At 36.6% G+C, this 288358-nt stretch overlaps 3 protein-coding genes and 1 pseudogene across 7 annotated transcripts in view; 1 reads left to right on the top strand and 3 right to left on the bottom strand.

The window, feature by feature from the left end:
• Window positions 1-1475, bottom strand: part of GLRX2 (glutaredoxin 2) — a 7165-nt gene extending 5690 nt beyond the window's left edge. The window contains exon 1 of one of the 2 annotated variants that reach the window (XM_027613682.1): window positions 1338-1475. Coding sequence is in view for 1 of the 2 variants with exons in the window: in XM_027613681.1 (XP_027469482.1) it covers window positions 963-1063 (101 nt within the window). In the remaining variant the exon portion in view is untranslated. Of the gene's footprint in view, window positions 1-962; window positions 1175-1337 lie in introns of those variants that run through there. The other variant, XM_027613681.1, reaches the window with a different exon arrangement.
• A 474-nt stretch (window positions 1476-1949) lies between these two features.
• Window positions 1950-2751, bottom strand: LOC113933508 (annotated as a pseudogene).
• A 17998-nt stretch (window positions 2752-20749) lies between these two features.
• On the top strand, window positions 20750-137625 carry CDC73 (cell division cycle 73). Of its 2 annotated transcripts, XM_027609993.2 has the most exons (17): window positions 20752-21109; window positions 23522-23627; window positions 26415-26484; window positions 31062-31124; window positions 31208-31260; window positions 34575-34663; window positions 43468-43684; window positions 46331-46429; window positions 49110-49188; window positions 51094-51158; window positions 98911-98968; window positions 105971-106006; window positions 106445-106532; window positions 117104-117265; window positions 120529-120629; window positions 126197-126338; window positions 127267-137625. In XM_027609993.2, exons 1-17 carry the CDS (start codon window positions 20979-20981, stop codon window positions 127301-127303), a joined length of 1596 nt encoding a protein of 531 aa, XP_027465794.1. In that variant the 5' UTR covers window positions 20752-20978; the 3' UTR covers window positions 127304-137625. The 2 variants fall into 2 exon arrangements, with proteins under 2 accessions (XP_027465795.1, XP_027465794.1); XM_027609994.2 differs by lacking the exon at window positions 126197-126338 and having other exon boundaries at window positions 20750-21109.
• B3GALT2 (beta-1,3-galactosyltransferase 2) lies at window positions 76165-84861 on the bottom strand. Of its 3 annotated transcripts, none has more exons than XM_027609997.2 (3): window positions 84223-84829; window positions 80172-80311; window positions 76165-79769 (listed from the first exon to the last, which is right to left on the bottom strand). In XM_027609997.2, the coding sequence occupies exon 3, from the start codon at window positions 79640-79642 to the stop codon at window positions 78374-78376; it is 1269 nt and encodes a 422-aa protein (XP_027465798.1). In that variant the 5' UTR covers window positions 79643-79769; window positions 80172-80311; window positions 84223-84829; the 3' UTR covers window positions 76165-78373. The 3 variants fall into 3 exon arrangements, with proteins under 3 accessions (XP_027465798.1, XP_027465796.1, XP_027465797.1); XM_027609995.2 differs by having other exon boundaries at window positions 80172-80342; window positions 84223-84827; XM_027609996.1 differs by lacking the exon at window positions 80172-80311 and having other exon boundaries at window positions 84223-84861.
• Window positions 137626-288358: the final 150733 nt, after the last annotated feature.

Below are 288358 nucleotides of genomic sequence, written 5' to 3' on the forward strand. Positions count from 1 at the left end.
CACCTCAACACTGATGTACCCATTAGCCATGCGAGATTTATGGAGCGCCTCCTATATACTAAGTAGGCGAAATGCTCAATGCCCCAGGGATACACATCATTGGAAAAACACGTCAGGGGCTCAAGGACCTGTCAGTCAAATAGGTAACACCACGTGGTCAGCACCTTCCTGAGTGGATCACCAGATTAGAATAGAAAGATAATTAGCAGTTCCTACAGTCTGGCAGTACTGATCAGAGTTACCAAACCACGTAGGAAGGAAGAGACTCCCAGACAGAGCGATGGATGCACAGTGGCAGGCACAGACATTCGAACTGGCAGAGAACCACCATGGAGCACAGGCTCGGGCCCGAGGGCGGCACAGCATCAGCCCAGGCAGTGGGTCCTCCACCGCAGGCCTGGTACTGGAAGCGGGGAAGCACAGGGAAAGCAATCCTCGGTCTCGCCAGAGGTGACATCTACCAGGGTAAGTCACAGTCCCCATCCTCAAAGACTGGGCCATTTAGTAGGAAGCGTCCCCTTCACTTCCTGCGGTAGGGTTGCCAGGTTTAGAAAATAAAAATGCAGAACGCTCGATTACATTAGAACTTCACATAAAAAGGGAGTAACTGTTTAGTCTAAGTATAATCCGTGCAATATCTGAGATACACTAAGACTGAAAATTAATCGCTGTTTATCTGAAATCCCAACTTATTAGGTGGGGCGGGGGGGGGGAAGGGTCCAAGCCCCCCAATACCACGACTCGCATATTTTCGACGTAAGAGTCACAGGATCCGTAAGAAGGCACGACCGCTTAAGGCATCATTCACCCGCCCCCACCCTTCGTGAGCTCCCGCCGCCCTCCGAGGGCCCACCCGGCGCCGGGGAAAGAAGCGCCCGCGCCCACCGCTCCATCCAGACCCCTGCGAGGCTCCGCGCCACACCAACCCCCACCCCCCGTGTCCTGCCCGCCGCACCCCGTACCCAGAGGCCGCAGCTCCTGCTGCCCCGCCGAGCCGGCCCGCCGGACTGCTCCCGCTCCGAACCAGCCTTGTCCCCAGCAGCGCCGCGCGACGCCAAGACATGATCCGAGCGCCGGGGTGGCGGCGAGCGGAGAGGGCGGCAACCGCGGCCCGAGAGAGCCCGCCTCCGCCGGCTGGCCGGGCCTCCGCACGCCCGGCCCCTGGCCGACCCGGCCCGCCTCTCCCCGCCCCGCCGGGCTGCCCGAGCGCCGCCGGTCTCCTCGGCGCGGCCGCCTGAGTCCTCCCAACCGGGCGCCCGGCGGTCCCAGGGCGGAGTCGGGGGGAGTGCGGCACGCGTGTGGTTAAGCTGCGGTCCAGGCCGAAGCCGACGCCTCACCTGCTGGCTTCGAGGGCTCGACCCAGCCCTGCACCTGTTTCTTTAGGGATTAGGGACGCTCATAAAGGCCCACAGACCCGCGGAAACAGCGCGTGGGGACTGTGGCCGACATTCTGGCGAAACGGAGAAGAAAAAATGTCCGAAAGAAAGACTCGAAATGCTTGGGATGTTTACATGAGGATGGTAGCGTCATCACAACTTCCGGTCAGACAGGTGTTTCTGTCGGTGAAGTAAGAGCCTAACTATGTCATCTTAAAATTAGGCTGCTGATCCAGAACCCATATAAATCGTGGGACTATTAGATTTTACATCCAGAATTAAAAGAAAAAAGTAATCCAACGTAAAACATTCATTCCAAGGAAAACAAAATTTGTGTTTATAAATAAAAATGAAATTAGAAAATAAAACTTGAACTAGCCCAAAGGGTTTTTGCCATGGCTGTGGAAATAGCTGAGTGCTAAGGACAACATTGTGCCACTCGTGGTAATGCTAGCCCTTTGTGCGTTACTATTTGAGGGGGGTAGATCTTTATTTACTGAGGACATTGAAATCTATTTGTTAAGGGCAAAGGGCAAATATAGTATTTTTAAGATTCTAAACAATTATTAGAACAATCCAGACCTTTTTCTTTTTACATTTTACTGTCTTTAAGCACATAAAACTGTACTATTTAATATATTTCTCCATGAACTGTTTGTGAAATTCAGATCGCAGCGTATCATTTACAAATCTTTTGTCTTTCTTCTGATCATCTACACCTTTTGCACAGTTCTTGAAAACAACATCATCATCCCACCTTCTTTTAACTTTAAAGTTGGCCTGAGGCTGGGATGGGCCAGTGAGATTAAGGAGAGGGTTTCCACTCAAAATGTTTTCCATACGTATTCTTTCTTCTTCAGCTTTCTGTTCTTGTTCCTTCCTGGCCTGCTCTTCAGCTTTTTTAATTTTTTCTAGTTCTGCAAGAAGAGCTGCAGTATCATCATCATCACTCTCCTCTTCAAAATCTTCATCTTCATCTTCATCTGTTAGAGGATCATCTGCATCAAGGTTGGCAGCAGGAATCTGGTCTAACCAAGGCTTCTTTGACACTGACGAGGAGGTTGTATGTTCTCGTGTTGGACGATCTCTATTTTTTTCTCTTGCAGCAGCTCACTCTCTCTCTTCCAGCTCTCTCCTGAGGTTGCGAACCTCTTCAGGGGCATCCTGAGTAGTTTGTCTATATTTTATCTTTGTATGAGAAGGTAGGTCTCTACTTGAATACTGCTTTGAGAGTTGGCTCAAATCACCTTCTCCTTTTCCTCTCCCACCTCTCGCAGGTTCAAAAGTTGGCCTAGCTGCTGTTGTCATCTTTTATGCTCCCAGAAACCTCTGCCAATCCAGACCTTTTTTGATCCTTCATATTCAACTAGCTAAGTTTAAGATTCGTGTTACCAAATTACAAAATTAGAATGTCTGTTTCTGACGGGTTTTTTTTCCTATTTTCAAGTGAGTTGTTTCATTACTTCATAAAAGGATGAAAGTTAGTTGCAAAAACAAATACCCTAAAAGGTGTGAAGTCATTCTTCATAAATTCAAAATTAACTTTAAAATTTAAGAGATGTTTTCTGTAGTGTTGTGGAGTTTTGTTTTGTTTTGAATCAAAGATAGCTATTTAGGAAATTTACTGTTATTTTTGTTTTGAAATAAAATTTTACCTTACTGTGGTAAAGTTTTACAAAATAAAGGCCATTATGAAGTGAAACAATCATGTCACAATTTAATTTTCATATAGTACAGGCCTATGTTAAGCACAGAATTCACTGGACAGATTTTTTAAAAGGGATCCCCAAAGAAAGTACTTCAAACAAAAGTGTTATGTCTGAATTAAGCATAATATAGTCATAACCTTCAATTTCTTTGGGCTTCATTGGGTAGCTACAGAAGTGCTGATTCTTGGTCATGATTGTGATGTCTATAATAGTACATTAACAAGTATGCCTGCTGGATGTTCACTTAAGTGTATGGTGTGAACATAATGGGGGGGTGGCCAGTACAGGTACATCAAGAATAAATGATTAAATACAGACTTATGAGTTCTATACTTTTTTTTTCATGATTGAACATGATATCAATTAAAAGAATTGACATATCTTGGGGCGCCTGGTTGGCTCAGCCGGTTGGGCGTCTGCCCTCTGCTGGATCATGGTCCCAGGGTCCTGGGATTGAGCCCTGCATCAGACTCTCTGCTCAGAGGGGAGAGTGCTTCACCCTCTCCCTCTGCCTGCTGATCCCCCTGCTTGTGCTCTCTGTCAAATAAAAGCATAACATCCTTTAAAAAAAAATGACATATCTTTAGATATTCTTTCAACTTGTTTTTTTATTGCTTAAATTGTCAAGTAAAGCTCATACTTTTTTTTTTTTTTTTTAACCTCAAAACAGGTTTATCCCCTGCCTGGTGTTGAAAGCTACTGTTAAAAAACAAAATCCAGCTGAGTAAATTTGAAGCTCTAACTGGCTTTATTCAATGATTCATAAATTGGGCAGCATCTCATCTAGCAAATAGCAAGGAGCTCTACGATGTTGTACAAAATGGAAGGCTTTAAAAGGCAGAGGAGGTGGGACAAGGACATCATAAACAAATGAAAGGATTATTTCAGGCAATGTCACCTATCTTTCAGGAAGAAAGAGGTCTATCAAGCAGATTACCTCACTACTTCTCACCAGGAAATTCCCAACTAACCTATTAACATTATATCCCTGGGAAAGGCTGAAACTGCAATTAGGTTAGGTATTAAGTCTCAGTTTGGTGACGGGCTTAGCACAAGTGACTCCATTTTGGACCTGTTGTGTTTTTGTTTGTTTTTTTTTAACACTGCTAAGGTCAGTAAATTATGAAATCTTCTACTTGAAATGGCCCTTAGGGGAGGTCCTCCATACTGGGTCCAACCTGTGGACCTTAGCCACATGGGAACCTTCATAAATTCTCCCTCAAAGAAACTTTTCTAAAAAGAGCATGATTCTGAACCCTCAAGGGTTAGCTATTGTATCCTAAGACTGCTGTAACAAATTACCACAGATTTGAAAGAACAGAAATTTATTTTCTCACAGTTCTGGAAACTAGAAATCCAAAATCTGGCAGGGCCGTGTTCCTTCTAGAGGCTACTATAAAGGAGAACTCGTTTTCTTCTTCTTCCGCCTTCTGGTGGCTTCAGGTGATCCTTGGCTTCTTTGACTTGTGGCCACACCACTTCACTCTCTGTCCATATCTTCCCATTGCCTTCTCCTCTGTCTCTGATGATGAGATTTAGTCCACACCTGGATAATCCAGGAGGCTCTTATCTCAAGGTCCTTCACTAAATTGTATCTGCAAAGAGTCAGTTTTCCAAATAAGGTAACATTCACAAGTTCCAGGGATTTGACCTGTATATTTTGGGGGAAGGACCATTTTTTTAGCCTATCACAATGACAGTATTTAGCCTGGAGAAAGCCTGATGTTTCATTAAAGTCTTGGGTATGTTAAAAATTCTGTGAATGTTGTGTTATATTCATTTCCTGTTTTTGTTTTACTGTATTACTTCATTCATCCTTTACAATGTCAGTCACTGGTCACAGGATACAGACAAGGTCCCTGCTTATAAGAGATAAAACTTTTATCTTTTATCCAATTTTTTGAACAAGGTATAAAATTCATGGTTCATAAAAATGTGTCATATTTTTACTTTGGCATCACTGTTAAATAGTCCCATCTGAAAAGGTAAAAACAAATTTATGTGTGCCCATGCATTCTTTTAGACTAAACAATGTCTCTCCTTTATGTCTATTTCCCAAATATACTTCAGCTATAATTAAAATCACATTAGTTTAAAACCATTACTGTAGGGCACCTGGGTGGCTCAGTCAGTTGGGCATCTGACTCTTGGTTTCTGTTCAGGTCATGATCTCATGGGTTGTGGTATCCAGCCCTGCGTTGGGCTCCAACGCTCAGTGGGGAGTCTGCCCCTCCCCTCCTCTAAAATAAATAAATCTTTAAAAAATAATTACTGCAATTTATTATAAGCCTTTTATCATTATAGAGTTTCTCATTTTACAAGTACAAAAGTACAAAAATTACAACATGTTATGATTTCACAAGAAGGCTTAAGAAGGACCGTTTGCTTTTGCAAACAACAACCAATTTTCCAATGCTGTCATATCAACTGGGTGTTCTACAGTTCAATTCCGTTCTAACACAGACAACCTGGAGTTAGTACAGACCCCACAGGTTAAGGGCTCAGTCCTACAAGATTGCCTCTACTTTGACACCCGCCACAAATGGGGTGTCCAGACTACATGCACTTCTGCCTGGCCAACTACAATTTGGGGTGTTATCATGACCTACCCTCAGGTTCAATAATTTGCTAGATAAACTAATTAAACTTGGGAAAATACTATACTTAACAATTACAGCTTTATTATGAAGGCTACAACTCAGGAACAGGCAAATGGAAGAGATGCATAGGGCAAGGTTAGACAAGGTTAGGTGCAGAACTTCCATACTCTCTTCATGTACACCATCCAGCTGGCAAATCAATCTTGTTACCAACTCGGAAGCTCCCCCCAAACCTTGTTATTCAGGAGTTTTTATCAAAGTGTCATTGTTAGGCATGATTGATTAAATCATTTGCCCTTGGTGCTTGAACTCAATCACCAGGGCCTTCCCCTCCCCTAAGGAGTGAAAGATAGGGGATGGGGGGAGAACTGAAAGTTCCTTAAGCATAGTCAGCCCCTCTCTTGAAACTAAGGGACATCAAGAATCACTTCATTACCATAAACACAGGTACAGGGGAAAGAGACTTGCTATGAATAACAACACTCTTGAATCCCTAAGGAAATACCAAAGGTTTTAGGAGCCAGGGACCAAAAAAACCAAGTATGGTGGTGCCTGGCTAGCTCAGATCGTGCGTGGAGCGTGCAGCTCTTGAACTGGGGGTTGTGAGTTCAAGCTCCACAATGGGTGTAGAGATTACTTAAAATTAAATCTTAAAAAAAAAAAAAACCTTAAAAATTAAAAAAATTAAAAACCCAAATATGTATTTTTTATTAAACCACAAGGACCTATCTGGTCTTTTTATAGAAACGAAGGGATAAAAGCAGTAGCAAATGGAGGTGTCTGATGTTATTTGAAATTCTTATACTCAGAAGGCAAGAATTCAAGAATTAAAGGAATAAAAAATACCTTTGTTGGGTAGAATATCTGCCAAAATAGTAAGAATGGAAAGGATTATTTAAGGATTTATTCAGAATTTTTAAGTGTCAAGTTGAAATATATGTAAATGCTCCAAGCCCAGGGGAAGGAAAACAAGATGGTGTTACATACCTATATTAGAAGAATTGGGAGCAGTTTATTCCTGGAGTAAGTATGTCCTGGATGTATTCATGAAGGAAATGAAAGCCATACCGTAGACTAGGAGAACTTCTGTTTAAAAATGTGGTAAGTTTATCACCTGAATTTACTGAAGAATTAGCATCCAGTATGTTCTAATGAAAATATTTATCTGGAAAGCTTTTTATTTTTTGCCAAGCATATTTCCTTCCTTCTACAACATTCCTATATCCATAAAATGTGTGTTCTTAAGTCTTTGGGCCAATAGACTTGGAATAATAAGACCAGCAAATATATTTTCTTTTGAAGTGTGAGCAAATTACTTGTTTAAAGATCTCAGGTCTGTAAGGTCTGTAAGCCTTGCGCTAGACAAATTTATGACTAACTCAGAGTGCCATCTGGTGTTGAACAAATAGCATTTTGTGATAGATGTTTCCTAACCTTTGCATCCTGAAATATTCTTTTCGATCTCTGTGGAGAGGTTAATGTTGTTTTGCCCAGTCTTATTTTCTTTTTGTCAAAGGGAGGTTAAACTTGTATTTTTATTCTTACTTTTCTTATAAATCGAAAGGGAGAGAATGAGTGGGGGAACTATGTTTTCAACTTTACTGGTGAATTTAATCATATTTGAGACTAAAAATTTACCTAATAGTATAGAGAGTTTTAACTATTGATGCAGATGAATAAAAGATGTGTCTTGCAAAATTTAATAGAGACACATAGCGAGTAGGTAAATTCAAGTTCATAATACAGTAACATTATTTCATTCAAACTAAAGACAGAAATTTCAGTGGTGTTTCAAAAAAAAAAAAAGCTATAGTGTTTAGTTGTGTCCCACCGAATCTCTCTTTATACTATAATGATTGATACAAAAGTGTGAGAGACCAATGCAATAGGAGTGCATCTAATCAAATTCCCTTAAACCTAATCTAATTCCTCTTTAATCTTAGAGGACTTCCCTGATCAACTTATCTAAAATAATGCTTTTACTCTGCTTAATTTTCTTCTGAGACATTTATCACCAACTGACTTTGTACATAGGTATATATGTATTTATTGTCTCCTTCGCTGTGCAAATGAAAGCACCAAAGGGCAGAAAATTTGTTTTGTTTAATGCTAAATTTACTTAAGAAACTATAGTTTTGGAGGCTCCTGGCTGGCTCAGTCTGAAAAGCATGAAACTCTTGATCTCAGGGTCATTAGTTTGAGCCCCATAATGGGTATAGAGATTACTAAAAAAAATTTTTAAAAAACTGTAGAATTTTCACTATAGTTGCAGAAATAAACAAAAATTTGTACATTTTAAAATTTGTACAATTTAAAATTTAAAATAGCAAAATTAATAAATGCCACAAAATACAGCATAAATAAATTTACATCGGAAATGTAATAACTTTGGTTAGAACAGTAGGCTGATAATTCTCAGAGAAAAAAATTATGATGATCTTATTACTCATACTGAATTAGCTAATTTAAAATTTAATGGTCTACAATATAATATGGGAGAAAAGAGGGCAATCATTTAGGAAGACATCTAATCAAACTCCTTTCGATCTATTCTAGCTCTTTTTTTTTAATATAATGAAGCAGCTTATCAGAGAGGTCTTCTCTGATAATATTATATGAAATAGCTAAGACATTCTGCACTCCCTATAGCTCTTACTGCTTTATTTTTCTTCAGAGCATTTATCATCTCTTGACATATCTGTTTGTGTTTATTATCTGTATTCCCTCAAAGAAGGTAAGCTCCATGAAGGCAGGGGCCTCAACTATTTGGATCACACCAGATTCCCACGTTTTAGAACTGGATCTAGCATGCTGTAGATATTCAATAAATAAATGATAAATGCATGAATTATTTTGTTATATTTGAGTACAGAATATAATATTTTAATTTACCAGTCCTTAAAACAAATTCATAGCAGTCTTCTGAAAAATAATATAATTTTATTATTATAATAGTTCATATGGTATAATTATCTCATTATAATTAATCTAATATTTCTACTCTGTTTCTAATTTACAAGTCATAGAAAAGAAAGTATTTGACTCTAGCATTTCAGAAAAGATAATCCTTTTATCATTTGCTCCTCCAAACTAGATCCTCTAGCAATTCCTATTTCAGAATGTGCAAAGTGTTTTAGAGCCATTAGTAGTTGTCTGATCTCCTTTTAAATTGCAAAAAATAATGTTAAGAACACACAGTTTCAATATATATACATATCAAATTATTGTATTGTACAACTTAAAACGAATACAATATTATATGTCAATTATATCTCAAATACACGTACACACATAGCTTATTACTCTTCATCATTCTTATCATTTAGAATTGGAATAAAAATGTGATGTTTTAGAAAGAGATTATGATTTTGTTATGAACCTGAAGTTATCTATACTGAAGTGGAAAGATGTTAAGCATATGTGAGATGGGCTCCAGAAGTAAGCAACTGCGTAATTCTCAAACTAAAAATCTGCTATTATGAATAAAACTTCAAGATACAAATTCTTTAGTGATAATAGCAAAAAAATTTCAGTGTGATGTTTTCCTTTCTTTCTATAATTCTCGTCATCATGTATATCTTATGTCTTTGTGCTTATCTGCCTTGATATAAAGTAAATTAATTTTAGTATAGGCTCTTTATGTATTTCATTGCATTTCCTATGTTTCCCCAAATCATTTTTTTTTTGTTTTCCCAAATAATCTAATTTTTAAAAAGTAACCCAGGGGTGCCTGGCTGGCTCAGTCAGAAGAACATGGGACTCTTAATCTTGGGGTCATGAGTTTGCGTCCACATTGGGTGTAGAGATTACTAAAAAATAAACTTTAAATGTAACCCCAAAAATAGAATAAAATGAAAATAGTATTTTTTAGAAAGGATACAATTATAACTGAAAAACAGTCCATACTCAGAAAATAATTTCCCACTATAAAAACAAATGAAGACTATCCAAATGAGAACAAACAGAGGATATTTATTAACAGTTCGCTATAGTAAGGGAGTCAGCACTTAGCACTTTGGCAGAAACTGAAAGGCAGACATGGGAGTGGGAAAGTTTTGTCATTAAAAAAGAAAAAGAGACTTCAGGTGTGCTCTGATTGGAGTTGTTGCCACGGGGAAGCTGGAGGCAGGCTAAATGGAGGCAGGACATCTCATAAAATGGGACTGGGGAGCATATCTGGCTTTCTCTGGTTAATCCTAAGGCACAAGTGGGGGCAAAAACTGGGAAGCTGGCAGTCATTAACCAAGTCCTGATTTTTTGGCTGTTTGCTGCAGAGTTGTAGTTTGGCTCCCTGGATTTGGTGCCGCCGAGGTTGTGAGTCAGAGTTCTATTGTCATATATAGCCCGGTCATTGTCCTTTTGTATATTCAGTCTCTCATCACTAAATGATGGGAGTTAAACTCTTGTTCGTGCACTCAATACATTTTATGTGCCCATCATATGCCAGGCACTGCAATGAATAATATAAATACTAGAGGGCAACTGAGATTGAATTTGAGGATTAGGGAAGGCATACCAGAAGGTAAACCTTCTAACTCAAGGTTTCAACAAGAGTAAGAATTAGCTAGACAAGCGGGCGTTGGGAGGGAGATGGGGAGGAAGGGGACGGGGAAGAGCGCTCTAGCCAGTGGAGAAGAAGACAAAAGATATTACATGCTTCCTTTTAAAATACTTTAATATAATCAGATTTGGAATTTAGCCATGTTCTTTCTTGTAATGTGCTGGTGAAAAAAAACAAGCATGAGTAGTTTGTCTGTTTCTGTATTTCAAACTCTGCATTGAAAGAGCAATCAAACCAACAAATCCAGTTTTGTCATGTGCCTTACTTTTTCCCCCTCCTTTCTTTTCTTTGGCAAAGACTTTGGCAAAGTTTTGATTGACTTAGGCTTTGCTGCTTCTTCCTGTTGGAAATCCAATACTTCATTCTTTTTAAAAAATTCATTCTTGTGTTGCACCAGTAACCGACCAGATAGAGATGAGACCATCATCTTCCCTCACCCTCACTTCCAACAGATCTCTGATATTTCTTGGAGCATCCTGAAACAATTATCAATAGAGGTACAATTTGTGTGAGGAGACACATATTGTGTGCATTTTCATAGCTCAACTCAGTTCTGGAAAAAAATTGTGATGGTTAATTTTATGGGTCAACTTGGGCTAGGGCATGAGATGCCCAGATATTTGCTCAAAAATTATTCTGGGTGTTTCTGTGAGGGTATTTCTGGATGAGAACAACATATATATTGGTAGACTGAGTAAAGCACATTGCCCTCCATAACGTGGGTGGGCCTTGTCCAATCATTTGAAGGCCTGAATAGAGTAAAAGACTGGCTGACCCCCAAACTGAGAGAATTATCCTACCTGATGGCTTTCTTACTGGAACACTGGATCTTCCTGAACGACAGCATTTGAGCTGGGATATCAGCAGTATACATTTTGGACTTGTCAGCCTCCATAATCCCATGAGCTGATTCCTTATAAGAAAACATAAACATATTCTGTTTCTCTGGAGAACCCTAATACAATATCCAACTGTTTTATCAAAGATAAGAACATTGTTCAACTCTTTATTAGCTGTTTGTTCAAAATTACTTATGTCTTTATGGTTTCCCAAAAACAAAAGTTCAAATTCAATGAGCCTCGAATTCCTTTTCTCTATAAAGTTCCTGAACATTGCCAATCACTAATTATAGAAATCAATGAATCAAATCAGAATCCATTCTACAGGGAACTTTTACAGTGCTCAGTCCTTTCATTTTAAATTTTTTTTTAAATCTTTTTTTTTAAAGATTTTATTTATTTACTTGACAGAGACAGAGATAGCGAGAGCAGGAACACAAGCAGGGGGAGTGGGAGAGGGAGAAGCAGGCTTCCCGCGGAGCAGGGAGCCCGATGTGGGACTCGATCCCAGGACCCTGAGACCATGACCTGAGCTGAAGGCAGACGCCCAACGACTGAGCCACCCAGGCGCCCTCATTTTAAATTTTTTGAAAGATGTATTTATTTTAAAGAGAGAGGGAGCATGAGTGGGAGGGGCAGAAGGAATCTGAAGTAGACACCACGCTGAGCAAAGAGCCCAACGCAGGGCTCGATCCCACGATCCTGAGATCTTGAGATCTTGACCTAAGCCAAAGGCAAGGGTCAGACGCTTAACCAATTGAGCCACTCAGGCACCTCAGCCACTTCATTTCATTTTTTTTAAGATTTTATTTATTTATTTGAGAGAGAGGGAATGAGAGATAGACAGCACGAGAGGGAAGAGGGTCAGAGGGAGAAGCAGACTCTCTGCTGAGCAGGGAGCCCGATGTGGGACTTGATCCCGGGACTCCAGGATCATGACCTGAGCTGAAGGCAGTTGCTTAACCAATGAGCCACCCAGGCACCCTCAGCCATTTCGTTTTAAAAGATGAGAACAGTGTGGCATAGAGAAGTTGTCTGACCTACTAAAGATCACACACTATTTGGAGGCGGAAAGCAGATTAAAACATTCATGTTCTAATTTCAAAGATTTTATTTATTTTATTTATTTGACAGAGAGAGACAGAGAGAGAGGAAACACAAGGAGGGGGAGTGGGAGAGGAGAAACAGGCTTCACTCAACCGACTGAGCCACCCAGGCACCCCATAAAGCGTGTATCTAGTAGGGCATCTGAGATGGGCAGTGCGGACAATAGTGGTGAGAGAAGTCAGTACAGCCCTTTACGTATTCACAAAGAGAAAGGCTCTTTTTTTTTCTTATGATCATTAATTTATTTATTTGAGAGAGAGAGGACACACAAGCACGGGGGAGGAGCAGAAGGAGAGGGAGAGGGAGAAGCAGGCTCCCCGCTGAGCAGAGGGAGCCCGATGCAGGGCTCGATCCCAGGACCCCGGGATCATGACCTCAGCCGAAGGCAGCCGCTTAACCGACTGAGCCACCCAGGCGCCCCGAGAAAAACTGCCCTTGATATCCAAGATCTAGATTGGCACCAACAGCTGGGCTGATATGTTCTTCTATCAAATATAGTTTGACAGACCATCAACATCAAATGCATGACTGCAATGAATTAAGACAAAACAAGACCACTCAGTACTCATGTTTGAACACATATGCCAAATGATCACTATGAGTCCTTTGCCAGTTACAGCTTGAACTTCACTTTGTTTCTCCCACTTGCTGGGTAAGACAAACTACAGACTTGCTGGCCAAATCTGGGCCTTGGCCGTTCTCATACAGACTTTCAGCTAAGAATGGTTTTAATGTTCTTAAAAGTTGTTTTTTGTTTTTGTTTTTGTTTTTTTAAAGGAAAACAAAAAAGAATATGTGAGAGAGACCATATGTAGCCTGCAGAGCCTAAAATATTTTCCATCTGGCCATTTACAGAAAAAGTTTGTCAATCTCTATCCTAGAGAAAATCAGGATACCCAATGATAAAATTACCTTTGCTTTCTGATAGGATCCAATACAAAGCAAAGCTCCACATCCTTGAATGCTCCCCAAAATTACCTAATATGAACCCAAAATCCTATAATAAGTTCTATTTAACAACCTGTTACAGAGATACTGCACAGATACCAATAATGTATGGTCTTTAAGTCCAACTTTGTTTTTTGTTTTTGTTTTTTAAGATTGTATTTATTTATTTGACAGAGAGAGACACAGCGAGAGAGGGAACACAAGCACGGGGAGTGGGAGAGGGAGAAGCAGGTCTCCTACTGAGCAGGGAGCCCGATGCGGGGCTCGATTCCAGGACCCTGGGATCATGACCTGAGCTGAAGGCAGACACTTAACGACTGAGCCATCCAGGTCCAACTTTGTTTGACTAATAAATGTGTCAAGAACAATAGTCAGCAAACCCAGAGTCAGCCAAATCCCATATAACACCTGGTTTTGTACGACGGTAAGAATATTTTTTTTTATAAATTAAAGGGTTGTTTCAAAACAAACAAATGAAGAAAAATATGTGACAGAGACCACATGTGGCCCACAGACCCTAAGGTATTTACTGTTCAGTCCTTTACAGAAAAATTTGCCCAGTCTTGGTCAAGAACTGTGAAGAGTCATATTCTATTGTACTGGCAAACTGACAAGTTAATTTGGAACAGTTTCGTGGATGATGACAAAATTATATATGAAATTTCTCGATCAGAGATGAAAGGTTTATTACTGAAAGCAGTAGCCAGAGTATCAGCATATTTGCTTTGGTTTCCTGAGCCTCAATTCCCAAAGGGAGATGTAGAAGGCCAGATGATACCAGCATCTTCAATGGGTGGCTTTACAGGAGAAGAACCCAGGGCTGAGGGTCAAGCTCTTTGTGAGCAAGCAGCAAACTTGATAGGATGATGCAATTAAACCAGTTCTCTTCACCTGGGGACTGAGCAGTGGTCATGTTGCAGTTACCTTGACATATTTAGTTGCCTATAGGACTTTCTACAGCAACTGTTCGGGATCAAGAGATGGATAGATAAACCTTATAGTCTGACATCCCTAGTAAAAACATTCAGGGATGCTCAGGACCCCACACTGTGCTCCTGGTGGTCTCTGTTTGAAGGTCATGATGGAAGTGAAGTTTCCACCAAGATTCAGGGTAAACCTTCACTGCCGCAGACTGGCAGCCTTGCCTCTCTAGTTTGGACATCTGAAATCTCTTGTGTCTCCTTCTGGTGAAGGCCCTCATGCCTGGAGTGGGTGGGTAAATTTATGCTTAACTGAGCTCTGATATTTTATTGAAGTCCTTCACATTGGGTTTTCTTTTCTTTTCGTTTCATTTTGTTTCTTTCCTTAGGAATAGTCTCCTGGGATCTTTCTGTTATTTGACAGATTGGTATTGTTCCTTAGTGAAACTGTTCTTGCTAGCCTTGTAACATTTTCTCCTGTGGTCTGTCTGCTTGTCTAGTTGTTTATTAGCAGACAAGTCTATAGAAAGAGGACAGGCAAAGATCTGTCTATCCTCCAGCTGGCCCCAGGGTCAGAGAAGCTCAGGTCTTTAAATCAGCTTTACCTTGAGTCTCCATTTTTAAAAATTATATAAAGACTTCTTCATTAGTCTTGTCTTTGTACCCCTGCTTTGTGTAATTTCATCTGCTTAGAAGCAGGAGGTTTGTCCAACCTGAATTTGGTGACAGCCTTTGGCCAACTTCCAGAGATAGGAGGTAGCAGAAGTATCATCTTTAGGGAACACTGCAGTTATAGGGTCTCCTCAATTGAAAATTGCCGCCCTCATGCCAAAACATTGCTTCCTTAATGTTTTCACACTGCAACATTAACTCGTATGCTTTTCTCTCTAACTTGCACAATTGTACCAGAAACATTTGGAATTATACTAGGCACTTTAGCTACATTTGACAAGAACAAGATTGTTCATTTAGGAGGTGCTTTGGAACAGAAAAAGGAAGAAACCCTGATGAGGAAATTGTCTTACGTGTGTACAAAAAAAAAAAAAAAGGAACTTTTTTACTGAAGGTAGAAAACACCCCCTCCTTCATATCCACACTTTGAAGATTAATAAAGGCTGGCTTTTTAAATTGTATGGCTAAATAAAATTGTCAAGGGCCCAAGTTATTCTTTAAATTAACTATAATAAAACTCGTGTGTGTGTGTGTACATGTTAAATGGTATTTCTATATAAATTCTCTCTTGCATAGAAAATATAAATTAGCCTTTTACAGTGGTAACTCCATATTTGTCTGAAGCTGGCTCCTTAACATTTTGTTCTGTTTTTCTCTCTCGGAAAATGTAAAGATTAACTGATGGATCAAACAAACAAAAACATTTAGTTTTAATGTGCTCATTCTAGAAATATCTAGTCCAGATAAAGGAAAAATCTAAAAGAAAAAGCAGTTGTCAAATTCTTACTGCTTGTTTTGTGAACCCTGAAAAGCATATTTACTGAATAATCCTTGTTACATAGTTACAAGACAAAATGACAAAGCTTTAGTTAGTTCCAAAATAAAGGAAGAGCTTTTGATATGATTCAGTTTTTATATTTTAATTTACTGTATAAAAATTATGCCAACACAGTATTTTGTTTGTACAGGACTAGGGTTAAATTTTTTATGATTTAAACTTTCTAAATTTCCTATGTTGGTTTTATAAGTTAAATAAATTATCATTGTTTTTATAACATGACTAAAATTACTTATATGTATGTGTTGTACATATATGTGAATATATAAAATATATGAAAATATAAATATATATAAAATGTATATTAACTAAATGAAATGATAACATATCTTTTCAAGGATTAAATTTCATGAATAATTTTTTTAAATATTTTATTTACTTATTTGAGAGAGAGAATGAGATAGAGAGAGAGAGCATGAGAGGGGGGAGGGTCTGAGGGAGAAGCCGACTCCCCGCCGAGCAGGAAGCCCGATGTGGGACTTGATCCCGGGACTCCAGGATCATGACCTGAGCCGAAGGCAGTCGCTTAACCAACTGAGCCACCCAGGTGCCCAAATTTCATGAAATTTTTATAATACTACAAATAATAAGGATTTAATATGTTAGCTAAAATTGTAAATTCCAGATCCTTAAATAATTTTAAGACTTTATTTTTTTAAAGATTTTATTTATTTGTCAGGGAGAGAGAGAGTGAGCCCAAGCAGGGAAAGCTGCAGGCAGAGGGAGAAGCAGGCTCCCCACCGAGCAGGGAGCCCGATGCAGGGCTCCATCCCAGGACCCTGGGACCGTGACCTGAGTGGAAGGCAGATGCTTAACTGACTGAGCCACCCAGGCATCCCTAATTTTAAGACTTTAGACAAATGGTTAACTAACTAATCTTTTGATGCCTGGGTGGCTCAGTCGGTTAAGCTGCCAACCTTGATTTTGGCTCAGGTCATGATCTCAGGGTCCTGGTATGGAGCCCCACATTGGGTTCCCTACTCAGCAGGGAGTCTACTTCAGGATTCTCTCTCCCTCTGTCCCTGCCCCCGCTTGCTCACACTCCCCCACCCCCCCACACTCTCTCTCTCAAATAAATCTTTTAAAAGGGGAGGTATTACTGCTTATCAAGATGTTAATTTAAAAAATTTTATTGTTATGTTAATCACCATACATTACATCATTAGTTTTTGATGGAGTGTTCCATGATTCATTGTTTGTGCATAACACCCAGTGTTCCATGCAGAACGTGCCCTCTTTAATACCCATCACCAGGCTAACCCATCCTCCCACCCCCCCCTCCCCTCTAGAACCCTCAGTTTGTTTTTCAGAGTCCATCGTCTCTCATGGTTCGTCTCCCCCCACAAAGACGTTAAATTTAATATGATGTATACATCTTCAAGGCCTCTTGAGGTCTGAACTTCATAACCTTCACAGCACCACTTCTGCCACAATCTATTGGTCAGACATCCTGGGGGAGAAGAGGTTCTGCTGGAACAAGCTATTGCAGGTGCAAGTGAAAGTTTTGAAGATGTAGGCCACTCCTCTGATGCCAGAGAAATGCTAAAGCAGTACTATATTGGTGGTGTGCATCCGAATGACCTTAAACCTGAAGGTAATAGCAGGGACCCTTCCAAAGATGCCACATGCAAATGTTGCTGGTCACACCGGATTTTGCCCATCATAGGCACTATTGTCTTAGATTTCCTGTATTGTTACTACACGTCAGAAAGCAAACCCTCCTGAGATTGTGTGGAGTCAGAAAGCATATCCACTGGGGGCACCTGGGTGGCTCAGTTGTTAAGCGTCTGCCTTCGGCTCAGGTCATGATCCCAGGGTCCTGGGATCGAGCCCCTCATCGGGCTCCTTGCTCGGCGGGAAGCCTGCTTCTCCCTCACCCACTCTGCCTGCTTGTGTTCCCTCTCTCATTGTCTCCATCAAATAAATAAATAAAATCTTAAAAAAAAATTATTTAGAAAGCATATCCACTGGAAGTACGAGCTAGAGGCTTGTTTGGAGGCCTCACGAGGCCCTCTTCTTGAATCCTGCCAGGTGTGTGCTTTCCCCCTTGGAGCCCAGATGGTTGGCCAGACATCCACCCCAGAACTGGGGCCAGTGTCCTTCATCTCCTAGAGCCTTACTCCCAAAGCACCTGCTCATTGTTCTGTGTCCCTGCCAGTGCCCATCTCTCTGCTGGCTTCCACTGGCCAAACTTTGTTTTATAATTACAATCCATATGTCCTAGTGACCATCGTCCTTTGGGGAAAATGTCTGCTTTCCGATACTTAGAATGCACATTAGACTTTCTTAACAGGGCAACACACTCTGGTTTTGAAACTTTTCTTTTTCCATTTTTCTTTGAGATAAATATATATATTTAAATAAATAAACACATACATATACACATGTATACTATAAATATTAATATACATATTTTAAGGCTATTGTTAAAAACTTCAAATATCAGTGCACCTTGGTGGCTCTGTTGGTTAAGTGTCCGACTCTTGATTTCAGCTCAGGTCATGATCTCAGGGCTGTGGGATCAAGCCTCACCCACATCAGGCTCTGTCCCTCTTCCTCTGCTCCTCCCCTCGCTGGCTCTCTTCCTCTCTCTCTCTCAAATGAATAAATGAAATATTTTTAAAAACTTCAAATGTGTTAATTATTTCTATATATATTCATTTGTGCCTAAATACACACATATATCAAGGTATATTTAGGAATCTTATATTGACAATAGTTATGCAAATAATGTACAAAAAGAGTAAAGTTAGAATATGGGTGTTTTTTTTCTGTAAGAAGATTCAGTTATTCTGTGCCCAAATTAGTAGATGTTCCCTTTGTCACCAAAGTATTTGTTAATTCTTAGTGCTTTATCACATATTCTTAAACAGTTTTGAAGAGGTTCCTCTTTACTTTTGAAAAAATTCAGCCTGCTTCTCCTTCTCCCTCTGTCCCTCCTCCCCACTTGTGCTCTTTCTCTCTCAAATAAATAAAATCTTAAAAAAGAATAAAAAGATGTACCACTTTCTCCTGATTGCTAGACATTTATTCTATAGGAGAATTCAAACTGAGACTTGTTAGGAATTCTTTGGAAGCTGGTGACTGGAGAAGTGGACAGCTTTCACCCAAGACAAAGAAACAAGACTAGTTTTCCAATTTTTTTCTGGTTAATTGTCTACGTTCAGCTTTAGGACTAATCTTGCCTTTCATTGTATTTTGGAATGAACATCACTGAACTAATACTAGTAGTATTTGCATGGGATTTAAACAAAAAAAAATGCTCTACACATTTCTTTAACTGTTATAAGCAACAAATTACTAATGTCATATCTCATTACATTGAGTTTAAAAATCACTACCCTCAAACTCACAATTTATCCTAAAAGAGACTGTCTGGTCATTGCTATAGACTGAATGTTTGTGGTCACTCCCTTTTTCCTTCCACCATGTGAGTATACAATGTGAAGACTGAGGTCTATGAACCAGAAAGCAGCCTCTCACCAGACAATGACTCTGCTGGCATCCTGACCTTGGATTTCCTAGCCTCTAGAACTATGAGAAAGAAATCTCTGTTATTCATAAGCCCCTCCAGTCTACGGCATTCTCTTATAGCGGCCTGAATGGACTAAGTCATTGTTTGTGTATGAAATAAAATTAAGTATCATTTGAGGGAACTACTGTTGATTCTCCTAATCTACTCATCACATCTTGAGTTTGTTGAACTCATCTATCCATTTATTAATTTAACATTTTCTAGGAGCCAATAATGTGCCAAATCACGTGCTAGACACTAGGATATGATGACACAGGTCTATTGCCCTTCAGTTTTGCAGGAAGAGGCAGGCAAGTAAATAACGGCTGTCAAGTAATAGTGGGTGCTCTGATACAAGTATGATTAGAGAGTGTGGGAGATTAGAGAGTAGTAAGTTCTTTGTAGTATGTTTTTGCAGTGAGATCCAGGAAAATACCACAGGGATGGGTGCATTTGCACAACAGACAAAATTTCTCAAATTAATTTGCAAAATGGCCATAGTTAGAATAGGAAGCGAATCACACACTTTTATATCCCTCTGTATTGCACATGATAAAAATGGATCCCTTTTGAAGCAGGTCAAGGTATTTGGTTATATCAATACAGAAGTTGCCTTCCCACTCCCTCCTTTCTGCTACAGTACAAGGAATAAAAAAATTATGGGCCCCACGGGGTGATTGTTTTAAGGTATGCAGGCCACAGTATATTGTATTTATATCATTGTTTCCAGCATGGCAAGGACACCCTTTAGCCTTCTGAGTGTCAATATAGAATCAAGTAATCCTAAAGTGTTCTAATCCTGACAGTTTGGTTTGTGTTTTCTAACTTTTTCATTAGCATCTTTGAACAGGGCCATTTAAACGTACCTCTTTGGGGCTGGCAGGGAGAAGTGGCCAGGATGGAAAAAGTCATCCTCTAAGGAATTGAAGTGGAAGATCCAACATTTACGATATTTTGATGATTTGCTAGATGCTTTCTTTCATCTTATTCTCATACTAACTCCTTTTCTCCAGTAACCAATTAATGCCTTGAGAAGGTATGTATCGTAGCCAAGGTCAAACAACAGCTAACAAATATAGGTATCCGGGATTGATCTCCTCCGGGCTAGGTCATTACCACTATGTGAATACACTAAAAACAAAACAAAACAAAACACCCCCAAACTAATCCACCCCCAAACTAATCCGCCCCCAAACCGCACCCTTCTAAACGGTTTTAATAAGATCACTAAGACTGAGAGGCCATTTAATGGGTCCCATTTAGTTGGTAAGGTAATCCGAGTGTTTTGCAAATCTGCCAAACTCAGCTCCTTCCAAAGGAACGAGCCGAAAGCCTTTGTCCGCAAAGCGGGTCGGCGATCACTCGGTGCGTGCTCAAGGGACGCAAGCAAGCCGCTTCCTTGCAGGTGCGCGCGCACCTGTCGCTAGCCGCGTGCGCGCTGCGAGGGAGGGAGGTACGTGTCCGTACGCGTGCGCCAGGCAATATTCCCCGTACGTGCGCCGTACGTGGGCGCGGTGTCCCGGCGCTCGGAGTTTCGGGCCGACAGTCGGCCCAGTGCCGAGCGGAAGTCTGGGAGGGGCGTGTTCCTGGGCGGTCGCGGCTCCCCCTGGTGGTGGCCGTGCAGCGCTGGAGGCGCGCAGTCAGGCGTTCTCCGCGGGCAGCCGGCGGCGGGGCCTTGCCTTCTAGCGCGGGGTCCTCGGCGGCCTGGGTGTCTACTGCCCCAGCTGCTGTCGTAGGCGAGGACGGCTGCTAGTGCGGCTGCTGTTGGTTCGCGGCGGCGGCGGCGGCGGAGGAGGAGGAGGAAGAGGGCGAGGCGACAGGGGAAGAAGGAGGCAGGCGCGGCGGCGGCGGCTTCGCCCGGGGCGGGCGGCGGCGGCGGCGAGGGGGGGGGAAGATGGCGGACGTGCTCAGCGTCCTGCGACAGTACAACATCCAGAAGAAGGAGATCGTGGTGAAGGGAGACGAAGTGATCTTCGGCGAGTTCTCCTGGCCCAAGAATGTGAAGACCAACTATGTAGTTTGGGGGTAAGTCCGGCATGGCTGTGGCCTGGGGATGGCCGGGCAGAGTTGGGCGCCCCCAGGCGACCTCTTTCCTAACCCCTCCCCCCGATTCCCTTTGGGGATGGAGAAAAAAAAAAAACGGGTCTCTGGGTAAAAGTTTTCCTCTAGAAAAGAAGTTACACTTTTAGGTGAGGAGGGAATAGGAGGTGCGTCCGGAGTGGTCCATTTTCCTTAAGTCTTTTGGGACGCCAAAGGGAAAGGTACCAAGGGAGTTTCTGGACTTTTCTAGTTCATTTTTGCCGGTCTGTGTCGAGTGTTAGTGTGTGTAGGTGCAGAAGAGGGCACACCGTCCGGTCCTGGAGACGTCTTTTTGTGTTCTTCAGTTTTTTCTTTCGCTTCGAGGCTACCATGTGTTCACTATCCCTGCTGCCCCTTGCAGCCCCTGGTCTGTTTCTTTTCCTTTCGTAATTCCCTCAAGAAGAGAGAAGGGAACCGACTCTGAAGTTAGAACGGGAAAAAGATTTGGTCACTTTGGAAGAGTCCTCAAAACCCGTGTTAGAGGGGAAGGCATCCTCAGGGAGAAAGTTACTGGTGAAATGGGGTGAGCTCTGCAGATCTAAGTAAGATACTGATGGTGGTGGGTGATTTTAGGAAATGTGTTTTAAAGAGGAATGTTTTGGAACGTTGATCTATGCGGGGTTTTCTGAATTGAAGTCATTAAGGAAAATATCTAGAAATAGGTCCTGTAATCGTTTGGGGCCTTTTTAGTGATGTTTCTGTCATTGGTATTTCATTTGGATAATTAGAACTTTGGGCCAGAACTTCCATACTCATTTTGCTTGATTGAGTGGGAGCACCAGGCTTTATGATGGAAAGCTAGGGAAAATTTAGTTTGTTGGTTTCTAGTTTTTTGGCCTTGAGGGCTTATGATTTGATTAGCTTTATGAAATGTTGATGCAGTGACATCATTCTGAGTTTCCTGCATTTTGTTCTTTCACCCAAAAGAATTTGCACAGACACAATTGTATTTGATTGGAATTTTAACTGATTTGTTTTTTTCTTTAAAAAATGGTTAAAGAGTAGTCACAGTGTAGGGTGGTTCAGTCTGAGAAAGAGAAAAATTTCTTAGCATCTTGGTTCCTGACTCAAAGGAGGTTAACTTAATCAGAGTAGATGAGATAAAACAGATTGCTTGGTAAGAATTGCATTCTGACCCTTAAGAGAGTTATCACTTCTAGCTTGGGGTATTAGAAAAGGTTTCATAGAAGTGTGTTTGGGATGTAGATGTGCTACAAATTTTTCTTGAACAACTGAGTAAGCTTTAAAGAATGGGTGAAGAACTTGAGGGTGACATGATGGTTTAGGTCTTAAAGGACATGCTTAAGGGCATGAGAGCTGGAAGGGAAATGTTTTGATAGTTCAGTGAAGCTGGTAGTGAAAAGGGACTGCTTAGGATCGACTTCAACTTTAACAACAGTGAATTACACTAATAAATACATTTTCATTTCATTTATTCATCTCTCTGCATGTGTACATATGTCCAGCTTCGTAACTGTAAACAATAGTTATCCTTATTGCCTGCTGTACGTTGTGTTACTTTTTTTATATCGTTTAAAAAATCTGGTTACCTGTATATCCCATTTCATAGTACAAAAATTGGTAGTGATATATGATTTGAAATATGTCAATTTAGAGGAAAAGTGGAAATGCAGGCTAGAGAAATGTAGGTTGGGGCTGATTACTTTGGGTTGTATTCAGATGAATTTAATACATTGACATTTTTAGGTGAGGATAATGTAGTAGGAAGGGTGAGATTGGACACTAATATTGTTGAGCAAATAGTATTACGTGCTTTCATTAAAGAGCCTGCACCTCTAAACTGCATTGTTTTATCACAGGTAGAATTCAGTATGGTTTTACATCATTGGTTTAATTTGAGGGATGTCATAAGAATTATACCTCTGAAATTCATTGTTGTGTTTACTGTAAGAATGTTGTTAAGGATGGTGTTTAGCAGTATCTTACTTAGGAGACATAGGATAAATTTCTTCTAAGTTTAGCACTGGCAGTAGTTGTGCTTCTCCTAGTCAGTTTGTTTTCTCTTGTGGATCCTCTCCAATCTGTAAATGATTAGATTTCTCTCTCTATTGACAAAGACCAGAACCAAATTTGGGCCAAATTCTAAAAAATGGAGAGGTGTACCTTAGAGGATGAATATGGTATGCCTTCCTTCTTGCTTTTTGTCATTGTCTACCTTTGTGTTCTGTTGCTTTAATGACAGTTCCACTTACTAAATTTCATACTTCATGGGTATTTTTGTTAGTCATGTTAAATCCATTGTTGGGTAGCAAAGTAAGTATAGATAAATTCATACATATAATTAAGTCCAAGGAGTTGAATTAAAATTGAATAAAAATCTTGTCTTAATTATTTCAGGACTGGAAAAGAAGGCCAACCCAGAGAATACTACACATTGGATTCTATCTTGTTTCTACTTAATAATGTACACCTTTCTCATCCTGTTTATGTCCGACGGGCAGCTGTAAGTACAATTCATTTTAAAACTTTTTTGATTTTTTTTTTTTTTTTGGATGGTAGGTATCATTTTGTCATTGTGCACTGAAATAAAGTTCTCAGACACCAGTCTTCTGCAAGGGAGAACAGCCCTGCAGGGCCGCTCAGATTGGTGTCTGAGAAGTTTATTTCAGCACGTTTGGCGATCAAAGAGGGACCTCTTCAGGACTCAGTAGAGTCCCCGTCCACAGTGCGGACAACATCATTTGGCATGGATCACTTCCCTCATGGGTTTCAAATCAAGAGTAAAAGGTTTGTCAGTATGAAGGTCTACTGGAGGGTCAAAATTAGATCACTGTGATTTAATGATTTAATGCAGATTTTTAAATCTATGACTTTCAGGTAAAACATGGGCACTGTTTACAAGAACAGAAGTTTTGAAGGCATTTGTAGGAAAGTTTTAAGAAATTCATAAGCCTGTGGAAGGACCCTGATATTCAGAACTCTAGTTTAATCTCAAGACTTTTTGGGGGGCATCAAAAAGAATCAAGATTAACAGACAACTTTAAAAAAATTAAACTTTTAAATACTACAGTAAACATTTTTAATACTTTATTGACAAACTCATTTGTTTTCAGTTTTGCCTGCCTTCAGCATGTCAGTATTTGAACACTGCACTTCTGAATATGAAATAAATATTCAACATCTAATCCATATAGAAGAAGTAATATATAAGGTGAAACTACTTGGGATTTGAGAAATAGTGGGATAAAAATAATGGTGTTTCTATAAACTTATGTTACCTCATCTTAAATCTTTAAAAACTTTTTTAGAGTTAGGCAGGGGTGCCTGGGTGCCTCAGTTGGTTAAGCGACTCCCTTTGGCTCAGGTTGTGATCCTAGAGTCCTGCATCGGGCTCCCTGCTCAGCAGGGAGTCTGCTTCTCCCTCTGACCCTCCCCCCTCTCATGCTCTCTCTCTATCTCATTCTCTCTCAAATAAATAAATAAAAACTTTAAAAAAAATAATAAAAACTGAGTTAGGCAGTAATTAGAATCTTTTGTTGGCTACATCATTCATTTTGTGGTAATAAAGATGATCCATCTACTTGGTTTAGATTTAGAAATTATATTATTGGGAAATGGTGGTAGCATGTAACTGATGGCTGTAATAGTTACCTTTCTTCACGTAAGATTTAAATCTTTTGTTTTTCTTAAATACTTCACAGATTGAAAGGGCAGAATTCTATAATTCTAGGGTTCTACAAATTTTGTTTTTTCCTCTTTTGTGTTATTTGCTCTTTCTTGTGAGCAGACCATTTCTGAAATACTTTTTCTTGAGCTATAGCTACTATTTTAGTGAGTTGACTTGTATCTTTCTCAGTTGGCTGTATTATGTCCATAATACATTAGTAACCAAATGATGAAGAGTGTTATCAGACTTAGAAGTAGTAATTTAAAGAAAATTAACTTGGGCGCCTGGGTGGCTCCGTCGTTAAGCATCTGCCTTCGGCTCAGGTCATGATCCTGGGGTCCTGGGATCTAGCACCACATCGGGCTTCCTGCTCAGCAGGAAGCCTGCTTCTCCCTCTCTCACTCCCCCTGCTTGTGTTACCTTTCTCGCTGTGTCTGTCTCTGTCAAAAAAACAAAAACAAAACTTAAAAAAATTAAAAAAAAAAAGAAAATTAAAATCTTTTAACTATTTATGATATACTCCATGTAGACTAGCTTTTAAAAACAAGCGCACAAAAACCTGTAGGGTCTTAAATGTTTATATTCCCAGCAGAAATTAAAATTTAGCCTGCCCTTTAAAAAAAAGTTAATTTTAAGTGATTAAGTATAGTTTATTTCTATCATCAAGGACCGTGTGCAGAATGGTGCAGTAGTCAGTATAAGATAATTAGCCAAAGGATTCTTGTTACTTCATTTTTGCTTATGTAAAGTGACAAAGGGATTTTAATTTATAATCTTGCAGCCACCAGTCATTCGTGTACTCAGTTGTTGTTGATATTATAAAAATGATAGGAAAATTGTGGTAATTACAGGATTCATTGAATTCATGGCCCGAAGATGACTTGGTGACTAAAGTATACAGTTTTGTTTTGCATACCTCTTTACAAACTGCTAATGTAGGAGATTAAAGGAAAATATCCATTTTACCAAAATAGATGCACTATCCAGGTTTAATTTTTTAATCTTTTCCCCTTCCTTACAGATTTTGTATACACTCAGGGGTAAGAAACAAATGTGTAATGTGAAAAGTAAACAACCGCCATTAATGGTTTCCTATATAATCTCCTAAGTTTTTTCCCATGCTTAAATAACACATACCTATTGTTAATTATGAAAACTTAGGTAGTTAGTGTATTTTGGAGTTCAAGTAGAATATTTTGAGGAAGTCTGTTTTGTGTTTGAGGCCAAAAGGCACTTGGGAATGTATAAAATGAGCAGGCAATAGGACTAAAAAGATAATTGCCTAAAGCATGCGAAGTGTCATGAGTAAAATAAAATACTTAAGGGAAGCCAAGGGAACAAAAAAGATTGGAATTGATATTTTGAAGAGGGATGGGTCATTGTTTCATTTCTAATGGTTATTTTTTTTATATATACTTGAATTTCAAGAATGAATTATTAAAGTTAATATTCTTAAATTTTTTCAAGACTTTTATTGGTTTTTTTAGCCTAGTTCCGGAAAGATAAGATCCTAAGTAAATGTTACTGAGATACGTTGGAATGAAATTCATACATTACATAATGTTTGTCTTTATTATGTTTCTTATAATTGTTTTGATAACTAATTTAAAATTTTGACTTCAGACTGAAAATATTCCTGTGGTTAGAAGACCTGACCGAAAAGATCTACTTGGATATCTCAATGGTGAAGCATGTGAGTAATTTTTAACTTGCTCTCACTCTTAAATAGCCATTGTTTCTTTCCTTCCCCTGTGAAATGAGAAGCAATGGAAAGAGAATTTGTATTTTCACTAAAAAATTAACGTACCAGCAACATATGTGTGCATATACTGTCCATTCTTTTCTGTTATGGTGAATGCAGTATTTTCGCTCCTAAGGCCAGTCACCACTTCTCTGTCTATAGATTCCATTTCCTTTCACACTCTGAAAGACTTTGCCTTTGTGAATTGTTGCTTCCCTTTTACATCATCATCATCTTTCTTCTTTTCTCTGCATTCCCTTTAAAATGCATACTGTAAGATCTCTCATTTAAAAACAGGTTTTTGACCCCACATTCCTAATATCTACTGTCAAATTTGTCTTCTCCTTTTTATTGCAAAATTCTTTGTTAACAGTTGTATGATATCACTGCCTACTTCTTGAATCCCCCACTCTAATCTGACTTTCCTACTCACCATCTCACTAAAATTACTGTTGTAAGGTCAACATTGACTTAGGGGTTATCAATTCCAACTAAAGGAATTGATATATAATCAACACTGTTGATTACTCCCTTTTGGAAAGCCTTTCTTCACTTGGCATCTAGGGCACCACACTTGATTCTCTTTCTATTCATTGTCCATCTCTCATTTTATTTTGCTTACTTATCTTCAGCACTGACCTATTCCTAAGCTCAAGTTGTAAATCCACTGTCCACCTCTTTCCTTGGATATATAATAGGTATGTGAAATTCAACATATCTGAAATAGAATGCTGATTCCCTCCTTCTCTTCACCCCTTAAACAAAACTAAAATAACAGGTCTGGTCTCCCAGTATTTCCATCACAGTAAATGCTTTCCCCTTCACGGAGTTGTTAAGGCCAAAAACCCTGGAAAAAATCTTTGATTACTTTGATCAATTTCATGAACAAGTCCTTTTCTTTAACTTTAAAAGTATAACAGTTTCTTAACCATTCCACTCCCACCCTGTTCCATTCTTCCCCTTTAGACTTGCATAGCTTTCTTAAGGTTCCCACTCTATAATATCTCTTATAGTCTTTGCTTACCCATTAGAGTGACCTGTTTTTGAAAACGCATATAAACTTGATTGTGTCACTTACCTGCTCAAGCCCATCCTGTGGCTTCCTGTCATACTTAGAATAAAGCCCACACTCCTTATCCTATCCTGACCTACGTGATCTTGCTTCTGCCTAAATCTCTGTGGCCTCATCTTCTTGCAGCCTTCCTTTGCTCGCAACAGTCCAGTCTTGTTGGTTCTTTTAATAAACTATCCTAACTTTTCAAGCCTTTGTACTTGCTGTTTTCTCTATGTTCAGTTCTGTTTCTCTACATTGTCACATGTCTTTTTTCTTACCACCTCATTCACATCTGTGCTTAAATCTTCTGTCAGAAAAAACTTACCATTCTAAAATACAGGATAGCAGTGTTTTCCCACATACGCCCATCTATGTATAGCATCTTCCTGATTTATTTTTCATCAAATCCCTTACATTGAGTTGAAATTACATATTTGTTTACTTATATATTGTCTGCCCCACTAGAGGATAAACTGTAAGAGGGCAGACAGTTGTTAAATACCCAGCATTTTAGAACAGTGGTAAATAGTGGGTGCTTACCTGTATAAGTGAGTAATCATTAACTTGCTGTCTTAAAAGAATATGAATATAAAGAGGTATAATAAATTGATCTATAATGTAAATTGATGAGTATGAATAAATGGATATAATCTTAGAATAATATGAATAAATCAGTATAAGACTGATTGGTCCTAACCTTCCTTGGGGGAGTTTACTACCTTTAAGTCATTAATAGCTGTCTCATCACATATTGTGCTCCACGGCTTTAACAGTAAGATTGATTTGCACAGAGTCTCTTGCGTAATGGAAAGACCATCATCAAGAGTCTTGTCTTTCTGTACTGTCCTCACTGAACATTCAGCGAGCTCTTATGAGTATTCTTTTTTTTTATTTATTTATTTGAGAGAGAGAAAGCGGGCGCCTGTGCACGAGTGGTAGGGAGGGGCAGAGGGAAAGGGAAAGAGAATCTCAAGCAGACTCCTCCCTGATTGCCTAGCCCAAAGTGGGACTCCATCTCACGACCCTGCGATCATGACCTGAGCTGAAATTAAGATTCGGACGATCAACCGACTGAGCCACCCAGGCGCCCCTTGAATGGTTATTCTTAAAGGCATTGTACTCAGTGCTATACAAAATGCAAAATTCGTGTCCTGAACATGCTTACCATCTTGAAAGATAGACTGATAAAATAAGGGTTAAAATCCGGGCAGAGGATTGAGGCGGGATTCTAATTCTGCTGTGAGGAGGATGGAGTTGAGGAGGATAGGCAAAGGCTTTTTTTTTTTTTTAAACCATATGGTGCACTTGTTAGATTTTTTTTGCTTCAGAAGATCTGGTATAGAGTCTAGGATTCTCTTTTTTTTAAAAAGTGTCTCAGGTAAGCTTGATAAATAGGCTGGTTAGTGGGGGAGAGTACTTTAGGGCAAATAAATGGTTTTTCTCTTCAGAATCCAGAAAAAAGTTCCCCTTTACTCATCCATGTCATTATCTGTAGTTTCTATAGGACAAAAAAATTTAGTCATCAAGTATATGACTTGATTTTGTATATGACCAATTTTATTTTATTTTTTTAAAGATTTATTTTTATTTTTATTTATTTGACTGAGAGAGCCAGAGAGCACAAGTGGGGGGAGATGGGATGGCAGAGGAAGAAGGAGAAGCAGGCTCCCTGCAGGGAGCCTGATGTGGGGCTCTATCCCAGGACTCTGGGATCATGACCCAAGTTGAAGGCAGACGCTTAACCGACTGAGCCACCCAGGCGCCCCTCCTTTGCTATTTTTAAAACAAATTGTTGAATTAATGGTTTAATGAACAAGTTGAGGAAATCTTAAGACATTCCGTGTTCTTAGACAAGAAGACATAACAGCCTAAAGATGTCAGTTCATAACATAGATTATATATTTAACATAATCCCAATAAAAATCTCTACAGTTTTTCTTGAGGGAAGGGTGGAATAGACATGATGATTCCAAAATCCATTTGGTAAAAGTAAGTGTCATAAAAGTTTGGAGAAGAGCAATGAGAAAATACTATTCTAGAGTTCAGAACTTATTATAAAGCCCTAGTAATTTAAAAAATGTGAATAAACTGATAGAACAGTTTTTTATCTGTTAAATATTAAATTATGTGAATTTGACACAACTAAAAAGATAGGTCAAATCAGTGGGGGAAAGATAGGATTATTCAAGTAATAGGTTGGTAAAAATTAAAAAGTTCTGTATTATTAAAAAAAAGACCTGACAAGTTGGGAAAAAATACTTCAACTCATCACAGTGAAAGGATCAGTCTTACTGATAATATGAAGTGGTCCTAGAAATACATGCATAAAAGACCAACAACCCAATAGATTTTAGTCATAAAATTCAAAGAAAAGGTGATGAAATCATACGAAAAATGTTTATTTCACTCAGAATTATAAATTGAAACTGTACAGAGATAGCATTTTTTTTTTTTACCTCATTGACAAAAATTTATCAGTTTAATAATACACTTTTGAGTCTCTGAGGAAACCGATACCCTAATATATTTTTAGTTGTAGTGTCAATTGATACAACTCCCGCTAAAGACATTTGGCAGTATCTATTATTACAAAATCAACCCAGAAATCCTACATCTGGGACTTTATTCTAGAGGTATATTTGAAAATGAATGAACAATGTGTCATTGTTTGTAGTGGCAAAAACCTGTTAGAATTGAACTGCCCGTGGATAGATAGGGAACTAGTTAAATAAATTGCAGTTAACCCATACATTAAATACTTTGTAGATTTAAAAAGAAAGTTAAAGAATGCTCCACATACTGATATGTTGGAGCTCTAGTGTTAGGTCAAAAAAGAAAGGTTCAGGACAGTGTGTATAGTATGCTACCTTTTTTGTTAAAAAAGGGGAAAAATAAAAGCATAACTTTGTATTTCTTGTAACTACAGAAAGAAACTAGAAAGATACATGAGACTGTCAAATAGTTATGTAGGGTGGTGAGAACCAGGTGGATGGGGACTGGTACATCCTTTTGTTAGTTTCATTATTTTGAACCATTCAAAAATTAAATGATTTAATTTAAAACATATTTTTTACCAACTGTGAATAACTAAAAATTGCATTTTTTAAGGTGAATGCTAACTTAAAGCCTTTTCCTTTATACATATCTTTATGTATTTATGTTCAGATACATTTTATGTGCATGTGTGGTAATTAACATCAGAGTATATGTTCTTTGAAGTGACCAGTTGATTTCAGTCAGATTCTCAAAATAATTTGTAAGCTAAATTATTAAAGATATTTGTCCTTTTACAGACTTTTAAATACAGATTAATCTTCTATAATGTTTTTATAAAACTGCTTTAAAACTTTTTTTCCTGGGGAAATCACTGTATATAAAGTAAGAAATAACAAATATTGAGCATTTCACTTGTAATAATGTCAAGTGTGTGTGTTCAAATATTGGTCTTCTCACGTAAATCTTTTTAACCCTTCAGCAACATCAGCAAGCATAGACAGAAGTGCCCCTCTAGAAATAGGTCTTCAGCGATCTACCCAAGGTACATTTTGTCACATATTTATATTGAACTTTCAAAAACTTACTCCAGAACTATGTACTTACTTACTTTTCTTTTCTTAAAAGTGAAACGAGCTGCAGATGAAGTTTTAGCAGAAGCAAAGAAACCACGCATTGAGGTAATGGGACTTTATTTTAAATGTGAATTGTAGTATTACAAAATTGGGTTTGTATATGAATAAGAATTCTTTTTCATAGTTGTCCTAGGAGGTTTTTTCTGGAAAAATTGTTGTAGTATAATGAATGTTTGATTAATAGTAGCTTGAGCTATAGTTTGAGATCTCTTACATAAGCTGTGTGTTGGACAAATCACTTTCTTTTCTTTTATATCCTTATTAATGAAAGTGTTGGGCTAGGTCAGGAGTTGGAAAACTTCTTCTGTAAGTGATCATATAGTAAATATTTTAGGCTTTTTGGGCCGTTTAGTGTCTGTCCAACTATTCCACCCTGCTGTTACAGTGCGGAAGCAGGAAGAGGCAATACATAAGTAAAACTGACAAGGCTGTAGTCCAATAAAATTTTATAACACAGATGGTGAGCCTGCCCTTCAGTTGTAGTTTGCCTACCCCTGGAATAAGATGGTGTGAGAATTTGCTTCACTCTTAAGAACTGTGAACATGAAGTGCTTATTACAGTTATTTCTTAAAATACTGGTGTATATTAGGGGATACCTGGATGGCTCAGTCAGTTGGAACATCCTCCTCTTGGTTTCAACTCAGGTCATGATCTCAGGGTCGTGCACTCAGCTGGAGTCTGCTTGCGATTTTCTCCCTCTGCTCCTCCCCCTCCTTGCATGTGCCCTTCTTTCTAAAATAAATCCTTAAAAAAATACTGGTGTATTAGGTTGCATGTTTTTTGTAGTGTTTTATAGCCAGCAAATGGAATACTAATATTGGTAAATAAGGATAGTTCACATGAAATAGAAGCTGTATAAGAAATGCAGTTACCTTTAGAAAGAAAAATCGTTCAACAGCTAGAGTACTGCATAAGAAAGTTAGGCCTTAGAAATTAGCTATTTATTCAAAATTTTTAACAAGCCCCAGATCAATTACATATAAAGACAGTGGAAGATTATGTACTATAGGTACAACTTAACATCTAAGAAATGACTGAACTGGTCCATGTATCAATTAATAATATAGAAATAACACTTGTAGTCATCACTAATGTTAGTGTTACTGGAAACCATAAATCTTTTCCTTTCACACTTGTATAAAAATCAAATAGTTGTACCTTTTGCGTGCTACAGAAACAGCAAAGCATATGTAGTTAAGGTTAAATGGTAGATGTTAAAGGGACAGGGTATCGGTAAGTATGTTCTATATAACCATTGACAGAATTTGATGCTAAAACAGTACAATTTTATTTTAATTAATTATAAAACAATTTTAATTAAGCATACTCTGAGACATGGACTTGATGTTTTTTAGTTAATGATCATAATGATAATTACCTCATTGTTTCTCCTCTGTTCTGGGTTACTTTTGTATACTTTATGTATATTAACTCATGTAATCCTCAACCACAACCCCCTGAAGTTGGCGGTACTCTGCATGTCATGGATGAGCAAACAAACCCCTCAGAGAGAGTAAGTTACTTGTTGATGTTCACAGAACCAGGATTGGAACCCAGACTATCTGGCTTCTAGCCATTCTACTGTATATACTGACTACAAATTTTGTAGCAGTAAAACGGAAGTTTTCACCAGCTCTATCTGTATGAAAGAAGGTTGTGACCCAATGTGAACAAAATGAGTGAATTTATTTATTTATTTATTTATTTATTTATTTATTTTATTTATTTGAGAGAGAGAATGAGGTAGAGAGAGAGCATGAGAGGGGAAAGGGTCAGAGGGAGAAGCAGACTTCCTGCTGAGCAGGGAGCCCGATGTGGGACTCGATCCTGGGACTCCAGGATCATGACCTGAGCTGAAGGCAGTCGCTTAACCAACTGAGCCACCCAGGCGCCCCAATGAGTGAATTTAGACACACTACTTATTTGGAAAAATCTGAATTTACAGTTTGATGATTTGAAATAAATCAAACATGACAAAAATGCTAATTTGCTAGGATACCATTAACTTGAAACATCAGCAAGAAATATAAAATGCTTTGCAGAGTATTTATAGAGTTAAAATGCTTTACATAAACAGCTATGTTACATAAACAGTTTTCAGTTCAGTGTATATATATTGGGAACCTGCAAGGCACTGTGCTAGGAGAGAAACCTTGAGGGCAGAGATTCTGATCTAATCTGATTAAAATCTAGGCTGCAGTTGTCTTTAAAATCAGTAGTTTCCTAAGGAACTTGAGTAATTTGTGTTATACCTTCATTACAAATGGCTAAAATTTAATGCAGTTTGCTTCAATACTATCTTTGCCTTCATGTCAGCAAAATGTTTTTTTAAATGATAGGTTAAAATGTTTTTTTAAATGATAGGTTAAGCACGCCTGGGTGGCTCAGTTGGTTAAACCACTGCCTTCAGCTCAGGTCATGATCCCAGGGTCCTGGGATCGAGCCCCACATCGGGCTCCCTGCTCATGCAGGAAGCCTGCGTCTCCCTCTGCCTGCCGCTCCCCCTGCTTGTGCTCTCTCCCTCTCTCTCTCGCTCTCTCTCTCTCTGTCAAATAAATAAATAAAATCTTTGAAAAAAAATAAATAAATGATAGGTTAATATTAGAGCATGAATTGGATGGAGCACATTGAATATACTGCTTTTTATACAATATCATATTTTGTTAGCCATAGACACTAACCCTGTTCCTTAGTTTTCTCATTTGTTGAATGTGGGCATTGAACTAGATCAAGTTTTGTTTTTAACCAAACACTTTTCAGACTGAATTTTATTTGAAATTCTAACGTGCGGGTTAGAGAAAAGCTGAACTACCAGGGTTGAACTCAGAACAGTGGCCCATGAGGCACTTTGTAGGAAATGCCTAATGTTCTAAGGAACATGCTTTGAAAACATTCAAGTTTCACTTCTGGTCATCAGAAATCCTGATGGATTCAGGACCTGGGGCAACAGGTGCAAAAAACTATCTCCAAAATGAAATTTTTGACTGTGGTGAAGGCTTTTCATAAAATTTAGTGATAAATTTTCCTGAAGAGAAGGAATTTATTAGTGGTATAATAACTGTATGAATAAAAATAGATATGATACATTATGGGAAGAACGTTTAATCATAGAAAAAAGTTGCCGAAGTTCTTTGGTAAGCTTTTAATCAGTTCTACTCTTATGTGATCCAACATGTATTTATTATTGTTGTCTTTGTGTAACTAGAAGTAATCTTAAAATCAAGCTGACTTAAGGCCAGCAATGCTTGGCATGTTATAGGCAGGAACTTACGTAAGGAAAAGTTACATGTTTTTTTTGTTGTTGCTCTACAAGTTAAATAAAAATGTGCAATATTCACTAACCAGTGATTATTTTCAGGATGAAGAGTGTGTGCGCCTTGATAAAGAGAGATTGGCTGCTCGTTTGGAGGGTCACAAAGAAGGGATTGTACAGACTGAACAGATTAGGTAAGATTTTCTTTAGTAGAAAGTGTTAATTGTATATGGAAAAGGAGATATTAATATGTTACCTACATTTACCTTTATCTCTTGAATTTATTATGTGCTTCTGTGCCCTAAGTTCAAAAGAAGATGTGTGGGCATGTTTTATGGTAGGGGAGATTGAAAGTTAATTATGCTTTCCGGAAAGCCTTCTTGGTTCTATTACCAAATTGATCTTCCCTTTTTTAAAATTACTCCATAACCAAGCCACTCATTTATTTTGTGATCTCTTGTTGATTTATAGCAGAGGTCAGCAAACTTTTTTTGTGTAGTGACACATAATTAAATACTTTCAGCTTTGAAGGTCACATGGGGTTTTTTTTCGTAACTAATGCTTGTGGTAGGGAAAGCAGTCTATGATTGCTTCATTCATAAAAGAATTGGCATGGCTGGATTTGGCTTGTAATATTTTGTTGATCTCTGATTTTTACTATAATTGGAATCACTTCATAATTTTTCCTTGGCACAATATAATGCTTTGGAAGTTCTATCCAAACTTAAAAATTCAATGCCTATTTTTAAAAGCTTTATTCAGGATGACTGACATAACAATAAGCTGCACATATTTAAGTTGATAAGCTTTCACATATGTATACATCTGTGAAACCGTCATCATCATCACGATAATGAATATAATATCACCCCCATAAATTTCTTGTGTACCTTTATGATTCCACACTTCTACCTATCCCCACATCCTTCCCTCTCTAGGCAACCAATTATCTGCTGTTACTATAAATTAGCTTTTTCTAGAGTTAAGTATAAATGGAATTATTTGATACATACTTTTTTGGGGGGGGTCTGACCTCTTTTACTTAGCATAATTATTTTGAGATTCATCCATATTGTTGGATGTATCAGTAGTTCATTCTTTTTTTATTGCTGAGTAGGTTCATTCTGTTCCATTGTACGGACGTAACACAATTTGTTTTCCTAGGCAACTGTTTATCGACGTTACACTTGTTGCTGTTTTTTGGCTATTGCAGCTAAAGCTGTGGTCATTTGTGTACAAGTTTTTTATGGACATATGTTTTCATTCCCACTGAGTAAATACCTAGGAGAGGAGTGATTTAATTGTGTACTGTTATAGATCTACAGTTTGAAGAAATCATCAAACTGTTTACAGTGATTGTATCATTTCACATTTCTACCATCAATATATGAGTCCTAGGTTCTTCACAGGCCTTGCCAACACTTACTGTGATCAGGCTTTTCAATTTTAGCCATGCTAAAAGGTAGAAGATGGTTTATCTTGCACTTACCACATGATTAATGATATTATGAGCATCTTTTTGTGTCCTTATTTGCTATCTTATATCATGTTTGGTGAAGTGTGTTCAGATTTTTGTCCATTTTTTCTTATTGGATTGTTTTCTTATTACTGAGTTTTGAAAGTTTGTTGTATGTCCTGGATAGAAGTCCTTTTCAGACGTAGGCTTTGCAGATATTTCTTCCAGTCTGTGACTTGCCTTTATGTTCTCCTAACTACCTTTTGAAGAGCAGTTTAATTTTTATGACATCTCACTTGTCAACCTGTTCTGTGAATTGTTTTGGTGTTATATCTAAGAAATCTTTGCCTGAGCAAAGCCAACAAAGATTGTCTCATATTCTTTTGTAGAAATTTTTTAGTTTTAGGTTTTACATCTCAGTCTGTGATCTGGTTTCAGTTAATTTTTTGTGTGTGGGTCATACAGCATGGATCAAAATTCATTTTTTTTTTTATGATCTAGATATTGAAGTTCAGTTTTGTGCATGTGGGTAACCCAGTTATTTAGCACTATTGGTTTTCAATGAATTTTCTTTGCGCTTGTATAAAAAATCAGTTGTTCATGTGTAGGTCTGTTTTTGGACCCATTCTGTGCTGTTGATCTATTGGTCTCTTTGCTTGTACCAAACTGTTTTAATGACTATAAGTTTTGAAATCAGATAGTGTTAGCTTTCCAACTTTGTTCTTCTGTTTCAAGAGTGTTTTTGCTGTTTTAGGTTCTTTGCATTTTCATATGAGTTTTGGAATTAACATGTCATTTCCTACAAAAAAAGCTTACTGGGATTTTGATTGGGATTGCATTGAATCTGTAGACCAGTTTGGGGAGAATTGACATCTTAAAAATATTGAGTCTTCTGACTTATGAACAAGATGTATTTATTTCCCTTTCTATAACTGGAAAGATATTTAGAGCTTCTGTAATTTAACATTTCTTAATTTTCAGTATATAGGCCTTATACATCTTTTTGTCATATTTCATACTTTTCGGTCCTATTATAAGTGATATTTTAAAAAATATTTCAATTTTTGACTTATTGCTAGTATAGAGATACAGTTGATTTTTGGGTATGGATCTTGTATCCTGCAATGAAGTTAAACGCACTGATAAGTTCTTGTAATTTTTTTTGTAGCTATCATTAGCTTTTCACATAGATAATTATGTTGTTGACACATAAAATATATCTTTTCTTCCCCCCCCCCCCTTTTTTCTTTCTAAACTGGATACCTTTTATTTCTTGCCTTACTGCACTGGCTAGACTTACTGATCCTCACTAATTCAGTGTTGAAGCAGTGAGATTAGACATTCTTGTTTTGTTCCTCATCTTAGGGGAAGCACTCTTTCACCATTAAGCATGTTAGCTTAGATTTTTTTGTTAGATACCCTTCAACAGGTTGAGGAAATACCTTTTGTTTGCTGAGAGTTTATCAGAAAGGAATGTTGGCTATTGTCACATGTTTTTTTCTGATTCTACTGAAATCATACAGTTTTTCATTAATATGGGGAACTAAATTAATTTTTTGATGTTTGCACTTCATGGATAAATTCTGCTTCATTATTTTATTATCTTGCTATGCATAACAAATTAATCTGAACGTATTGGCTTAAACTACATATATTTATTTTCTCATGGTTTCTGTGGGTCAGGAGTCTTGGGGTGATTTAGGTAGCTTCTCTGCTTTAGGGCCTCTCACAGTGTTGCAGTTAAGCTGTTGACCGGGACTGTGTTCTCATGTTTAGGCTTGATAGGAGAAGGATCTGCTTCTAGAGCTCACTCATGTGGTTGCTGGCAGAATTTAGTTCCTGACAGGTTGTTAGACTAATACTTCAGTTCCTCAGGTTTTATCTAGAGGACTCTTGGTTCTTTGGTTCTTGGTTCTTAGAATATTTCACAGTATTACAGCTTGCTTCATTAGAGTGAGCAAGCAAGAGTGCAAGAGAGCTGTCAAGCAAGATAGAGGTTATTTTTTTTATAGCCAAGTCTTCAGAGTGACACCCTGCCCTGTCACTTGTACAGCATTCTATTTGTTAGAAACAAGGTTCAGCCTCTACCCCTACAGGAAGTGGATTACACATGGGTGTGAATGCCGAGAGGTGGATATTGTTTTAATGGCTGCCTACCACAATCATGATGTATTATTCTTTTTATTTATTAAATTAGATTTTTAAAAATTTATATAGAATTTTGTACCAATGTTTTTGAGGTCTGTAGTTTGCTTATAACGTCTTTGTCTTGTTTCCTATCAAGATAATTCTGGTCTCAGAATGAGTTGGAAAGTATTTCCTTTTCTTCAATTTTCTGGAAAAGTTTGTGTTAGAATTGGTATTTCCTCCTGCATTTGGGAAAATCTATTGATGAAGCCGTCTGTACTATAGTTTTATTTATTTTCATATATTTCAGGTAAAGTTTTCAACTGCATATTCAGCTTGTTTAGTAGTTAATAGGTCTATTCTGGTTCTCTCTTCTTTGAGTGTTTCTTTGAAAGAATTTGTCCATTTCATCTGCATTGTCAAATTTATTTGCGTAATGTTCATAATGTTCTTTTAAGTTGTCTAGAATCTGTAGCAATGTCCCCTCTTTCATTTTTTGATATTAGCAATTGGTGTTTTCTGTTAGTTTCCTTATTGCCTGGCCAAAATTGACCAATTTTATTGATCTTCTCAAAGAACCAGATTGGGATTTTCCTCTTTAGTTTTGTTTTTTTTTTCTTCTTTATTGATTCTTCAATTTCTGCTCTCATCTTTATGATTTACTTCTGCTTACTCTGGATTTAATATGCTGTATTTTTTTATGGTTTCTTAGAGGGAAATCAATAACCTCAGCTTCCACTCTAAGTACTGCTTTAATGGCATCTCATATTGGTATGTTGTGTTTTCATTTTCATTCAGTTCAAAATTACTGTCTTAACTTCCCTTTTGACTTCTTTTACTCATGGATTGTTTGCAAGGGAGTTATTTAGTTTCCAAATACTTGGGATTTTCTGGAGATCTTTGTTATTGATTTCCAATCTATTCCAAAGTGTGGTTATATTTTATATGATTTTGAATCCTTTGATAAGTATTAAAACTCAGTTTTTGGCCCCAAATAAGGTCTGTTCTATAGGCACTTGAATTTGTATTCTGCTGTTATTTTGGAGTGTCTTACTATGGTCAGTATGGTTGATAGTGTCAGTAGAGTCTTCTATATCCTCACTTGTTTTTTGTGTTGTATTATTAATTATTGAGATGGAATTATTGAAATCTCTGGCTGTGGATTTGTCTGATTTTCTTTGCATTTCTATCAGATTTTGTTCTCTGTCTACTTTGAAGGCCTGTTATTAGGTGTAAATGTTTAGGGTTGTCTTGATGAATGAATCTTTTTATCATTATGGGGTGACCTTTATCTCTGGCAATATTCCTTATTAAAAAAATTTACTTTTTCTCATATTCACCTAGACACTCCTCCAGCTTTCTTTTGGCTTATATTAGCATAGTGTATCTTTTTACATTTTACTTTTTAAGAAACATTATGGTAAAAAACACATAACATAAAATTTATCATTGTAATATTTTAAAGTGTGTAGTTCATTGTCCTAAGCACTTTCATATTGTGCAGCCATGTCCAAAACTCTTTTCATCTGAAAACTGGAATCCTTTTACTTTTAACTTACATGTCTTTATAGTTTAAGTACTTTTCTTGTGTGTGTAGATCTTTTATACTTAATGTGATTATTGATATGGTTAGTTTTAGTCCATTTTGCTTATTTTTTATTTCTCTTTGTCCTGTTTTGGGACTTCTTATTTGGAATAAACGAATATTGGTTGTAATTCTCTTTTTTCTTACTGTTGTTGGCTTATTACTTATAAGTGTTTTGTTATTAGTGTTTGATTTAGGGCTTTTACTATGCATGGTTTATAGCATCACAGTCTCCCTGCAAGTGTTATATTCACTACTTCATGTATTGTATGGGAACCTTAAAATGGTATGCTTATGCATGTGTTGTAAGCATCAGTATGCATTGTTCTTTTTTAAAGTGTTACCTTTTAAAGAGCTTTAAATAATAAGAAAAACTCATGTATTTACAGATACCCATTTCCATTGTTCATTTCTTTGTTCAGATCTATTTACCAATTTTTTTCGTTCTTCCTGAAAGATTTCTTTTAACGTTTCTTCATTTCTTTTTGAGCAGACCTGCTGGTGATTAATTCTTTCAACTTTTGTATTGCTGAAAAGCCTTTATTTTGCTTTTTTTTTTTTAAGGAATTTTTACTGGATTCCTTTTTTTTTAGATTTTATTTATTTGAGAGAAAGAGAGAGGAAGCAAGCACGATCAGGGGAAAGGGCAGAGAGAGCAGGAAGAAGGGCAGAGAGAGCTGGAGAAGCAGAGTCCCTGCTGAGCAAGGAGCACAACTCAGGGCTCAATCCCAGGACCTTGTGTTCATGTTTTGAGCTGAAGGCAGATGCTTAACCAACTGAGCCACCCAGGTGCCTTTTAAGTTACATCCTTTTAAGTACAGGTCTTCCTTGACTTAAGATGAATTACATCCTGATAAACCCATCCTAAGTTGAAAATATTATAAGCCGAAAATGCATTTAATATACCAAACATCATAACTTAGCTTAGGCTACTTTAAATATGCTTAGAACACTTTCATTAGCCTACAGTTGGGCTAACACAAAGCCTATTTTATAGTAAAGTGTTGAATAGCTCATGTAATTTATTGAATGCTTTACTGAAAGTGTAAAATAGAATGGTTGTATGAGTACAGAATGATTTTAAATGTATCAATTATTTATCCTGGTGATTGCATGGGTGACTGAAAGCTGTGGCTTTCTTCCACTGCCTGGCATCATGAGGGAGCATCGTACCACATACCACTAACCTGAGAAAAGATCATAGTTTGAAGTATGGTTTTTACGGAATGCATATCACTTTCATACCATTGTAAAGTTGAAAAATTGTAAGTCAAACCATTGTTAAGTCAGGACCATCTGTACTTTAAATGTTACACCACTGCCTTCTTGATTGCATTGTTGCTGATGAGAAGTCTGCTGTCATCCTTTATTTTCTTAAATTTTTAAATTTTTTAATGAAATGTGTCCTTTTTTTCCCCTCTGGGTACTTTAAAAGTTTTCTCTATTACAGGTTTTGAGCTGTTTAATTATCACATAACTTGGCCTTTTTTTCATGGTTCTTGTGCTTGAGGTCCATTGAGCTTTTGGAGGGAATTTTTGTGTTCATAATTTTTATTGAATTTAGAAAATTTTTGGCCTTGTTTCTTAAAATATTTGGGTTCTTTTTTTTCTATTCACTTGATAGTTTCTATAGTTGTGTCATTCACTAATCTTTTCTTCCATAATTATAGTTGTGATGTATTTGTAGTCTCCAACATTATATTTTTTTTTTATCTCTGCAAGTTGGTTAAATATATAGTCCATGTCTCATTTAATTTGTTGAATATATAGAATAGAGTTATAAAAATACTTACTTTAATGTCTTTGCTAATCCTGCATCTGTGTCAATTTATAATTGGTTTTGATTTAGATTTCTCCTCATCCTGGCTTGTATTTTCCTGCTTCTTTACATGCCTTGTGATCTTTGGATACTAGACATTTTGCATTTTACCATATTGAGTGCTAGGTATTTTTGTATTTTTCTAAATTTTCTTTTGGGATATAGTTAAATCACTTGGAAACAGTTTGTTCCTTTTATGTCTTGATTTAAGATTTGTTATTTGGGCAGTGTTCAGTTAGGATAATTATTCCCCACCATTGCCTACACAAAACCATTCTGAATACTCTACCTAATGCCCAATGGATGTGAGGTTTTCAGTTTGGCTGGTGGGAACAGGAACTGTTCTTCACCCTCTGTGTGCTCTGGGTATTATCTCCTCTAATTGTGTTGGATGATTTCTATACCTGACTTTTGTTTTCTCATAGTCCTGGGCTAATCAGTATTCTCCTGGAATACTTGATGGGCATCTTCATTGCAGCTCTTTCTTCTCAGGTACTTAGGCCTATGAATTCCAGCCACCTTGGTTTTGCTGGACTCTAGCACCATTTCTCAAATCAGGTAATCCACTCAGTTTTGCCTGGATTTCCTCCCTATGCCATTTTGAAAACTTACAACGTGGTCTCAAACTGCAGCATTCATAGGGCTTTCTATCTGGTTTTCATTTGTCAGAGATCATTGTCTCTCATTGCTTGATACCTGGTATTTAGTAAGCTACTGTTCTATGTATTTTCACTGGTTGTTTGGAAGCAGGAGGGATAATCCAGTCCTTGCTACTTCATTTTAGCTGGAAGTAAAACTCCAATGATTGAAAGTCCAATTCACATTTGATTATGATTTAGAAAAGTATTTGAGTCTGATTTAAGTTATGCTGGTTTGCTTTAGATCTTAAGGAAAAATTGCACAGCATTATATAAAATGAATCGAATACTAGATGCATACTGAGCATCTGCTATAAAGTATCTTCATACCTTATATAAATAAACTAGTATACTATATAATACTACCATATTTAAACCTGCAGGAATTCCTGTCCTTTTTCCAGATGTTGTTTAAACGTATTTCAAGATTGTCACCTTGTGATTAGAGTAATAATTTTGTCAACTGTTAAGGTACCCAAACCCTTTTAATTTTTTTTTTGAAATATTTTGTTTATTTTTTAGAGAGAGCATGAGCAGGGAGAGAGGGAGAGGGAAAAGCAGACTCCCTGCTGAGCAGGGAGCCAGAAAAGTGGGGCTCAATTCCAGGACCATGACCTGAACCAAAGGCGCCCCTACCCAAACCCTTTTTAACTCTTTCTCATTTTGTGAAAAACGACACTAAACTTTGTGTTAAGTCTTTTTTTTATAGTTCTCAAAGTATAGCTCCTGTTTGCTATTTTGCCTGTTACTTGAAAATCAGGTAAAGAAAAGAAAAAACTGAAAAATATGGTTTAATCTTTCAGATAGTAAAAGGGATATATGTTGATATGGCATATAAAAGCCTTCGTCACCTATAAAATGGGTATGTTATATACATTATGAAGGTTTGAAACCTTGAAATAAATTTCAAGGAAAAGCTAAGCTTTGAATTCTTTACAGAATGAATTTTTCACACACAACCCCCCCCCCCCGGTGGGGTGTGTTTTTGTGTGTTTGTATGTACAATTTGTGTGGCTAGAGAGGCATTGGCAAATAAAAGTCTGAGAAAATGTTAAAGAAAGCAGCTATATTAATGGGTTCTTCCTTTCGCGGGGTTGGGGGCGGAGATAAACACAAGTGCAGGGATTTTTGTTGCATTGACCCTTCCAAGAAGTTACTGATTTGCTCATAGAGTAATAATGCTACATGGACTCTTGATCTTACATGATTATTAAATACCAAGTATGTAAGTTTTAGATAAGAAGAAAATCTTAATTATTGCCACTTTTAAGGTTATTTTTTTTTACCAAAACCTATAAATGTAACAAAATATATTTATGATGTGCTCAAGAGATCTTTGCAATGAAAATTTAAAAAAAGGAAATTGCTTTCAGGTCTTTGTCTGAAGCTATGTCAGTGGAAAAAATTGCTGCAATCAAAGCCAAAATTATGGCTAAGAAAAGATCTACTATCAAGACTGACTTAGATGATGACATAACTGCCCTCAAACAGAGAAGTTTTGTGGATGCTGAGGTAGATGTGACACGAGATATTGTCAGCAGAGAGAGAGTGTGGAGGACACGAACAACTATCTTACAGAGCACAGGAAAGGTAAAGTATTTCACTCATTCATTATAGTGAGTATGTGTATCTAATCTGTGATTGGTTATAGAATTGGCTAAAATTTGCTATTAGGATCAATTTTCAAGTTTTATCTCTGAAAGATCAGTAATAATGTAGATGTCTAAGTGGCCGTATTTACCGTTTAGTGGTTGGTCACCGAAGAAGCTGATGTAAATGTCTGAATCACAGTGCAAGCCCCTTGATTTGCACCTCATTTGTAAATCCAGCGAATAGCCCAGTTTTCTTGTTGATCAGATTTTTTGCTTTAACTTAATGAGGAGGGGATGGTGATGGCTAGCTGTGTGGTCATTAATATCGTTATTAATTTTTTTCCCCACAAAGTAGACACTTAAGAAAATCAGCATTCATTTGTGTATTTTATACATTATATCCTGTTGTGTGGATGTAGCAGTATTTATTCTTTGTTAATGGTGTTAGGTGGTTTATTTGTTTTTGTAGCTATAGGATTGTGGAATTTTTTTCTCTCCCTTCTCCTCATTTCCTCCCTTTCTGTCTCCTTCTCTCTCTATTCACAATTACAAGTAATGCATTAAAAAACATCATCGTACATGTACTTTTGTGCATTTATGTGTATACAACAAAAATATAATTCCTAGAAGCAAATTTCTGGTTAAAGGAGTTGTGTACTTTAAATTTTGAAAGATAAAAATTTGAAAGATAGTGGATGTTTAAGTATCTTAATGCATCTCCAAAAAGATTGCTTTGGTTCTGTTTCATTTATATATTTTCATCTGTCTTTCCCTCACCTCCCAATTTTCTCTTAAGTGTTAATTCTCCACTGATGTGCAGTTGTTAATATGTTATGGTAAGAGAGTGTGTAGAAGAATGTGAGGTTACCAATGAAAGTGAACTTTAACTTTGGTCAAGGCAGACTGGTTTTATTTGCAGATTCTGGATTCTGGTCTTAAATTTATTGTGCCATATTAGTAGGAATCGGGTTACTTGAAAAGAGTACATGAAGGAAAGAATTTTCATCCTTTTGTACTTTGTCATATTTTACAAAGTACTTGAGGACAAGAATAGGAATCATTCCCCAGAGCTTAGAATTATAGAGAAATCTGAGAATATAAATAAACTTCAGTTTCTGTATTTACAGTGATCTGTTGATACTCATTTTCACTGCATAATATGGCTGATAGTTGAATATTGCAACTGCTAATGTTCTACCAATGTTCATTATGATAGCCAAAAAATTTGAAATATATTTCAAATTATATTATATTATAATTTGATAATTATATTATAATATTAATTATATAGCACATATAAAAGATACGTGCTATGCTCCATCTTACTTTTGGACCAAACATTAAATTTTCAAAAAACTGAGATGAACAGTTTTTTTTGAGCTCTAGGTGGCAGGGTTTTACCATTATTTCAAAACTTAGTGCTTTCATTTAAGTTAGTGTTGTTGCCATCACAGGGTAATTTAAGAAATAAATTACAGTTTAAGAATTGTTTGGTAGCTAGGTTTACTTCTGTGATCATTAACATTTTTAAAAAAGCAGAAACAACTGTTTTGAGTGATAGTTTTTCTGTATATGGTTTTCATTTTCTGAACACTAAATAAAAAACCTTTTAGGTACTCAGTTCTAATAGAACCTATGATTTTAGATAGATCTTCATTATTACCAGGGATTAGGGCCTTCTTACCTTCTAAATTTCTAGAATAAAAGGTTCATGAGAAAAATAAGTATGTTTCTTTACAGTTATATTATTATTGCAGGCAACCCACATAAAGCAACCTGATTTTATAATGCCATTAAGGATATACTTTTAAACTTAAATAAGTTGTTCCTTGTTGAAAAGTTGATTAAAAGAGATCATTAAAAGGAAGATAATAATCACCTTTAATTCTTCCACACAAAAATCGCTGATAACATGGATTCTTCTAGATTTAGTGTCTCTTGCTCTATATTATTTTTAAAGTATGAAATTTTATTTTCATATATTTTCAGTGATTTTCATAGTAGGATTAAGACTTTGTTTGCATTTGTTACTGTGTTGACTTTTGTACTGCTGTGCAGAAGCAGTGGTTTGTTAACTCCTGGCATCTTGGCATGAATCAAGTTTTTAAAAATACTTCCCAATTTAAAAATCTTTTAAAAGTGTACAGTAACTCCTAACAAACAGTATTTTAAAATTTTCCACATCTCATATAAATTACAGCAATCTGAGATTAGCACTGGAGTTTATTATATATATATATAATATATATGTATATATGTGTGTTATATATATTATACTTAGAAGTATAGTAATTGATTTCTTTAAGAATGGGGAAGCCTCTTGTGACAACAAATCTCATTTTTATTCAGTAACTTGTTTCCTAGCTACATATTTGAATAGATGCAGAATATGAATATATTTATAGCCAATTAAACAGTTTAAGTAAAATAAAAATAAATGAATAACAGTATGTTTATAATAATTTGGTTTGGGGATCAATTTTTAGTACTTCGATTTTTTGTGTGTGTATAGTAAAGAACACCTCAGTGATGTAGTAGGGAAGAACTAATAGGAAAAAAACAGTCTGAAATTGTTTATTAAACAAACTTACTGCCTTGAATACTTAATTTTAAGTGGGCTAATTAAGATCCATTTATATTTTAGAATTTTTCCAAAAATATTTTTGCAATTCTTCAGTCTGTAAAAGCTAGAGAAGAAGGGCGTGCACCTGAACAGCGACCAGCCCCAAATGCAGCACCTGTGGTAAGAATGTGTTACTGCTTATATATTAATTTTAATGAAAATGACTCTTTTCAGTATTGTAATTTTGAAAACATCTCATCTTAAAGTTTTTAAATCAGTAGCTTTCAAACTTTTTGCTGCTTCAGTATTCTTGAAATATGTGAAAATCTTCCCCACCGTTAACACTTACACGGTGAGATCTCACCTCACACAAGTTAGACTGGCTGTTATCAAAAAGACAGGAAGTAAGTGTTTTCAAAGATGTGGAGCAAAAGGAACCCTTGTGCACTCTTGATGGGAATGTAAATTGGTGTAGCCACTAGGGAAAACATCATGGAAGTTCCTCAAAAAAATTAAAAAATAGAACTGCTGTATGAACCAGCAATTCTACTTCTGGGTATTTATTTGAAGAAGATGAAAACACTAACTTGAAAAGATATATGCATCTTCATGTTCATTACAGCATTATTTACAATAGCCACGATATGGAAACAAGTGTCCCATTGATGGATGAACAGATAAAGAAATTGTGTTATATACACACAATTGAATATTATTCAGCCATAAAATATAATGTAATTTTGACTTTTTGACTACACGGATGGACCTTGAGGGCATTATGCTAAGTGAGATAAGTTAGAGAAAGACAAATACCTGCGATCTCTCTTATATATGGACTCTAAAAACAAAACAAGCTTTATACAGAGATATAGACAGATATAGATACGGTAGTTGCTAGAGGTGGAGGGTGGGTGAGGAGTGTGAGAAACAGGTAAAGGGGATCAAAAAATAAACCAACAACAACAGTAACAATTTAAAAAACCCCAAGCAACCAAAACAGAAAAATAAAGTTACTTAAGCAATAATTCTTAGAGACACACTTGGGTTAGAATCTGAAAGGGGTAAATTAGGAAAAGCCCTCTGAGAAGTTGTGTAAAGTAAGTAACAGACCTATTCATTGTTGCTTGGGAGAATCCTTACCATTGTTAGAGATAAAAATCCCTATTACAGTCTGTTTTGGGGCTTTTTCTGAAGTCATTGGTATCTGTGACTTCCTGGTGGATATGTTGTGTTTCTCCTGATCCCAGATCATTTGGTTCTTTCATGGTACCTTAGTTTTAGCCATTTGGAGAGTTGACTGCCTCACTCATTGAGTTGCCATTTAGGACCCCTCCAAAGTAAATTTCATGTATGGCATATAGCCTATATTTAAATTTAAACTCAAACATGTCCTCCAGTTATGTTGAAAATCCTTCCAGCTAGTTTCATATAAATCAACAAAGGAAATAAATGTAGGTAAAATTGTTTTTATGTTATATAGGGTTTTTTTAAAGTATATTAAAATTTGAAAGTGCACCAACACAGTCTTTGCAAGATCTAGTAGTTTTGCTTGTTCATAAAATCATTGGTATTTAATTCTTAAGAGGTAGTAGACTTTTATTGGTATTTAGGTTAATACTTTGAGTTGACTTTCCAGCAAATACTTAAGTGCCTACTCTTGTCAGGCAGTGTGCTGACAAAAATACAAGAGATACCTGCCCTCTTTGAGCTTAAAGTCTAGTAGGACATAGAGATGAGTAAAAAAAAGTAGTGAGACAAATGTTGTGATGGTAAAACACAGGGTGCTTATAATTATGAATTGATTGAATTGAATAGCAATTGGTAGGAAACATGTCAGATCTTAAAACATTTAAACCATTATCCTTGTGATTGAGTTTTTCCTGTATTTCTGTAATCCTTAAGATACATAAAAATCTTATTTTTGGCCTTTAGCTATAGTGTATACCTATTGAGTGTCTTAAATTAACTATCTTTCTATCTTTTGTCTGGATTAAGATGTAGGGTAGCATCCTGTTGTAACAAAATGTAGAGTACTTTAGTTTTTCTGAATACCATGAATTTCCCAAGCAGTTTTGGGAATGTTCTTTAAATATGCTTTTTTAGATTATTATAGACTGAATTTTACTTTTTTAAGAATTTTTTTAAGATTTTATTTATTTGACAGAGAGAGCACAAGCCAGGGGGGAGTGGGAGAGGGAGAATCAGGGAGCCCAACGTGGGGCTCGATCCCAGGACCCTGGGATCATGATCTGAGCCGAAGGCAGATGCTTAACCAACTGAGCCACCCAGGCGCCCCAAACTGAATTTTAGATAAAGTATTTGTGAATGAAGTTTACAACATTAGATAGACAGCTTATTCTAAGTGTCTTAACAAGTAACACCTTTATTAGCTTCTTGTGCATTTATAATGGGTTTATTTCATAGTTGTCATCTAAGTATTAATAACAATTTGGAGAATAATTCTGTTAAATGCTCTAAAATGTCAGTTCAGTAAGCTTTAAATTAAGGTTTTTTGTTAAAAACAATTCATAATTGGCAGGTTTATTATTTCGTGAAGAAATTTAAGTACCTAAAATGAAGTTATTAAGCACACCTATTTTATTTCTCCAGTTTGTAAGAGTTTTGCATTTTGCCTTGATACAAGTTTATTTGGAGTCCTTTGCCTTGTCCCTGATAGCAATGGTAATTTTCTACCAGTAAACAATATCTTGAAAATAAGCATCACATGACTCCCCACTTTTGTCTTATTGGCTATTGTAAGAAAAAAAGTTTAGAAAATAATACACTTACTGTGATTTTTATTCTGAGTTTTAGGTAACAATTTAAAATGTTAATATGTAACTCATTTATTTTTCTGCAGGATCCCACATTGCGTACCAAACAGCCTATCCCAGCTGCCTACAACAGATATGACCAGGAAAGATTCAAAGGAAAAGAAGGCAAGTTACTTAATTTTTATATTCCCCTTGCTGTGGTGGTGCTGAATGTGAGATGTGTGTGATGTTTATGAGCAGGTGTTGGCAAACATCTGCAGGCCAAGTCTGGCCCAACACATGTTATAAATAAACTTTTGCTAGAACACAGTGGCATTCATTTATGTATTATCTGTGGTTCCTTGGTGCTGTGACAGTAGTGTTGAGTTGTGACAGAGATTGTGTGGCCTGCAGAGCCTTAAAATACTATCTGGTCTTTTCCAAAATAAATTTGCCAAGCCCTGGGGCTCCTGGGTGGCTCAGTCAGTTAAGTGTCTGACTCTTGATTTCAGCTCAGGGCATGATCGTGAGATTGAGCCCCGCGTTGGGCTCTGCAATGGGTGTGGACCCTGCTTGGGATTCTGTCTCTCCCCCTCCCCTCTCATCCCCCAATGATGGGTTGCACTCTCTTTCTCTCTCAAAAAAAAAAAAAAAAAAAATAAAATAAAATTGCCAACCCCTGGTTAACGGCATGGATTCTGGATCCAGATTTCCTGTATCACAGTTACTTTTTGCGTGAATTTTGATAAATTAACTGCATTCTGTTTTAATTTCCTCTTGTGTTTCATTGCAATACTAATTATAGTAGTAGTATCTATTTTTAGTTTCATTGTGGGGATGAAACTAGTTAATAATGTGTCTAGAATAGTGACTGGAATATAATAAGCTATCTATAAGTATTTCCTGTTATTAATATTCTGCTTCTCAAAAGTTCAGACTGGAGAGTTTCTATATCAAATCATGTTTCTGAAATTATAAAGGTATACATTGAGAACTTGGGAAGCATAGATTTTAGTAACTCCGTGAGGGCTTATTTGGGGGTAGCTTACATGGTATACTGGCTAATGCAGTAGTGAACCATTTCCATGTTACTGTGGTGGTTAGTGAAGTGCACTAATGTCATTGTAATTTCTCTTGGAATCTTCATTTATCTTGATTTGTGGAAAAAGATGAGGCAGAAGCACTTGAAAGTTTAACTTTTATGATTTTTTTTTTCTGCATAATCTGAAATCTCCACTTCAGTTTAATTAAAAGATATATTGTTTCTGTATAGTGAATTTTGTGTGCTGACTTCATATACTGGTTAAAGGCATGTACTGTGAATACATGCTGTAGAAATACAGTGCTTCATTCTTTTATTCATTGCAGTGTTTTTCTTGTGGAATGAATTATGTAAGGTAGGGTTTGGCAGATTACAGCTCACGGACCAAATCCGATCCTCTGTGGGCCAAATCAGGCCATGCCCATTTGTTTATATATTTCGTTTATCTTGCTTTTTCACTGTACCTGCAGAATGAGTAGTTGTGATAGAGACATATAGCTTGCAATGTGTAAAATATTTAATGTATTTGTATTAATGTAATATGCCTTTACAGAAAGGCGTATTGAGACTCTGTCCTGGAACCTTTATCACTATAGCCTTGCTTTTCTACAAATTATGTAACATATGCCTATGATTGTAATTTTGAAACACAACTTTTTATAATTTAAAGCCTTCTCATGATAACTGGAAGCTTTTCGTGCTAATGTAATTGAGTATTAGAAGTAAATAATTTGGAGGTTATAAAGTATTTTATTCAATCTAATTTTTGATATTCCCAAAATATCAAAACTTTTGAACACAATTGTAGAAATTAGTCTTAAGCAACTTCTATAAAAAGGTCTCTCTGGCATGTATTGAATGTATTTTTGGGACTAGTATCCCTTTTAAAGTTTTTATTTTCATAGGTATGTAATTTAATTCTCTATGTATAGTACATTTGCTGCTTTGTTATACTATTAACTGCCAGATTATAACACAGATTATTACTTTAGGTTTGTTATTGATCATGAAATACATAAAATCTAATAGCAAACCCCCTTTCTTTATAGAAACGGAAGGCTTCAAAATCGACACTATGGGCACCTACCATGGTATGACGCTGAAATCTGTAACGGTAAGTCACTTTGGCTGCAGAGGTTCTTTTGTTCCAGGCATTTAATGTGTGTAGCAGATGTTGAAGAAAATCTTTGTTCTCCATTATTTTCTATTTCAAACGTTTATCTTTAATGACTAATTGTGCCGATAGATCTGTACATTGATTTATTTGATTTGTGGATATCCTTTTTTTGGTTTAACTGAGTTGAGTGTTTAAATAAGAGCTGTTTTGATTAACTTGCAAGTAGGATGGATGCTACCTGGTTAGAGTATAATGCCAGTGAGAGTTACAAGGTCCAATTTGGGAGAATTATTTTCCATACTATCTTATGTTCTTTAAAATGTAATGCCTTATGCTCTTTAAAAAAAACAGATTGTAATGGTTGATGTAATATTTACAAAGTGCATACTTGCCAGAACCAAGTACTTGGATGTCCACAGTTATAAGCATTTGGCTCACTTTTGGCAGACTTTCTTTCATATAAATTTCTGGATGTTCTAATTAGGCCATATTTAACACTTAATTTTTATTTAGTCAGTGATAGGACTTGGTAATGTAGAGCAGGAATTCTGTTAACCTTATTTTGAGTATATTACAGATTATTATTGTACTTTAAAATACTATGTGTCTGTATTAGAGTACCTATATATTTTAAAGCTAATACCAAACTTACTTTGTCTTTGTTTATGAATCATCAGATCTTTGAGGACTCAATATGACATGGAATCATCATATATATTTGCTGTGATTTTTCAGAATTAAGATATATCTTGTCATGCTTTTCCAGAGCAGATAGCAAATAAATGTGGAGAATCTGATACTAAAAGTTGACCTTTTTTTTTTCCTCGACTTCAAATTGGAATTGAGTATTAGATATTTTGCTAATACACTTGTTTTTAAGTTGTCATCAGATTTGTTTTTGTATGATTGAAATTGTATATGAGCTCATTAATTCATTTAACAAGTGCTTATTGAGCACTTGTGTCAGACCCTGTTCTAGTTGCTGGGACTCTAGCTATAAATAAGATAGACAAGGCTTCTGTGGAGAGAGTCATCAGAGAGGCCTCTCAGCAGATGACTATTGAGCACAGACCTTACAGAAAAGCATTCTATGGAAGACATTCAAGGGTCAAGATTGAGGCCCAGTAGAGTAATAGTGTGAAGGCCGGTATCCACAGCGTAGTGAATGAGGGGAAGGTGGTAAAAGATTAGATAACGCTCATCTTATGAGATCTTCCTAGTTCTTCCTGACTTCCAAATGTAGCTAATGACTGTAGGATTAAATTTTTAAAAGATTCATTTATTGACATTTTCTTGGGAATAGAACTTGCCCACTGGCCATTCCCTAAGTGAATTATCATGGAACTATAGTTGTTATCCTTAGGTAACCATCAGAGGGAGTTTTTTGTGGTTGTGGTTATTGTTTTAACTTTTGTCTCATCTGAAATGCCATGAAATTGGTTTCATTACTGAGCTTCTGTGCAAATAGTAAAATTAGTGATAGTTTTTATAGTGATGCTTTTTACGGAACAGTTTTTTTAAAATCCAAGGACGGCTTCTTAATTAAACAGAGTGATAGGACTCTGATTCCTCATTAGACTTTGCTTCTAAATATACTTACAAGAGAGACAAATTTAAACAAATTTATGGTGTATGTTTTTACAGAAATAATCACATAAAGACATTGTGTGGGAATGCTCAAATTGTTGGTACTTTCTATATTTTAATACCCCGTTTGAATCTCTGTACTGTTTGTGACCTGATTCGTTTTAGCAGTTGTTAGAGAATACATGCAGAGGTTTGAACTTGAAAGCTTTGAAGTTGCTCTGATAATTGTTTTTTTTACTTGAATCTCAAGCTTATGCTTCCAGTGTAATGTTTTTTCCTTGTCTCTTTTCTTTTGGAAGAGCTTGTGAGTTTCACCAACTTTGTCTTATTCACCAGTGAAGATTTCTCTTGTGATATCCACCCAGACACACAAAAGCAGTTAAATGAATGTTAAAAGCTTTGTTGCCCAGATGTGACTTCCTTTCTAGTTTACATATGAGCTCATTTTAGGTGCCACTGTTTTTCAGGGTTTTGACATGTTTAGTTGATCTACATAGTTACTAAAATTAGTACCAATCTGTATTAGGATTGGTCTATATATCTTTTAAGTTCAAGACACCGGAGTCTTAGTCTTATAAACAGGACTCTGGTTAGATATAAGATTAAGTTAATCAAGTTGTGCAGATGGCTAGAAAATTTTTATGTAATTGATTTTTTGTCTCCATTTTTTAGAGAGAAAGGAGTATGTGTTTTGACAGTATTTCATAAGATTCTTAAGTTATTGGAATTTATAAAAAAAGCTCTGGTAGGGTATTAGGTAATATTTGTTTATGAAGATAATTTATAGAAATTTAGTATATGAATAGAATCCCGGGTGTCTTTAAAGTTACGAGTTTGTATTGTTAAGTCTGGTTACCTTTTGACTTAGGCCAAGAAATACAATGGCATAAGACATGGATGTTGGAGTTGCTAAAGGGCTTTTCCGAGTTGATAGACTTTCCCCAAAATGTGTTAGTTGGGTTGTATAATGTTTAAGAAACACTAGATTAAACAGATTTTGTGGTATAGGAATTTCATCATTTTTAATATATGAATATCTAAATTGGAAGACAAGAGTATGCGCTTTTTCCCAGGCTTGTTTGCCCCTTTTCTCCCTCCTTTTGAGAACACTGGAAAGAACTAGAATTGTGTAGAATTAGTTTAAGTGAAACTGTCTTAGTAGTTATGGGTTGAGACTAGAAACCGTTTAGGGAACACCAGAATGTATTTGCATGGATCCCTTTTGTGAAAGGAGCCATCTTAGACGAATAAAGTGCCACTTGACAGTGCTTTTCATTATATAGAAAAGAAGAGGAGATGATGAAGACTTTTCTTTGTTGGCAAAGAGCTTACCTGTGGTTCCACTGGAGAAGGAATAAAAAGATAGATCACAGTTCACTCTTGTTATTTGTGAGGATTTGATAATTGAATTGAGAACTACTTCATTTTAGCCTCCCGATCTAGCTTATTAATGTTCAGGTAGGAAGGTCACATATCACATAATCTAGCCCCTGTTTATTCTTTTCTTAGTTCTTACTGAATATCATTGACTCTCAGTTACCTTGCTGTCTTCATTTTTGAGGAAATATTTTACACTCTGAAATTGTGCAGATCAAAAGCTTTCCTTTAAGACTGTTCTTTGAGTTGACTCCAACAGAATTGTAGTTTTTAATAATAAGCCTTTTTTTGGGGAGCCATTTTCCTAACAGTAAGTACAGTTGGATGGATATTCAGTATCTACATTAGAGGTGTAATCACTGTCAACTTTCACTGTTTAGTAAAATCCAGAATCTCAGTCTATTTATATAAAGTTATATTCTTTTTTTTTTTTAAAAGAAACTGTACTTGTTTTTTCTAAAGATTTTATTTATTTGAGAGAGAGAGAGAATGAGAGATAGAGAGCATGAGAGGGAAGAGGGTCAGAGGGAGAAGCAGACTCCCTGCCGAGCAGGGAGCCTGATGCGGGACTCAATCCTGGGACTCCAGGATCATGGACCTGAGCCGAAAGCAGTCGCTTAACCAACTGAGCCACCCAGGCGCCCCCTATATAAAGTTATATTCTTAAGCAGGAACACATTTATTAGTAACTTTCCAGCTCCTCTGTTTTATAAAGTTTCCTTCATTCTCATTTGGTTGTTAATTAACTTGTTCATCTTTGCTTGGGGTGTTATGGGAGTGCTCTAGTAGCAATAATGCTCTAGAATTGTGTCTAGAATCTAAGTTAGCAGAAGAGACAGTTGATTAAGACTTTAGTAATAAACACTCTCCTTTCCTTTTCCTTCAGCACATATTTTTGAGTGCTTATTGTAATGGTTATTGTGTAGATTTTAAGGGTGCCTATGGGAAATTTTCTTCCCTTCCCAGAGTTAGATGCAGCCTGTCTGTTTATAAATGCTAGTGCACTGACATCATATGCCTCTCTTAGCATACTTCTGGGATCATTCATTGTGCCCATCTAAATGTGGTCCCAAATGTTTTATTAAGCATCCACTGTCATTTAAATTTTATTTTATGCACTAAGATTTAAAAATAAAAGTATGTCACAAAAACAATCTGGAATTTCAGCTTCTTTTGAAAAGCTATCTGGCATGACTGGGTACTAGGTCTATAGTCTAGTAAGAGTCACACTGATCCAAACAATGACTGCCTTTAGATGGGATGTTTTCTGTAGGTTGCCCATAGGCCTCACTGCTCTGTTGTCCTTGATCTATTTATTTATTCACTTATTTATACAGTTGACCTTTAAACAACACTGAGGTTAGGGGTACTGACACCCCCTATACCCTGCAGGCAGTTGAAAATCTGCATATAACTTTTGACTTGCCCAAACTTAACTACTAATAGCCTACTCTTGACTGGAAGCCTTGCAGATAACATACAGTCTATTAACACATATTTTGTATGTTAGATGTATTATAATAATAAAGTAAGCTAGAGAAAAGAAAACGTTTAGAAATAAAAGAAATACATTTTTGATACTGTACTATAAAAAAAAATCCACATATAAGTGCATTTTGCAGTTCAAACCCATGTTGTTCAAGGGTCAATGGTACTACCTTCTTAGACCCTACTGGCCTTTCAGTTTGAAGTTCTTGATCTAAAGGCAGTGTTATATTGTTAAAGAGAAGGTAATCGGTTGAAAGCACTACGTATTTAAGGGTTCGAAGTCAGTTCTGGCTTTGAATCCCAACTCTTCCACTCATTATGCCACTAATGAAGGTGAGATTATTTAACCTTTCATTGAGTGGTCTTGTTTTTATTTTGTAATAAAGATAATAGAACATATCATAGTCTTGTTGAGGACTAAAAGACTATATAAAATGCTTAGCACAGGGAAGACTCAACAAATAAATGATGGTTACTTTTATTATGAATTTATAATTTTATATATAATCTTACTTTGACTTAGGCGTAAATGTAGGCAACTATAGCTTCACAGATACATTTAATACTACGTGTTTAATGATGCCATGTTCATTCAAAGTTATGAAGACCAGTTTATTTAAATGTTAAGAAAACTCTTTTCCTCTTTAGTAATTGGGATATTTTTACTGTGGCTGTGTATGTTTATCTTAGTGTTCTTTATCCCGTGAGAGAAAATTGCTGCAAAGAAGTTATCATGTGGTGGGTAATAACTTAGCTAGGTTAGGCTTTTCTACCTACCTGTTGAGACTCATATATAAAAAGAAATGAGGGATACCTGGCTGCTCAGTTGGTGGAGCTTGTGACTCTTGATCTTAGGGTCATGAGTTCAAGCTCCATATTTTTGGCGTAGATCTTACTTAAAATTGAAAAAAAAAAAGAAATTTATTTAGATTTAAATTATTTAATTTGATCAGAAAAGGTGTATAGGGGGATGGATGAAATGGGTGGTGGGGATTAAGAGGTACAAACTCAGTTATAAAATAAGTAAGTCACATGGGATGAAAAGTGCAGCATAGGAATATATTTGGTATTGTAATACACTTACCATGGTGAGCATTTCATAATATATATAATTATTGAATCACTATTTTTTATATTGAAACTATGTGAACTATACTTCCAATAAAAATTTAAAAAAATTAAAGAGCATAATTATTGGGATTTTAATATGTGGTCATAATTATAAATAAGAATATTACTTTTATAATTCATAATTGCATTCTATATTTACATTAGTATATTATTCTGCTTGAATATTATATTGCACTTGAAAGAATTTTCAAAACTTGTAGGCTATCTTGATATTTCAGGGAACAGTGTGATACTGTCCTCTGTGAGCCTAAGCAGTATAAAGGTGTACCCCCTAACAAAACAAAATATTATTTGGTTTCTGTCAGTAACTTGTTCTATGTCTTAAGCTTTTGAAACTTAATTTTATATGTTTACTACCTGTTACATGAAGTAATACTTATGTATTAACATATTATACTTTGTACAGTTTATTTCTAATATTTGCATTTTTATAGACTTTTCTAAGAGTTCATCACTTAGACAATATTTTTTTCTCTGTACTCAAAACACCTCTCATATCCTTTTTATAGTAGTTTTGCCCTTGTGATTTTTCCAGCTTTTTTTCTTTTTTTAAACGTGCTCATTATAGATCTGGACTATGTCCATATACAGGGAAGATAAGGTACAAGAGAGAACTTTCTGTTTTGATTTTTTGGCCTGTTTGTTGCAACAGATTAGGCATCAGTTTTGTCATCTGATGGTACTATAATAACTTCTCTGGCATTTGTTTTGAGGTTTACATGTGTATAGGCATACCTTGTTTACATTTTTCTCTTCAGTGCTGTTCGCTTATAGCATTGAATTAATTATAGTTATTGAGGAGTATTTTTATATTAAACATAGGTAACATTTGTAAACTTTGAAAATACCCTCCTTTCCTTTTTTAAGTTAGGTAGTATTTAGACTGAACACTTATTTAGATGGGTGTGTATTAATCTCCTTACACTGATACTCCTTGTGGTGAGAGATATTAAAATCTAATTTTACCTTAGTATTTTGTCAACATAACATTTGATGGTAATCTAATTCAAGAAAAATGAATTATAAAAACTTTAATAGGTGTCAGGAAATTTTAATGTATATAAAGTACATTCTTATAATACTGCTTTTTTGTTTCTTTTAGTTTATGTATTTTATTGAGCTTTATTGAAAATCCATTGCACAGTTAATGGTACTTTTGGTGTAAGCCCATTAATTTAGCTTTGCATTTCTTTAAAGAGTAATTATTGGTTTATCCAAAGTGTCTTAGAGATATTAGTAATACCTGTAAGATATCTTTAAAATTAATCTACTCATGACCATGTAGTTAATATAGTCACAGAAGTTCTGAGACTTATTTTTGAAAGAAACAAAGTTAATGTTAGCACATATGTCAGAAATAGTCTAGAAACTGTTGTGTAATTTTTAATAACAATGTTAATGTCACCTTTTTTTTCAGTGCTTTAATATTGATCAGTGTAAGAACAGGAGAAAATAGAAACCAGTTTGGAAATATAATATTTTGTTAACAGCATGATAAAAATTTATACTATAAAATTTCATTTTGATTATATAAAATCCTTTAATTGTAATTCCATGTGTCATTATAAATACCTATAGTTATTTATGACCCAGATGTGCGCAAAAGCAAACTTTTTAAAAAAATCTCTCTTGGGCCTACTACATACAGCATTTTATTCCAGTTTCTATATATCTTCATCAGTACAACTTCAATCTATTGAACATACTTCATCACTTTTAAATTCTAACTCCTTCTCAAGTATATTTTTAGACTAACTACCATTGTTGTTTAATACAGGCATGACTGAATTTTATATATTATGTATTTCTCTTCATTATTTTGAGGCAAAAAGGTTAATATTTAATATTTCCTTTAATTTCATGACAAATGATTTGAATCAGTTTGTTCATATGAAAAAACCTAGTATATTTAATAACATTCTGTTATTGGATGTTTAGGTAATTCCTTGATAGGTACTTTTCTATTGGTTGTTGTTTGCAGAGTTTTAGTTTGCTTTATCATTTCTAGGTCTTCATAAATTGATTTAAATCTTTAATGAATTTCAATCTTTTATATAAATCCTACATTCAGATTTTATTTTCTTTATTGTCTTAATTATATTTGTCTTAATATTCATTGCATTTCTAGTTAGTTCATCCCCTTCCCTTCCCTTTCCCCAACCCTGCCAAATCTCGTTTGATCTTTAATTCTAAGTTTTGGTTTCTTTTCCAGGTCTTTTTCTTGATGGATGTTTCTTTTAGTGTTGTTCTTCTTGTCTTTCCTGCTTCTCATGTTCCTCTGTGAGTGACTGTTCCCACGTTCATTTTAAGTATCTGTTTTTAAACTCTTTATTTACTTCTGGTCTGGACAAATCTTAGTATTTAGAAACTAAGTTCTTATTTGAAATTTCAGAGTGGTGCTTTGCTGTGAATAAGTTGAAGACATTCATTTGAAATGCTAAGGAATTAAAGCTTTTTTAAGATTTTTATTTTTGACTTCATTGGAGATAAAAGGCATACCATAGAACTCAGGTAACTGTCTCACTATTGAAGTTGTCATATTTTATGTTGTCATTAAAGAGCATTTGTTCTTTGCATTTGGATTTTTGCAGTAATATATAAGATCAAAGTTATTTTGAAATCAAGTCAATTTAATATTTTACAAAATTTTAAGTCAGAAATAACTGATTTAGTATCATCATCTACAAACAGTGAATTCTGGACACTATCCATCTAATGATTTACCATCCTAAATTTGATAGATGCTTCAGTCTTTTGGTCATTTCTGTCTTACACATGCATTGCTATAAATATTCTGGAATTGAATTCCTCATATATTTTAATGTATCAAATTTGAGAACTAAAATTAAGCAGTTCTTTGACCTTTCAGAAGAATTTGAATTTCTGTTACATAGAAGGCTTTTAGTTTTCTTTATTAAAAAAAACAAAAATTCAGCTTCTGCTATGATTAAAATGTAATTTTATCTTAAAAGGTTATATGGAATATTTCATTGTCCTTAGGAATTGTTGAGTTTTAACCTAGAACTACATCATAATAACCAGCCATTCTGATAGTAAATTTGTGGGTACATCATAATTCATCAAGAACTTTGGTATATATTGTCACATTTTTTCCCCTACAAAAGTTACTTTAACAGGAAAAATAAACATTAAAAGCTTAATTATTTAAATAAATTTATATTGGTAACATTTTTTGCTTATCTTGACTAAATGTAATAGATATAATTGATCTAATATCTTCCAATAAATTGGTAGATACCAAGTTTTGGGAGACCCATAGTACACATTTGATTTATTTCTAAACATTCAGAGTCATTATTAGTATTTTTGAAAAGTTTGTATAATATATTTTTTAAAGCTTTATAAACATCAGCATGTTGATGCAACATGCCTCATTATGGAATACTGGTGGAATTACCTTTATATTTTATATTGGAACCCTTTTGTGGATTACTGAAGACCAGGCTATGGTCATATAATCAGGTTCTAATTACGTTAAGAATTTTCGCCAACAACTTTGTTATGTCACAGATCAAAGTGTAAATAACTGCTGCTGATGAACAGCGACACAGAAGGTTATAGACCCTGGGGAAGATTTAGTTGCATGTATCCCAGGTTGCCTACTAAGGTGGCATTTCCTTATTAATTTGCTATGGCCCAGAGAAAGGCTGAAAAACTGGGTAATAATACCACAGTAATAATACCATGAGAGATTTGTTACTCAAGCTTATGAGAGTAGCATTTGAAATGCTAAATGGTGATTTATTAATTTATACTGAGGAATATAATTGCCAAGAATCCTGAATAGTCAACTTCTATATCTAGCATATATGTGTTTGAAGCTCATGGGAGATCATGGTATAAAGATAAGTTTGCACAGTGACATTAAATTATATCCTTCAAACGCTTAATGGTATTAAAGTAAGACTGCTTGATATTTGCATCTCTTCAATAAAGACAGACCTATTTGCAAGGTCAGGGAACTTTTCTTCTTGGTCACTGCTTAGAGGGGCTTTGTCATCTGCCATTGTGACTTCTTACTGGTGTGTCTGACTAATTCCAAGTGAATATGATGTATTTCTTTAGAAAGATTACTGATTCAAGTTTAAGACTTGAATATCTCATTCTCTTCCATTTGGTTTATTAAAAAGTATTGATTAGGGACTAGGTCTTTTGAATTTAAAATTGATGATATAGATATCCAAAGGTTCTGATTTGTCACTAGAGAGAGTAGGCAATGGTAGATGGCCTGGCTAGAAGTCTAGCTGTAGATCTAGGATTAATCCTATTCAGTTTTGTTGATTTGGAAGGGGACACAAAGAGCAAGAATTTCCTACAGGATTCTGAAAATCACTTATTTCTATCTTCCACTTATTCTCAGATTGATAAATTAATGAGGTTACTTAAATCTCACTCTACTGATTAATTCAGTAATTTTAGTGCTACAAAGCATTACAATTTAAGTGTTTTCTTGGCATTGTATAAAAGTGTTTAAGATTTAGAATGCAGTCAGAATGAGTAGAAAAACAAATATAAAGTACAAATGGAGAAGTACTAATAAGAGTACTGTTGTAGAAGACTATAAATAGATACATGATCATGCTGTCTTGGGATAAATCTTTTATTACCCATCTTAATGCTTCTTTGGCATATTTATTTGAAAGATGTGCATATATACATAATGTAGTGCTAAGTACTAAGGATTTTTTAAATAAGGATAACTGATCCTATAGAAAATTGTCCTGATTTTAGTTCATGATTACCTTAGTTGGTTATACTTCTTATATAAAATTCAGTTAGACAAATTACCAGAACTATTTTCAGTAATAGGAGAAAGAAGGTATTTTTCTCTTTCACACATAAATGAGTACCCCCCCATGTAATCAGCCCCCTCATAAATGCATAAATAATTCTGATAAAAATGTGCTTGAAGTATTCATTGGTACGTTTAAACTTAAATATGCTAACATTTGTATTTGGTCTGTAATGAAAAACTATTTTTATTTAAGCTTTTATTTCTTTATGCTGTATTGAGTTTTGGTGCTTGCCTATAAAAAATAAGTTCTATTTTACTCCAGTAGGAGTTTAACATACAAGCTCTGTTTTGCTTTGTAATTTTAGGTTGAATTCATTGAACAATTATCAAGTCTGTAGGGAAAGCTAATTTCCAAAACCACTCACTGTTTGTTATGTAAGCTGAATTCTTAGAAACTTCATTGTGAAATTGTTTTTAACGAGTGTAGAGAAATGTAGAGTTGGATATAACAAAAGTAATTAATGTAAAGGAATTTGTATGGTTTAAGAGTGTTTCATTATTGCCTTACATTTTCTAGTTTGTAACGATTTAAAAGGCTTAAATGTAATAATTAAAATTGAGGGTTGGCAGACATTTTCTATAAAGGGCCAGATAGTATATATTTTAAACTTGTAGGCTAATAGGCAAAATCAGAGATGTTAGGTAGGTGCTTACATAACAGGAGATAAATAAAATCTCCACAAATTTTCAATGGCAAATATTATAATAAATGAGTAAAATTTTATGTAATACTGATCTGCTAATGAGAAGAATGGAATTTATTTTGGTGGCAGGATAACATTTTATGATTCACAGTTAGTGTTCTCTATCACCAAAATTGATTGTAAATGTTCTGTAAATCTGTGAGGCTGGTCTGTAATGAAATTTTATGTATTTCGTCTCTGAAAATGAGCGCTTTCACGCTGGTGAGTGCTTATATCAGTACATGAGCATGTGATATTAACAGCTTATTTGTCACTTGGAAGGTTTTTCTAGAATTTTGTTAGATTATTTTCTTTATATTTGCCTTTTTAGCATGTCATTACATTTCAGATTTATTATTATCAGTTGAAGGTTAGGTGGAAGTTCCAAACTTGCAGTTAAAATTCAAATGTTGCTGTATGGACAAATATGGGACACAAAGTGCTGTCTTTTGCATTCATTTAACCAATATTTATTGTGTGCCTGCCATATGCTGGGTATAGGTTGTGGGGATGCAGTGCAGTGATAAATAGGGGAGGGACAAACAAACAAAATACCAGTGATAAGTGCTTTTTAGAAAATTAAAATAGGATGAAATGATAAAACTGCATTCTTGCTATGTGCCAGTGAGCAGTGCTAATTCATGAGAGGTCTCTGTCTCAAGTACATAACTGCTGTGGTACAAAGGCAGTCATAGTATATAATGAGTGAGTGTGGTTACATTCCAATAACTGTAAAAATTCTTTTATGGATACTGAAATTTGAATTTCGTGATTTTTACATGTCAAGAAATAGTATTATCATTTTGATTTTCTTTTTTCTCCATCTTAAAAATGTAAAAAACAGTTATGGCCTATGAGACATACAAAAATAGGCAAGGGTCTGGATTTGGTCCACTATCCTATAGGTTGTTAACTTTAGGCTTAATTTTTTTTTCTTTTGCTTATAACAACTAATTTATTGTCTCAGCTCTGGAGGCCAGAAATCTCTAATCAAGGTGTCAGCAGGGCCATGCTCCCTTGGAACCCTTTGAGGGAATCCTTCCTTGCCTTACGTTAAATTTTTATGAACTCATTGTAGAAGGTAATAATAATTTTTTATACTGAATCAAGCAGTCAGTACTTGAGTTGAATTTTATGGCCTGAGGAATTGATATTTAAATGAATTTTAGGAAGTATGCTATTTAAACACATAAATCTTGTGTAGTCATGAAGTAAGAACACAACTTTTTTTTGCATAATGGCTATTATTTCTATGTCTTAGGATATTCAAGAACATTAAATGAAAATTGTTAATGATGGACTTGGATTTTAGACTAACAGCAATGAGATACTTGAAAGATAAATTTCCTAGTACTGAAGAAATTAAAATTTTATCAAGTCTGTTATAATAAGGAATTTTTTATTGCTTAAAGCCAAATAAAATGGAGTTTTGGTATTTTTTTTAAAAGAAAACTCTCATAATAAAAGAATGTATCAAGTTTTGTTAACACATTCTCCTGGTGTGTGAGAATGTGATATTTGGGGAACAAAGTTATAAAGCTTTTTGCTCTGTCAGCCAGACGAGAAAACACTTCTGCAGAAACAGAGGAGCAGTTGATGAGTCTGTTGAGGAGTGAGAGCAGGACAGAGTAAATGGCATGGATAAGAAGAGAGGATTAAAGCCCACCTTCCTGCAGATTGCAGATCCTCCTTAGTGTTCCTACCTTAAATATGCTAAGCTGAAGATATGTATATAGCCTGTTCCAATTACAAAAATGGAAAGGGTTCCTTTTCAGTTAGTTATTATTTGGGAATAATCCTGGGAACCATCTTGTATAGTCCAGGTGCCTAACTACAGCATTCCCCTGCCCCGTCCAGATTTGTTGCTTTGTAGCAGACAGGAGGATTCCAGTGACCTGGCCTTGTGGCGTTTGTTGGTGAGGAAGCACAGATGCCCTGGCTCTCCTCGTCCTTCTCCTGCCCTGTTCTTTCAGACGCCAGCTTCTCCTCAGTGTGAAGCCTAAATGTCGTCAGTACTTGTTAGCTTAAGACTGTAACTTATTATTTTTCTTAAACCATCACTATTTCTAATGCTAAGATGTGCTAGTTTGATCAAAGACGAATTTTGTAGGCCCAGGCAGCTGATAATAATGGCAAATTGTTTTTTTCTTCTTTGAAATGAGCGCTTAGACAAAGGAGTGCATACTCATAAGATATGAATAGTGCCAAAGCTGTTTTTAATAATGCTGCTGTCTTCCCTGAACACTGTGGGGGAAAATCCTAGTTAACTCACACCTTCATCAAGTCAGATGACCTAGGTAGTCTAAGATATCATCAGACTGAAGAAAAGGGCATCTTTCTTTACTTGTTCTTCAAACGGCAGTGCTTCTTTGTAAATTTTTTTTCCCTTTTGGGTACTTCTTTTTGCAAAGCAATCAATGGATCCCCTCCCCCCTTAATTGTGAAAAATTACAAACATAAATATAATTAGAGAATATAGCACATATTTTTTCTATCTGCCCATCACACAGATTTCTGTAATTATTTTTAAACCACTCTTCATCTGTTCCACATCTCCCTTTTTTCCTGAAGTATTGTAAAGCAAAACACAGACACTATTCCTGCATACTTTGCACTTCTAAAAAATACTAAATTCTTTTTACTTAGCCACAGAGGCATTATTGCATATCGCCAAAGAAAATAATTTATTCTCTTACGTATTTCATTTTCCATTTTCTTTGGTTTTTTTGAAAAATGTTTTTTGTAGTTCATTCATTGGAAATAGGGCCCAAACAAGCACCAAAAGTTGCATGTAGTTGTTAGGAATAGTGTTTTTTTTTTTCTGTACATTAGAGGTTATAGTCTTTCTTTTTGTGCCATGGACCCATTTAGTGGACTAGTGAATCCTATGAGCCTATATTGAGTCCTCTCTCTGAATAATATATATTTTTTTAAGATTTTATTTATTTGAGACAGGGTGAGCGGGGGGAAGAGCAGAGGGAGAGGAACAAGCAGACTTCACACTGAGCACGGGGCCCAACATGGGGCTCGATCTCACGACCCTGAGATCATGACCTGAGCCGAAATCCGAGTCAGAAGCTTAACCAAGTGAGCCACCCAGGCGCCCCTGAATAATATTTTAATGCATAAAATAAAATACATAAGATAAAGAAGACCGATTGTATTGAAAGAAAATTATCAAGAGACTTTAAAAATACAAATTTATGACATGGTAATTTGTGCTTCTTTACTAATGCATTATATAACAAGATCTAGTGACAAATCTAATAAATGCCAGAATTTTAAAGTGCGATGAGCGTACACAGTATTTCAAGATTTCTTTAACAGTTGTAATGTGATATCAAAACACTTGATTTCTGGGGTGCCTGGGTGGCTCAGTCGTTAAGCGTCTGCCTTCAGCTCAGGTCATGATCCCACGGTCCTGGGATCGAGCCCCGCATCGGGCTCCTTGCTCGGCGGGAAGCCTGCTTCTCCCTCTCCCATTCCCCCTGCTTGTGTTCCCTCTCTCACTGTCTGTCTCTGTCAAATAAATGAAATCTTTACAAACAAAATAAAACACCCAATTTCTTTTGGAGACAAAGTCATGCCAGTGTTAATAGTACTGTGGTTTAAGGAAATGTTAATTTCTATTAGAGGTTGGTGAAAATAAAATTGTAATTTTATTTTTTCCCCATCCAGATTAAGGATCCACAACCCCCTGCTCTATAGTAAAGGTTTTAAGAAAGGTCCTGACTGCAGTTCTGTTTTACTGTTTCTTTTCTGTTTTTCTGCAAACTTGTCAAATTTTTCTCAACCTCCTGGCCTTTTTCTTTGCAGTTTTGTTTGTCTTGATCATTCTTCCTCTTGCTCTCAATAAGACTGGTGCCTCATAATTCAGTTCCACTTCACAGTCCTTTCATATATTTCTTGATGGCCCTTTACTGGGTCTTCCTTGGTCAATCAGGATCTCATACAGTGTTTTTTCTCTCTATAAACATGGCATCATTATCTCCTCAGTGCCCAGGCCAGGATTTTAGGCATCATCCTTGCCACCTATTTCCCTTTCCCTCACCTCCAATATCTAGGCATCATGAGGGCCTGTTAAATTACTTCCTAACATCTCTGGAATTCTTTATCTCCATATCACTACCATACTCTGCTACAAATTATTTTTATATCTTCCTAGGATTGTGCAGTAGTCTCATAATTGTTCTCCTGTCACTCATACATCTCTTCAGTATGTTCTTCACGTTGTAGCCAGTGTGCTTCAAAAACAGTTAAGATAGAGGCTGTTAGACATGACCTAGCCTCAGCTTTTTTTTTTTTTTTTCCCCAAATACTGCTGTATTTTCAATGGTTTTCTTTTACTCTTGGGATGAAAAACCATAATTCTTAATATGTGCTGTAAGTCTTCATGTGGTTTTACCTGCCCCCCCCACCCCCACTCCTCCTTTTTTTTAACCTTTCTAGCATCAGCTGTTAATAATCTTTCTCTTTTTGTCTTTGTTTTTTCCATTCTTAGGGCCGTTGTACCTGTTCCTTCTTCCTTGAATTGTTCCCTCTTTGCCTGATTAACATCTAGTATCTCTTAGATGTTAGCTTTAACATTGCCTCACAGAAGGCTCTCTGACCCTAGGCAACACAGATTAGGTCAGATCCCCTGTTACATACTTGTGAAGCATTGTGTATTTTTCCTGAATGACAGATATCACAGTTGTCTTTTCATTTTTATGAAGATTTGATAAATGGATTTTTTTTTTTTTTGGTCAAAGGAGTATTATCTCAACAACTTAATGATTTTTGTCCATCATTTTATCTACAGCCTATGATTCAATACCTAGGCTATCAAGTAAGTGAACAGACTTACAGATGTTTCTTCAACTCTGAAGAGGACTGGGCTCGAGAATTTTATTAGCCTAATGTTCAAGTTCTAGAATTTAAAACATGGTCAAACTGGTCTGTTTGGGAAATCATGCCCAGCAATTTCATTTGTATTGAATTTATTATTGAGAAAAGTTAAACCTCACTTCTTGATCTTCTTAGGCATCATAATCCCTGGTTAGAAATGCACTGATATGCAGTCCTTTGAAATATGTGGCTTTTGGTAAACTTGATCATCAGCACTTTCACCATTGCTTCTCTGTTTATGATTAAGTTTTTTTATATGATTAAGTTTTAATAGGCAGTTTGTAAATCCATTTCTGTATAGTCCAAAATGATTGAGAGGGATTTAAAGTTTGTATAACTGTTTATAGTTATTTCTAGGATACTCATACTTTCTTTTTGTATCGATTTGTATTGAAATCAGTGAATGAGTCTTACCACTGTAGAGAAAAATTGATTTGGATACCTTAAAAAGGTTTCCTTTCAAGTAAAATAAAAATGCTGTAAGCCAAAAAGGTGAGTTTGTTTTACTGAGTCAGATTTCAACTCACTGTTTCTAGTCTAGGATTTGTTGTTGTTGTTTATTGCCTTTAAAATTAATCTTGAGGAAGAAAGAGGTAATTTGTAGAATAAAATAGAAGGCAAAAATGGGATCAGAAGATTGGGCAGAGAGATGATTAGCAAGGAAGAGACCCATTTATGGATCTTATAGCTGCCCAAAATTTTAGGGATTTTGGTCTTTATCCTAAGAACACTGGGAATCCTTTGAAGCACTGGAATGATGTGAATAGCTTTTTGTTTTGAAGGTACCATTCTGGCTGTAGAATGGGAAACAGACTGCATGAATATGAGGAAGCCAGTTGTGAAGTATTGCAGGGTCAAGTGAGAGATACTCATTTGAACTACTAGAGGAGTAAGATGAAGAAAAGTGGATGGATTCCATTAGGAATCCAGGTTTTGGGGATAGATAGGTAATGGTGATAACAAGAGAAGGAAGTGGCAAGGGTGACTCTTGGTATTCTCATGTGGTCACTGGGGATAGACATTAACTGAGATAAGAAATGATGAAAAGATACTAAATTTAGAGATGAGAGAAGATAACTTCAGTTTAAACATACTGTTAAATGTAGGTGTACTTATAGACACTCAGATCATGTAAATAGTTTAAATTTGGGATTATTGCTTATGAAGTTTGATTTAAAAATTCGTTTTATTTTTGTAAAAATTATATTAATTTTACCCAGCTGTTTTCTTTCTTCAGGGTAGAGGAATCATTTATTTTCTTCTCTCAAATAAACCTACCAGGAAGAATGTTGTAGCCGTTTTTTGTTTGTTTTTTGTTTTTGTTTGTTTTTTACCTTGTCAGGAGACGGATTTTTGATAAAGGAATACAACTTTATTTATTTTTTTTATTTTTTTAAAGATTTTATTTATTTGAGAGAGAGAATGAGATAGAGCATGAGAGGGGGAGGATCAGAGGGAGAAGCAGACTCCCCGCTGAGCAGGGAGCCCGATGCGGGACTTGATCCCGGGACTCCAGGATCATGACCTGAGCCGAAGGCAGTCGCTTAACCAACTGAGCCACCCAGGCGCCCAAGGAATACAACTTTAAATAGCAAATGTGAAATGGTATAGTTCTGTCCTCCCTGTTCATTTAGTTTCTAAGGTCAGACAACGTTTTACAGTGTATCAGGTACAGGCAGTCAGTTTTTGTGGTTACTTTCCAGACGTGTTGGCTCTCCTTCAGGATGGTATGACTTTAGGAAACCAAGTCCCAAACCCTGTTTCCCTGACCTCTCCTCAGTAATAAGGTATTTATAGCAACATAGTCTCAGTTGTATTTTTTAAAGATTTATTTATTTTAGAAAGGGGCAGAGGGGCAGAAGGAGAGGAAGAGAATTCTCAAGCAGACTCCCTGCTCAGAGCAGAGCCTGATGCAGGGCTCAATCCCAGGACCCTGAGATCATGACCTGAACTGAAATCAAGAGTCGGACGCTTAACTGAGCCCCCCATGCGCCCCTCAGCTCGCTTTCTTTAACAGAGAAGTTGTTCTTGTATGCCTTTGCATTCCTGACTTGTTCAGGTGGCAGAACACAAAGAGGGCATGGTCTTGCAGAGGAGCATTATGGAATCATCGTAGGAGCTAAGAACAATTTTATTACTTCAGAATTTGCTGGTGGTAGGGTTTCTGTCAGGATTCTTTGGTTACATGCAAAAATTGAGTCTGGGCGCCTGGGTGGCTCAGTTGGTTGAGCAGCTGCCTTTGGCTCAGGTCATGATCCTGGAGTCCCGGGATCAAGTCCCACATCCGGCTCCCTGCTCAGCGGGGAGTCTGCTTCTCCCTCTGACTCTCCCCCCTCTCATGCTCACTCGCTCTCTCTCAAATAAATAAATAAAATCTTTAAAAAAAAATTGAGTCTAATTGTAGCAAAGAAAAAAAGTTTTGGAAAATTATGGGCAAGCTCATAAAATCAGAGAACCAAGTGGTAGAAGAAATAGGAACCATAGCAGCTCTGGGGATCTGGATAACAAGAATTAATGGATAATTTCTTCAGGGTACTGAAGTTTAAGTGAGTTAGCTACAATCATTTTGTCTGGGTGCATGCCTCAGTGTGTGTGTATGTTTGTTTCCCTCAGGATTCAAATTACTAGAAGAGAGGGTCTTTGATATCTTAGCTTGACCAGTGCAAGGCAGGCTACCTTGACTGAAAGTCTTCCTAGAACTTTCTGAATTGAAGGTGGAAGGTTTCCATAGGAAATCTGCCATTACTGGGAATTTTCTAGAAATTTTTAAAGATCATGATTCTTTTTTTAGGCATATACCATCTTCACTGGGTGGAACTCAAGTTTTCTATAGGAGTAGAGTTTAAGAATAACTATACACAGTAGTAACTCAAATCTGATATTCTCAGTTATAACGTTTTATTTAATGCTTAATAAGCAGTTCCTCTTTAGTCTATGCTCTGTGCTTTTACATCCATCCTAAGCCAGAACTTTTGTAAGCTTGGTACTACTAAAGATGGTTCTCTATTTTCCCCTTGTTGAGACATAATGGTTATCCAGATCTGAGTCTGTTGTTTTTTTCTTTTCTAATGCTCAGAGTTCCCCATAATTCTCTCACTCATTCTCTTCCCACCTCCCCGTACCAAATGTACGTATGTGTATGTGTGTGTGTCTGTGTGGAAAAACCAACCTGTATTCATTATTTGCTTTTACCCTTTTTATGGTGATATCCTTGAGAATAATCTTTGTTCTTTTTCAATAAGTTTGCTTTTCCACACCTATTCTAGTGAAGATGTGTATAAACACAGGTTTATATGGATAATCAGTAGAAAGAATTTTCTTAAACAGTTCAGTTCATAGCATTTCCTAATCATATTAGCATAATTTCTTGTTTGCTTTATCTGATATTTCAGTGAAAATTTCAGAGTAACAATACTAATATTACTGTTTACTGTAAAGTAGTTGGATGCAATTATTTTTTCCTTAGACTCTATCCCACTAGGGGTATATAGTCCCAATATGTTGTAGTGTACCTTGGTTTATTTAACCAGGCCCATATGGATTGACATTTAGGTGGTTTTCTGTCCTCTGCTATTACAAATCATGCCTCAATGATTAGTTTTATGCTTGCTTCACCTCATATTGTTATCACTGTGTTTTGGGAAGAGATTCCTAGACGTAGAATTGGTAAGTAAAGGGGAAATGCTTCTGTACTTTTGCAGGATGTTAACCAAATTCTCCCCCATTAGGAGTTGTACCATTTACTAGTTTCCACTAGTATGTGTGAATGTGCCTATTGCCCTACAGGTCTATCAAAAGAAATAATGTCAGGCTTAACTTTTTGTTAATTTGATAGGTGAGTAATGGTTTCTTAGTGGTTTTTGTATGCATTCCCAATAATATGATGATGATTAAAGGTCATATTTCTTTCTCTGTAAATAATATTTTCCACCATTTTTCTGTCAGAATGTTGGTCCTTTCCGCCTCCTTTTTCGATCTCTGTATCTTTTCAATATATTGAGGATATTAAACTTTTATAGGTTGCAACTATCTTTTCTCAGATTGTCCTTTGTCTTCTGATTTTGTTGATGTTTTTATTGCCATGCAAGAATTTCTTTCAAAGTCTTTTGTAATCACATTTATAAATCTCTTACTGCTTCTGGGTTTTGTCATATTTAGGAAAGTTAACTCTTCTCCCAAATTATAAAGGAATTCACTTTTTCCCCCCTATAGAACTGGTTTGTTTCATTATTTATGTTTAGATCTTTGATCTGGTTGGAAATTATTCTAACATATGGTTGAAGAACAGATCTGATTCTTTTTTCTTAAAACTGTCCAAGTACCCAAACACCATTTATTAAAGTTAGACCGTATCTTATCAGGTTATCATCATAGTGTCTGTACCCAGCAGAGTGTAGGCTCCCAAAAAATGTTTGAATAATTGCAAGAAGTACTCAGAGATCTTCTAGTCAGTCATTTTATTAAAAATTTGATTATCATCTATACTTCTAAAAAGTTTCTTAAAAATGTTTAAAATTTATTAGAGTAACTTCAGTGAACATGTGCTAATAGTGCAAGATATAGTACAAACTTTGATATGCTCATTAGCTTGTTAATGACTATTTTTCATTAATTTTAAACCTGGAAAGATTAAAAAGTACAGAAAAATAGGAAGAAGAAAATACCCATTTTTCCATTTTCCAGAAATCACATTTTTTAACATTTATTTTCTGGGGTTTTTTGGGGGGGTGGGGAAGATGTGTATTGTGGAATATGAACCATACTACTTTTTTTTTTAGGATTTTATTTATTTGACAGAGAGATAGAAAGCAGGGGGGAGCGGGAGGCAGAGGGAGAAGCAGGCTCCCCACAGAACAGGACTCGATCCCAGCACCCTGGGATCATGACATGAGCCGAAGGCAGACACTCAACTGACTAAGCCACCCAGGTGCCCCATACTACACTGTTTTGTTTTGTTCTGTTTTTTGCTTAATAAAGTATATGAGTGTTTTTCTATTAGTCTTTGAATTCAAGTTTTGAATGACTAATATTCATTATATAACTACCACAGTTTGTTTAATAGTTGTTTTGGAAATTTAAAGTTTTTTTCCATGATGGATTATGGCCTTATGATAGATTTTTGATTGTGGACTAATGGCTCAAAAGGTCTTGGGTTTTTTGTTTTTTTGGTTTTTGGGAGTTTCTTTTTTTTGGTTAAAAAATTTTAAGTTGCTTTTCAGAAAGTCTGTACCAATTTACACTGCCTCTGGTGGGGGACTTTCTCATTTTCATTACCTGCATAGACTATTACTTTAAAAAATATCTATCTTCCAGTTTAATAAAGATGGGACCTAGTTTCTAAGTGTGTTTATATGACTACTGGTGAGGCTGAATATGTTTTACTTAATGGATGATTTCTTTGTGGCTTATGGTCAGAAATCTTTTGGAATATTGGTATTTTCTTGTAAGAGTTCTTTATATATCAAAACTATTTTCTTCTAAGAGTTCTTTTTATATCAGGACTCTTGTACTACTGTCACTTACTGTAAATATTTTCTCAGTTTATAATAAATTTGCCTTTTGTCTTTTAATTTTGTTTATGGCAAAAGCTAATTTTATGTAGAGGCTAGTATTGTTTATCTTTTTCTGCCTTGATGTCTTTCTCTCTGCAATTGAGTTCCTTTTTATTCTTTGATCAAAAAAAATTGTCCCTATAGTCCCTCATTAAAATGCTTAACAATATCTGGCATGTGGTAGGTTTGATAAGTATTAGTACAGTATATATTGTACTTACTTTGCTCCACCTGGAATTTATTTTTTGTAATAGTATAGGACTTGACTTGAATCTTAAGTGTTAAATCCTACCCATCAATCAACCAGATTCTCTATTTAATAATGGGGGAGTATTAAATTCTAATATGCTCATGATGTCAGGTTAGTATAAATGTTAGGATCTCTTTCAGGATCTAATTTTTTTTCTTGATTTAACTACCTAATTATTATGCCAATATAAACCAAAATCATTGTTGCTTTATAGTAAATTCTTTATGATCTACCTACGGATATCTTTTTTTCATATTAACTTTATAAACATATGATCTCCATCCACACACACTAAAAACTTTAAAAAATATTCATTAAGATTTGATTAGGCTTATACTGACCCTGTATATACCCTAATATACCATTTTTTCCCCTCGAATATTTAGAAAATGTAGGTGAAGAAAACATGTTAATTGGGGAAGAATGGCCATTTTTAAAAGTAGGTATTCTTGTTAACTAAAAAAAATGGTCTGTTCTGACATTTTCAGAATTTTTATATCTCAGTAAAAGCTTAGCTTTCTCCATAGAATTCCTTAATTGTGATCATTCCTTATTTTTAAATTGTTGCCTTTGTGAATTAATTTTTTACCATTTGTATTGTATAGTGGCTTATGTATTATATATATTACATGTATTATATATATTATATGTGTATTATGTGTAAAACTCTTGGATTACTATTTTAGTCTTGTTTTTGATTATCTGCATTCCTTTTATTCTTTGAGTTGATCTGTTCAGTAAACTTATGTATTTTTCTATTTTCTGTAGTTATATTTCAGTTTAAGAATCATTGAGGTAGTTCCCAATGGAAAAAAAACAAAATTGGCCCTGTTTTCAAATGAACTTTGTCATGGAATCTTTTCATATAAAACATGAAAGTGCAGTTGTATTAAAGTGAGGGCAGGACTTTAGAACACTGCTCTCCTGGTTTTACTAATTATTACTGAGATACCTGAGGAAATTAGTTTGAAAACTATTGGTAAACCATAAAACAATGTCTAGTTATGGGTTCATTGAACATTTTTATTTCTGTTCTTAATTTTGTCTGATAAGTAGATTTTGGCTATGGCTTATAGTAATTTCTTCTAGTTTTAATTTTCTGATAGTATTTATTTTTTAACTCATAAGTAGAAACAGTTTTATTAAATTCCTTTAAATAAATTTATTGTGTTTATAATGTGTTTTCATTAACTTGCTTCAAACCTTCGGTATGTTAGAAAATTCTCATTGCCATCAGAATCTCATGTTAATTCTGTTATCTATATCCTAATATGTGTTTTTAATAGCATTTTAGTTATGCCAAACACCCTTAATTAGTTTTATTCTGTGGTATAAATTTGTATTTTAAACATTTATTTAAAAACTCATAAAAGCATGAATTCAGTATTTTGTATATAATGTTAGTTTTCTGTTTAGTATTTTTTTATGATGCTCTTGACCTGTTTTTTTCAGTTTTTAGGATATTGATGAAAGTGAGATATTCACATTTAGAATCTGTAGGATTCAGTTGGAAGTTGAAATAATTAAGATTAATAAACAGAGGCAATTACTTTAGCTCCAGTTGTTCTTTAGCTCAGACATTTGCTCTGGTAAAGGGAGAGAAAACAGTTCCTATAGATACAGAAGTGTTTTTCTTCCTCTTCTGATATATTGTATCTTGGAAGTAGTAAGATTTATAGTTATATCATGCTTAGAGGAGGGTGTGTTTGTGTGTGTCCATGAAGTGCAGGACAGGTTTCTTCCTAAAACTCAAAATGTCACTTTTTAGTATTTGTGTGCATTACCTGTCTTCTGAGAGTAATGTTTGAGTGATAAAGTGATATTCTGTGAGGTATATTAGAAATGTGTGCATAGTAGCAATATTCTTTCGTCTTAAACCTATGCTAATTTAATAGTGAAATTTTGTAGTTGAGCAGTAAACAATGGAAAAACAAACCCAAAATCTAAAATCAGCTAGGATTTTACTGACTCATCCCAGAACAGTAGGTGACTAACCAGTAGAGTGAGTAAATAGTGTTACTTTTGTTTGTTAGAAATGATCCAGTTGTGCTTCAGATAGCCACCTTTTTTTAAATTTCTAACTGCAACATGCCTATTGTTTACAGATGTATCTCAGTGCCCAAAGAAGCAAGAGATAAGCAGTAATGCTTAGAGTTTTCTAAGGTTTTGCTCACCAGATATAAACAATTTAAACGGAGAAGAAAAATAACAGAGGGATCAGATTTCCTCTCTTTTCCCTTCTCTTTATCTGCACCTAACATCAGGTGCCCCTCCAGTGTTAGAAAATGGTTATGAAGCCTTCCTTGGCAAAAGATGAAGAATAATCAGAGAATAGTAGAATAGAGGACAGGCCATTTTCACTTAAGTCTTTAGACCTTACAGCAGGTGTCATATGTGAAATATATAGCAGAATAACATAGTGGTTGAGAACATGGTCTTAAAGATGGAACTCTTTTCCATCTGCTTTTTTACTAGCTGTGTGATCTTAGCTATTTAACTTCTTGCATGAGTCTTCCTTTCCCATCTCTTAGTGTTATTTGTAAGGATTCTATGAGATCATGTATGTAAAGTGTTTAGTACCAGGCATATAGTGTATGCTCTATCAGTAAATAGTTCCTGCTGCCCTTGTTGCTAGTGTTTTTATAGGGGTTTTGGTTAATAGATGTCAGTAAGATTCCAGTTGAGATTATATGATTCTGCTCTATACTAAGAGGTGAGAAATTTAAATTATTTGCTTGAGTTAGAATTTCATCACCTATAATCTTGATCAAAACAAACTAGTGTAACTATTGAAAGTTTTGGTATTTTTATCCCTTAAAATATTTATTAACACTTTGAGCATAAAGATTATAGTTGTTGTTCCTGAATTTTTTTCTTTGACCAAATGCAGTGCAAATATAATTTAAAATTGTATTTCATGTGTAATAAAAAAAATCATATAGTACTGGGCATGAATAAGGCACAGTTAATACTTGGTTAGATGTTGAGATATCATAATATAAAAATTCATATTTTCTGAAGAATTAATCTTGCATACTGAGAGTGGAGGGACAAAAATAATTAATAAAACATTTATTTTAGGGCACCTGGGTGGCTCAGTAGTTAAGCGTCTGCCTTCAGCTCAGGTCATGATCCCAGGGTCCTGGGATCGAGCCCCGCATTGGGCTCCCTGCTCCTCGGGAAGCCTGCTTCTCCCTCCCCCACTCCCCCTGCTTATGTTCCCTCTCTCGCTGTGTCTTTGTCAAATAAATAAATGAAATCTTTAAAAAAATTTATTTTAAAATAAATTTTCAGCAGTAGTAGGAAACTATTTGGTCCAGTGTTCTTTGAGAATGCAGTGTTATCAGCTTACTATCAGTTCTTACAGTATTCTCAGGGATATTGAAATGATTTGAAATTGATGTCTGAGCTGGGAGAAACTTAGTTATCTGTTAAGAATTCTGTTTTCCGTAAGTCTGCTTTTTAAACTTGAATTTTTCCAGAAGGAAAATACTATCTTTTAAAGATCCTACATTGTAATCATAATTTAGGCAAATAGTGCTTGGGTTATGTTTCTGGGTGCATACCTGTACGTGCATACATATATACACATATACCCCCTCTCCTTTTTTTCTAATTTCTTAAGTATAAATGAATTACTCTACATTGAGGGAAGAATTACTTTTGTCTCTCATCAACTTTATCTAATTTGGTATTATCCTCTTATGTGTGACTTTTATTTAATAACTTTGGCATTTAGTAATTTTAGTCTTTTTATAATCATAGAGAATAAATTAAGTGAAAAATGAACTTAACCAAGAGCTGGGGGTGTTAATATAGCTTGGCTTTCAAAATTACTCTATGTATTCTAGAATACTTAGATTACTAAACTGAAAATGGGAGATAAATTCAGTAAAAATAGAATTCATCATACTAAATAATAAGTACTTAAATAGTTTCTGTGATTCTGAACTTTAACAATTATAAGAATTCTGTTTCAGTACAGTTTCTCTTCAGAATAGAATCAAGGTTAAAAATGGTTGTCATAAAAAAAATGGTTGTCATTAGAATTAGGATAAGTAATATCTTCATTAGATTAAGTTTTACATACTTTTATGAAATAAAAACACTTAGCAGGTTACTATTTCTTGATTTTAAAATTTGTAATGGAGCCAAACAAAATTCCTGTGAAAATATTTGTACTCTAACATTCAGTAAAGATTTTCTTGTTTACCTTTTTTTTATTAAAAACTTGGTAAAAGTGCATTGTATACATTGTCATCCTAGAATCAAGTGTTCATCAAACATTTATAACTTTCCCCCATCCCTCCCAAAAATGGTTTGAAATTGGTGACACAGAATAGTTGTCATCTACCAAATTAAAAACTGCAGGTTTGTAAACTTGGCACTCTGAGAAAGAAATAGGTGCCATAAAATGATTAAGTATTGGCATGTGTACACCTGCTGTCAGGAAATAAACTTCCCATATGTTGCAGTTTGGCAGACATGCATCTTAAAAATGTATTGAATGAAACTGCTGCTGCACTCTTTATCCTGTATCTTTTTTCAACAGTACATTTCTCTTTTTGCCTGTAATTACTTTTGCTTCCGTTAGAGGAACGTGATATATTTTTACAGATACCCTTGAAGTTAAGTGGTAGTACTCCTTAAGAGTGCAGTAACTGATCTAGTAACTCATTGAAATACTAGCTTGGCCCTTAACACCAACGAGGAAACAAACTATTTTGAAACATTTACTTTTTTTTCTTATAAAAACTTGAGCCTGAGACACATTAATTTTTCACATTTTATCACATCATGTCAGAAAATAATTTCCCCCGATATATGTACTAATATAAGAAAATGAATATCCCAGTTGTTTTTAAAAGGTAAATACTTAGGTGAGAATTGCATTGATGAAACAGCTGAACTTTATAAATGTGTTTATGGACTAATTCAACTAAATCTTATTGCATGGAATATAGTTTCAGAACCCTAGAATAGTCAGGTCAGAAAATTTGTCCTTTGTACAGAGTTTCCTTAAGATTGATAGTAATGTTTTATTTACATTTAATTATATGTTAAAATGAAAAACGGATTCTAAAATGAAGGCTCTTTTGACTGTCTCCATTTCTTAAAGTTTATGTGGAAAATATATGCAAGTACATCTTATTGGCCCCTAACATAAGCCTTGAACCATTGATGTATGCATGCTTGTTATTGCATGTTAATACACAGAATCCCCTTATACAGTTTTTTTTTTTAATAGATTCTTTTGGGATACCTTTTTGTTATATAATGTTGTATTTTTAATTACCTTCAGAAATTAAAAAAATAATTTTTGAATTCCTTTATGTGATGAGTTTTAACTAAAACTTGTCCTATGGATGTAATCAGTTTTAACTATACATGCTTTTAGCAATATTTTACAGATTGCACATTTGAAAAAGAAATTGTCTGCTCTAGTGTAATTTACGGTGGCGATACCTGCCTGCCTTTTCTTTTGCTGCGTTGGCACAAGCATTGTGCTTATTTTGTTGTAAATGGTTCCAGTATTTTATCAGTTCACTAGGCTGGAACTGATGAGAGGTAATTAGGTGGCTGTATTTACAGCTCGAGTAAGAAACTCGCCAGTGATTGAACACAAACTCATTGGGAGGGGGCACAGGATCAATTCTCAACTTGGCAAGACAGATCCCTACATATACATCTTCTAAGTGCAAACGACGGATACTTAAAGAAACTTTAAATATCTTCTCTGCCAGATCTCCAGAAAAAACATAACCAGTCCCAGAACAAAAGACAGGGTAGCGTTCACTTGGGTAGAGGTCTGGTGGCATGTACCACTTGCTATCTTTGTTCCGATTGGGTGCATATCCTCTCATTAGGTAACCAGTAAAATAGTTATGTCTGGGAGGCAGGTCTGGCTTCAGTAACTTATGTATTAAGTATTCAGTGTTGACAAACATGTCACTGTCAGTTTTCATAACATATGGAATATGTGGACAGTATGTTGCAACCCAGTTCATGCCCATAAGTGTTTTAATTGTCAAATTGTAGTATGTATCTAAATATTCCTGTTGAATTATATCATGATATTGTCTGCTTTCTTCCAGTATTGCACGTTGAAGGTAACCATTTAACTTAATATTTACGCCCAACAAAAAAATTCGTGTGATTTGGATACCAGGTGCTAGACTTTCATTGCCCCATGTTTGCCGGATAGCTCTTCTAGCTTCTACTTGTCCAGGTTCTGCAGCTATTAGCAGTATTAAAAAAGGGCTTTTCTCCTGGCATTTTTCAGGTTCATTGATAATATATCTGAAATGGTAAGAATTTGGATGTCCGATACCTTTTTCATTGTAAATACTTCCATTGGCACTAAGTGTATTCTCCAGCCCTGTAACTCCTTGTGGCGACAGGTCTGTGTTATTGGAGTTAGTTGCTGTTTGAGGCCTCAGCGTTTGAGGGACTGTTTCTTTCCAAATGTTCCGGAGAGAGCTGTGGTTTGTCTCACTTTTTGTGGAACGAAATCCTCGGAAAGTATATGTCACAGGGTTTTCTTTAAATCCAGCTCTGCCTGGCAGCCAGTCATGATGATTGAAAAATAAAAACATAGCAAACAGAAACACTAGAGAAAGTACACCAATAAGATGGGTACGGAACAGAGACCTCTTGGCATTCCAGCTCATCTTTGCAAAGCAGCAGTGTCTTCTCCTCCACTGAAGCATGTTGTAAATATCCAGTAACGGGATACGAAATACTACTGATGGCTGAAAATGTTTCCTTCTCCCAAATCAGTACTATTCTTTGGTAATCATTTTTTATATCAGCCACGTTGTCTCCCATGCAGTCATTCTATAAAGATGAAACATAAAAATTTATAAAATGCTAAATATTTACAGAACGCCTGAAAAGAGACTTTGGATGTTAGTAATATTAAGGCAAAGAGGAATTTTTTAAGTTGTGAAAATATGATAACCGAGGAATGAGTTTATAATTTGTTTACCTTTGGTAACATAACATCACTGAAAACAGGATGAGCACTTCAAAGAGAGAAGTGATGGATTAATTTTTCTTCCACATTTCATTGTCTAGGTAGTTCTGGTCATTTGTACTTTTGACATGAGTTAAAGATTTAAAAGCTGTATGCATGTATAGAAGAGAAGAATGTTACTAGATTCCTGAGAGAGGCCATGTAAGAAGGCCTGAGAGCAGATGGAAAATTTATTGGCATTAATTAAAATTGATTTGACATACCATTGGTGTTATGGTGCACAGTCAGCGGCCTTTTTTGTAAAATAGTCATGTATCAGTTGTGGGACAGACGGTGCAAGGTTGATTATGGCAGAGTTCTGTTAGTCACAGTACACTGCTTGGCATGTTTCCATTGGCCCCTACTGTGTTGAGAAAGTCAATGAGAAGATGCACCTGTCAAAATTAATTTTCAGGGTCCAGTAACTTCAGTACAGGATTTTAAGACAGTAATAAAAGACAAACATTTTCAAATACTCTTTCTGATATTAACCTTCCACTTCAAAGATGAGGTATTCAGGAGATCATTGTCCTTACTTAGACTTAAGATTGATTTTTAAAATATTAGCAGTTATCTTTAATTGTCTTTGGCCTTGGCAGAACACTTATCACATATCTCATTTGAGTCTCCGTGTTAGAATTAAACAAAGAACTACTTTGAACAGTCCTTTCAGATTCCTTACAAAATATAGGCACTAGGTACTTTCATATCCAGCTGTTTAAAATTTTAAATTTTACAAAATGCATTTTAAAAGATTCTTGAATTTTGCTGTGTTCTACATTTGTGTGCAGAAAATTTGTTACATTTTTAGGACTTCTAGTAGCATGATACTTAAAACCCTAGATTTTTAAAAAGATTATGAGATGTCAGTATGGGAGGTTTATCATGCTACATATTAAAAACTGGTGGTGTTATCTTTGAACAAGACTTTTCAGTACATAGCACAAATTTGTTCATGTTTTTCACTTCTTTGTTTTTCTGGATCAAGATGTGAGGGTAGAGGTGGGTAAAAGGAGCTGTAATTTGATTTCTATTTAAAGAGAAGAAACTTGAGAAGGGGACTGATAACTAATTTTAATTTTTTCAATTTTTTAATGAAAATTATTTCTTATGCAAAAGAAAACTAGTCAATTAAATTTAATGTAGTAGCGTTTATTTAAAATTCTGTGCATATATATTTTGTGTGGCCTGTGATATTAAGAGATTCATACTTAATACCAAATTTGCTTAGCCTTGACATGAAACTTAATTATCTTGGGGAAATGGTATTTACATGGAAGTTCTCATATAATTGAATAATTACAGGAAAATTCACATATATAGTATGAAGTACTTTGAAAATATTGATTGAAAGGGTTAGACATATATGAATGAAAGTACTATTCTAGCAGCAGCCACTAGGAGGAGCAAGTAGGTGGGAATTTGAACAAATTTCCAAAGTATAATAGTAAAGGCGCCAGCTTTTGATAGTTTCTACTATCTGACATTATGTAGTACTTTTAGAAGTTATTCTCAAATGTAAAATATTGTTCAATCATTGTGTGAGATACAAACAGTGATTTTTTTTTAAGTTTGGGGTTTTAAAAACAGAACCTAGTTTGCTATTTATTAGAGTTTATTTACATAATCTTTAATTTCACATTTCTATAATAAAGACCAAGGCTGTTCACTGTACCCGCAAAACAGTTCTGCTGTGAACTAAACTGAAAATAAGTTGAGAGTTCTGATTTAGAAACTCAGCTTTTTTTTCCTTCCTGTATTTGTAAATAGTTGGCCATTCTGTTTAGACCAGGAAACTCTTTCTAAGCTTTTATTTTCACATGAAATATTTGATAAATAGTAACGATTCTTCCACGCCATAAAGAAGCCAGTAGATATAAGGGTTATATGTATAAATTTAAAAGAAACAAAAGTTGCTTTTTAAATTTATTTGGTAATGTATTTTAAACATTCTAAGACAAAGTTAAATATGTCACCTTTTTGTTGATATATGCTTGGTATCTGGTTGAAGTCCCATCATTTATGTCTTTTAAAAGTGTAAATTTGATGGTTTAAGAAACACTAAATATAAGATCAGATTTTTGAATAAACAACTGAAGAAATGAATGAAGGTAAATATCATAGTAATGTGATATTTTATGAAAGCAGTATACCTGAAATGATATCTCTAAAGTATTTCCATGTTAGAGAAAACAGCATATTATTATGTGTTGTAATCTAGCATAAATACATAGTTTATGGTCCTATATGATTTTGTAGCACTAGGTGATGGAGATGCATCTTAATTTAAATTCATGACATTTGTATGTTTGTAAATATTAAACTTCCCAGGCTTTAAATTCATATATACTCAGTTGGTAATCTCCCATTGTTAAATGAAGTGCATGTGTCTAGCTTTAAACATTTCTTTATTAGAAGTTTCTCAGGTATTCATCATAATTTTTCTGTTAAAAAGAAAGTAAAATTAAAGTAACTGTTCTTCCTTTTATTAAATGTTAAAATTATTCTCCAGTTACTGCCTGTTGTGTTTTAATTCTTAAAAAGTGGGAACATGACAAGAAAGTTAAAATATTGTGGCAATCTAAATAATTTTGCACTTCTACATTTTCAGCTTAGAAATACGTTTGATTTAGCTCTTAGGGTTTTTTTGTGATAATATTTTCAAGTTACTAATGTGTATTTACATCTTATGAATTGAAGTTCATGGAGAGATTGTTAACTGTGAAATGTTCAGTTACTTCTCATGTACTCGATACTCGTTCTCTCTCTCACACACACAGTTTTTATCATTTGGCTTTTAAAAGTGTTGGTATCTTTAGTGTGTCGAACAATCCTAGATTTTGCTGGTGCTTGAATAAAAAAAATTCTGTGCTTTTGAGATATGTAGCTTATAAAAATGCTTAATTGGTGCTGTTAACACTGAGAGAAGAGAATCTAAGAGAGACCTGAGATTTTTCACAACTATATTTTTTTATTTAATACCATCTGATTTCATTCTATAGTGGAACAAAAATTCATGGTATTGGCAGTGAGAGTTGATGTTGAGATGTGATGATAATAGGGCCTGATAAACTTGTTTAAAATTTTAATTTTAGAATGGAATGCTTACATGTGCCTTTAAAATGTTTGCCTTTTGTGATTATTAAATAATAGGTTATTGAGTTGTGTTGTGAGATTGAGCCAATATCAGGATCTGTGGATAGAACTGTAAAAAATTTTTGAATTTGAGTTCCTGAGCCATGAGTTGCTGTTCTGTGATTGTTGTTTAAATAGTTTATTAGATTTATTTCTACCCCAGGCACACACATACCATGATGGTAGTTTGTTAGTACATATTAATATAGCCTAGAAGCGCAGTAGCTACATTTATATTTAATTTTTTTTCCTTGTATTGCAGTTCATGAATATTTTTTATATTAGATTATTTTCATCCTCTGTTTTGAGTTTCACTTTAAAAATTATCACCAAGAACAGTCTTGTATTTGATTATTTGGAATCTGTCAGTTGCTTAAAATGAAAGCTCACTTTTTCAAGTGGGGGAATTTTTAGCAGCTATTGATATTTCTTTGTTTAAAGTTGTATTCATGGACACTGTAATAACATGCGAATCTACTGTGGTGGTGTGCTGTTCATAAAACTCACACCACCTTATGTGATCCTATGCAAATGCTTTCCTTTTAGTATTCTTACAGCTCTATAATATTTGTTGATACTGTCTTATTTTGTTTTTGTTATCTTTATTTGGGGAGATGGATCTTGGAGGGAAGATTTTGTTAGTAAATGCTGTTATATATTATTTGTTTTAAAAGGATGAAAAAAGCTCTTAATATTAAGACCGTCTTTGATACTATTTAATATAATTTCACTGCATTGTCTCTTTTGATAGCCGCTTTTAAGAGATCACTTTAATTTACTAGATAAGAATTCATTTTGACCTAATTTGATAGAGGCTTGCTGTGTTTTCTTTAGAGGGCTACAGTTTTTTTCTTTTTAAGTTTAATTTCTCAGAGAATCCTTTAAGCACATCTTGTTATTATTTGCCTTTTCTCTCTTTTATACATCCATAATCCATAATTACTTCAAGCTACATATTTACCTGAATAAAGCAAAGACAGCTTTAACAATGACAGATTTTAAAATCATATATCTAGAAACCCTTTCATAGTTTCAAGGACGGTGAACTGGATGAACTTGTTTATCAGATATTAGTGCCTCAGGGGCTATGAAAAGGTAACAGACATTTAAATGAATATTACACACAAGATATCGACATACCTTCCTTGGTCAGGCCATTTATGTGGAGAGGATTATGCCCACTGAAAATACTTTTGGCACGCCATCACTTCAGCAAAAAAGATGCTATCGAACATGCGCACATCCCCCAATAGTCTGCCTCCTGCGATTGCTTTTCACAGTATCCAAAGTGTCCATCTGTCTGCTTGTCTTCGAGTTACCCTTCTTGTTCATATGGGTCCTAGTCGTCTGAGATTTTTCCTTTCTTTCATTTTCTTTCTCGTTCTTTAAACAAAAGAGCTGCAGTTGTCCGCTCTATCGGAGCACTGTTGACTCTTGCCGACAGTTGATGCATTGAAGCTTTTTACATCTGCTGTTTTCCTGGCCGGACAATGCAGTGCTGTATTCTCTTCTCAGTATCCATATTTCTAGTAATAACACTGAGCTGCGATGTAAAGCAGCCAGAGCTAGAATGTAGTGCTTCGATTGTATTGGAATAGAATAGGATTTAACTCTCTTTTGCTGTTGCCTGGCAGCTGCAGGAAGGATTTTGAGCAGTTTTACTGGGGTTTTAGTCTATAATATGAAATCCACGGTTCCTCAGCTGCTGCACAGGCAGGCAGCAGTTTAAATGTGGGCTTGACAGATGCTCTCTCTGACAGAGCAGAATTTAACGTCACTGCTTGGCTGAATCCCACGTGATTGTTTGCATTCATTTTGACTAAAAACCTAAGGTAGGGTGAAGCTTAGAGATTTTGCTTCTGTGTGATAAATTATATATATTCAGTGTAAGTGTAGTGATGAGTGCATAATATGAAAATGGGATGATTATGAAATGGTTATAATTTTATTTTTTCCTTATTTTCTTTATTTTTTCTTTATTTTTTTTACTTTATGCTTAAGCACAGGCTTTCTAAATGTTTCAGTGTTAGATGTTGGCTTTCATGTTTCTTACATGATTTTATGGGACCTAGGCAATAAGCTTTTATATGTAACTTGGTGCAATTTAACCCTTTCAGTACACTCCTTCCTTTGAGGTTTATTTTCTCAAATTGCTCCAATTTTACTAGTATCTAGATAAGACTCAGTCCATTTATTTTTTTATCTATAACTTAAATACCCCCACCCCCAATTTTCTGGAGTTTGTAAATGAGCTGGAGCGGATTACTTAATGACACCTGATGGGGTACAGCCCACTTCTTTTTTGCTCTTAATGTGGTTTCTAATGTTCTTGAAGGCAGCAAAACTTTATTTTTAATCACCTTTTAATGTCAGCATTTATTTTTTATTTTTCCTTTTCTTTAAAATTAACATGTATGTTAGAATGTCCTAATATTTCAGGGTTGTTTCCTAACTTGCCTCCAAGCACATTTTTCAATAAGCACTAGATACTCTGAAATATTTCTTTGTATGGTTAGTCTCCTGGGCACCTTACTTTTTTTCTGCAGAATACTGGGGCATTGCCTTTTTTTTTTTTTTCCTCCCCCTTAATAGCCTGAATTATCAGTTTTTCCTGTGAGAGTTCAGGGACATTAACTCCTAAAAATTTATCATTTTAGAACTTAAGCTATGAATTTGCAGTCATATATATGCTTTATCCCACCTGTCTTCCCTAATTAAATCTGTTACTTAAAATACAGGGTTACATTTTCTCTAATACTTTAAATTTTTTTGTCCTCATGTTTTTTAGTGTAGCTGATAAAATACTTTTTGTACTTGGAGGAATCCTGTTGATTTTTTTTTTTTTTTAAGGAGTTTATGTGACTTTCCCAGAAATGTTAGAAGGAATATTAAGAGTTTTATAAATGGGAAACCCAAGGTCTAGAGCTTTGGCTTTCCTAGTTAAGTGTGAAGGAGAAAAATGAAAGCCAGTTTTTATTTAGTCTCTATGTCTACTCATACTTCATGCTCATTGCTTTTTTTTTATATTAAAGGTAGGTAGCAGAGTAATGCTAAAGTGCTTGCATAAAATAATATATTTTACAAAAGTAGAGGTGGATTTTAGGAGATCAGTTTTAATCAGTAATTCCTTACATAGGATTTGATTATGCAGCCAGCAACAGTGACTGTTATTTGCCCAAAATCAGATTGCATGCTAAGCCTACCTAAGCTGTAGTTAAATGACTTTTTTCTCTCATAATAATAGTCTTATTAATCATACTACCCATTTCAAAGATGAGGAACCAGTGCTTAGAGTTGTAAATAATTATCCCAGATATCAGCTAACTGGTGATAAGAGAAGCTGGCTAGAAACTAAAGCAAGATTATCTTAAGTCTTTATGCTCTGTTCTTTTTTTTTTTAAAGATTTTTAATTTATTTATTTAACAGAGAGAGAGAGCACAAGTAGGCAGAGCGGCAAACAGAGGGAGAGGGAGAAGCAGGCTCTCCACCGAGCAGGGAGCCCGATGCGGGGGCTTGATCCCAGGATGCTGGGATCATGACGTGAGCCGAAGGCAGCCGCTTAACTGACTGAGCCACCCAGGCGCCCCTTTATGCTCTGTTCTTAACCATTATACTAGGTAACACTGCTGAAGAAATTGTGGAAATTTTTTTTTTTTTTAAGATTTCATTTATTTGACAGGGAGCAAGAGAGGGAACACAAGTAGGGGGAGTGGGAGAGGGAGAAGCAGGCTTCCCGCTGAGCATGGAGCCTGATGTGGGGCTCAATCCAAGGACCTTGAGATCATGACCTGAGCCAAAGGCAGCCGCTTAACCAACTGAGCCACTCAGGCACCGCAGTGGGAATTCTTTTATAGGACTGGCACAGCATACCTAGAAATAATTCATAGAATTATAAATGGATGTTTATATTTTCACTTTATTCACTTGTCAAACACATACTGATCAACTACCGTGTGCAAGTATTTGTAGGTATGCACAGTTTATTAAATGTTAGGGGGACAGAGATGGTTTAGACACCTTCCCTACCCCTTTCTCTAGGAAGGATGAAACTTTTTGTTTTGCTAGTTCCTTTGATTTGACTCTTTTGGTGTCTCACTGGATTTATTATAGATCTTGATTAAGAGAGCTCCGTCAGATAAACTGCTGGCTAATGGTTTCCCCAGTATTGGTTTGAGCCCCTGAATTCCCAGTGGACTGTTGTCTCAGCTATGCTTGCTAGGGGATAAGGGTTAATACAACAAAAGAGACTCCTAGAAACTGATAAAAAGGTGCCTGTCTACTTAATCAGAATTTAAACTTTTAGGTACATGTGCCATTGGTTTCTTAAATTTAAATTAAACTGGCTAAGAACTTTACATGAAGTACAGAAAAACAGAGCAGACACCAGATTAAAGTTCCTTTAGTGACTTTTTCTCACAACCTGCATGTTTCCAGCCAAGAGAAACTGTAAAAATCTTATGACAGGCAAGCTTATAGAAGTTCTTCCTTTAGTCTAGTTTCTTTTAACATCTGAATTCTATGGTTAAACTTTCTGAGTAAATGTGACAGATTTCTTTGTCAGACTGAGGAAACTGGCAGCTATTTTGTTAAGTTTTATAGTTAGAAATGTCTTGTAATTTTTACTTGTATAGGTCTGCTTTTTAATCTTATAACACATCTCTGATGGGAAAAATAGGCTATTACTCTGTATTTTGGCCAGAACTGTCCAGGTTGGTTTTAGGATTTTCCTGGGCATGTGTGCAATAGCCCTCAGGGAGGCAGAATTTAAAGACAGGTTTTGAATAGCCACCTAATTCTTAGTTTCTATCGAGTACAGAAGTAATTATTACTTTATTCATTTGGCTAGTAGTTTCTGAGTCATTATAACATGATGAATCAGGTTTAGATTTGCTCACTAATAATAAAGATAAGTTATTTCATGGAGTTTACTACCTATATAAATTCAACTAAATGTCCTTGGTAAAAAGAATGAGGGAGAAAAGGGTGTAGGAGATAACACTTCAACCGTGGCAGGCGATTCACTGAGAATGAGCAAATATCCTTGAATAATTTGAGAAGGGGAGACATGAATCTGGTTTTCTCTACATTGGTCTTCATTCCTGTTGGTGCTTTAGTATGAGTAATTGGCCCCTAAATGCAAGCCATTTTTATTTCAGCCAGTGCTCACCTAAAGAACTAGTTATTTTTTCCAGTGCTGGAGAAAAATCTTAATGATTTGAATCAGGTGTCATTTCCACCATAGTACTCTGAAAAATGCCATTTGACATAGTTATTTAGAGACCAGCTTTAGTTTTAATTGACATCAGTCAACAGTTTTGCATAATGTTTGCTTAGAGTTTATATCTTTTGACTTAAAATCAGATGAAATCTTTTTCAATATATAAATATATGGACAAATAGCACATTTTTGGGTCTTTAAAATTAGTAAGTTTTCTTTTTTTGAAGAAAAATTACTGTGTGTTCATTAAGAGTTTACAGTTTTCCTTTGAAATCAGTAGATGATTTATGAACCAGTTTTACCTTTCCTTGAATTTACAAAGCAGGAATTAGCCTGATTTCAAATTAGCAATCTCGGAATGACCACAAGTGTCAGTGTTTGCCTGCCTTATTTTTCTTCAGTTTTCACCATCTTATGCAGCAGATACTCACACTGTTTTAAGAATTTCTTTTGACATGAAAGCGGAGCTAAATTTAAGTGCCTCTTTCAGAACTAATTTTCAACACCCTTACCAGTTTTAATTCATACAAACTCTTAATGATCCTAAGGGAAAATATAAGCATTAAAATCAGCAGTAGTTTGTATTATGCTTGTATGTTCTTCAGTTTCTTAGGATTGTAGCTGTTTCAGTATAGCATAAATCAACTAGACTCTTTCATTTGTTATTTGTCACACAGGGGTACTCTTGTTGAGAGCTTTGGTTCTCTGTGGGGGAAATGTTATTTTCTAGGAGGTGTTCTAGAAGTTTATGAGGGTATTTTTTGTTGACAAAATAACTGAAGGGCATCTAGTGAGTGAGGCCAGGGAAGGAGGTCTATAGTGGGTGGGGCAATTTTAAATGAACCTAATTAGAATACAAAGTATATTTTGTAAAGTTTTAACATGCACTGAATTTTCCTAGGTATATAACCACAGTGTATATTGAAGAAGATTGTACTCAACTTTGTTCTGAACTTGGCCAGTAGTTCGCCATTTTGAAAAATCCTATTGCCTGTGGCAGTCATGATTGTAGTAGTTGGCTTAGCCAGTAGAGAGTATACCAGTCTGTGGACATTTGTAATTGTTACATTCACTGTGATTTTATGAATAGGTACTAGCTTTCAATTACTTCATTATGTCTTCTGGTGTAATCATTTCTGAGGGTAATATTGAAATACTTGTGTTTATCATAGATTTCTTTTAAAATTTCATTCTTGTATTTGTTAGGATATTGATTTCCATTAAAAAAATTACATACATAGGTTGCTTATCTTACCTGTGCATTTCATTTCAGATTGTTAAAAAGGGTCAATGTAAAATATTTCTTACACAGAAGACATACTGAGTTTGATAAGGGTGTGAAGCCCACTAGGTCAGTATCTTTGAATAAGTTCTCAGGCACCTTACTCTGTACTCAACACATTGATAGTATTTAAAAATTTAAACACTGTTAATTCATTACAAAGTATAACAAAACAATTTATAAATTCAGGTAGATGTAATGTGTTGAAACTTAAAACTCTGCTAAAACTTCACAAAGAAGCATTCTCACATATAAATTATTAGTATCAGAAAATGCTTTTTATTTAATAGCTTTAGTAGATAAGGAGAGAAAGGAAAAAGTTGGAAGTAACTAAATAGAATGTTTTCCCCAAAGGGCTTTTTTGAGAAGAGCTGGGAGCATAAATATACTTGATTCTAAATTCATAGGCACTCTCTTTAGAATGATTATTTATGATCTGATTGGAAATAGGAACTTAAGTATAAAGAAACTTTGCAAAGCAGAAAAGAGGCAGGCAAAGGTTATAGGATTAGGAATGGGTAATGTTTGACTCTAGGGTTTGATTTTCTTCCCCTTCCCCAACTTCTTAGAGGATGTCTAAGGGATTCACTTATATTCAACAAATACATTGAACATTTTTTTATATGCAAGCTACAGAGGGATATGAGCTTTGTCATTAGGTTCCTTTTATTCAAGAAATTGGTAGATAGGATACATAGATCATTATATAGATAACAAAATAACTGGAAGAAAATGTTATATACTTATTTTTTTTTCCCTTCAATTTCAGATTGTTTTCTGTAATTCATTAGGGTGTCACTCAGTTTCACTCTTTGATACTTTTGTCTTCCCAATTGTAGTTGGTTTGCATTACATTTTAATCTTAATTTTTGTGCTTTTCAAGTATTTTTATTCCTTTTAAATAAATAACACGATGTCTCGGGGATAGCACAATTGTTGAGTTTTAGTGAACAAAAATTTTAAAAATGAAAATTTTTATATTTTTGTTGTACTCTCCATTTTCTTTTATCATTTCCCCAATTACTTACTAACATACTGAGTTTCTTTTCTATATCCTTGTAGTTGAATTTGAGTTTTTTCTATATTTCCTTTAACTTGTCACAGATTCTATATTTATTAATATTTATAATGTTCCAGAATATTTCATTTGACTCTGTGTTTGTTGGGGGTAAGGGGGTCAAATAGTTAAATATATACAGGTCTGTGTTTATTTTAGCTTCCTCAATTTATTGAATTATATTAAATGGTAAAACATTGAATGTTTTCTTTTAAAGCGTACAATATTGTTATTTTCCTTTCTGCCTCTATTGCCAGTACCTATAATTGTGTGATTCTTAAAACAATCAAATTTAGCTAATTCCAAACATGTATGCTTTGATAGAGGGAGATGGATGGGAGAATATTATATTTTTATTCAGTGAAACAGAAGAAGAGCAAATTTATATGGGTATACCATCAGAAGAAACCATACTGAATTATGTCCTTAAACTTAGTTAATTGGACATTTGAGGTTGTACTGCAATGGCATTGTTCTTAGTGACAAGGTATTATTTACATTATAATAATGGACTTTTAGGGCAGAATTAGACCTTTCTAATCATCTAAAAATCTAGTTGTCTCATTTTGGAGGCAAGATAATCAACACCCTGAGAGGTTGTGATTTTTCTCAGAGCTCCACTCTTTAATATGTCCTAGCCAAAGCTAGAACCTGGGGTTCAAGACTGCTAAATCAAGTTTTTTTGCACTGATTTACACTGCCTCTGGATACATCAGTGTTTTTGTTTTTAGTCCATGGACCCATAAAGTACACAAATGATCCCTTACCCCTGGCCCTCTGTAACTATAAAAAAATCCTGCCAGATTTAAATGAGAAAGATTGTGCTTTTATTAAACCTCAGTGACACATACAAGAGAATTGCTCATTTGTGCCAGAAAGGTATGTGGGCATTATAGACTTTGGTATTAAAGGAGATCAATTTCTATGGTTTGGTTTGTTTCTAATGCAGTTTTATAATTAAATGTTTCATCTACATTTATGTGGATGTAATCTTTTAATCTGTAGATAAATAAAAAAGAATTTTGATATTTTCCCATTATGCATGAATACCCCTTTAAAGATTTTGTATTGTCTCACTCTCTTTTCCTCTCTTTTGATCCAAATTTTACTTGCTGTATTTGTCTTAGTTTGGATTCTCCAGAGAAACAACCCATAGGATGGATGGATGGACGGACGGATGGATGGATGGATGGATGGATGGGTGGGTAAGGAGGAATTGGCACATGTGATTATGGAAACTGAAAAGTCCCAAGATTTGCAGTCAACAAGCTGGAGACCCAGGAGAGTTGATGGTACAGCTCAAGTCTAAGGAGGGCTCCAAAGGCAAGAGAATATTGATGTCCCAACTTGACAACAACCAGGCAGGAGTGAATTCTTTTTTACTCTGCCTTTTTTTGTTCTGTTCATTTCTTCAGTGGATTCAATGAGGCCCACCCACATTGGGGAGGGCAGTCTTGGCTTTACTCAGTCTGTTGATTCAAATGTTAATCTTACCCAGAAACTTTCTCACAGACACATCCAGAATGATGTTTTAACCAAATTATCTGGGTACTCCATTGCCCAGTTAACACATAAAATTAACCTTCATAGTTAGCTTCTGAAAGCATTCTAGAGAATGATAAATGGAACACTGGTATTAGATTTTTAATCAGTGAATATCTTCTAATGCTATTCATGAGCACTTGTGTTCAGTATTGTCTGTGACTGTAAAGAAAATCAATATTTATTCCCAGGTCAAAGTTTTAATTCTATGAGTGGATTTGGGTAGGAATAGATTTTTGTTTTATCTTTATTGAGATTAAAATATTTACTTTAGTCTCTGCTCCTTTGATTTCAAGTAACAGAAACTTGCTCAGGTCAGCATAAGGAAGGAAAGGAAATACATTATAATGCTGTAGGAATATTCTGCAGAACCCAGGACTGAGAAATATAAATTGGCCTTTAAAAGAACACAGTGAGACATTGGAAAACTGTCAGGAATCAAGGAAGCTTTTCTGTTTCTGTCTGGTGCCATATGATTACTTGTCACTTTTTCTGCATCTCTACACTAGCTCTCTGGTCCTTTGTACACCTAGTCCTCCTTAAAGCCAGCCTGCTACAGGTAACTGTGGCTCGCATTGCTGGGTGTATCTCTCAATATGGATTTCAGAACTCCAAAGGAGAGAAGATATGATTGGGTCAGCTTGTTCATGAGTTTATCCCTTGTGGGTATAGTCCAACTCTGAAAAGGGGAAATAGGGTATTCTCTGAGTAGACATCCCTTGAAAAGCCTGCCATCATTTGTAATTAGACTGTGTTTATTCTTTTAAGCATATTTTGTGCTTTTTAAAAAAGGTTTTTTATTGTTTATATATGATTTACCGTTTTAAGTGTATTATATCCATAATGTTGTGCAGCCATCACCACTCTGTATCTCCAGAAATTTTTCATCATTCCAAACTTAAACTCTGTACACATTAAACAGTTTCCTGTTGCCCTCTCCCCAGCCCCTGGCAACCACTATTCTACTTTCTATTTCTATGTCTTTGACTCTTCCAGGTACTTCATAGAAGTACAGTCATACAGCATTTGTCTTTTTGTGTCTAGCCTACCTCATTTAGCGTAATGTTTTCAAGATTCATCCATGTTATAGCACAATTCAGAATTTCTTTTTTTTAAGGCTGAGTGATACTCCATTGTATGTATAAACTGTAATTTATGTATCCATTTGTTTGTCAGTGGACATTTAGGTTGTTTTCACCTTTTGGCTATTGTGAATAATGCTATTCACATCAGCATACAAATACCCGGTCGAGTCCCTGCTTTCAATTCTTTTGGTTATATACCAAGAGTTGGAATGGCTGGATCATAATGGTAATTCTATGTTTAATTTTTTGAGGTATCACCATACTGTTTTCCATAGCAGCTACACATTTTACATTCCCATCAGCCATGCACAAAGATTCTGATTTCTCCACATCCCTGTCAATACTTGTTAATTTCTGTTTTTTGTGTGTTTGATTAATAGCTGTCCTAATGGGTATGAAGTGGTATCTCATTGTGGTTTCGATTTACATTTCCTGAATGATTAGTGATGTTTCAGCATATTTTCATGTGCTTATGGACCATCTGGAGAATGGTCAGTTTCTCTGGTGAAATGTCTATTTTTTTACCCATTTTTGAATTGGGTGGTTTTTTGATTTTGAGTTGAAGGAGTTATTTTTTTTTCAAGATTATTTATTTATTTGAGAGAGAGCCGTGTGTGCATGCCATGTGCATGAGCAGGGGGAGGGGCAGAAAGAGGGACAAGCAAAATCAGCATTAAGTGTGGAGTCCGTCGTGGGGCTCGATGTCACGAGCGGGAGATCATGATCTGAGCTGAAACCAAGAGTTGGACACTTAACCACCCAGGTGCCTTTTTTTGTGTTCTCCCCTCGCCTAATTGCCCTGGCTGGAATTTCAGATGCTGTGTTGAATCAAAGTAGTGGAAGTGGACATACTGTTCCTGATCTTACGAGGTTTCCGTCTTTCTCCATTGAATATGTTAGCTGTTGTGGTTTTTTTATATTTAGTTTTTATTATGTTGAAAAAGTTTCCTTTCATTCCTAGTTTGTTAAGGTGTGTGTGATGTTTTTTTTTCTCTTTAAATTTTTATTGTTATGTTAATCACCATACATTACATCATTAGTTTGTGATGTAGTGTTCCATGATTCATTGTTTGTGCATAACACCCAGTGCTCCACGCAGAATGTGCCCTCTTTAATACCCATCGCCAGGCTAACCCATCCCCCCACCCCCCTCCCCTCCAGAACCCTCAGTTTGTTTTTCAGAGTCCATAGTCTCTCATGGTTCATCTCCGCCTCCGATTTACCCCCCTTCATTCTTCCCCTCCTGCTATCTTTTTTTTTTTTCTTAACATATATTGCATTATTTGTTTCAGAGGTACAGATCTGTGATTCAACAGTGCTGTGAATTGTGATGTTGTTTTTAAATCATGAAAGGATGTTAAATTGTCAGATCCTTTTTCTGTATCAGTCGAAATGATCATGTATTTTCCCTTCATTCTGTTAATGTGATTTCTATTGATTTTCGTATATTGAACCATCATTGCATTCCAGGAATAAATGCCACTTGGTCATGGTGTATAATCTTTTTAGTATGCTGCTGAACTTGGTTTGCTCGTTCTTTTCTTATAGAGGATGTTTCTTTATGGAAAGAAGTTGGTTTAATAATTACTAGTTTCTCTTTATTTTGGGCACTAAGCTGAACATGCACATTACAAATAACTAAAAACACATATGTAACTATAATTTTTAAACTTTCATTCACTGATCCTCCATTAAATTACAAAACATGATGAAGGCAGGGACCACCTTGCTCTTGTTTATACTGATGCATTCCCAGTTTCTTATTTGGCTTTCAGTGCTTTGATGAATGTGTATAGAATGAATAAATTAATGTTGTTTAAGTCTCTCAATAATTCTTTATGATATTTTTACCATTTTTATTTAACAGATTAAAACACTTTAACAGTGGTGAATCAGTAATGTTAAGCAAATGGATTTTTGTTTTAATTAGTTAATGTAAATTTTTTAAGGACCTTCCATACATCAGGCACCATGTAACAGGCATTGGAGACATAATAGTCCCTGACCTGTTAGCTTACAGTCTGGTTGAGAGAAGCAGACAAGTAAATAGAGAATTCTATAGCAAATTGAGGGATTTGATAGAGGTATTAAATCTATATATTCTATAGATACACTATAGTATATTTTAGGAATGTGTTAGCTATTTTCTGTGTTGGCAGACATTGTATGCATATGCCTCTGGGTTATGGCAAATGTAAAAAAATAAATTGTGCTTATAATTTGTGTTTTACTCTTGAAATCTTTTATGTTTTCAGTCTCATTGTCATTTGTCTACAGAGTTGCAGTTTTCTTTTTCTATATAGTTTTTCCAAAATACTTTTTTTTTTTTTAAAGAGTCAATGTACTTAAAATTCAGATGCTTTTTTAAAAAAGCATCCTGGTATTTGGGAATTCTAAATATCAAATCCACGTTTCATGGAAGTGTGTTAGTGTAGAAAGGTAGAAGCATGTAAGGGTTCAATTAGTATTTCATTTTTAAAACGTTACTTTTGCTGTCATAAATACAGTAGTTAAAAAGTAGATTATAAACTTACAGAATCTGCATATATATTCTGTATGTTTTCTTCATTTAGAATTTGCAGTATTTTATGAAGTTTCATATAAAAAGCATTTTTCCAAATTAAGTAAATATAATCTTTTTCATACTGACACTTGTTACAAATATTTTTTCTCATGATATTATATATCATGGTACTGTTTCCTGCTTGTTTAAAGCAGAAGTACCAATATTGTCTCTCCTGGTACCAGGAGATTTTTAGGTTTTCTCATTTGCTAAAATAAGGCAAGTAAGGATTATAAACAGTATAGTTTGTTTTGCCTTGTTATGTTTTACAAAAATGATTCTATCACTTCTACCGTTCTTATCAGTTATTTCTTTTCTAGAATGCCTCAGGTCTCGGTGGAAATTGTAATTGTTCTGACTTTTCAAGAGAAAGCAAGTTTTCCTCTCCAGTTAGCACAACTTGTCAACTCTTTTAGTTGACTTTTATTTTTTTTTTGCTGATACTTTATTTTCCTAGATGGGTATTATATTTTTCCCCCAATCCATGTATCTTTAAAAATGTGGAACTGTCAGTCTCTTCCCCATATTACTGCCAAATTCTTATTCCTTTTTCTTTGCATATGTCAGATACACCATTTTGTAGCCTTTGAAAAACTTCACCTCTGTTTTTTCATCTTTAAGGAGTGGTGGGGTTGGATTATATAGTTTCTGAGGTTCTTTATGCAAGGACTTCTATAATTTTATTTCAAAATCGTACAGATTGGAGTGGAATGAACTTTCAGCTCTTTGTGTTGGCTAGGGAGTCCTAAAAGGGCTACAAACTGACATGATTAGTAAAGATCTTCCCAGTTTTCTTTCAAGGAGTCCACAGTCTCCAATTTAATAGCTGTATAGGTTGTGTGTGTGTGTGTGTGTGTGTGTGTGTGAGAGAGAGAGAGACAGAGAGACAGAGAGACAGAGATTGAGAGTGTGTGAATCCGTGCTTGCATTTACACTTATTTGTGTTTGTTTAGTAACTACAGAATTAAGCAAAGTTATACTGCAGTAACTTTGGCAACTAAAAATTTTTAGTCCATCTGAGAAGACAAAGTTAGACCTCTTCCAGTTGCAACTAACAGTAACTCTGCTCAACTAATGGAGTTAAAAATGTGTGTGGGAGTGCATAGAGTCCTGCGATAAGGGATTTTAAAGGTTCGTATAATCAAGAAGAAGTGGGGGGAGAATAGGCCTTGCAGGCTATTATATCTAGGTAGGTGTTAAAAGGGATGTTATATTTACCTCTTTTTTGTGCATACTAGTGTCATTCTGTCCTTCTGCAGATTGGGCTTTACCTATGAGTCAAGGGATATATGATCATCTGTAATTATTGGTTTAACCACCTTGCAGCCTTGTAGCTAGAGTTGTAACTTGCTGGTTCCAGTTAGTAAAACATACAGGGGAGAACTCTTGATTGACCTAGCCTAAGACATAGGCCTCCCACTGACCAAGGGCTAAGGCTTATTCCGAAAAAGGGATAATTTCGAGTAGGAGGTCATCAGGCAATGATAGCTTACTTTGTAAACAGAAGACACCTATTTTTTGGTATTTAAAGAGGTCCCAGTTTTGAGTTTACTCAAAAGTAGATAAAAACCCTCAAGGGTTATGATTTCTAATGGAAAAGACTTTTTTTCATATTACTTCTGTGTGCTTGTACCTTTTGCTGACCCATGTTATAAGAGCCGTAGTCTCGTCATATAGTATAGGTATATTTTAGTAGTCAGCTGAATCAGTTTTGGTTCTGATAGTTCTCAATATGCACATAGTGCTGTTCCTGTGATTTTGAACTTCGTCTACTCTTTTTAAAAGAAGGGGGCTTTGATTTGGATCCAGCTAACCTTATAGTCAAATGTAGACAGATATCTGCATGTGTGTGTGCTCCTTGTTCTTCTTCCTGTCTCATTTATTTTTTCTGTTTCTGTGTGTACTTAAGTCATATTCCATGAGTCAGTGTTTACATATAAGGATTTCTAGGTAATATGGGTAATGTTTATTTTCTTTTTGTGTTTATTATATAATATCTAGTTGATTCCTTTTTATGCAGGAACATGGGATGGAAAGCTAAAATGTCTTTAATTGATTTAGTTATTTATTAAAAAAAAAAAAAACTGTGGTATAGCCTACCATTCCAAATTACTTTACTCTGCAGAATCTCAAGTTTTGAAGAGAACGTAATATGGTTAAAATTAACATTATTTAACAGTATTTCTTTAGAAATGTTTCTGTGATTCTAATACTGATTTTTATTATTATGGATTTATGTAACTTCCCTGGTAGTTATCAAATTTCATTCAATTGAGTACAACTAGAGTATTATCACCATGAATTACTAGTTGTTTTGAAATTTACATTTGTAGCTTTTTTTTCATTTGTAGCTTTCTATTAAGTGTGAATATGACTGAAACTGGTACACTAAAGACAGCTTTTTGAGTATCTTAAGCATTTCAGAGGCATCTACTCCTGAATGTATAATTGATATATATTTCAATACTTAGCATATTTTCTTCTGTATATTACATGCTTAGTAATCAGTTGAAATTGTTAATTTAGTTAAAATTTTCAACCACTCTTAAATGTAACAAATCTCTTCTTTTTAAATGTGATTATTTCTCTGAATATTTTAAAGAGATTTAATTTGAAATGTTTGTGGAATTTTTTAATGCACTCCAAAGTAACATCATTTACATCTTTCTAATGTGAGATTATGTATCATTTATTCATTTTGTGACTGTTTAATAGAAAAAAGATTGACTTGATTTTAAAATGGGTAATAACATTTAAGCAAATATTAAAATTGTCAACAATTAAGCAAATCATTAAATATTTTAAAAATGTTACATGCTTACAATAACTACTGTATGGTAACAGTTTAAATTTATTTTTTACTAAATATTCCTATTATTACCTCATGACCAATAGCATAAAAAATAAGGGAGGTGTTTTTGTTTTGTGTGTGTGTGTTTAATGCTTAGGATTATAGCATGTTCAGTGGAGGGACTGATTGAGAAACAAGGAGATACAGAATTTCTTTGCAGTAATTAAATGGAAGTGTTTATTGTGTAAAGGAATTCTAACATCATGTGTCAATTTTTATTCTTTTAAAGGAAGGTGCATCGGCCCGTAAGACTCAGGCTCCTGCAGCACAGCCAGTACCAAGACCAGGTAAAATACAAAACTTTGGGGGTTTTTTGTTGTTTTTTTAATGGTCACAATGAAATTTTTTTTGATATGTACAGTGCTTTGAAGGAATTGAAATTTTACTTTAAAGTACTTACAAAGTAATATAGGAACATTTACTTGAACAAATAGGTAGAGTTGAAGAATTAAAGAAAATTTTTTAGAAAATATTTTTAAGATCTTAGAAAAATGTTTTAAAAAGCTATGTATATGTACACATCCCCTCACCAATTCTTGTTCGAGAGTACATATGGATGAGATTTTTCCTCCCCTGTTGGAAGCACAGCACCATAATTTTAATAGATTATTCAGCAGCTTTGATGCTTAGAATTTCAGATGTGTTTGTTCTTGAGCATATAAGATTCTGTAATCAGTTTTGTAAAATATGTGGTAAGCATAGGCATTATTGAAGTTATTTTGAAATATTTTTCTTCCCTCTTTCTAGTTCCTAAAAAGGTTGATCTTTATAAATGCATGTAGATACCAACCATATATTCATTTTAGGTGTTTTGGGTTTGATTTTGGTGTTTTTACATTTAGTATAATTATAGTGTTAGGCTATACCATGTGTCTTTTTTACCTCATCAGTGGTATTGAATATGGCTATGAAGAAAATGAAAAGGATTGGAAAGGCACAGGCAAGAATTTAATTGGGTGATCATCCTCTTAAATTTGGCAGTATCAATAGTGTAGATTTGGATGTGTTTTTATTCATAGTATGTTTACAAGCTAACTCTAAAATTATGTAAATTATACATACTAAATATTTCTGGAAGCACTTTAGAAATATGATATTAAGAACATATGTGGCTTATATTGGAATGATTTTATATTGGAATGTGTCCTGGATCCATACATCTGGATTTTGACATGACTAGTATTTTCTTTTCTTTTTTTTTCTTTTCTTCCCTTCCCTTCCCTTCTCTTTTCCTTCCCTTTTCCTTCCCTTCCCTTCCCTTTTCCTTCCCTTTTCCTTCCCTTCCCTTCCCTTCCCTTTTCCTTTTCCTTTTCCCTTTCCTTTCCTTTCCTTCTCCTTTCCTTTCTCCTTTCCTTTTTCCTTTCCTCTCCTCTCCTCTCCTCTCCTCTCCCTGCTCCCCTCCTCCCTCCCCCTCCCCTCTCCTCAGTGGATCTGTGTGGAATCTTTATCATTCCTGTTTTTGAGGATGAGTGGAGAAGAGAAGTGCTTCATTGGCCATGTGTTAAATTTGGAGCACATTGGATAAATTTATTTCAGATAGGACTGTGGGACTGTTTTTTAAGTAGAGAGGACCTTACCAAAAGCCATTGTAAGAGTATAAGGAAGAACAATTAAATTGAATAAATATTAGTTGAATGCCTTCCATGTATGTACAAGGTGCCAGAAACTAGGAAAAGCTAAAAAGGAATTCTTTTCAGGAAGGAAGAAAAAATGAAGGCAATAGGAGTTGCCAGACTCAGTTGGACCCAAGAAATACAACCTGTGAAATAGAGGGATATTGTAGAGGCAGCTGAATGATTGATACAGAATTGTTTTTCTTTGGAAGGGAGGGATGGGAGGCAGTAGCTGGTCAGTCTAAAGAGGATCACATTAGAAATTCAGAAATGGTGTAAAAGGGGAGAAATCACCACCGGAGGTTTCTAAACCCACTCTTGTCATTTCATGTTTTCTCAAAATCATTTGTCAGACAAGGAAAGTGTAGGGGGAGGCACTAAGATCTAAATAAACCAGGTTGTTCAAATGTACCATGTGATAAAATGAAGTTAAGGGAGCTGGATTCTACCAGCCAGTTTTGTGACCTTGGGGAAGATCATATGTAAACTAAGGAGCTCTGTGTCTTTTCAACTCTTGATATTCTATTATTCTTTTTCAGTTGTTCTATCAAGGTGCACTGGCAATTAAACTGATTGAAATTAATGTGAATTAATATCTCAGAACAAATATTCTGATGCCCATCCATGTGAGATCCCCTCTTCCTTTTCCACAAGTTTTTAGCACTCATTTATGAATAAAAACTGATTTGAGTGGATATTAAGCAGTTTGTCATCTTTGTCCTGATTAGTGAATTTTTCTTTTGCTGTAGAAATGTTTATTGTATTTGCTTATGGGATGCTGCCCAATTTCAAAGAGATTGTGTAATATATGACATGTTCACTTAATGTTATCTTTTCAAAATTGAAAAATACATGAATGCTCAAACCTATCTGGGCAGTGTAATATGTTATAGATGAGAGATTATGCATTTATAACTTATTTGTAGGTAGAGTCCAAATGAGGGACTGAACCACCATTTTGTTTACCTCTTCATTGGGGCAACTCAAATATAGAGTTCCATTATTGATTAATTTTTCCTTTTTATTATTCTTTCACCACATGTTTATCTAGCACTAATTGTGTCAGGCAAGTCCCTGGGTAAATTTGATATTTGAAAGTATCTACAGTTATTCCCAACTTCTAAACATTTATTTAGAGAATGTAACTAACAAAAAGCACATGTTTTTCAGTGGATTAGGAAGGATAAGCCTTTGATAAGCCATAGTCCTGTACCTTACTGTCATTTTCTTTCTAGATTAAATCTCTTTCACGTATCCCAGCTTCCTCTTTCTCATGCATATGCAGTGCATACTTCTCCAACTTTAATTTTTTACTTTTATTTCATAGATTGCCTGAAATGGGTAGGTGGACTACAGCTCTAGGTTTTCTGCTTTACATATAAGATTGAGAGAATTAGCCCCTTGTATATTTCATTTATTTATTATTTATTTATTTAATTTTTAAAATATTTTCTTTGAGAGGGAATGAGAGAGAGATCAGGAGCCAGGGTGGTAGGGAAGGGGGAGAAGCAGACTCCCTGCTGAGCAGGGAGCCTCATGCAGGACTTGATCCCAGGACCCTGAGATCATGACTAAGTCGAAGGTGGACGCTTAACCGGCTGAGCCACCCAGATGCCCCACCCTTTGTATATTTTAAAAAGATTGTGCTGTCGCCTTTTCTCAGGAGCTACAAAGATCTCATTCCCGTTGTGAAGCTGCCACACCCCAGCAGCCTTGCGGTCAGGGCCCCACATGTGAGGTGTGTCTGGAGGGGCAGCCCTCCGTGCCTTACTGGCTCCCAGCAGGCAGAGACCGCTCCTGCCCACGCACCTGTGCACTCCTGGGTCGGGGGTGGGGGGGCATGCACTCAGAGTCCACTCTGGTAGACCGTGGTGTGCTCTGGTAAGCTGAGTGTCTGCTGGTCCCTTCAGACAGCCTGGGTGGACTGCGGTCCCTGCTGACGCCATGGGAAGAACAGCATTTGGTGATTTTTCTTCAGGGTTAGAATCACGGATGGGGTGTGGTGAGAAAGCAGGATGCAAGTGTAGTAACTGATTTACCTTTTCCTAAAAATGGATAATGGGAAATTTGTCAATAAAGCATTCCTTTGGGGAAGAACCCCCCCCCCCCAAAAAAAGATTGTGCTGGTTCTCGTATCTCATTCCATAGTTTTACATCTGTGCACTGATGATTTTCAAATTTGTACCTCCAAATCAGACATCTCTTCTTATCTCTGGTATCTTATATAAACTGCCTGTTTAACATTTGGATATGCCATAGGCATCTTAAAACTGATGTAAAACCTTTGTTCCCTGATGTTTTATCCCAGGTGTCTTCTTCATGAATAAATGGCACCTCTGTTTCTTGAGCAAAAAAGTTCAGGAGTTATTCTTCATTATTCACTTTTCACATATGCTTATTGCTCTCATCTAATAGGTCAGTGACTTCTGTCAAATTTACCTTTTCTGTGTTTCAAATTTGTCTTTTTATCTCTACTACCACAACTTAAGTCTAAACCATTATTTCTCTAGACCAGTGCTTCTTGAAGTGTTAGTCCATGACCTATTTCTAGCTTCCAACAAGATACATATAGAAATTGAGAATACAATACTGTCACAACATCCAAGTGCATGATTATTTTCTAGTAATTCATTGTTACTGCATTTTATTCACTTGACCTTGGATTGGAAATTTAAAATAGTAAAAAAGAAACCTCCTATCTTTACACCTAATTTGAGTAACACCACCGTGGACTATTGTTAACAGTCCTAACTGAGCTTTCTGCTTTCATGCTTGTCCCCTTTTGATTCCTTATCTAAATCTGTATTGTTTTTCCTTTACAGAAGATGTGACATGAAAATCAAATTATGTCACTTTCTGGCTTAAAAGTTACAGGGTTTTCCAGTGGCACTTAAATGCAAACCTAACGTTGCCTAGAAAGCCTTACATGAGTTGGTTCTTGAATATATTTTTAACCTCATTTCCTGCCACTCTTTCTTTTGTCCCTGTAGTCTGTACATTTGCAATTCCTTAATCACAGCAGTTTCTTTTTGTCTTTGGCATTTGCTCACATTCCTACTTCTAACCTGGGCTATTCCTCCACTTACTCCTTGCAAATTGGCTCCTTTTCATCCTTGAAATCTCAGCTTAAATGCCACTTTCTTTGAGAGGCTTTCTCTAAGCATTCTATCCAAAGGACACTTTTCCGTCAGTGTACACACCTTTTGTTCCTTAATATTACATGTTCAAATTTGTTTATATGTGTTTGTATGCTTGCTTATTTATGGTCTGACTCCCCTACTTTACTGAAGGGTTTTGAGGGCAGGGACTATTTCTGTTTTATTTGTAATAATAAGAGGGGCTTCTGCATAAGGCTCTGAATATTTAAGTGAAGACTGTAATTATATTAGAAATCAAACATAGCAATCAATAATAATTATTATCAGCTTGGTAAATTTTCAGTCATGGAATTTGCTGAAGGTAGTGGTAGCGTTAGTGTTCCTAGAAGTAGTAGCATTTAGGATCACCTAGAGCCGCAGGGTTCGCTGAATATTAAATATGGGCCAAGACCTGATTAAGGACTTATTCAGCATTGTTGTTTTTAAGATTCTCATAACAGTTTCAAGATGTAGAAACTATTATTACTGTTTTATAGCTGAGGACAACTGAGACTGAATGGTCTATCAATTCAATTTGCCAGGGTAATTTGCCTAGGAAGTGGCAAAATGGAGATAGGAATTGAGATCATCTGAGTACAGATTCTTGCTCTTAATCATTTGCCCTATGGACTGGTGTCACTCTGCCCTCCTCTCCCCTCCCTCACTGAATGAAGCTTAGTGTAGTGCGCATCTCATCGCGTCTGTACCTTGGGCCTTACTTAACCAGGGAACCTATTTATATTCTTTTGTAGTTAGTTTTTATTAAGTCTCTAAATTTTAATATGTGTGCTTTTATATTTTGTCTTTTTCTTACATGGGGTCTTCTCACCCTTGAATTTAGTGAATCTTTTCCTAAATTCCTGAGTCCACTGTGGGCTGCTCTCACCAAACCAGTGGTGTTTCAGGCAAAGATTTCTTTTTTGTTGTTCCCCTTACTTATTTTCTTAGCAAGTCCTGTCTCATGTTTATCCAAATCTATCCATCCTGCCATTACTTTATCCCTCCAACAAATACCAAATACTTACTGAGAATGTATTATATTCCAAATGATGCTATCTAGCTCATCAGGTGTTTCCATGAGTCCTATTTCTAAAAATGATTTAAGAAAGCTTTAGTGTTTTTTCCCTTAGCAAGAAGAGAGAGATGAAAACACTATAATAAATATGTATGTGTGTGCACTTGTATTTATATATATTTTTCTCTGCCTTGTGACTGGAAAAATCGTACTGCTGGACTCCATAAAATTTTATCACAATAGGTAGCTATACAAAGGAGTACAAAGTATTAAGTTAAAATGTAGCATTTTACTGCTTTAAAAAAGAACACGTTCCAAAAATGAATATATCCTTTTAAAAATGGTAATCTTTTTTTTTAACAGCTGATGTTGAGTTAGAATTTTAAATCTCCTAGAATTTTTATTTTTGTGATTTAAGAAAATGGAAATTTTAATACAGTACATGACACATAGAAAGCAGTCAATAAATATTGTACATGTAAATTCTGAAAATTGTACAGTATTTTTAAATTCTAAAATTTATTAATCTTGAACCAGGCTGGTGTTGCTGTTATTTTGCCAGCAAATATTTCTGTGCATTATAAAGTCTATTATATAGACAAATAACGAAAAGATGAGTATTTGTGTTTTTATAACATACATTCACAATTTTTTTAATTAAAATTCAATTAGCCAACATATAGTACATCATTAGTTTCAGATGTAAAGTTCAGTAATTCATCAGTTACATATAACAGCCAGCGTTCATCACATCACTTGCCCTCAATGCCCATCACCCAGTTACCCCATCCCTCCACCCACCTCCCCTACATTCTCAATTACTAATAATATGGGCAACTGGGGGCACCTGGGTGGCTTAGTCAGTTGAGGGTTGGACTCTCAGCACTGACTCTGCTTCAGATTCTTTCTCCCTCTGCCTCCTGCTCTCGCTGTCTCCCTCCCTCCTCTCTCAAATAAATAAATAAAATCTTAAAAAAAATAATATGGACAATTCAAAATAATACAGACCTTCACATGACTCATTGCCTATAATGTTGTCTTCTAATGAACAAAGATCACATGAAAAGAGAGAAAAATGGTAAGAAATATTTTAGGTCTTAGTTCCCAATAATGCCTTTCTTTTCCCTCCCAAATAGTTAAGCACATTTCCTCCTTCCAGCCTTTCCCCCCAGTGTTATATGTTTTTGCATTTACAACATTGGCTGTCAGTTAATTAAGAAACTATTTGCTTCTTTTGCTAGACTTTAGTATCCATTAATGTAGATACTCAAGAGTCTAGCCGTGTAGTTATATCCGCTTTGTTACAATAGATTGTTGAATAATGATAAGGCATTTTAGTGTTTTTGTGAAACAGAGAAATAAATTGTTTGAGAAGATTGATATCATTTGAGAAGATTGCAGTATATTTTAAAATTTTTTAACTAGTCATATGTAATTTAAATTTTTAGGCCTTGCTTTGTAAATTTGAAAATAAGAATGTGATTTTGTAACACTCAGTTTTTTTTTTCCCCCCTCTCTTAACAGTTTCTCAAGCAAGACCTCCCCCAAATCAGAAGAAAGGTGAGGTTGTACATATGATTTTAAACTTATTTTAAAAAGTAAAAGTAGGGGCACCTGGCTGGCTCAGTCGGAAGAGCATGTGACTCTTGATCTCAGCATCATGAATTCGAGCCCCAGATTGGGTGTAGAGATTACTTAAATAAAGATAAAACTTAAAAAAAAAATTTTAAAATAAAAAGTAAACGTGAATAAGCCAGATTAAAAAACAAAGGCTAATATCATGCTTATGCAGTTATATCACATGTTTGTGCATGGTATCCATTCTGATTAATCAGTAATCAGGTCATACTGATTACTAAATATTTTGAATATCACTGTTGACTTAAAATATTTCTTTAGCTCAAGGGAGTTAGGATTACAAATTTATCAATTGCAAAAGTAACTATATTTCTTGATAATAATAACATATTTGCTACCTTTATAATTTTGTCTTTACAGGCTCTCGAACACCCATTATCATAATTCCTGCAGCTACCACCTCTTTAATAACCATGCTTAATGCAAAGGACCTTCTGCAGGACCTGAAGTAAGTAATTTGTTAAACTCTTGTTTTCACTGGATATGGCGATATCTTTGAGAATTAGTAGTTAAGAATTTGGTATTCCTTATTTGGAGAAAACACTTTCAGTTTCTGTGCTGTAGGCTTTATAGATAGTCTGAAGTATAATTTTCAAAGCAAAATACAGAGTACTTGAACTATGTAGGGGTTTAAGGTGCTGATCCCCAGCACAATCAAAAATTTACATACAGCTTTTGACTCCTGCAGAAAGGTAACTCCTAATAGCCTAATGTTGATGGATGCCTTACTGATAATATGTTACATATAACATAACAGTCAATTAACACATATTTTGTATCTCTTATGTATTGTATACTGTTCTGTACAATAAAGTAAGCTAGAGAAAAAAATGTTAAAAAAAATCACAAGGAAGAGAAAATACACTTACATTATTGTATTTTTATAAAGAGATTTTATTTATTTGAGAGAGTGAGCGAGCATGAGCCAGGTGGGGGTGAGGGCAGAGAGAGAAGGAGAAGCAGACCCCCTGCTGATCAGGGAGCCTGATTCGGGGCTCAATCCCAGGACCCTGGGATCATGACCTGAGCTGAAGGCATATGCTAACCGACTGAGCCAACAGGCACCCGAGTACTGTGTTGCATTTATTAGAAAAAAAACAAAACCAAACCAAAAATCCATGTATAAGTGGACTCATGCAGTTTAAACCAGTGTTGTTCAGGGGTCTGCTGTATATTCTTTTCTCTTTGGATTCTTTAGGGAAAATTACAGAAATTTTTGGCAAAAGTTCTAATGAAAAGGATACTACTGTGTTTATTTTTAATATGAGTTGTTTTGTTTTGACTTTTTCATGAAGAGTTTGAGGGAAGTTCTAAAACAAATTCCAGTTCTCTCCCTCTCCCCTTCTCCAAGTTCTAATTGAGGAATGGGAAAAGTGATACGAACTTCTGTATATATTATTTACCGTGGGTGTAGGGGGTGGTGGAGGTTGGGAATATAGTTTTTTAACCTAGACGTTAGTAAAATTTAGTTGAAGTTAAAATGAAACCTTTATCCTGTGTTAAAATTTCCAGATACTTAGCTTCCAGAAAACTTTTTTTATTGAGGTATAATTGACATAACATTATTATTAGTTCCAGGTGTACAGTGTAAGGATTTCATATTTGTATATATTGCAGAATGATCACCACAGAAGTCCAGTTAACATCCATCACCATACATAGTTGGAAAATTTTTTTCTTGTGATGACAGCTTTAAAAATCCATTCTCCTAACTACTTTCAAATATGCAATGCAGTATTATTAACAGTAGCCAATGTGTTGTACTTTACATCCCTATGACGTATTTATTTGATAACTAGAAATGTGTACCATTTTCATTTGTAACTGGAATTTTGTACCTGAAATTTTTAGTCTTTCTCTTCCTTTCTCATTTTCTGTTTAAAATGAATATAGTCACGGTTACACTCAAATTGTTCTAATAAACACACATCATGATGTGTACAAAATTAATCTCTCCCCTACCTAGCCAGCTTCAGACTTAAAATTTAAGCATTTTCCAGAAGTATTTATGTTAGTTAATATGAGTAGGTGTGCCACTTTTAGAGATCATGATTACTTTTTAAATCTTCATACTTCTTATATTGGTTGTCATTTACAGAAGAAAAATAGCAATGTTAAAATTGTTTTAAATAATTTCAGTGATACATTAGTAAGGCTCAAAATGAGCCATGGTCAAGTGATTTTCAGAATGATGTCAAGTTTATGAACATTATTACTAGCATGGCAAATAATAAGTGGTTTTCCTAGTGATTTCTGGATGTCTATTTTGCTCATGACAGAAGGATATCTACCATGCTTTCCTCTCATTTTAAATTTCATATGCCAGATTGTCATGATTTATTTCTGCTATTGGTGGTGTTGTTTGCATCTGTGAATTCTGGGTGGACCTTGTTCTAAGTCATTACGCTTTTATGTAGTATACATTAACTTAAATTAACTGTCTTCTTTCATTAAAAATTGAAAAGTGTGTGTGTGGACATGGCGCTGTGTGCATGTATGTCTGCACGGGGGGTGGTGGTGCATGTGTTTTCAGCCTCCTTGCTCAGGTAGGCTATGCTTGTCTCCTCTTTAACAAGTTCCTTTTCTCTTTGCCTGTGTAGTACTAGACTTAATAAAATACAATAATTTTATTTTTTTTTAAGATTTTATTTATTTGTCAGAGAGAGAGGGGAGCACAAGGGAGCACAAGCAGGGGGAGCGGCAGGCAGAGGGAGAAGCAGGCTCCCCAATGAGCAGGGAGCGTGATTAGGGGCTCGATCCCACGACCCTTGGATCTTGATGTGAGCCGAAGGCGGACGCTTAACCAACTGAGCCACCCAGGCATCCCAAAATACGATCATTTTAATAAAATATTTTCAAGGGGAAAATTTGTTTTCCCTTTCCCACATACAGGCCCATGAGTTAAGACAAGAGAATAATTTCTAAAATTATACTGCAGAATTCACATAGTTTAGTAAAATGCTATTTTGAAGAAACAGTGGTCACCCTATCCTGTAGTTTTCTCAATTAATTTTTTTCAGTCATGCTGATTATTAAAATGGGTGAATTGTTTACAGACTCACTTAAACACTGCTGGATATTTAGCATTTTAAAGGTAGTTTATTCTGCTTTTCATCAGATAGGTGAAAGAAAATGGAAGAACCCAACATATATACTACATAATGTTTTAGAGGATAAGAGTGGTGTTGTGGTCATTAGTTGGAGAGAAGGGGCTTACAGGTATTCTGTTATAACCTTTTCCTAGTATTTGGTACTCTGTTATGGTACTTCTTATTGAATAGGGGTTGTCAAATTGTCCAGTTACTTTATGTAATTAGTGATTAAATCTTGGCATTTGTTATGGATTTGGACTTTTGCTCCCTAAGCTTTAATTATTTGAAGAAATTCTGGGTTGAAGACTATCCCTTACTTACAGAATGATTTTATAAATTTGCTTTTGTTGGATGCTACAGGGATATGACAAGTCTAAAGTTGATTTTTATTTTTATTTTTCATTATTATTTTTAAAGATTTTACTTATTTATTTGAGAGAGAGAGAGCATGAGGGGGGGTGAGAGGAGAGGCAGAGGGAAGGGCAAAGTAGACTCCCCATCGAGCAGGGATGCCAGAGCACAGGGCTGGATCCCAGGATCCCCAGGATCATGACCTGAGCTGAAGGCAGATACTTAACCAACTGAACCACCCAAGCACCCCTTAAAGTTGATTTTTATGTTAAATTCTCAATTCAAGGATTTCTGGTCCACCAGCATAGCATAAATTCAAATTCAGAACAGACCAGAGTGACATTGGGGTAGGCCCTTGGTTGATAAATTATCCATGACTCCTTTTCCTCCCCTGCTCTAGAGCCAGATCAAGGTGGATACACTTCCTTAGAACTTTATTGGAATCCCCCCCCCCCCAGTTCATCCTTTTGTTGATTATCTCTTGTAAGGTTCCAGTTCTAGTTTCTTTGTGTCCTTCCTTTGTGTGGGTGGTAAAAACGAAGTCTCAAGAGCGTGTTCCTCTCTTCCTTTTTCATCCACTGAAGCACCAGTGATTTCTGGCCCATGACTGTTTTCTTTCCAGCTCAGCTGTACATTTCAGATGTTTGTTATATTTTATCTGACATTTCTTGGAAGGGTTTTTATAATTACTGGAACTGGAATTTTATAAGGTGTATTTAATCTGTCTATACTGAGTTTATTCATTCAACACTATAGAGCAAAAACTAAAAATCAAAGTGCTATGTGTAGATAAATATACTGCAAGCTCAATCTTCTTGGAGCTCATATGATTGTGTTAGGAGTCATTTGTTGCAACTGATGAGAAATAAAATATGTTGCAGCATTTAGTATAAAACCCAATTTCAATGCCTTATTATTGAGAGTATAGTGAAAAGTATAATTTTCTTTGACACTAACAAACAAATCACATCTTGAAGATAAGTTCAAAATCAAATTAAACCTCAGCAATAATATATCAGCCATTAAAAACTTCACCTAGCTCCTCTCACAAATAATGTGGTGTTAGTGAGAACGTACATAACTGTAGTGATGGGTTTTTTTAATAATCTAAGGAAATACTTGAAATTTATTATTTTCTAGATTTTTCAGACCTAAAAAGGATTGTCAGAATACATTCTTACCCTCAATGAAAATGGCAAGAGATAAAAAGACTACTCTGGTTGTTAGTTGCAGAGCAGAAACTATAACCAGGTCTCCCAAAGACCAGCTTAGTTATTTTAACCTTTGATAATGGAGATTCTTTTTTTTTTTTTTTTAAAGATTTTACTTATTTATTTGACAGAGAGAGACACAGTGAGAGAGGGAACACAAGCAGGAGGAGTGGATGGAGATTCTTAACAAACATTCAGATTAAGAAATTGGGCTTTAGGGGCGCCTGGTGGCTTATTCAGTTAAGTGCCTGACTCTTGATTTTGGCTCAGGTTGTAAGATGGAGCCTGGCATCGGGCTCTGTGCTTGGTGGAGTCCGCTTGAGGACCCACCTCACCTCACATGCATGCTTGCACTCTCTCTGTCTCTCCCTTTCTCTAAAATAAATAAATTTTACAAAAAGAAATTGGGTTTTATTCTGGAACAAAATACTCTTCAGCAATATTCAGGGCCTTATATTCACTGTTAATTACAATAACAATATTTTGTAATTTGGTTTGACATTGAAAATTCTTGTTAAATATTTTTAGTGGTAACTAGGAAAATATTTTCAGTCAGTAACATAGTAAGTATCCAAAAAAAGAATGTGAATGCTCTGCCTTCTTTCTCAGTAAATAACAATGACAATTCTTGAAGAAAGAGAACAAAAGCAACCTGACCTCCAAAAAAGAAAATCCTACTGCTTCTACAATAACTTATGACTAATTAAAAATGAGATACAAAATAAGTTATAAAACTTGCTGATTTCAGTTTTTACCAAATGCAGAATTGAAGTACCTTATGACTTAAATAGCTTTATTAAAAAAATCTATGTAATGTGGCACAAATATATCTATAGAGTATTTTTCTTTAGTACTTTTGAATGAAATTTTCACTGAGCTTTTTTCCATTACCAGTTGGGAAAGAAGGGCTTCTTATGTTTTATATTTCATTAGGCTTTTATCGTTTAGTGTTCTTACAGTGTTATGAATTACTCAAGTAATTCCTCAAGTCATCTACAATTGAGTGAATAAGAAATACAATGATTTTGGCCCTCCTTGAAATTTGATAATGTAACTGAAACTGTGTCAGACCCATGCAAAAAAATGGATTTCATTAACTGCTTTAAAAATTTTGTTAGGTTTTGTTTGAGCATTCACGTGTCTGCTTTCCAACTTCTAATGAGTATACAAGAATAGTTTTTTCATTGTTTATATTCTCTGAAGTATATGCATCTATATTTTTGTTTTTGTTTTGTGATGGCTTCTGTGTTTTACAGTCTGGCACCCAGTTGGAATTCACAGTTCCAACTAAATTGTGAATTCGTTAGAGAAAAGGGCTTATTACTTTATTGTTATTTGTACCTCCATTGTTGAAAACAGTGTTTGCCCAGTAGTGGATATTAAATAAATGTCTAGGAAACAGAAAAGGAGGGAGGAACACATTGATAATTTGGAGAATGGCAGACTTATGTCCTTGGAATTCAAATTTTGGTTTTTGCCTGTGTTTGTGCAAGCTGTGTGTATTTATGCCTAATTTCATTTAGTGTATTTATGCCTAATTTCAAATTCCTTCTTTGATATATGATAGTTGTATCTGTATCTGGGATTTGATTTTAGTTCCTGTGAAGTGTCATTATAGTTGGTATTGCATTTTTTGCACTAACTGTATTTGGATCAGGTGTTTAAAGCCCTTTGTAGTTCTTTGATTTTTATGATTTGTAAATTTGGTATTTCCAACTCTAACAATTTTTAGTAATTGACAGGTATTTCTATTTTTTATAAATATACCTTAATGGTTACAGAAAATTCACAGTAAGTTTTTGGAATGTTAAACAAATTCTGCCTTTAGTTTTTCATTCTCCAGAACCTTTATGGTGCTCATCTGAATATATTACAAATCTAAATCTTAAATATTATTTATAATGGAAGATAGTAAACAATGCAAAAAAATCACAAAGTAAATTTTAGTGTTTTTCTCCTTAAGCTCACAACAGAGAAACCAAATAATTAAATAGACCACATTCTTAGGATAGACTGAGCCTAATTTAAGTATAAAACACTCCCTTCATTGTTTAACACCTCATTGCAACTGACATCTCCCCTACAGTGTGAGTCAGCTGGAGGCTTCGCTATGTAATTAATGCATAATTGAAACCACCTCCACACAATTATAGTACTGGCTGTACCCCATAGCTCATTTGGCATAGATTTTATTTGGTTTCATGTAAAATTAAGGATTTTTCAATTTTTCAGCCCTTCAATAAAAAATGAAACAGAACAAAACCTACCATAACCTTTAACATCCCTAAATAACAAAATCAAGGTTATATTATGAAAGTATTAATAAGTACATTTTACATATAATTATAAATGTTATCTTGAGAGAAGTTTTAGTAGGAGTATAAGTTTATTTAAATAAAATGATTGGATGGCACTCATGATTCTGGCCATAATGATAGAGGACAGAGTTCCAGAAGAGAGATTGCATGTAGAGAGTGCTTCAAATATATCTAGAGGGTTCCCCTCACATTTAGTCAAATACTATTGAGCACATTCATGTGAGAAAACTACCTGAGGCCTGGGGAAGAAGCAGGCTGAACAATTACTGGAGTTTACTCTGGACCATGAATAGTTTGTTCCCAACAGCCACAGGTAGTGCAAAAGGATTCAACCACTTTGGAAAACAAATACAGTTTCTTTTTTCTTTTTTTTTTTCCTCGTTACTTTTAAGATACTATTGCACTACATTCTAGCTTCCTGTGTTGGTTCATAGGTCACCCGTTAGTGTGATAATCAGTCCTATGAAGGAAATCTGCTTTACCTGGTTATTTTATTTTATTTTATTTTTTAAAGATTTTATTTATTTGAGAGAGAGAGAATGAGAGATAGAGCACATGAGAGGGGAGAAGGTCAGAGGGAGACGCAGACTCCCTGCTGAGCAGGGAGCCCGATATGGGACTCGATCCCGGGACTCCAGGATCATGACCTGAGCCGAAGGCAGTCGCTTAACCAACTGAGCCCCCCAGGCAGACCATTTTAAATTTGTTTCTGTTCAACCTAGATGTAGATTTCTTATATATCCCACTTTAAGATTCATTAGAATTAAGTGTATGGATTTGTGTTTTTTGTCAATTCTGAGTCCTGGCCCTTTACCTGTGTATCTCCCCGCCCCTTTTCTCTTCTCTTTCTGGGACTTTTTCAATTTTAGTGGTTCGCTGTTTGGTCTTTTTAAAGTATTTTTTTCTCCTGTCCATATTTGCAATCTTGTTTTATAAGCTTTGATCTTTGATGATTGCATTATTAGAAGTCCTTAGTTACCTTTTTCTTTTGACAGTTGTTTCTTTCATGATGGCTCTCATTTCCTTGTGTGTTTAGTTTATCTAGTACATTTAATGCTTTTCATTGTCTTCATTTACTGTTCATTTTCCTTGGAATTTAAAATGAAGGTGGAGGGGAGGAGTAATCCAGAAAAGGTTTACATTTGTGTTTGCTAAGTACCTGGGAGCATTGCCAATATTACATCACTTTAAATTAAATTCTCAGTTTGAGGTTTTTAAACACGCAGACATTGTTGCTTTTTCTTTTCTATACTTTTCAAATTCCAACGTCAGGAAAACTATATTTTTAACCTGGGAAGTATTCATAAACTTGCTCTGTTTTTAAAATAACGTAAAGTCTGTAATTTATTTAGCTATATCATTTATTTGGATTTTATTCTTTGACAATACTAATAAAATTATTTCAGTAGAACTGTACTTGTTTAAATAGTAATGACTTTGGTCATATCATCACCCACACTCCTTTACTCATGGAATGTAGAGTGGAATAAATAATTGCAAATATTGGATAAGTGAGTGGACATCATAATATTTCTCCAAATCACATATATTCATCCATCACATCAGTTGTGCAATTCTGGTTATATTTGTTAGAACATCTTTAGTTGTAAATGATAAATACCAACTCAAAGTAATTTATCAAAAAATACTTTATTGACTCAACGTGACTGAACAGTCCTGGCTTCTGACAGCTAGACTTAGTGCTAAAATGATATAATCAGGAGTTCGTCTCTCCATCTCTCAGGTTCTCACTTTTCAGGTCCAAGAGGATTATCAAAAACTCCAGGTTACTGATCACAGTAGAAAGATAGTTCCTGTTTCCCAATAATTCCAGCAAAAAATCCAGGTTTAAGTCTCATTGGCCTGGCTTGGATAATGTGTTTATTGTTGCGGTCAGGGTGCTTAATTCTTGCCTCAAATTCAAGTGAGGGCCAATTTACAATTCTGAGATTTGATTTTCCTTGCGATTGCCAGGGTGTTAATAAGGGCTAGGCATGGGGTACAGGAAAAAGAGTGGGCAGTGGGTTTATTTCTAGCTTACCATTATATTGAATTTAATCCCTGAGAGTCCAACCTTTGTGAAAGAAGAAATTTATGTTAGATTCCCTCCCTTGAGCAGAATTTAGGCTTTATTTCTTACTCCAGGATCCCAGGGAAATATAGTAAAAAAAAAAAAAAAAAAAAAAGCTTAAGTTTAATTAGTTTGCTAGTGCCTTCCATGGATAGAGAAATTTACATTGTTATTCTAACTTTAGGAGAGTAGGATAGAAGATGGATCCTTACATTATTACCACAGGAGATCAAGGCTGAAAAACATTTTGAAAAACAGCTTCAGTGAAGCTACTATTCTAAAGACCTAGATATATTCAGAAATTAAAATAGTAGAGCATGTAAAAATTACAGGATGATAGTTAAAGAACCGTGTTAATGACTCTGAACTTAGTAAAACATCAACAAATATGTGAACATGCAAATGCTATGTAACTCATTTCTTAATGCATTAGAAGTGAATTAGGTGTTTAATAGACTAAGAAGTTGGGTATTATAGATCACTCATTTGTATGTATATAATAATTCATTAAAGATTGTAAGTAATTTTGCATAAGTAATTTTATACTTTTACAACATTTAAAATTTCAAAAGCTAGAAAAGAGTGAGATGCAGTATTATATTTAAGAATGTAAACATTTTAATCCTATCTAGATATAGACTGAGATAAAGCATCTTTTCTCTTGGCAGTGAGACCACTTTGTATCTGGAATGTAAGCTTCAAGGGGGCAGTGACTTTTTTTTTTTTTACAACGATGTATATTGTATAACTTAGTACAGTGTATCACTATTGACTTGATACATTTTTGTTGTTTTATATGAAAACTGTTTCCAACAATGCATGTCTGTTAATTTTAAAGTGTTTAATTATTCAGTGTTAGTATTACATTTGGCATTTTCTCAGTGGGTTTGATTAATAAATAACCAAAATCAATAGGTAGTAAAATGATTATCTGGAGGAGGTTTTTAAATGATATGGAAATCTTAACTTTTCCATCAGATTTGACATGGATATGAAAACAGCTCAGCAATGAAGTACCGTTTATCACAATCACCGTCTACTAAAAACTTTCATGAGTACAAGACTAGTATTACTAATGATGAATTCAGCATGTGATATTGAAATTTTTCGAAGGACTCTACCAAGTGCAAGCTGTCATGTATCCCCTCCACTCCATTTATCTATCTTAACCTTTAGAAGTGGAATGAGTCTCAATGTAATGACTGCGTTGCCCCCATTTAATTGGTGGTGCCAGACCATAGCTAATAAAATATGCTAATAGAGTGTGTATTAGGAGTATGCATATTTTTAAAAGAAGACTGTTTTGAAATGCTTTGTGAATACCAACAATCTAGAGCTGGCAACAGCTCTGCAGATTGCTGAATTATTTTTGAGAATATCTGTTGTTAGTACAGTGGAGAATTCAATCCCATGGTAGAGTTGGTAATTTACTAAATAACTAGCAGTATTTATACTAAGACAGTTGGCATATACTAATTTAATTCCTCCTTTAAAATTTGCAAAGCAACCCTGAAATTGGATAGCATTCTTCTAATTTTGCTAAGTCATAATCCATGAAAAGGGGTGTTTTGTGATGCTCTTAGGCTAAGTCACCTATTTGGGGAAAAGCCACATCATCCTCATGTCAAGTGACCTTTTGATTTATAATAAAATTTCCTTCTACTAGCATTTGAAAAATCAAGGATTAGTATGGTCTTTTATGTAACTTTGGAAAATGTTAAGTGCTAGATGGATTAATAAAAATTGTGTGTGTGTGAGAGAGACACAGACACAGACATACACACCAACTTATGGCCTATGTGAGCTGAGTGCTGTCATGGAAAGGAAAGGTTATACTCCACACGTTGTGATCTGTACATGCAGAGCAGGTTCATTAAAAAAAAAAAAAGTTTGGTTTAAAACTTTCAATGTAATTTATTTTCCCATTTGTATCACATTGAAACATTTGACCTTTTCTCATCTCTATTTTTTCAAAGATTTGTCCCATCAGATGAAAAGAAGAAACAAGGCTGCCAACGAGAAAATGAAACTTTAATACAGAGAAGAAAAGATCAGATGCAACCAGGAGGCACTGCAATTAGTGTCACAGTTCCTTATAGAGTAGTAGACCAGCCCCTCAAACTTATGCCTCAAGACTGGTAAGATGATCTATACTTTTATGTAGTCATTAAATTTTTTTTTATAATTAAAAACTATCATATTTTGTCATGAGTTCTAAATAGAAACTATGCCTGAAAACCATGTTAATGTCTAAGTTGGTCATTAATAATGTTCACATTTTAGTAATACCCAAATAAATTTATATTTTGGCTAGCTAAACTTTATTTTACTTGTAAGAAACACTAACTTCAGGGGCGCCTGGGTGGCTCACTTGGTTAAGCATCTGACTTCGGCTTAGGTTATGATCTCAGGGTCCTGGGTTTGGGTCGTTGTCAGGCTCCCCATTCAGTGAGGAGTCTGCTTGCCCCTTTGCCTCTCCCCCGCCGCTTGTGTGCGCTCACTGTCTCTCAAATTAAATCTTTAAAAAAAAAAAAAAAAAAAGAAACACTTCTGGAAAACTTAGTAAAAACTCTTTCCACTATTTATTTGTTCTGGATCAGCCTTTAGAGCAAAATTTCCAAATAGACTGTTTTGAGAGCTATAGTTTTAGATTTTTGATTTGGAGAATTCACATTTTTGGGTAAGAAATGATAAAGAATTGTTACTTTTATTGTAGGGAATAATTTAATAAAAAGAATAACATGGGGCACCTGGGTGGCTCAGTTGGTCAAGCAACTGCCTTCGGCTCGGGTCATGATCCTGGAGTCCCGGGATCAAGTCCCACATCGGGCTCCCTGCTCGGCAGGAAGTCTGCTTCTCCCTCTGACCCTCCCCCCTCTCACATGTTCTCTCTCTCTCTCTCTCATTCTCGTTCTCTCAAATAAATAAATGAATAAAATCTTAAAAAAAAAAGAATAACATTACTCCTTTGGTTTAACTCTCTAATTACATTAAAGTGTCCTTTAATAAAATATTAAACTATTTATAACAAAGTGCCTATAAACTCAGATTCATGAATTATCTTAAATTATTTTATTAATCTAAACTGGAATAAAAATACAGAGTCTGAGAGTGCATCTCTGTCACATAGAGAATACAACACATTGATGAATTACCTGGTTTACCTTTGAAGTACTCATTCGTCTTCCCACATTAGGAAGTCAGGGCATTGAGAATACAAGTATGTTAAAAATTTATTATATGAAGTAAGATGAGAATTTCAGATACCAAGTTTAAAAATTGTAGGAAGAAGGAAAATTACACCATTTGTTTTATATGTTTGTAGTTAGTTGCAGAAAAAAGACAGTATATACAGGTGCTGTCACCGTGCTACAAAACGTTGCTTGTATATATTAGCTAGGTCCCTAGTCATTGATGTCATAACCTAGGAATAATATTTTCCTTACCTTTTTTTCTTTCTTTCTCTGTTAATTGTCCTTTTAAGAATTCACAGAGAGTAGTATTTATATTATCCTGCTTACCTCTTAACCCTGTGAAACCCAGTAGGATCTAGGTGATGTCTCTCCAGATTTCCTTTAGTTTGGCAGGTACCTTGGGCTTTCAGCTATTGTATGGCACAAGCTATGTCATCAAATGAAGAGACCATTTAATAGTGTGCTCCGTTACCAAACATAGTTTTGGCACTATGGGACATATATCCTATGCAAGGAGGAAATTTTTTATTTAAGATTTAATGTTAGCCTTAGAGATTTTTTAGTAGATTAAGCATTTTAAGCTGTGGTTTTTCACAGTAACTTGAATTGTTGCTGTAGGTCTTTTACTTGAATAGAAGGTAACCCTGGTTTAATGCTCTGTTGGCTATATAGTCTTCATCTAATGCAGTGGTTATCAGAGTATGATCTGCGAACCTCGGGGCATTCCTAAGACCATTTCAGGGAATTGCAAGGTTAAAACTATTTCCATTATAGTACTGAGATGGCTGTTCTCAGGATTTATCAGTCCTCCCATAGGAACAGTAGCGTAACCAGTGCACAGGAGTAATCATTGCCTCCCTTTCTCCTTCTCACTCCTCTTCTTCCCTCCATTTCTGTTCTGACTAATGGACTAACCATACACTTCTATTTCCTCATCTGTAAAATGAGGGTAATAATAGTACTCACCTCGTTGAATTGTTTGAAAGATTCAGTGTGTTAACATATGTACAGTGTAAGGTGCTTAGAACAGCACTGGCACAGAGTGAATGCTCATAGTACATCTTAATTAATGTTAACTATTATTGTTTATATTATGGTTTTGTTCCCACTTTAGTTCTAGACTTAAACTGTTTATGGCCTTTGTACTTATAATTTCTCAATTTAATTAAATACTTTGTGAACTAATGAAAAATATGAGGGCGTAGAGAAAGATTTGTTCTTTTTAGGAAAACAAAGTTGAATGGTTGGAAAGACAAGTTGCTTTATTTTTTATTTTATTTTTTTTAAGATTTTATTTATTTATTTGGCAGAGAGAGACACAGAGAGAGAGGGAACACAGCAGGGGGAGTGGGAGAGGGAGAGGCAGGCCTCCCGCCAAGCAGGGAGCCCAATGTGGGGCTCAATTCCAGGACCCTAGGACCATGACCCGAGCTGAAGGCAGATGCTCAATGACTGAGCCACACAGGTGCCCTGACAAGTTGCTTTAAAAAACACTAATGGGGTGCCTGGGTGGCTCAGTCAGTTAAGTGTCTGACTCTTTATCTCGGCTTGGGTCTTGATCTCAGAGTTGTGAGTTCAAATCCCAGGTTGGGCTCCATGTTGGGCATGGGGCCTACTTAGAAAAGAAAAGAAAATGCTAATAGAATTTAGGGTGAGTGAAATGTAAACAGTTGGAAAAATTAAAGTTTGATGGTTTTTCTACTCAAGATTACTTCCCAAATAATCAGAACTCAAAAATAAGGCCTTGGGGCTTTATAAAATGATTGGTGAGTTACTATAATTTATAATGTTTTTAATAAGAGTAAAGCATTTAAGATGTATTTGAATTTTAGATGATTTTCTTTTAAAACCAACTTTTTCAATTAATAGATCAAGTCTTGTTTCCTATCGCATTGGAAAAGTGGACCCTTATTCTAGGAGAAGGGCAGATTAAAGGTTAAAAAGATTGCGTATAAGGATTGTGTGTGTAATTATGTTTAAAAGGCTTAGGTGCAAAAACAGATGCATGGGAAGTGTAGCAATCATTAGTATGCTCTAATGATAACATTATAACAGAGTTATGTAATTTGCCTCACAGATTTGTTGACAGTAGATTATATCACATGAGCAATTGAGTCCTTTCCTTAAGGATTTATAGTAATCAAAGTTCATATTTAAAGTATTTTCTCAACCCTGGAGCTCTAACCCTGCCCCTTTTCTATTTATAGGGATCGGGTTGTAGCAGTTTTTGTGCAAGGTCCTGCATGGCAGTTCAAAGGTTGGCCATGGCTTTTGCCTGATGGATCACCAGTTGACATATTTGCTAAAAGTAAGATTCTCTTTATTTTTTACTGCTTATCCAATATAGAAATGGTCTTGCTTTATTTAAGAGAAAGCCATCTATGGCTCTTCATATATGATGTGTATATCAAAGGATTCCATTAACATATGCTAATTTTTAAGCACCTGTGAAATATTTTTAAAGTCTTTTTTTGAACATTAATATTTTTTGTGTACTTATATCTAAAAGTGAATTATCTCCCATTCCCTACATTAGGTCACTTAAGAAGCATTAATATTATTGCACATCCACAGATTTTTATTAAAATTGATGGCCAGTTTTTAAATGGGTTGACTTCCGCTGAACAGTAATGTGCAGTTAGGACTTAAAGTACCATGTGACTTTTACCAGCTATTTCCATTGTCTAGAATGATTGTAGCATGTTTGGCTTTTTCTTTTCATTCAAGTCTAAGTTCAAGTATTCTCTTCTTCAGAGAATCCTTCTCTGGCCAGCCTGGAAATAGCCATTACTTCCTTCCAGTTACTCTTTAAGCTCTTTTATGTTCATGATAGTACTTACTGTTGTTTGATATTCTCTTATTTACACCTTTACTGTAAGTCTTCCCTGGCTATAAGGCCAAGTTCCTTGGTGGAAGGAGCCTTTTCTGCCTTGTTCACCCTTGAATTGTCATCACAGAAGAGTGCCTGGCATAGGGGAAGCATTCAGTAGATATCTGTTAAATGAACATTTCATGTGGCTTAGATCTTTTGGTATATTGATACAGTTAGATACACTAAACGTAGATTAATTTACTGTGGTTTTTGCAGTAGAGATATTCCAATTATTATTTAATTCGAGTACCCAATTAAGTTAGTAACCGTAGTAAAATTGTTTTTTAAAAAACATTCTTATGAAACAAGTATGTTTATTAGAAATGACAACTTCAGTTATTATGAATGTAGATTGTGCTACTGTAAAATCCAGCCTCTTTTTTTTTTTTTTTTTTTTAAAGCAACCTCAGCTTTGTTAGTGGTTTACCACCATTCTTCCAAGATGGAAACTGCCCAAGCTTGGAAGTTTCAATCCTTTATTCTCTACTTTCATTCATTTTAGACAATGATTCTAATATTACTAATATTGTGATAGATTTTTATGTTATTTCTGAAACTTGAATAATGCACAGGGTTGATAACTAGAAAGTTAAAGATACAGAGAGTGGGAATTTTAATGAAAGTAAAATGTCCGTGAACATGAATGTTTTACCTACTTGCTTGCCTTTTTGAATAGTGTTGCAAAAAAAAAAATTATTATAATGTCTTCAAGATGTAAATGCTGCCTAAATTTCATTCAGAATGTAATGATGTTGTAATTTTTTTGTTCAGATTGTTAGTCTTCTGAAATTTAGATAAGAAGGACTTTTTTATACAGTTACCAGTTATGATTTTCTTCCATAAATTATTTCTTTTCAGTCTTCCTTCTTTAAGCTCTTGCTTCTATCAGCATTTAAAATGAAAGTACTCTTCTTGCTGCTTCCATCTTAAAACTCTTTCTCTTGACCTCAACTCTAGCTCCTCTTTTGAATTGTCTCTACTAACTCATTTTCTATTCAGTTCTCAATTCGCTGTTTGGCTCTCTTGCTCTTCACTAAACTATTCTCACCAAACTTACCAGTGACTCAAATATTAGATACTTTTGACCTCCTTATCAAAATTTGATTCTCTTCATTCATTTCTTCCTTTTTAAAATGTTCTTTTCCAAGGGCTTGTTACTCTTTCCCAGATTCTCTAGCTACTTTTTGTCTGGCTTTCAGCTACCTGTTTATGTCTAGTTTCTCTTCTCCTTTATTATAGATAACTCTCTCAAAGAGATCTGGTAGCTTTCAATTACCATCTATAACCCTCCCCTTTTTCTGTTAAATCTCTAGCTTTATATTCTGGGTCTATATATCTCACTAATTACGAGAGAACTCCTCTGAGAGTCCTGTTGGTACATCAGACTCAACCTGTTCCAAATGGAATTGTCTTGTACTCTCCCTCATTCTCAGACTGTTTCTTTTTCTCAGTTTCTTTTGTAATTTTCCTAAGCCAGAAATTTAGGAATATATTGCCTTTTAGCTCTTAGTATATCTCCTTGCTTTTTACTCTGCCTTTTCTAGGTTTTCACCCATTCCCCCATAACACACATAGAAAATAGTAACATCTATAAAGCATGGGAGAAAACTGAGCATCTGTATGGGCCCTGGTAAAAACTTACATTTTCTTCATATTGCATAGTAGAACACAGAATTTTAGAGAAGATATTAAGTATTGATTTGTATAAAAATGTTAGTTACCAATGAGAAAATTTTTTCATGAGTATCTATATTATGTTGCCCCTTTGTCATCTGACATGCCATCATTGTACCTACTAAATATTATTCAAGAGCGTTGTCTTTTTTTTTTTTTACTTCTTTGTTCCTGTAAAATATGTCGACGAGATTCATGCAGTTTGCAAAAAATGAACAGTTCTGAATCGTGTGAAGTATTTTCCTTTAGTATTCATTGTGCTACCAGATAGATGACTGGCTTTCTTATAAAAGAAGTTCGTTTGTTCTATTTTTTGCTAAGGATTAAAAACTAAAAGTCTTTTTTTGAATAAGAAAGATGTTTTATAGTAATGTCTTGGTGTAAGTTTGCTTGCCACCATTCCTTCATGCTAATAAAATACCTTGTATGATTAGAGAAACCTTATGCTTTCTCATTTGTGATTTAAACTTTTTGGACTCTCACGTCTTACCTTTTTTTTTTTTTAAGATTTTTTATTTTTTATTAGAGAGTACAAGCAGGGGGAGCGGCAGATAGAGGTTGAGGGAGAAGCAGGCTCCCCGCTCAACAGGGAGCCCGACGTGGGGCTCAATCCCAGGATCCTGGAATCATGACCTGGACCGAAGGCAGCCGCTTAACTGAGCCACCTAGGTGCCCCTCATGTTTCACCTTAAATTTTAAAAGTTGTCTATTCTGGTGGAAAAATAAGTACTATATAAACTAAATTGAAATTAAGGAGTTGGGGACTGTAGGCTTTTATAGCTTTAGATAAATCATTTTTTAAAAATATAACTAATATATTTTTCAGAATGAGGGGTACCTGGGTGGTTCAGTCGGTTAAGGGTCTGTGTTTGGCTCAGGTCATTTTCCCAGAGTCCCAAGATTGAGCCCTGCATTGAGCTCCTTGGTCAGCGGGGAGTCTACTTGTCCCTGTCCCTCTGCCTTCTCCCCAGCTTGTGCACTCGTGCTCTCTCTCTCAAATAAATAAAATCTTCAAAAAAAGAATGATTTAGGGGCACATGGGTGGCTCAGTCTGTTCATTGAGCATCTGACTCTGGATTTCGGCTCAGGTCATGATCTCAGAGTCAATGAGGTTGAGCTCTGCATCGGGCTCATCACTCAGCAGGGAGTCTGCTTGAGATTCTCTCTCTCCCTCTGCCCTTCCACCCTTTCTCTAAATAGATAGTTAGATAAATAGATACATATTTTTTAAAAGAATGATTTAAAGCACATCACATTGAGAAAATTAGAAAAGTGAAACGTAGTAAGGAAAATAGGAAGTACTGAAATGTTGACTTCAATTTAAAAATTTTTAAAAATTAAAATTTTTTATACAGATAAATATTTTGAAAATGGGTTTTCTGAAGCTATAATATATAGCCCTTCTAATGATTCAGTTTAAATTTATTAAATTGAATTAAATTCAAAATGAATAATGTGGCTGATGAGAGGACCTTTAATTATATAAAAGCATAATAATTCTGAAGTAATGTTTATATGTTTCTTTTTGTGGGCACAAATGATTCATTTTGGATTTCCATCAAGAATTATACTTTGGGGGTGCCTGGGTGGCTCAGTCAGTTAAGCGTCTGCCTTTAGCTCAGGTCGTGATCCTGGGTTCCTGGGATTGAGCCCTGCATTGACCTCTCTGCTCAGAGGGGAGTCTGCTTCTTCCTCTCCCTCTACCTGCCACTCTGCCTACTTGTGATCTCTCTTACTCTCTCTGTCAAATAAATAAATAAACTCTTAAAAAAAAAAAGAATTACACTTCGTTCGATTCAGTCTTAACATTGAAAGCCAGTAGGCCAGCCAGCAGTATGGAACAAGCAGTCCATAAAGTAGTTATCAAAAAAATTAACAAAGTTATTAATTTTTCTCTTTAGAGACCTCTAATACTAGATGATAATGATAGTAACAATTATATGTTAGAAAAAAAGTAAATTGAAAGAAAAGCTAAACATCTTACATGTGTACATGTGAGAACAGAAACTTCACAGATGGTAAATTGATTGCAAAATAAACTAGCCAGGTTGATTCAACTGGGTTATCAGGGAGAGAGAAAATTTGAAAGTAATACTTTATGGTCCATTTGTTAACCTTTTGCAATATACTGTACTTAGGATATTTTGCCCTAGAGTCTTTTATTTGCCCAACACCCAGAATTAACTGTTAAAAATGAAAACCGGATAATTTCACCTTCTTACTCTAAACTTTCTAGTCGCTTACTATCATATGGGAATAAATTGATATTTTTTACCATAGCCAAATTCTACTTATAGGACATTGCCTACAAAAGAAGTTATACTTGTTTATAGAATGTGCCAAGCTTGCTTTCATTTCAGAACCTTTTTACCAGCTGTTCCGTCTGGCTGAAATCCTCTTATGGATCTTTGCTAGACTCACTTTTTATATCATTTAATTATCTACTTCTAGGTAACCTTCTCATGAGGCTTTCCAAATTTTTCTTTTTCCCTTTTCATCATTTCTTACCAAGTTCCATTAGTTCTTACTCCCTAATTATTTCTTGAATCTTTTTCTTGCCAGGCATATATCTTCTCCCAAGTTGAGCAAATCTCTTCTCTAGATTACTAAATTGTATCAGTAGTCACTGCTAAACATTTTGCAGTGATTCTCCCTATCTCTTAGATAAAAGTCCAAACCCCTTAATATGGCCTGCATGTCCAACATTGTTCTGAATCTGTGGTCTTAACCTTTTACCCATTTTTTACATTACTTTGTATGATGCAGTTCCACTAAAGTTCTTTAGTTCCTAGATGCAACTGTTTTCTCTTTGAGCATGTTCTTGGCTAATTGGATCACTTTTGTTCTGTGTTTGCCTAATTCTTACTCAAGCTTTAGATCTTAGATTAGAGGTCATTACCTATGTAAGCCTTTTCTGAATTCCTTGGTCTGGGTGAGGTAGTACTCTTATGTTTCTGTGATGTACTACACCTTTATCATACTGTATTTGAACAGGTGTTTCTTCTTCTTATCCTTCACCCAGAACATACGCGTTTTATCTTACCTTATTCTTCATTTCAGTTCCAGTGGCTGCCATGTATAAACCCTCAGTAGGTATTTGTTGAGTTGAATGTTTTTGAGGATACCACGGTGCTTATTAGCATCTATTTCAAAGATCACTTTGGTTATAATGTAGCTTCATTTGTTGAAGAAAGTTTGATTTTTTTAAAGTTTTTTGTTTGGTTTAGTTTTTTGGTTAATGTCTATATTGGATATTTTTATTCTTTTGTAAAATATTTTTATAATTTTGATTGCAGTTTGAATAAAAAATATTATTTCCCCCCATATAGTTAAAGCCTTCCATCTCAAATATGATGAAGTTCGTCTAGATCCAAACGTTCAGAAATGGGATGTAACAGTATTAGAACTCAGCTATCACAAACGTCATTTGGATAGACCAGTTTTCTTACGGTTCTGGGAAACATTGGATAGGTAATTCTGATCCTAAAATGCACTTACTTCTGCTTTATTGTAGTAATTTTCCTTTCTCCTCAGTTAGATTTTAAGTTCATTAAAGTTGTGAACATATCCCCCAATTCCCCTTTTCGAACATTGTCTGATTTGATGATCCAGTAGATAATTAACAAATGTCTTTGTTACATTGATCTTAGAAACAGATGGAGAAAGACTGTATACCTGGATAGAAAGAACAGTAAACTCTGGGTCGGAAGACCTAGGCCTAGATTTTAATTCTGATTTTGTGATCTGGCTCTAATGAACTGTGACCTTTCTGAACCTTGTTTTTTGTCTGTCCAGGGGGCTTGGATTAAGTGATCCCTATAGTTTTTTGTTTTGTTTTGTTTTGTTTGCATCAAAAGGTCACTGACTGGATTTGTTATGGGTAACTTGTGAAAGGAATTCAGTTTTTGAATTTATTTTAATTACTTTTGTAAATAGGATTCTTAAAGCCTTTTTACAGTAACATCAGTTTTATAATTGGAAAATTTAAGAACAGCATATGATCATAATACCACTAAATTTATTCTCATTGAGGTGCTCTTTAAAATCTGTCACTTTCTTGGTGTAAGTCTCTTGCTGAATATTAAGGGTTTTCCAAAGTCAGAGGTGACTGAGGTAACCCAGTGATTATAACTGATAATATATTAAAGAGAAACATTTATTATTCTAGCCAGAAGCTCTGAGATTAAAGAATTTAATAAGAGGAATGTTTTTTCTGGCTTCAGAAGTTCTTATTCTGTATTTCCAAAGTACAGTATCAGGTTTCCAGTTTTTTAGAAAACAAAACACCCTGTACATTTTTGAATTTTAAGTTAAAATGTTAATTTATTTTTACATGTAATACTCTAAAAATCCTACAATTCCTGTAATCATTATAACCTATTATAATATTATTTTTCAGGTACATGGTAAAGCATAAATCCCACTTGAGATTCTGAATTTTACTTGGTTTCCCTTTTTTCTGGAGATCTGGATTAAGAAGCATGGATATACCTTGACCTAAAGACTGAGACTCAAGCTTTATGAATTTATCAAGAACTTACAAATGAAGAAGGTCACAGATCGATCTTTTATAAGACCTTATTTGATGCTTTATGCTTCAAAGGGATGATGCTTGTCATCCATATAAGCAAACTTTTTGGCTTACAACTATTTTTTTAATATTAGCCTTCTAGTCTGTAATGGAAATTGTATATTTTGATAGAAGTTTTTTCTCCATTGGTTAAATTAGCATTACTTAAAATTTGTTTCTTTAGAAAATAAATACAGGTTATAAATGTGTGTATATTTAGAGGTTAAAAGCCTCTCTAGGCCATCTTCTGATTTTTCAGTGCTCTATAATTCCTTTTATTGAAAATACTATGTTATGAATGATATTAAATTTTAGTCTCTGGAACTTCCAAAACTAGCAAAGGGATGTGACTATTTTGAATGAATCAGAATGTCAACTGTATGTATACTGTACCTATTCTTTATTTAAAAAAGAAAAATGAAAAATCAACAATTCTTCAGCTTTGGTTGAACTGTTCAGCCTTTTCAAGACTTCTTTACTTAAAATGAATGAATACATTTAATGAATGTACATTCTTCTCACTGACTTTGGTGATTTTAAAACTTAGAATGATATTTCTATCTGTGCTATCTTTCCACTTGAAAAATCTCAAAACACAGATTAAAAACCTGTTAGGCTATAGTACTTTTTATTTTGGGAGCCAGAGTATGTTTGGGGGAAGGAAATATATTAGTCCTACTGCAATGTAACTTTAACTTTCTTATTTTTTCTCATAAGTTCACCTTTGATTCTTACTTTATATGTATGGCGTAGGATTTTGAGACTTCTATTTCTAGGCATGTTGATCTTGGAGTTCTTATCTTCCATTATCCCTAAATATTGATAAATTCCCCCAGACACCAAAGAACACATTTGCTTAATTAAGTGTCTGAAAAGAAACAAGATAAAAACACTGGTATTTTTATGTGCGTGTTCAATATCGTATAAAATATAAAACCTATATTTTAACTTAGTAAAATATTTTACTACTTCTCTACTTTAGAGTGTTGCATCCAAGGTACAAATGAATGAGCATTTTCCTTGAGTCTTGATTTCACCTTTTATTACTTAAAAGCAACTTGGAACCTCTACTCCCCTAAAGAGTTTTTGCCATTAGGATCGTTGCTGATCTTTCATCTTGTGTCATTTTTTTCTCTATTCCCCACCCCCCCAAGTGATTTTTCTTAGGTCAGCTTTTTTTTTTTTTTTTTTTTTTGGTAAACATTTAGCTCCTCCTTATGTTATGCTGACATTACCTAGCCTCATTTTGAAATTTAATGCTATCATAAAAATGAGAAGCACTTACTATTTATTTTTAATCACAAAAGTCCATACCAGTAGTGAATAGGAAAAGTATTTATTCGTATGGAATTCACTAGGTTCTTAAGAAAAGCAGTCAGCATTTTAAATTATTAGATTGTAGGATATTTATAAGGTTTGAACAGATTCTACCCCCTTCCATTCTTTGCATCCTCTCTTCTTGAAAACAAAAGAGAACTCAGATTTGTTCACTTTAAAATTTCTCAGCATATAAACTGTCTTCAAAATAAATTATGTATTGTATAAACTTTCTCCATGATGAAATCGTCGAGGACTAGAATCTGTGATATTTTAATGTAAGATTACTTGTTAAGACTACTACAAGTGGACAAGAACTACCTTTCTATAAAGATTTTTAGTATTTATACTTATGTCATATAAGAAATTTACTTGATACAGAGTGTGGTTAAAATTGGGAACATCTACTTTAAACAGGGTTTATTTTTCTATCTTGAATTTGCCTTATGTATATTCAAAGGCTTCTGGAAATACTGTAAAGGAACATTAGGAAAAGTACAAATATGCTGTGCTATGTATTTTAAAATCAGACCCTTAGTATGTACTTATTTTCTTTTTCTTTTTTCAGTAGTTCGGTCCCTTATTTAGGTCCATGTAATTAATTTAATAGCCATTAATTCCAAAAACAAATTTTTTTCAGCCAATCATTATCTCATGACTCCCAAGTCCTACAGCAGCACCTATCACTGTGCCTTGCACATAGTAGGCGTTCAGTAAATAATTTATATGCATGAATGAATTTTCAGTGTGACAGATTTATTACAAAAAGTACTCTTTGACTAGGTCTTAGAGTTTGAAAATACAGAATTACAGGGAATGAAGAGGTATACATAGATATTTTAACGGAAATGAGGTATGCATTAATAAACTTGACTTACCCGGAAGTTACTGTTAACTGGAGACACCCTTGTCTTGTCCCACTGGTAAAAGAAAATTCCATTTCTTTCTTTATAGGACCCTCTTCTGAGTCAGGTACATTAAGAAGCTTGTTGGTTTCAGTCAGTAACTCTCAACCCTGACTGCACATTACAATCATTTGGGGGACCTTTTAAATATACTATTGCCTGATTCCTGATTCTGATTTAATTTGGGCTGAGACCTGATCATCAGTATTTTAAAAAAGTTCTTTAGGTAATCTCATGTTCAGAAAGGATTGAGAATCACTGATTCAATTTGTTGTTGAAAACAGTGCCAGTATTAAATGTTTCCTCCTCATCCCCTTTCCTCATCTCTCCTCTCCTTTTTCTTTTTTCTTTTTTCTTTTCTTTCCTTTCCTGCTTTTTTTTTTTCTTTTGATGACCACCTTTTACACTAGACCATCCCCCTTATTGATGGTATTGGTCTACAGTTCCACATGACAAATTCAAGTCTTATTTATTTAATATAGGAGTATTTTGCTGTTTAATATTTAAACAATGTTTAATATATTTCATTATAAACTAGTATTACAGTTTATGATTTGTTTCCCATGTGTCCATATCTTTTACTAACTTTTTTTTAACAGCAGCATGACAACAATCCATACAGAAATAACTAGTTCATAATGAGGAAAATTTCATAATTAGTTTTTAAGGTAGAAGAAAGTAAAGTATTAATTTCTTATCTGCCATGCAGAATTAGAGTTTGCTTATGAAAGGGAAGAGTCATACTTTTTAATTGGTCTGCACAGAAAAGTAAAAGTAAATTATTCATTTAAATAAAATTCATTATCAAACATTGAAGGAAATATTTTTCCTAAATAAAAATTTTTGTGACTCCTAACAAAGTTAAAGCGATACATTTTTTTTGGAGGGTGGGGAGGGCATATTTAGTTGACATATTTCTTACTATATAACAATTCCATTTTATTGGTATTAACAATAGAAATGATGATAGGATATACATATGTGGCCAGAAATAAAGTGCCACTTTGTCAGATAACGATTATCTGAGTCTTAGTTGTTGAACTAATTAGTTTTTGAGACCAGCAGTATATTATAAAAGCTAATCAAAATTAAAACATGAAAATAAATTTAATTACATGCACCTTAATATTACTTGACTGAATTTTTATTCACTTGGATTTGATAGTCAATTGGTTACCCTAACCATAGTAAATTAACTTTATAAAAGGACAAATGACTGAATTTGACTTAAATTAAGAACTGGATTAGGAATTTTGAAATGCTGTGTCCTATATATTCTGGCCTATCCATTGCCACATTTGGCTGTATTGTGGTGCCAGCATGGTTTCTATATTAATATGTTGGAATAACTAAGGAAAAATTGAAAATGTATAAATAGGTGTATAAAGAATTTAGTAAATGCATAATAGGCAATAATACTTCCAGGTCATTGATCTGTTTGGGCTTATATGTATTATTTTAGGTAGTGTTTATTAGAGTATCTTGGGAGTTATAAATGTATGCCATTTAAATGAGTAAAGCTAATGAAATTTTATTGCCAAAATTCAAAAAGTGGGGGCTGCTATGTCAATTTTAAGTAAATGATGTATCTGAGAATTTTGTTTGCTACTGAATTCCCTTTCTATCCAGTTTAAGTTTACTAAAAGTTACTTAACCTCCAAGTTTGATTATAGTGCTTTATATATAATGTAGTTCATTTACATGGTGTAGGCACTATAAATGATTGTTTAGCCACCAATTTGTATTATTTCTCAAGCAAAGTGGTTCTTGAATGGAGCTTAAATTTGGGCCATGTGATCTGATAAAATGTTCGGTGATTCTTACTCCATTTCAGTGGATTTTTAAATTTAAAGTTTAATTGTAAATAAAACATTTTGTAGTACTTTACTTCAACAGTCTTGGGGACATGCCTACCCCACTTCTACCCTGCTCTTCATCCCTCCAGCCAAAAAATCACACTCAACCAAGAATACGGAAACTGTATTATGGGGTAGGATATGGATGATGACCGTCTTTCCATAAAAGGATTTATGAGATTTTTCAGGCATAGTATTTCTGTTTTGAAAATAAATGCAATATGAGTTTTCACTTTGAAAACTAATGAGTTAAGTACATTTATAGTCTTCTGTTAATGAGTTAGATAACGTAGAGAATCATAGTTCTTCCTAAAAGTACCAAGCCACATGCTCTATTGAGCTTAGTTTGCTTATGGTCCAATTTACTATCTCCTTTATTGTTTTAATAGAATTAATCATCTTTACAGTTTGAGTACCCTGATTTTAACATTTTATAGTTTGAAAACAAACTGTACTCTGCATATAATCAAACCATTAACAGCATCATCCTATTGGTTGTGCCAGTGATAATGTGTGACTCTTTTGCAATGAAATTTCTTTAATGAAGAATTTAATGGGCCCTATTCAAACTTAATTTCCATTCAGTTCATAAGTGCCCACTAAATATGTTTTATCCTGCTCTTCTGTTCATGTGATCATCTGCTCTTAGGCAGATGAGCATTCACATAACTAAAATAGATATAGCAAGAGTTGTAGATGCTGTTGGATTTTTTTCAAGGCTCAGAGGTGCTAGTATATAACAGCACATTGCCAAATAAGCTTTTTTTCCTCTCATTTTCTAAAACACTTTCCATTTTTATTTAATCGTGTAATGATCAGGTGTTTAACATAAAAAGTAGCTCTAGAGAAGGATGTATTGTTGAGTCATAATTATTTGTAGGTACTTTGTCACAGAATTATAGTTTATAATTCATCATCCAGAGAATGTTGATTTATACTACACAACTAATGTAAATAGGGCTCAGGCTATATAAGAAAGAAGAAATCAGAGATTTGGTTAATCACACTTGAATATTTTTTTGGACTGTACTTGATTTACCAAAAATTTCCAAATGGAAACCCATTGAGTTACACAACATTCACTGTGATAAAATATGGTAATTTACACTCAAAGAAGAACTGCATTCATGGAGTTTACCATGTTAAAAATGTAAATATGGTAATGGCATCAATTTCTCTTTTTAAAATTGTTAAATAATATATGTTTTTCTTTAAAATGGAATAGTTTGAAATTTTATCAAGTTGGTGTGTGTAATGGTTGGGGAAGATCAAATGAGCTTGCTCATGGCTTATTCGATTATTTTAGCCCTATTGGGCATCACTAATGTTTATGGCATTTTGACTGTAAAACAGTTTTAAAGTATTTGTATTCTTAGTTATGTGTTTTTATTTCATTATACACCATTGAGTACAAAAAGGAAGTGTAAGGGTTACTGATGATGAAATAAACTGGGGGGCATTAATGTAGTTGATGTAGGAATTTGAAGAGAAAGAAGAAATTATATGGGAACTCCAGCTCAGTGGGAAAAAAAGTAGTAGGATTTGGGCAGTGATGTATCTTTTGGGGGTTTATACATAAATTTAAGTGAAACTAGGCAAACCTGTGGTATGAAATTTCTCCAGCAGCATTTAGTGGCTTGATTGCAGGTGTAGAGAAAAATAGATTTTCAACTTTTGATGGAAGTAAAAGCAGGCCGGGGAGGTGAAGATACTCACAAGTGATGATTTATAGTACCAGGATATGGAATCTTAGCTCTTCAAGGAATAAACAATATAAAGGAGGTGGTGGATTGTATGAAAGTGGGGCTGATCCATGAACTGAAATCTTCAGTGAAATGAAGCTAAAAGTAAGTCTGAAAGAGAAGAGAGGATGGGATATATGAAATCAAGATTTCAGAGGTGATAGGGTATTGATGAGGGAAAGTCAAGAACTTGGAAGTGACTGAGATAGAAGAGCTCTTTGGAGTCAAAGATCTGAGACCGTGGTTACTCATGTGAGTGTTGAAGTAACAACGACAAGAATAGGGCTGGCAGGGAAGAGAGCCACAGGCTATGACTCAGGTCGATGGCAACAAGAAAATTGTAAATGGATAGCATGAACTTTAAGGACCCATGCTCAAAATCATTGGCTTTGTATCAAGAGATCAGTGAATGTACATTTAGATATTTCAGGATTTTTTTTTAAGGGTATAGATCATTTCAATGCCCTCCTCTAACTTTTTTTTTTTAAATTATGTGCATGTTCCATTAGCACAGATTATGAGGGCTTTTATTGTACTAAGTCCTCTCTGACAGCCTTTCTACCTTCTCTGAGTCTTACTTTCCCCAATTTGCTCCCACATCAGGCTAGTTCTTGTATTCTTTGCCTCTTCTGTAGTGTAATGTTAATGGAGTGGATAAAGTTCTTTTTTTGGAAGACCTGAGCACCACTCTGTTCTGAGGGTCCATAACGTGCCCAAACTCCTAGTTGTATGTACATCTCATTTCTGAGGGAGAACACCATGAATGGTTCCCAAAGTGGCTACAGGGTACTGGAAAAAAGGAATACCTGGAAGTACTGGAGGTTGTAAAGGGTTTTTCATTGACTTTTCTATGGGCATCTTCTTATTCTCAGTTTGTTTTGTTCTAGATTGTGGTTGAGAATTCTTGGAATGTTGTCAGCTTTCTTTTCCTACAGTGAGGTGGGTTAGATGTTATTTTGAGCCTAATCTAAATCTTACCTGAATCTGTTTCTTTCTTTGGTTTCCTTGTTAACATGAGGTGGTATGTGTCTTTTCTTGTTTGGTGGCTGATGGTTTACTGTTTTTCCTTTTTTCTCACTCCCCTACCAATTGTTAAGTGTGATGGAGCTCTGATCGTACGTCATTGTCTTCACCCAGAAGTGACCTTACGTATTCTTGATGGAGGAAACAAGCCATGGACTTCTCAATACTGTATCTCAAAAACGTGTGCATATAATAATCTTTCTTTCCTCCTATTACAGTGATTTAAATGTCCTGTCATCCATCAAGGACTTGTCTATTCATACGTGTTCTTCTACAACCTCCCCCCCACTATCATCAGTTTTGCCCTATTACTGTTTCTTCTCTAGTTTGTGTTTTTATCCTGTCATACCCTGTACTTATCCCTTCCACCCACATTTAAACTGGGTTGCACCTTTCATCTTAAACAGGGTTCTAGGGAGGTGGCTTGAATATGAGCACCTCACTCTCGATTCATGGAATTAGAGGAAAAGAGTGCAGTCCACATGTGTGGTACTAGGAAGACTAGCTTCAGAGTACCTGCTGGGCTACTGCATGGTGGGCTCTCAGTTCCTGTTTGTTTGGGTCCTGGCAGCTTGCTGGTTAACACATCCTCAGCCCACAGAAGCAGGTAACTGGCTTGTTTGTATTGCTCGTGGGTTTATTGCCTCTCAGACTGTCCCACAGTTTGACTTGTGCCAAAGGGTGAATGAGCTGACAAAGGAAAATAGTCTAGAGAAGCCTAAAAAACAAACAAAAAAAACCTCAGAAGTGGGTGGTGGTGAAAAAGAATTGCTGGTAGAGATGGATGACAACTTTAATTTTGAAAAAGCACATGAGGAAATTCACAGTGTGAAGTAAACTTTCTGTAAATTAAAAGCCCAACACATTAAAATGTAGTAAAAGTGGGAAATGGCCATCTTGAGGACCAAATTAGTGGCCTGGAATTTGTGCAGTAGTAGTTCTCTCTAGAAAAGCAAAACCCAAAGACCTGGAGATTGTAGTAAAAATGAAAACACCTTAAAGAAAAGTTTAGGATATTTAACGTGAATAAGTGAAGAAAAAAGGAAACAGACTTAATTCGTAAATACTAGAGGACAGTTACACGGTTTGAAAGGGTTCTTGCTATATAGGTTCCATGTAACATCAAGGGCATGAAAGACACCTAGGTGGACATTTCATTCAAATATTTATTGTCTACTTCATGGCACTGATAAGAACTGTTTTAGTCGCCAGAATTCAGGGTGAACAAAGCATTGCGCCATGCCTTCATTGAGTAGGAAGAGGTAGACAATGAGAAGATGAATAAATCTGTCACACGTGAATAAGTGATAAAGTGACAGTGTTGGGATAAGGTAGAGGCAAGATTTACTATTTTATATGGGGTGACATTTGAGCAGCAATTTGGAGGAAGTAAGGGAACCAACCTCATAAATATCTGGGGAGAAAGTACTCCAGAGAGCGAACAGGAAGTTTAAAAACAAGGTAGTATCATAGCTGCGACTCAAAGACTGGCAAAGAGGCGCCTTGGGTAGAGCTGAGGGAGCAAGAACAGTAAGAGTGAGCACGGAGTGGCAGCAGGAGAAAAGATTATGTGGGGCTTTGTAGACTGTTGTAAAGCCCTTGGCTTTTATTCATTTGTACATATGGGAAGCCACTGGAGAGTTTTTGGGCAGAGGAGTGACCTCATGTGACTTTTAGTTTCAAGAGTCACAATGCTGTTGGAAAATAGACTGAGGAGTAAAGGCAGAAGCTGGGAGACCAGCTCATTAGATATTTCAGTAATTTGGGTAAATCATTAGGGCTTGGACCAATGTGGTAATTGGTGGAGGCGTGACAAATAGATTCTGGAAATAATTTAAAAGTAGATGGATTGGGTGCGGTGTGTGATAATAGAGTCAACAATCAGGTTTTTTGTTTTGGCTTTTGCCTAAATAATCGGAGGGATGGAGTTCCTGCTTACTATGCTAGGAAAGAACTGTGTAAGGGTCAGATTTGGGGATGATAGCAGCTGAGGGAATCAGGAGTTTTGGGGAATGTTGAGTTTGAGATGCTTGTTAGACATGCAGGAGGAGATACTCGAATTCTTCAATTTCAGGGTAAAGAGAGGAATTTATAAAGGAAAAAAATCAAACCTCCAAGCTTTAGAGAATGGCTACAACTAAATCTGTTTCCCAGTTGTGACCATTTATCTTGAGGCTATGCAAGGATCCAAGAGTGTATCTCCCAAGTAACCTCAGTTGAAGAAAATGCACATTAGAACTTTTAAGAACTTCAAACAAATAAAGACTTGTATTCTGTGGTAGAGTGGGAATTTGTAATGTTAAGTGGTAAGTATTCTTGAAGCAGGAAAGACATACTACCTGGAAAATCTCATCATTAGCTTTAACTACTAAGCTATCTCAGTAAAACCTGGAAGTGAGGCCTGAGCAGGGAGTAAAGAGGGAAAGCATCCTAAATTTCTTCTCCCTGGTGAGAAAAATGATTTTATGGAAGATGAACAACACTTGTTCTTGCAACTAATCGGAAGTTCTATATTTTTGACCAATAAGTTTTTCATTTTTTTTAAAGATTTTATTTATTTATTTGACAGAGCACAAGCAGGGCGAGTGGCAAGCAGAGGGAGAGGGAGAAGCAGTCCTCCCGCTGAGCAAGGAACCTGATGCTGGGCTTGATCCCAAGACCCTGGGACCATGACCCGAGCTGAAGGCAGACGCTCAACGGACTGTGAGCCACCTAGGTGCCCCGACAAATAACTTTCTAAAACCCACTAACGCACTTTGGAATATTTAGAAAAAAACAAAACATTGTATTAAGGTTTTGGAGATTTTTAAATAGGTCAGGAAATTATTTCCAAGTTGTTAAATTGTGAAGATACGGACATTTTGATAGGTATTATGTTTTCAGCTGCAAAAGCACAAAATAAATTTTTTTCCAATAACCATTTTTAAAATGTTCTTTCCATAGCAGTTTTTTCCCAGCAGTAATTACTTTCTTGTTCATTCACACTTCTGATCATCTGACTTCTGATCAATTTCTAACCTTGTTATTTGGCAAAGAGCTAATTTAGTTTTAAGAGAAAGGTCAACTCTGTCATTTTCTTGTTCCCACTTGCTTCCATTATTACTGTTATCTTTAAGGTATTTTTGTTTGTTCATTTTGTTTTGTTTTTCTCAGAGATCTCTCTATGCCACTTTTCTATTTTGTAAAGTATAAAGTGTTGTCTGTCACACCATGCTGGATGAGGGAATGAGAATTGCACTGTCCGGTCTTTTTCTTCCCTCAATTCACCTTGTACTGTATAGAGATCAAGTGAAGGCATCTGTGTCAATTCATATATTAACTATTAATAAAGCTTAATTTAACTGCAAATATATATTTTAGTGTCTTCTTCCTGCACCCGACTAAATCATCTTGCATGCTCCGTGGAGTGTGCATGCCCTACCTGGGGACCAATAGCATTAAGTAAAAATGTTTTCATACAGTATTTATCAAAAAGTGTGTGGACCAGGAGCGTTAGCATTCCAAAGTGGGGGTAAATTGTGTAATTGTTCAAGTACAGATTCCTTGACGTTTATTTCAAATTTACTGAATGGGTTTTTGTGGTGTGAGAAAGCTAAAGAATCCACATATTTAACAAGATTCTCATGTGATTCACGGATGCACTATTTTGAGAGTCATTGACTTTGAAAACCTGAAGCCAGATTATATTTTCAACCTCATCAAATGCTTCCGTCCCAAAAACTTAGGTCCACATATACCGCTTTGCAGTCTTTCAACATGCCATCCTTTTTCATAGCTCCATGCCTTAGTAAATGTTCCTTTCCCTGTATAGATGTTCTTACCTTTCAAGACAGTTCAAATTCACACCTGTGAAATGTACATCTGTACTTATCAAATAACACATTTGTGTTTTTGTGATTTCTGCCCATTGTTTGCCAATGTTAGTCTTGTCCCATATGAGAAAAAAAATCAGACCGTACTTAATGCTCTTAAAACCAATGGAACAGAGATAGATGTGTTTGCATCAATGTCATCTATGTTGATTGATTTAAGAATGGAAAACCAACTCTTCATTTCCCACATATATGATATCTACCTCACTTTAAAACCTTAAAGAAATCTATGTGAGGATTATCACAGAGATTGTCTCGAAAGAAATGAAACAATAAAATATATATGAAAGACTAAACAAAGGTATACCAATATCCAATAAGAAGTAAGTATTCCCATTTTTCTTCTGTATGTTTATAGCACCAGTGCACTGTAATTAATCATATTTCAAGATGGTAAGGTGGACCAGTTAACAAGTTACTGTCTCTCAGCTCTAAATCCACCCTTCTTGGCCTGATTTTGCAATGTCGAAACTGGACCCTGTACAGGTTTCTCCTGCACAGGCTTGATGTTAAGCTGTCACTGGAGGAACAACATAAGGCCATAACAGAAGAGTTTCTTTTTCTGTTTCTGGTGTCCTGTGTTTGACTTCGCTGCCATCAGCAGCAGATGAGCATGCAGAAGGTCTGGGAGCACCCATTCAACGGCCTTCATTGATCATCTGCAGCCCACACCTTCCTGAAAGCTACTTTGCTCAAGGGAACAGTTCCTAAAGACCAACTTTAGGAACCCACCCCCAACCTCCAGGGACTCCATCACCTGATGAGGTGCTCCAACTAGGCCAGCTCCGCCTTTCCACGACTGATAGTCTCTGTTTCTGTGTGAGCCATGCCCTCTCTAATGAGTTCTGACTCACTGGGGTAGGGTGGGGAGTGCGGTGACTCTTATGAAGTTCTTTCTTTTTTATTCTCCCACCACTATAGAAGGAATAACTTCTCTCTAGTTTCTATATCTATTAGAATCTTCTTCAACCAATTTTAGAGAAAATTTGATTTTCTCTATCAAGATTACTGATGGGGTTCCTGTCTCCTGACCGGATTCTGACTGATATATGGGGGTATGCTGCTCATGAGAGGTTTCTTTAAAAGTAAGGAATAAACTACTTCCTAGAAGCTGTGTTTCATCAGGAAGGACCACTGTGTTAGAATTATGGTTCACATAAATATTTGAAGTTTCAGAAAGAGCAAATGAGAAAAACAACACTGGGGTGAATGTGTGGAAGGAAACGAGAGAATGATTTGGTAGAGTTTTGGTAGCTGACCTGATTGAAACCATGGTGGTGGTTGTGGGAATCTTTAGATCAATAAATACTAGTTTATTCACATGCTTCAAAAAAAATACAAAAGGAGGTGATCACTGTGTCAGATTCCCAGGAACCTTCCAGAGCTAGTTTGCAGCTAAATGGTCTAATATATAAATATCTCTCTCTCTTTTACATATTTAGCATTCTTTTTTTTTTTTAAAGATTTTATTTACTTATTTATTTGTCAGAGAAAGCACAAGCAGGGGGAGCAGCAGGCAGAGGGTAAAGCAGACTCCCCACTGAGCAAGGAGCCCGATGCGGGACTTGATCCTAGGATCCTGGGATCATGACCTGAGCCGCACTTAACCAACTGAGCCACCCAGATGTCCCAACATATTTAGCATTCTTCTGCATTTTGCTTTGTTCACCTAAAAGTATATCTTGGAAATCATTGTATGTTTGTTCAGTTTTTTCTGTCCTTAATTTTTTTTAAATTGAAGTAAACATATTGTAAATATCTTTTTCCTTTGAACTGGCTGTGTACTGTTTCACACCGTGGCTGTCCAACACTGTGGAAGCATCTCTGGATTGAGTACAATTCTGTACCATCATAAACAGCATTGCAGTAAACATCTATGTACATATGTATTTGTACATATGTAAGAGTGTATCTTAGATAAATTACTAAAAGTGGCATGACTGACTCAGATCATGTACTTTTTAAACTTTTTATTTTGAGATAATTACAGAATCATAGAAAGTTGCAAAACTACTAGAGAGGTCCCAGGTGTTCCCTACCCAATTTCTCCTAATGACATCATCTTATATAACTATAGGACAATATTGAAACCAGGACATTGATACAACCTACAGTCTTGTTTAGATTTCCCACCAGTTTTACATGCCCTCATCTGTGAGTGTGTGTGTATGATTCTATGCAATTTTATCACAAGTAGACTTGTGTAACCACCACCAAAGACAAGATGCAAAACCGTTCCATCAGTGCAAAGATCCTTTGTGCTACACCTTTATAGCCACACCCACAGTGTCCCCTTCTCCATCTCCCCATTCCTGCTCCTGGTAAGCAACTAATCTGCTCTCCGGTTCTATAATTTTGTCATTTTGAGAAGACAGTAGACCCTTCTTATCTGCGGTTTCACTCTCTGCAGGTTACAGTTACTCATGGTCAACAGCTGGAGGGAGACGGTCCTCCTGATCATGTCAAGAGGTCAGTAGTAGCCTAACGCTATGTCACAGTGTCATCACCTCACTTCACCTCATCACGTAGGCATTTTATCATCTCACATCTTCACAAGAAAAAGAAGGGTGAGTACAGTAGTAGTTTGAGAGACTACATTTTACATAACTTTTATTACAGTATGGTTATAATGGTTCTCTTTTATTTTTATACTAACTAAATAATAGTTATCTGTTTTAGTTATTAATCTTTTACTGTGCCTAATTTATAAATTAAGGTTGATCATAGGTATGTGTGTATAGGAAAAAACAATATATATGGGGTTCGGTACTATCTCTGGTTTCAGGCATCCACCGGGGGTCTTGGAACATATCCCCCGCAGATAAGGGGTAACTACTGTTTTATATAAATGGAATCACATAACACGTAACCTCTGAGGTTGGCTTTTCTCATGTAGCATAGTTCCCTTGAGATCCATGCAACAGTTGCATGTGTCAGGAGTTGTTCTTTCTTATTTCTGAGCAGTGGTCACTGATATGCCTTTCACCTACTGAAGGGTGTTAGGTTGTTTCCATCATTTGGCTATTACAAATACATCTCTGAACATTCATATATACATTTCTGTGTGTTTCTTTTCTGGGATAAATGTCTAAGACTATGGTTGCTGGGTTGTATGGTAAGTATATTTTAGTTTTTTAAAGAAACTGTCAAAAACTAATTTCCAGAATGTTGGTACCATTGTACATTCTCACTAGCTGTGTATGAGAGATCCAGTTTCTCCACATCCTTGCCTGCATTTTATATTGTCATGATTTAGGAGTTTAGCTATTTTAATAGATGTAGTTTTAATTAGAATGTTCCCAGTGGCTAATGATGTTGAACATATCTTCAGGTACTAATTTGCTATCTGTATATTCTCTTTGGTGAAATGTGTGTTCATATCTTGCCCATTTTCTAATTTGATTTTGGTTTTCTTTTTACTGTTGAGTTCTTTATACAGGTAGTTCTCACTTTTCACAGTTCTAATGTGCATGACTTCCTTTTTTTCCTTTGTTTGGAACAGTTCTTTTTTTTCCCCACTAGCTTTATTGGCATATAATTGACATGTAACATTGGGTAAATCTAAGGTGTACAATATGATAATTTGATACTGTATATGTTGTGAAATGTTTGCTACAGTAAGGTTAGTTAACACATCCTTTGCCTCACATAATTACCTTTTCTGTTGTTGTTATGGTGGCATTTAAGATCCACAGTTCAAGCAACTTTCAAGTATGAATACACTATCATTAACTAAAGTCATCCTACTATATATTAGATTCCCAGAACTTACTTCTCTGGAAGTTTGTATGCTTTGACCAATATCTCATAATTTCTCTCACTGCCCAGTCCCTGGCAACCATCATTCTACTCTCTGCTTCTGTGAATTTGACTCCTTGAGAGTCCTCATTTAAGTGAGATCAGACAGTATTTGTCTTTCTCTGTCTGACTTATTTCACTTAATGGCCTCAAGGTCCAGCTATGTCACAAATGATAGGATTTCCTTTTATTTTATGGCTAAATAATATTCATATACCCCATTTTTATTCATTCATTCATTGGTGGACATTTCAGTTGTTTCTATGTCTTGGCTATTGTGAATAATGGTGCAATAGACATAAAAGTACAGATATCTCTTAGGATTAGTGGTTCAGTATCCTTTGGATATATACCCAGAAGTGGAATTCCTGGATCATATGGTAGTTCTATTTTTAGTTTTCTGAGGAATCTCCATACGGTCTACTACGGTAGCTGTACCAGTTTACCCTATTCCCACCAGTAGTGCACAAGGTTCCCTTTTCTCCACATTCTTACCACACTTATTATCTCTTGTCTTTTCAATAATAGTCATCCTAACAGGTGTGCGGTGACATCTTATTGGTTTTGGTTTGCATTTTCCTGATGATGAGTAATGTTGAGCAGCTGTTCATGTATCTGTTGGCCATTAGTATATTTTCTTTGGAAAAATGTTATTCAGGTCTTTTGCCCATTTTTAAATTGGATTATTTTATTTTTTGCTACTGAGTTGTATGAGTTCGTTATATATTTTGGGTATTACTACCCCTTAACAGATATTTGGCTTGGATGTATTTTCTCCCACTTGGTAGATTGCCTTCTCATTTTGTTGTATGTTTCGTTTGCTCTGCAGAAGTTTCTTTGGTTTGATGTAGTCCCATTTGTTAATTTTTACTTTTGTTGCTTGTGCTTTTGGTGTCATATCTAAACAATCATTTCTAAAATCAGTGTCAGAGAGCTTTTGTCATATGTTTTCATCTAGGAATTTTAAGGTTTCAGGTCTTACATATAAGTTCTTAATCTACTTTGAGTTAATTTTTGTGAGTGGTCAAAGGTAGGGGTCTATTTTCATTCTTTTGCATATATGTATCCAGTTTTTCCAGCACCGATATTGAAGAGACTGCTTTTTGCCCATTGAGTATTCTTGTCTTCCTTATCAAATATTAGTTACTTTATATGCATTGGTTTATTTCTGGGCTTCTGATTCTGTTTCATTGGTCTATGTGTCTGTTTTTATGCCAGTACCACTGTGTTGTTTTGGTTTTGGTTTTGTTTTGGTTACTATAGCTTTGTAATATAGTTTGAAATCAGGAGGTGTAATGCCTCCTGCTTTGTTCTTTCTCAAGATTACTTTGGGTATTTCAGGGGTTTTTTTTGCAGTTCTATACAAATTTCAGTGTTGTTTTTTTCTATTTCTGTGAAATATGCCATTGGAATTTTGATAGAGATTGCATTGAATCTATAGATGGCTTCGGGTAGTATAGACATTTTAACAATATTAACTCTCTGATCCATGAACATAAGATATCTTTCCATTTATTTGTGTCTTTAATTTTTTTCAGCCATATCTTAAAAGTTTTCAGTGTATAGATCTTTTACTTTTTTGGTTAAAATTACTTCTAAGTATTTTATTGTATTTGATGCTATTGTAAATGGGATGGTTTTCTTTACTTCTTTTTCAGATAGTTCATTGTTAGTGTATAGAAAAACAACTGATTTTTTAAAAAATTCCAGTTAACATACAGTATAATATTAATTTCAAGTGTACAGTATAGTGATTCAACACTTCCATGCATCAGCCAGTGCTCATCACAAGTGCCCTCCTTAATCCCCATCACCTGTTTCACCCATCCCCCACTCACCTCCCCTCTGGCAACCATCAGTTTATTCTCTATAGTTAAGAGTCTGTTTCTTGGTGTGCCTCTCTTTTTCCCTTTGCTCATTTGTTTTGTTTCTTAAATTCCACATGTAAGTGAAATCATGTGGTATTTGTCTTTCTCAGACTTATTTTGCTTAGCATAATACTCTGTAGCTCCTTCCATGTCTTTGCAAATGGCAAGATTTATTTCCATTGTGTGTGTGTGTGTGTGTGTGTGTGTATCGTATCATATATATATATATATATATATATCACATCTTTATCCATTCATCAATCAATGGACACTTGGGCTATTTCCATAATTTAGCTACTCTAGATAATGCTGCTATAAACATCAGGGTGCATGTAACCCCTTGAATTAGTATTTTTTGTATTCTTTGGGTAAATACCTAGTCATGCGATTGCTGGATTGTAGGTAGGTTAGTTCTATCTTTAACTTTTTGAGGAGCCTCCATACTGTTTTCCAGAGTGGCTGCAGCAGTTTGCATTTATGCATCTATATTCATCAGGGATATTGGCCTGGAGTTTTCTTTCCTTGTAGTATCCTTACCTGTTTTGGAATCTAGGTAATGCTGGCCACATAAAATGAGTTTGGGAATGTTCCCTCCTCTTAATTTTTTTTGGGAGAGTTTGAGAAGAATTGGCATTTTATTCTTCTTTAAATATTTTGTAGAATTCATGAGCGAAGCCACTTGGTCCTGGCTTTTCTTTGTTGGGAGATTGTTGATTACTGGTTCAATCTGCCTACTAGTAATTGGTCTGTTCAGGTTTCTTATATTTTTATAATTCAGTCTAGCTAGGTGTATGTTTCTGGGAATTTATCCATTTTTTGTAGGTTGTGCTGTTGTTAGCATATAATTTTTCATAATAGTCTCATGATTTTTTGTATTTCTGTGGTATCTGGCTTTTTTTTTTTTTTTTTTTTTTTTTTTAGAGAGAGAGCATGTGTGCACACATATGGGAGTTGGGGATAGGGGTTAGGGGCAGAGGGAAAGGGAGAGAGAGAATCTTAAGCAGGCTCCACAGTCACCTGAGCCTTATGCAGGGCTTGATCTCATGATGCTGAGATCATGACCTGAACCAAAATCAAGAGTTGGATGCTTACCCATCTGAGCCACCCAGGCGCCCTGCAGTATCCATTTTAATATCTTATTTTTCATTTATAATTTTATTTATTTGAGTCCTCTCTTTTCTTGGTAAGTCTAGCTAAAGGTTTGTTAATTTTACCTTTTGACAAAAACAACTCTTAGTTTTGTTGAAGTATTTTATTGTTTTTCTATTCCCTATTTCATGTATTTCTGCTCTGATCTTTGTTATTTCCTTCCATCTACTAACTTTGGGCTTAGTTTTTTCTTTTTAGAATAATTCATTGAGGTATAAGGTTAGTTGTTTACTTGAGGTCTTCTTTGTTTTTTTTTTTTAAATGTGGTCACTTATTTGCTATAAACTTCCCTCTTAGAATTGCTTTTGCTGTATCCCATAAGGTTTGGTATGTTGCATTTCCATTTTCATTTGTTTTAAAATATTTATTTATTTCCCTTTTGATTTCTTCTTTGACCAATTGATTGTTCAGATGTATGTTGTTTAATCTCCACATGTTTTTTAATTTGCCACTTTTCCTTTTATTGATTTTTAGTTTCATGCCATTATGATCAGAAAAGATACTTGGTATGATTTCAGTATTTTTAAATTTGCTGAGAATTGTGACCTAACACATCCTGGAGTGTGTCCTGTGTGCTGATGAAAAGAATGTGTATTCTTCTGTTGGTGGTTGGAATGTTCTATATATGTTTGGTTCATTTGGTCTGAAGTACAGCTTAAGTCCAATGTTTCCGTATTGATTTTCTGTCTGGATGTTCTATCCATTGTTGAATGTGTGGTTTTGAAGTCCCCTACTATTATTGTTTTGTCTGTTTTTCCTTCAGACCTATAAGTATTTGCTGTATATATTTAGGCACTCCAATGTTGGGTGTATAAATATTTACAGTTGTTATACCCTTTAACCCTTTCATCCTTGTATAATGGTTTACGTAATTCTTCTTTGTGTATCATTGCAGTTTTTGTCTTCAAGTCTGGCTTTGTCTGCTCTAAATATGGGTACCCTTGCTTTCTTTAAGTTTCCCTTAGTGTGGACTTTTTCTATCCCTTCCCTTTGAGCCTATGTATGTCCATAGAGCTGACATGAATCTTTTGGAGGCAGCATAAACTCAGGTCTCTTTTCTGTTTTTCTTATTCTTTCACCACTCTATGTCTTTTATTTTTAATTTAATTTTATTATGTTATGTTAGTCACCGTATAGTACCTCATTAGTTTTTGATGTAGTGTTCCATGATTCATTGTTTTCGTGTAACACCCAGTGCCGCATGCAATACGTGCCCTCAATACCCATCACCAGGCTAACACATCCCCCCGCCCCCCCCCCCCCTAAAACCCTCGCTTTGTTTCTCAGAGTCCAGGTCTCTCATGGTTCATCTCTCCCTCCGATCTCCCCCCTTCATTTTTCCCTTCCTTCTAATGTCCTCCATGTTATTCCTTATGTTCCACAAATGAGTGAAACCATATGATAATTGACTTCCTCTGCTTGACTTGTTTCACTTAGCATAATCTCCTCCAGTCCCATCCATGTGGATGTAAAAGTTGGGTAATCATCCTTTCTGATGGCTGAGTAATATTCCATTGTATATATGGACCACATCTTCTTTATCCATTCGTCTGTTGAAGGGCATCTCGGCACTTTCCACAGTTTGGTTATTGCGGACATTGATGCTATGAACATTGGGGTGCATGTGGCCCTTCTTTTCACTACATCTGTGTCTTTGGGATATATACCCAGTAGTGAAATTGCTGGGTCATAGGGTAGCTCTATTTTTAATTTTTTGAGAAACCTCCACACTGTTTTCCAAAGTGGGTGTACCAACTCGCATTCCCACCAATAGTGTAAGAGGGTTCCCCTTTCTCCACAACCTCTCCAACATTTGTTGTTTCCTGCCTTGTCAATTTTTGCCATTCTAACTGGTACAAGATGGTATCTCGATGTGGTTTTGATTTGAATTTCCTGATGGCTAATGATGAAATTTTTTCATGTGCCTGTTAGCCATTTGTATGCCTTCTTTTGAGAAGTGTCTGTTCATGTCTTCTGCCCATTTTTTTGACTTGATTATTTGTTTTTTGGGTGTTGAGTTTGAGAAGTTCTTTATAGACCTTGGATATCAGCCCGTTGTCTGTAGTGTCATTTGCAAATATCTTCTCCCATTCTGTGGGTTGCCTCTTTGTTTTGTTGACTCCTTCCTTTGCTGTGCAGAAGCTTTTCATCTTGATGACATCACAAAAGTTCATTTTTGCTTCGTTTCACTTGCCTTTGGAGATGTATCTTGAAAGAAGTTGCTGTGGCTGATGTTGAAGAGGTTATTGCCCTATGATCACCTCTAGGATTTTGATGGATTCCTGTCTCACACTGAGGTCTTTCATCCATTTTGAGTTTATCTTTGTGTATGGTGTTAGAGAATGGTCGAATTTCATTCTTCTGCATATAGCTGTCAAATTTTCCCAGCACCATTTGTTGAAGAGACTGTCTTTTTTCCATTGTACATTTTTTCCTGGTTTGTCAAAGATTATTTGACCATAGTGTTGAGGGTCCATATCTGGGCTCTCTATTCTGTTCCATTGGTCTATATGTCTGTTTTTGTGCCAGTACCATGCTGTCTTGATGATCACAGCTTTGCATTATAGCTTGAAATCGGGCAGCGTGATGCCCCCAGCTTTTTCTTTTTCAACATTTCCTTGGCGATTCGGGCTCTTTTCTGATTCCATACAAATTTTAGGATTCTTTGTTCCAGTACTTTGAAAAATGTCATTGGAATTTTGATCAGGATGGCATTGAAGGTATAGATTGCTCTGGGCAGCATTGACATTTTAACAATGTTTATTCTTCCGATCCATGAGCATGGAATGTTTTTCCATCTTTTTGTGTCTTCTTCAATTTCTTTCATGAGTGTTCTGTAGTTCCTAGAGTATAGATCCTTTACCTCTTTGGATAGGTTTATTCTGAGGTATCTTATGGTTTTTGGTGCTATTGTAAATGGAATCGTTTCTCTAATTTCTCTTTCTACAGTTGCGTTGTTAGTGTATAAGAAAACAACTGATTTCTGTGCATTGATTTTGTATCCGGACACATTACTGAATTGCTGTATGAGTTCTAGTAATTTGGGGGTGGAGTCTTTTGGAATTTCCACATAAAATCTCATGTCATCTGCGAAGAGAGAGAGTTTGACTTCTTCTTTGCCAACTTGAATACATTTTATTTCTTTTTGTTGTCTGATTGCTGTTGCTAGGACTTCTAGTACTATGTTGAACAATAGTGGCGAGAGTGGGCATCCTTGATGTGTTCCTGATCTTAAGGGAAAGGCTCTCAGCTTTTCCCCATTGAGGATGATATTCGCTGTGGGTTTTTCATAGATGGATTTTATGAACTTGAGGAATGTTCCCTCTGTCCCTATACTCTGAAGAGTTTTAATCGGGAAAGGATGTTGTATTTTGTCAAATGCTTTTTCTGCATCAATTGAGAGGACCATATGGTTCCTCTCTCTCCTCTTATTAATGTGTTCTATCACACTGATTGATTTGTGAATGTTGAACCCTTGCATCCCGGGGATAAATCCCACTTGGTCGTGGTGGATGATCCTTTTAATGTATTGTTGGATCCTATTAGCTAGGATTTTGTTGAGGATTTTGGAATCCATATTCATCAGGGATATCGGTCTGAAATTCTCCTTTTTGATGGGGTCTTTTCCTGGTTTGGGGATTAAGGTAATGCTGGCCTCATAGAATGAGTCTGGAAGCTTTCCTTCTGTTTCTATTTTTTGAAACAGCTTCAGGAGAATAGGTATTATTTCTTCTTTGAATGTTTGGTAGAATTCCCCAGGGAATCCATCAGGCCCTGGACTCTTGTTTTTTGGGAGGTTTTTGATCACTGCTTCAATCTCGTTACTGGTATTGGTCTATTCGGGTTGTCAGTTTCTTCCTGTTTCAGTCTTGGCAGTTTATAGGTTTTTAGGAAGGCATCCATTTCTTCCAGGCTGCTTAAATTATTGGCATATAGTTGTTGATAATAATTTCTAATAATTGTTTCTATTTCCTTGGTGTTAATCTTGATCTCTCCCCTTTCATTCATAATTATTAATTTGGGTCCTTTCTCTTTTCTTTTGGATAAGTCTAGCCAATGGTTCATCGATCTTATTAATTCTTTCTAAGAACCAACTTCTAGTTTCGTTGATCTGGTCTACTGTGTTTCTGGTTTCTAATTCATTGATCTCTGCTCTAATCTTAATTATTTCTCTTCTAATGTGTGGCTTAGGCATCATTTGCTGCTTTTTCTACAGTTTTTTAAGTTGTGAAGTTAGTTGGTGAATTCGGGATTTTTCTGTTTTTTTTTTGAGTGAGGCTTGGGTGGCTATGTATTTCCCCCTTAGGACCACCTTTGCAGTATCCCATAGGTTTTGGACCAATGTGTTTTTGTTCTCATTGGTTTTCATGAATTGTTTGAGTTCTTCTTTGATTTCCTGGTTGACCCAAACATTCTTGAGCAGAGTGGTCTTTAGCTTCCAAGTGTTTGAATTTCTTTCAAATTTTTTCTTGTGATTGAGTTCCAGTTTTAAAGCATTATGGTCTGAGAATATGCAGGGAATAATCTCAGTCTTTTGGTATCAGTTGGGACCTGATTTGTGACCCAGTATGTGGTCTATTCTGGAGAATGTTACATGTGCACTCAAGAAGAATGAGTATTCTGTTGTTTTAGGGTGGGATGTTTTGTATATATCTATGACGTCCATCTGGTCCAGTGTGTCATTCAAAGCTCTTTTTTCTTTGTTGATTTTCTGCTTAGATGATCTGTCTATTGCTGAGAGTGGAGTATTGAGGTCTCCTACAATTAACATATTATTATCAATATGACTCTTTATTTTGGTTAACAGTTGGTTTATGTAGGTGGCTGCTCCCATGTTGGGGGCATAGATATTTACAATTGTTAGATCTTCTTGTTGGATAGACCCTTTAATAATTATATAGTGTCCTTCTGTGTCTTTAACTACAGTCTTAAGCTTAAAATTTAATTTGTCTGATATAAGAATTGCTACCCCAGCTTTCTTTTGAGGTCCGCTGGCATGGAAGATGGATCTCCATCCCTTCACCTTCAGTCTGGACGTATCTTTAGGTTCAAAATGAGTCTCTTGTAGACAGCATATGGATGGGTCTTGTCTTTTTATCCAATCTGCAACCCTGTGCCCTTTTAAGGGAGCATTTAGTCTGTTCACATTGAGAGTGATTATTGAAAGATATGAATTTATCATCATCATGTTGCCTGTGAAGTCCTTGTTTCTATAGATTGTCTCTGTAAATTTCTGTTCTATATCACTCTTGGGGTCTTTCTCCTTTTATAGAACCCCCCTTAATATTTCTTGCAGGGCCAGCTTAGTGGTCACATATTCTTTTAGTTTCTGCCGGTCTTGGAAGCTCTGCATCTCTCCATCCATTCTAAATGAGCCTTGGCGGATAAAGTATTCTTGGCTGCATGTTCTTCTCGTTTAGTACCCTGAATATGTCTTGCCAGGCCTCTCTGGCTTGCCAGGTCTCTGTGAATAGGTCTGATGTTATTTGGATGTTCCTCCCTCTGTACGTAAGGAATCTTTTCCCCCTAACTGCCCTTAAGATGGTTTCCTTGGTTCTAAGATTTGCAAGTTTTACTATTACATGCTGGGGTGTTGGCCTGCTTTCCTTGATCTTGGGAGGGGTCCTCTCTGCCACTAGGACAGACATGAATGTTTGTTTCATTCCCCACATTAGGGAAGTTCTCAGCTATGATTTGCTCAAATATATCTTCTAGTCCTCTCTCTCTCTCCACCCCCTCAGGGATCCCAATAATACTGACATTGGAAAGTTTCATGGCATCACTTATTTCTTTAATTCTGTTTTCATTGATTTTGAGCTGTTTTTTCCAGGCCTCCTCTTTTTCCTTCTTTTTTATCAATTGGTCTTCTAGATCACTAATTCATTTTTCTGCCTCATTTACCCCAGCTGTTAGAGTGTCTAGATTAGATTGGATCTCATTGATAGCATTTTTAAGTTCTGCCAATTCAGCTTTCGTTTCTGCCCTTAGAGATTCTATATTGCCATTAATCGATTTTTCCATCCTAGCTATCGTCTTCATAACTATACCCTGAAGTCCATTTCCAACATCTTGGTTATATCTGTATCCATTTGTAAATCTGTGGCAGAAGTCACAGTCTCTGAGTTTTTCCTATTTTGGGGGTTCCTCCTCCTATTCATTCTCGAAACCAGCCACCTGCAATATTGTTTGTAGAGATCTCACGCTGATTTCGTGTATGTTCAGAGCGGTCTGGTAGATATCCAGCTCAGTTCAGGGGACTGGTTGGAAGAGGGTCCCCTACACCTCTGCCATCTTTTCCTCCCAGCCACTCTGTCTTTTGATTGGAGAATTATCCCATTTACATTTAAAGGAATTACTGATAGGTAAGGACTTACTAATGCCATAGTTCATTATTTTCTGGCTGTTTTGTAGTTTCTTTGTTCTTTCTTCCTCTCTTGCTGTCTTCCTTTGTGAATTGATGATTTTTTTTTGTAGCAATATACTTTGATTCCCTTCTCATTATCTTGTGTTCATCCACTGTAGGTTTTTGCTTTTAGTTACCTTGAGGCTCACATGAGACATCTTTGAGATATAACAATCAATTGTGAGCTGATAACAACTTAACTTTGATTGCATTAAAAAAACTATTGTTTTTACACACATGCCCATATTTTATGTTTTTGATGTCACAATTTCAATCTTCTTATATTGTGTACCCATTAACAAGTTATTGTAGCTATATTTATTTTTGTACTTCTGTCCTTTAACTTTTATATTAGAGTTAAATGATTAACACATCACCGCGTTACAATACTGGAGTATTTAGAATTTGATTCTGTACTTATCTTTACTAGTGTGTGTTATATTTTCATATTTTCATGTTACTAGTTAGCATCCTTTCATTTCAGCTTGAAGAATTCCTTTCAGCATCTTTTGTAAGGCAGGCCTAGTGGTGATGAATTGCATCGGTTTTGTTTCTCTGGGAAAGTCTTCATTTCTTTAAATCTCTTTTTCATTTCTAAAGGATAATTGTCAAATAGAGTATTCTTCGTTGGCAGTGTTTTTCTCTTAGCACTTTGAATATATCATCCCACCTTCTCCCAGCCTGTAAGGTTTCTGCTGAGAAATCCACTGATAGCCTTATGGATGTTCCTTGTAAGTGATAAGCTTCTTTTCCCTGGCTGCTTTCAAGATTCTGTCTTTGTTTTTTGACAGTTTTATTATACTTTGTCTTGGAGAAGATCTCTTGGAGTTGAATTTGTTTGGGGACCTATTAGCTTCCTGAATTCGGATGTGCAAATCTTCCACCAGTTTTGGGAGGTTCTAAGCCATTGTTTCTTTAAATATGTGTTCTGCCTCCCTTTGCCTCTCTTCTTCTGGGACTCCAATAATGCATAGATTGTTCCTTTTGTTTTATTTTATTTTTAAGATTTCATTATTTATTTGAGAGAGAGTGAGAGAGAGCATGAGAGGGAAGAGGGTCAGAGGGAGAAGCAGACTCCTCATTGAGCAGGGAGCCCAATGTGGGGCTCAGTCCCAGGACTCTGGGATTATGACCTGAGCTGAAGGCAGTCGCTTAACCAACTGAGCCACCAAGGTGCCCCAGATTGTTCCTTTTATTGATGTTTAATTATTCCCTTGTCTATCTCTTCCTGTCTTTTTCTTTTTGTTTTTGTTCCTCTGGTTGGATAATTTCAAATGACCTATTTTAGGGTTTACTGATTCTTTCTTCCACTTGGTCCAGTCTGCTGTTGAAGCCCTCTATTGAATTCTTTGTTATAGCCATTGTATTCTTCAGCCTCAAAATTTGTTTAGTTCTTTATGTTTTCTATCTCTTTGTTACTTCTCAGTTTGTTCTTTTATTGTTTTCCTGGTTTCATTGAATTATTTGTGTCCTTTGTAGCTTTCTGAGCATCTTTAGAACAATTATTTTGAATCCTTTGTCAGACAATTCATGTATTTCCATTTCTTTGTATTCAGTTAATGGGAGTTTACTGTGTTCCATTGGTGGTGTCATGTTTTCTTTATTCTTCATGCCTACTTTCCACAGTCATACAGCTAAGAATCACATTTTCCATGTATTGTCCATAATTATTGTCATATCTAATGAGTATTATAATAATACAATTGATAATAATTGTTATTTTCCATTTCCATCTCCAAATAGATGCCATTTGAATTGAAGCAGTTACCATTCTATTGTGAAAGTGTAAGGGTTTAACTTGACCATTTGCTAGCTGTCGCTTGGTATGTTTGCATGGAAGTGTCAACAAAGATGCCACAAATCATTGTGTATATTTTGTCACCAAAAATATAGCTGTGAATCTGCTTAAATAGTTGTATAATTGGCATCTTTATTATGTTGAGTCTTCTAATCCATGAAAACAGTATGTATTCCACTTATTTAGGTTTTCTTTGATGTTTTTATCAGTATTTTATAGTTTTCAGCATGTAAGTTCTATTAGATTTATACCTAAATATTTCTCCTTTTTTTGAGTGATTATAAATGGCATTGTATTTTTAACTTCAGCCTCTTTGTGTTTATTGCTAGTATATAGAAATACAAGTGATGTTTTTATGTTGATTTTATATCCTGCAATCTTGCTAAACTCATTTGGAAGTGTTGTTTGTTTGTTTGTTTTGGTTTTGGTTTTGGTAGATTCCTTGGTACTGTCCATGTAGATCATTATGTCATTTGCAAATAGAGCCAGTTTTATTTTTTCCTTTTCAATCTGTGTGCCTTTTATTTCTTGCCTTATTGCAATGGTTAAAATTTCCACGAATATGTTGAATCAGAGATGTACTGCTTAAAAAAAAAAAACAACTTACAGTCAAAATGTACACCAGGGGGATGCCTTGGTGGCTCAGTCATTAAGCGTCTGCCTTTGGCTCAGATCATGGTCCCAGGGTCCTGGGATTGAGCCCCGCATTGGGCTTCTTGCTCGGCAGGAAGCCTGCTTCTCCCTCTCCTATTCCCCCTGCTTGTGTTCCATTTCTCGCTGTCTCTCTCCCTCTCTCTGTCAAATAAATAAATTAAATCTTAAAAAAAAAAAATGTGCACCAGGGATTGTGATCTAAAATACCCTAGGACCAGGCAAATAATATGTATAAATTGGGTAAAGTAGTAGTAATTAATGGGAATGTATATTGGAGAATATATGTACCTCCTAAAGAAAAAGATAAAAGATAACCAAATCCAAAGACTTAAAAACCACTGTTTTTTGCTTTTGTTTTTTTTCTGGCCAAACAAAATGTATTTTCAAGCAGGATTTGGCTGAAGATAATCATTGGTCTCCAGCCTCTGCATGGAGTTGCATTCAAAGAAAATGCAAATCGAACTCTACAAGCCTTGAATAATACCTTAGATTCTACATGTGCCAAATAAGAGCCCTACTTTCTGTGGATTATAATCAGATCATATTGAGATAAGGATTAAGACTCAGTTGGCAACAGAGGTTATATTGGTTAGCTATTCATGTATAACGTACCACCCCTAAACTATTTATTATTGCATTTATTCTTAAGCTGTGGGTCAATTGGTCAAGGCAAAATTTCAAAATTGCAATTCAATCTTATACACATTTTCTGCAAATTACTAAATCCTTCTCTCCCTATTTATGGAAAGTATTGTATTAGTTTTCCAGAGTTACCATGACAAAATACTCCAGACTTGGTGGCTTAAAGAACAGAAATTGATTTTTCACAATTCTTGAGGCTAGAAGTCTAAGATCAAGGTGTCAGCAGGGTTGGTTTCTTCTGAGTCCTTTCTCATTCGCTTGTAGATGGCTGTCTTCTCCCTATGTCTTTCCGTGGTTTTCCCTGTGTGAATGTCTGTATTCTAAGGTTCTCTTCTTATAAGAACACTGGTCATGTTGGATTAGGACTCACTCTAATGACCTCATATTAACTTAATGACCTTTTTAAAATCCTGTCTCTAAATAGAGTCACATTATAGTTTTTTCATGTGTCATCATGAAATTTTTAGCAGGCCCTTTACTTTTCTGCTCCCTCTTATATGACAGTACCATAGTTACTTAAGTCATAAACCCTGGCTTAATTTAATTCAGATATTAAAATGTATAGTTAATCAAAACTCAAATTTGATTTAATGCCACATCCTCACACCCTTCCTGGCTGCTTGGAAGCACTGAGTGGGGAGGGGTCAGGGTTTGGCAGCTTTTCTATTTCTCCATTTCCTCCTCCCTAAAGTTGACCTGCCCCTCTACCCCCACTTCAACTCCAACCCTGGAGCTGGGAGGGAGGAATAGTTAGACATGGAAAATTCCTATAGGGACTGGTACCCTTGGGAGCTGACTTCACACTCTTTGAGCCCAGCATAGGCTCAAAGCAGACTATGGCTCTTGTGGGTATATTTTGTGGATTGGCAGAGGTTTTATGCTGGGTGCCTCTCTTCTGCATTTCACGGAAAATTCCTCTTTTTTCCTGGCAGCATCTTGAAACAATTTCCTCCTTACCTCCAGCTTGTTGTTTTCCAAGATCAATCTGCTTCTCCAGGAGACAACCCATACCAACTCCCTCCTCCTTATGGTCTGCATCTAGTCCATGGAGAACATCTGCCCAGCTGCAGCTCAGGCCACCATTTGTGTTAGCTCTCTCTGACATGAGTTAGCACAAATTCTCTAAGACCTCCAAACTGCAACAAACATTGTTCCAGTTCTCCCTGGGGTCCTGTGAAAAACCTTTTCATTATCCTTGAAGTGAGATGTAGTGCCTCCCCTATACCTCCAACCTCTGTTATCCCCTCACTCTCTCCCCCAGCCACAACATGGCCACCAACTCTCTCTAAAGGTGATCATCTCAAAAATATGTCTCCTCTCTGCAGGTCTTTTTACTGGATGAGGCATTTCAAAACTCCAAGAATAATTATCTGCCTTTGTGAATTATATAGATGATGATTGGGTTTTAGAATTTTGAATCTGTTGTATCTTCTATCTCAGTCAAAACTGTAGTCTTAACATCCTGTTACATTTTTTTATTACCAGTCTTCTTCAGATGAAAGTCATTAGGATTTCTAAAGTTACCGGTGTGGATAATAGGAGCTTATCTGAAGTCTCCTAGGCTATGATAAGAGGGGCATATGATACAATCTCTTCTGGGCTATAAATGAGAGAAGAATGTTCTTTTACTGAAAAGCCCAGAAAGTATTATGAGTGGCTTGTATCAGCTTACATTCTACATGGTCACATCTTATTCCATACTGAAACATTGGAAAATTAAATTTATTAATTAGCCTGCCAAATAGGGCAATGGAAAAAATGAAGTCCTTTGCTTAATCATGCCACTCTAAAACCATTTCTAAGTGAAGAATCTGATTTCTTAGTTACTTGACAAAACAACTCCTGCTTATTATCACAAAACTGTATCAGTTTAAAAATATGGAAGTTATCAATCAGCTTAGTGAAATTATCAATAATATTGGTCATTTATATGCAACAGATTTTCTCACAAAGATATAATCTTTTTTTAAAAAGGGTATTTTGATTAGTCCCTTAAAGAAATCAAAGCCCTTGAATTTAAAACTAAACTTTAGAGTCATCTTATAAAACCCACTTTAATTTATTACTATACTTTTCTAGTTATTTATAATTTCATCTTAAAAGATTTTTCAGTGCCTCAATATTGGTGACAATTTTAGCTCTCATTGTCAACAACCACTATTTCAGAGGAAAAGTAGCTTTGGTACATAACAAACCACAGGAAAACTTAATGGTAAAAACAATAAACATTTATTATTTTTCATGATTCTGTTAGTTGGCTGGGCAGTTCTTCTGGTCTGGGCTGGCTTGACCAGAGCTGGATAGTCTATGAAGGCATCATTCTCATGACTGGCCATTGTTTGACTGTGTAGTCCTTGTTAAAAACTTCTGTAGGAGCTCCACTGGTTAGAAGTTTGGTCTGATGGGGCTCGGCTAGGACAACTTATCTCTGTTTCATGCAGTGTCTCATCAACCCATAGGCTATCAGATGCTTCTTTACATGGTAGTCTCAGGTTTCAAAAAAAACCCATGAAAGTGAGAGAGCCCTAATGAACAAGCATTTTTCACACATCTGCTTACATCATGTATGTTGATGTCTCATTGGCTAAAACAAACTACACAGCCAAACACAGATTAAAAGTATAAAGATGTGGACCATATTTATTTATTTTTTATTATTATGTTATGTTAATCACCATACATTACATCATTAGTTTTTTTTTTTTTAAGATTTTATTTATTTGAGAGAGAGAAAGAGAGAGAGAGCACTTGGGGGGGGGAGGGTCAGAGGGAGAAGCAGACTCCCCGCTGAGCAGGGAGCCTGATGTGGGACTTGATCCTGGGACTCCAGGATCATGACCTGAGCCTAAGGCAGTCGCTTAACCAACTGAGCCACCCAGGCGCCCTACATCATTAGTTTTTGATGTAGTGATCCATGATTCATTGTTTGCATATAACACCCAGCGCACCATGCAGTATGTGCCCTCTTTAATACCCATCACTGGGCTAACCCATCCCCCCACCCCCTCCCCTCTAGAACCCTCAGTTTGTTTCTCAGAGTCCATATTTCATTTTTTTAAAAGATTATTTATTTATTTGAGAGAGAGAAAGCACAAGCAGGGGGAGGGGCAGAGGGAAAGGGACAAGCAAACTCCCTGCTAAGCACAGAGCCTGATGTGGGACTCAATCCCAGGACCCTGAAATCATGACCTGAGCTGAACTCAGACACTTAACCAACTGAGCCACCCAGGCACCCCTAGAAATATGGGAGGAGCTGTGAAGTCATACTGGTCTAAGGGTATGTGTATGGGAACAAAAGAATTTGTAGCCATTTTTGTACTCTAAGACAGATGTCTTAGCTTTGTTTTCTAGTTTTATCAAGAGGCTGTCATTAAAAAAAAACAACAACAAACAAAAGCAACCTCTTGGTAAAGCAAATATCCTCAACTTTAGAATTTGTATTTTATTATTTTTTGCCTTCTGAATAAAGTCCTACAGTCTCATTACCTATTCTGTGCTTTCCTTTATATCTACTCTTAATCAGCATATCTCCTTAATCTTTTAGAGTCCAGAGCCCACAGTCCATTAGTAATTATGATAACTACAAGGAAGCTGTTTATTTTTTTCCCTCCAAATTCCCTATAGGGTGTCAATAATAAAATTTTGATTTATAGTTGAGTTAGAAAGTGAAAATAAAAATTGTAATAGTTGGTAAATCTGCTTAAAAATGACTCTTTTTAAAAACTGGCTGCTAAATATACCCACTTAAGTCAATTGAACAAATATTTATGAAGGTTCTCTGTATGCCAGACACTGTTCTAGATGCTGAAAATATAGTGAACAAACTGGACAATGACTTGTTTTCACTAAGCTTACCTCTAGTGAGGAAGGCAAATAATAAGCAGCTAAACAAATAAACACGTGAAGTAATTGTATTTTTATTAGTTTTATAAGATAAATCATAAAAATAATGATGGAGAAAATAAGAGTATTAAGTATCACTACTACGAACATATCAGAAGCTCATTAAGTTTGCTAAATTGCTGATTCTATATAACATTGAAATGTGCAAAAGCCAAATTTTGAATTTAAACAAGTCAAATAAAACACAACAAATAGAGGCCCACAATTTTGAAAATAATAGTTTCTTACTCCTTTTATAGGAAATTTAAGGAAATAAAGATGACAACTGCATAGATCATAAGCATATTTATATTGAACTTCAAGAAAGCTTACACTAGTGTTCTTTGGTGGTAAGCAACAAAAATCAATTTTAATTAACTTAAGAATGAGAAAAGGCCTGGAGGGGCATGGGAGAGCTCCCAGGATTGAGGGGAAGGGTAACGAACTGGAATGAAAACAGAGAAGAAGTAGAAGAGCTTGAGTGGCTTTGGGTTGCTCTATGTAACAGATAGATTGCATTTAATGGCTGGGATTCTTCATGTCCTCTTGTATCTGTCCTCTTTGTCATGTAACTTTCCAATATGTAACTTTGCAATATTCTTCCACTATGGATGGGGCTTTTTGCCCTATTCCTTGACTCTGGGCTCAGTTTTGGGACTTGTTTCAGTCAATGGGATGTTAGTAAATGTGACATAACCAGAAGCTTGAAAAGCGTTTGCACAATAATGTTTGTTTGCTCTTACTATTCTGTCATTACCATGAGAACATGCCAGGCTAACCTCCTGGGAATGAGAGTTTCATAGCCCAGTGTCCCATCCTCACACTTAACAACAAGCTCCCTGCCAGACATGTGGACAAGCTCAGCCATGACAAGAAGAACCATTTAGTCACTGATCAGCACATTTATGAGCCAAATAATGCTTATTCTTTCAAGAGCTGGGTTTTAGAGTTGGTTACATAATATTATGGTGGCAAAATGTAACTGATATAATGAGGATCTCAGAAGAGTAGCTGATGGATGCCTATTTTAGGCATAGCTATTGTCAGTTCTTTTGTCATTCTGCTCAGCATTCAGATTCTGTAAATAAAAACATAAATTGACCTAGCTTATGTCATGTGTGCACACCTTGGCTAGAAGAGAGCAGATCACCTTGTCATTTCCACTAGTCTTTATCCAGTGGAGGATGTGCTAAATCTCCTTAAAAAAGGCAGAATGAATATTGATTTGACAAAAATACCTACAAGGCATTTATTTACTGAATGACACTGAGTGTTTGTTTAAAAAGTGCTTTATGTTATTGACAAATATTTAAATGTTAGGGTGTTTAAAAAGAAAAAAGACTATTTTTTTAAGAGTCAGTTTGATTAGGAATTCATTTATTCATTCAACAAGCACTTACCGACCTGCTACCATGAGGCACTGTGCGAGGGCTAAAGATACAGAAATAGCAAATCTGTGTTTTGTTTTTTTTTAAATCATCACCACTTGGAGAGACAGGCAATGAATCCCATGATTATATTGCGATAGAGTGCTGAGTTGAAATACATATGGGGTGAGATGAGAGAAGAGGGTGGGTGCATCCTACCTCAATCTAGGGGTCTCAGAGAGGAATACAAGAGGAAAATGATGCCTTAACTAATCTTGAAGGTGGATGAGAATGGAGAAGATTGTTCCAGACAGTTCATTTGCAAAGACAAGAAGGAATGAGAGAAAATGGTGAATTGAGGGAATTACTTGTTTCCGATATAACCGAGTGGTTTGAACTGATGGAGAACGAAAAGCAGACAATGGCCAGATCATGCAAGCCAATGCTTGAAATGTTAAAGGGCTTTAGACGTTGTCCAAAGGTGATAGAAAACTGCTGAGGAATTTTAAATAAAAGAGTGGCATGCTTATTTTTCAAAAAATATGGGGTAAGGGGCGCCTGGGTGGCTCAGTTGTTAAGCATCTGCCTTCGGCTCAGGTCATGATCCCAGGGTCCTGGGATCGAGTCCCACCTCAGGCTCTCTGCTCATCAGGAGCTGCTTCTCCCTCTCCTACTGCCCCTGCTTGTGTTCCCTCTCTCACTATATCTCTCTCTGTCAAATAAATAAATAAAAAATCTTTAAAAAAATTGGGGTAAAAACCATATAAAATAAAATTTACCATCTGAACCATTTTTGAAGTATACAGTTCAGTAGTATTAAGTATATTCACATTGTTGTGAAACAGAACTCTAGAACTTTTTCACCTTACAAATCTGAAACTATATCCATTAAGCAACATCTCCTCTTTTCCCCCTCCCCACAACCCTCCATAGCTACCATTTTACTTGCTGTTTCTGTGGGTTTGACTACTTTTGATACTTCATATAAGTAGAATCATACAGTATTTGTCTTTCTGTAACTGGCTTATTTCACTTAACATAATGGCCTCAAGGTTCATCTACATAATAAGTATGTGACAGGATTTCCTTCCTTTTTAAGGGTGAATCGTATTCTCTTATATGTATTTTGCTTATTCATCTGTCCATGGATATTTGCGTGGCTTCCACCTCTTGGCTATGATAGTGCTGATATGAACATGAGTGTGCAAATATCAGCATGCTCCTTTTAAGAAGCACGCTGGCAACAGTCTAGTTGGAGGGTGGACTGGAGTGGTTTGCCCCTGGAAGTGGAAAGGTGAGGTCATAAGTTCTGAACTCAGATAGTGGTAGTGGTGGAGAGACAGGTGGGACAAATTTGAAAAAGATTTAGAGTTACAGAATTGAAAATACTTCCAAATTGAACAGTTAGATGTAGTGTGGGAGGAGTGAATGAGAAAAAAAATTGTGATTACAGTTGGTTTACAGGTAGAGTATGAATGAAACTATTGAGTTCTGAAGCTAATGTCAACCTAAGGACAGATTTGTGAGGAGAGGCTGTGCCTGACTAAACAGGAAGAGTAAAACACTGGAAAGAAATAAGGGGACCCACAGGTCCCTCAATGTCCGTATCTAATTTATATGCAAGATAAGTATAGTCACAGGAACAGAAGGGGTTAGTTGTGGCCACATTCTTTTTGTGAACTGGCAGCATGAAAAGAGCATTTAGAGAAGATATACCAGAGGAGGCATCTACATTGTATGATGGCACTTTAGATAGTTTGGGGTTAAGTACTATTGTTATAGGATCAAAGGCTGTATGTAATGCCAGAATACTCAAGCTCATGCCGAGCTTTGAAGCTTGTGAATCTCGAATGCCTGTACAGTATTGGAATAATCTTGGAGATCATAAAACAAAGAGGCTCCACATATCAAAATTATTGTTGCTGAAATCATACATGAAGGCTGGTGTTCTCAGGACTTCCTTTGTATTAACACCAGTTGCCCATAGGGCCTAGAGAAGTTTGCATCCTAAAAATGTGCATTTTTTAATATTTAAATTTTTGCTACATTAATCCCTTTTTCTATATGTTTGGATTTTGAATAAAGATTTGGTGTTCTAAAATTTTTATCCGTAAGTAATTTCAAATTTACAGAAAAGGTATAACAAAAGCACTAAAAAACCCAAATATCTTCTACCCAGTTTTACATAATCTTAAGATAGTTTAACATTGTTAACATTTAAATGCTATAACATTTGCTCTTTCTTTGTCCCTGTCTCTCTCCCATCTCTCAACACACACACACACACACACACACACACACACACACACACACACACATTATCCTGTCATTTGAGAGTAAATCGCATGTATCATTGTCCTAGTACTTAGTGTGTATTGATTAAGAAAGGGGATATTTTCTTATATAAACACAATACAGTTATCAATGTAAATAAATTTAATATTGGTGCAGTACTTTTATCTACTCTACCATCTATGTTCCACTTTTGTCAAGTGACCCAATAATGTCCTTTTTAATACCATTTCCCCCTTCCAGTACAGGATCCAGTCTAGGATTACATATCATTTAATTGGCATGACTCTTTAATCTTCTCCATTGTGGAGGCGTTCCCCAGTCTTTCTTGACACTGCCATATTTAAAGAATACAATCTCCTTCTTTTAAATAAGATACTTCTCATTTTGGGTTTGTTGGATATTTCCTCATGAACGATCCTCAGGTGGTATTCCTTGTAGGAATCCTACTTAAGTGATGTTGAGACATTCTGAAGATACAATGTCTGGAGGCACACAATATCCTTTTGCCCCCCTATGGTGGTGATATCTGATCACCTGGTCAAAGGGCCATCCAGTTTCTTCACTATATATTTACTGTCTTTTCCTTGCATACTTAATAAGCAACTTGTGGGGAGATGCATTAAGATTGTGCAGATATATTGCTTCTCATCCAAAATTTCCTCCTTGGTTCAGCTTCCATTGACATTTCTTGCCTGAACTAGTTTTTCCTGCTTTCCAGTGATGATAGTGAAATGGTAGCTCTGCAACATGAACCCTCTCTGCTCCATGTCGACCAGTTGGCACTTAGCCACCTGAGTGCTGAAACAAGTGCCCTCCCTTCTCCCATTCACCTATTTGTATTCTAATCTGTTTATTATCAGTTCGGACTCATGAATTCCTATTTTTTAATGGCTTACAAATTCATTACTTGCCCCACATTTGTTTTGTGGGATTCCCTTCAAGCTATCTTCTGTATCCTTGTGACACCCCCTCCCCCATCCTATTTTCGAATATTTTCTAACTTTATGGCATAATAAGAGTCACAAGATTTAGATTTAATAATCTGAATCAGGCAATGTCACAAATCTAATGTAAAATTAAATCATCTTGTTCACATATGGAATCTTCATCTCATGATGGAAATTATTAAAGAGCTGTCTACATCTAGGACCCAAAGACAGACAATCATCTGACAAATCTATTGTTGCTACATCAAACTGACAGCAATTGACAGAGAAATCAGGTGTATATCATAGGATATTGAAGAATTTTAATAAATCTTTGCTTTGTAAATGTTAAAAGTTTTTATTTGGTGGCCTCGTTTAAATGGCATATTACCTATTTTAAAACAATCTTCATAGAAATATCATTCAAGAAACAAAACTTTGAAGATAGGAATCTCTTTGGAAAAGCGTACTTAGCTAGTGGGTCTCAACAGAAAAATTTTCATTTTGTTTATTATTCTTTTGTGTTAAGATACTTTAAGCAGAGGAAGGAAAGATGGTGGAGGAGTAGGGGACCCTATTTCAACTGGTCCCCAGAATTGAGCTGGATATCTACCAGACCACCCTGAGCACCCACAAAACCAGCCTGAGATGTAAGAAGATCTGGATCCCTACAAACAGAATATCGCAGGCAGTTGGTTTCGAGGTATGAAGTGGGGAGCCGTGATTCCGTGGGCAGATATCAGAGGATAAACGGGAGCAGGAGGGTGCCTGGCCATGGGGATCCTACACCACCGGTGAGCAACAGCCTTGCACGCTGGGGATGGGGCACAGACTCGCAGACCGGTAGCAGGGGGGAAAGGACTTTAGGGCAGCCCCTGGGGCGGAAACCTGGGGTGGCGGGGTCGTGTGTGCAAACTGGGGGCAGCTGGCGGTTTTAGAAGCACAAAGGGCAGAGACATGCTCCGACCTGGAGGCAGGACTGGGGGCGCTGTGGAGGGGCGCACAACCCAGGACGCTGCAGTTTATAGCAGCACGGACAGAAATGGAGATGGTTTGGCCTGGAGAGCTCACTGAAGAACAGACTGCAGTTTCTGCTCTGAGGCAGAGGATTGGAACGGTCTCTTCTGCTCTGACTCGCGGAAGAGATGCTGAAAGCCGCCAGGGAAAGCCACCAGAGAACAAAAGCCCCCAAAACTGATTTGCACTGAGCCCATCCCCCGCCACAGGGGGGCAGGGCAACTCCGCCCAAACAGGGTTGCCTGAATAACAGTGTGGCAGGCCCCTTCCCCGGGAGACAGGCTGGGAAAACAAGAGGCCAGCAACCCTAAGGTCCCAAGAAAACAGGTGCATCTTGCTTGGGTTCTGGTCAATAATTTGGACTTTATACATTCCCTCAAACACCCATCAACAGAATGACTAGGAGGAGGAGCCCCCAAAATAGAAAAGACTCAGAGATCATGACTTATGCTACAGATTTACAAATGGATGCAGATATAACCAAGATGTCGGAGATGGGATTCAGGCTAGCAATTGTGAAGACAATGGCTAGAATGGAGAAATCAATTAATGGCAACATAGAGTCTCTAAGGGCAGAAATGAAAGCTGAATTGGCAGAACTTAAAAATGCTATCAGTGAGATCCAATCCAATCTAGATAATCTAACAGCTAGGGTAACTGAGGCAGAAGAAAGACTAAGCAACCTGGAAGACAATATAATAGATAAAAAGGGAAAAGAGGAGGCCAGGGAAAAACAATTCAGAATCCATGAAAATAGAATCAGAGAAATAAGTGACACCATGAAGCGTTCCAATGTCAGAATAATTGGAATCCCAGAGGGAGTGGAGAGAGAGAGAGGACTAGAAGATGTATTTGAGCAAATCATAGCTGAGAACTTCCCTAATCTGGGGAATGAAACAAACATTTGCATCCTAGAGGCAGAGAGGACCCTTCCCAAATTCAAGGAAAACAGGCCAACACCCCGGCATGTAATAGTAAAACTTGCAAATCTTAGAACCAAGGAAACCATCTTAAGGGCAGTTAGGGGGAAGAGATTCCTTACGTACAGAGGGAGGAACATCCAAATAACATCAGACCTATATATCCACAGAGACCTGGCAAGCCAGAAAGGCCTGGCAAACCATATTCAGGGTACTAAACGAGAAGAACATGCAGCCAAGAATACTTTATCCAGCAAGGCTTTCATTTAGAATGGATGGAGAGATGCAGAGCTTCCATGACCGGCAGAAACTGAAAGAATATGTGACCACTAAGCTGGCCCTGCAAGAAATATTAAGAAATATTCTATAAAAGGAGAAAGACCCCAAGAGTGATGTACAACAGAAATTTACAGGGACAATCTATAAATACAACGTCTTCACAGGCAACATGATGACAATTAATTCATATCTTTCAATAATCACTCTCAACGTGAATGGCCTAAATGCTCCCATAAAACGGCACAGCATTGCAGATTGGATAAAAAGACAGGACCCATCCATATGCTGCCTACAAGAGACTCATTTTGAACCTTAAGTTACATCCAGACTGAAAGTGAAGGGATGGAGATCCATCTTCCATGCCAGCGGACCCCAAAAGAAAGCTGGGGTAGCAATTCTTATATCAGACAAATTAGATTTTAAACTAAAGTCTGTAATTAGAGACACAGAAGGACACTATATCATTCTTAAAGGGTCTATCCAACAAGAAGATCCAACAATTGTAAATATCTATGCCCCCAACATGGGAGCAGCCATCTACATAAGCCAACTGTTAACCAAAATAAAGAGTCATTTGATAAGAATACGTTAATTGTAGAAGACCTCAATACTCCACTGTCAGCAATGGACAGATCATCTAAGCAGGAAATCAACAAGGAAACAAGAGCTTTGAGTGATACACTGGACCAGATGGACCTCATAGATATATACAGAACATTCCACCCTAAAACAACAGAATATTCATTCTTCTCGAGCACTCATGGAACATTCTCCAGAATAGACCACATACTGGGTCACAAATCAGGTCTCAACCGATACCAAAAGATTGAGATTATTCCCTGCATATTCTCAGACCACAATGCTTTAAAACTGGAACTCAGTCACAAGAAAAAATTGGCAGAAATTCAAACACTTGGAATCTAAAGACCACTCTGCTCAGGAATGTTTGGGTCAACCAGGAAATCAAAGAAGAACTTAAACAATTCATGGAAAACAATGAGAATAAAAACACATTGGTCCAAAACCTATGGGATAGTGCAAAGGCGGTCCTAAGGGGGAAATACATAGCCATCCAAGCCTCACTCAAAAAAATAGAAAAATCCCAAATTCACCAACTAACTCTACACCTTAAAGAACTAGAGAAAAAGCAACAAACGATGCCTAAGCCACCATTAGAAGAGAAATAATTAAAATTAAAGCAGAGATCAATGAATTAGAAACCAGAAACACAGTAGATCAGATCAACGAAACTAGAAGTTGGTTCTTGGAAAGAATTAATATGATCGATAAACCACTGGCCAGACTTATCCAAAAGAAAAGAGAAAGGACCCAAATTAATAAAATTATGAATGAAAGTGGAGAGATCACGACTAACACCAAGGAAATAGAAAGAATTATTATCAACAACTATATGCCAATAAACTGAGCAATCTGGATGAAATGGAGGCCTTCCTGGAAACCTATAAACTCCCAAGACTGAAACAGGAAGAAATTGACAACCTGAATAGGCCAATACCAGTAACAAGATTGAAGCAATGATCAAAAACCTCCCAAAAAACAAGAGTCCAGGGCCTGATGGATTCCCTGGGGAATTCTACCAAACATTCAAAGAAGAAATAATACCTATTCTCCTGAAGCTGTTTCAAAAAATAGAAACAGAAGGAAAACTTCCAAACTCATTCTATGAGGCCAGCATTACCTTAGTCCCCAAACCAGGAAAAGACCCCATCAAAAAGGAGAATTTCAGACCGATATCCCTGATGAATATGGATTCCAAAATCCTCAACAAAATCCTAGCTAATTGGATCCAACAATACATTAAAAGGATCATCCACCACGACCAAGTGGGATTTATCCCTGGGATGCAAGGGTGGTTCAACATTCACAAATCAATCAATGAGATAGAACACATTAATAAGAGGAGGGACAAGAACCATATGGTCCTCTCAATTGATGCAGAAAAAGCATTTGACAAAATACAACATCCTTTCCCGATTAAAACTCTTCAGAGTATAGGGACAGAGGGAACATTCCTCAAGTTCATAAAATCCATCTATGAAAAACCCACAGCGAATATCATCTTCAATGGGGAAAAGCTGAGAGCCTTTCCCTTAAGATCAGGAACACGTCAAGGATGCCCACTCTCGCCACTATTGTTCAACATAGTACTAGAAGTCCTAGCAACAGCAATCAGACAACAAAAAGAAATAAAAGGTATTCAAATTGGCAAAGAAGAAGTCAAACTCTCTCTTTTCGCAGACAACATGATACTTTATTTGGAAAACACAAAAGACTCCATGCCCAAATTACTAGAACTCATACAGTAATTCAGTAATGTGGCAGAATACAAAATCAATGCACAGAAATCAGTTGCTTTCTTATACACTAACAACGCAACTGTAGAAAGAGAAATTAGAGAAACGATTCCATTTACAATAGCACCAAAAACCATAAGATACCTCAGAATAAACCTAACCAAAGAGGTAAAGGATCTATACTCTAGGAACTACAGAACACTCATGAAAGAAATTGAAGAAGACACAAAAAGATGGAAAAACATTCCATGCTCATGGATCGGAAGAATAAACACTGTTAAAATGTCTATGCTACCCAGAGCAATCTATACCTTCAATGCCATCCTGATCAAAATTCCAATGACATTTTTCAAAGTACTGGAACAAACAATCCTAAAATTTGTATGGAATCAGAAAAGAGCCCGAATCGCCAAGGAAATGTTGAAAAAGAAAAACAAAGCTGGGGGCATCATGTTGCCCAATTTGAAGCTGTATTACAAAGCTGTGATCACCAAGACAGCATGGTACTGGCACAAAAACAGACATACAGACCAGTGGAACAGAATAGAGAACCCAGATATGGACCCTCAACTCTATGGTCAAATAATCTTTGACAAAGCAGGAAAAAACATGCAATGGAAAAAAGACAGTCTCTTCAATAAATGGTGCTGGGAAAATTGGACAGCCACATGCAGAAGAATGAAACTCAACCATTCTCTAACACCATTCACAAAGATAAACTCAAAATGGATGAAAGACCTCAATGTGAGACAGGAATCCATCAAAATCCTAGAGGAGAACATAGGCAGTAACCTCTTTGACATCGCCCACAGCAACTTCTTTCGAGGTACATCTCCAAAAGCTAGTGAAACAAAAGCAAAAATGAACTTTTGGGGCTTCATCAAGATAAAAACCTTCTGCAGAGCAAAGGAAACAGTCAACAAAACAAAGAGGCCACCCACAGAATGGGAGAAGATATTTGCAAATGACACTACAGATAAAGGGCTGGTATCCAAGATCTATAAAGAACTTCTCAAACTCAACACCCAAAAAACAAATAATCAAGTCAATCAAAGTCAAAAAGACATGAAAAGACACTTCTCTGAAGAAGACATACAAATGGCTAACAGACACATGAAAAAATGTTCATCATCATTAGCCATCAGGAAATTCAAATCAAAACCACATTGAGATACCACCTTACACCAGTTAGAATGGCAAAAATGGACAGGGAAAAAACAAATGTTGGAGAGGTTGTGGAGAAAGGGGAACCCTCTTACACTGTTGGTGGGAATGCAAGTTGGTACAGCCACTTTGGAAAACAGTGTGGAGGTTCCTCGAAAAATTAAAAATAGAGCTATCCTATGACCCAGCAATTGCACTACTAGGTATTTACCCCAAAGACACAGATGTAGTGAAAAGAAGGGCCACATGCACCCCAATGTTCATAGCATCAATGTCCGCAATAGCCAAACTGTGGAAAGAGCCGAGATGCCCTTCAACAGACAAATGGATAAAGAAGATGTGGTCCATATATACAATGGAATATTACTCAGCCATCAGAAAGGATGAATACCCAACTTTTACATCAACATGGATGGGACTAGAGGAGATTATGCTAAGTGAAATAAGTCAAGCAGAGAAAGTCAATTATCATATGGTTTCACTTATTTGTGGAACATAAGGAAGAGCATGGAGGACATTAGGAGAAGGAAGGGAAAAATGGGGGGGGAGTCGGAGGGAGAGGCGAACCATGAGAGACTATGGACTCTGAGAAACAAACAGGGTTCTAGAGGGGAGGGGGGTGGGGGGATGCGTTAGCCTGGTGATGGGTATTAAAGAGGGCACGTATTGAATGGAGCACTGTGTGTTATACGAAAACAATGGGTCATGGATCACCACATCAAAAACTAATGATGTATTGTATGGTGACTAACATAACATAATAAAATTTAAAAAAAAAAGATACTTTAAGCAAGGTATTTGAGATTTCTTGAGAGATTTTGCTCTACATATTTCTTTTTACATTTCTATATACTTCAACATCATATCACTATTTCATGTTAACTGTCAAATTCTCTCATCTGTACCTTTTTATTTCATGCTCATGCTTCTCCTCTCCTAACATGGTTTCCTGTCAACTTTGGCTACAAGAAAGAGAAATCAAAGTTATAGAGATCAGAGATCCTTGTCAGAGGTCTTATTTAATGAAAATGTCCCTTGTGTCAAATTATTTGAATGGTGTTTAGAATCAGTCCTTCAGAGAGAATTATATTCTTTGTGTGTTTTATTATTTGTAACTTAGTTCATAGTACCTTGAATAATTTTTCTAACAGCATTAAGGTGAGTAAATATGCAATAATATACTCTATTGAAACATCCTTTAAAAAATTAATTCAGCAAGTATTATATATTTGTTTGATTGCTTTGATTGCTTACCATGCGCTTGGCATTGTGCTGTTTTAGAGGCATCAAAAAAGTTCTATAATATTCTATTCCAGTGAAAAGGTTAAGACTTTTGGAAAATATAAAAAAATTACAAGAAATATTAGATAATAGTACCAGTGAGAATTACTGGGTTACGTGTTAATGTAGAACTACAACATTAATAGAGCTGTGCTTGAAATTCCTTTTCTGAATGTACTATTTATCTAGCAGTGTGTCACAAACTATCCCAAAACTTGGCAGCTTAACACAACAAACAATTATTATCTCACGGGGTTCATGAACTCAGAAATCCAGGAGTGGCCTTGCTGGGTGGCTCTGGCTCGGCATCTCTCTTGAGGTTCCTGACAAATTGTCAGTAGAGGCTGCTGACATCTCAAGGCTACAGAGTCTGCTTCCAAGCTGACTCATATCAGGATCAGCAAGTCTCTGTTCTTTTATGGCTGTTGGGGGAAGCTTTAGTTCCTCACCATGTAAACCTCCCCATAGGACTGCTCACAACGTGGCAGCTTGCTTCCCCCAGAGTAAGCAGTCCGAGAAGGAAAGAGAGTGAATGCCCAAAGTGGAAATCACAGTCTTTTTATAACCTAACCTTGAGAGTGACCTATGCTATTGGTCACACAGACTAATTCTGGTAAAATGTGTGGAGGACAACTCCCGAGGGTGGGTATCAGGAGGCAGAGTTTATTGGGAGCCATTATGGAGGCTGTCTACTGTACAGAGGCAGGTCAGCTTCACAGTGGAAGAACCGCTAATCCTCTGAGGCAGCTGGTGGCGTCTGTAGTGCTGTAGTGTGGCCTCCAAGACCTTACCTGCTGGCAGCTAGCCCATTTATAACGGTCTGCTTGGGGCCCAGATGGCTGGTTGGCTGAGGTAGCCTTAATTTCAAGAATCTTGAGGAGGTGTGGACAGCTTAAAGTATAGAACATCAGAAATACAAGATTTGAACCATCCCTTTGATCTTACCTCTGTCTAGCCACCTGAATAGCCTATAATAAGCCTGTTTTATCCCAGCATATTTATTGAACCCTGGAGATACAGTGGTGAGCAAATAGAAATGATTTTGACCCTTACACAACTTTCAGTGTGATAGGCCAGATATGTATTAAAAAACTAATGTCACAGATATTCATTTAATTACAATTATGACAATGGCAGTCGTTTTATTTTAAAGTCCATGGAAAGTGTCTGTGCCTCTTCTAGTCGGGGACACAAAGTCAGCTTTGAGCTGATCTTCAGAGGCCTAATAGTTATGTAACTATAAAATGAATGGGCAACCTTCACCTTGGGTTTAGAATAAGGCCTTTTTTTTTTGGTAAAGGAGGCAGATTGCTTGCAGACTGCTTCCTTTGTGGATGTGATGAGTTCAGAGAAGCCACGCAGAGGAGATCTGAGAATAGAACACACGTCATCTCCTACAGCCCAGTCTTTAGGTTCTCACTATATCTTCAGCATGTTGAGCAACAGTGCTTCTGGGAAGATTTACAATTACAGAAATTTGTTCCCCTTCAGAATACATAATCTCTGCTGTAGTCATTAGGCACAGTCAAAAAATATATTAATAATCCATTAAAGGTATTGATGCCTTGGCAATTAGTTGATTTAATATTTGATGTGCCTCATATCCTCTAGCTTATTTATTTATTTTTTCTAGCTTATTTGTATTAAAAAAACAAAGTCAGTTGAAATTTTAGTCTTCTTTTAAGTGCATTAAGTTTTCATCAAGCCTTTTAGTTTAATTGGTCACAGTGCTTGCTTTGTTTCTGTGATTGTGTCATGATGGTATCTTAAGTTGTCTTCTTTTGATAGAGACACACTGTTTTGTATAATCAATATATAGGAATATTTTCACAGGTTGAAATAAATAGGTTTTTCCCATTTTCCTTGAAACACGAAAATGCTTGGTCTACCTTTCATTCCCCCACATCTGAGGCAAACATATGTGAACAAATAGTTCATTTTTTCTAAAGTCTTCAAAAGAAAAAAATAGTGCGTCCACACTGATAAATGCCAGCTGACATGTGGCCTCAAGTTAGGGAGGCAGCAGGGAATAGCAGGGACTGTGGCAAACAGGAGGGTGAATGCCAGGTTAAAGGGAACAGCTGCTGCTCAGGTTCAGCCCAGGTCGCCATTTTGGAATATGGGCCCCTTGTTGGAAGAGCTTCCAAATTTTCAAGAGAAGCTGTCACTCCAAATTTTCATGTGAAATCTCCTGGCATTTAAAGGGCAAGCTTATTGGATGTATCATGCAAATATCTTCTCCCAGTTGGTTGTTTCCTTCGCTGTGCAGAAGCTTTTTATTTTGATGAAGTCCCAATAGTTTATTTTTGCTTGTGTTTCCCTTGCCACATGAAGGGAAGTTGCTACAGTTAATGTCAAAGAAGTGACTGTTTGTGCTCTCTTCTAGGATTTTTATGGTTGCCGTTCTCACATTGAGGTCTTTAATCCATTTTGAATTTATTTTTGTGTGTGGTATAAGAAAGTGGACCAGTTTCATCCTTTTGCATGTCGCTGCCAGGTTTCCCAACACCGTTTGTCGAAGAGACTGTTTTTTTCCCGTGGGATATTCTTTCCTGCTTTGTCAAAGATTAATGGGTCATATAGTTGTGGGTTTATTTCTGGGTTTTCTATTCTATTCTATTGATTAATATGTCTATTTTTATACCAGTACCAGACTGTCTTGATCACTACAGCTTTGCAATATAACTCAAAGTCTGGAATTGTGATGTCTCTAGCTTTGCTTCTTTTTCAAGGTCGCTTTGGCTCTTTGGGGTCTTTTGTGGTTCCGTACAAATTTTAGAATTGTTTGTTCTGGTTCTATGAAAAATGCTGTTGGTATTAAAATAAAAACTTTTTTAAAAAGTGCCTTGGTTAAAAAAAAAAGTAAACGAGTGCCTTCTCTAATAAAAAATAAATAAAGGTCAATCTTAAACAGAAAAACAGAAAAACACCATTTGGGCCAGACTGAGTTTGAGTTGTGAGCTGCCACACACAGGGGTTTAATAGAATGTGGGGAAGACAGGTACAGGCACATGAGTCTCCAGCCCAGTGTATTGCTCTGTAGAATGAGGGCTGTGCTGGGAAAGCAGAACCACGCCTGGGGTGCCACTGCCATCTGCCAGACACAGGAGCCACACGGTGAGGCAGCCAACTGTTTGTGCCCAGTCCTCTGTTGACGCTGTGATGGGATACACAGACTCCGATGTGCTCTGAACTTGGAAGCAAAAGCCTTTTGGACTGGATTAGATTCCAGAGTGCCTGGACCATGTAGGGGAAACCTCAAGAAGGAGATGGTGGACATCCTTCCTTGTGGTGCTGGTGGGTTTTGGGCAGCCAGTTGGAGAGAGAGCAAGAGAAAAAAAAATGTGTTTAGATCTGAGATTGGTGAAGCAGGTCACGAACGTTACAAGTGCTGAGAAGAAGAGGCAAGAAGACATAAGGGAAGGAGGTGACCTAGGCTAGGGGTCAGGGAAGCCTTCCTACGAAAGTCAGTTTAAGCTGAAATCTGAAAGGTGGGTGGTAGTTAACAGGCAAAGTACAGGTAAAGAGACCTCCAGGTAGAGGAACTAGCATATGAACTGGCCCTGAGGTGGGAAGGTTCACTGTGCATTTGAGGAAATTGAAAATATGCAGAAAAGGAGAGTGATTCTTCTGAAGCTGGAGCCGCACTGTCAAGGTAAAGTTGTAACGTTGTAGTGTGGCAGAGGTGCTGACTTTTAGTCCCAAGACTGATGTTCAATAGGAGGACGGCATGATCAGATTAGTGGGTTTTTTAAAGTAGATTTTTTTGTTGAAGTATAATATGTAGAGAAAAGAGTGCAAATAATAAGCATGCAGTTTAACAAATTTTTACAAAGTGAACACTCTCGTGAAACTAGTACCAGATCAAGAGGTCTTAGCACCCTACAAATCCCTTTTCCAATCATTATCTACCCCCAGGCTTACAGTATTTTGACTTCCAACACCCAAAATTGGTTTTGCCTCAACGACCTAAATAGACACTTTTTTTTCCAAAGAAGACATACAGATGGCCAAAAGGTACATGAAAATGTGCTCAACATCACTCATCATCAGAGAAATGCAACTCTGTACCACAATGAACTATCACCTCACACCTGTTAGGATGGCTTTTACCAAAAAGATAAGGGATTACAGGTGTTGGCGAGGATGTGGATTAAAAGAAACCCTGTGTACTGCTTATGAGAATGCAAATTGGTTTAGTCACTATGGAAAACAGTATGGAGGTTCCTCAAGAAATTAAAAATAGAACTACCAGGTGATCCAGCAATTTCACTCCTGGATATGTACCCAAAGGAAATGAAAACAGGATATTGAAGAGATACATGCACTTCCATGCTTTTTGCAGCATTATTCAAAATAGCCAAGATAATGGAAATAATCCAAGTGTCTGTCAACAGATGAATGGGTAAAGACAATGTGATACATATGGAAATCCTGCCATTTGTGACAACAGGGATGGACCTTGAGGGCATTATGCTAAGTGAAATAAATCAGAGAAAGATGAATGCTGTATGATCTAACTTATACGTGGAATCTTAAAAAAAAAAAATAGTCAAGCTCATAGAAACAGAGAGTAGAATGGTGGTTACCAGGGGCTTAGGGGTGGGAGAGTTGGGGAGATGCTGATCAAAGAGTACAAGCCTTCAATTCTAAGGCGAATAAGTTCGGGGGATCTAATGCACAGCATGGTGACTATAGTTAACAATACTGTATTGTATACTTGACATTTGCTTAGAGAGTAGAACTTAAGCATTCTACTACACACATACAACACACACACACACACACACACACACACACAAACGCTAACTCTGTGAGGTAAAAGGGGTGTTAATTGACCTGATCTTGATAATCACTTCACAAAGTATATGTATATCAAATAGTCATATTGTATACTTTAAATATATATAATTTTATTTGTCAGTTATACCTCAGTAAAGCTGGAGAAAAAGAACAAATTGGTTTTGCCTAATTTTGAACTTTACGCATGTAGAATTATATGTGCTTCTTTTTGTCTGCTTCATTCAACATCATGTTTCTGAGATTCTTCCATATTGCTGTGCCTGGATATAGCTCATTCTTCTTTCTTTGCCATGTAGAATTCTAGTGTACCCTTCCTACTGTTGTGGACATTTGGGTTGTGTATGGTTTGATGCTATTACAAATAATGCTGCAAGGAATAATCTTGTACATGTCCTTTGGTGAACATAGTATATATATGGATTTCTGTTGATTAGTTTTAAAAAGAACATTGCGGCTTTCATGGTAGAATGAAGTGGAAGGAAGGCAGGAGTAGGTGTGGAGAGAAATGGAGAATCTCTTGCAGTCATTCAAGTACTGAGGTGGTGGTAGCTTGGACTAAGGTATCGGCAGTGAAGATGACCAACTGATGGATCCTGAAGCTTTTAGGAGCATTGCCACAACTTAGTTACTGATTGGATGCAGAGGATGACAGAAGGGCACGTGTCAGGCATACCTCCAGTATTTCTGAGGTATTTAATGTGGAAATTGGTATTTAACTCATCATTAAGGCATTCTGATTTTCCTAATTTGGAAGTCATTTGTGGAAGTGCATGAGTTATCATGGCTTGAGTTCAGAAATTTGAATTTTAAGTAACGATTTTAGAAAGTCATCTAAAACAAAGTATATGATTTGCCTGTAATTTTTACAAAAAACTGATTACTGTAATCTTAAGCTTGCAGAATACATACTTATATATTCTCCCTAAAGTGGTTTTAAATGTGCTCGTTTGCAATATTCCAATTAAAAAGTGTTCACATTTAAAAATACGTAGATGGGTAGGGAGTAGATTCCTATTCCTAAGGGAATTCAAGCATTTTTTGCTTCTGTCATGGCTTGATAGAGATTGAATTATATCACTTGATGGCTGGATATTGTATAAAATGAATTGTTCTCAATTCCATTTCTTATAGGCCAGTGCCTTCATCCCTAAATTGCTACTGCAATAGCTACTTTATTGGCAGTCTTAGCATCAGGGGCTAAAGCAGAATGAGCAGAACCTCAGCCATTGATTTATCCCTGAGCATGGATTTGGATACAGGCTGAGAAGCTTAAGTAGGAAGTGGTGCTACCACTTTTCACTACCTCAATTGTTGAAATAAGGACTTTGTTTTCACAGGATCAAACTACATATGGTGCCTCACTAAAAGTCAGGTTAATAAGAAATGATATGTGTTGCAAAGATTCCTGGAGTCATTTAATTATGATTAATCTTTTTCCTTTCCCCTTTTAAATTATAGTACATTGTATATGGGAAAAGAAAGTAGTTAATTTAAGGACAGCTATAACCTTTGTTTTAGATAGCGGTGATTTTACTCCTTTAGCATAGCACCGTCATCGAACAGAATTCTAATTTGCCTCATCTTTTAAGTTCTGCTGCTGTTTGTGGCTTAATTTCATGGCATGTGTTGTATTTAATCTATTTTTCATTTGTATTGTGCTTTTTTAAAAAAATCTGTGACACGTCACTTCTGGTCTTTACCCTGGCTGGCCCTGAGATCTCTCTGTACTATTTCCGGTTTCCTTTCACTGATAGGACCCACTGGGCAGAGTACTGGGTGCCAAGGAAGATATGAGTTATGGAAAACGTGATCTTTGCCCTCATGTTCTCCAGTCTTAAATATGATTCACATAGAAAGTCAAACATTTATTGTTTTCATTTACAGAAGGCCTAATCAAGTGTGAAATTTGCTGTTTTCATGCTTGTGGTCCAGGGTTCACTGTAGGCCAGCCCAGTGGAAAGAGCATTACAGTATGAGTCCGAAAGCTCTAAGTGGTCATTCCAGGTGTGTGGCTTTCTAGCCATCTAATCTTTTGAGTGTCTCAAAGATTCTGTAAGACTTGGTTTCACCATCTATAAAATCAGAATAGTAATATCTGTTCTAGCAACTGGATGAAGTTGTGAACATCAAATGAGACACAGAGAAATAGTTGAAAAATTGAAATATGCTATATGAATGTACCATGAAATTGATATTTTATAATGATCAGTTGTATTTGTTAAATTGTCATTTTGGCTGCCTGAAACAGAGACCCAAATTAACAGTGCCTTGAAAAAGATGGAATTTCATGTCTCTCTCATGAAACAGTGTGATGTGCATAGTCATCAGGGGATCAATCTTTTTTTATCGTGTTGTTCTGCCATCTGTAGACTTTTGTTCTCATTTGCAAGGTCCAGGGTGGTTCATCACTTTGTCTAAATTCCAGTGAGTAGTGGGAATTAAGCAAAAGGAATGGAAGAGGCTATCCTTTCTCTTTAAAAGCCACACATCACTTCTTTTCCTCCTTTCATATACCATTCACAGTGCAAAGCCAGGGGGCTGCTCCTCACCGCCCCCGCCCCGGCAACCCCACACTGCATGGGAGGCTGAGGTTATAGGCACTATTACCAAAGAAGAAGGTGGGGTAAAAAGATATTGAGGGCGCCTGGGTGGCTCAGTTGGTTAAGCGACTGCCTTCGGCTCAGGTCATGATCCTGGAGTCCCAGGATTGAGCCCCACATCGGGCTCCCTGCTCAGCAGGGAGTCTGCTTCTCTCTCTGACCCTCTTCCCTCTTGTGCTCTCTATCTCTCATTCTCTCTCCCTCAAATAAATAAATAAACTCTAAAAAAAAAGATATTGAAATACATTTCTAAATCTCTGCCACATGAATTGAGAATAATAATTATGGCATGAACTTTAAAACGTATATTACAGAAACCCTGTCACATATATAATTTCTAAATCTCTAGTAGCCACATTACAAGGTAGGAGAGAAACAGATGAAGTTAATTTTAATAATATGCTATATGATATATATATATTTTCCACTGTACTTCCTACCAGAAGTAGCTCTTAGAATAAGAATATGAGAAGAGTAGATAGAAGAATACAGGCAGATTCACAGAATCATGGAAGAGCTTTGTATTCACACACAAGGTCAAGTAAATCAGGCATAGGTTATTTGGGAAAGAGACATGAAGATGTATTTTCAAATGTAGATCCAAAAAGGAGACAGGGTGGGTGTGTGCTTCTTATTTAAAGGTTGAGAGCATTGGTCCAGACATTGAGTATTATCCATCCAGACAGCCTGTAAAGGTCCGTGTTGACAGGTGCTTGGTTTCATGGCATTCACCTAGAGAGTGGTGGTTCTAAGAGTTAGAAAGTCCAGCTGCTAGGAGTGCTGGGCTCCTTGCACTCAAGACTCATTTAGAAGGGAACAAAACAGAAGCCCAATTACTAAGTCTCATAATTCAGGGTGGGGACCTAGGAAACAGGGCCAGACCTCAACCAGACACAAGACAAGTTCCACTTGCCATGTGATGTTTCCAAGCATAAGGACAGCAATAGGGTTTGTTGTGGGGCAGAAATCTGTTGATATGGATTAAGGAGCTTCATTTGGTCAAGTTTGAGAGCATACTAGGGCAAAGACCTATAATTCTTACACAAAATTTCAATGTAAATAATAAGGACAGAGTGGTAATATTAGAGAGCAAGTAGCACTAACTCATTATTAAAATGCAAAGAACAGTGTCCTCATAAAGTTCTCCTACCCCAAATGTCCAAATCGACCCTGGCATCAGTGCTCTTCAAGATGAAATGTGCAATTAGGTGGAGGCCCTGGATTCTTGTTAAGGATTTGATTGAGATAAACAGGCCTAATATACATGAAGCATGATCTAGGGCAGTGGTTCTCAACTCTGGCTATGCATTAGAATCACCTGAGGAGTTTTGAAAATTCCTGATGGACCAGCCTCATCATGGGCTACTTGACACCAAAAATCTCTGGGGAGTTGGTCCCAGCAGCAGTTGGTTTTTAGACTCACAGGTGATTCCAGATGTACAGACAAAGTTGTAAACCACTCTTCTAGGAGAATTTAGCAATTAAAGACAAGGAGTATTGAGAGAAATGGCCAAATGGAATTAGAGCTAGAATGGGGGATAAGGTGGTAGCTGATTAAGAATTTGTTAGACCACTAAAAGTGAATGGTTCAGATTAAGGTAAAGGGATATTCCATAATTAGAAAGTCAATTTTTAGCCAAAAATAGATAGATGCCATGCTTCCCTATTATTCTTGCTTCTTGGAATTTCTTTAAAAAAAAAAAAAAGATTTTATTTATTTGACACACACAGAGAGAGAGAGAGAGAGAGGGAGGCAGCAGAGGGATAGGGAAAAGCTCCCCGCTAAGCAGAGAGCCTGATGTGGGGCTTGATCCGAGGACCCTGGGATCATAACCTGAGCCAAAGGCAGATGCTTAACCAACTGAGCCCCCCAGGCACCGGCTTCTTGGAATTTCTTAATGAAATTTCTAGATGCCTTTCCTGTAATATTTGTTTGCTGTAATGTTTGCCAAAATATTTGTTGCCACATTGGGGAAAAGGTATTTTTCTAATTAACTTGATTTATAAAGTACTCTTCTTTGAGAAAAGGAAGATTTCAGTGGAATTTAAGGATAGGTAAAATGAGGCAGTTTGAACTAATTTGTTGCTGATCAGGCACAATTACTTGAATTCTAAATGCTCTTTCAGTTATTTCAAAACATTTTCAAGTGAGATATGCAGTGCATGTGAAATGAGACCAATATGGTGAGAAATTGTTGATATTTTGCCTTGACATAACCTTGGTTTGCTTCATTCACTCATTCAGTTAGTTCCTTGATGAACTCATCCCGTATCCCTTATCCCATCTTGGAGTGCTGTACTGAGCATTGTAAGAATCATTAAGAAGACAAAGATGAATAAGGCTTTCCTTGCTCTTAGGAAGCTGGAGAAGAGAGAGAAATATAGAGAATTATTAAACAATATAGAAGAATATCATAGAGACACACATTAAAGGTAGGAAAGAGTATCTATGAAAGCTTCTTAGGAGATATGTCAGCTTTGGTCTAAAAGGATGGTTAAGATTAACCTTGAATCTACAAAAGAGAAGGCCATTTCAGGGACAGAGGCAGAATTATCTTTTGAGTCACTCTATTTTAGATTCAGGAAAAAATTGATGAGCATTGGGTATATGCACAGAGGAGTAATTTATGACGTCCATCACTATTGGAATCACATATGAATTTATAATACTATAGGAAAAAATGGAGTCAGAGAGTTGCTGTTCAGAGATTATATGTTCTGAGATGTGTGTTTTATTAGTATATTTTATATATATTTTTTAATGCAGAATGTACAGAATAGAGCTTTCTTGGCAGTTCCAGATACATTTTATAATAATAATAAACATTTATTGAGTGCTTACTGTATGCAGGCTCTATTCTGAGTACTTTATAAACATTAATTAATTTAATCCTAACACCCAGCCTATGACATACAGGAAACACTAAGAACACAGAGCAGTAATATAGCTTGTTCAAGGTCATCTATTAATGAGAAAATCCAGAATTTGAACCAAGGCAGACTTTTACTGCTGATTCTCATTGACAGTCTTAAAGCTTCCATGAAGAATAATAGAACATGAATCGGAAAGTATTAAAACATTGAGTTTTAATATTCCTCTGGGTGAGAATATTGCCATTAATCTTTCCTGACAATGATAAATGCATGGATAAGGCTTGATTGAGAAGGAAGTCTTTTATTGGAAGAAAAACTGAAGAGAAAGTACATTCAAACCAATTTTAAAGTAGCATTTGAGGAGCTGAGAGGAGAGCTGTCTCTTAACACAATACTCCTCAAACTGCCTGTCACAAGAAACCTCCAAAAGGAATGTGTGGGGGAGGGGCCGAGGGGACACATAAAACCTGTGGTCACTCTAACTCCTTCACCAAATAAAAAATGGATTTTGAGAGCTACAGCATATTAGACGCTTGTCAAAATATCAGCCCAGGAGGGAGCTTGCCAAGAAGGAACTTGACAGACTGCATGCTTCCGGGAACCCAGGAACCAGATGTTGTCACGCATGAGCATGCAGACAATTACAACAGAGACTAAAAGAAAGTATTTCCCTTGAAGAAAGTCTAATAATAAAAAAATTCAGTATGTGTCAGTACACCACATTATCTCCCAAAGGGAATGATTCTATCAAGTATTAGACACATTTACCAATCACAATTAATTTTGAGGGGAAAGATGTTCTGAGTCTGTCTTGTTACAAGTTATTAGGCATAACAGTTAGCCTAAATCCTGTTTGTCTGCATCAGTTTCACACTGGTTTCAATTCATGTTGAAAGACTTCAATTTAGTAAGGAAAAAGCACATGGCAGTAAAAATTCACAATCCTTCATATGCAATTCTGAAATCTAAAATTCTCTGTAAAATGAAAGTTTTTTAAATAAGTTTGGCACCAGAATGCATTTGGATATAAAACCTGGCCTGAACCAACATGAGATTATGTATGTTTTTATTTACCACACTTTGTGTGAATATTCACATATTTTGCAACAAAATGAATTTCATTCTGTGGTTCTTTTCTAGACTCTGCTGTGGGAGTTACATAATAAATAGTGTATATGCCATATTACTTTTCTGAAATCCAAAAAATTCTGACTTCCTGAATGCATCTGGTCCTGTGGCTTTTCTTTTCTTTTCTCTTTTTAAAGATTTTATTTATTTATTTGAGAGAGAGAGAGAGAGATTGAGAGAGAGCATAAGCCCCGGGGGAGAGGGAGATGCAGACTCCCCGCTGAGCAGAGAGCCGGATATGGGACTCAATCCCAGACCCTGGGATCATGACCTGAGCCGAAGGTACATGCTTAACTGACTGAGCCACTCAGGCGCCCATTGGCCCTGTGTCTTTTCATTGAAGTATTGTAGACACGTACTGGCAAACTGAATAAACCATGAACTTCCTGTCTTTAATTTAGATTATATTCATATTATTCTCTTAGTTGCTTTGAGAAGAAATATTTATCAAGAGTTAAATCTTTATGGACCAGTCAATATATAACCTTTATGAGTCATTCATATTAACAAAGCCAAGATAAAACGCTAAACTTTGAAACGTTTCAAAGAAAAATTGGTTTCTCTTTCTCTTCTGAAGGCAGTTGAGTTAAAACCGAGATAGGTCTTCAAATCATTGGTGGAATAGATATGAAAAGATTAGATACTTGTTAAAACAAATTTCTCAAACACATAGTCTTGCTACTATACACCAAAGTTTAATTAACTCTTAAAAAGGAAACCAGTAGAAAGACAAAAAGAACTATTACAAATGGTAAAGTATTGGGTGGATATACAACGTCCTGGAAAGGATAGTCGAGATAAAACCCGTAAGTTACATACACGTCTGGTTACTATTTAACAGATCGTTAGGCTATGAAACTTTTTTTTTTTTAAGATTTTATTTATTTGAGAGAGAGAGGGAGAACCTGAGCAGTGGGTAGGGACCGAAGGAGAAAGAGCGAGAAGCCGAATCCCCACTGAACAGGGAGCCTGCTGCAGGGGCTCAATCCCAGGACCCAGAGATCATGACCTCAGCTGAAGGCAGATGCTTAACCGAGTGAGCCACACAGGTGCCACTAGGCTATAATACTTTAAAAGTTAATTTTCTTGAGGCTTATAAAGTTTTATTGAATGTGCTAGTTAAGCAGCTATGAAGTCATTGCACACTGAGTAGTTTTAGGGTGTTGGTCAAGTATATAAAAGAAGGGATGACTGGTGTGAACTATGAACCCTTCCATGGCACAAAGGACTTGCCCCAACGCTGTGCTAAGAAATTTGACCAAATTTTAGCCTGGCTTCCACCTGCGCTAGACTATGTTCCTCATGGTGATGCCAGCTCCCATGCTGAGTTTTGCTCAAGAAAACACAATGCTGCTAAACCACAAAGTGTTCGTTGTCCCAACCCACTTTGCCAAACCATTTTCAGTAATTCTCCACTTACCCTCCTTCTGTAATTTTCCATTTACCTCTTGACCCTCAAGCCCTCTTTTGTTCTCCGCTTTTCATTTCCCTATAGTCAGTCCCTTTTTTTGTTCTCTCAGTCACCTTTGCCTTAGCGTTGAGCTCAGTTTCTGCTAGAGTCTCCTCTCCTGCAATAGTCTGAATACAATCTCTCCTGCTGCCTTGAACAAGTGTCCAGCACTGTTTTTCTTTGACACTGGTTTCTGGTCTGGTGTGTAAGGAGTTCGGAAGTCATCACTCTATCCTTACAAGTAAAAGTCTGAATAAACTGAAAAATCAACATCTCTTCTTGTATCTATCAGAGAATTGAGGTCACAGGGCAAACCACTGCCCCCCGGATTGGGGAGGCAGACAGGTAGATAAAGAGAGTCGCAGTTATTGAAGCGAAAACCCATGAGCAGAAACTTCCATGGGAACCAGTGCTGGAGTAGGAAAATCTGAACTGTGATGAATTCCTGGAGGCTCAGTGTGGACAAGTATGAGAATTAAAAAAATCCAGCCTTAGAAAGGCCCCACATTTTTTAAATTTTATTTCCGGGAGCAGACCAGGTTCTTTCAGTGAAGATTGGAGAAAAATCCTATTCTGCTTCAGAGGGAGGGAGAAAGTAATCATTTGAAACATGCATTCTTTTCTTCTTAATAAATCTTGCTGTCAAGAGAAACTATTTTACTGGAGCCTAACATACTGGTGGGGCTGCAAAATAGTACAGCCACTTTGGAAAAGGGTATAGTGGTTTCTTACAAAACTAAACATACCCTTATCAACAATCCAGCAATCATGCTCCCAGAGAAGTCAAAAGCATTTTCACACAAAAATCTGCACATGGATGTTTATAGTAGCTTTATTCATAATTGCTGAAACTTGAAAGCAATCTTCATTTATTCCTTCTCTAAAACACTTCCTTTCTTTATGTAGACTTGAGTTTCTGACCTATAGCCTTTACTTTTTCTCTGAAAATTTTCTTTTAATATTTCTTTAATAGGTCTACTGGCAACAAGTTCAGTTTTTGTTTTTCTGATATAGTCTAATTATCATTCACTTTTTTTCCCCCAGTTAACATCCATCACCATACTTGGTTAACAGATTTTTTTTTTCTGATGATGAAAACATTTTTTTATGATGAAGTTTTAAGATTTTAGTCTCTTAGAAACTTGTAAATATGCAATGCAGTATTATTAACTGTAGTTGTCATGCTGTACATTATATTCTCATTACTTATTTTATAATTGGAAATTTGTACCCTTTGATCACCTTCAGCCATGTTGTGCACCCTTCACCTCCCACCTCAGTAAGCACCAATCTGTTCTCTGTATCTATGAACTTGTTTTTTTAATCCACATATAGGTATGATCATATGGTGTTTGTCTTTCTCTCTCTGACTTATTTCACTTAACATAATGCCCTCAAGCTCCATTCATGTTGTTGCAAATGGCAAGATTTCTTTTTTTTAATGGCTGAATAATAAAGCATTGTATGTATTTTGACTATTGTAAATAATGCTACAATGAACGTGGGAGTACATATATCTTTTTGAGTTAGTGTTTTTGTTTTCTTTGGAAAGTGGAATTGCTGGATCATATTGTAGTTCTATTTTTAATTTTTGGAGGAAACTGCACACTGATTTCTCTAATGGCTGCACCAATTTACATTCCCAGTGTATGAGGGTTCTCTTTTCTCCACATCCTCACCAACACTTGTTATTTCTTGTCTTTTTGATGATAGCCATTCTAATTGTTGTGAGGTGATATCTCATTGTGGTTTTGATTTATATTATAATTCACTTTTGCTGATAAAATTCTAGTTTGGTGGTTTTCTTCTTTTACTGCTTTAAATATTTCATTCTATTTATTTCTTGCATGATTTCTAAGGAGAAGTCTGATGTAATTTCTATTTGTATACCTTCATAGATAAGGAGTTTTGTTTTACTGGCTTCTTTCAAGATTTTCTCTTTGCTTTGGTTTTCTGCAGTTTGAATATTATATGCCTACATGTAGAATTTTTGCCTTTTATCCTGCTTGCTATTCTCTAAACTTCCTGGTTCTGTGGTTTGGTGTCTGTCATTAATTTTGGAAAAATACCAGCCATTATTACTTTAAATATTTCTTCTGATCCATTTTCTTTTTCTTTTCCTTATGGTATTCCCATTACACATATTTTATAACTTTTGTAATTGTCCTACACTATTTGAATATTCTGTTCTTTTTTTAAAAAAATTCTTTCTCTTTGTGTTTCAGTTCTACTGGAACAGAATAAGAAGTTTCTATTAAACAACAGAAGTTTCTATAGACATAACTTATGTCTATAGACTCACTTATTCTCACTTACTCTTTCCTTGATCACGTCCAATTTACTGATGAGCCCATCAAAGACATTCTTCATTTCTGGTACAGTGTTTGTGACTGCTAGCATTTGTTTTGGATTCTTAGAGTTTCCATCTCTCAGCTACATTCCCCATCTGTTCTTGCATGTTGTTTACTTTTTTCCATTAGATCCTCAACATATTAATCATGGGAAGTTATATTGCTGATTATTCTAAATCTGTGCCATATTTAAATCTTGTTCTGATGCTTGTTTTGTCTCTTCAGACTGTTTATATTTTTTTCTAGACTTTTAACATGTCTTGTAATTTTTTTATGAAAGCCACACTTGATGTGTCAGATAACAGAAACTGAGGTAAACAGGACTCTCACGTGGAGTTTTATGTTAATCTGGCTAGGAGCTGGAGTATGTTTAAGGTTTTCTATAGCTGTAGTTTCTGATAGTGTCCTGTGGTTTTCCTCCTCTCTTGTCTTTGGGTTTCCATAAGAACTCCTTCTCAGGTAGAGTCTGTCTTGTAGCCCGATCAGTTGAAATTCACTATTATTATACTGGAGCCCTGCTGATGTGGTGATGAGGTGGGTAGGAGGGGGAATGTTTTGTAATCTTATGATTACATCTTTTAGTGCACCTGAGTCCCTGAGCTGTGGCCTTCATAGGGGTTTCTTGGCCTTTTTTTTTTTTTCTCCCTTTAGGTAAAAGGAAAATAAGGCTCCCAGAGAGATAAGGCTCTGATAAAGTAGTTTCTCTTGAATGGCAAGCCTTTGCTATGTAGAATGTTCTGGATTTAAAAACGGTACTTCCCCCCTGCCCCTGCCTGAAATAATATGGCTTTTCCCCTCAGATTTTCACTGTGAGAACCTGTGGAGTTCCTGGAAGTAAGACCCACAAAACACTGGGCCCCCATAAGTTTCTCCCTTGTAAAGCTAATCCACAATCTGCCTCCAGCAATTGGTCAAAATTACCAATTAAGTGTTCCTATCACCCTATGGCTCCAGTGGCTTTTGCTCCAGGTAAGCTGATGTTGATTGTTATTTTCTACATTTGCCTGTCTCGTCAGATTTCAGGATGATCATTTCCCTGTGACTTCATTTCTGCAGTTGATTTAAGAGAAGTCAGATCTGCAGTTTGTTTAGCTTTTTTTCTTATTGTAAAGACAGAAGTGACAGTCTCCAAACTTTTCATGTTGGAGCTGAAATCAGAAGTCCTTTATTGCATTTAAAAATATGCCATGCAAGACTTTTTTCTCCCTGGTGGAACCATTTTAGTTAAGGTGTACAGTAATGGGGATTAAAAGACCAAATGGGGTGAAGCGATCTTGAGGAATTGTTACTATTTGTTGAGACAAATAATTTACTTAAAATTAAAATAAAACTGGAATTCTTTATTTTCATGAAAAATATTTTTTGGCCTTAGCTATATAGCTGAATTTTTGAATAAAATAATGTCAATGAAGATAAAAATACAGACAGCTAATAACTGTTAGATTCCTTGTAAATTACCAAGGAGATATATATATATATATATATATATATATATATAATATAGCTTTCTCGCTCTCTTTTTTTTAATCAGTTGACCCAAAGTTTTGAAGTTCATTTGCCTGGCACTGATTTAAGCGCTGTGGGTGTACCTGCCCTCAAGTATATTACAATCCAATTGGGAAGCTAAAACTAATATGACACAGTGAGCCACTAAGTGCAACAAACTGAAGGAATGATAAGACCTGTGACTGATTAGAGGTAGGAGTTGAATATTCAAACATAGCTCCAATTTGGAGAGATTTGTGGTTCTGTGAGGTGTTTTTTTATTAGCACCATTGCCCATTGGCAGCTCAAAATAATCAGATTTGCAAGTAATGTGCAGTTGGCATACACTTATCATAGTGAAATACTAACGAATATCTGCTCCCCTGAGTCCCATGCATGTCCCCACCCCCCACAAACCCTGTCCATTCCCAACCCTCCCACAGGGTCTCCTGGACCTCCCTATGATCAGGCAACTAAAGAGTTAACAGCTGGTACAACAGGAAGACTCTAGGACTCTGCTCTGGCACCCAAGGCCTTTTGGTTGATTGTTGCTAAATATTTTTAATAGAATCTTGTCTATATATATATATGCATATATATATGTATATGTATGTATATATATATGAAATATGTTTTTTATTTATCTAGAAGATGGCAATATATTCATACAAAAAATGAAATATTGCATTTATCATTTGGATGCTGAAGAAACCCAATCAGGTGGTTGGAAATTTCCAGTGCCATAGCATAGACAAAGTCTTAAACTAAGTGACAGTGACTGCTAACTTCTCCTTGGAAAGGCAGGTCACAGAACTTCCTTTGTGTTAGGATCTTAGAGAGCGCCGAATCCTAACCACTAGACCACCAGGGAAGCTTGTGTTAAGATCTTAGAATGACCACGGGTGTGGTGACAAGAAGGATGATATAAAATAATCTCTCTCAAATCATGTATTGTTGGACCTTGTTTATCATTAAGAAGTACAATGCTGTGGTAGCGAGAATTTGTTTCAAACTGAAGAAAAAAACCCTATTGGATTTTTTTTTTTTTATGTAGTATGTAAATCAGGGGTCAGCGAACTACAGTCTATAGACCAAATCAGCCTGCTTCCTTTTTTTTTTAAGTTGAGTTTTACGGACACACAGCCATGCCCACTTATTTGCTTATCTTCTGCGGCTGCTCTTGAGCTGTAAAGGAGGAGTTGTGTAGTTGTAACAGAGACCATATGGCCTGCACAGCAAAAACTATTTGCTATCTGGTCCTTTACAGAAAAAGTTTGGAAACCCCTGGTTTGAATGATGAAAACAAACTTTTTAAAGCATCAGACCAAGCACACACCTGCCCCAAGCAACCTTATGTAAACAAGTCTTTTCAATTTTTTAAGTCATTATTTTTGTGAAAACAGTTTCCAAAGGTTTAGTTGTCTATGTTTTGCATTTTTCTCTCATCAAGAAAAGTTGCTATGTATTGCTTTTTTTTAATTTCATTTTTTTTCCTTTTTCTACCCTTGCTACTTGAAAATTCTTCTCCTAGACTAGTTACATAAAATATTGGAATTCAATGTCATGTCCACAGTTCCTTTTAAATTTCCACTGACAATAAAATGCATTTTGTGTTATGACATTTCTTGTAAGAGCTAAGTATTGGAATAGAAGATAAAATATCAGAAGACATCTAATAACTGGCTTTATCTAGCAGAATCCTGAAGTATCCTCAGGAGGTGAATGGGATATTCTAGATAATGGAGCAACATTTCAGAAATTTTATTTTTTTCTTCTTCCTTCTAAAATAAGTACTCACTTCATGAGTTTAAATACCCTTTAAGATTCTCTTGAAAGAAATATTTTATTTTAAAAGCTAGAAGCTTTCACTCAATTATACATTAATTGTATTGTTGTCATTTAATACAATGACTGGCGATTTAAAATTAAGAACGTTAATACAACTATATCCTAGGAAATAATCGAGTTGTAATACAATAACCTTTTCAAAAAATTAAATTTCCTATCAAATGAGGATCAGTTGGAACAACCAAATGCTTAAGTGCCCTTGATTAATATTTAAGGATCTTTATGAATACATTTGCATTCATATGTCTCATGAAAACAGTATGTGAAATTAGTTCTGATTTGAAATAAAGATTTGGGGAAGAACGTTTATATGCTTCCACTTTCACCTTATATTGCACCAAAAGGTAGGTTTTCAATCAAATGAGAAACTCAGATTATTAGAACCATGTGATAAAATTTAAATCCACTGATTATTTTGCATATCTGCTAAATCTAATTTCATTATAATTTCCTTGTATATTCAATAAATTGTATAAACACATATCAAATATTTGTTCAATTATCGTAGTGAAGGGAATTCTGGGTATTATAGAGACAACTGAAACACAGTGTCTTCCATCAAGGAGTTTATAGGAAAAAGAAAAGAAATAGATAAAAATAACTATTTATTCATTTAACAAGTCTTTAGTCTGTACTTGTGTATGATTAGCATTGTCTATGAGCTAGGCCTGGGGGATGCAACAGCATACAGTATAATCTGGCTTTCATAAGATGTAATATAGAAAATGCTGAGTGAAAAAAGGCCCCAGGAAAAGTAACAAAACATGTTAAGAGAGATTAGAGCAGAGAAAAATGAATTTGGGCTGTTTAGAATAAGAGTTGAGGTAGAAAAACTTCATAAAAGATGAGGCCAATGAATTGCACCCAACAGGCTGGTGGAATTCAACACACAAGCACTAAAAGAGCATTCCAGGAATTGAGAGGAGAATGAATCAGGATGCAGAATGGAGAAAGCTGGATGTGGTATGTTTAAAGAATAGCAATTATATGAATCACTTTGGCAACCATTTTTGTTTCTAATAAAGTTAAACAAATACCTCCTTCATCACCCAACAATTCCACTTCTAGGTATTTACCAAGAAAAATGAATGCATATGTTCACTAAAAGACCCACAAGAATATTCATGTTAACTGTATTAATAATAATAGGCTAAATTCTCATCAAAAGGAGAATGGATAAACAATTTATGTTATATCTGTATAATAAAAATAAATGAGCTGCTGATACATGCAGCATGAACATGTGGACTGTTTATGGATGAATCTCATTAACATGTTGAGCTAAATAAGTCAGACAAAAGAGTACACACTGAATTATTTTATTCTAATGAAGTTCTAGCACAGACAAAATGAATCAGTGATGATAGAAATTAGAGTAGTTTTTGCTTCAAGGTGTGGGAGTAAATTGTTTGGAAAGGGGGCATGAGAGAACTTCCTAGGGTGATGGAATTGTTCTAGATCTTTATCTGGATGATGGTGACATGAGTGTACACATTTGTCAAAATTCATGGAACATTTGTGCATTTCACTACATGTGAATTTTACCCCAATAAAATACTGCTAGTATAAAAACAGAAGAGCATGGGCGCCTGGGTGGCTCAGTCAGTTAAGCAACTGCCTTTGGCTCAGGTCATGATCCTGGAGTCCCGGGATCGAGTCCTGTATCGGGCTCCCTGCTCAGCAGGGAGTCTGCTTCTCCCTCTGACCCTCTTCCCTCTTGTGCTCTCTATCTCTCATTCTCTCTCTCAAATAAATAAATAAAATCTTAAAAAAAAAAAAACAGAAGAGCAGCAAGTGGTCCATTTGACTAGACTATTGAACACATGGCAACCTAGGGATTTTCATATAACAAAAATTTTAGTAAAAACCATGAAAGTAGTTGTTTATTTCCACTGGTCTTGTTTTATACAAAGCAAAGTAAGAGGCAAGATCATTTGCTGAAAGGACCAGAAACTGAGGGTTTAAGGAGAGAGAAAAGTCAGGAAGAGCTGAATATGGAAGGGAATTATGACAAACTGATAAGATCAGCTGGTTTATTTCTTGCAGAGGTTTTAATGTCATTCCTGACAGTCTAAACAAACTGTGTAGACTGATATACTCAGTTGACTAGCTCATGGGGGAAATGAGCCCCTCTGCAAAGACTTAGCTTGAAGAAAAACAAATTGAGCCAATTAACAGATAAATAAGTCATGGACTATTTGACAACAACTTCTTGTGTCCACTCTTAATGCCCTATCTAGATATAAATTAAGTTTCATTGCATTTAGTGCCTTTTTTAAAATTAATTATGGTGTGGAGTTGTGTCTTATTTCTATTTATTGTATTTCATTCTGTGTCTCATTTTTTTTAAAGATTTTATTTATTTATTTGACAAAGAGAGACAGCGAGAGAGGGAACACAGGCAGGGGGAGTGGGAGAGGGAGAAGCAGGCCTCCCGCTGAGCAGGGAGCCCGATGTGGGGCTCGATCCCAGGACCCTGGGATCACGACCTGAGCTGAAGGCAGACGCTTAATGACTGAGCCACCCAGGTGCCCCTGTGTCTCATTTTTCAACTGGTTTCAAAGAAGAGAGTAGAGCAGAAGTGACTCTACTCCTTCATTTTTAATCCTAAGTCTCTGGAAATGCTTTTTTATATTAGCATTTTCTCAGTGCGGAGTGCAGAAGTACGTTGGAGATAATTTGTGATGTCAATTCATGCTTAGCACTGCTTATAAAAGATGTTCCTGGTAAGTTCTTTAAAATGCAGGCTTTGGAGCTGGGCAGATCTGTGTGGCCTTCAGAAAGTTCTCTTGGTTTCAACTTCCTTATACTCAAATGGATATATCCAGTAGTTACCAGGAGGGTTGTTTTGACAACTAGAAATGATACATGTACAGTGGCTAACAGAGTAGCTGGAACAATGGTAGGAACACAACGAATGTCAACTATAGTTATTAACTGGTGAGTTTTTTGAGGTCTTTTTACAACTATAAAGCTTGACTATTATGCTTACACTCTATAGTCCTTCAATTTGATTTGGCTTTGGAGATAACTAAAGAATTAATTTATTACTTTATTATATGATCTTATTTTACCAGCAGTACTAAATACATTGTCCTCTTTTTTTTTTTAAAGATTTTATTTATTTATTCATGAGAGACAGAGAGAGAGAGAGAGGCAGAGGGAGAAGCAGTCTCCCAAGGAGCAGGGAGCCTGATGCGGGACTCGATCCCAGGACCCTGGGATCATGACCTGAGCTGAAGGCAGAGCTTAACCATCTGAGCCACCCAGGCGCCCACATTGTCCTCTTTTTTGACCACAGCAAGTTATGTAATCTAAATCAAAGGTCAGCAAGCTTTTTCTGTAAAGGGCCAGATAGTAAATGTTTTTGGCTTTGATTATCATATAATCTCTGTTGCATCTACTGATCTCTGCCACTGTAGTGAGACAGCTCCTGTAGGCAGTACACAAGACTATGGCTACATTCAATGGAATTTCATTTACCAAAGCAGAAGACAGGCCCGATTTGGGCCGCAAGTTGTACTTTGGTGTTCTAGGTGCTGGCCAATTCAATATCACGTGACATTTGTTACCTTCTTGCCATTTACTTACCTAATAATGATTATGTCTAATGATTTTATTTTGTAGATGAAGTTGCTTATACCTTCGGTGGTATTTCAAACATGGAATTTTTTTAATGGTCCTGGATATGTTCTATATATTTTCCCTCCAGTTTTATGGAGGTGTAGTTGACATAATTGTAAGATATTTAACGTATACAATGTGGTGATCAAACATGGAATTTTTAACATTTTGAAAATGTTTATAAGAGATCCCTTACAGATAAGTCACCTAAGTAACTCAAAGAAATAACATGCAGAAAAAATTCAGTCATGACATAATAGACCTTAGCTCCTACTATCCCAATCTGAAAAATAATAGTCTGTAAATCATATCAACAGAAAAATGTTGTGGATCTGTGTAAACTATTCTTTAAAATTTTAATATACATATAGGCCTTCAGGATTTTGCTCTCTTTAAAGGCTATTTTAAAGGAAGTTACTTTTTCAGTGGATTTTGTATTCCTAATTGTATTTGGGTTAACCTGAGTCCTCACCTCAGGTAGAGAACAAAACTGTACATCAAATGGCCCCATATTTTCATGTTCAAACATGTCTGTGTCAACAGCCATAGAAGGTCTATTGCAGATGTAACAGAACAGCCACAAGAACAGTATGAGGGTGTGTTAAGCTTTCAAGAAGAGTGTAGTTTATTTCTATGTCTAATAAGATGACAATGTCATCACTCAAAATACAGAGCTTCAATGAGGAGAATTTTCATTACTTAATTCTGACAGACAAGAAAATTTGGTTAGTGATTTATAATTGATGGGAATTGAGATAGTGCCTCGTCACCCTTGAGTTAGTATAGTAAGGAAGAGCATGTACAGGCATGCATTTCCTAAATTGAGTCAGTTCTTTCAATTAATATTTGCATGCCTTTTTATGTGCCAGCAACTATACTAATCTTGGACAAGAGAGAAGACCAAGCCCCTGGTCCTCATGGAGCCCACAGTCTTATAGGTCAGACAGTGGATATCTGGGCTATAGGAATCCATGATATCCTGGGATAAGTGACATTTAAGCTAGCACACAAATTTAAAATTTCAGAAAGAGATTTGATGATGTTGTCAGACACTCAGAATGAGAGCATAAATCAAGAGCATTTGGTCTTGTATATATAAATGCTGAGGGTTTCCTATGTGCTGGGTACTTTGCTGATGTATTATATTAGCTCATTTACTCTTTACAACAGTGCTCTGTGGTGTGCCTGATTACTCATATTTTGTGGATGAGAAAAGGCTGTGAGAGGCTGAGTCATTTGCCCAAGTAACAGCTAATCAGTGGAAGAGCCAGGACTGGAGGTGGATTTGCGTGTCCCCGCTGAGGTCAGGAGCAGTATGCAGACAGGGAGGCATCTAAAGAAATAAATGTCTCCATCTCAGAAGCAGTGTGTTGAGCTCAGAATCTTAAGAAGGCATGTATAAAACTAGAAGGGGTAAGAAATTGAGGACCAATACCTAGAAGAGGCTAGACTTTTAAGGCTATCCTGATCTGAAAATCCTCTAAGAAAGCCTAATAAACAGAATAACTTGAAGTTTATGGAAAAGATTAAGAATGTTCAGGTACCAATGGAATGTCATTTCCCTGGAAAGTAGGCTCAATGAAGGCAAGGATTTTTGTCACTTTTCATCAGTGCTGAATCCATCTAAAATAGGGCCTGGCATGCAGCAGGCGTGCCGAGTCAGCACTACACTTGGCTTCAGTGGCCCCCAGAATCAATGAGTTCTTTCCCGATAGCCTATGGACCAGATGGAGAAATGTGATTTGACAACTAAAATGATAGGATTAGATTAAAGTATTCATATAAAAATGAAGTTCTCTAGATTTGTCCCAAGGGACCTCTTAGCCCTCTAATGAATGGTCAGCTTTTTCACAAATAAAGAAATACAAAAATTCCAGGCAGCCTTGTCCTTGCACTGGACTTCAGTGTATAGAAAGAACATAGTTTGAGATGAGAGGTGAAGGGCATTGAGAGGCTTTGGAAATCTCTCCACTCTCTGGTCGCTGATAAAGAATCATTTGCTGCAATGGGATAAAAATATAGAAGGCTTGCTTTTACAGTATGTGGGTGACACACATCCTAGAGAGACAGATAAGCCTGATATTATATTGAATGAATGAGGAATCAAAAAGATCACAATAGCCAAGCAGATCAGTTTGAAACTAACAAAGATTTTTTGAAAATAGATGGAGAACATGTATTTTGACAATATAGTATTATGTGAAATATCTTTGGGATTTAGTTCACTATAAACTGCTTAAAAGCCTATTATAGGAACTGGCTGTTCAAATTAATATAATTTTTTTTTAATTAATAGGAAGCAAAAGATAGATCAGTGCAGGTAACAGACCCATTATACTAGATGCTAGAAGGATCACACTCATAGTATTATGTCCCTGTCAAGGTGTTCTGCTTGAGAGGGACATTTACACACCAAGAGGACATAGACCCTAGCCTGTATGGGAGTCCACTCTAGCTGTAGGTTTAGGCCTTTGTCATATCTTGCCTGGATTATGCCAGGCTTATTCCCACTTCCCTGTCTAAAGTTTTGCTTTCTTCAATCCATTTAAAAAAAAAAAAAAGCTTCATTTTGTAGAGCAGTTTTAGGTTCACAGCAAAACTGTGCAGAAAGTACAGAGAGTTCCCATATACTTCCTGCCCTCACACATGCACAGCCTCCTCCACTATCAACATCCCCACCAGAGTGGTACTTTTATTAAAAATGATAAACCAACACTGGCACATTCCTAGCATCCAAAGTCCATAGTTCGTGTTACGGTTCATTCTTGGCATTGTACGTTATATGGATTTTGACGGATGGATAATGACAATGTATCCACCATTACAGTATTATGCAGAAAGTTTATCATACTAAAAATCCTCTGTGCTCCATCTAGTCATCTCTCCCTCCCCCTAACCCCTGGCAACTGATCTTTTTTACGTCTGCATAATTTTGCCTTTTCCAGAGTCAATCCACTTTTCACACCGTGGCCCAGAGTGCTCTTTCTACCATGGTAACTTTCTCATTCACTCTCCTGGCTCTCCGTCATTTTCAGAGTCAGGTATAAACACTATGCTGATCTGGCAATGACCTAGGTATTTAGGTCCTGTCTTTTTTTTAAATTGGTGTGTGTGTGTGTGTGTGTGTGTGTGTGTGTGTGTGTGTGTGTGTGGCGTGTTTAGACCGATCAATAAATTGTGAAACTAACAAATAAAAAGATTAATTCATGTAGCAGTAAGTACCACAAAGATGACAGGATAGAGAGTGTCTGCAACAGGGGAGACATCCCTGAGGTGGCAAGATTTGGGCTGAAAGTGAATAATGGGGAGTTAGCCATGAAAAGATATTGGGGATGAGCCTTCTGGGCACAGGGAGCAGCCAAGCGCAAAGGTCCTGGGGAGGCACCAATCTGGGCCAATAATCTGGAGAGTGGTCACTAGGGGTGGTGGTTTGATGAGAATTTTGAACAGCATCTATGGAAGAGAAAAGGAACTAGCATTTATTGAGGCTTTTTATCCCTTTAATTTTGAAGATATTAGAAATTATCCCTTTTTACCAGATGAGAAGAAAAGAAGGTCCTAGAAGTTTAAATAATTTGCCCAGGTTTTCCCAGCCAGAAGTGGTAGAATTGCAATCTGAAGTATTATGTCTGATTTTAGACACACTTCCCACTTGAGGTAATTTTCTTGATAAAAGAATTCAGGGTGTTTATCTCTACTGAAGAGCTTACCCGTGAATGTCCTTTATTCATTTTTATCTGCGTAGTAGTTATCTCTTTTTATATGTGTGATATCATTCTGCATAAGAAAGTAAACGACGAGGAGTCACCAACCATTTCAGTCTTACATTCTCCACTGTACTTCATCATATTTAAATATAAACCCATCAGGACTGAGTTTCAGTGATAAATAAAGGAGTTAATGTGCCTCTCGGCAGAAACTCCCTTATGATAAGGGAACAATTTAGGACTTGAAAGATAATAGCTCATTATATGTAATCCTGGAGTTTATATTCTACTTTTCTTTGTTGATGATGCCAAGGAGTTTAGCCATGTACGTCAAACAGAACAGAGTACTTACATTCCATATTCTTCAGGGGAAAATGACCCCATTTATATTTTTTAAATGAAAAAAAAATGCACAGAATATTTTGAGTTATGGTGGTTCAACTGTGAGACAGACACGGTGGTCTGAGTATCCCAGGATAAAAGCACACAAGAAAGGATGTGGTGAAGACTATCCCACCTCATAAACTTCTGATATTGCAATGGCACCTTGGCTAGGGAAGAATTAAAAATCAAGGTTGAACCTTCCAGCTTAGAATCCCCCACATTTCCCTTTTCTTAAAAAAATCCTCTACTGAGCTCCCTCATTTGGCAACAATAATTCATATTACAGTTCAGGTGTAGTGGCTGGAAAATGTACTTGGCTCTTGTCCGAAATCTCCAAGTTTCCACTTCTTTAACGAATACATTTATTTCTTTCTGGTGGGCAGGATTTAATTTAGAGTTGTTCTGTATTATGTTTAATTATGGAAGATGAGTTTCTGCCTGAGCGGAGGTAGCCTGGATTCCTCCAGAACTGTCAAGGTGGACTGGGCACGGGGAGGGCAGACATTTTGACTGTGTGTTGATGAGGGGAGCTTTCTGCCTTGAAAGTTTGGGGGCGGGCTGGCTTGCGGAGGTTATGACATACAGTGAAAGTGTAGGAAAAAGTAGTAAAGATTTAAAAAGTAGCAAAGACAATAGGAAGTCTACGAGGCAAAAGGGCCAAACAGGAAATAGCTCAGGCCACACCGGGGTGTAGACAGAATGGGGAGGATAAAATATGTAAGCCGAGTGCAAAAAGCCAATCCAGGGGTCAAATAGTTAGGGAAACAGGTTAGAATCCACATAGGAATCCCAAGAACAAAGCCAGGAGCAATAGAGAGGAGAGGTGGGGGACAGACCGAAGTCCTCTCAACAAGATAGGAATGGTGGAGGCACAGGACAGAGAGGGCTCCATGATGGAATCATGGGAATCGGGGGTGGGAATCAGAGAATACAAGAGAAGCAAGGTGTGTGACCAATTTCTGATTTCTCCTCCCAGAACGTGTTTTGTTCTTGCTAACAGATCTAGCAACAGAAGCAAACATTTCAATGCTTCTATGTAAAACTGTGGTTTCAAAGGACCAAGCCTCAAAAAAACAAATGGAAGATTGGCTGTTTGAAAATAGGTCACCCTGTGTCTGGTCAGTTTAGCTATAGCTTAAAACCTATCTTGAATTTTCTGCTCCGTTTTTTTTTCCCCCTTGCCTTTAGTGAGGCCTTTTGCATTTTGTCAGATGGTATATTGTCAGGCTGCAAAGTGCAGCGGAGAACAGACTGAGTTCTGATTTGAGTGCTGTAGCTTTTGTTACTTAAAGTAAAGTACCAAGGCGTTGTTAGTTAGTCAGATTGATAGATTGACTGAATGTTCCAAGAATTGGGAGAGGGGGTGAGGTGGGAAGTGGTTCGTGCTTTGCAGCTGATTGCTCTCAAATAGTTATTTCTTTTCTAGAGGGTTTTTTTTACCCCCTCTGTGGTAATAACCACAAAATATGCAATCTGTTGGTATCTCATTTCATTACATTGCAGATTTTAAGTGCTCCTGTACTCTCGTATATAAATCACTTATGCTTTTGTATGACACTTACTGTTTTCAAATTCAACGTAAGTTGCTGCCTGACAACATAATTGACAAGGCTCCATTATCCTGGCAAATGACTGCAATAGATACTGCCATACTTGTGCGTGCCTATTGCCAATCACTCAGCTGCTTGGACAGGGAGGTTCCACAGACAACAACAGCAATCACCATTGTTCACATCCAGAAACAAACTTAGGGAGATTCTCGTGTTTGTTTTTGAATAGGCCAAATGCCAATCTGATGAAAGTAACTTGGCATCTTATTTAATAAGGGAAAAATGATTGCATGGGACAGATGGGGTTTTATTTCAGCAAGAATGGGTTTTGTGCTGTTTTGTGTAGCTTTGGATTCCAAATATTTTGTTGTGTCCAGGTGTGCTTTCCCTCTCATCTTCCCACTTTTCCTTATACACGGTGCCACACACAGAGCTGTGCCTTCCCCTGCTGGAGCTTCCCCCACTCTGGAGCTGGATTCTCCACTGCCATCATGGTTTAAGGGTCGTTCATTGTACGGGAGGGGCCAGGGTAGAAGGGCAATAAAGAAATATTTTTTCTTCCAAAGAATACAATCTTAGGTTTATAGATTTTCTAAACATTCTCTTCTTTTTCCAGCTATAGCAGGATAACAAAATGTTCTTTCAATAACCATCTCTAGAGCTGCTCGTAAAGAGATACTTGTTATGCTTAAGGATAATACCAAGGTGGCTACTCTAGAGGAGGAAGGTCTTAAGGTTATGATCTGGAAAGTGTGTCATGATGAGATGGTGAACAATGAGATGGCTCTGCCAGAAGAAGTACGAGGAATTTGAGGAAGGGGAGGAGGTCAGAGAAGAGCAGGAGGGAGGTCACCGTAATGATGGGCTTTTCTCAGGACGGAGGCCAGAGAGAAAACTAGGTGGAAAGGCAGTCAAAATAATCCAAGAATAAAATTTACTATTTGACTTGAAATTGTTGGCAGCAATGTGATGTAACCTCTTTCCATTACTTGAAATTTTTATTAAAATTTGCTCTCTATGCAACCTTCTGCTGTAGGCATTTGGGAGAATGAAGAGATCGGACATGGTGTCCAACACACGGTGATACAGTGTGCAAAAAGGACGCCTTACACCACGTGGCCGGGTGTTCCAAAAATGGAACGAGTTGAGGGAATACAGTACGTTTGAGCCAGATGTGACTGAGATAAAAATAAGCATTTCCTCAGAAAGACGGCAGGGCCACTGGTTTTCCTGAAGCACGAGAAATGGCTATTCCAGTTGATTCATTTGAACTTGAAGGCAAGGTGGTCTTGGTTGACACCTCTGCTTTTCAGTTATACTCCCTGACCCATTGTCATCTATTGTAGTTCAGGTCACATAATAACCCAAGTGCATTTCAATCTTTATTATGGTTCAAAGGCATGTGGGGTACAGGATTACATCGGGGGCAGGGTGGTTGTTAGCAGGGAGGCCAGGCTGAGTATAAATCTGGGTGTGCCTGGTAAACTGGGGCTGGTAAAGTCTATTTATATGAAGGACTGAGCAGTCTCCTCATAGAAAAGACTCAGGTGAGGTGAATCCAGTCACAGATCCTCCGAGTTGAGGTAAGAGGGATGTTTTAGTGTGCAGTCCCACATCGTCCTCGCCCTGCGCTCTATCCAGTCCTCAGGAAGAGAGAGGCACTGCTGAGTAAATTCACACTTTCTAAAAGGTATTAGGGAACATGTAGCTGCTTGGGTAACTCAGAATAGAATGTAGCATTCAAAGGCAGAGAAAGAGAGTCTGACTGCCATCGCCTGAGAACCCCACACGGTGAGACGCTGCAAGGCCATCAGCACATTTGCCTTTCACACGTGTAATGTTCTTGTGTCCTTCTTCCCGTTTCTCCCTGACCAATCTGAGCACCAGTAAGATAGAGCTTCTAGCTCATATAAAACTTTGCTAAATGGCAGAAGGCAAGGCAGTGTCCTTTCTAGGCTGATCCTCCTGCTAGAGCCACCAGGAAAGTTTTCCCTCTTCTCATCCGTGTTCTTGGTAGTCTCAAGGGTGGAAGCTTGACATGTGGCTAAAGACTGAAGACCTTATTACCCTATGCCTCTTGTGGTCTGCAGGTTCCTCCCTTCTCCAAGCCCCAGGCGTTGTTATTTTCCTGTTGCACCCACGTCTATCGCCCGGGTCTACACTGAACCTTCTCTTGTTGGTCCTGCCAGGACAACAAGCTTCCGCATTGTAAGCCCTCTGTGACTTAAATGGAAGCTATTTACTCCGTGTCACTTGGCCCTCTGGGTTCTGCCCACCTGTCGTCCCTTCGATGAGTCTTTTGGTTTGGGGCTCTGGACAACCAACTTTATTTTTTCCACGTAGAGTACACATCCTGTGTGCTCCTGTTCTCCCCGACCACCCTTCCTGATCTCCTTTGAATGTCCTTTTTATGTCACTCTCAATCTTAACATGATTCTAGTAGGATGAGTTCTATTGCCTATTCTGGATGGATTCTTTGTCGAGCTTCATCTTGGAACTCCTAATAAAACTAAAGTTAAGTTTTAGTTCTCCAAAATCTTGATCTTCTTGTTCTTTTGCATTCCAAAGCAACTGATCTGAAGTTTCCATTTCTCCCTGAGGTAGCTGCAGTAAAATGCTTGACCCAAGAGAACCCTACCTGCTTTCCTCAAGGACAGTACTTCATTAAAGCCCAATAAATGTTCGTTGGCAAAGTAATTAAAATCAAGCTGTGGAAGAATAATTAGTGACATAAAAATACTCATTATATATTGTTAGATTAAAATAAAGCAGCTTACAAAGGTAGATGCAGAGTAAGAGCTAAATTTTGTTTTAAAAGTTTATACATGCACAAATAGAAATCAAAACTATAAATATACAGTAACCAAAATTTTAGCAGTGCCTCTCTGAGGGGATTTTGACCAATTTTTATTTTCTTCTTTTGGCTAATATATTGTTTACAGTTCCCATCTGGAAGTATTATTTTTGTAAAAGTAAGAAAACTTTACATAAGCAGTAATGTTTGAACATGCCTAAAACTCCACATTTATATTGTATCACATCTTGCTTTATCTTTCCCTGCTTAATTCAGTCACTTCTTGGAGTGAGGCAGTTCTTATGATGTCAAAATTCAGACATACCACAGTAAAGGGGCATTGGCCATTTTACAAATGACATGTGTGGTGACACCAGTAGGGTTGAGGGAGTGAAATAAAGGGGTTGATAGGATTTTAGAGGGTTAGAACCCAATCTAGGGAGTAGGAAACTGACCTAAAAGGAAGAGACTTTTGTAGAAACCACCAGACTTTTTTTTCTGTTGAGTTGGCACTCATTTTAAGCACTTAAAACAGATTGATTAAGCATGCACTGAGTACTAGGAACTATTCTGTTGTCTGGGCCCTCCCTGCTCTTCTGAAACTTCTATTTCGGCAGAATAGACAGAGTGTGCAAGTACATACTTATAAGTGCTATGAAAAAAAGAGAGGGGTTCTCTAAGCTAGGGGAGTCAGGAAGAACCTCAGTTAACAGGTGACATTCGAGTAGTGATCCAAATGATATGAAAGAATAAGGCATGTGAGGATCTCAAGGAAGATTGTTTTAGGAAGAAGGAACATTGCAAGTGCAAAGGTCCTGAGGCATGAAGGAATTTGACCTGCTAGAAGGAAAGTAGAAAGGTTGGTATGAGAAGGGCCATTGAGCAGGTGGTAGAATAGTAGGAGGTTAGAGAGGGAAACAGGCAGGGACCAGCTCAGGCAGGGCCTGATAGGTCTTGCCAAGGAGTTTGATTTTTTCCCCCTAAGTATGATGGGTAGCAATGAGATGGCTTTATGCAAAGGAGGGACAAACTGACTTACACCTAAAGAGAAAAGCTTAGCCTGACTGCCATGATTACTATATCCTATTTTTCCTCTAACCTGCCAAAACTTCCTAGACTTAGGGAAAAGGGAAGAGCCAAAGAAAATCTCTACCATTCTTTGAAAACTCTACCGATTCAACTCGGCTATGGGAAATTTAAACTTTTATCAATCCTGTTGCGGGGGTTTCTTACACTGAGTTAAGGTGGTTCGTGGTGAGAGCTAGGCTCTGTCTGAGCAATTTTAGAAATGAAATCTTTTTTCTCCCTCCTGAGTGGTACCTGGCAGTCAGTGTGTATGTAAGTGCCTTGTAGTCTACCATAGAGTAGACTCTATGGGCTTTCTTCCCCCTTTAACATAGTTCAAGACTTGGTATTTAACAATTTCATCTTAGGTGGAAAAGCAGATCTCTTTGGGGGCAGTTATTATTTAAAAACTACACCACAGAGCTGGGTAGTAAAACAGTCTCTATTTTGACGAATTCATTAGTGAGGTTCAGGCTCCTCAGAAGGAAGGTATACAGATTTAAAGGGAACTGGATTCTGGGAATTATACTATTGTTATCTTTACTTTAGAATCCTTCAAACACAATTAGAAAACATTTTCGTCTTCCAATTTGGCTTTCCAATTATCTTTTTTTTTATAAAGATTTTATCTATTTATTTGAGAGAGAGAGAATGAGAGATAGAGCACATGAGAGGGGGGAGGGTCAGAGGGAGAAGCAGACTCCCTGCTGAGCAGGGAACCTGATGCGGGACTCGATCCTGGGACTCCAGGATCATGACCTGAGCCGAAGGCAGTCGCTTAACCAACTGAGCCACCCAGGCGCCCTCCAATTATCTTGAGAAATAAAATATTTGCCTAAATTCTTCGATTTATTTTCCTTATGAATTAAAGCAAGTATTCATAATTGAACTGTTAGTCTCTTGTATTAGCTAGTTACCTTAATAAACTAGTCTTGTAATACCTTTACCCTGGTGTCTAATCCTCAAACAGTAAGAAAAGGGTTTAATATATGTATAAAAGAGGCTAGCTGAAGCAGGCTATGCTGCAAATTTGGGGTTGCTCTTTTTGCACAACGAATAAAATGAGTCTAGGGACTATTATTCCACTGTCCTTAGAGGTTTATTAAATACTAATTTAAAGGTCTGTGGCATCTTTAGAAAATTAAATCTGGCTGTAAATCTTCCCACTTCCACTTTGCTGTATGCGGTTTAGAACAAAAGAAGCCATCTCTTCTCATTTCTTTATAGATCAGGTTTTAATCCTCTAGATCAGGATTGGCAAATAGATTTCATTTCCTGGGCCAACCCTTACTCACAGGTTGTGGTCGCTGCAAATGATATATTGAGGAGGACTCTGCGTCTTTGTCCCCGATCCACGGGAGAAAGTACCATGTGGTGTGAATAACATCCCCCACGGGCGGAGGACTCAAGTGGGAGGAAGAGCACCACGCATTCGCTAGCCCTGATTTAGAGACTACTGAAAATGTGTGTTCTCAGGTTGGGTGTGACTGTGAGTAGATTGTGTTTATCAGGACCATCACTTGCATTTAGGAAACTAGCCATGGCGACGTGTGTCGTCTGAAGAGCTTTGCCGTGACAAATCGAAACCCTCTATTCTGACGTTCAACTGAAGCAGTGATCGTGGGCATTCTCAGTCCCAATTTTCAAACAAAAGTTTCCGACATTTGCTGTAGGCTTTTTAAGATGCTGTGGTAGGCAGACTAATGCCCAACGGTACCTGCCTTCCTCCTTCCACCACGATTCCACCTCCTAATCCCTGGAACTCGTGGATAAATTAGGTTATATGGTGAAGGGAAATTAAGGTTGATAATCAGATGACCTTGAGATGAGAAGATTATCTTGGATTATCTGGATAGGCTCACTAACATCACAGGGTGCTTGTAAGAGTGAAGAAGGAGGCAGAAGACATAACAAGAGAGAAGGCAGCGTGAGAAAGACTCCCGCTCCGTGGCTGGTTTTGAAAATGGAGGAAGGGGCCCTGAGCAAGGAATGTGGACGGCCCCTAAAAGCTAAAAAGGCAAGAAAGGCAAGTCTCCCCTGGAGCATCCAGAAGGAACAGCCCAGAGGACATCTTCAACATAGCCCCAGTGAGACCCATATCAGACTTCCAACTATAAGGTAATAAATTTGTGTTGTTTCATGCCACAAGATTTGTGGTCATTTGTTACAATGGCAAAAGGAAATGGATACAGGTACCCTTTTACAGATTAAGGAAGTTACTTTCAAGTCTTAGTTCATAATTTAAAACATGGGTTAGTAGTGACTTTTGTCAGATGTATTTTTTTTCTTCGTATATTTTATATCTTCTAGTCTTCTCACGTGGAAGACATGTCCTGGTGCTATCAGCTAGCTGCTCAAGCATTCACAGCTTGACCTTGGTGTTCTCATGGTCGCTCTGTGACCATGATGGATCAAGGCACAAACAAGCCCACTCTAATTATGTCTGAACAAAAAACATGAACATCATCCAAACCACAAGAAAAGCCATAGAGCCTTCTATCCTGGCGAAGTGAGGTTTTTCTTTTTTCTCTTTTGTTTTTTTTTCTTTTCTCTCTTTCTTTTCTTACTTCTCTCTCTTTTTTTTAATACCAGTTACATCTTTAGCCTCAGTATATCATCCCTCATACTAGATAAAATTTAAGGTATCCAGTCATAGAATTACCCTTGCTTATTGACAGCATCCAATCTAAAACACAGCCCAGCTTCCTTAAACTCTCCTCAAAATCATCTAACATAAACCTGAGTCCTATAAGTCCTTTCTAATACCTTCTTACTGAGATGCCCATCAATTTCCCATTGGTTGTTTTATTTATTGCTACAGTGAGTAATGAACCCAGTCTGTCCAACTAGATGTGTGTTCCTGGTAGTCTTTACCTGGAGGGCTTTGACAAAGGTTAGGTTTTGTATTTCATAGGTATTCTGTCATTTTTTAAAAACCGAGAGGCATTTCAGACCATAAAATTCACCCTTAAAAATTGTGCAATTCATGGGGCACCTGGGTGGCTCAGATGGTTAGACGACTGCCTTCGGCTCAGGTCATGAGCCTGGAGTCCCAGGATCGAGTCCCACATTGGGCTCCCTGCTCAGCAGGGAGTCTGCTTCTCCCTCTGACCCTCTTCCCTCTTGTGCTCTCTATCTCTCATTCTCTCTCAAATAAATAAAAAAAAAAATTGTGCAATTCAGTGGTTTTTAGTATATTCACAATGTTGTACAACCATTATGAGTATCTAAATCCAGAACATTTTCATCATTCCCAAAGGAAACTTCATACTCTTTAGACGTCACACCCCAGTCCTTCCCTTCTCCAACCCTTGGCAACCACTGATCTATTTTCATTTTCAATGGATTTGATTGTTTGGGGTATTTCATATGAATAGAACAATAGAATATGTGGCTTTTTGTGACAGGCTTCTTCCACTCAGCATAATATTTTCAGGGTTCATCTATGGTATAGCATGAATCAGTACTTCATTCCTTTTGCGAGTGCATAATATTCCATTGTATTCATTGGTTTATTCACTCATCAGTTGATGAACATTTGGGTTGTTTGCTCACTTTTTGCTTTATGAATAATGCAGCTATGAACATTTTGTGTAAGTTCTTGGGTGGACCTAGGTTTTCAGTTCTCTTGGGTGTATACCTAGGAGTGCAGTTGCTGGGTCATATGGTAGCTCTATCTTCAATCATTTGACAAACTGCCAAACCATTTTCCAAAGCAGCTGTACAATTTTCCATTCTCATTGGCAATGTATGAGGGCTCCTATTTCTCCATATTGTTAACAGCACTTGTTGTCTGTCTTTTTGATTATAGCCAACCTACTAGGAGTGAGGTGGTACTTCATTGTGGTTTTGATTGGTATTTCCCTCATGCCTAATAATATTGAGCAGCTTTTCATGTGGGTTTTTTTTTTGGGCTACTTTTATATCTTAATTAATTAATTAATTATTTTTTAGATTTTATTTATTTGAGAGAGAGAGAGGGAGAGAGAGAGAGAGTGGGGAAGGGGTGGAGGGAGAGGAGAAGCAGACTCCCCACTGAGGAGGGAGCCTGATGCAGGACTCGATCCCAGGACCCTAGGATAATGGCCTGAGCTGAAGGTGGACACTTAACTGCCTGAGCCACCCAGGTGCCCGTTCTATATCTTTTTAAATCTTATTTATTAGAAATGTCTAATGAGGGGCGCCTGGATGGCTCAGTCGGTTAAGTGTCTGACTCTTGATCTCAGCTCAAGTCTTGATCTCAGGGTGAGTTCAAGCCCCATGTTGGGCTCCCTGCTGGGCATGGAGCTACTTAAAAAAAAAAGTATCTAATGAGATCCTTTGCCCATTTTTCAAATTAGTGTATTTGTTTTTTTGTTGAATGGTTCTTTATATATTCTGGATACTAAACTATTATCAGATATGTGATTCGCAAATAGTTTCTCTCGTTCTTTGGGTTGTCCTTTCACTTTCTTTGAAACACAAACATTTTTAGTTTTGATTAAGTCTAATTTACCTTTTCCTTTTATTTCTTGTGCTTTTGCTGTCATAAATTCATTGCCAAATCTAAGATCATGAAGATTTACACCTCTATATTTTATTTTATTTTTTTTTAAGATTTTAGAGAGACAGTGAGAGAGGGAACACAAGCAGGAAGGAGCTGGAGAGGGAGAAGCAGCCTTCCCGCTGAGCAGGGAGCCCAAGAGGGGGCTCGATCCCAGGACTCTGGGATCATAGACCTGAGAGGAAGGCAGATGCTTAACGACTGAGCCACCCAGGTGCCCCTTACCTATATATTTTAAAAGTGTTCTATAGTTAGGTCTTATAGTTAGGTCTTTGATCTATTTTGAGTTACTTTTTATATATGGTGTGAGTTAGGGTCCAATTTCATTCTTTTGCATATAGATATCTAGTTGTTCTAGTCCCATTTGTTGAAAAGACTAATCTTTCCTCACTTAGTATTCTTGGCACCTTTGTCAAAAATCAACTGGCCGCGGCGCCTGGGTGGCTCAGATGGTTAAGTGTCTGCTTTTGGCTCAGGTCATGATCTCAGGGTCCTGGGAACAAGCCCCACATTGGGCTCCCTGCTGAGCAGGAAGCCTGCTTCTCCTTCTCCTTCTGCTGCTCCCTCTGCTTGTACTCTCTCTCTCTGTCAAATAAATAAAATCTTAAAAAAAAAATCAACTGGTCATAGATACATGGGTTTATTTCTGGACACTCAGGTCTAATCCACTGATCTATATGTTCATCCTTATTTCAGTACCATACAACTAATTACTGCTGCTTTATAGTAAGCTCTGAAGTCAGGAAGAATGAGCCTTCCTATTTTGTTCATTTTCAAGATTGTTTTGCCTATTCGGGATACTCTCAGTTTTTGTACAAATTTTAGGGTCAGTTTATCAATTTCTACAAAGAAGCAGCTGGGATTCTGATAGGAATTCTTTTGAATTTGTAGGCCAATTGGGGAGCATTGCCATTTTAACAATATTAAGTCTTCCTATCCATGAACATGGATGTCTTTTATTTAAATCTTTTTTTTCCTTTCAACAATGTTGTGTAGTGTTCATAGTATAAGTATTGCTCTTTAAAACATTTATTCATGAGTAATTTCTTCTTGGTGGTGCTATTGTAAATTAAATTGTTTTCTTATATAGTTGATTTTTTAAGTATTGATTTTGTATTTTGCAATCTTGCTAACGTCTTTTATTAGCTTCTCTTCCATCTTGGAAAAAAAATCTAAAAGTTCAATTTTTAGATGAATTTCCTAGGATTTTCTATATATGAGATCATATTAAATGCAGATAAGGACAATTTTATTTCTACCTTTCCAATCTGGATGTCTTTTATTTCACTTTTTTGCCTAATTGCCCTGACTAGAACCTCTAGTACAATGTTATAAGAAGTTTATGAAGGGATATCCTTGTTCCTGAACTTGGGTGGAAATTTTTAGTTTTTCACTATTAAGTGTGATGTTAGCTTCATTTTTATAGATACTTATATTAGGTTGAGATGGTTTCCTTCAGTTCCTAGTATGTTGAACATTTTTATCATGCAGGGATGTTGGATTTTGTCAAATGCTTCTGCATCTATTGAGATCATCATGTGATTTTTGTTCTTTATTCTCTTGGTATGGCTTATATGATAATCTTTCTGAGATCAATCTTATTTGGATATGGTATATAAAGTTCTCATATGTAGCTCCATTTTTTTATAATACTTTGTTGAGGGGTTTGGCATCTATATTTATAGGGGGATATTGGTTTGTAGTGTTTTTTAATTTTCTTAAGATATTTTTGTCTGATTTTGGTATCAGAATACTGGCTTCATAGAATGAATGGGGAAGTGCTCCCTTATTTTCTACTCTTTCGGAAGAATTTATGAAGGATTGATACTAATTCTTCTTTAAATGTTTGATAGAATTTACCAGCAAAATCATCTCATCCTTGGCTTTTCTTTGTGGGAAATTTTAGTTTATTAATGCAATCTCTTTACTTTTTTTTTTTTAGATCTATTCAGATTTTCTATATCTTCATCTCATTTATCTAATTTGTAGGTGTAAAACTGCTCATAGTATTTCCTTACAATTCTTTTATTTCTGTAAAATCAGTAGTAATGTCTCCTCTTTCATTCTTGATTTTAATAATTTGAATCTTCTCTTTTTTTTCTTTGTCAGTCTAGCTAAGTATTTGTCAATTTTCTTTATCTTTTCAAATAAACAAATTTTGGTTTCATTAATTTTTTGTATTGTTTCCCATCCTCTATTTTATTTATTTCTGCTCTAATCATTATTATCTCCTTCTTTCTGCTTGCTTTGGGTTTAGTTTGTTCTTCTTTTTCTAGTTTTGTATGGTGGAAGTTAGGTTATTTTCTGATATTATTTGCTATGAGACTTTATGGCTATAAAATCCTTCCAACACTGCTTTAGCTCTATCCTGTTTTAGGATATTGTATTTTCATTTTCATCTTGTCTCAAAGTATTTTCTAATTTTTTTTTCTAATTTCTTCTTTGGCTCATTTTTTAAAGAAGTGTGTTTAATTTCTACATAATTTTGAATTTTCCAAATGTCATTTTCTTATTGATTCCTAATTTTATTCATTGTGGTCAGAGAACATTCTTGTATGATTTCAGTCCCCATAGATTTATTGAGGCTTGTCTTATGGCCTAACGTGATCTACCTTGGAGAATGATTTATGTGTACTTAAGAAGAATGTGTATTCTGTTGGGTGGTATTATATAGATGTCTGTTAGATTTTGTTGCTTTATAGTGTCATTTCAGTCTTCAACTTCCTTATTGGTCTTCTATTGAGTTGTATATTATCTTTCATAAGCACTTATGGATTTAGTTTGCTAAACTTTTTTCAGAATTTTTGTATTTATTTGGGTCTGAAAATATGTGGTCCTATGGGTTTAAGTTGATGACTGTCTATGCTATGCTTCAGAGAGAAATTACTCATTATTAAAAAAAAAAAGAAAAAAAGAAATTACTCATTATTCATGCTGGAAGCTCAGGAGATGCCCCTGACCTGGAACTATTTCATTCTCTCTTGAAGATCTGCTTGGTATATGAATCTTATAATTTACCATTCTATCCCTGACCCAAGACTTAATTTTTCAATAGCAGTGGTGAAAGAGGCATCAACTTCAGGCAACCTTGCAGCTTGGGGTGTGACTCAGCCTCTTCTACTTCCTCCTCTGACTTCCTCTGGACTGCAGTGCAGGTTTTTGTTTTTATAAAATGACATCCTTCGACACGTTTCCCAGCGATTTCTCAAAACAGTGTGTCCTTTCCCAGGTTTAGTTACTCTTCTATGGAGGGTTTTCTAAAACACCTAGTCAGCCTAGGCCAAAAGTAGAAGATCTCATTTCTCTTTACCAGATTGAAATATAGATGCTGCCCTTCCCATTGAGAGGGTGGCTTTCTCTGATACCTACTCTAAATTCCTTTTTTTTTAGAGAAAGGGGGAGAGAGAGAGGGAAAAGGAGAGAGAGGAGGGGCAGTGGGAGGGAGAGAGAGAGAATCCCAAGTAGGCTCCACGCCCAGTGCAGAGCCCAGCATGGTGCTCAATCCCACAACCATGAGATCATGACCTGAGCTGAAATCAAGAGTTGGATGCACAACTGACTGAGCCATCCAGGTGCCCCTACTCTTAATTCTTCTTATTGAAGATTAACTCCATTGCTTATATTATTGATTTTATAACCTTGAGTCTCTTCTCTACTTTTTTCTATTGTTATCTTTTCTCTTTGGTGTCTTCAATTTCTTCCCTACTGGTGGCTCCTTCCCCTCAATTTATGAACATTCTCAGTGACTACCAATACCAGAAAACCAGGTAACACATCTCTTTTGACTTGTCTTTCTGTACCACACCTTCTTCTCACTCTTCTGAACCAATATTCTCCTTAACCACTATGCTATCACTCTGTCTTCATGTCTCCCTTTGAATTTAAACTTCTTAAAAACAGTCAACACTGAGAGCCTTCACTTCTCCACCTCCCACTTACTTTTTAACTAATGGCAATTTGGCATCTGCTCCTAACTGCCTTCACTTGTGTTACCAAGAGCTTTCTAGTTCCTATAGTCAGAAATTTCAGTTTTTATCTCACTTGATCATTCTGTAGCACTTACCATTGCTGATCACTCCTTCCTGGAAGCTTGGGCTTCCTTTTGGATTTTGAGATACCACTTTCCACTGGTTTTCCTAGATTTTCTCAGATCTCTTCTACTTGACAGCTTCTCTTCTTTTGCCCACCTCTTGAATTATTTCTTTTCCCCAAGTTTCTGACCTTGGTGCTCTTTCATCCACAAACACTTTTATGCTGATGATCCTAAATCTGTTTGTCATATTATCTTCCTTTCCTAAACTCTAAGACCAGCATATCCAACTCTGCTAACCATATCCACTCAGTTATTCTATATCTCTTTCCAAGCTTACCCCAAACTAAATTTATTTGTCCAGTAAATAGTACCCACTGTGTGCCCGAGATATACATATTCCTACATTCATGGAGCTTATGGTCATCAGCTTATTACAAAAAAAAGCGTTCTCTTTGTTCTGTATTTCTTTTGTCAGAGAGATGAATCACTATTATCTCTCCACTCAACCAAGCCAAAACCTAGATATTTCCTTGGACACACATTCTTTCTAAACTCCTAATTCTAACTTGTTCTGAAGTCCTGTCATTTCTACCTCCTCTTGATTCTTTCTACCTATTCACCATGTCATTGCTGTGGTTCCTGTCCTTAGTTCTTAACTAGAATGAACATAGGACCCCCTAAGTACTTCTCCTTTTTTCTCACCCCTCCTTTGCAATGCTTTACATACTATAATTCTAATGCTATGACTTATTTCAAACCCTTCAGAGGCTTACTGTTGCCTTGGATTGATACACAATTTTCATTCATTTCTTGGTTGCTGTTTTCTTCCTCCAGTTTATCTCTCACTTTCCTAGCACATTCCCCCTTGTGTAGGAAACAGGGTTTTTTTTTTTTAAGATTTTATTTATTTATTTGACAGAGAGAGAGGCAGCTAGAGAGGGAACCCAAGCAGGGGGAGTGGGAGAGGGAGAAGCAGGCTCCCCGCTGAGCAGGGAGCCCAATGCGGGGCTCGATCCCAGGACCCTGGGATCATGACCTGAGCTGAAGGCAGACGCTTAATGACTGAGCCACCCAGGCACCGCAGGAAACAGGTCTATTGAGGAATTATATCTTGTTGAAGTACTTATGAATTCTTAGATTTTTTTTCCTATAACACACCCTGTCAAATTACCTTTTTCCATTGGATAATCATTCTTTAAAAGTTTTATTATGATTCCATAACTTTCTGGTCATCTTTATTAGAATAGCCCAATTTCAGTGGCTAAGAATCAGTCTGGCCTATTTAAAATCTTTTCACCTCAAAATCAGTTCAGAGTTTGCTTCAAACTCTCACTTCAGGTCAGCTGGAGAAAGGTGTGGTCTGGCTCTGAGACATCTTTTTATATCACTTCTAAGCACTAGCTGCTCAAATGTTTGGAGTAGGGAAGAGGGTTGGAGAAGCAGAGTTAATCTGATTTAGTTTGCTTTTGGTGGCCTTTGCTGATATGGTTTCCATGCAGGTTTTACCTGGCCCTTCTATCTCTGAGGAACTTCCCTAGAGGAGCAGATGTGTCTTACTTATTCTGAATCTCCCAAAATTGTTTTCTCTAGGTTGGGGATACCATTGCTTGGTCTTATGGCTGCCTAAGTGGCTTTATGGCTCTCTCCCTCCATTAATTTCCACATTTCTTCATGTGGAGCTACCAAATTCCCAAGGTCCTCTTTCATTCCCTCTCAGTTTTATAAAATTTTGTTCCCCAAATCCTCAGAGACAGTCTATAGTTTAGTTCCTTCAGTCTCTCCCAACATGGACTATTCCAGCAGATCTGATGCCTCCAGAAAAATCTAAACCAGAATTCAGCGTTCATTTTTTTTTGCTCAATTACTCTGCCAAATTTGAGAGAACTTAATGGCAAGCATCACTTTCTTCCTTTCAGTGGGATACAGGGACTGGACAGGACATCAGTACCTAGGTTTATAGGATCCTCTCCCAAGATCTGTCTCACAATGTGAGTGATGTTACCTGGGTGATCCAGATATCAATAAATACATTTGAATATGACTGGAGATTGATGATGGTGATGGTTGCAGAACAATTTGAATGTACTTAATGCCACAAAACTGTACCTACAAGTGGTTAGAAAGTAAGTTCTATATTATGTATATTTTGCCACATGAAAGAAAAAACATTTATATATAAAACACCAAAGGGTTTGGTGGGGGAGGGGGTTCTGCAGTTCAGCAGGCTTCTAGTTGTTGATGGGATGCCAGTTTTCATTTTTTACAGGTGCCCTGACTGGGTTCTCTTGGAGCTCTCTTAGCTTGGTGTAAGAGAGTGCATCTCCCTTCCCTCCCTGGTAGAGAAGGGAGGAAATAGTAGTCTTTCTCAACAGGCACTGCATGCCCTACAAGGCTGATGACTTATTTCTCCCCAGGGTTCCTTTTCCATTGCTGGGAATTAAGAGTGTTTGTTTCTTGGTAGGGGCTGTTCTGACCTGATACTTCTCAGTAATTCCTGCGGGAATGTGAGTAGCTCATTTACTGGGACTGGGGTCTATATAGAATGTGAGGTAGTTAGTATGTGCTTTAGATACAAGCCTCATTTCCAGAATAAGATAACCTCACTTGACATCCTCTTACATGAGTTTGTGCTGATATGTCAAAGTATAAAATGAAAAATGCTATAATAGAAGAGAGAATAGACAGAAATTTAAGGATTTCTCATATTGCCTTGCCTTTTTAAACAGATGTTTCATAACTTCATTTGGAAATGAGAAGGATAAGGAAGATCTTCCCCCCAAAATGCGTGTTTGGGGTTCTGATTTTATATGCTTGTCTCCCTTTCATAGCTGCCTGCATTTGATATGTAATTGGCCTAATATCACAGGCTGAAATTTGGAGGCAGAATAGGGATCCAACCCTAGTAAGTGAAGCTCAGCTTCAGATGTTGGAAGTGGGGCAAAGATTCTACTCTGACAGTATTTGTGGATGTGCCCCTCTTCCATTATGCCTTAGTACCTTTGCTCTTGCAAATACAGAGTTCTAAGAGAAACCACTTACACTGAAATCAAAGTAATTCTATACTAATTAGAGCAGATAAGGTTCCGGAATACCTAACTTGGGTCCCCATGGATGTTCAAGTGACTCTCAGTCTTTATCAATCAATTTGAAAAGTGGCCAGGGTCCCATTTGAATCTTAGTAGGTTCTAGTAGCACATGGATGCTCCCTTCCACAACTTCAGATAAGGGATGTTCTTGACTGTGGAAAATGAAGAGACAGGCAGTAGACATGATGAATTCCCTATAAGGGTAGCCATTGCCTTAAAGCACCATGAACTTCTTAAGCCTCACTGTGTTTGATTCTGCTGCCCCCCCAGCATGACTCAAGTTTGAACATTTGGAAAAAGCTGCTATTAAGAATCTTGCATGTGCCTATGCCAGCTCTCTGTCATTTTTAGAATATGGCTTTGGTTCTCTATTTTGAGAAGGCATTTTATTCAGTTTCCAGTTGGTCAGCATTACTAAGAGACACTCAATTCATCAGAGGTTACTTATAGGGCAAGCTCAATTGGGAGAGGGAGATGCAGTGATTCTAAACCATTATGAATGCAATCCTTTCAAAGGGAGGCAACTTAGTTTCAACTTGAGATGCTACCATGTTCTGCTAGACAGCAGCTGCCATCCCATAGTTCAGGTTTTTTTTTTTTTTTGTATTACTAAGGAATTCTCCAAGTCTTGTGAGTTATTTCAGAGATGTTTGGAATGATATTCTTTATTATTCTAGGAACTTGTTTGATAGAAACTGTTGTGTATTCTAATGAAAGTTATGAGGTCCAAAGTGGATCAACCTTTCAGCAAGGGGTAACTTACAGCAAAAGCAACATTTTTTCCTGTTATCTCAGATGCTGGTTTTAACACTCAGAATGGTCAGTACTCACAATTTTAGCCTTGAGCTGAATTTGATAAAAATAAGTTTCTTTTTTTATTGACATTTTTCCTAGAGTTAAATGCACAGATCTTAAGCATATGTAAAATTTAATGAATTCTGATTAATGTACATTCCTGTTTAACCATCATTACAATCAAGATATAGATTATTCCCATCACCCCAGAAACTTCCTTTATTTCTACTTCTATTCTCTCAACCCCCTACAGGCAAACATTGTTCTTTTTGTCACCATAGATTAGTTTTGCCTGTGCTAGAATATCATATAAATAAACTCATCTATGTGTATCTTCTGTGTCTGGCTTTGTTTCACCTACCATAATATTTTTGAGGTTTGTCCTTATTGTTGCATGTATCAATAGTTCTCTGAGCTTATGTATCTGTAAGTTGTTTTCACCAAGTGGGAAATTTCAGCTATTATTTCTTTTGAGTATTTTTTTTCCATCTCATTCTCTCTCCTCTCTTTTTGGGACTCTGATTCTGTGGTTAGACTGTTTAATATTGTCATTTACATCACTGCAGTTTTGCTCACTTTTCCTCATTTTCATTTTCTTTTTTCCTCAGAATAGATTTCTATAGGTATTTCTTCAAGTTCACTAATTTTTATTCTCTAATCTGCTCTTAAATTCATCCAGTGAAATTTTTGTTTCTGGTATTATAATTTTCAGTTCTAGAATTTTCATTTGGCTTTTTTTCATGGTTTTATTTCCCTGTTGGGATTATTATGATTTAGTTTTTAAGTCCTTAAACATATTATCATAACTTCTTTAAAGTATTACTATGCTAATTCTAACACAAGAGCTACCTCAGGGACTATTTCTATTGATGCGGTTTCTTTTCTTGATTAGGGGTCACCATAACCCGTTTTTTTTAAAATTGTGTAGTAAATTTTGATTATATACACAACATTTCGTATAATGCATTATAGAGACTCTAGACTCCTTGATCTTCCTTTCATGAGTGTTGGTTGTTTGATCTAGTAGTTGAGTTACTGGTTTGTCACCTTGATCTTAAGTATGCTTGGTCTTATGCTTTGTTATAACACATCTCTGGTGTTAAAAATCAAAATTCAACTGAGTAAATTTAAAGATCTAATTGGTTTTATTTAAGAATTCATGAACTGGGCAGCATCCCATCTGGCAAATACAAAGGAGCTCCAAGGAGCTGTATAAAATGAAAGACTTTTATAGGCAGAAACAGGGCAGGACAAGCAACTTATTAGCAAAAGAAAAGAAAGGATTGTTATGGGCAAGGTCCCTTAGGGGGAAAGGCAGAAAGTCTTAATGCGCAGATTACCTCACAGGTGCTGATCAGGAAATCCCAGACTGATTTAAAATTCCATTCCTAGGAGAGGCCGAAACTACTTTTAGGTGGTATTAAGGCTTGGTGGGGCTTAACATTAAGTGACTCCATTTTGAACCTGTTTCTTTTTAACACTGGAAAGCTCTAATGTCTCGTAAGCCCTTCTAATTTTGTAAGACTCAACTCTAAACTTTGTTTTTTCGCTTGAGTCTTCTCTACCCTGCATCAAATGTGGACTGGAAATGTCCCCAGGGGAAATGGAAATGTGGACCTCACCCAATGAATGTGGTTTTATTGCTTTTAAGGATCTAATCTTTTACAGTTTCTGCCTTCTTAAGGTTGCTCTCCCGTGCCTTCAATAGGTAGTATTTTGTTTTGTTTTTTTAAATTTATTTTGTTGAGAGATAGAATTGTTATCTTTCAAGGACTTAGTTAAAATAAACTACTTCTCCATTACTAAAACTTGACTTCAAAATGAATTTCAAACTGCATATTTTGTATTGTACACATAATGAACTATGAAATTCGGGAAGTGATTAGATGAATATTTGCAAATATGTTTTCCTTTCTCTCTAGCTTGATCTTGTTTTCTCTTTCCCTGGACACTGGTATTTAATTCTTGGTTTTCTGCATGCCTCAGCAGTTTGAGCCTCTAGCATTTTTCCCGCTCACATTCCCAACCTTTGCTTAGTACTTTTCCTTTTTTTTTTTTTTTTTAAATTTTTTTTTTAGATTTTATTTATTTATTTGACAGAGAGAGAGAGACAGCAAGAGAGGGAACACAAGCCGAGGGAGAAGCAGGCTTCCCGCAGAGCAGGGAGCCCGATGTGGGACTCGATCCCAGGACTCCAGGATCATGACCTGAGCCGAAGGCAGTCGCTTAACCAACTGAGCCACCCAGGCGCCCGCTTAGTACTTTTCCTGATCACAGTCCTCTCTACACTAAATTGTGATAATCTATTGACTTGTTTATATACTCCTTCGACTATGGGGGCATGAGGGCTTTACCTTGTTTTATATCTGGCTCATTATTTGGCACTTATTAGGCACTGAACATACAAATATTTTGACAAATTAATAAATAAACGGAAGAATTAAACAAAATGGAAATATTTGAAATGGAAATTTGAAAATGAGATTTTCATGAAACTTCTGTTTTTACAAAGGTATTTAAATAGTGATTTTCCTAGACTGAATTTTGTCCTAAGTTATCAGTATTTGGGTTGAGTCATTTTAACACTAATAAAATATTCAAGTTGAAAAATGTGTATAATTTTATACAATTGAAAGGCAGAGGAGGCAGGTTAATGGGGAGGGGGAAGATTAAATCCTGAAGTCATCTGCTCTAATTTCTCTTAAGCCATAATTCAGGACAGGAATCTGGAAAAATATGAATGCACTAATGCATTCCAGAAGAGAGAGTGACAGTGGTTATATGTCACTTTATGACACATAGGTTAAATTTTAATGGACAGTGAAACTCCATGTTGCCAAGTAAGAAGAACCTGGACCAATTTATACAGAAAATTCTAGTACAATAACATAACAGGCTGATGTTAATATCTGCTGTTTCTCTTTGAAATAAAAGTGGCTGAGACAGTGAAAAGAAATTTTAGAACAAGGTCTGGACCTTTCTGTTCATCCATAAAAGGATTGAATTTAATTGTTTTGCATTCTCAAATTTTCCTGTAACATTAACTAATAAACCTACTTATTCCTTCATTTATTCCTTTATGCACAATCATTTTTTATATGCGTACTTCAGGCTAAGGGTGGTGCTAGGCCTTGGTTACATATAGATGAATACATATAGATGAATAAGACATAGTTCGTCCCCATAAGTCCTCACAGGAAACCATAATGTACTTCATAATATATAAATATTGACATATAAACTACAGGGAAGAATGTTTAACTTGCTTGAAAAGAAATGAGTGTACCTGGCTGAAAGTGACTCATAAATTAGAACTTGAAAACAAGGTCAGGGGCGCCTGGGTGGCTCAGTCGTTAGGCGTCTGCCTTCAGCCTACGTCATGATCCCAGGGTCCTGGGATTGAGCCCCGCATCGGGCTCCCTGCTTAGCAGGAGGCCTGCTTCTCCCTCTCCCACTCCCCCTGCTTGTGTTCCCTTTCTCGCTGTGTATCTCTTTGTCAAATAAATAAAAAATCTTAAAAAAAAAAAGATTAAAAAAAAAAGAAAACAAGGTCAAAGATCTTTTAAAAAACCAGATAGTGAAGTTGCAGATGTAAAGAAGAAAGGGAGACAACAGTAGAAGAAAAAGCATAGAGCTAATGTCTTAGAAGATAAAGTGGTGATAAGGCAAAAGGAAATATGAATCAATCTGCTGCAATTAAAGTCCTTTGGTGATTATTAGTGTCTAGTGCAACATATGGCTTTGGGTAATCGTGTGTCATATTATGGTGGTGCTATTTAACTCTATTACCAGTGGCTTAAAGATTAGTATTAACTAACTTATGCTATGCAGCTATGCTTGAGGGTACAGCTACAAATTTAAAGAATTTGGTCTGCGGACATGTTTTATTTGGCTGGCACAATCATTTAAACGATTTTTTTGAGTTTGAATGAACTTACCGGTTTGCAACAACTTCCACATATCCTTGTTGCTTCACACACTAACATTTTCTTGCTGACCCCTAAAGGTATTTTAGTGTGCAGTCCTTAATCCACAGACTGGTTTTATGATCATTTGAAAAATCTTTCCAGCGTAAGACACAGTATGAATAAGCAATTGGATTGAAGATGATTTCAGAAGTTGTGGTGTTTTGTGTTATTATGTTTGAGTCTGAGAAAATTCTGTTACTTTGGGCCGTATAATAAATGGTGTTGGTTTTAATGGATGGATTATTGGACATTAGTCCAATTATCCAGCTAGAAGAGTTTAAATTACAAGGGCCTAGAAATTAGCTTGGACACATGCCTCAGCAGCGCTTTCAGGAACGCAGTTACTGAAGTTGGCGAAGTAATTGTTGTGTTGGACAGTATCATGCTTGTAGGAGGAAAGAACAGTGATAATAAAACAACAATAACACAACAGAGTTATTTCAAGGGAAGTGTTATCCTTGATAGAAGCAGAGCAAAAAGCCCCCTGAGATCGGAGTAAGGGAGATCTTGGGACAGAATCTCCAGAGGGACAGTGGTTGTGATTCCAGCAGACCCCAGGGCTTTTCCCAAAATTGCCCTACTCCCTGAATTTCTGTCATTTTGTCTCTTGCACTGATACCCTAGCTCAGCCCCCAGGGCTGTGCTTCTCCCCCTAGAAAACTCTAGCCCCTATTTAGATGGAACTCTTTTGTGTTTTCTACTTCAGCACACCAAAGACACAGAGAAGTATTAGCAAGTTACTCTCTTACATACTAAGAAAGATAAATATGTATATAAAACTTAAACATTATTCAGCATAGTTCTTGATTCTCAAATAGCTTCACTGTTGCCTCCTACAGTCGTCCTGGTGCCTTGCATGGCTCCCCTCACCTACACCTGTATCAGACACCTGTCTGCTGCTGGTGGCACCTGATCATTGATATGTCAATGACGTGTGCATGTGTATACCCATTGTGTGTATTCAGGAAACAACTATTAGCTAAATAAATTGTTATTCTGAAAATTGGTGAACAGTATTTATTAGTGTCGTTGTCTACCACGTGTGCCATTATAAGTATGCCCAATAAACTACATAAAATGTGTTTCTTTTTTTTTTAAATTTATTTATTTGACAGAGACAGAGAGGCAGGAACACAAGCAGGGGGAGTGGGAGAGGGAGAAGCAGACTCCCCGCCGAGCAGGGAACCCGATGCGGGGCTCGATCCCAGCACCCTGGGATCACGACCTGAGCCAAAGGCAGACGCTTAACGACTGAGCCACCCAGGTGCCCATAAAATGTGTTTCTGATGAGACTTATTTTTTAGTAAATATAATATGAATTTTACATTCAAATATTGTATTCACTGAAAAAGTAAAGAATTTTGATGTTGCTACCTTTACTTAGAATGTTTTAAAATCTTCTTTGTAGAAATTGCCTTTAGAGGTTTTAGCAAATTCTTTTGCATATTCTCAATAGTGACAGTTTTTTTTTTTATCATTTCTGGGTAAGTTTGATTTTTGGAAATAGCCAAGACTTATTTGGTGTGAACTCTGGTAAGTAAAGTGGCTGATCATACTAGGTATTATAATTTAGCAGAAGGAAATAAAGTTGAATGTGAGGATAAACAATGAGGTTTTTGTTTTGTTTTGTTTTGTTTTGTAGATAAGCTGGCTGCCTCAGATCTTCCTCTTCTCATCTATAGAGCTGCAGAAGGAATCATTGCGGGAATATCAGCATGGTAATGGTAAATGCCTGGAAAGCTTCTGACAATGTGTTTTCCAACCAGGTTTTAACTTGAAACTCTCTCATGAAAAGTAAAACCTCTTTTCTCTCCAAGATGCTCTACTGTAACTATTAGCATGAGACTGTTTTTTTTTTTTAAATTTATTTATTTGACAGAGAGACACACAGAGAGAGGGAACACAAGCAGGGGGAATGGGAGAGGGAGAAGCAGGCTTCCCGTGGAGCAGGGAGCCTGATGTGGGGCTCGATCCCAGGACCCTGGGATCATGACCTGAGCTGAAGGCAAACTCCCAACGACTGAGCCACCCAGGTGCCCCAGCGTGAAACAGTTTGTGAAAGGAGGGACAGTGTTCTTTTTTTTTGCTCACGTTTTTTTTTTTCCTCACATATTCTGCATGGCACATAGTAGCGTATCACAATTCAATAAATATTTGTTGAGTGAACAAAAGGTAAACATGTTGACTTTTCTCTTCGATAAACATTGACCTTACTATTAGTAAAAGCAGTGTTAACAAGATAACTTTTAGGTAATTATAAATTGTAAGTGATATGTAACTAAGTTTCTACTATTAAATATAGATTATTTTGCTTATATTAATATATTTTAAAAGATAATAAAAGTTGTTTCATAATGGTCACCTAAGGTTATTTAGATTTTATTATGATCTGACAATAGAGGGCAAGTATTCATAGAAATTATGATGTTTTGGGTGCCTGGGTGGCTCAGTTGGTTAAGTGACTGCCTTCCGCCCAGGTCGTGATCCTGGAGTCCTGGGATCGAGTCCCACATCAGGCTCCCAGCTCAGCAGGTAGCCTGCTTCTTCCTCTGACCCTCTCCCCTCTCATGCTGTTTCTCTCTCTCTCTTTAATAAATAAATAAAAACCTTTAAAAAAAAAGAAATTATGATGTTTTCTAGGAGTACTCTTATTCCTCTACTGAGTAAGCAGAATGATCCTGCTAAAAGTCAGTCAGAACTGTGACCAGTTCTTTGCCCAAAAACATCTACTGACTCCACATATACATGTAAGATGGGTTCCCTCCAAGGAACCTTGGACTGGGCAATTCCCATTGCCCAGAATCCAATTCTGCAGATATTTCCATGGTCAGATTGTTTATTGTCTGTAAGTTTTAGCTATAAACTTACTTCCAGGGCTCTGGAAGATTATTTTTCTTCTCTTTTTTTCTTTTTGTTTTTAAAGATATTATTTACTTATTTGAGGGAGAGAGAGAGATCAGAAGCAGGCGGGACCAGCAGACAGAGGCAGAGGGAGAAGCAGACTCCCCGCTGAGCAGGGAGCTCGACGTGGGGCTCGATCTCAGGACCCCGGGATCATGACCTGAGCCGAAGGCAGACACATAACCAACTGAGCCACCCAGGCACCCCTGGAAGATAATTTTTCTAACTGTCTCATTGATCTTATGAGTTTTTCAGGAAAAATTAGGTTCAATTTTGAAGTAACATTATCTGGAATAAAATTAAGGTAAAAAAAAAAGAAGAAACTCAGAGATGTTTTAATAGGCCGATAATTCTATTTGAAGTCATCATAGGTAGACTGAAAAGCCTGTCTTCACTTTGCAAGATTTCACATCTTTTCAAGGAAAGGAAAGTAGATGCAGAAACATGATTTTCTTTTCTTTTCTTTTTTTAAAATTTTATTTATTTGAGAGAGTGAGAGTGAGAGAGTGTGGGGGATGGGCAGGGAGTGGAGGGAGGGGGAGAGAGAGAGAGAGGGAGAACCAGACTCTCCATTGAGTGGGGAACCTGACATGGGGCTCAATTCCAGGACCCTGGGATCATGACTTGAGCTGAAGGCAGATGCTTAACTGACTGAGCCACCCAGGTACCCCAGAAACATGATTTTCTAATCTACTTAGTTTTGGCTGGTTATTGAACATCTTGGTTTCTAAGTATGTTAATATTATGAAGTGACAGATTAATGTTCCTTCAAATTTATTGTCACTTTACTTTATTATCAATTAGATATATATTCTATTTCATATTCCTACAGCCACATTTGATTAATAAAATATCTTCTAAGAGCAGTACTTTGGTGTTATTTTAAGGCTGGTATACTTAGCCCAGAAATAAATAAAAGAACATTGCCATTTGAGGAGATATAGCTGAAAAATGAAAAATACAGAGATGTTTGCCAAAGGACAGATATTTAGTAGAAAGAACATTTCTTACTTTCTCATTGACTCTGGGAGTATTAGGGAAATGGAGGAAATTTGTGAGAGATCTAGTAGAGAATATATATAGTGGACTTTTAATGGAAATATAATCTTGAAAATGAAAATACTGATATATACCCTTAAGTATAAATTTTACTTTACAAAGATATATGATCTTAGTTAAGTGGGATATTATTAGAGTTTTATAAACTCTTTTGTTATCACTCCATTTCCATCAAGTTATGAGAACAGTTTCTATTATAATGTTCAAAATCTGATTCTTTTTTTTAATCCATGTCTCTAATTTGGATTATCTCTGGGAAACTTGTTCCCAAGAGGGAATGTACTGCATTATAGTTTTATAAGGGAAGATTTAGGGCTGGAAATTGGAAGAGAAGCTGTGTCACTGCACTTTAATTTTTTTTTTTTAAAGATTTTATTTATTTATTTGACAGAGAGAGAAACAGCGAGAGCAGGAACACAAGCAGGGGGAGTGAGGGAGGGAGAAGCAGGCTCCCCGCCAACAGGGAGCCCGATGTGGGACTCGATCCCAGGACCCTGGGATCACGACCCGAGCCAAAGGCAGATGCTTCACAACTGAGCCACCCAGGTGCCCTGCACTTTAATTTTTGACCAGAAAGATAATCTTCAGTAACTTTGTTTTGAGAGTTAAATTGTATTTTGTATTTTTAGGTACACTGGTGATTTGTTGCTGGTGTTTTACCAGGAAGGAGATTTGTAGAGGATTAGTAAGGTCAAGAAGAGTTTTATTTTTTTAATTCATTGCATAGAATACATAGCGCTGAGATAAAAGGTGGTTTGCAACTGCACTTTGGAAGAGAATGGTCATTTATTTGGCTTCTTTTGAAATGAAAATTTTTTATTTGTTGTAACAACATTATTGCCACAAATCAAATTGGAAATCTCATAGTAAAGCTTTCTTTGTTATAGTCTCCAGAATATTACTCTTCTCTTTTAAGCTTATACTAAAAATGTGATTTCAGAGTCCCAAAATTCCAATACCTAGCTACATAGTTCTTCCTGGGGTAGATAAAATGTTAGGAACAGATTTGTATCAGCTTCCATATTATTAGTTTTCCTCTCACTTTCTTCTTTGACTTTGGAAAAACAGCTGTGAAGGTTGGCTTGAGACCTTTTATGACTTCTCTCGCTCACAGAAATGACTATTTTAGTGTTGACCTTTGTCCCTTCTCTCAGGGTTAGAGATAACTTGATACCACTAGTCACAGGAGAAGGAAATTGAACAAGGATCGAGAGAAGTAAACTAGAGAGAAGCAATATCAGTGAATTTTAAGGCAAAAAAGAATGGAAATACCCTCTGGGTATTTTCACATAGAATCAGGTTATAGAAGCAGATAAAAATGTTTTATTGTTTTAGTTTCTTCGTCTGGAAGCATAAAAAGAGCAGAAGAGATGGAAAGCCATAAAGTCTTACTTGAAAAAGAACTCTGATAATCTTGTTAGGCTGAATTTAGATTGTTACCAAATGTCTTTTTTCTTTTTACCTCTTCTACTTGTAAGAAGTTCTTTCTGGATTTTGAGCATCTGTAGTTCACCTGAAAGCCTATGCCAGATAATTGAACGGATTGCTGATTCTTTTATTGCCAATACATTAATCTTTCCTCCACACCCCCCCACAAATATATATGCCCACAGTTAAGGTATATTCATATAAGAGGAACATGCTGATAAAATCATCATCATGTGTGTTACCATCGAGATTTATTTTTATTATGACATTCATCATTCTCTGGTTTATTCTTATGTATTTGTTTGTTTATTTTTTGTGTCCTCCCACGAGATGGTGATTTTTATGAGAGGGAATATTCATCTTATGAAACTAGAGAGTGTCAGGCACTAGCAGATGTTAAATGTTGGTTGAATAAATGGATGAATGAATCACCCAAGGCAGATACCTCCCACAGTGAAATAGTACCCTATCTTGACTACGCAGAAAATTCTAACCACTGTTTGGGGATCCACACCTGAATGTCCAACTGCGTTCTTACCTCTTCCACTTGACTGTCTGACAGGAATCCCACATTTAACATTGTCCACAATATACCTCCTAATTTCTCAAACCAAATCTGTTCTAGGTCAAATCCATGTTTTAATCATCTCAAGTAAATGGCTACTTGATTCTTTCTTTCCTTTCCCTCTCTGTGTACAATCTATCAGTAAGTTCAGACAGCTATACCTCCAAAAAAATTTTTCAAATCTGTCTACTTTTCTTCACCTTTCCATTTGTCACTTGGACAAGCTACCACAGTCTCTTGTGTGGACATCTGTAATCGCCTCTAAATAAATGGTTTCTCTGCTTCCATTCTTGCCTTCTATCATCTGTTCTCCACACAGCAGCAGAAGTGCTGTTTAAAAAATCCTGAACTACTTTAGGATGCCTTCTCTCTACCATTAGAATAAAATCTGAGCTCTTCACTGTGGTTTTGAGGACTCGTATGAGTTCTGCCTCCTCTCCCACCTGACCCTGTTGGACACCTCTCACTAACCTCCAGCCACAATGACAATCTTCCTGCTCATCAACTAGGCGATGGTCACTCCTAAACTTGAACTTGCCGTACCCTCTGTGTATGTTTTGCTCCCAATCTTTCCATTTCTAGCTCATGTTGTCATTCAGATATCAACTCCAATCTACAAAAGTGGCCCCCAGTCATGCTCCATCACATTCCCTAATTTATTTTCTTCGTAGAAATTAAACTATAGAAAGTGATTGTGAACTTTCCTTCTGGAACAGAAACTCCATGAGAGCAGAAAACAAGGACTTTGCCTTTCTTCTTCCGTATTATATCCTGGGACCTAACACAGTGCCTGACCTGTGGTGTGCAGGTGCTCAATAAAATACAATAAGTGGATATGCAGATGAACATGCAGAGATACATCTTCTTAAGAGTTAAAAAGATAGCTAAAATGTCCTTCCCTCTCTTTCCTTAGCTATGGAAACGTTTCAGACTTGCTAAAATTACCAACTGACACAGAGATAAGGTAGGAAGCCAAAGATAAATAGTTTTGTGAGCTCTAAGCTTATGGGAGAAAGGCAGAGGTAGGGAAAAGCCCGTGTGTTCAAGTGCCTAGGGAAGAAGTCAAGTGCCAGTGTGAGTGGGCTCTGTTATTAGTATGAATGTCCAAGTCTCCATATTACTGTGCCTTCCCCACCAGCTGCCATTTCTTTGAGACATTCGGTGTCAACTGGAAACGGATACTTTCTGTAAATCCTTCTTGAGCGGCAATCAGTGCTTTTCCTTTATTTTTATTTATTTATTTAAGATTTTATTTAATTTGACAGAGAGAGACACAGCAAGAGAGGGAACACAAGCAGGGGCAGTGGGAGAGGGAGAAGCAGGCTTCCCACTGAGCAGGGAGCCCGACGTGGGGCTTGATCCCAGGACCCTGGGATCATGACTGGAGCCAAGGCAGACGCTTAATGACTGAGCCACCCAGGCGCCCTGGTGCTTTTCCTTTAACAAAGTGAAAGTTTCAATTAAGTTTTCGAAAGGAAGGTTATCTTTGAGATGTAAATAATATGTTAACATTGTACTCATCTCTAAAAAGCTAAGTACATTAACTTGGAATGTGCTGAGCTTAGGGTAAATTGATATCCGGCCTGTAGCTGCCAGAGGATTTTTGTCTTGTTTCTTCATGCGGGAGAGAAAATGCAAGCCCCAGTCAATTAATTACCTGCTGGGGTACTGCCCTATCTATTTCAGGCAGGGAAAACTGGAGAGGGCTGACTGGTTTACTCTCTTAAGTAGCGTCTTGCTGAGGAAGCTCAGTTTCAAAATCCTAGAAACAGTATGTGTTAGTTTAATCAGAGTTTGGCCCTGAGGAGAATTAAAATGAAAGAAATTCCACAATTAGAAGGTGTGGAAGTGGAAAGCCGACTAAATCAAGCCCTTAGAGAGGCAGTGTGGGTTGGTGAGATTATATTCTTAGGGTGTATAATAGGCCAAGGTTTTAATTTCCAGATTCTTTCACTTAAGAGCTTCTGTGTCTGAATTCTAGTGGAATGGAGGCCTGTTCGGGCTTTTCTTCCCTCCATTATAAGGGCCTCACCTTTGTAGTTCTTAACGTACAACTGAAAAAGGTGAGAGTCCCAAGTTTGCAAGAGGTCTGAATAGAGGTTTGTAGCCAAGACCTGGACAGAAAGCCTAGCTTCACAATGGGCTTTGTTCTCCTTTCCCAGGATGGATTTCCTATTCTCTCAGGTTGGCCTTTTACTAAAAAAATCAGAATAATGAAGAGAAGAAAGTTTCATGGGGGATCCTAGGAGCCACTGTTTGTGTTTATTTGGGATCCCTGAGGGAAACCTCTGCTAAAGTAACTCGGTTAGAAGTTATGAATTGTACATCGTTAATCAACATTGACGTGGAGCTGTGCACAGGGAGGTGGCCCGATCACATAGAATAGGACTGGGACAAAGCCTGGTGGCATTCCCAGCAGTGATGGGAAGCTTGAATCCGAGTTTCGAAGTTTTGAGGGATAAATGGATATCTAGTCTTAAACCCAGTACTAACAAAGAATTGTTCTGTTTTTAATTTTTGGAGGAATCTTGATACTGTTTTCCATAGTAACTATACCAGTTTATGTTCTCATCAGTGGTGTATGGAGGTGCTCCGTTTTCCACATCCTTGCCAACACTTTTTATCTTTTGTCTTTTTAATAAAAGCGACTCTGACAAGTGGGAGGTGCTACCACATTGTGGTTTTGATTTGCATTTCCCTGATAAGTGATGTTGAATATCTTTTCCTGTGTCCGTTGGTCATTTGTTTATCTTCTTTTGAGAAAAGTCTATTTGGATCTTTTGCTCATTTTTTAATCAGGTGACTTGTTTTTCTGTTACCGAGTTGTTTGAGTTACTTATATATTTTGATACTAAACCCTTACCAGATAGATGGTGTGCAAATATTTTCTCCCATTCCGTAGGTTGCTTTTTCACTCTGTCAGTTGTTTCTTTTGCGGAGTAAAAGCATTTGGTTTGGTATAATCATACTTGTCTGTTTTTGCTTTTGTTGTCCATGCTTTTGGTGTCACATCCAAAAAAATCATTGCCACCACCAATGTCAAGGTTTTTCTCTATTTTCTTCTAGTAGTTTTATGGTTTAGGGCTTTACATTTAAGGTTTTTCTTGTTTGGTTTGGTTTTTACATTTAGGTTTTTAATCCATTTTGAGTTGATTTTTGTGTATGTATAAGGGTCCAGTTTCATTCTTCTGCATGTGCTATCCAGTTTTCCCAACACCATTGATTGAAGGCAATGTCCTTTCCCTACTGTTTGCTCTTGGCAGCCTTATCAAAGTTTAGTTGACCATAAATGGTTGAACTGATTTTTGGTTTTCTCATTCTGTTCTATTGGTCTATTTGTCTGCTTTTATGCCAGTACCATACTATTTTTTATCCCATTTCTGAATATATATTCAAAGGGAATGAAATCAGGATCTTGAAGTGATAGTTGCCCTCCCGTGTTCATTGCAGCATTATTCACAATAATGAAGATGTGCAAACAACCTAAATGTCTGTCAACAGATAAATGGATAAAGAAAATGGTGTATGTCTGTACACATATATATACACACCACGCATTAGCTTTTGGAATACTAGCTTTTGCTAATAGTTTATTGTGGCCATTTCACAATTTATACATACACTAAAACATCAAGTTGTACACCTTCAACATATATAATTTTATTTCTCATTTACACCTAAATAAAGCTGGGGGAAAAACCAATTAAAAAAAGAAGAAACCCAGCATTAACAACCTTAATATGGGAGGAACACATGATAAAAAAAGAAAGTGAAAGCAGTACAAAGAAAAAAGCCCACTAATAAACGGCAAGTAGAGGTCTAGAAATGATTTTTTTATTATTCACATATACATTGGCTACCTCTACCTTCCTTAGGAATTTTATGCCAATGCTCATTTCCTTCACCATTCCTTCCCTATCCTCCTCCAAATATAGGAATAGCTCTTCAATTCACAAAAGATTTTGAGTTTACAATTTACTATGTACTAGTGAGAAAGCAATGAATAAAATAATCTGTACTTCAAGGTATTTAAATAGGAAGGTAAATATACATGTACACAAATTTAATTTTTATATAGTATTTTATGTATAGTAAGTATGTTCAAGGGGTACAAATAGCACTGATGCAAAAAAAAATGCTTAAACCCAAGTGAGGTGTGTGAGGTGTTAAGAATGAGATATTTAAATGCGTTTAGCAAGGTGACTTTGGAAGTGCTAACCAGCTGACTGATTACTGCGTTATTTTGGTCATGATTTTTTTTTTTTTTTTATCAGAGGGTAGAAAGGCTACTTTATTCTAGCTCTGTTTCATTCATTTCTAAGACATAGGCCTATTAATAGAAAATTTGAAATCAACAATAATGTATTTATGTAACTCTAGTATAATTAATTAGAACATAAACTTTTTTTTAAGATTTTAGTTATTTACTTGACAGAGAGAGAGTGCACTTGAGCACAAGCAGGGGGAGCGGCAGAGGGAGAGGGAGAAGCAGACTCCCCGCTGAGCTGGGAGCCTGACACGGGGCTTGATCCCAGCACCCTGGGATCATGACCTGAGCCAAAGGCAGATGCTTAACTGATGGAGCCACCCAGGTGCCCCTAGAACATAAACTTAAACAGGTTCTTTTTGACACAATAAATAAAGATGATAGTCTATTGGTTTTTTGCATGGTTTGTCAGGTTAATTCTTGTTTGTACTTAAGTCTTTTTTTTTTTTTTTAAATCTAAAATCAGAATGTGTTTTAAGAAAATGCACCAGGCACCTGGGTGGCTCAGTTGATTGAGAGTCCGACTCTTGGTTTTGGCTCAGGTCATGATCTCATGGTTGTGGGGTTGAGCTCCTCATCAGGCTCCACACTCAGCATGGAGTCTGCTTGAGATTCTCCCTCTGCCTCTGCCCCTCCCCCCACTTGCACGTGCTTTCTCTCTCAAAATAAATAAATAAAAATCTTTTAAAAGTAAAAATTGAAAAATTGAAAAAATGCACCAATATATGATAAAACTCATTTTATAAATGGACTTAAACCAGGACTTGGCTTAGATTATTAGTTTGTTCAAGCTAAGCTCCTGTGAATTCTAACTTCCTTGCAGTACTTTGGCTGCTACAGAAGCAAGGATTTATGGAGACTGGTGCAATAAACTAAAATGGTTATTAGATTATCTTAAATCAAAACTATGATAATCCATGTTGAAATTAGAGGAATTTGAAGTGAGTTCCTCTTTTACCTTTTATTCAGGAATAACTTCAGTTTAAATTATGTTATTCAAAGGCTACGGGAGCTTTCATAAATTATTCATTTGCAAAGATCTAGCTATTTCAAGCCACATCCCCTGAAACAGAATGGGTTACTGAGTAAGATGGTTTCGTTTTGCCGAAGCATTCATAAATATCCCTTTGCCTTATTCCTGAAACTCATTTGGATGTCTTTTAGCTTAAGGGACGCTTCTTTCCCACTGTCAGGTAATCTCATCTCATAGTTCCCTTTTCTAGACAAGCTGAGGATGAGCTTTTTCTCATTCTGGTTACCTTACCCACTTCTAAACTGAGAGAAACATTAACTGCGTCTCTGGGAATTTCAGCAATTCTTTGAATCTTCCTATGCAAGCCGGCCTTTTCCTGAGCATTGGTGATTTCATGTCTTCTAGGAAAAGCAAGAGCTGTTTTCTTTTTGTATTTTCTTATTTATACAGATTTCAAAGGTAATATGCTTATCCTTTTCCTTAACTTTCCCCTTCTGTGCCACAAGTCCTTGACTAACCTTGTGGTGAGACCTGGAGATAGGTTGGGGTGGAGAATCAGGACTTAGAATTGCATTTCCATAAGAATGGCTTGAGAACAGCCGAATGGGAAGAGGTAGCAGATTCCAAAAGTCATGGGAATGGAAGCCAGAGAGCTTAGAGTAAGGTGGACTGAATGAGTGATAAGTAAAAGCAATAAACACAGACTGCAAGAAATTTGATCTTGAAGTTAAGGAGACCAAAGAATGGATTAGAATGAGGAAAGTTTCTTTAAAAGCTAGAATAGATTTGAGCCCGTTTACCTAGAAGAAGAGCCAGTGAAGTTGGAGAGATTGATGATAGAAAAGAGCAGGAATAATTGTTGAAAACTCTTGGAGGAAAATAGAAGGAGAAAGATCAAGAGCTCATGTGGAGGGGTTAGCAATTGCACAAAAGCAGAATACCTCTTGAGAGAGTAAAATGAGGTGAGAAAGAATTATGAAGATACAGAATGTGATGGTTAATTTTATGTGTCAACTTGGTTAGACTATGATACACAATTGTTTGGTCAAACACCAGTCTAGGTTTTGCTGTGAAGATATTCTTTCAGATGAGATTGACATTTACATTAGCAGACTCTGGGTAAAACATTATTTTCAAAAAAGTGGGTGGGCCTCATCCAATCTGTTGCAGGTCCTAAGAACAAAGTCTGAGGTTCTTGAGAAAAAAGGAATTCTGCCTACAGATGGCTTTTGGACTTGGGCTGCAACATCAACTCTTCCCCCAGTCTCCACCCTATTGAATTTCCCAGTTCAATCCACAATTGTGTGAACTAATTCCTTAAAATAAATCTCTTTTTCTTTATATATGGTGGTTTGCAATCTCAGGAGTCCCCTGGATGAAATCTGAAACTAGCCCCTGTACAAGGAGAGACCTAAGAAAGAGACCACTCAGGTTGGCAGTTTTATTAGGCAAGGGGACTTAAATATAAGGCTTGTCTTGTGAGGCCATAAAACAAGTAGATCTCACCCACTTGCCAGAAACTTAAGAATTTATACAGAAGGCATATCAGGTTCAGTCATGTATTTAGTCCAGATGGTCTCAATAACACATTACTCTCTCAAGGCTGCATCCTTGAAGTGGCTCCTAGTGCAGGAATAGTGAGTGGAAGGTACATTCCAAGAATGAAGGGTATAGATAAGGAGCCTCGGATTGCTCAGGTCCAGCTCGAGGGTCAACCGGTAGTCATGTCCTCTCAATAACTTCCTCTAACAATGTATATACATCTGACTGGTTCTGTTTCTCTGAAGAACCCTGACCGATACATAAATTCAGAATGAAATGGAAGGGTTTTGAAGATGCTTAGGTTAGTAATGGCAATCATTTTGGTACACTGGGGATGAAGATATGTCATGGAAGTGAGGACGAGACTTGAAAGTAGAAAAGTTTTCAAAGAATTTTTAGGTGGGTCCATGAAACTATGAATTCTTCCAGAACAGGGAGTTTATCTTATTCATTTTGTGTCCTAAATTAATAGCACGACAATTGGCATTGTGAAAGTACTCAACAAATGCTTGTTTGTCAAATAAGCTGAACAAAAAGACTATGAAGACCCCCACTAAGATTGGATACTACAAATTCACGGTGAATAAATTGTCACAGCTTTGTAACTTTTTGCAGTAACATTGGTCCTCTGGACATTGGATCAGAATCAATGAGCCATGGGAATCAGCACACAGAGAACTCCTGAGGGTCAAGAGATCAAAGACAACCAGTATGGCAGTAAATGAACTATGTACTATGAAAATGACACAGTGAGACCCGGGCTGGGTAGAAAGGTGAAAGAAGACAGATTGGGATGATTGGTCTGAGAGAACTGGAGGGAGCCAAAGGAATTAATGACTTAATGACGACAGGAAGGATGTTTAATGGGAGAAGTAGTGTAGAGAGATGGGAAGAAAGGAAGTATTTTTCTACGAGCTTCATAAGTCTCAGGATCATGGTGGTAGGATAGTTTCAAGTGGCCATTTCGAGTGGCCAAGATTGGTATTATTCAAAGAATATATGGTTATTTTGCTATTTATACATAAGTCCTTAATATACAGTTTATATTTTTATTCTTGTTATTTTTATATATTTTAATTCCTTAGTATATAATTTAAGAAGGTCTTGACAAATAGAAAATATAGTCAGTAATTGCATAGCATTACCTACTTTAATTTATGAAAAATTATCTACAGTGGCAAGGTACTGGGTCTTTCTAGACCCCAGTCAGGGTGTTGAGTCTTAAGAGCACTGAACTTGGAATAGAAAATCTTGGAATAGGGCCAGGCTTTTCAATTTGCTAGATGGGTAAACTTGGGCAATCCATGTAACTTCATTAAGGTTTTATCTTACAAAAGATGAATGATAATAGTTCAGATTATTGTAAAGATTTGATGAAAAATACAGGGGCCCTTTTCAACTGTGAAGTTAAATATGTGGTAATATTTAACAAATATTAATTAAACATGATACTTTCCTTCAAGGAACATTTTCCTTGAAAAAGATACTTAAGGGTTCATTTTCAATCTGATGCTGGCATAATTAAATTAAAACATCTTAATTATGTTTATGAATTTTATTATATTTAATACTTACAAGTATTCAAGAGAACATTATGTATAGTTTAATGTAAACCAAAACCAAAATACAGATTTAAAAGCCCCTGAATATACCTTAAATGTTGTGATTTCCCTTGTATTCAAAGGGGTAATTCTTATGGTTCTCCTTCCTAACAGCAGGGATGAAGTAGAGTTGTGTGTATATTTAATTTACTTACTTTCTTCTTTTTTTTTTAAGATTTATTTATTTACTTTAGAGAGAGAGAGCAGGGGGAGGGGCAGAGAGAGAGGGAGAGAAGCTGACTCCCTACTAAGGGGGGGGGCATCCGACATGCGACCGCATCCCATGACCCTGAAATCATGACCTGAGCTGAAACCAAGTCGGACGCTTAACTGACTGAGCCACCCAAACACCCCTAATTTACTTACTTTCAATAAAATAAAATCCTAGACATAGAAGAGTAACTATAAATTGTATATACTCTGAATACAACTAAAGTTAACCAAAAGGATTCATTTCATGTTAGACTTTAAGCCAGGAATAAAGAAAAAATAAATGCAATATAAAAGTGCAAAAAAATACAATTTATATATTTTTTCACTAAGTGTTAAATTTTTTATAGTTCTTGTTGTAAGTTCTGAGATTCAGACTCTTAACAAAATTCCTAGGCAGATGTTAAATATCTACCCTTACTTGACAAATCTTAACTTGAATGTTAAGCCCCTGTGTAATCAACACAATATTTAGTATGAAATATATGAACAGTTAATACCCATAATTTTCTGTACCTGAGTTGATATTTAATGCATTGTACAAGACCTATCATGACACTGTGCAACAGGAAATCCTTTTCACTTTGGACTCTATGGAAGAAGGAATTCTTTCCATCAACATGGGTTTAAACGATGCCCTATGCTCCAGCCCTCATTATCACAGAGAACAGAACCTATGTCTTGGCAGGAGGCAAGAACACATGTACAGAACATTCAGGTTAGAGAGTTTGGGATTCTTGCAGCCGTTGCGAATATTTGGATATAAGCAGGGCTACTGTAACCAAACCTCTAAAGTGTGGGGGTTTAAGCAAGGTAGAATCTTAACTTCTCTCTCACATACCATAGAATAAAGTAGGCAGGCAGTCCAGGGCAGATAGCATGACTTAATCAATGAGACCATCCAAGAATGCTGGATGGTGGGACAGCTTTGCCATCATCATGTGACTTTTTCTCTAGATCTCAGGCAGCTCCTTTACGTGTCCTTTTTCCCAGCCATCTAGAAGAGTGAAAGAGGAAATGAACGTTGAGCTTCTCTTTTTGCAGATGTGACCCAGAGATTGCTCATATCTCTTCCATTCACATCCTCTTGTCTAGAACTTACATGGTCACAATGAACTACAAGAAAAGCTGGGTGATGTACTTTCTAACTGGGAAAATTTATGCCTTATAATTGGTGGTGTCATCTTTTCTCTTCTGTATTCTACCACCAAGATTTGTAATCTATAAGTGAGTTCTGATAATTTGACTTCCAAATGATTTCCATTATTTTCCATATGCCTAACAATACTCTACATCCCTTGCCTGGCCTACTCTAGTAACCTAACTGGTCTGCTTGCTTCCACTCTGGCCTCACTAAGTCATTTCTCACATAGTACTCACTGAATTTTAAATATGTAAACCAAATCTCATCATTCTTCTTTTTAAGCCCTTGGTGTCTTCTCATTTCTATAAAGTCCAAACTTCCCACCATGAGCCATAAGACCCAGCAATGAGGCACCTGAGTAGCTCAGTCAGTTAGACGTCCGACTCTTGATTTCAGCTCAGGTCATGATCTATGAGTCCTGGGATTGAATATCACATGGGGCTCCCTGCTCAGCATGGAGTCTGCTTTGGATTCTCTCTCTCCCTCTGTACCTCCCCCGCACTCATGCGTGTACTCTGTTTAATAAATAAATAAATCTTTAAAAAAAAAAAAAGACCCAGCAATGACCAGGCTCTAGTCTATCCAGCCCCATTCTTGTACTATGCTTTTGCCTGGTCACTATGTTCTGGCCGCTCTGGCATTTACCTTTTTCTAGAGCACAGTGATCCCTTCCCAACCTCAGACCTTTAAACCCATATTCCTTGTCCAAGAAATTTTTTTGTGGGGATCTTTGTGTGGCTGGCTTACCCTCATCTCTTGACATTCAGCACAAATGTCTTCTCTTCTGAGAACCTTTGCTGACTGCTCTTTCTAAGCAGCATGTCTTGTTTCCAGTTACTCTTTATCAGCCACGTTGTTTATTTCCTTCATAGCACTTATTAAATTATGTAACAGTCCTATTTGTTTGCTTATTGATTGGTCCATTGTCTCCTCATTAGAAAGTATTCCTTAAGATTGTTTGATTTACCTCTGATTCTTGGACACTGACACATAAAAAGAGCTTAAAAAAAATGGTCCATTGAAGGAGTGACTGAATGAATTGGTAGATTTCATACGCTTCTTACAAATAAAAACCTGGTGTCCATGATGGAAGAATCAGGTAAACAGAGCCTTATACAGATTTACCTTCATTAGTTTCATTTCTGACTTGGGTGTATTGCATATTACACCTGAGCCATGAATTTATCAACCTCAGATGGGGTGTTTGGAGTTTTAGCCATTCCCCTCTGTGGCAGGTTGAATGGTGAGCCTTCAGAAGTTATGTTCATGTCTTAATACCTGGATCCTGTTAACGCTACTTTATTTGAAAAAGGGTCTTTGCAGTTGTAATTAAGGATCTTGAGATGAGATCATCGTAGATTAACTGGATGAGCCCTAAATGCAATGACTGATGTCCTGGTAAAGGTAGAGAGAGATCTGAAAAATTAGAGAATGTGATGTGGAAAGAGAGGTAGAGGTTGGAGTTATGCAGCCATTAGCCAAGGAATGCCTGAACCACCAGAAGCTGGAAGAGGCAAGGAAGCATTCTCTCCTAGAGCCTTTGCAGTGATTGTGGCTCTGCTGTTGACTTGATTCAGACTTCTGTCCTCCAGAACTATGAGAGATTTCTGTTGTTTCAAGTCGCCTGAATGATTTTTCAGTATAAGTATGACCCAAATATTGCTCGGAACATACTTACACCAAAACATTATTTGTTATTTACCTGAAATCCTAATTTAACTGGGCATTCTGCATTTTTACTTGCTAAATCTGACAATTTTACTCTAATCCCAAGAATATGTGAAAATGAAGAATTGGCTGGGAATGATATGTAGGTTCTGCCAAGTAAGAATTGGCATCACATTTTTTTTAAAAGTCTATTAAGTAACCAAAAGAAAATGAAATTGGTGTCATGGGAGTTTTAAATATGCTACAGGATCCTGAAATTTTGCCCAGAGAAGTAACTAAGCAAAATGCTTGGAAATATAAAAGGTCTTTGGTGTTCTAAATATGATCTAAAACTATCTCAGGAGTAGCTCATTTGTTTCTTGTGATTGTAAAAAGTAAGAACTAAATTCCGTCTGATCCTGACTTAATTTTTTTTTTTACATCTCTGGGGAATTAAGATTGAATTAAGGACTGCCTCTTATTTCAACTACCAACAGTTTATTAGATTCAGCTTGAAAATAGGTAGATTAAAGCACAGGAATTTAAAAAAAAATAGATTGAAAACAGCCTTCAGTGAAGTGCAAGGAGAGGTGGTCTTCTCTGAGGGCCTACAGGGATTTCTTAGCAATGAGTGAGAAACCTCTGTGAACCCATATTTTCTTCACCTGCCTCAGAAGCAATAAAACCACCCATGAGGCAAAATTCTGGTTTACTCTGTTTAGATTTTGTATTCCTAATATTTATAATCACCTTCTTTTTTTCCCCCTTGTGAGTTTTTAAGCACAAATATCACGAAAGCTATTAAATAAGTAATTAAGCCCATTTCAGGATCAGTTGAATAGGCAAATGGGGTGGGGACAGCAGTGGGGGGGGGGAGAGAAAGAAAATGAAAACAGAGCACTGAAATTCCCCAAATCTCTGCTTTATTTAATGAAAGACTAAGTGAATTGGGTGGATTTCATGTCTCCTACAAATAAGAATCAGGTGCCCATGGTGGGCAAACCAGGTAAAAAGATCCTTATATAGAGATTTGCTTCTATTAGCTTTATTTCTGACTAGTGTACTGAGTGATATACCTAAGCAAAAGACAACTTCACCTCCCCTGTTGCAATTGAAGAGTTAAGACTCTTTAGGAAGGAAAGAGCGATAGAGACAGAGGGAAGGAAAACTGAGAAAATGGCAAATGGTGGATGATGCTAGTGCTGTAGGGGGGTCCCAGAGTCTCTAGGGGGCCCTGGTGGGAGGCTGTGGTGGCTTCTAGAGGCTTCAGCAGTAGCATTTGGAGCTAGGGCTGAGGCCACAGAGCTCTCAGAGTCAAGGCTGAGGACAAGGAGTGGATCCCCATCACCAAACTGGGCTGCCTGGTCAAGGACAGGAAGATCAAGACTGTGGAGGAGATTTATCTCTTCTCCCTGCCCATCAAGGAATTTGAGATCATTGACTTTTTCCTGGGGTGTCCCTCTAGGATGAGGTTTTTGTTGTCATGCACAGAGGTAATGCTCTCAGACACCAATCTGAGGGGTCGTGCAGGGCTGCCTCTACAAGGGAGAGTAGCTGCAGCTGAATTCTGCACATAAGTTTTATTTAGTTTTCTATCAGCAAAGCAAGGACAGATGTATCAAAGTATGGGGAAGGAATAGAAAGAGATGGCAATTATCTTGAAGCTGGAAAGCAGGCCTGCACCCTCTCTTGTGCGCGGACTTGCAAAGAAGGGGTTATGAGATAAGGCAGGAAGGTGACGTTCATGCTAGCAATCACCCAAGGGTTACTTTCTTTCATAGCTCCTTATCTATGCCCTGCTGCAGGAGATGATAGGATCCTGTTCCTTCCAGGCCATTGTGTTCAACAGCCCGAGAACAGGAACGCTGCTGATGTTTCAGCTGCTTCCAGTCACCCCTTAGGGCTTACACTATACTTTCTAAGACTAACCCAGGAGATGGTGGGATCCTGCTCCTACCAGGCTATTGCGTTCAATGGCCCGAGAACAGGAACGCTGCTGACATTTCAGCTGCTTCCACAATCACTTCTTAGGGTTTACAACACATTTTCTAAAAATAACTCCATAGGGGGCACCTGGGTGGCTCAGTCGTTAAGCATCTGCCTTCTGCGCAGGTCATGGTCCCAGGGTTCTGGGATTGAGCCCCACATTGGGCTCCCTGCTCGGCGGGAAGCCAACTTCTCCCTCTCCCACTCCCCCTGCTTGTGTTCCCTCTCTTGCTGTCTCTCTGTCAAATAAATAAATAAAATCTTAAAAAAAAAAAAAACTCCACAGGTTTTGAAGATTATACCTGTGTTAAAGCAGACCTGTGCTGGCCAGTGGACCAGGATCAAGACATTTGTCATGATCAGGGTTTACAGTGGACATGTTCTGGGGGTAAAGTGCCCTCAGGAGGTAGCCATTGCCATCCATGGTGCCAGCATCTGGCTACACTCTGCATCATCCTATGCAGTAAGGCTATTGGGAGAACGAGATCAGCAAGCCCCATACCATTGCTTGCAAGGAGACCTGCCGCCGTGGCTCTGTGCTGATGGTGCCTTGTTCCCCGCCCCTGAGGCATTGTCATCATCTAGGCCACTGTGCCTGAGAAGGCCAGAATCAATGACTGCTACACCTTGGCCAGGGGCTGTACCACCACCCCGTGTGACTTCACTAGGGCCACCTTTAATGCCATACCCAAGACCTACAGCATTCTCACCCCTGAACTCTGGAAAGACATGTGCTCACGAAGTCTCCCTATCAAGAATTCACTGACCATGTCTAAAGACCCACACTAGTCTCTGTGCAGAGAACCCAGGCAGTTATCTGTGGCCACCAAATAGTTTTTATACAAGAAAAATAAAATGAAGTAAGTCTTTTTTTTTTAAAGGGAAACTAGAAAAAGAAGAACAAAGGTCCATGTTAGTAGAAGGAAGGAAATAACAAAGATCAAAGCAGAAATAAATGAAATAGAGACTAAAAAAAGCAATGAAAAGACCAATAAAACAAAGAGCCAGTTCTTTGAAAAATTAAACAAAATTGACAGACCTGTAGCCTGACTCATCAAGAAAAAAAGAGGGCTCAAATAAATAAAATCAGAAATTAAAGAAGAGATGTTAAAACTAATACAACAAAAATAGAAGGGATCATAAGTAACTACTGTGATGAATTATATGCCAGCAAAGTTGACAACCTAGAAGAAATGGGTAAATTCCTAGAAACATGCAACCTTCTAATACTGAATCATGAAGAAACAGAAAATCTGAAAAGACCCATTATTAGTAAGAAGATTGAATCAGTAGTTAAAAACTCCCTACAAACAAAAGTCCAGGACCAGACTGCTTCCATGGTGAATTCTACCAAACATTCAAAGAAGAATTAATACCAGTCCTTCTTAAACTCTCTCAAAAAGTAGAAGAGGGGATACTTAGAAACTCTTTCTACAAGGCCAGCTTTATCCTGATTCCAATGCCAGACAAGGACACCACAAGAAAAGACAATTACAGGCCAATATTCATGATGAACATAGTTGCAAAAATCCTCAACAATAAATTATCAAACCAAATTCAAAAATACATTAAAAGAGTGGGGTGCCTGGTTCGTTCAGTTGGTTAAGCATCCAACTCTTGATTTTGGCTGAGGTTGTGATCTCAGGGTCATGAGATTGAGCCCCACATTGGGCTCCATGCTCAGCACATAGTCTGCTTGTCCCTCTCCCTCCCTCTCCACCCCTACTGTCCTTGCATGCATGCGTTCCTGTGTGCTCGCTCTCTCAAATACATAAATACATAAAATCTTTTTTTTTTAAGATTTTTATTTATTTATTGAGAGAGAGAGAGAATGGTAGAGAGAGAGCACGAGAGGGAAGAAGGTCAGAGGGAGAAGCAGACTCCCTGCTGAGCAGGGAGCCTGATGCGGGACTCGATCCCGGGACTCCAGGATCATGACCTGAGCCGAAGGCAGTCGCTTAACCAACTGAGCCACCCAGGCACCCTAAATACATAAAATCTTAAAAAAATACATTAAAGGGTCAGATACCATGATCAAAAAGGATTTATTCCAGGTTGCAAGGATGGTTCAACATCAGCAAATCAATCAACCTGATACACTGCATTAACAAAATGAAAGATAAAATCATATGATCATCTCAGTAGATGCAGGTAAAGTTTACAAAATTCAATGTCCTTTTGTGATGAAAGCTTTCAACAGAGTAAGTATAGAGGGAACATACCTCAACATAATAAAGGCCAAATATGACAAGCCCACAACTAACATCATACTCAATAGTGAGAAGGTGAAGAAGATTCTCTACATCAAGAATAAGGATATCTCCTCTCACCACTTTTATTCAACATAGTATTGGAAGATCTAGCCAGAAAAATTAGGCAAAAAAAGAAATAAAACACATCCAAATTGGAAAGGAAGTAAAACTATCTCTATTTGCAGACATGATGCTATATAGACCCCACCAAAAACCCTTTAGAAAAAATAAATGAATTCAGTAAAGTTATAGGATACAAAATCAATATATAGAAATCTATGGCATTTCTATACACTAATAATAAACTATCAGAAAGAAAATTAAGACAACAGTTTCATGTATAATTGCATCAAAAAGAATAAAATACCTAGAAATAAATTTAACCAAGGAGATGAAAGACCTGTACACTAAAATCTGTAAGACATGGGTGAAAGAAATTGAAGAAGACACAAATAAATGAAAAGATATTACATGCTCATTGATTGGAAGAATTAATATTATTGAACTGTTCGGGGCACATGGGTGGCTCAGTCAGTTAAACATCTGCCTTCCCAGGATCCTGGGATCGAGCCCCACATTGGGCTCCCTTCTTAGCAGGGAGTCTGCTTCTCCCTCTTCCTCTACCCCTCCCCCCTGCCCCTGCTTTCTCTCTCTCACTCTCTCAAATAAATAAAATCTTTAAAATATATATATATTATTCAAGTGTTCACACTACCCAAAGCAATCTATAAATTCAATGCCATCCCTATCAAAATTTCAATGGCATTTTTCATAGAACCAGAACAGTTTTAAAATAATATGGAACCACAAAAGACCCTGAATAGACAAAGTAATCTTCAGAGAGAAGAACAAAGCTGGAGGCTTCACACTCCCTAATTTCAAACTATATTACAAAACTATAAGAATTAAAACAATATAGTATTAGAATAAAAACAGACACATAGGTCAATGGAACAGAATAGGCAGCCCAGAAATAAACCCACATACATAATGGTAGTTAATTTATCTTTTTTTTTTTTTTTTTTGAGAGAGAGCACATGCAGGGAGTTGGGTAGGGGCAATGGGAGGAGAGAGAGCATCTTAGGTAGGCTCCATGCCCAGTGTGGAGCCCGAAGTGGGGCTCAGTCCCACCACCCTGAGATCATGACCTGGGCTGAAATCAAGAGTTGGATGCTTAACTGACTGAGCCACCCAGGTGCCCCAGTGTTAATTAATTTATGACAAAGAATATACAATGGGGAAAGGACAGTCTTTTCAATAAATGGTGTTGGGAAAATTGGAGAGCAACATGCAAAAGAATGAAACTGGATCACTATCTTACAGCATACACAAAAATTAACTCAAAATGGACTAAAGACTTGAATGTAAAACCAAAACCATAAAACACCTAGAAGGAGACATAGGTGGTAAGCTCTTTGACATTTGTCTTGGTGATGATTTTTTGAATTTGACACCAAAAGCAAAGTCAACAAAAGCAAAAATAAACAAACAGGACTACATCAAACTAAAAAGCTTCTGAGGAGCAAGGGAAACCATCAACAAAATAAAAAGGTAACCTCCTGAATGGAAGAAAATATTTGCAAATCATATATCTGATAAGGGGTTAATATCCAGAATGTGTAAAGAACTTATACAACTCAATAGCAAACAAACAAAGTGTCACTTTCTCTCTCTCAAATAAATAAGTAAAATCTTAAAAAAAAAAAGGGACAAGAAATTACAAGTGTTGACAAGGATGTGGAGAAAAGAGAACACTTGTACTCTGTTGGGGGAATGTGAACTGGTGCAGTGACTATGGAAATCAGTATGGATGTTCCTCAAAAGAACTAAAAAATGAACTGCCATATGATTCAGCATATTTATCTGAAGAAAACAAAAACATTACCTTGAAAATGTATCTGCACCTCCATGTTCATTGCAGCATTATTTATGGTAGCCGAGATATGGAAACAACTTAAGTGTCCATCAGCAGATAAATGGATAAAGAAAATATGGTATATATTTACAATGGAATATTTTTCCACCATAAAGAAATGAAAGATTGCCATTTGCAACAACATGGATGGACCATGAAGGCATTATGCTAAGTGAAATAAGTCAGATAGAGAAAGACAAATATCATATACAGAGAGCAGGTTGGTGATTACCAGAGGTCAGGGGTGGGCTTGTGAAATGGGTGAAGGGAGTCTCAGGTTACAAACTTGCAGCTATAAAATAAATAAGTCATGGGGCACCTGACTGGCTCAGTTGGAAAAGCATATGACTCTTGATCTCTGTCTGGGTCATGAATTTGAGCCCCATGTTGGGTATAGAGATTACTTAAAAATAAATAAATAAAAACTAAAATAAATAAGTCATCAGAATATAATATACAGCATGGCAACTATAGTTAATACTGTATTACATATTTGGAAGCTGCTAAGAGAGTAAATCTTAAAAGTTCTCATTACAAGAAAAAGATCTGTATGTATGGTGACAGATGTTAATTACACTTACTGTGGTGATTTCACAAGATATACAAATATTGAATCATTATGTCTTATTCTGAAACAAATATAATGTTGAATGTCAGTCACACCTCAATTTTAAAAAAAAGGGGGGTAGACCTAAGTGTATAGGGGGTTGAAAAAGGGGGGTGGGGAGAGTAGATGAAGAAGGTAGAGATTTTCCAAAAAGGTTTTCACAGGAGAAAAGCTGATAATTTGGTAATGATTTTCTACCAAAGACAGAGCAATAGGGAGTTATTGACCATTGGCAGAGAAAGTTTCTGGAGGGTCTGATGTTTATTCATTAACTTATTCCTCAATCATTTATTGACTACTCAGTATGTGTAAGGAATTATGTTGGATGTGGAGGTTTCTTCAGGCAAAAAGTTGTTAAGCCACTGACTTTAGAGAGCGGGCTGTATAGAGAGAGAGGAGAAATATATGCTACAAAGTAGTACAATAACAATGAAGTGCTATCGCAATAGAAATATTTATAGCGTGTAGTAAACAGACCGAGGAAACGGGCAGGGAACTGAGGGAAGAGATTGTGGGTATCAAAATCTTTACAGTGTTGGCGCCCAGGTTAAACTTCTGTGTTTTATTAGATTGATCTGTTCTCTGAGGTTAGACACATATTTTGAAGCAGCTAGTGCAGATTCTGAGAATATTAAATAAAATAATCGTTTTTACGAGCAGCTACCGTTGTGTCAAGTGTCTCTTCTGTGCCAGGCACTATAGATATCATGTTAATCCTCACGATAACCTTATTAAGTAGAGAGTCTTATTCCCATTTTACAGGTGACATTTAGGAGGGCTGGAAAAATCATCTAAGTTAGCACAGTGACGGAATCAAAAACAAACTTGATTGCCATGTTTTCCATTTTGCCTTGCTGCCTGTGTATTAGAAAACACATATATTAACAGTTGCTTTGCTCTGAAGTGTGCCCTACCGAATGTGTTGATGATTTAATAGTTAACTTCCAATTGTTTTATGGAAAGAAACCACTTTCCTTGATGAAAACAAAAGTTGACAGTCTCTGATTTAAGTGGCTCTGCTTTCTACTAGATCCACATAGTCTTTTGTGATGGCCAAGGCCAGCTTTCACTGAAAATCCCCAAATTGAAATCAGTTATCAGAGAATGTGGTGTTTTGACTCAGCACAGAAACCAAAAACATTGTATTTAGTACCTACTAGGATACACTAATCAGATCAACATGATTTTTGATATTTAGATGTTCTTTTACTGTATCTGCCTATGTCACTAGGAGATGGCTTCTTTTGGTGTCTTTTAGGTAGAAGAGCTGTGGGTAAGTCAGGGCAGCTCCTCAGACTTCAGTGTGCTTTCTGGTGGACTTGGGATCTTGTGAATCTCTAGGTCTGAACTAGGGCTGACATTCTGCATTTTTCAATGTCATCACTTCCTGGCGATGCTCAGGCTCTGATTCGTAGACCATACTTTGTATAGCAGGGGCATAGAATGAATGCACATCGTCCATCTGATTTAGGATGCCTTCATCTCATAATGCTTCATGACTTAACCCATTTATTAAAAAATAATTGTTCAGTGCCTGCAATGTATAGATGCCATGCATCACACAGAAGATATATATATATGAAAAAGTGCAATCTCTATGTATTCTAAATGTGTACTTCTGTAATGGCAGTAGTGGAGAAAGAGGGGTCTATTCTTTTTATTCTTGCTTGCATTGTGTCAAAAGTTACAGTACATTTTTTTAAATTTAAAATAAAAAAAGTTAATTTTGAGAGTAGCTTACACTGTAGTAGGACAGAGAAACAACACATTACATGTTAAGGCAATAGTGTTACTATGAAAGCATATGGGGGAGGTCATAAAAAGTCACTCTGGGACTTTTAACTTTGTCTGAAAACAAATGTAGATACATTAAAGGTTATTTTGGGGGGAAGGGGAGACATGATTATATTTGGTTTTAAAGTGATAGTTTAGGATTCAGACTGATTAGCAGGTGTTAAGTCTGAAGGCAGGTAGAGCAGTTTGAAGGCTGTTTCTATGAACTGGGAAAGTTGAAATTTTAAGAAGGGCTGGATTTTAAGAATCAGCTAGTAATAGGTTTTATGCAAAGAATAAAGAAAAGAGAAAGTCAGGGATGACTCTTTGTTTTCTGGTATGGGCAGTTGAATGGGTGGTCATCCTATTCATTGAATAGAGAAGACAAGAGGAGGAGATTTGGGAATTTGAAGTGAGGATGGGGCCTCTAAGTTAAAATGTCCAGTGGGTTGTTGGAGATAGAGTTGTAGGACTTAGGAAAGGTGCCTGGGCTGGAAATATAGGCTTTGATGATGATTGAGGCTATGACACTGGTTAAGCTCATCTAAGGAAAATATATATTGTTGAAGCTTTTAGCCAGAGAGCACACATGTGGGCTTCAGTGAGTCTTGAACTTTCACAATTTGTATGAAAAAAATAACTTAAATTTTTATTTAATTATTATTTTTTTAATTTCACTATAGTTAACATACAGTGTTATATTAGTTGCAGGTGTACAATACAGGGATTCAGGAATTCTATACATTACTCACTGCTCATCATTATAAGTGTACTCCTTAATCCCCATCACCTATTTCACCCATCCCTCCACCCATCTCCCCTCTGGTAACCACCAATTTGTTCTCTATAGTTAAGGGTCTGTTACTTGGTTGACTCTCTCTTAAAAAAATTAACTTTTATGTGCATTTTTCTGGGGACAGTGATCCTGAGGTTTTCTGAAATTTTACCCTGAAAAGTTGAAGAATCATTAGGGTGGAGTGTGAAGAGAGATCAGGACAGAACCTGAGACACCAACAAAAAGCTATGTGAAAGAGAAGAATCAAAGTCTCAGAACAAAATCCTGGGGGAATGTCAACATGAGGGAAACCTCATCAGATGTTCCTAGGCCCTGAATCTTCAACTGCTTATTTATTTTGCCACATTTTTCCTGGCGTAGAGTCTAGGAAAAGACAGGCTTGGCATCTGGGAGACTGGGCCACAGACACTGATAAGGTTTGGGGCTAGAAATAACAAATTAAAGGGGAGAGGACTAATGAGCATTTAGTTGGACTTTAGTCCTAAGGGTTTTCAGAGACACGATTCTTAGACTTTTCTGAAACCTAGAAATGTCCACTTACACCATCAGTAAAGAAAATTAATAAATATAATCCCTTTAGGATAAAGAATTCTTGTCCATGGAACATGTAATTGCTTTTTATTCATCAGGCTATATGGGATAAGATGAAAGCAGAGTCCAGCATTGGCTTCACCTGGTAAAATTAAGATAAAGGATCAAATGCCTTTTGAAGTACAAATAGAATATTCATTTTTAATTTGTGTTCTTTGCAAATACATTATATTTTGAAAGGTTTTCACACCGACTGGACTAAGAACAATTCAATCTTGATCCTGTATCTGTCTGTTTTTTTTTAAATTAACACTTAACACTAGTGACACTTTTTAACATTTTCCCCACAACTCAATTTGCTACTTATCTTTATAGATTTAGGGCAGAAACTCGGGAACTTGGTTACAGAGTGCTAAAAAATAGATGATACCAGTAATCAGAAAAGAGAAGGCATGAGGCTCTCTACCACCAACAATTTTCTGACTGGAATATTTACTCATTGGTCAAATATTGTATTTCTGCCCTCATGAATCATCTTTGTGTTGGTAAATGTATTAGTTTTCTACTGCTGTATAACAAATTAGCCCCAAACCCAGTGTTTTAAAGCGAGCAGTTATCTCATGGTTTCCTTGGTCAGGAGTGGCTTAGCTGGGTGATTCTGGCTTGAGGTTTCTTGTGAGGTAGCAATTTAGATGGAGGTTGGGGCTGCAGTCATATGACAGCTTCATGTGACCTAAAGATCTGATTCCAAGATGGCTGATTTGCATGGCTGTTGGCAGGAGGCCTTAGTTTCTTGTCATGTGAATTTCTCTGTAGGATTTCCTGAGTGTCTTCATGGCACAACAGCTAGCTTCCTCCAAATTGAGGGATCAAGGAAAGCAAGATGGAAGTCTTAATGTCTTTTATGACCTAGCTTGGAGGTTACACTGTCATTTCTGCAACATCCTATTAATTACCAATGTCTGTTTTATGCAATGTGGGAGACTATACCAGCCTATGAATACCAGGAAGCAGAGCTTGTTGGGGCCCCTTATGGAGGCTGGCTATCAGAATAATGAAAACTATTGTTTTTTAATAAGTGTTCTCCTGGAGATTATAAATTATGTTAAAATAATCATCACTACTGCTACCACCACTGAGCATGCTGCTTTATCCCCCCCAGTTTTATTGAGATATAATTGCTATATAACATTGTATAATTTTAAGGCATACAACATGATTTGATATACACATATATTGTGAAATGATTACCACACTAAATTTACTTAACATGCATCACCCTAGCATGCTGCTTTAAAGGTATGTCAAAGATCTACTCAATCACTAATTATAACTGAGACACAGTTAGGTCTTGGAATAAAGCTATTGTCAATAACGTCACTTTAGCCATGAAGAGCAATAATATCTATGCATTTTTACTTCCATTTTTAACATAGTGACCTCTACATTGGGAGCCTTAGGTCTCATTGTGAGTCAGATTTAATGGATGGTGGGACCAGGTAAAGTGGGGTTCAGCAGAATAGTTAATGGATATATTTTCAGTAGATTGAATTTGGCAAGATCTCAGTTGCTTTTAGTCAAGAATTTCTCCCCATGAGGATTAAGCCTTTGTTTCACAGAAGATAATTACTCCATCTCTTCCTAATCCATACAGCCTATAAAGGCTAGTCTGTGAAAAGTATTTATGTACACGGAGTTTCATGACCCTTTAAAAAGTCTTCCATTTCCCTTCCTGCTTTGTGAGGGCTTCCAAAAATGCCATTCCTTATTCAAACATAACTAAATTCTAAGACAAGTTGTGCCAAATTGTAAACTTAGATTTGATGTAGGTTGTGAACTTAACAGGATGCCTTTTGAATGTCCCATGAACGGTTAATAAAGACATGAAGTACATAGGGGAAACTCAAACTAGAATGTGGTATAGGTCGGTGTTAGACCTCATTCTAGACTCTCTGTCTAGCAGCTACTTCCGGCAGCTCTCTTGGGCCATATTCTGTAAACATGGGAGTCACTGCCACGAACTATGGGGATGTATGATATTTCCAACAGGGTGGATTCCATCCTTCTGGATACAGAGAAAGGAGTTAATTAATCTGAGAGTAGGGAGAGATGCTTTCTGAGGTTATTGTTAGCCTTTATGTTACTGAAGATGAAGGATTACTCTTTTGAAATTTAGAAAGAAATCTGGGTTACGGTCTTATTGTAGCTTTTTGTTCTGTCACAGAACTTAAGTGCTAGTTATATTTGAGAACAGTTTGATTTTATCACCTGAGGAATAAGTCCAGAAGAAGGGAAATTTAAAATGGGCTATCTAGGGGGGATAGCAGGCTTAACTAAATCACCAACACTCCAGTGACTCTGCTTGTATTGATTCTGAAAAGCAGAACTGCAACTAAATTTGCTTTAACTTCAAATTATTATACAGAAATTCATACCTGTTCTTATCCCTTTATTAATAAAATGCAAACATGCCTCTTCAATTCTACTGGGAAACTGACTCCCTCTTTGAAGAATTTATTGCCCATTTTGTGGGTAGGATATTTGTACAATTCTTGGAAAACGTTACCTTAGTGATTCTTAGAGCATATTGATAAAGTAGAGAAGTGGCAAGCAGGAACTGTTCCATCTGTACCTGCAGGTAATTTAATCAAGTCACATATACTAATAGACAAGGAACTGCATGAGTGAAATATTCATTGAATGAGTGGACAAGAGTTTTAAGGAAACTGTTGTCTAAAAAAGGCAAATAAGATATGCGCAAAAATACTTCTAAATGCTAAAAGATCATTATACAACTTTGTGATAAATCCCCAAAAGAAATATTTCTTTCAGTTGGAGAAATCTGGGAGTAATTCAGACAGCTTGGGCATGTGGAACCTTTCTCTAGCAATATTCCATAGCTAAAAACACTTATACATCCCTGCCCTTTTGAGCCCAGGATATTCCCCAAGGTTGGATAAAGTCAGTAAGGTAAAGCGAGAGACCTGTAGTTTCCAGAGTGCTAGTGCGGACATCACCGAAACGGTCAAGATCCACCATGGGTAGAGAGGTACAGGATATGAGAGGAGGTGATGGATAGGAAATGAAGAGGACATAAGTTCAGTTCTCAACCATGCCTCATTGGTCAAATGGGTCTAATGAAGGTGATGTATGTCAAAGTACCTGGCACGATGCTGGTCAGGTTGCCGTGCTTAATGATGGAATAGTGCCTACATTAATAAATCGGCTCTGACTCAATGTTGGGAATCTGGAAAGGGGTAATAGAATGGAATAATAAGGAAAGACCAAAGGAACAAATACCATTATGAGTGTGAACAAGGTTCACAGAAGTGAGCTAGTGGAAAGGATCAATAGAAGCTGTGGTCCTTTCAGACTTTTTCTTTTACACATTAGACCTCTCGTAACCTAGCTCCTCTTTTTCACCAATGCTTTTCATGTTCTCCATAATTCTTCTTGTACATAAATCTGATGCCTGGCCATGATGCACACTCACTGTTAGAAGACTGCACTCCAGCAAGTCGTGACACATTTGCTTTCCCTGTTTGAACTATCTGCATACAGAAAGTATCATTTTTCTCCAAATCTCTTTATGCCAGTTGCACCTGAAATTATGTAGGTTATTTAAATATAACATAAACTGATGAAATATAAATGCAAAAAGTTGGGAACATTATTTCCATGAAAATTTAAGTTGAATGATGTGTAGAGATGCAATAAAATGTAATTGCTAAAAAGGATGGCTCTCCAAGTAGATGTGGGTGAGAGAAACATAAAGGATTGAAAAAAATACAGAAACATTCTGCACTTGGGTTTGTTTCATTTTGTTTTGTTTGTTTTGCGTGAGGCAGTACCATGGCGAGCATACAACGGAGCCAGACCTGACTGAGTAGAAATCTGCTTCTCCCACTAGGCAGCTGGGTGACTCTCAATGCCTGTTTCCTCATCTGTAAAACAGGGACAATAAATAGTCCCAATTTCAATCGGTGTGGCTGCAGTGGTGAGGTCTGGGAGGAGCCCAAATACAAGGCGGATTCCAGTCATCTCCCTGTGGAGTTCCAGACATTGTTTCCTCCACCAGGCACAACGATGCATTGCAACACTCCAAAGTATGGCCAACCAAGGAAGCTCACCTGAGCTGCTTTGCTGTCTGCAGTTTTGACTGGGGTTTCATGACAAAGGTGTGGTTGACTAAGTAACTGGCCGCACAGTTGAACTCAAGTCTCCCAGCCCCTCTCTGCTACTTGGAGTTTGGGCTACTATCTCCTGGCTCAAAGCCCCAACCCTCTCATCACATGATTGGTCTTTGTGACATGGCCAGCCCCTGTTCTAAGTCATTTCCTTAGCAGAAACTATTCTGGGGTGCACCATGAATCATCTCATTACCATAAACTATGAGGGCTCCCCCAAAATAATAAGGACACTCTTCTCACTTGTTATATTACCAGGATTTGGAGGCTATTTTCCCAGGAACCAGGGACAAAGGCCGGCTGAATGCACTATTGTACAGTGGCTTAAAGAGTTAATGTCTGAAAAGCACTTAGAACAGTGCAGACACATAGGAAACACTGTATCAATGTTTGGTAAGGAAGTAATACATTCTCACTCCACTTTGAAGATGCCAAACCCAAATTCATCTATTTACTGAATGTTGATATCTTTTATTTATTTATTTATTTTTAAAATTTTATTTTATTATGTTATGTTAGTCACCATACAATACATCATTAGTTTTTGATGTGGTGATCCACGATCCATTGTTTTCGTATAACACCCAGTGCTCCATGCAGTACGTGCCCTCCTTAATATTAAGGCTAACCCATCCCCCCACCCCCCTCCCCTCTAAAACCCTCAGTTTGTTTCTCATAGTCCATAGTCTCTCATGGTTCGTCTCTCCCTCCAATTCCCCCCCTTCATGTTTCCCTTCCTTCTCCTAATATCCTCCATGCTATTCCTTATGTTCCGCAAATAAGTGAATCCATATGATAATTGACTTTCTCTGCTTGGCTTATTTCACTTAGCATAATCTCCTGCAGTCCCATCCATGTGGATGTAAAAGTTGGGTATTCATCCTTTCTGAGGGCTGAGTAATATTCCATTGTATATATGGACCACATCTTCTTTATCCATTCATCTGTTGAAGGGCATCTCGGCTCTTTCCACAGTTTGGCTATTGCGGACATTGCTGCTATGAACATTGGGGTGCATGTGGCCCTTCTTTTCACTACATCTGTGTCTTTGGGGTAAATACCCAGTAGTGCAATATGCTGGGTCATAGGGTAGATTTATTGATATCTTTTAGAAATAACTTTTGGGTATAATAGCATCAGACAAAACGACTTTTGTTGTATTCTTTGTATTGTTTTTCTTTTAGGTCCTTTTTTAAAATCTAGAAAGCATAATGAGCTATAATTCTTTGCCAATAAACTCTGTGGAGTAAAACCTACAGCAACTATGTGGAGTAAAACCTACAGCAACAGATAGGCTGTCAGGAGATTGGGATTTTAGTCCTAGCTTTGTTTTTGATTAATTGTTTGGCTTCAGGAAATTCCTAACCTCCTTGAACCTCAGTTTTCTTTATCGGCATTGGTCTACTTGCTTAGGGATCATTTGACACCAAAATCTTTCTTTATTTTTTTTTATTTTATTTTTTTAAAGATTTTATTTATTTATTTGAGAGAGAGAGAGAATGAGAGATAGAAAGCACGAGAGGGAAGAGGGTCAGAGGGAGAAACAGACTCCCTGCTGAGCAGGGAGCCCGATACGGGACTCGATCCCGGGACTCCATGATCATGACCTGAGCCGAAGGCAGTCACTTAACCAACTGAGCCACCCAGGCGCCCCAAAATCTTTCTTTAATGAAAAATACATTTTTTCCCCTTACCTCTACACTCCTCCCTTCGGCCTCCTGTCCACCAGGTTTTTCTAATTTGAATTGTTTTTTAAAAGTAATGAGTTTCATTTAGATCATTTCCCACAAAATGTTGTCTTGTGGGAAAGTCAATATTCTATTCATTTGATGTTATTACTCATATTATTGTTAGTATTACGATTATTCAGGTCACTGATGTCTGTAAGTAATAGGAATCACAGCATCATTATGATAATGGTAAATGTTAAATGAGATAGTGAAAATGCCATGTGTTGGTAAAATTTGATGGCTAGAACATGTTTTTATCCTGTTTTCACTGTTTGTTTTTTTAAATCGTTTGTCTAAATATTTTTTACTCAATGCTGACTTAATATAAATTTAGAGCTACCATTTATTGACAGTAAGATGCATGTAAGACTCTATTCCCAAGATAGAGTAAGACAGAAACCTAATATCTATAACTAGATGTACATTTATGTCTGTATCTATCATCTATTTAGCTATCAACAGCTAGCTAGTTATAAACAACTATATATAGAAAGACCAACAGGGTGAACAAAGTATGAAAAAATCATATAAAACTCATTGATGATAATAATGAAAAGATGTTACTTGAGTGAAAGACATTTTTATGTTCTTTATTTTTAAAATTTTTTATTTAAATACAATGTAGTTAACATATAGTGTATTATTAGTTTCAGGGGTAGAATTTAGTAATTCATCAGTTACATATAACATCCAGTGCTCATTCCATCAAGTGCCCTCCTTAATGCCCATCACCCATTTACCCAATCCCCCCACCCACCTCCCCTTCAGCAACCCTCAGTTTGTTCCCTATAGTTGAGTCTCTTACGGTCTGCCTCCCTCTCTGTTTTTATTTTTCCTTCAGAAAGAACATAACATTAAAAATATTTGTGGGATGTGTGGGTGGCTCCGTTGGTTGAATGTTGAACTCTTGATTTCAGCTTGGGTCATGATCTCAGGGTCCTGGGATTGAGCCCTGCATTGCGCTCTGCAAGAAATGGGGAGTCTGCTTGAGGATTTTCTCTCTCCCTCTGCCCCTCCTTCCCCCCCAAAAAACATGCGTCAAAGTAGCCCTTAACCAAAGGCAAACACTGTACTTTTGATCTCACACAGAAAGAATTTGACTTATATTTTTCCAAGTAGTTCATAGTACATTGGCTGTTTTATTACCTAGTTAATAGTTTTTAAAAGAATGATGTAGAATATAGTTTGAAATAATTATAAAAAGCCAAACTATCAGCAAATCTTAACAAGACTCTAATGCTGAATGGGGAAGCAGAAATACAAAAGAATGGATATAGAACTTAATTTTTGCAAAGAATGTAACAGATGTTCATAGTATGACTGTGGCATTAAGGAGAAGTTAAATTATGTTTATGATCTTTGTAGAAGAACACATTTTTGGCAAGGTATTTGTAAAAAATGATTTAAAAAACCCTTTGTTTAAAATTTTTGTTTTATTGGTAAACTCCTTTTATCTGGAAAATTAATTTATACAAAGCATCTCATTCTCTAACAGTGCCAGGCCATGGAAGGGAGATGTACCTATCATGTGAAGGAAAAAACGCTATGATCAGGAAACTGGGGCCACTTATGCAACTTTGTTATATTGGATCCAGCTTCTAAATTTCCCTGAATCCAGCTTTTCTTAGATATAAAATAGAGATGGTGAAGTCTGCTTCCCAGGATTATTGTGAAATCAAATGAGACCCAATATATGAAGTCATTTGGTACTCACTTACAAAGCAGGAGCCTGTAATAAAGGTTCTTTAAAAATAATTTACTGTTGTTATTTGAAGTCTAAAAAGCCTCAGAACCTTATGGGCTGGTGATCCAACAGGTTTTGAGTTTTTAGAAAAAATCAAACTATCGTTAACAGGGCCAAACGCTGAAGGAGGGAGAAAGGAGGATTTAGCAATTGTTGGTGATTTTTAAGAGGGCAATTTCATGAGTGGTGAGGATAGAGGCCAGATTGCAGGGATGTGAGTATCCACAAGGAATTCGATCAAGCAGCTGGGCAGAGAAGAAGAAAGGGAAAGAGGGTAGAAGCCTGAAGGGTTTAGGCAAGGGACTTTTTCTTTTTTTCCAGATTGGAAGGAGATGACATTCTTAAATTTCTTGAAGGTCAGCAAGAATAAAGAGGAAGACAGTGGAAAGAGTATAGATAAAAGAATCAGGTCTGTTTCCAGATCAGGCTTACTCACTAATTCAGTGTTACCTTGGGTACCACCCTTAGCCCCTCCGAGTCCCTGTGAAATGGAGGTGCTAATACCATCCTTATCTCCTCCCTGACTTTTGGGTGAAGATCATTTGAAGTAAAGCCACTAAAAACACCTTGAAAGCTATAGGCATGTTATCATACAAAATAAGTATAAATCTTTTCAGAAGATGGTCTCTCTATGTCCAAGGTGCTTACCTTTATGGCGGGTGCTATGAAAATGTTCTTTGGCTGCTTATAAAGGGCACTCTTGGAGAAGTGTTTATTGAACTGAATTGCACTAACATGGCAAATACACTTTTAGATTACAAGGCAAATCACTCCTCCCCGTTTATAAGCTAAGAGCCCTTCCCCAGTTCTCTGGACATTCTGCCTTGGTTCCTGTTTTCATTACTTACCAACTGCTGTGCGGCCTGTCAGTTCTGTGTTCTTCATCTCACACACTTTAACCATATCTCTCAGCAATTTTCTGTCTGGAAAAATTGCCTGCTCTTTGTTTTCATTGAGGTAAAACGGTAACCACTTAAGGCCCATTTACACAAGGAGAAAAAAAGACTGTTTAGAAACCTAGTGTCAACTATGGCTTTTTCAAACCATGTTGTGTTTTGAACACTGTAATATCAACAGAGTCAAAAGTTGATTTTTTTTTTTTTTTTTTGAGTACACAGACTGTGAAAGATCTTCTGGAGTCTGAGCTTTAAATATAACCCCTTAAATTCTGATTGAGTTTGTTCTTCAGCTCTTGAATTTATTTTTGGCACAGTATATACTATGTGGGGCCAAGGAAAGAAAGACATTTTCCAAGAATTGTAGATCCCCAACAAGAATCTAAGCACCTCAGAAGGAAAAACTTCACAAAGATTTTTAACAGTTTATTCGTTGATTTAAAGATTTATTCCTTAACCAGGCATCATTCTACACCTGGGGAGATAAAGATGAGAAAGGCATTATGTTGTTCTTCTTTTTTATTTATTTTTTTAAAGATTTTATTTTTTATTTGAGAGAGAGAGAGAGAGAGAGAGAACATATGAGAGAGAGTATAGAGTGGGGAGGGGCAGAGGGAGAAGCAGGCTTCCTGCGGAGCAGGGAGCCTGATTCAGGGCTGGATCCCAGGACCCTGAGATCGTGACCTGAGCCAAAGGCAGACGCTTAGCCAACTGAACCACCCAGGCGCCCCGGCATTATATTGTTCTTAATGAACTTTGGCATATAGGAAAATAATTGCGATTCAGAATGGTGAATGCTAGGATGGAGTCGTGTGTACAATCTAGTGGTCACAGAAACCTTGCAGGGGAGCTGACGTGGTCAGTGGTCAGCTGTGAGAAATAAATGGTGGCATCTCACACACTGCTTGCCAGGTCAGAGGCTTTGAACAAGTTGGCAGCTACTGCTTCCAATATAAGGGAGGGAGCCCAGAAGGGCTGTGTCATCAGAATGACTTTTTATCTTGTCTTGGAGCTTTAATCTTTATTCATTTTTCTTTACAGCTTGATTGGAGTAAAAGTGACATATAATAAACTGCACATATCTAGGTACATTTTGACATATTTATGTGCTTGTCAGATAACCACCACAGTCAAGGTAATGAACATGCCCACTCCCCCACACATTTCCTTGTGTCCCTTTGTAAGCCTTCCCTTTTGTCGCTTTTCTCTCCCCTTCTCAAGGAACCACAGATCTGCTTTCTGTCACTGTGGATTAGTTTGCATTTTCCAGAATTTCACATAGAGAGAATCATACACTATGCACTCTTTTGGTCTGGCTTCTTTCACTCACCATAATTATTTTGATATTCACCCATGTCATTATGTGTATCAATATTTCATTTCTTTACTTTCTTTTTCCTTTTTTAGCTTAGTTATCTTTCACTGTATGGATATGCCACACTTTTGTTTTTCCATTTATCTGTTGACAGACATTTGGGTTGTTTCCAGCTTTTGGCTACTGAATCTGAAGTTGTGAATATTCTTATACAAGCTTTTATAAGGGCATATACTTTCATTTCTCTTGGGTAAATACCTGGAAGTGGATTGACAAGATCAAAAGGTATATATAGGCTTAAGTTTTTTTTTAAGATTTTATTTATTTATTTATTTATTTATTTATTTGACAGAAAGAAAGAGCTCAAGTAGGCAGAGAGGCAGGCAGAGGGAGAAGCAGGCTTCCTGCTGAGTGGAGAGCCTGGACTCGGAGCCTGATCCCAGGACTCTGGGATCATGTCCTGAACTAAAGGCAGACGCTTAACCACTTAATTTTTAAAGAAACTGCAACATTGTTTTCCAAAGTGGTTGTACCTTTTTATACTCCCACTAGCATTACATGAGACTTTTAGTTCCTCTGTATCCTTGCCAACACTTGTTATAGTTTGTCTCTTTAAAATATTCCAGCTATTCTAGGGCACCTGGGTGGCTCAGTCGGTTTAGCGGCTGCCTTCGGCTCAGATCATGATCCCAGGGTCCTGGGATCGAGCCCTGCATTTGGCTCCTGGCTTGGCGGGGAGTCTGCTTCTCCCTCTCCCTCTGCCTTGCCCCCTGCTCGTGCTCTCTCTCTCTCTCTGTATCTCTGTGTCTCAAATGAATAAATAAAACCTTTAAAAAAAATAAAAATTTCAGCTATTCTAATAGATGTGTAGTGGTATCACATTGTGGTTCTCTTTTGCATTTTCTTAATGACTAGTGGTATTGAACATCTTTTCATGTACTAATAGCCATTCATATATCTTCTTTGTTGATGTGTCTGTTCAGATCTTTTACCCATTAAAAAAATTAGGCTATTTCTTATTATTGGGCTTTAAGAGGTCTTTATATATTCTGGGTATAAGTCTTTTGTCAGACATATGATTTATTTTATTTTATTTTATTTAAAAAATTTTTTTAAATTTTATTTTATTATGTTATGTTAGTCACCATACATTACATCATTAGTTTTTGATGTAGTGTTCCATGATTCATTGTTTGCATATAACACCCAGTGCTCCATGCAGAACGTGCCCTCCTTAATACCCATCACCGGGCTAACCCATTCCCCACCCCTCTCCCCTCTAGAACCCTCAGTTTGTTTCTGAGAGTCCATCGTCTTTCATGGCAGACATATGATTTGCAAATAGTTTTTCCTGGTTTGTGACTTTTCACTGTCTTAACAGTGTCTTTCAAAGAGCAGAAGTTTTTAATTTTGATCAAGTTGAATTTATCAATTTGTTCTTTTTTAAAACAGCTTTAGTGATGTATATATGACATACAAAGTTGTACATATTTAATATGTACAATTTGATGAGTTTGGACACATGCAAACATCTGTGATACCATCACCACAATCCAGGTGGTAGACACATTTAACACCTCCTGGAGTCTCTGTGGGTCCTTTTGTTTTATGTTGTTTTGTTTGTGGTAAGAACACTTAACATGAGCTCTATCCTCTTCTCAAATTTTGAAGCTCAAAATGCTGTATTGTTGAGTATAGGCACATGTTGTACAGCAGACTGTAACTTATCCCTATAGCATAACTGAAACTTTATACACATTGGGTAATAGCTCCTCATTTCCCCTCTTTCCAGGCCCTGGCAACAACTATTATGTTCTCTGCTTCCAAGAGTTTGATTATTTTAGATTCCTCGTATAAATGGAACTATGCAGATATCTTCTGTGACTGGCTTATTTCAGTCACTCTATGTCCTTCACATTCATCCATGTTGTCACAAATGGCAGGATTTCCTTCCTTCTTAAGGCTGAATAATATACCATTTTATGCATATAATATATTTTCTCTATCCATTCATCCATCTATGAACATTTAGGTTACTTCCCTATCTTGGCTGTAGTGAATAATGTTGCAGTGACCATGGGAATGCAGGTATCTCTTCAAGATACTGATTTCAGTTATTTTGGATGTATACCCAGAAGTGGAATTGCTGGGTAAGGACGTTTTTGAGGAATCTTCATACTGTCTTCCATAGCTGCTGCGAGTTTGTTTTTTTTTTTTTAGGGATTGGGCTTTTTGTATATGTAAAAAATCCTTGCCTAAGCCAAGATCACAGGAGTTTTCTCTTATATTGTCTTCCAAAAGTTCTATTGGTTTAGGTTTTAAATTTAGGTTTGTGATCCATTTTGAATTAATGCTTATATTTGTTGAGGTATAGATTGAATTATTTTTTTCATCAGATATCCAATTGTTTTTAGCCCTATTTATTGGAAAAGACCATCCTTTCTCCATGGTAGAAGGTAGAGGAGGGGAGGGACTGTAAAGTATCCTCCAAACTGAGAAGGCACTTTGAGACTGAAAAACAAAGGAGGTAACTTCATACAGTTTACACAGAGTTTTACTCGGGGTAACTTACTAACAGGGAGGATTGGGCAGACGACAATCCAGACCTCTGCAACTCTTCTCCACAAAGTCCAGACCTTGGTCTACAGATTTTTATAGAGCGAAGGGATGGCCAGGAGGGGCACTGTAGTGAGAGCAGAGGGTTTGTATGCACCTAGTTGACAGCTAACATTCAGTTAGATCTCGTGGTATCCCACCTGTGCATCAGGAAGGGGAAAGACTACGTTATCTCTAACAGATTCATAGGAGGCCAAAGCAAGCCTCTCTACCTTCTAGACATGGGGGTGTTTCTAAGGTATGTATATTAATCTGCAAGGGGCCTGGAACATGTAGCCCCAAGAGAGGTCATCGAGTGGACAAGAACAAGATGGAAGGCCAAGGATGGAGTCGGTATTGTCAGCCTTCCTACCTCCACCCCTGACATCTTTATGACCAGTACAATCTTTTACATGCCATTCTTCTGTGATGACCTTACAGCCAGATATCAGGAAGTGACTTGCATCCTTATGCCACAGCAATAATATAGACAGCAATGTGAGATTAATATACCTGTAAGACAAAATATTTGGAATTATGCTTCCCCAGTGACCTTGTAAAGAGGTGAGCCATCTAGTGAAGGCATTAGCAAAAGAGATCTTCTTTACACGATCAATAGATCAATAACTTTTTGCATATGGGACACTTAAGTTCATCATTCTTTAGACCCAGCAGTCAGAGTGATTGTGAATTTCTCTCTCTTTTTTTTTAAAAGATTTTATTTATTTATTTGACAGAGAGAGACACAGTGAGAGCAGGAACACAAGCAGGGGGAGTGGGAGAGGGAGAAGCAGGCTTCCCGCTGAGCAGGGAGCCCAATGTGGGACTTGATCCCAGGACCCCGGGATCAAGACCTGAGCCGAAGGCAGACACTTAACGACTGAGCCACCCAGGTGCCCCAAAGTGATTGTGAATTTCAACTTAAGTGGTGACCGGGAGATGTTACGTGAGGCCACAGGGAGGGACATCACCAGTGTGAGGCTAAGGGCAATAAGACAAACATTTTAAAGGCAATAAATATGGTAAATCTTCATTTAGTAACAACACAGTAGCTGTTTGGACCCCATGAACCACTACCATCCTGGCTTTTCACCATTACTCATTCTTGAGGGATGGGGTAACAACCACTCTAGCTACTTCCTGCTGGAAAATGGCATAGATTAGGATTTGAGGAATGAAACTGCCTTCCATCCAGTTACAGATATTCCCTAGTACGAGGTTGAGCCCCCATCCTTCATAGAGCCATTGTTTCAGAACTCTAATGTATAGTCTTAGATAGCATCTCATTTCACATTTTGTAACCGGGGGTCACTTCAGCTAAACAGTTGTCTCATTTCAGGAGGCGGTCCCACATGTGGGCTTTCAAAGTCAGGCCTATAGGTAGAAAATTAGCCGGATATGCAAGGAAACCAGAATTCAGGATCCAGCCCAGTTTTATAAGTAAACAAGAAACATTCAAGGACAGTTAATCAGAACTCGAATCTAACACTCATAAAAGTGTGTTACTGAAACACAGTTTTTTTTCCTCTTTAAAGTCACCCTCATTTCCATCAAAGATAGCCAAACTAAGACGAATCTGTTTGTGAAGTAAGTCCAGTTTTAAAAAACTTGGTCTAATTATTTACAAAAGTACAGCAAGAATAGTGGCTGGCCATATAGGTTCTTTTAAATCAGCTTTGCTGGAACTTTCCATAAGGAATTTCAGATTAAATATTTAACAGCCTTTTGAGGCTAAGAACCAAGAGAAATACTTGTCGTCAGACTTGCCTGCAATACTATACATTTGGGTTACTTCCTTTCTTCTCCAGGTCCCCAAAATATTCTGAGATTCCTGAGCCGGCCAGGATGTGACCTTCCTTACTCACCTGGTAAGGCCCCTAGGAACCATGTAAGTTAGGTACCAGGCTGATTTTTCAAGGGGCTTCATTAGCTCCACAAAGTCAACCTTAGCTCCTTAAAGCTATCTGGTCATATCTGAGTCTATGCATGCCTCTCTCAAATATGACATTCTGGTCAAGGCCTTGGTAATATGACCAATGTTTCCAATGGTGTCCTGTTATAGGAGTACAGATTCTTACCGAACTTAAGCAAATAGCTATAATTGCCATGAAAGTAAGAATACTCCTCTCCAGCTCCAACAGCCCCTCCCGCTCCTCAAATAAATAAATAAATCTTAAAAAAATACAAAAGAAAGAATACTCACTGAGAGTTTCCAAATTTTGGAGACCAGGTAGGGAGAAAAAGATAACTTCTTAAATCTGGAGAAGTAAACATTAGAGAACTAGGAATGTTTTAAACAAGAGTCAAAAAACTATCATCATTTTCCTCAATTCATTCAGTCTCGTGTTAATAATTCTTGTTCTGTTTGAATGCAGTTTTTCCATTAGTTCTGGAAATTCTTACTCAGCTTGGTTTTATGATCCTCAGGGTATAAGAAACCTATATTTGTCAAAAGTTCTCTCCATGAATCTTCTTGAAGATGAAAAACATTTAGCAAAAGCATCAGAACAATAACTGTAAATGACAAAAGACTCAAAAATGGCTGTGGTTGAAGATCTGATGAAAGTTCATTATAATGCAATTGACCAGAAACTTTGTTTTTTTTCTGTGACATACACTTCAATAATTAGAATTACAAGTGATGACATTATACCAGGACATATCAAAATCTTAGGAACTTTATATGATTTCTAGAATAGTTACAGAATTCTTCCAGATAATAAAACCTAAGAAGGTTTATCATCACTTATTTGACGTTACTTCCCATGTAGCTTGACACGCCAAAACTAATTAATCAAGAACTTCATTTAGAATTTGAAATTGGGGAAGTTTGTTAAAAATATCAGAAGGTTTTAAAGCATATGCCTAAATAGGAGCACAGATCAGTATAAAACTTAATTACCTAATTAACCAAGTGGCAGTAAGAGATTCTTAAGGCAAATATAGAAGGTGACACAGTTGTTAGCAAAACTTAGTTCTTTTAATATTGATTAAGATTCAGTTTTCTTAAGTAATTGAAGTCCTGATAAAGATAAAATATAGAAACTTTTGTTTTTTTTCTGGGCAAAGAGAAAAAAATGTTTGTTTACAATTTCTTATCAAGAGTAGACCAATAATCTACAAAAACTTTATCTTAACAGAGAAAAAACAGATTCTAATCTTATACCAGTACTTTTAAATCTCTTTCATTCCAGCCTTTGCCCTGACCGTGCATAAAATTCTTTTCCAAAGATTCCTATTTCACAAACTTCCTACAACTTTTTATTTTTTATTTATTTTTTCTAGATTTTTGTCCTAAGTTTTCCCTCCAAACAGCCAGTCTCATTTTAGGAAAAAAATACTTCCTCAACAAAAATATATTCCCCCTTTTCATACCTTTCTTCCCAAAAACACATAACTTACTTTTTCTTCTTTTTTTTTTTTTTAAGTAGGTTCCAGGCCCAGCATGGACCCCACCATGGGGCTTGAACTCATGACCCTGAGATTAAGATTTGAGCTGAGATCAAGAGTCAGAAGCTTAACCAACTGATCCACCCAGGCATCCCACATACCTTCCTTTGTTTGCATACAGTTGTTTCCCTTATTATTTCTAGTAGTCTTAATTACATTTATTAGAATTCTTACTGCTTAGAAAGTTTACTTCAGTGAAAACTAAGTAGTAAGCAGTTGTGAACTGTCCGTAAGTTACACCAGAATTCTTTGGGATTGGCAAATTTATGAATATGTTTTATAATTTCCAGAAACATGTTCTTTTTTATAATTTTAATGTTGATAACTGAATACATGTCTATTAAAACAACAACCTTAAATTAGCTTTAATACTAAGTATTTTTCCACATCACATGAACTTGAAAAACATTCGGGTTAGTTTCCTCTTTCTGAGTTTTAGAATGCCCAATTCTTGTAAGCGCTTGCCTTTAACCCGATTAAATAGAGCTCTTTTACAAAGTAGTTTTAGCAATACCATTCAGAGGTAAAAAAAATATCTCATGTTTACAACCTACATATGTACACACAGAGACAGATGTAAAGATCCTATAGGTACAATATTTATGGAGAAGATTTTCAAGATTTGTATTTGTATCTGAAATTAGTCTTGAGGTGACTGTGCTAGAGTTTGAACACAAGAGCCATCTTACGAGTTTGTATTTTAAAAAAAAGTCTTCCCACTCCCACTCCACCTTTTTTTTTTTCTTCAGTGTCAGGTGATTGTAGGCTATGTTTACATTTCAAAGACAGGACAAGTTGTATAACTTAAAAGAGGTGGAGAAAGAACACAAGTTTTCCCCAAAAGGACTTTGGTTTCCTGAAGCCAATAATTTACAAGCCTTTAAGATAAATAGGGGAAGATTTGGGATCAGTAAAGGAATAGGTGACCTTTGGATTGCCTCTAGAGTTGCATTTCTAGCTTTGTAAAGTTTTGTAAGATAAGGAAAGCTGCTTTCAAAACTTCAAAGAACTGGGTTGCAAGTTAAATAACATTATAAGTTGATCTACTCAGCTAATTACATTTTCCTCAATTTGCTTCTTTCTTTCTGGGTACATCTTACTCGTTTCCTGCCAGGATAGTATCCTGTCAGTGTTTTTAGAAGCTTCGAAATACCAATCGAAATATGCATCCCACTCAGATTGTTTAGTTCGATAGCCAGCTTTTTCTCAAGTTGGGTCCGCAAATACAGTAATTAGGTATTTTAGAGAATCCTCATTTAGGCCATTTAAGGGTTGAAATCATCCCTAGTATAATCCTTTAAAAAACCTTTCTTCTGACCTCCTTCACCCAGGGATTTCTAGGCTCAATTTGAACAAGCATTTAATCCCACAGGGCATTTACCGAAGGGGTCTTTCTTTTAAAACGTTTCCCCCAGTGTTCCTTTAGTCTTTGCAATTAACAAAACAGAGAGCATTAATTATTGTGGCAGAGCCAAAGCTCACTTATCTGCCAATCCCTTCAGGTGCTGAACAAAGGATGTCCAGGTGGCCTGAGTTCGGTCACCAGGGATCAAGTGGGATGGTCCTCGTGGAGAACCCAAGGTGACCAGTTGTCCAGAGTAAGCGAGCACCACTTGAGCTGCTGCCACGGCCAACTGCTTTGCGCCAGCTCCCAGACCCTCAGGCACGCAAACCACCGACATGCCCCACCTGGGTGGCCAAAATCTATAACCGAACTTAAAGGGCTCATCCTTTGGGGTACATTAAATTCAACATAACCCAAAGGAGTGTTGAAAGCAAAGAACTTTTTACCACTTTTTACAAGCAGGGAGACAGGGAGATAGCTCTCAAAGCACCATCTCTTTACTCATAATTCCTTTTCTGTGGAGTCTTGTCTGGCACAGAGCATGGGGGTGGGGGTGCTGGTCAGCTTGGGATTTCCCCCACGGACAGCGGGCTTTCCCCTCCTGGCCCCTTTACCCACACTTGTTTCCTTGTCCATCTCCTGCCTGGCTCGCCAACTGGTAGAACGTGGAAGAGGGGAGGGTCAGTAAAGTATCCTCCAGACTGAGAAGGCACTTTGAGACAGAAAAAGCAAAGCAGGCAACTCCATACACTTTACCCAGAGTTTTATTCGGAGAAACTTACTGACAGGGAGGATCGGATGGATGTCAATCTGGAGCTGTGCAGCTATGGTCTGCAAAGCCCAGACCATAGTCTATGGATTTTATCGAGTGAGGGGACGCCCGGAGGGCACTGTAGTGAGATTGGAGGGTTCCCATGCGCTTCTAAGGGTTTGCATGCTCTTAATTGACAGCTAACGTTTGATTAGATCTCGTGGTGCCACCTGTGCATTAGGAAGGGGAAAGACTATGTTATCTCTAACAGATTTATGGGAGGCCAAAGCAAGCTGCTCTAGATTCCAGCCTTGGGAAGCATTTCTAAGGTGTACACATTAATCTCCAAGGGGCCTGGAATACGTAGCCCCAGGAGAGGCCATCCAGTGGGTATGAACAAGACGGAGGGCCAAGGGTGCGGTCAGTGTTGTCAGCACTCCTGCACTCCACTTAATTGCCTTTGGTCCTCTGTCGAAATTTAGTTGTCCATATTCGTGTGGATCTATTTCTGGATTTTACAATCCAGAATTCCTTTCATTTATTTGTCTGCATGTATGTCATTACCATACCAACTTGATGACTGTAGCTTTATAATAGGTCTTGAAATCAGATAATGTTAATCCTCCAATTTGGTCTTTTTAGAATTATTTTGGCAATTTCTGTCCTTTGCATTTGGCAATGTCCAGTGGCAATGGACATTGGCAATGTCCTTTGCATTTTCATAGGAATTCTGGAAACAGTCTGTCAGTATCTACAAAAACTCATGCTGAGATTTTGGTTTTGATTGTGATAGGTTATATATCAATTTGGGACAACTGAAGTATTAACAATATTGAATGTTCCACTTTATTACATGGCCTAGCTCTGTTTACTTAGATCTTTAATTCCTCTTAGTGGTGTTTTGTAGTTTTAAGGGTGCAGGTCTTTGCCATGTTTTGGCAGGTTGGTTTATCCTTCAGCATTTCATGTTTTTTTTTGATTCCATCTTTAAAAAGAAGAGTTTTTTTTTTTTTTATGAGCAATTTTAGGTTCACAGCAAAATTGAGCAGAAAGTTAGAGGAGTTCCTATATACTCCCTATCCCCATATACACACGGTCTTCCTCACTATCAACATCCCACACCAGAGTGTACATTTGTTACAACTGATGAGCCTACACTGACACATCATAATCACTTATAGTTCATAGTTTATACTGGAGTTCATTATTGATGTTGTACACCCTATGGATTTTAGCAAATATATAATGGCATTTATTCACCATTATAGTATTATACAGAAAGTTTCATTGCCCTACAAATTCCTTGTACTTCATGATTCATCTCTCCTTCCCCACTAACCCCTGGCAAACATTGATCTTTTTACTGTCTATAAGTTTTGCCTTTTCGAGAATGTCATATATATTGGAATCATACAGTATGTAGCCTTTCCAGATTGGCTTCTTTCACTTAATAACACACAGTTAAGTTCCCTCCATATCTTTTTGTGCCTTGATAGTTCATTTCTCTTTAGTGCTAACTAATACTTTATTGTCTGGTGTGCCACAGTTTGTTTATCCATCCACTTGCTGAAGGATATCTTGGTTGCTTCTAAGTTTTGACAATTATGAATAAAACTGCTATAAACATCCTGATGAAGGTTTTGGTGTGAACACAAGTTCTCAGGTTCTTTGGATAAATATGATAGAGCATAGGATCATATGGTAAAAATATGTTTAGCTTTGTAAGAAACTACAAACTGTCTTCCAAAGTGTCCATGCCATTTTGCATTCCCACCAGCAGTGAATGAGAGTTCCTGTTGCTCCACATGTTCTCCAGCATTTGGTGTTGTAAGTGTTCTGGATTTTTGCCATTCTAAAAGATGTGCAATGTTATCTTGTTGTTTTAATTTACAATTTCCTAAAAATGTTTCATGTGGACCCTCTTTTCATATCTTCTTTGGTGAAGTGTCTGTTCAGATCTTTTGCCCATTTTTTAATTGGGTTGTTAGTTTTCCATTGTTGAGTTTTAAGAGTTCTTTGTATATATTGTATCACAGTCCTTTATTAGATATGTGTTTTTGCAGACACTTCCCCCTGTCTGTGGCTTGTCTTCTCATTCTCTTGACAGTATCTTTTTTTTTAAAAAAGATTTTATTTATTTATCTGACAGAGAGAGACACAGCAAGAGAGGGAACACAAACAAGGGGGAGTGGGAGGGAGAAGCAGGCTTCCTGCTGAGCAGGGAGCCGATGTGGGGCTTGATCCCAGGACCCTGGCATCATGACCTGAGCCGAAGGCAGATGCTTAGTGACTGAGCCACCCAGGTGCCCCTCTTGACAGTATCTTTTGCAGAGCATAAGTTTTTAATTATAATAAAGTCCAACTTATTAATTCTTCCTTTCATGGATGATGCCTTTAGTGATTTATCTAAAGAAGTCATCACCAAACCCAGGGTCTATTAGATTTTCTCCTACCTTATCTTTTAGGAGTTTGAGAGTTTTGTATTGTACATTTAGATCTATGAATCATTTTGAGTTAATTGTTGTGAAGGGTTGGAGTTCTATATCTATATTCATTTTGTACAAATGGTTATCTAGTTGTTCTAGTACCATTTGTTGCAAAGACTATTTTTTTTCCACTGAATGGCCTTTACTCCTTTGTCAAAAATCAGTTGATTATATTTATCTGGGTCTATTTCTGGACTCTCTATTTTGTTTCACTGATCTATTTGTCTGTTCTTTTGCCAATACCACAGTGTTTTGATTACCGTAGTTTTATAGTGAGTCTTGAAATGGGGTGGTGTCTGTCCTCTGACTTTGCTCTTCCCTTCAGTGTTGTGTTGGTTATTATGGATTTTTGCTTCTCCATATAAACTTTAGAACCAGTTTGTCAATATCCACAATAACTTGCTGGGATTTTGATTGGGGTTTCTAGTTTTCTTTATATAGATCTTGTTCATATTTTGTTAGATTTATACCTGTGCAGTTCACTTTGAGAGGTGTCAATGCAAATGGTATTATATTTTTAATTTCTGATTCCATTTATTCATTGCTGGTATATAAGGAAGTAATTGACTTTTGTATGTTAACTTTGTATCCTGAAACTTTGCTATAATCATTTATTTGTTCCAGGGAATTTTTTTTTTGTCAATTCTTCGGATTTTCTACATAGATAATCATGTAGTCTGCAAAGACAGTTTTATTTCTTCCTTCCCAATCTGTATATATTTTAGTTGTTTTTCTTGTCTTATTGCACTAGCCAGGACTTCCAGTGTGATGGTGAAAAGGAACAGTGAGAGAGGAAATCCTTGTTTTGTTCCTGATCTTAGTGGGAAAGCTTCTAGGTTCTCAACATTAAGTCTGATGTTAGCTATAGGTTTTTTGTAGATGTTCTTGAACAAGTTGAGGAAGTTCCTCTCTATTCATAGTTTGATGAGGGTTGGTATTATAAATAGATATTAAATTTGTCGATTTTTTTCTCCATCTATTGATATGATCATGTAATTGTTCTTCTTTAGCCTGTTGTGATAAATTATATTAACTGATTTTTTCTTTCTTTCCCCCAGCTTTATTGAGGCATGATTGACAAAAACAGTACATATTTAGGTTGTATAAAAATTTTAAAGGTGTACAATGTGATGATTTAATATACATGAACATTTTGAAATGATTACCACAATCTAGTTAACATATCCATCACTCACGTGTGTGTGTGTGTGTGTGTGTGTGGTGAGAACATTTAGAATCTACTCTTTTGGAAGATTTCAAGTATATAATACAATATTACTAACTACAGTCACTATGCTGTATGTCATATCTTCAGGACATATCCATCTTGCATAACTATATAACTTTGCATAACTGTATAACTTTCATAACTGCATAAACTTTGTATCTTTTGATCAACACATCCCTATTTCCCTCACCCTGCAGCTCCTAGTAATAACTGTTCTACTCTTTGGTTCAGTGAATCTGCCACTGTTTTTTCTTTTTAGATTCCAAATATAAGTGAGATCATTTGGTATTTGTCTTGCTGTATCTGACTTATTTCTTATTTTCTGGCTTATGTCCTCTGTGTTCATTCATGTTCTCACAAATGGCAGAATTTCCTTCTTTTTATGACTAAATAATATTTCACTGTGTGTGTGCATTTGTGCCTGTGTGCGTGTGTGTGTTTGTGTGTGTGTGGGTGAGAGAGAGAAGCATTTTAAAATCCATTTATCGGGCGCCTGGGTGGCTCAGTTGGTTAAGCAACTGCTTTCGACTCAGGTCATGGTCCTGGAGTCCCGGGATCGAGTCCCACATCGGGCTCCCTGCTCAGCAGGGAGTCTGCTTCTCCCTCTGACTCTCTTCCCTCTCGTGCTCTCTACCTCTCATTCTCTCTCTCTCTCAAGTAAATAAATAAAATAAAAAAATCTTTAAAAATCCATTTATCTATAGATGAGCACATAGGTGGTTTCCATTGTCTTGACTATTATGACTAATGTTGCAGATATGGAGTGCAGAGCTCTCTTTGAGTTATTAATTTCATTTCCTTTGGATATATTCCCAGAAATGGGGTTGTTGGATCATACAGTAGGTCTATTTTTATTTTTTGGGGGGACTTTCTATAATGCCTGTACCAATTTACGTTTCCACCAACAGTATACAAGGGTTTTTCTTCATACCCTTGCCAACACTTTTTATATCTTGTCTTCTTGATAATAGTCATTCTAACAGTGTAAAGTGATACTTCATTGTGGTTTGGATTTGCATTTTTCCCTGATGATTAGTGATGTTGAGCATCTTTTCATGTACCCATTCACCATTTGTGTGTCTTCTTTGCAAAAATGTGTATTCAGGTCTTTTGTCCATTCTTAAATAAGATTTTTTGGGTTTTTTAATTTTTAATTTTTGCTATCGAGTTGTGTGAGTTCCTTATATATTTTGGATATTAACTTCTTATCAGATATATGGGTTGCAAATATTTTCTCCCATTATGTTGATTGCCTTTTATTTTGCTGATTGTTTCCTTTGCTGTGCAAAACTCTTTATTTTGGTATAGTCCCATTCCTTGATTTTTACATTCATTGTGTATACTTTTGGTATCATATATGTTAATTGATTTTTTGAACGTTGAACTGGCCTTGCCTACCTGGCATAAACCTCAGTTTGTCATGGGGTATGATGCTATTTTTTTCAATGATAAATTTCAGTTTCTAATGGTTTGTTTCTAGCATATAGAAATACATTTGGTTCTTGTATGTGGATCTTGTATATTGATCCTGTAATCTTGCTAACCTGATCTTTAATTCTAGTAAGTTTTTTATAGAATCCATTGGATTTTCTATGTAGATAATCATGTCAGTATTGGTGAGTTTGCAGCCAGAGACTCGAGAGGGACCCTCTGCAATCTTCAGAGCTCTTTTTCTGTGCATTCTCTACTTTAGGGTACTCTACCCTACAAACTCTAGGCGCTTTGGCTTCCCAAGCTTTCAGATCTCATTATCTCAGGGAAACTGATGGGCTCTATCTGGGTTCCCTCACTCTCTACCATGGCCTGGAAATGTTTTGTAGTAAAGTCATAGGATTTGTTACCTGTCCCTCAGGGACCAAGATGTTTGATGTCTTGAAAATTGTTGTTTCATGTATTTTGTCTGGTTTTTTTTTCGTTGTTTTCTTTTGGGGGAAGGGTAATGTAAATCTGGTTTCTCTTACCCCTTCTTGGTCAGAAGCTAAAACTTGAAGATACCTTCCCATGTAAGAATGTATTAGTATATTTCAATTTTTATTAAAGGAAGTGCTGTATTTATTTTACTTTATTTTATTTGAGAGAGAGAGAGAGATCATGAGTAGGGGGGAGAGATAGAGGGAGAAGCAGACTCCCTGTTGAGCTGGGAGCCCAATGTGGGACTTGATCCCCGGACCCTGGGATCATGACCCGAGCTGAAGGCAGATGCTTAATGGACTGAGCCACCCAGGCACCCAAGGAAGCACTATATTTTGTATTTATGTGCTGTAACTTATACATTGTTTACTTATTGAAGGATATTTAGATTGTTCCACTTTGTTTTCTTTACAAATGAGATGTAATGCATGTTCTTCTCAATATTATCTGAATTGCACTGAATTTTGCATGAAATGACTACTTACTGAGATACTTAAAATTGTACCCGTATCAGCAAAACTGAATGCCTAGTACTTGGCCAGAATTATATTAAGCAATGTATATAATCGTATTGAGAATTCTTATTTAAAGACACAATACTTAAGAGAATTAAAGCATAAAGTGAAATAATAAGAATACACAGCCACCTTCAGTTTATCCAGAGTCCTAGGGGAATTAGGTATGCTGGATAAATGCCTTTTTTGGACATTGGTAAGGCTAAAAAAATGAGGTAAAAAATGATTTTAACTCAACCTAATTGAAATCCTGAAAACTGTATTATATACTTCCTAACTTTAGTATAAAGAATAAAATTAAATAACTTAACCATATCTTGATGATTCACAATCATTCTTATAAACACAAATGCATATATGCTGATGTAGAAGTTGTAGGACATTGAGATGAATAAGTACTGGCAAATACCATCAGGATTAGAGTAGAATGTCCATGCATTTTAGCTGACTTCCTGGTAGAATATCTCTTTTCTTTCAAGTACTTTCATTGTGCACATTTTAGCTTAGACTTAGTATATCAGTTATTAGAGTAGTTTATGTTTATATCTTTTCATTCTGCTATATTTTTAGTTCCTGGAAGGCAGGAACACCCTGTTCATCATGTTTTTAAACCCCACAATTCCTGGGTAAGTATTGGATATGATTAATTTAGGAGGACTTAGGAGAATAAGAAATTTCAAACTCTTTTTGGATGAATGGGGATATGAATACATAAGTTAAAACAAAATACTGAAAAGGCTAACAGTCCAATATTACAACAAGACAAATAATTTATATTTTAATCTAAAATTTGTCTCTGTACATTGCTGAAAGTTTAGTAATGTGTATGTGGACCAGCAAGAATGTACAAAGAGAGTGAGAGATGAATAAATTGGGAAAAGGAATCTCTCCAGTTACTCTAAGGATAGAGAAATTTTACCTTTTGGCTTCTCAGGAGGAAGAGGAAAAAAAACAGGTTTGAGGGTGTTGTGTCTTCTTTCCCATCCGATGTATTGTCATAAGGTCAATGAGAGAGGGAAATTCTTAAGAGTCTAATATAGTAGTTGAGGAAAAAAAGACTCTAATATAGTAATTAATTAGTTAGTTGAACAAATGTATATATTGAGCACTTACTATTCAGTTATCACTTTGCTAGCGAAATTCAGAATCCACTTTTTAGGTGTATGCTAACTAACCATGGTTTACTTCTTCTGAAATGGAATTTTTCTTTGGGATCAAGAAGATAAAGCCTAACAAGGATGAATTGGAAATTAAGATATAAGGCACTTCTCAAAGATTTTCCTTTACACTAGGAATAATTTTTGCTTTGGCCATATGAAAAATAAATATGGAAAAAAGATAAGTCCCTAGTTTGAGAGAGATAATCTTTAGGAAGATTTTGATATACTTTGACAGAACTACCATCTGCATTTTAAATTTTATTCATAATTTATGATTGCTACCCCTGCTCACTTTCCAAGCAAGGTCTAAACTAAAAGGGAAATATTTTTCTTCCTCTCTTCTTTTATCTTATGTGTATTGAAACAGTTGTATTTTAAAATTTCAAAGTACAGAGCATAGCTGGATCTCTTTTTTTCTGTGGGGATTACTTACACATCCCAGAGAGAGGTGTGAAGTAGGCTACAGGAAAGATGTACTGCAGAAGAAAAAAGCATAGTGAGAAGCATGATGATATTGTTTCCAAATTTTTAACCATATACTTTGGAGGAAAAAAAAAAGATCTTAGAAAAATGATTAAGAATACAGATGGTCCCTGGCTATCTGATGATTCAACTTACGATTTTTAGACTTAACAATGATGCAGAAGCAACCCACAATCCATAGAAACCATACTTTGAATTTTGAATTTTGATATTGTATGTGGTAAAATATTCTCATGATGCTGGGCAGCTCCCAGTCAGCCATGTGCTCATGAGGGCAAACAACTGATACAACTATGACCATTCTGTACACATATAACATTCTGTTTCTCACTTTCACTGTTTTTCACTGTATTCAATACATCACATGAGATATTCAGCACTTTATTATAAAATAAACTTTGTGTTAGACAATTTTGCCCAGCTGTAGGCTAATGTAAGTGTTCTGAGTTCATTTAAGGTAGGCTGGGCTGAGCTATGATGACAGGTAGGTTAGGTGTATTAAATGCATGTTTGATTTATGATGAATGTATTGGGATATTGGGATGTAATCCCATCATAAATTGAGGTAGATCTGTACTGAATTCAACACTCTCTTTTTAATCTGCTGAGTTCTAAATGCGAAAGATTCTATTTTAGAACAAATGCTTCGACAAATTTTCTTCCCTGATACATTTTGGTATGTGGTTAATTTTATAAATTGCCTAAAATATAACATCTTTCCATTTTGCTAACTCATTGAATCCATTTTGTAACAATTGAATCAAGGCCTGAATGAGAGGATAATAAAGATAGTGTAGATTAAGAATAAGTACTTCAAACAATGGCAAAGAATTATTTCAACATGTTCTTTTCTTGCCACAACACACTCAGATAGGCACATCTGGATCTTGACTTTCTGAAAAAGTTATGGAGATGTAAAGCAACAAATATTATACACAATTATACCATTGTACCTTTAACCAATGTCTCCCCATTTTCTCCTCCCCAGTCCCCACCCCTGCAATTACCCTTCTGTTCTCTGTTTTTATGAGTTTGACTCCTTTACATTCCACATAAAAGTTAGATGAGATCATGCCGTATTTGTCTTTTTGTGTCTGGCTCATTTTACTCAGTATATGTCTTCCAGGTTCATCCATATAGTTGCACATAGCAGGATTCCCCCCCCCTTCTTTAAGACTGAATAATAGGCTGAATAATATTCCTGTGTGTGTGTGTGTGTGTGTGTGTGTGTGTGTACAACAATACATACATACACACACATTGAAAATATATATACACCACATTTCTTTATCCATTCTGTTGGTGGGCATTTAGGTGGTTTCCATATCTTAGCTATTGTGAATAATGCTGTAGTGAACGTGGCAGTGCAGATATCTCTTCAAGAAAGCACTATTATTAGGGCACCTGGGTGGCTCAGCTAGTTAGGCACCCAACTCTTAATCTCAGCTCAGGTCTTGATCTCAGGCTTCTGAGTTCAAGCCCTGTGTTGGTCTCTACTCTGGGCATGGAGCCTACTTAAGAAAAAAAAGAGAAGGCACTATTATTAAATATATCTTCTTGCTAACTAAGACTATTTACGGATTTTTAACCCATCACATGAAGAACATCATGGCTAATATTACCAGCATCATCACTTCGTCTTCATTTGATTTGGTCATTTGGACTGTTACTCAATGTCAACAGCATCATGGTGGTTCAAGTATCAGGCCAATGGAGACGACTGGTTTTAAAATGATTGTCAGTGGAGGGGCACCTGGGTGGCCCAGTTAGTTAAGCTACTGCCTTCAGCTCAGGTCATGATCCCAGGGTTCTTGGATCGAGCCCCACATTGTGCTCCCTGCCCAGTGGGGAGCCTGCTTCTCCCTCTCCCTCTGCTTCTCCCCCTGCTTGTGCTCTCTCTCTCTGTCAAATAAATAAAATATTTATAAAAAATAAATAAAATAAAATGATGGTCAGTGGATCCTGGGGTTCTGTGGATGTGCCTCAAGTGTCAGCAAAGGGGAGCAGCTAAAGTCTAAGTGGGCAACCTTGTCCCCGGCCCAGGGTTTGAATTAGAGCAATTTCACATTTACCTGTTTTATATTTTGGGGTTCTACAAAAGTCTTCCTTGAAAAAAGTTTTCCTTTTCCTGTACAAAAAAAATACTTGAAAACTTACGCTATAAATGCCTTGTTATGGTCTCTTTATCTCTCCTTTATTAATAAAAATTTATCCATGGGTAAAACTAAAATGAAAATGGAACCAAATACAAAATCAGCACCAAAAGCACTATAATGATTCATAATTGCTGTAGTTATTAATGTCATATCATTAATGATAGCTCACTAAGGGATGTGGCAGAGGAAAAATAAATTGCAGGTTATGTCTAATTCTCTTTACCTGCAACTTCAACTATTGCTTCCAATTTTAGAAAGCAGATAGGAAAGCAAGTGAGTGAGAGAGTGGTACTATTCAGGGGATAACCTTGAATCTATTCTAATTTAGAAGAGAAAGTAAATCATTTGTATGATCGACATCCTAATTATTACTATTAAAAGTATTTCAACACCTCTCATTACAAATGACATCACACTGTTTGAGGATTTTCTAGGGTAAGGAGCTGAGAGCAAGAAGTCAATGCACTGATTTTAAAATGTGGAATTTTTGGATTCCAAGGGATACATTCTGTTGAGGACACCTTAGATTTTTGAGGTATAATAGCTCTTATTCTATATTTATTTTTTTATCATAATCTCAATAGAAGATAATCTACGTGGCAAGAGAGAAAACATCCTTGGAGGATGACTGGTGATTCTGCCTCACAGGATTAGTGTGAGAATCTCGTGAGGTCCTCTGTGAATGATGCCCATAAGGAAATAGTTCTTAGTCCCCTGGAGTGAGAGGGAGAAGGCGTAGCTCAGATAAGCAGGGTAGCCAGGAAGAGTGAGGGACTGGAACTTGATTAATAAGTTAATTTAAATGAAACTAAACAGCTTGTTTGTAGTAATACAATCCTCAAAGCACAGTTTTGTAAGAGATTTGGATCTGTAGGAAAAGTGAGATTTATGCTAGAAATAGAATCAAGAGGGTAAAAATCTGTACTGTTACTAGAAATTAATAAGCCAAGGCTGTGCATGTTCTCTTTAGGAAAAACTCATGGATTTACAAGTGACTTAATTAAATTAAAACTGTCACCCCCTAACTGTGCTAGTAAGCTGTGGCAGCAGTGAGTGTGGGCTAGGCCTGGGGGCATAATACACGGAGCCATGACACCTGGAGGATACTTTCAGTAACCTGACCCACCTTCCTTTTTATTTTATTTTATTTTATTTTATTTTATTTTATTTTATTTTATTATTATTATTATTTTTAAGTAGACTCCACACCCAGGGTGGAGCCCAGTGTGAGGCTTGAATGCATGACCCTGAGATCAAGACCTGAGCTGAGATCAAGAGGGAGACATTTAACAGGCAGAGCCACCATGTGCCCCACCTTCCTATATCTTAATAGTGGATTAGGTGTGAATGGGGTGAGCAGGAGGTGGGTGTGGAGGAACCCCTAAAGGAAACTGTTAAGAAGTGAAAATGTTCAAGAGAAAAAAGGCTTCTAGACCTCCTTTCTTCACAACAAGGATTTCTGAAAACTTTGTGGGTTTTGCGACTTCCAGTGGCACGTGCAGAAATCCAAATAACCATCCAATAATATTAGATATAGTAACATTCTTATCTGTATCTTGATAAATCAGTACTTGTTCCCGACAAATGATTAAGGGTTGAGATACTGGGTGCCGCTAACGTTACTGACAGAGATCACAAGACTTGGTAGGAATTTTGCTTCAAAGTGGGAGGAAAATTGCCTAAGATGTGTTTTACTATGTGCCAGGTGTGCCTTGAAGGGCAAAAACAGCTGACAACAACAGGACTTCAGAGCATTCGCAGAATGTGCCGAAGGAGTGAGGTGAGACTCTATTTGCTATATCTGAATCAAGAAAGAGTACCTCCAAGTGAGATACATCGTTATGCCTAAAGATGTGGCTCTGCAGTCACACACACCTAGGGTTGAATTCCCGATTGGTCATACACCTGGTGACCTTGGATAAATTCTTTAACCTTACAGAGACTCGCTTTCCCTATTTTTGAAATGGCATAATAATGATAATTTTCTCCTAAAATGGGATTAAATGAACACTTGCAGAGTTGCCAATAACTCTTCTTATTCCCATTATTATGAATAATAACCAAAATGCTATGCAGAATCATGTAAAGCTTCTAAAATGTGAGAAGCCACAAAATACAAATGTGACCCCCGTCATTATTCTCAGTGGGTGGTGTGGAGGGAGGAAATTAGAGAGGCATGAGGAGGGTTTTCCCTAAAAATAAGCTGTTGTCCCACTCATCAGAAATACATGTCAAATTTGGGAGAAGGGGTAACATCAGCTTGAACTTAAGACAATTTTAAATTATCCGAAAAGCTAGTAGAGTTGATTGTTGGAAGTCTTTTTGCACGAAGCGTGCGGGGCTTTCAAAAGAGGAAGAAAGAAGGAGCAAAGGATGGTTTATCTGATCTAATGCAATGTTTGTCTTTTGCTTGTCAGATTTTGCATTTTGCTCTTGAGAAACTGAGTATAGAAACAGACAGTTGCCAAAGCATATATGACAATTGAACTCTGACCCATGTAAGAAACCTGGATGCCAAGCCACAATTTCTTTAGCAACCAGTTCTGGAAACCAAACCACAACCCATGCAACAAACAGCCCAGAATGGTAAGGGCTTCATCAGTAACTGTTAAGTTCCCTCTTTTTGCCCCAACTTCCAACTCAAGACCAGCCAGATAAAGCCAGAGATACTCTCCAAACCAATCACAGAAGATGACCTGCTTTTAGTGAGTCCGCCTCTACCTTCACCATAGCAATACCTCCAATCAGAGCACACCTGAAGCCTTGCCTTTTTTCTTGACAAAACTTTCCCACATCCGTGCCTGCCTTTGAGTTTCCTCCAAACCCAAGTGATGGGTGCTGATTCCCTTGTTATAGCAAGCTCTGAATAAATATCCTCTGTTCTCATTTGGGTTGTTTTCATTTATTATCAATTTCTATAGCACACATGTTTGTTTTCATGAGACAATAATGTTTAACATTAATGTATGAAATTGTCAGTGAGTAAAATGAATGTTTCAGAGTGGTGCTGTGTTTGTTTGATCCTGTACCTCTGGGTGTTCATAAGCCCTGGTTTGAGGATTTTTTTTAAACAATTTTTTTCAATTACAGTTTACATACCATATAATTCATCCAGTTGTTCCAGCACCGTTTGTTGAAAATGCTGTCCTTTCTCCCATTGAATTGCCTTGACACCTTTGTTGAAAATCAATTTACCATAAATATGAGGGTTTATTTCTGGATTTTCTATTCTTTCCCACTGATCTATATATCATACTATCGATTACTATAGCTTTATAGTAAGTATGAAGTCAGGTAGTTTAAGTCTCCAATGTTCTTTTTCTAAAGTGTTTTCGCAATTCTAGATCCTTTGTACTTCCATATGAATTTTGGAGTCACTTTGTCTTATTTGCCATAGACCTCCATGCAGTTTAGGTGCTGGGATGAGTCAGGGCTTGGTGGTGCAGGCTGGGGGAGTCTCTTTCATCTCTTACTCATTTTAGCAGATACTATGTTTAAGTGAAATATTTCTGCAAGAAGATTCACCAGAAGGTCTTGGAAAGCTATTTCTTTTCTTAATTCTACATTCTCTACCAACCTCTTTGACTTCTCTAAAGAATCCTTTCTCTTCATTCTCTGAAATAGTCTTTTCTGCTTTTGTCCATTAACATGGACATTCTTCAATGTTGTACAAGCGGTCATATCTGCTAAAGTGTATCTCCAAATGTTTCATTGAAAAGAGCAGGAAAAAACTAGGATTATCCTCTTACTAAATAGGAATTGATTATTTGTGTAATCTGAAAATGAGAATGTTGAATATAGTAATACATATGCATTTACATTTGTTTTTGCAACAGAAAGTAGTGGTAGAAATTATCTTCTGTATAAACATAGATGGTGTTCAGAGTAAAATGGCTCCCTTTATGGAAAAAAATATATATGCACAATTTAATTATGAATGTGGAAGAAAAAGCAATTCTGTGATTGCATAATAACTCACTAGCTGGCTAATCTTAAAGGGCAAGTGGTGTGCTATGGTGAGTGCTGTGAATTGTGCAAGACTGTTGAATCACAGATCTGTACCTCTAAAACAAATAATGCAATATATGTTAAGAAAAAAAAAAGAAGATAGAAGGAGGGGAAGAATGAAATGAAGGGGAGTAAATCAGAGGGGGAGACGAACCATGAAAGACGATGGACTCTGAAAAACAAACAGGGTTCTAGAGGGGAGGGGGTGGGGCGATGGGTTAGCCTGGTGATGGGTATTAAAGAGGGTACGTTCTGCGTGGAGCACTGGGTGTTATGCACAAACGATGAATCATGGAACACTACATCAAAAACTAATGATGTAATGTATGGTGATTAACATAACAATAAAAAAGGGCAAGTGGTAAAATCAGCCTTTTTGAGCTTGCCTATTAGAAGTCTCAATAATGTATAAAAAGGCTGACTCTTGTTTTTCTCATTTTGCTGCTATTTAAAATCAACACATGAATTTATTTGTATTAAAGTTTCTAACCAAGTGCAGAACTTCTAAAAGTGGAAAAATTTAAAGCACATTTTAGCATGAGTAGAGCACCTTTTTTTTTTTTTAAAGATTTTATTTATTTATTTGACAGAAACAGAGACGGCGAGAGAGGGAACACAAGCAGGGGGAGTGGGAGAGGGAGAAGCAGGCTCCCCGCAGAGCAAGGAGCCCAATGCTGGACTCCATCCCAGGACCCTGGGATCATGACCTGAGCCAAAGGCAGACGCTTAACTGACTGACCCACCCAGGCGTCCTAACTTTGTCCCTCGACTGAAGTTTAGACTCTTTGCTGATAGCATCAGTTGGCTTTTTTGTAAAACAAATCACTTTCTTTTGAAGTGTGACTAACAAGGAGTCATGATTTAATTATGTATTAATTACATGGATAAAAATATTATTCAACCTATTCATTTTTATAACAAAAGTATGAGTGAATAATAGGCAGCTTCTGACATGCCTCCCAATGAACTCTACCTTCTGGTACTCATGTTTTTGTGGAATCCCACTGAGTGTGAGCTGATCCTAATGACTTGCTTCTAATGAACAGCAAATGGCTAAAGTGATGGAATATCACTTCTGTGTTTGGGTTGCTAGCATTCTCTTTCCTGCACTCTCTCTTGCTACTGCCATATTGTGAGTTATTCTGTGGAGAGGCCTACATGGCAAGGAATTGAGGGAAATCTCCAGCCAATAGTTCATGAGAATTGAGGCATGAGTCCAACAATCTGCTAAGATCTGAATCCTGCCAACTACCACATAAATGAGCTTGGAAGTGAATCTTTCCCATTGGATCTTGAGATGACTGAAGTCTTCCTTGAGTGATGCTCATAGCTGGAGTACTTACCTAAGTTGTACCTGGATTCTTGATCCAGAGAAACTGTGAGATAATAAATGTTGTTTGAAGCCCCTAACATTTTGGGGTAGTCTGTTACACAGTAATAGATAACTAAAACAATGCATAAATTGAAGAGCCAAATGTTTACTCAGTGAATTTGGGTTATGGAGACAGGCAATTTGGTTAATTTGATGCCAATTATCTGAGATATTTATACAGTGTCTCTTAAGAGTTAAAAAGAATTATACAATATTATGAACAAACACTATTTTTCTAATATTTTTCCCTCCTCTCACTCCACATCCAGCCTGAGCTTCATGATCTACTTATTTTATACATATGATATGACTATGATGTTAGAATATTTCTTTATACATGATTACTCACTAGCCAAATAGCAAAAATAAAATAATTTGACAAAAATGCTTTGTCTGTCATAGCTCTAGGCCATATCATATCAAGGAACGTAAAATATAGCATTTATCTGTAACACATTCATTACCCATGAAAAAAGTTACTTCCCATGGGGTATTCTTGGCAGAACACTCCTTTGAGATGATCTGCCTGGATTACACCAGTCATGATGCATTACATCATACAAGAGAATGAGGATTGCCACTGTCAAATGCAATGCGCCAGATGGAAATCGTCAAAGAAAATTTTCTTGGAGCTCACATGATACAAATTTTTCCGTGCTTCCCCTCACCCTAAGTAATCTGTAATTCAAACACCATTTTGTGAGCAGGGAGAATTCTGAAAAAGGTGTGATTAAGGATACTGTGTCAGTTATATATGTATTATTAAGAGTTAGCCGTATTTTCTTCCTACAACTTTGGGCTCGTGCATCCAGATGAGGAGGGAGGTAAGGAAAGTAAGACTGAAGTTTATTGAGTCAACTCACTTTGCCAACAAGCTAAATGAAATTTAGTGGTGTTTCTAGTTTCACTTTAGTCCAGGTCTAGCAATGGTTTTGTGCAAGTTTGACACCTCTGGTTTGAAGTGTTTCTGTTACCATATTGTGGTTTTCATCTTCTGACGAGTATAGCTGATTCTAAATAATTTAGCTGTTAGCTTACGGGCAGTTTTTGTGATGGTACAGATTCTTTTCTTCTGGGTCTATATTTAGGGCACTCTAATTAAGCATTTCAGCCAGAAGCAGAAGGCAAGCTCAGGTTATCTTGCAGTTTGGCTTCTTGGCTGTTTTGATAAAGAGAGTCAGTGGAGGAGCAAGTTGGATTTAAGAAAAAACATCCGCTAATTTCAATGATCCATATTAGTTTGGGTCCTGTTAACAAAGGAATCAATTTGATTGGTTTTAAATTTCAACTCCTGCTGTATCAGTACAACTGGTCAAGATACAATAGAAAAAAAATTATCCACGAGGATGGGAATTTGCTCTACTAATAACTGCTTTGTAGTTCTGTAGTTGACCGTTAATAAATACTCTTAACATTATTGCTATGGACAGTTGGATAAACATAGCCTCTTAAACCATGAGTCAAATTTACTAACTTTCTGGGCATCTGCTGGTCTGTTTAGAGAGAAATTGATCCTGATTATCTGTTATTTGCTCGGATTACTTGTAATCAGTCAGGTGTAGCAAGTTTTTCTGCATCCAGACACATGTAATCCTAACAAAGTCTGCTTTTCTTGCAGAGGTTTCTACTGGTTGTTGCTTTCAGGTACCTTGAAGAAATCATTGTTTCCAACATTACATAAAAGAGGAAACACATGCTCTAAGTAATTTGACAATGATGGAAGAGAGAATGGTCAATTATTTTTATGTATCTAACTTTAGACTGACTACTTTATTATAAAATCACCTAAATAAAAACTCTTTATTCTTTCAGGAAGAAAAATAAATCTATGGCTTGCTTTCTTGTTTTATAAATTAAGGTGTGGTTTGGAAAATAAAACTCTAAGAAAAAAGTGTGCACAGGATACTGCATTATCTTTCAGCTTTTTAGAGGGAAAGAAAAAAAACATGTCAGTCCAGAAAGATTGTCCTGAGGATATTTGCAGTCTGTCATAGAAATGACTGGTTGGATCAGGGAAAAATCTTCTTTCTTAACTTTTGTGTGAAATTGGCTTTAATCTCATGGATCAGTATCCTTTTATATATATAAATTTTTTATAAAAATGTATTCATTATTACAAAGCAAGACTTATGATAGAACAACGTAAAAAATTAGTTTGTCTAAGAAATCTATAATTTCACCAAAGATTAACCTTTAATCCTTTAATTATTTATTATATACCTTTGAGATAAACACACACACATAATTTTTTTATCCAAGACAGTATCAAGGGTTATGCTACTTTGTCCTGACTTTAACTTGCTTTTTAATTAAACAATATTTTGCTAACACATTTCTTTTCAACAAACATCATCATTATTATTCTTGTTGACTGTATTCATATTTCAGTCTGTGGATGTACCATCATTTGTTTAACCAGTTGACATTATTGACCATTACACTCAGTTGTTAAGCAATCCTGAAATAAACTTCCCTCTTCATAACATTTTGGAGCCCTTGTCAAATTCTTTCTTTAGGATACATTCCTAAAGCTAGAATTTCAGGATTAATGGTATGCATTTTAAGTGTTTTGATTTACTCTAAATTTATTTTATAAATGAAAATTTCTGTTATCTTAAAGGACATTTTCAGGATCCTTCTTGTCATTTGATCATTTTGTACTTTGTAATATAAACAGCTCTATTTCACATGCCAGTGTGAATCTTGGGTGACAGGAAGAGGTCATCTAGGAAACTAAATATCCCCCCTGCAGCTCAGATTTTTCAGTCAGCAGTTGACCTTTATGTAAATCAAAGAGAAAAATAGTGTTGAGTTCATGCTCACTGACTAATTTAAACATTACGTATTAAACTCAAATCTCTTTCTTTCCTCCACACCACCACCTGCTTTAAGAAAATGACTTCCTATTTGTGGAAGACTCAAAAACATTTGATTGTGTTTTCTTTATGTTTGAGAAGTAGGTTATGGCGTTTTGCTTGGCACATTTTCTTTGTCATAGTCTTCCTTTCGCATATTTTGCTCTTTTATATATACTTACTTGAATGAGTTTAAGTCAAATAGTGGATCTGAGAAATCTTGGAGTCAAAATGTCTGGTGTAAAGTATTTTGATCCTGCTTTATTAAAGGGGCAAGTATTTTTACAACTGCATTCTTCCCATCCCTCTATTATGATGTAAATTATGCATGGATGTGCCAGACTTTGTTTAGCAAATTGGTATCATTTTGTTAATATATTTTCCTCATCATTTTCATTCTTGAAGGCTGTGGTTATTACACATTTTAACCATTCGCATTGGTCGAAGTATGTGAGAATTATTTCTGTCTATGCTCTACTATTCCCTATATAGGGGAAATAAGGCAGAAAAGATTTTAAGAGGCAGAAAAGACATAATAAAAGTTGGAAAAAAAATTTGGTCTACAAATCTCCTATGGTTCCTTTGCTGATAAACTGGAGATGAAAAGCACCATCTAAATATACACATGTTATATACAAAGATATTAGTTTGTGTTGTGAACGTTTAGCTAGCTACCCACATATTAAGAAAGTTGTCACACTGATCAAGAGGACCTTCTAATTTCTTCTGTCACTTAACTAGTTTATTCAGATTATCTGTATCTGTATATATCTCATCGTATGAAACACATACTGTGACATATAATATAGCAATTATATACAATTTCATTATGGTTACATTTTTATAACTCACATATATACTTTTTTTTAAGTTAAAGACTCATCACAGTTCATGGCAAGCTAAGCTCTTCACCCTCTTTCAATACACGGTGTTGAAGGAATTCCTTGATAATCTTTTAAAATTTGAAGTCCTATTAAAACACACACAATACAATCTCATGATAAAGGCATTCAACTTCTCACTTCCTAATTCATATTCCATTTTACTCCCAAACAATTTTTAAAAATCACAGTATCACCTGACAATAATCTCACGGACAGTCTTTCGTCATGGAAAAATGCCCTCAGTTTGGGTGGATGCGGTGATAAAAATAACATTCAATTTCAGGGTTCCCAGAGAGCTGCCAGGCTAACTTAAGTGCTCATTGAAAACCACTCCTTGTATAATGTTGTTTTCTCACCTATGCCCCTGTGCTGACAATGTCATAAATGCTATGAGTATTTTTTTTTAAAGATTTTATTTATTTTGAGAGAGAGAGAATGAGAGATAGAGAGCACGAGAGGGGGGAGGGTCAGAGGGAGAAGCAGACTCCCCGCTGAGCAGGGAGCCCGATGCGGGACTCCAGGATCATGACCTGAGCCGAAGGCAGTCGCTTAACCAACTGAGCCACACAGGTGCCCCATCTATGAGTATTTTTTAAGGTTCTCAAACTCTTTGTCCTTAGGATCCCGTTTAGACCCTTAAAAATTGAGGTTTTGTCCATGTGCTTTTGTCTGTGTGTATTATGGCTAGAGATTTTTAGTATATTCAAACTTAAAACTGAAAAAATATGTATTGATTGTTTAAAAATAACAAACTCATTACATGTTGACGTAAATAACATTTTAAGGAAAAATAATCTTATTCTCTAAAACTAAAAAAAACGTTAGCAAGAAGTCTGCATTGCTTTATATTTTTGCAAGTTTCTCTATTGCCTGGCTTAATAGAAGACAGCTGGATTGAATGCTGATATAAATCTGCTTCTGCATTCAATCTGTGGTGACATCGCAGGTCATATAGCCTCTGGAAAACTTCATTGTCTGCTCACGAGAGAACGAGAATAAAAAAGGCAAATAATGTTTTTGTATGATTATGAAAAGAGTTTTGACCTCACAGTCTCTCTGCAAAGGTCTTGAGGACCCCCAGGAGTTCCCAGATCACACTTTGTGAACCACTCACTGTGCTAGATTATAAAAACATGGGTGTCCTTATACATCTTTATTGCAGAATAAAAACATTTATGGGAACTATTATTGCAGGGTGGTATTGGAGGGTTATGGGCTAGGTTTAAAGGGCAGCTCTGCCATTTAGTTGCTTTGTTATCTTGGGAGCATTAAACTTCTAAACCTCAGTTTCCTCTTGTGACAAACGAGTATAATGATGTTTACCTCGTGGAATTACTTTTGAGGCTTGGCATTCTTAGTTACTTACCATCTCTTGCAGTTTTAGTTATTATAAAGTCATTACTGAGAACGTGGTGGACTCTGGATTTATGGATAAAGACTGCTTTCTGGTCTTGCAAAGTGGAGAACCTGGCTCTGTGTTGTGATAAAATCAGAAAACAAATGAACGGCTGGAAGGTATTGTGGCATCTGTATATAAAATTAGTGCTGCTACCACTAACATTATCCCCGTGTTTGAGTGAAGACACTGAGGCCCACCAGAGGTCAAATTGCTGGGGTAAGGCCAAGGCCAGCAGAAGTGGGATGGGAATCTTTGCGGTTCACCCGCAGCGCCCACATTCCCAACCAGTATCCTACACAGTCACCCCAGGTAGTAATTTGACTGTCATTCTCCAAATGATTCAAATCTAGAGTTTGATTCTTGTGATTTTTCTGAGTGCATTTTACATCGTGGAAAAATTATTACAATTTACATCCCTTGTTAAGTTAACCATTGCTATAAAATAACAGGTGCTTAATGTGGATTTCTTCAGTCAATCCCTTGTAGTCAGTCACTGCTTCACATACTTAGGGATATTGCCCTATTTACTTTAGTTATAATTGCTTTTCTTTGCATCTGGTGTGACTTTGTCAGAAATTCATGTTACTCTGTGTAGATGTCTTATGATGTTCTTTCTATGGAGTTTCTCACCCTCAATACTGTAAGGAGTAATTTTCCAACTGAAATGTGTTTTCAAAACTTTTAAATGAAGAGAACTTTATTACTTTAAATAAAGGGAACTCCCATTTGTTGGATTTCATGAATGAAATATCTCAAAAATACTTTCTCTTCATTCACTTTAATTTTTAACTGTACTGGGCCATCCGATTGCATCAGTGACATCATTCCTCAAAGCAATTGAAATTAGAGTAGTAGGTTTAATTTGGTTTTCTCCAACACGTATTTGACACAAAAATTATGTTTTTATATTTAGGTAGTAATTACATGGCTGATTCAGATCTCAATGTAAGAGGGTAAGATTGATCTTTTCTGATGAGTGCCCTATCTTTTATCAGAGAAGAAATTTCTGTGGAAAGCTGGGCTGCTAATATTCATTGTTTTTCTTGGATAAAACTATGTGACACAATTTAGGTGATATGTGCAATTTAATTTGTGTTAATCAGGGTCAGCATGGCCATCTGGACTATAACATAGGCTGCCTCTTGAGAAAAGAAATGATCTAATTTCTAAACTCACTAAAAGAGTTTCCTTTTAACAGCATTTAATTATGATACTGAAGGGAAATTTCATTCTTTGCAAGTCAGTTTGAAAAAAAAAATTCATAAAGCTGGCCCAACTGCTATGAAGTAACATGGTTTCAGCAGTTTGAAGAAAGCTCTGAATGAAGTGTGAGAAGTTAGAGACTGATCATAGTTCCTGTGTTTGCTGGCTCCCATTACTCTAAAAAGTTCTGGCTCTCTTTGCCACCCCATCTCCTCCAAGCATTTTGTTTTTAATCTCTTTTTAACCCTGAACTGTGTTAGTCTTGCCTCTCCAAGGTTTTTCAGAGATCAAAGGCATCAGCATCTTTCTTCCTCTATCCAATTCTCTCCAAAGCAGACATACCCCTACGAGGCTGAGTCTATAAGGTTTCCAGATCATTTGTTGTTTCCATTTTTCTCTTCTGCACCCTTTCCTGCCCCACTCCCAGCACATCTCTGTCTATGCTAGCTATAAGGAAGCAGACACCCCTCATGTTGGACTGAGTTAAAACCCCATTTAATAAGGTAGCTTAAAAAAAATTGCAGCTGGAGATACAATTCATTGTTGTTTTAAACTATAATCCTTCTGATGTCTCCCAAATCAATTAGGTGACATAAAATTTTTTATATCAGCTTTCATAACTTGGTAGAATATATATCATTTTCATACCTCTGGGGATTGTTAAATCAAACGTGTTTTTAAATAATTTCAAACATAAGTGATTTTGAATAGAGCAGATCTAAATATTCAGCTTAGAGAAACATTGGAAAAACTCCCTCTGATAATTTGGTTTACATACTGGTGATTGGTTTTAATTTTAATAAATTATTTTAGCCCCAGACTAGATAATAAAGAAGAGAACACAAATTGCATAGGAGAGAGACTGGGGATGAACAATATTTTTGGTGTCCTGAAAGGATTGCTCAATTTACACCTGGAAAAAATGACTAAGATTTTAAAGATCTATTTTCCCAGGGATAGCAAGAAGACCTGCTTTTAACAGAGTCATGTAGAAGGCAAGAATTTTAGGATTTCTCCATTGAAATCCCAGGGGAACAAAAGGACCCTAAGCATGGTTCTCTAAAAGGTATAATGCAGTTACAAAAATTACGTGTAACACAACATCCCATGTATGAGAGTCAATGTCTTTAGTGATTCCAATTTCAAACTGTTTATTCTGTCAAATGCATGCATTTTACCATTTTGAGGTGGTATACCACGTTTTTCTTTTAGGTGATTCTTGAACTTGTCCTGATAGTTAAGTTCTATAATAGGAAAGAAATAAGAATTGTCACATAAACACTGAATGATTCAAGAAGCAAATGTAGTAAGTATACTTCTTGATTCATAAACTCTTCTGAGATATAAAGATGTTCCAAGGGCCCTTTCTTGCTCTCCAATCCAGATTATATTGAGAGCATCCTTGAAGGAAACACTGACTCTTTTTATGGGGTAGGGTGGGGGAGTACCTATGGTTTATTCATCAGTTAATCCATTTTTCCAATCAGCAGCTAGCTAGTGAACATCTACTATCTGCCAGGCATTCTTTTAGTCCTGGAAGATAAAGTAGTGAATAACAGACACTGTCACCGCCTTCTTTTGGCTTAGTTGAGATGAATGGCTGCATGATGGAAGAAGAACAATACATTGAGGTAATTTCAACAACGAGTAAGGATAATGTTGAAAGTAAAACAGGGCAACGGGATAGAGAGTGACTGAGGAGACTACTTTATTGAGAGTTCAGGGAAGGTCTTTTTCTGAGAAGATGATTTTTGATGTAAGACCTGCCTAGAGATGGAACTGAATGTGCATGTATGTGGCACTCGATTCCAAGTAGAGACAGCAGCTTGAGCAAAGGCCCTGTGGCAACAGCCAGGTGTGTTCAAAGAACAGGCAATATGGCTGGAGTGCAGGGAGTGAGATTAAATATAGTAGGAACTTAAGTCACAGAGGAGGGCAGGGGCCATGTAGAGTCTTGCAGACCATGGTAAGGATTTTCTTTTATTCCAAGTAACTGGGGGGGTTTAAGCAAGAGACTAATAGGATAAGATATATATTTTCTTAAAAAATAAAAAAATTACCCTGACTGCTCTGAGGATTATGGATTGTAGAAAAGACACAATATCTGGCACTTTAATATATTATTTTTAGTCTTCATTATGTACTGATGGAGATATTATTATGATTTTCATATAAAACATGAAAAAACTGGAGCTTAGGGAGGTAAGATGTGCCAAGTCACACAGTCTCTAAGGAGCAGAGCCAGGACTCGAAATCCAGTCTATCTCTAACGTCCATGCTGTTTGTAAAAGATGAACGGTTAAGATGATATAAAGAAAAACCACTGCGGAACATGAACTCACAGAATTGCTGCAGAAGCTTTGGTGTCATTCTGAAAATTTTCTTTTTTTAAGTAAACTTACTTAATTGTTGTGTAACATTCATTCAGAAAAAAAGAGTGCACAATCATCACTTCACAGCTCAAGGAAATTTTAGAGGATGAAAACACCTGTGTTTCCATCGCCTGCTCACAAAGCCTCCTTTGTCCCCCGTCACAGGTGCTACCACTCCCATCATTCTGATTCTTAGCGCCACCCAGTAGGCTTATCTGGTTTTAGACTTTATGTAGATGACATCATTATTCTTTGCCATCTGGCTCTTTTGATCCACACTGTGTCTTGAGAGATTCACCTGTGACGTGTACGGCGGTAGTTTGTTCATTGTTGACTATTATTCCATTGCGTGCAGATACATGACTTATTCTTTCCCTTACACATGGACATTTGGGTTGTTGCCAGTTTCTGGCTTTTAAAAATTGTGTTGCTATGACACTCTTGTAGGCTGCTTTTCATGAACATATATGTGCATTTTGGGGGGGGATTATAATTAGAAGAAAAATTTCAGGGTTATGGGGAAGATTCAGCTCTAGTCAAAGGAAAGATGGAGTGGCCTGTACCAGGTCATATGAATCCATTTTTGCACATCTCTTCCCAAGTTCCTGTTCAGTGATGTCCCATTAGTACTTGAACCTGGCCATCAGAGGAGGTATATACACCATGGAAGTAGGCAAATGCTGCAAATCAGATCCCTGACCCCTTTCCGAGAATCCGTTGTTAAACATTTAAACATTAAGCACACCTCTGGCTTTAATAGTTTTCTAAATTGGTTTTTTACCAGTTTATGAATTTGTGCTAGCTTCAACAATGTGACAGTTCATTTGCTCTATATTTTATCCAATATTTGTTACTTTTGCTTCAGTTTTAGTCATTCTGGTGGGTATGCCATGGAATCTCATTTTGAATTTAATTGTTATTTGGAAAAAGTTTTGAGTTATTCATATTGGCCCGCTACCTGCATTTGTGAATCCAGACATAATTTTCGCGAGCGGATGTTTCTTAATGAAGACAGGAGCAGCTGAACAAATAAAATTTCTTACCTCAAACTCATACTATAGGCAAAATGCGTTCATTCTGTAGAAGGTTAGAAATATTTCTAAAGTTTAGAGGGTTTT

Source organism: Zalophus californianus, chromosome 10 (assembly GCF_009762305.2).
Source record: "Zalophus californianus isolate mZalCal1 chromosome 10, mZalCal1.pri.v2, whole genome shotgun sequence".
In the NCBI taxonomy this organism is placed as follows: domain Eukaryota; kingdom Metazoa; phylum Chordata; class Mammalia; order Carnivora; family Otariidae; genus Zalophus; species Zalophus californianus.

What these genes read in the sequence shown, in the direction of transcription:
- CDC73 (XM_027609993.2), top strand. Translation starts at nt 20,979, where the DNA reads ATGGCGGACGTGCTCAGCGTCCTGCGACAGTACAACATCCAGAAGAAG. An exon ending in GACCTTCTGCAGGACCTGAA is followed by an intron (nt 106,533 to 117,103) that starts GTAAGTAATTTG and finishes ATTTTTTCAAAG; the next exon opens with ATTTGTCCCATCAGATGAAA. An exon ending in AAACTTATGCCTCAAGACTG is followed by an intron (nt 117,266 to 120,528) that starts GTAAGATGATCT and finishes TTCTATTTATAG; the next exon opens with GGATCGGGTTGTAGCAGTTT.
- B3GALT2 (XM_027609996.1), bottom strand. Translation starts at nt 79,642, where the DNA reads ATGCTTCAGTGGAGGAGAAGACACTGCTGCTTTGCAAAGATGAGCTGG.